The sequence below is a fragment of the Anolis carolinensis genome, chromosome 2, assembly GCF_035594765.1.
Source record: "Anolis carolinensis isolate JA03-04 chromosome 2, rAnoCar3.1.pri, whole genome shotgun sequence".
Classification (NCBI taxonomy): domain Eukaryota; kingdom Metazoa; phylum Chordata; class Lepidosauria; order Squamata; family Dactyloidae; genus Anolis; species Anolis carolinensis.
This window is the reverse complement of record NC_085842.1, coordinates 163,293,583-163,579,439: the sequence shown is the minus strand read 5'-3', so window position 1 is coordinate 163,579,439 and position 285,857 is coordinate 163,293,583. Positions and strand designations below refer to the sequence as shown.

The 285,857-nt window shown below is 41.5% G+C and overlaps 2 protein-coding genes across 6 annotated transcripts; one reads left to right on the top strand and one right to left on the bottom strand.

Moving 5' to 3' along the window:
- Nucleotides 1-42,417: 42,417 nt before the first annotated feature.
- On the bottom strand, nucleotides 42,418-137,270 carry pctp (phosphatidylcholine transfer protein). 3 transcript variants are annotated; one of them, XR_010003035.1, is made up of 8 exons: nucleotides 136,802-137,270; nucleotides 125,885-126,002; nucleotides 121,887-121,966; nucleotides 120,847-121,018; nucleotides 118,918-118,985; nucleotides 59,240-69,998; nucleotides 58,666-58,860; nucleotides 42,418-43,339 (listed from the first exon to the last, which is right to left on the bottom strand). XR_010003035.1 is itself a non-coding variant. In XM_003228443.4 (6 exons), the coding sequence occupies exons 1-6, from the start codon at nucleotides 137,006-137,008 to the stop codon at nucleotides 116,726-116,728; spliced, it is 720 nt and encodes a 239-aa protein (XP_003228491.1). In that variant the 5' UTR covers nucleotides 137,009-137,257; the 3' UTR covers nucleotides 116,552-116,725. The 3 variants fall into 3 exon arrangements, 1 of the variants encoding a protein (XP_003228491.1); XR_010003034.1 differs by having other exon boundaries at nucleotides 58,666-69,998; XM_003228443.4 differs by lacking the exons at nucleotides 42,418-43,339; nucleotides 58,666-58,860; nucleotides 59,240-69,998 and adding an exon at nucleotides 116,552-116,800 and having other exon boundaries at nucleotides 136,802-137,257.
- Nucleotides 122,785-171,506, top strand: tmem100 (transmembrane protein 100). 3 transcript variants are annotated; one of them, XM_016997978.2, is made up of 3 exons: nucleotides 122,785-122,806; nucleotides 163,601-163,741; nucleotides 169,466-171,506. In XM_016997978.2, exon 3 carries the CDS (start codon nucleotides 169,469-169,471, stop codon nucleotides 169,940-169,942), a length of 474 nt encoding a protein of 157 aa, XP_016853467.1. In that variant the 5' UTR covers nucleotides 122,785-122,806; nucleotides 163,601-163,741; nucleotides 169,466-169,468; the 3' UTR covers nucleotides 169,943-171,506. The 3 variants fall into 3 exon arrangements, with proteins under 3 accessions (XP_016853467.1, XP_008120317.1, XP_016853466.1); XM_008122110.3 differs by lacking the exon at nucleotides 122,785-122,806 and adding an exon at nucleotides 153,685-153,810; XM_016997977.2 differs by lacking the exon at nucleotides 122,785-122,806 and adding an exon at nucleotides 162,343-162,452.
- Nucleotides 171,507-285,857: the final 114,351 nt, after the last annotated feature.

Below are 285,857 nucleotides of genomic sequence, written 5' to 3'. Positions count from 1 at the left end.
GAGTCAGGAGTACTTTGACTGTGTGATCTGCATGGGATAAAACTAGATGGCCCTTATGGTTTCTTCCAGCTCTACAATTCTATGATTCCATAAAGGTAAAGTTGTCTTAGCTATTCTCCTTTAACAATTATCCACTGTTCTGCTGCTCCTGAAAACATCACATCCACCCACCCATAGGGTTTAACTTACTTAAGAGCACAACCTAACCTCAGCTTCCTCCATCTTTTTTTTTTTCCGGTGGAGCTATACTCCGCAATTAACCACAGATGTTCTTTGTGCATGTAAAATTGCCATTCATGGTATTTTTAATTAAAATTGGCCAAGTATCAAAACTTCACACAAAGGCTAAATGAAAACAAAACAAAATTAGAGAATGATTTCAGGAAAAACTCAGTACACGCTACAAAAGTGGCATAGCATGTAGAAATGAACAGATGAGTGAACGGGAAAGAGTCTTTGAAAAAAAGGGGGCATATTTTCCTCCATTGTTTTCTCTGAGGACTGTTTTCATGGAGACTGTAGAATATAAAATCTGGCTGCTTGGAGTTTAAAGAAAGTTACTGTGGCTACGCTCTAGCTTCCACATGGTTCTTTCCATTTAGTTAAAAAGTGCCTGCTTTCTCTCATAGGGATTTACCCATTCTGAAGTTGTCAAAGGAAGCCTGTGATGGATTCTCAACATCCAGTGATTATGTGGGTGTGGATCACTAGGGGAAGGAGCCTTATAGTAATGAGAAATGTCATCTATGGACCTAGCCATCTGGCTGCCTATTCTTCTGTTTTTTAGAAGCTGGGCTTAGTCTTCCCTGTTTTCCTGACCTTTCAGTAGGATAAAATAGAGAATTGCATAGCCAATTGTCTCCTCTCCCATTTGTACTCTCTATGGTTTTCTTTTAAATTTTGTTTTGCTTTCTTTTGTTGTTTTATTATCCACAAAAGATAAACCCTTGTGCCAGCTGAACTGCTGACCTGAAGGTTGGGTTGCTGACCTGAAGGTTGGTGGTTCAAAACCACAAGATAGGGTGAACTCCCATCTGTCAGCTCTAGATTGCAGAGACATGAGAGAAGCCTCCCAGCTAACACATCCGGGAGTCCACTGGGCAATGTCTCTGTAGATGGCTAATTCTCTCACACTAGAAACAACTTGCAGTATGTTCTCAAGTTGCTTCTGACATGATAAAAAATATTCACATGGCATCCTGATAGAAAACCAAAAATCATACATTCTAAAGAAAATATTTTTTTTTAAATAAACTTTTATTGAAATCACAGACACAAAAGTAGAATATTTCATTCAAGTACAGTAGGCCCTACACTTTTGTGGAAATTAAGGATGCAGGAGCCCCACAAAAGTGAAAAATAATAAGTAAGATATTCTTTACCTGAATAATCACTTTTCTTAGGCTACACTGCCTTATATTCCAGGGTCTGATCTCAGATTATCTGCTTTGAACTGGATTATATGAGTCTACACTGCCAGATAATCTGGGATAAAATGATAATCTGGAATAGAGCAGTGTAGATCCAGTCCCAGAATCTCTAGGTCCTTTGGGTCAACTTTTGGGTCAATTTCCACTGGCGGACTTTGAGATTCCTGGAGAGCACATATTAATCGAGTCTGCAAAGTCAAACCTGCAAATGTGGTTGATGTGCAGCAGTCTTTTATTTCCTTTTCTATCCTAACTGGAGATGCCAGAGATTAAACCTGAACTGTTCTGAATGAAAAAAAAACTTAAATCTTTTCATAAGAGCCATAAACTTGCTTAAAAGGAAAAATGGGAAAGAAGCAACTCTCAGGAACAAGCCTTTGACTGGATTGCGAAAGGCCGTTTCTGCAGCCAGCCTAGTCTACAGAACTATTTCAAATTCTGTATTGCTTTGTGTAAAGTTTTGCTTGCCCAGAATAATCTAAATGTACCAGCAGAACAACCATTAGGTTTCTTTCATATTTCACAAACGGTTCTATATCTTTTGACAAGCTCTAATTGGGACTTATAGCTGTAGGCTTTACACATGTAATCCTTGACAAGCTTTTGTTATTTCTAATTTTGCTGGACTCTGAGAACATAAAAGCAGATTTTCATAAATACCCTGACGATGTTACTGAAGAGGGAAACACAAAGGTTTCTTAATAAGGATGATGAGGCTGCCATTGTGGGAATACTGAACGTCTTGGTATTGTAAAAGTATTTAATGGTATCTTTTAAAATCATTTAATTGTATCCTTTAAAAGCTACTTGGTCTGGCTCTGAAACTAATAATGCAACAATTTGTCACTAATCTTTAAAACCAAGAACAGGACAAAATTATTTAGCTTAAAAATGAAAGGAAAGACACCAGCATGATTAAAGCTGCTGTACTGTGTTTTTTTCCTTTTGACCTATGGCAGGTAATTATCAGCCAGCCGCTGTACTGCAGCAGCATTGAGTGTGTGAATCATGACTCTTGCCATACTCCGTCAACTGACAGAGGTTCTCAATGCACTGACTGCCATTAAGAGACAAGGCACAAACTTTGCATGCAAGAGTTACCTCAATCCACAACAGGACAGAACTACCATTGACAAGTCTGGGAGAGTGATGCCTTTCAGAGCAGACAAATATTGATCTAGAACAGTGGTTCTCAACCTGTGGGTCCCCAGGTGTTTTGACCTACGACTCCCAGAAATCCCAGACAGTTTACCAGCTGTTAGGATTTCTGGCAGTTGAAAGCTAAAAATCTGGGGACCCACAGGTTGAGAACCACTGATCTAGAAGGAGGATTAGAGATGTGGTACCTGCCTCAGGTTAAACCTGCCTGTACGACTAATAGTTCAGGCTCCTTCTATACTGTCCTTACATCCCAGGATCTGATACTAGATTATCAGCTTATTCCAAATGATATGGAAGCTGAGAGTCATATAATTCAGTTCCAAGCAGATAACCTGGGATCGGTTCCTGAGATATAAGGACAGTTTAGAAGGGGCCTCTGAAGTAGAACCTGTTTTGTGTATTTTAATATGTATTTTATAGAGATAGATTTTGGTGTGTAGCTTTTATAGAGGTATTGTTGTAGCTCAGCGGTCAACAGGAGACAGAGTTTGACTCAGATTCTAATTCAGATTTTGGGCCTCTCCAGGACTTGGATCAAAGCCCAATGGCTTTGCAGGTGCCCGAAGTTGTGCTTCCAGAAGAACTGCTAATTGGGGAACATTCTGATGTTCAGTCAAGGTTGGGTTCGCCAGATGGTGTTATTGCAGAGGATGTGTCTTTTGATCGGAGACAATCTTTTGCAGAGGATAGGAGTCGAAGGGAGGGTGGGAGAAGAAGCTGGCACTTGGCTCTCAAGTGCACTAATGAGTAACTTTCCCATGTGAAGTTGTAAGTGTCCTGACTTCTCACTGCCTTGTAGCCTTGAGAATTCCTTAAAGGTGCCTTGTTCCCTGTTCTTGTTGCGGTGTCAACATTGCCATCCTTGGGAGAAGAATCTCCATTCCAGTCTCTTGCTCCTTGCTTCATTTCCATGCCAGTTCCAGGAACTCCAGGTGGAGTACGTGCCTGGTGACTCTTGAGTATAACTTGCCTTGTTAACCTCGTTTTCACTTCTCCTTATTGGATGCTTTCCATGTGGATTACAGTTGGTGGTTTTACCACGCCTTGTTCCTGATCCCTGCAACTTCTGGCTGTTTACTGACTTTGATTTCTTGGTAGAACTATCGAGTTCTGTTTGTGGATTACAACTTTGAAAGACTTTGTTGGACTAACTATTGAACAGTTGAGGACCTTATATTATGGACTATTCACTCTACTGACTTTTTATGATATATATATATATATATATATATATATATATATATATATATATATATATATATCCTTCAATAAACTGCTTTGCTTATGATTCTGGCTCTAGTGTGGTTTTCAGAGTGCTCTCGCAGCCTTGGGGTGCAACAGATATGCTTTAATATGTATATTTGTGGTGTTTTTGCAGTGTCTATGTACTTATAGAGGTATGTTTTTATTTGTGTATTTGTGGTGTTTTTGTAGTGTTTATGTGTTGGAAATGATTTAAAAGTACATGAAAATAACAAATCTTGGCTTAAAACCTATTGTTATTTCTGATTACAGCAGAACAAATCGGTGAGATGGATTGCATTCAGTATTCAATAATTGATTGAGTAAATGTATTCTAATTGGGACTCTTGCCAGCTATTACATCTAGAAGGAAGTTTTTGCATAAATTATCAAGTGAAGTTATGACTGTGGTGAACATTAAATGAGAGGCTTCCAGGTTATGATTTGTGACGTTCAGTTCTTTAGCCCATAATATTTTTTCAATGGATTTTGGCATGTACATAGAAAACCATGGCTGGAATAAAAACTAGGCATGACTGAGCACCTGAGAAGACCCCACATATCAGTAGTCATTAGTCACAGGCCCGAAATTTGTCTCATTTGTTTCATCTGTGTTTTTGTTTCATGCCATTCATTCATTTGGGATGATACAGGAGACCCCCTCGCCAAATGGAAAAAGCAGTGAAATGAAAGGGAACAGCCCCTCCCCCCCCCCCCGTACTTTTCAACACACAGGGAATGAGACTCTCTTTAAGAGTGTGTGTGTGTGGCCTCCAGGCCTAAAGCACCCTTGACTACCAGGGCTTGCAGCTGAGCACCAAACAGAGCACAGAGCGCCTCTTAGGCACTTGGCGCTCGCTTGCAAGTCCTGGCAGTTACGGACTCTTTGGGCCTAAAGGCCACACACACACACACTCCTAAGATTGACGTAGATCTTGTTCTTCCTTTCCACCATAACATTTTAGTTATTCATTTTCCTCTTTCTTTGGCCCAGTCAACAGTAGTTGTAAGAAAGAAGAAGGGAAAATGCTACCACGTTTGCTCATTTGTTTTGCCTGTCAAATGAATGGATAGCACTGATTGGGAGGAGAAGGAGAAGAAAAAACAACAGTGTTAGCAGATGCAACTGGCATTGAGAAGGTGTAACCCAACAAAACAGGGATCTACTGATCTTGTCTTGCCCAAAGGCTGACAAAAACTGGAATAAGTGCCGCTAACCTTTACAAAACTGTCACTGAGATCTATGTCCAACCTGCCAATTATCTCACAAGGCCTGATAACCATAGAAATATTGCCATTTATTTTTTAAATTTTTTTAAATGCAACAAGATTGAGAGAATGCCAGATGTGTCCTTGGGCATCTTTTCAAATAGCCTGATTAGCTTCACATCTAAATGATGAACCATAATAAATCTTGCATTAAAGAATAGATGTTCATTGTCCAGGCTAGAGCTTTCTCTTCATCATAAATCCATTCTGAAATTAAAGGCCCTTTCCCAAGATAAAGTCATGACTAGTGAGTCTTTAATCCATTTGCGCTCTCAACATAAATGAAAGCCCTGTAAAGTGAGGATAAGAAGTATCTTATCCTTTTCTCTGATAATAAGATATAGTAGTTTCATTTTGCAAACACACAATAAAATCTCTACATTGTGAAAACTAGTTTCAGACAGCAGACATCATAAATACTTATCCTGTTTATTCAGCTGTATTTTCTAACTCGAGCAATGAGTCTGGAGAAGCTGGGCCAATGCTTTTCTAGATTTTGGCTCTTACTTTGCCAGTGTAGGTCATAGGGTGAAGAATGTGGTTAGCCACTGTATATGTTAAGGGCTATTAACATTTTAGTCAAAATGGAGAGAAAAATAAAATAAGTAGAACTAAAAACACAGGTTGTGGCTTTCTTTGGCCACAAATTTATTTAGGTTTTAACCAACCAGAATGATTCCTGATCCCTTAAAGGCACCAATTTTCTGGCTACTAGATGGTAATAGTGAACCAAATTTATACCTTTAGTATAAACCCTCCAAATATACCGGTGTAAGTATTAACACAACAGTTGTTGTTCTTAGATTTTACTGAGTAATTTTGCAATTGGGTGCATTATAGTTTGATATTCAGAAGCTCCATTTGTAGGCACAAAGATTTGCAAACTCTAAAAAAAACCCAAAGTCTAGGAACATTTTTTCTCTGCATAAACGCAGCAAGGCTTTTGAATCTCTTCAAATCAGTTCAATTTCATTTTTGAAATTTGACATTGAGGATTGCTTTCAAAGCCTAGTTTCCATTGATGCATCGAAGCAATATTTTCAACTTCTAATTGGACCAACCAAACATTTCAATATGTTAAGTGATAGGAGGACTGTCATGGCCAGCATGGCTTGGCTCCGCTGCTGCTGGGTGCTTGGAAGGGGTCAAGCTGACCTTCCCTTTTCAAGGAGTGCATCACAGGCTCTTGTGATGATTTCTACAGGCTTGATTAAAAGAGCAGCAGATGGGTTTAGTGGATAACTAAGAGGTCTGGGAGAGGTAGTTCCTTAGTAACAGATAACATCATAGTTTTGTACTCTTGTCCTGTATCATAGCTCTTACCTCTGTGTTAGATCTGTGGACTCTAACCTTGTTCCTGCAGTCCTGTTTTGAACTCTGCTGTTCCTGTGACCTTGTCTTGGACCTTGTTGTCCCTGGAGTCTGAATCTTCTTCCTGGCTGTGACTTGTGGACTTAAACTTTACTTTGACCTTTGACTATCCTGCTTGACCTTGGAACTCTGGTTTGTACTTTTTAACACTGGAACGGTCTTCTAATAACTTCATCACATGCAGTAAAATTAGTGTTTCTACATATTTAAGACATGGCAACCCATGGTGCCCTTAACACAACGCAAGCGTCAACTGAGGTATTTTGCTGTTTCCAACCATTCCTAAGCTAGTTGGCAATTAACTTATTTTTATATTTCCTTTATAGAGACAGACAAAATGACCAATTTCCCCATGTGATGTTGATTGCTGTTGCCCACTTATAAATAAAACAATGACGCTGTGTTGTGGGAGTAGCAAAAATGCCCATTTCGCCAGGAGAGACAATGGGAGGAAACAAATCTCAGTTTTAACCCAGTGGTTCTCAATCTGGGGTTGATGTTTTTGGCCTACAACTCCCAAAAACCCCAGCCCATTTACCAGCTGTTAGGATTTCTGGGAGTTGATGGCCAAAAGCATCTGAGGATCCCAGATTGAGAATCACTGTTTTAACCACAACCAGAAAAAAAGCTGCAACTATGAAGACTCTACTTTTTTTTAAAGGACTCTGAACATCAAGAGATGATTGCCAGCATGGTTTTAGTGTTGGACTACAATGGTAATACCAGAGTTCGAATCTCTACTAGCCATGGGAAGCCACAAGTTGATCATGGGGAAATCATAGTCTCAGAGGAGGGCAATGGCAAACTGTCTCTCAGCAAACCTTACTAAGAAACCCTTATGATATGGTCCTCATAAAATGGAATTAACTTGAAGACACATCCCAACTGCATCAATATGTACAACTTCAATGTAAATAAAAACAACCCCCCCTCCCCAATTTTTTATAGTTTAATACCAAGTATTTGGGGGGGGGGGGGGTGCTATTTGCATGTGTTTACTGTACTGATCTTCATTACTATTTTTTTCCCCTTAGAGCATAGCCTTCAGTACGCCAATCAAATTTACCTAGCTGTTTCTAAGTAATATGGTTTGGAACAGGGTTTAGATAATCTGAAGATACAGATCCTGTCTGCCTGAGCTTCATATTAAAGCAGGATCTGGCCTGGCTAGTACTTGGATGGGAAACGGCCTATATGCTGTAGGCCAGTGGTTCTCAACCTGGGGTCCCCAGATGTTTTTGGCCTGCAACTCCCAGAAATCCCAGCCAGTTTGCCAGCTGTTAGGATTTCTGGGTGTTGAAAGCCAAAAACATCTGGGGACCCCAGGTTGAGAACCACTGCTGTAGGCTATATTCAGAGGAAGACAATAACAAATTATCTCTGAGTGAGTACTCCTTGCAAAAAAAAAACTCCTATGAAATTCATGGGTTCACTATAGAGGCAACTTGAAGGCACACACACATAACGTTGAGAGCTGGCCTATTTTTGTGCATAGTAGTATTAAGATATTTCCATCTCTCCCTTTTAACAATCATACATGTTTCTTAAAACAGAACTGTGCAGTCCTCGAGTTTATAGTTGATCCTCAAATTTCATGGGCTAAGCATTCAAAGATTTGATTATCACAGATTTGATTAATATGTTCTCTCTAGGCATTAAAAGATTTCCAGTGTGATTTCATGGTCAGCTTGTGGTGGAAATCAACCATAGAGTTGGGCTAAAAGACCTAGGACCTTTCAGATGTGCTGCTGGATTCACTGCAGATCGTGGTGATTCTGGCAGTACACATCCAGGGGTGTGGAAGCCCACTGCCCCACGCCATTCTGGCTTTCCCCCTACCTTATCACTTGGGGGAAGCGTACGCCAATTGGCTTGCCCCTTTGAGGGCAATGCAACAACAAGAAACCTCCCATGTTGCCACCACTGGCTTTTTTTTCAGCTGCAAGTTTTGCCATGGATCTGCCCCAAAACTACTTCTCTGGTGTATGATGGGAGCCGGTAAGCTCTGTGGCAAAGTCACTGCGGAACGGGAAGTTGACACAAAAATTTGCCCTGTGTGAAGAGATCCCTAGAAATTCCTAGAGATTTGTTCTCTCATCTAAAAAGAAGTAGGCCTCTATTCATTGTTTTTCTACCTTTGGAGGAGTGCGGTGCTCCTAACTCCCTAGAAAGATTGAAGACTGACTGCATTGAATTGAGAACTTCCATCAAACCCGGTCAGCAAAGTTAATAGTGATTATTGCTAGAAGTTGTAGTTCAGCACTGTCTGGAGGGGAGCACAAATTTTCTTCCTACTCTAAACACTTATCAGAGATGCTTTGACTGTGGGTTTTCTGCCTTAACAAGGAATTGGATTAGATGGCCTTGGGGGGTCCATTCAGACTCCAAACTGCATGATTTCATGAATCATTTTAAGAATGGTACAATGGTGTCTTTGGAGCGACAAACAGACACAAAACAATCATGTGTTTTAAAGGGGGCAGCCTTAATGAGGATCCCAGGGCTAAGAACATCAAATTTGTGGGTTAAAAATGCTGTCACATAAATTACTGTTTATCAGCATTCCCCTTAGTATCCTGTTGCTATTCTTGATGGAACTACAGTGCAATTAAATCCCACCAAACATTTTTCCGACACACTTACTTGGCTTTACAGTACTAACTCGTTCTTCCATTGCAGAACTGAACAAGAAATAAATACAAAAGAAAGCTGTGGATTGCAGAGCTCTTGTCAGTTAACCCGCCAGGAGTTGCCACCATGCTTTATCCAAAGCTGAAGCTAATCAGCAGACTTGCTGCTGGGCCAACAGCATGGATTCAGTAACTGTAAATTGATTTCATAAGATATAATCAAAAGGTGACCAGTGCTGTGTCTTTATCACAAAGTTTTCCTATGGTCTATTGAGCAGCATGCCAGGCTAAAAAGGTTACCCCCCTCCAGGTCTGTATGCTTTATAAATCTATGTTTGAGAAAGCAGAAAGTAGTGTATGATAATTTCACAACACCCACATGTCAGGCACAGGAATTCCTGAGCTACACCTGTACCAAAATTGGTAGACTTCAAAAAATGAGGATTACAGCCAACCCACCTCAACTCACAAGCTCCACTACAGGACGGTGCTAGCTTCAAGATCTTGAAAGCCATGGCAGACCAACTGGTCAATCATACAAAGAAAGAATTCTCATAAATTATGTCTAATCTTCTTGGGCACTTTGTGCAAAATAGAAATGGCAGCAATGTTTTGTTATGCATCTTCAGTTGGTCTAGCAGGCCCTGTTAATGCTGACCCTAGCCAATTTTGGAAATGGTTCTTGGTAAATAAAAGTACAAAGAGATACAAACAAAAAGGAGCTAACATAACCTTTGATTGAGTTCACCTTAACTGGTTTGAAAGATTATCAAAAAAGGAAGACTGGTTAATGGAAAGATGACAAAGAGAAGACCATCCATACCACCTGGGAATGAAGTTCCAATACCTGAGCTTAGTCATGAGACAGTCCTCCCACATGTTCCCAATTAATATGCCTTAGACCTTAGCACAGTGGTTCTCAACCTGTGGGTTCCCAGATGTTTTGACCTTCAACTCCCAGAAATCCTAACGGCTGTTAAACTGGTCGGGATTTCTGGAAGTTGTAGGCCAAAACACCTGGGAACCCACAGGTTGAGAACCACTGTTTCCCTTCTGTAATAGCCTATACTGTTTCAAAAGCAAGTTAAAACTAGTGGAAAAGCTGAGGGCATGTTATTGACCAGGGCTAGTTACTGGGGTCAGAATAAATTCTGAATTGCAAAAACAAATGTGCACTTTTTGAAGGCCTTTTATTTACAGCAGGAAATTAATTGATTAAATTGCTTGTTTCTTCCTTTGAAAGGAAAATTAATGCTCTAGAGAAATTCTTCAGATCTTAGGAGCAGAACTAAAAAAAAAAACTTGCTCATTTTGAAATTCCGAATTAAACATTAATCCCAAAAAGCAATCCGCATATATAAAGACTATCCCAGATGACTCTTGGTTTTTCTTCCTTTTCAGTTCTAGACTGTCTAAAAAGGTCCCAATGCCCTCCTATGATTATTTTCAAATGAAATTTATTTGTGAAATTTTCTTCATGAAATACTCATGGATTCAAGATTAGGCATAGCAAAACATCATATAGAACAGGGAAGGGGATCGTACAACCTTCCAGGTATTGTTCCTAACAACTCTAGCCAGCATAGCCAATGGTGAAAAATTAAGGCAAGATCTGGATTCCCACTTCTGAACTAAAAAGAAATCATGTGGAAAGATTACTGCCTGACAATGATCTTGACTTTTATTGACCCAGTGTTCTGCATGATATCTGAATCGGCAATGAAAGAATACTTGAAAATATCCAAATTATAGGTGGAAAATGGATTTTTTACTTGTTGAAAAACTCTGAGAAGGGAAATTCTGAACACATAAGAATCTGCATAGATAGTGACTTGTTCCTCTCAAATATATGTGTGGCCTTTTGGTGCAGAAAATGGCAGTTTTCTGCACAGAAAACAAGTTTCCTATTCAGAAAATCTTCTGCAAAGAATTTTTTTTTTGCATAATATAATGCCTTCTCCTGCCTCAAATCCGGGGGGGGGGGGGTAGTTGTTTTGTTGTGCTGTTTTTGTAGATGGGAGTTGGCAGAATAATTTGCAAACTGTGAATAGAGCTTGTAAACTGCTATTTTGCAGCAGGAAGAAAAAAATATTCATTCTCATTTAAAAGGACTACATTTCTGAAGATTTACACCCCTGCTGAACTGAGTAACTATGGCCTCGTATCAGCTAATTGACTGAGAAACCAGGATCACTCTTGACTGATATTGTTGATTTGTTTCAGTTCTAACACAGACACATGAGCATGAGAAACTAGCCCATTTTTAATATGCACTCTATCACAGCAAGCTGTTAGCTATGTGTTCCTTTTTGATAAACACACAAAAATGCCTTAAAGTGTGTTCCATTTTAATTATCCAATGTTATTAGTCATTTCCCACTTCCATCCAGGTAGTAGGTTAATTAACACTGGAATGTTATGAATAGTATTGTTAAATGTGAAGCTTTTCTTTCATATTCTGAAGAACAATTGCATTTTTCCCTACAGCAAGGAGGGGAATTAATATTTGGTGTTATTAATAATGTATTTCAAGGAATTCAGCTTTGTCACTCCTATCAATAGGTAAGAAATGCCACATTCTCATGTAAGTCTATGATTGGCAGCATAAAGAATACTGATTCAGTGTTAAATTCCTCATTTGCCTTGCAAATAGTTTCACTGTCCAGAAAGAAGGTGGAAAACGACTTTAGCTCTGATTTTGACTGACAGTGATAACTTGTGTTGATGAAGGCTTTCATGGCCAGAATCACTGGGTTGCTGTCAGTTTTCCAGGCTGTATGGCCATGTTTCCGAAGCATTCTCTTCTGACGTTTCGCCTACATCTATGGCAGGCATCTTCAGAGGTTGTGAGGTCTGTTGGAAATTAGGCAAGTAGGTTTATAACCAAGTGATAACTTGGTTAATGGGATGGGGATGGGGGATCCTTAGGTGGGAGTGACCATGTTCTCTTGGAATATGTTATATAACAGAAAAGAGAAGTCAAACATAGTCAGAGTGTATTCTAAACTTAAGAAAACTGAATTCAGTAAACCTGGGGAAATACTAGGTATCATTCAATAATCAAGAATACTAGAAGAATAGATGGAGATTTCTTAAAAGTGAGATACTGAAGGCACATATTCAAATAATAAGCCCTCACCAAACTACAAATCCCAGAATTCCATAGCATTGAACCACGACAACTATAATTGTGTCAGACTGCATTAATTCTACCATTAGATGTACCCTAAGGGATTGACAAATGGATTCAAACTAGAGGAAAATCAATTCCAACTAAACATTAGGAAGAACTTTCTGACAGTACGAGCTGTTTGATCATGGAATACATGGCCTCAGTGTGATGGAATCTCCTTCTTTGGAAGTCTTTAAACAAAGGTTGGGTGGCCATCTGTCAGGTATGCTTTAATTGTGTACATTCCTATACGGTCCTTGGGCTCTTTTTTTAAATGTTGCCATCGTTCAGAGTTAGCCTGATCTTTCTATAACATCTAAGAGACAGAGTTGATCTTTGTGTTGGATCATTGTCATTGTTTCTGCTACAAATTATTTTTGTGACTCCAGAGGCAGATACTGCTAAAATGGTAATTGTTGTATTATCAAAGGCTTTTATGGCTGGAATCACTGGGGCATTGTGTGGTTTCCAGGCTGTATAGCCATATTCTAGCAGCATTTTCTCCTGGTCCTTCAAAGATGCCAGCCACAGATGCAGGCAAAATGTCAGGAGAAAATGCTGCTAGAACACGGCCATACACTGTCCTAAGTCCCCTTTGGGGTAGAGAAAGGCAGGGTATAAATAGAGTAAATAAATAAATAAATACAGCCTGGAAACTACACAACACCCCAATGTTATTGTTTTTTGGCAGGACTTCAACCTTAAGCTCTGCTCAACCTTTTCTGGATAGTTCAGAGCAGTTAAAATGCCCACAGCTGCCTTAAGCATCAGCATCATTCTTTGCCTTTTTTCCAGGCAATGAATCCTAATCCCATTTACTGGCTTCAAGAGAAAACTAGTTTTTGCTGGTTCTCCAGGGCATGGCTCATCTCATTGGATGAGATGCCCAGAAGAATGATTCACCTTCTTAATAAAATGATGTATAGGAGTCATAATGGCTGTGTTACCATATCACGGTACTTTTTGAATTCCCACTCCTTCAACCATGATGTACATAAGCAGCATGCTTTCACATACACAGCACACTTGCCTCTTGCTTTACATGGAGAAATGAACCACAAAACAACAGTGAAGCATAATTCCCAATTAGAACTGAAGCTGTGATAATTATTAATCGCTTCCAAAAGCATCAGGATTCAACACAACCAAAATATAGAACTTAACAGTTTTGCATTATGTTGTTGTAACACCTTACATTTCCCTTTTTTTTTTAAAAAAAGGGGGGATTTAATTGCTTAATCTTAATTTTTATATTAAGAATGTAAAGGTCAGCTCTGCTAAATGAAACAAAGGCCTATCTTACACAGCATTCTATTCTACCAACAGTAAACCAGGGGATTATGGGAAATTTACAAGCACAACAAGGAGATTGGTCTATAGCAGGTTCCCCAAACTATGGCCCGTGGGCCACATGTGGCCCATCAAAGCCATTTATCCGCCCCCCACGGCTCCCTCTTCAGCCGAGGAAGGTGCATGTGTTACTTGGGTTTGGATGCAAATATTTTAATAAATCAAATTTAGAATGTGCTCTTTAACTACCACTATTCACTTTTCCACATAATCACCAGACAATTGGATACATGTTTTGTAGCCAACGATGAACAAGTTTTCTGAAGCCGTCATGGAAGAAGTCGACACTCTGTTTCCGCAACCAGCGTCTCACAGTACCCATCATGCACAGATCTCCAATAGCCAAGCAAAGCAATAATGTGACCCACATGTTCTTGTGAAATGCCTATTATGCTTGAAATTTCTCTCTGAGTGATATACGATTGTCCTGAATCAATCTGTCAACCTTATGCTTGTGGAACTCGGTTATTGCTGTCACAGGACGTCCAACTCTTTGTTCGTCACGCAAGTCTGATGTTCCCACCTCAACATTTTTAAACTTACTCACCCAATGATGCACAGTACTCACATCAACACAGCTTGCATTCTCTGATGAATCTCCTTTGGGGTGACACCTTCTGCTGTCAAGAATTCAGTGACTGCACGTTGCTTAGTTTCATTGACCAACCGTCTGCACAGGGTTCCATACTTCGCACTTTAACAACACAACTGTTCAATGCTAAGGCTTCCTGCCACATGGAACTGTAGAGGAGAGTCTACTGAACAAGCCAGTACCTGCCGCATACCAGTACTGCTATCTGTTGAGGAGTTACGAAGGTGGAGGCATTAATTTTCATTCCATCTTCGTATTATTATTATTATTATTATTATTATTATTATTATTATTATTATTATTATTAACACTGAGGCTGGGTGGCCATCTGTCAGGAGTGCTTTGCTTGTGCTTTTGGTGCACAAAGGCAGAAGGGGGTTGGACTGAATGGCTCAAGGGGTCTCTTCCAACCCTCTTTAATATTTTTATTATGAATATGATTATTATTATTAACACTGAGGCAGTATTTTTACTATTTTGTTTTTTTAATTCAAAATAAGATATGTGCAGTGTGCATAGGAATTTGTTCATAGTTTTTTTAAAATAATCTGGCCCTCCAACGGTCTGACGGATTCCTGTTTAAAAAGTTTGGGGACCCCTGATCTATAGCTTTTTAGGTCATTATGGTCTTTGCCTGGTTTCAAAATGGCTATGACTCTTGTTTTCCTCCAGATTTTAGGGATATGATAGGATGCAGTGCAGTTGTTCATCAGCTTCAGTAGCCAGCACCTTGCCTTTGGGCCAACGTTCTTAATTTAGTCCACCTGTAGATCCAGGCCAGCTGCTCTCATACAAAGGTGTAATTCAGGGCAACTGCACTAATGTTCACAGGGGTTTCGCGCCTGCTATCTAATAGCAAAGTGCTTTGAACATCATTGCAATTCATCTGATTTAAATATTCAAGCTCCCATTTAAAAATCTTCTCTAGTCAGAAATGCAATATCAGCCATCAGCAACTTATTCAATTACCATCTACAGAACTGGAAATGATATCAGAATCTCACATTGAAGAATCCTGGTAAGATAGTAGCAAAAAGGACTTCCCAAACATCTCTACAAAGTGATTGTTTCCACAATTCTTTAGGCAGAACCCAGGACTCTTAAATTGTTTTCAAGCTGTATTAATTATGTATAATTCACCTGCTGTGTATCTCATTTCTGACCCTGAGACAGAGAATAGGCAGACTGTGAGGATCCATACTAGTTGAAGAAAGCAGACCTGCTGTGCCTCTCCACAGATACAACTACTTTCCAAATGCTGAATCATAAAAGCTATAGCTTGGAGAAGAAGGGGAGAATTCTTTGCTAAATACTCTCATCGGGATATTCCAAGCCAGTGGTTCTCAACTTTCCTAATGCCGTGACCCCTTAATAGAGTTCCTCATGTCGTGGTGATCCCCATAAAATTATTTTCGTTGCTACTTCATAACTGTCATTTTGCAACTGTTATGAATCATAATGTAAATATCTGATATGCAGGATGTATTTTCATTCACTGGACCAAATTTGGCACAAATATCTGATACGCCCACATTTGAAAACTGGTAGGGTTGGGTGGGATTGATTTTGTCATTTTGGAGTTGTAGTTGCTGGGATTTATAGTTCACCTACAATCAAAGAGCTCCACCTGAACTCCGTCAATGATTGAATTGAACCAAACTTGGCACACAAAACTCCCATGACCAACAGGAAATACTGGAAGGGTTTGGTGTGAATTGACCTTGGTTTTGGAGTTGTAGTTCACCTACATCCAGAAAGTACTGTGGATTCAAACAATGATGGATCTGGACCAAACTTGGCACAAATACTCAATATGCCCAAATGTTAACACTGGTGGGGAAAATAGACTTTGACATTTGGGAGTTGAAGTTGCTGGGATTTATAGTTCACCTACAATTAAAGAGCCTCTTGAACCTCACCAATTATAAAATTGGATGAAATTTCCCACACAGAACTCCCATTACCAACAGAAAATACTGGAGGGGTTTGGGAAGAATTGACAGTGATTTCCCAAAGCAACTCACTCATGTGTCTGACTCTCAGGAAGGATCTCTGAGAGCCTGATATTTGGAAATTAACTACATTCTATGCTACCACTTTGCCAAATCAACACTCTGGGACAAAGGGAATGGCACATATTTACTCTCATCAGAGTGAATGGGATGGACAGCCTGTTAGGGCTTCTCAGTTCTATGCATAACTAATTCATTACTTGATCCATTTCTATATATTTCTCAGGACTGAGATATCAGCACACAGCATAAGCCAATGCATTAACTGCAAGAAATCTCTGAAGTAGTGAAAATCAGAGCCACTGTGGGTGCGGGCTGTGGCGCAGGCTGTTGAGCAGCCAGCTGCAGCCAGCTGCAACAAATCACTCTGACTCATGACCAAGAGGTCATGAGTTCGAGGCCAGCTCGGAGCCTGTGTTTGTCTTTGTCTTTATTCTATGTTAAGGCATTGAATGTTTGCCTTATATGTGTAATGTGATCCGCCCTGAGTCCCCTTCGGGGTGAGAAGGGCAGAATATAAATACTGCAAATAAACAAACAAACAAACAAACAAATAAATAAATATAGTGGTTTGAGTGTTGCACTATGACTCCAGAGACCAAGGTTTAACCCCCACTTGGCCATGGAAACCTACTAGGAGACCTTAGGCAAGTCACGTTCTCTCAGCCTCAATGGAAGATGAGAAAAGCAAATTCACTCTGAATAAATTTTGCCCAGACAACCTGTGATAGGGTCGCTATAGGTTTGCCACAAGCAGGAAATGACTCGAAGTTAACAACAACAACATTTTCAGTAGGAGTTAATCCATTAATGCCATTCATAACATTTTAAAATAATTATTACTTTAAATTTGAAAAAGCATTTCCCACTAACATTCATATTTTTCATAAATGTTGGCATGCATTTTGATAAGAATTTTTCCCTGTTCCGGATTGTTGAGAAAATACTATAAACAATGTTATGGGTGAGAACACACTAAGGAGACATGAAAGAGGAATAGATAGATCCACTACTGAGGCAGACATCCTTAAAATTCCAAGTGGGCCAATAATTATTTCGGAAGTATTCATGGCACAGAGGAAAATTGCAGGAAATCTTTTCAGTGGGGTAGGGGGAAAAGTTATAAATAGCTCCCTGATTCATATGGAATTCAGGAGCACAGAGATTGTAGGTGAGATTTATTCATGTCTTCTCGACTGATAGTTGTGCGGGACAAAGTGATAGAGTCAATCGTAAGTCAGAACTGACTTGAAGGCATACAGCAACAACGTGAAGAGATGAGTGTTGTCTTCCAACTTGTATAAACTCCAACAATAATTGTGATTGTTATCTATCAGTATTCAGCCTCAATCAGCAGGTTTTTTTCTTGCTGCACTGTTTCTCCTCTTTATTTAGGGTTGATTAAGCTGTACTTGGAGCCCCCAGTGGTGCAGCAGGTTAAAACGCTGAACTGGGGAACTTGCAGACCAAAAGGTTGGTGGTTTGAATATGGGTGAGCTCCCGCTGTTAGCACCAGCTTCTGCCAGCCTAGCAGTTTGAAAACATGCAAATGTGAGTAGATCAATAGGTACCGCTCCGGCGGGAAGGTAATGGTGCTCCATGCAGTCATGCTGGCCACACGGCCTTGGGGGTGTCTACGGACAACACTGGCTCTTCGGCTTAGCAATGGAGGTGAGCACCAACCTCCAGAGTCGGACACGACTAGACTTAATGTCAGGGGAAAATCTTTACCTTTACCTAAGCTGTACCTATATGAAAGTAACAATGGGAACATCTACACTGAAGCCCCTAGCCGTGGACCAGCACATAATTGGTGGATATGGATCCAGTCGTTCTAACTCAAGGTCTGAGGTGATTGAGCAGTTTGGCAATGTCTGAGCAACCCTCTTTAGGATCCACTCTGCTCACTCCATATGGGGAGGGGGCTAGAAAAAATGTCCTAAACCCCACCTTGCGATCAAAAGAGATGAATTAATTTTGGAACATGGAACATCATTGGATAACACAGACAATGAACACCCTGAACATAGGACTGCTGTTATTATAAGGGAGCTGAAGCACTTTAACATCGATATAGCAGCACTCTCAGAGACCTGAAGAGTACCAGAGACAGCTAAAGGAAGAAAAAGGAGGTTACACCTCCTTTTGCAAGAGACTTTCTGAATAAGAATGACGAATACATGGAGTCTGCTTTGCTATGAAAAACAACTTGGTAAAGCATCTGTCTGAAGCAGCCATCAGCATTAATGAACAACTCTCATCCCTCTGAATTAATCCTGCCAAAAATCAACATGCAACTATCATAAGTGCCTGCCTACGCACTAACACTAGATGCTGACAAAGACATCAAGGAAAAATTCTACTATCAGCTGTGACACTGAGAGAAGAAAGTTTAAACTTTTGAGGACAACAGACCCAGCAACTCTCTTTATTTTTAAAAAATTGTTCACTCAAGCTGCTTTCATCCAAAGGGAGCTGGAGTGAAGCACAATGCAAGCCTCTGTATTTCTTCCTGCTGTAGCACCTTAGGCCGGTTTGAATGGGTGGAAGGAAAATGTTGATTCAAGACTAATTCTCCTTCGTGATAGGACTGTGGTGACAATTTGAACCATTTTCTCCCCTGCGGGGGGAGGCAACAGGAGGCACATGCATGGATCCCAATGTGTCACATATAATTTGGCCCTAAGCCATTCCTCTATTGAATGTCAAAGAACAATTAGGATGTAACTAATCCTATAGCTAGAAGTAATCAAACCGTTATCATGAAACGCTGCCTGCGCTTACTGGTTTTCATAGCCAGAATGTCGTCACGAAGAACAAGTCCCTCTGCAATGTATTCTTTGTTCTATAAACACAAATGGTGTGTGCTGACAAATGACATTTATCTTAGGAGAATAGGGAACCTGCTGGTGGAAAAGATGCAAAAGCTCTTTTCTTGAAAAGAAACACTAGAAAAATGATTATCTTTTGAAACAGTAGGGTACCAACCTGTCCACCACCAGATATACAACCATTCTTCTTTTCCAGCTGAAATGTAAGATTTCAACTTTGAATCTTGCATTAAAATTTTCCCTTTCCCCTCGAAAAACAGTTGTATAATTTTAAAAGCATCCACTATTACTTACAAATGCAGTGCCTTCTCTGTCTTTCTTTCTCCAACATACTTGAATTTAAGGCTCTTTTTCAGTCTGGTGATGAAATACCACCACCACTCCCCTTTGAATTATGCCTCCTCACCAGCAACAAGTTCCTGAGGGCTGTTGCTTTTCCTAAGAGTCTCCTCCAGTGCTTTGAGTCACGGATGCCAGCAATGAAGTTCTGTTGCTCCTCTAAAGCAGGCAAAGGCTTTGCAATATCAGCTCCCAGTTGCTGGGGATTAACACAAGATGAGAAAGGCAACTGATAGCCTCTGTAAACTCTGGAGACAGCAACCTGAGATGAAGAGGCAACACATTCTCAATTGCAATAATGTGGAGATGGGTGCATCATCCGCCTCCTGTTGGCATTTTGAACCCTGGGAAGCTCACAAGCAATTATTTATGAATTTGTAGCTGCGTTAATAAATTTAAAGGCAGCCAACATGGGTTTAAACAGGAGTCTGACTACCGTGTACACACACACATACACACATAATACGAACTACGTGTTTTGTTTAACAAATACAAATGTACATTTTCTTTTCTTTCTTTCTTGAGTTATACCTCAGTTTTCCCCCCAATGAGCTCAGGAAAGCATACATACGCTTTTCTCCCATTTGATTTTCACAGCAACACTGAGATCACTGTTTACACTGCTGAAAAGAATTATGTTTTGAATCATATTTTCACAGTCCATATGACCCTGTTAACATCACACACATTGTCTTGAGATTGGTATAACCAGCCACACAATCTCCCCTGGTGAACTCACTTTGGTTCACATTAAGCACATTACTTTCTGTGTTGTCGAAGGCTTTCATGGCCGGGATCACAGGGTTGTTGTATGTCTTTCGGGCTGTGTGGCCATGTTCCAGAAGTATTCTCTCCTGACATTACTTTCTGCTCCACGGCTGTTGCCCTTTCCCTTAGGACCTCATCACATTAGATCATGTTAGTGTCCTAGGATGCTTGGAGGACGCTGGGAGGATGGAGCCTGCAGGATGCCATCAGGTGATGCACAGATATTATGATGGCATCTTTCCAGCATCCTCCAAGTGTCCTAGGACACTTCCCATAAGAAAGAATGGGGCGAGTGCATGGGGAAGCCGAGGCAGGTGGCACTATTTCCACCATGGGGTGGGTAGGGAGGAAATGTGGGCGATGGGTTCCATGCTGCCTGTCTGATTTGCCATGCTGCATGGCATATCCCCTCGCTATTGCCTGCAAATTGGTCCTCAATATAACTAGGTCTTTGGTTATGCATGTAAATATTATACTTATATGTATTTCCATTTTAAGTGTACAAAATCTATTGCTTTTCATGTCCCATGCATCTGCATTGCCATAGGACAGGATGGCTTGTACTCAGTCCGCCAATCTGTTCCACCCACCATGAACTACTTCTGCTAGCTCCAGGGTGATGTAGCCCTTATTTGAATGATCTGATGCCTCATACATCTGTGTATACAGAGTTTTTCCAGTATTTGATATGCTGCAATATTTTACAGCAGTGGTGTTGAACCTATGGCATGCAGTGCCCTCTCTCCTGATACGTACGCTATTGCCCACCCCCCACCTAGCTGCTCACTTGCTGCCCTCCACTTGCTTGTCTGCTTGCTTGCTTGCCCCTGCTTACCACTTCACTTGCCCCCCACTCACCCACTTGCTTTCCCACTTACCCAGACATCCACCTGCCTGCCGCCCATTCACCCACTTGTCCTCCTTCTTGCCCACCTGCCCTTCACTCGCCTATTTGCCCCTTGCTCACTCACCTGCCACCCACCTCTGCCTGCCACCCTCATTTGTCTGCCCCCCATTCACCCCCACTCCCTCTCACCCCACCTGCTAACCCCACCCCACCCCGGATTGGGCACTCAGTCTCTAAATGGTTCACCATCACTGCTATAGAGGAATTATTGTGCAAAGAAAATGTTATTTGTGTCTGTGCGCACATACAAAACACCTGTTTCTGTGCAAAAAATTAGTTTCCTGCAGCCTAAACACAGTATCCTAGAGAATAATTACTCTACAAAACTTTGTGGTGTTTGAGTACAGAAAGTACCCTATAATAATCAAGTACCACCTACCAGCAGCAAAGAACTGGTGGGATCACAAACCAGCAAAGGTCGTGGAAAATGAACACGCAAAGATACTGTGGGACTTCCGAATCCAGACTGACAAAGTTCTGGAACACAACACACCAGACATCACAGTTGTGGAAAAGAACAAGGTTTGGATAATTGATGTTGCCATTCCAGGTGACAGTCGCATTGATGAAAAACAACAGGAAAAACTCAGCTGCTATCAGGACCTCAAGATTGAACTTCAAAGACTCTGGCAGAAACCAGTACAGGTGGTCCCGGTGGTGATGCGCATACTGGGTGCCGTGCCAAAAGATCTCAGCTGGCATTTGGAAACAATAGACATTGACAAAATTACGATCTGCCAACTGCAAAAGGCCACCCTGCTGGGATCTGCACGCATCATCCGAAAATACATCACACAGTCCTAGACACTTGGGAAGTGTTCGACTTGTGGTTTTGTGAAACGAAATCCAGCATATCTATCTTGTTTGCTGTGTCATACAACGTCGTTGTGTCAATAATAATAATAATAATAATAATAATAATAATAATAATAATAATAATAATACTTTATTTATATACCGCCCTATCTACCGGATGGGACTCAGGATGGTTTCCAATCATAAAAACAACACAAACATTACATAACAAACATAATAACACATTATTAAGCAAAGTAAAAATACAATTATAGAAATAAATAACACTTACATGACCTGATCAAGGGGACGGGAACCATAAACCCAATACAGTAGAGTCTCACTTATCCAAGCTAAACAGGCCAGCAGAAGCTCGGATAAGCAAATATCTTGGATAATAAGGAGGGATTAAGGAGAAGCCTATTAAACATCAAATTAGGTTATGATTTTACAAATTAAGCACCAAAACTTCATGTTAATACAACAAATTTGACAGAAAAAGTAGTTCAATGGACAGTAATGTTATGTTGTAATTACTGTATTTACGAATTTAGCACCAAAATATCACGATATATTGAAAACATTGACTACAAAAATGGCTTGGATTATCCAGAGGCTTGGATAAGCGAGGCTTGGATAAATGAGACTCTACTGTATATTAAAATGTATCATTTTAAGTTAGAGAAATCTTGTGCAATATATTCAGGCCCTGAAATCGGCGGCATTCCAATGTAATTACTGAAAAACCTGCCGACACCACCAGGTCTTCAGTTCCTTACAGAAATTGGATAATGTAGGGGATTGCCTGATCTCTTTTGGCAGTGCATTCCAGAGCTGGGAGGCCACTGCCGAGAAGGCTTGTTCCCTTGTCCTCACCAGACACACTTGAGACGGTGGTGGGAGCGCAAAAAGAGCCTCCCCGGATGATGTATAGGAAGAACCTTGTAGAACACTATAGCATAAATGTCAAGATTTATAGCAATAACTTCACACTTCCATCTTCTAGGACTCACCACCAAAATATGACAAAAGTCAGTGCAATGCCTATACAGCATCCAGTTCAGATGGCAGAAGGAGACCACAAGATTTAAACTTACCCTTTTTGTTTATCTTTAATACAATTCCTAGAAGCAGACTACCAAAACTTTCAAGCTATAGTTTGGGATTTTTCAGAACTACCCTATGAAGTCCCTTGAAGCGCTTGTTCTGAATATGAATTACTCATAATCTTCTCATCAAAAGATCAGAACTTTAATGCATCGTTATAACTTTACATTATTTATAGAGTAAATGTTCTATGCAACAAGTAATATTTTGCAATGCTGGAGATCGCCATTTAAAAATTAATAATGCTTAACATACTCATGGTTTTTCAAAGGCTGATCAAATCTATCAAAGTCAGTGATAACCATGAAAGGCAGCATAAAATATAAAGAGAATTTTAAAGGAGGTGTATAGTTATGATCACAATCACATTCTTGTTTGAACTGCAGCATTTGGCAATCATTTGTTGAATCCTCAGAAATCAGAAATAATAGGATGGAGAAGTGGGCCTTTAGGTTTTGGACACTAAAAAAACCAGTAGCAGTACATTCGTCTTATATTTGGAGCAAAATCCCAAATGAGGGATCAAAGGGTTGATCAGTCTTTGTGTGTGTGCATGCTCATGCTTGCCTTCAAGCTGTCTGTCAACTTACAGCAACCCCATGAATTTCACAGGGTTTTCCTGAACAAGGAATACTCAGAGGTAGTATTACCATGTCCAAGATCAGACAGGAACTAATGCCTTTAGGGTATTTAGGCCCTTGATCTATCATGATACTATTCCAAATTTTGATATACAGTGAATTCCTTTGCATGTGTTTTGGAGCCATGCTGGCGCATCAATAAACTGTTATACTGAGAAACTCTAAACTACATTAACCTGAACCAGAGCCCCCAAGAATTTATATGCATACACACTCATTGCTCAGGCAACATTTGCAAAAACAGAAGCAAAGATGAAAGCCTGTCTACCGCCCATCTCCCTCTGCTTCGTCCAGGGATTAAGGATATAATCAAGAACGTTGAACTGGTGGTAGCCAAGCAGTAGACCTGTCTCTCCTCCACAAAGATTAGTAGAATCTAAGTAACATAAACAGGTGCACTAACACAGCAACAGGCACAACCCTTATAACTGCAGACTTAAGCGAACCCTCGTATCTCAAGGATGATGGTCCTCCAGGTGCAGAGACACCCACCAATCATGGCACTATTTGTGAATGAGATGACTTCCCCTAGGAACCATCCATCTGTTGTCAAATGGGTGTGGGCTGACAATCTAATAGCTAAGGAGAAAGGCAGAATGAACAAAACAGCAAAGTGTTTTGCAGTATTTCAGCCAGCTTTATTCCCATCATCCACTCAGGACCTGGGTTGCCTATAGAACCTTTTAGGCATGGGATTCAATCCCTTCTTTTACTAAATAGTCTAATGTTCATAATCTCTAGAATCACAATATCTAAAGGAGTAATAGCTCTTAAGTTAGGGCCTCATCATACTTACCAATTTAAGCATCCTAGGACACTTGCCAGCCAGTTGAAGGATGGATGGGCACCCAGGCCATCACACAATGTCCCTCAACTCCCAATAGAGGCCTTACCCCCAACATGGATGGAAACATCCTAGGATACTTCCTCATCAACCCAGGAAGGCTGGTTGTGCCAGTTCCAATGCAACCAGCACACTTCTTCCCCAGTTGGGGAATGCTTTCCTTGTGTGATGGGGGAAGCGTCACCACACCGGGTTAGACATATTGTTAGACAGATTGCGCTGACCACTACAGGCAGCAGCAGAGTTTGGAAAACAATGTTTTTAATATCACTCCTAAAATCCCACAGCCAACATGACCACTAGCCATGCTAATTGAGTGATGTTGGAAATGTGGCCTCTAAAAGTGACTGTTCCAACCTCTGAGGCAGCAACTGTTGAGGAACAGTAATGGCAGCCTTCCAGCAGTTGGGAACATCCAGTGAATCTGTTGCCACATAGATCTGTTGCCTCATCAACTCTTGTTTATGGTTACTCCTCTTGTAATTGCTCTGGGTCAGATGAAAGTTATCCAATGCCTCTTTCACACTACATTGGTGGTTTCCAGATGTTTCAACCTCCAGGTGATTTGGAGTTCAGCTCCAGGACTCCTTAACATTGTCCAAGCTGGCAAGGGTTTCAGGGAGTTGGATGACCAATGTTTGGAGACAACCACACTATACAATTGTAGGGCTAGGGTTTCACCGTAACTGGATTGACTGCATTCCATGGAATGCTAGGATTATTAGTTAAGGCCTTTAGGATCCTCTGGAGTCTCTGATCAAACCAGAATCCTCCCCCACTCCACAGGATGCAGCTATGTAAATTAACATGGAATCGATACGTTATAATTCTGTAATGTAATAGAAATAGGGGGTCAGTACAATTGGCTCTCCGCTGATTCTGTATCCATGGATTCAGTCATGCACAAATTGGAGGGGAAAAAACCAATCTGCGCCCCACCCTCACAAAAAACAAATGTTGATTTTGCCATTTTATATCAAAGACATCATTTTACTATGTCACTGTAAATAATGAGATTTGAGCATCCATGGATTTTGGTATCCACATAGGTTTTGGAACCAAACCCCAGTGGATAGCACAGACCTCCTGTATATTTCCCAACTTCATGGCAACAGATTGACTAGGTGCTTCTAGCATTCCCTGATAGCTCTGTCTGTTGTAAAACAGGGTTGTGTATGTCACACAATCTCCCTGCAGCCTCTAAACTGCCTGGTTTCTTTAGAGATGGTGGAGGATGTTATTACATTGCCAGTGATGAAGTGGCCAATCTACTCAATGTCTCTTCTAAGAAAACCTCAAGCAGTAGAATTGTCATAAGTTGCTCCCCTTCACTCAGTGGCCGCCACAATCTACCACTTTCCTTACATAAAGTGATTACCTTCTCATGACACATTTTGAAAAGTAACATTACAGTTAGGAAATGCGTCCTAAATACCTTCCTTTCTATTTTTTTAGTTTGATTTTCCCATTTTAAAAGAACAGCACACCCAAAAACACAACCACACACACATACTAAAAGATGTAACCAGTAATGACAACAGCTATGACAACAGAGCTACAAAATGCAATCCATTAAAACAGAAAACGATGAAACAAAATCTGAAATGAAGAAAAAACAAGCAAAGTTTCCATCTTTCCCGAGATAGATAACCACAGAGGATTTTTTTTCTGCAACAAACAAACATTTCCTCTAATGTCCGAGAACATTTTTCAAAGGAGGTGTTCTGTAGACACAGTGAGAAAGGCTGTGGATCTACAGCTAGGATGGGAATTGTGTGGCCCTCCAAATATGCTTGAATATCAACTGTCATGATCCTTCAGTGTGGCTAAATTGCTAGGGATGTTGGGGTTGTAATTCAGCAAGATATGGATGGGCACACGATTTGCACCTTTGATCTAGAGCAGGGGTTCTCGAACCGTGCTCCGTGGAGCCCTTGGAGCTCCATGAGTGATAATGAGAGGCACCATGCTGCTTACTGCTTCCTCCTCTTTCCTCCTGAGAAAAGCAAGGAAATCAAAGTTTGGAGTTGCTGAAACAGGAGACCCCACCCCATGCCTTCTTTGTTTCCAAAACCCTATTTCCCTCCCACCACTCAGGGGGTGCTTTGATTGTGCTTTTCCTGCATGGCAGAAGGGAGCTGAACTGGATGGCTCCTGGGGTTTCTGCTGCTATTATTATTATTATTATTATTATTATTATTATTATTATTATTATTATTATGTGGCACAGGCTGGTGAGCAGCCTGCTGCAATAACTCACTCTGACCATGAGGTCATGAGTTCGAGGCCAGCCGTGGTGGGGTGAGCACCCGTCAATTAAAAAATAAAAAATAGCCCCTGCTTGTTGCTGACCTAGCAACCCGAAAGATAGTTGCATCTATCAAGTAGGAAATAAGGTACCACTTATAAAGTGGCGAGGCAAATTCAACTAATTTACGACGTTGGAATGAGGAAGTGCTGTCACAGTGGATGATGAAGCAGCTGCTCTCCCCTGTGGCCAGAATTGAACATCCCCTCAGGAGAAGTTTAAATTGCCTCTGCGTCTGTCTCTGTCTCGGTTCTCTGTGTATATGGGCATTGAATGTTTGCCCTGTATGTATATAATGTGATTCGCCCTGAGTCCCCTTCGGGGTGAGAAGGGCAGAATATAAATACTGTAAATAAATAAATAAATAAATATTATTGCAAAGGCTAGGTGGCAATCTGTTGGGGTGCTTTGACTGTTTTTCCTGTGTGCCAGAATAAGATTGGACTGGATGCCCCCTGGGATTGCTCCTATTAAGATGATGATGATGATGATTATTACTACTACTACTACTACTACTGTTACTAGAGGTGGAATTGCGCCCAGGCATTCAGCGAATAAGCTCATTGGCTGTTGTAATCGGGTTGCAAATCTGTAGCAGTAGTGAATGACTGAGGATGGTGCAATATCGCTGCTTTGCAGCGTTTTAATTTTTGTATACTTTTTATCATGTTTTTATCATGTTTTAATTGTTTTGTTTTTATAGTATATTTGTTGCTGGCCCTCGTGGCAGAATGTAAGCCGCTCTAAGTCCCCTCGGGGAGAAGGGCAGGGTATAAATGCATGTAATAAATAAATAAATAATTGCCATCTGTCAGGGGCACTTTGTTCTTTTCCTGCATGGCATAAGGAGGTTGACTGATGGCCTATATTATTGCTCCTATTATTATTATTATTATTATTATTATTATTATTATTATTATTATTATTACAAAGGCTGGATGCCTATTTGTTAGGTGTACTTTGAATGTGCTTTTACTGCATGGCAGAAGAGGGTTAGACTGGACGGCTTCTGGGATCTTCCACTAAAGTACTGTTAAGTTTATGTTAGTTAAAATTGTTTTTCCGCTGGGAACCTGATAAAATCACCACACTGGAAGACTGACTAAAATGCAATAACAATCTATTCCCCAATTTGCTTACATGGAACTTAGCAGGGTGGGCAGGAAAAGCTATCTGTCCACAACTGCAAGACTTTTTGGCTGAGAACTCAATTGTGGCCCTGCAGGAAACCTGGCTCCTTGCTTCAGACCAACCAATCCAAATTCCTGGTTTTGTAGGATGGACAAAGCCTGCATTTAAAATCGCTAAATACGGTAGACCAAGTGGTGGCCTAGCACTTTTGGTGAAGGGCGAACTAGGCTGGACAGGAGAAGAAATTATTTTTAAAGATCTCCCGGAGCAGACAAATATTCTTGCAGTAAAATTTTTAACCACGAGCCCATTACAAAAGAATAAAACCATCCCCCCTATCGTGGTCATCATAAACGTATATATGCCTCCTATGTCATCCAGATTTGCTCAATACTCTACATGGACATCTCTTGAGAGAGCGCTAGAAGAAGTCATTATTGAACAACCAACAGCATTAATAATTTTACTTGGAGACTTCAACGCAAGACTGGGAAGTTCAGCAAATAAACTGACAGAGCTATCTGGCATCCCCAAGGATGACCTGCCCTTCAATGCTGAATGGAACTCCAGAGACACGGTCAGAAATAAAGCAGGGATCAAGCTGATTTCTTTACTATACAAATTCAATCTTTACATATTAAGTGGGGAAAGTAAGAAATACTGTTATCCGTTTACCTATCACTCAGCGAGAGCCAGTAGCACCCTGGACTATATATGTGTCTCTAAGGAATTCATCCAATTCTTCTCCGAGGTTACAATCAAACCAAGGGAAGATAGTGACCACCAACCGCTGGCAGCAGTTATTTACAGTCACTCCGATATACGTCCAACAAACCCCTTGGATGTGAAATTCATACACTCTATGTCCACACTTCAATGTAAGAGATTAAAATGGCAGTCAGTCAATTTAACAGCCATTGAAGAATATCTATGTAACCCGCAAGTTGTCACATATGGTGAAGTGATAAAAGCACCTTCATCTAATTCTATCCAGGTTCTCCAAACTTTCTCCATTTTGTGCTCTAATCTCAAAAGCCTGCTTACATATACACCACACAACACAAGGAAAGATTACATCGATAGAACAAACCCATGGTTTGACCAGGATTGCAAAATACTGAGAAAGTCACTAAGAAAGAGCATGAGGAAAGCTATACGTTATCCTAACCAAGATCTGCATAACAATATGCTATCTCTGAGAAGATCATATAAAAAACTGATTTCCCAGAAGAAGTCCTTTTACAATATAAAAATCTGGAGTGAACTGGACTCGGCCTTACATTTAAAGAACTCAGTGGTCTTCTGGCAACTAGTTTCTTCAAAACTGAGACAAGTCAGATTCTCAATAGACTCCCCAATTCCAGCATCTCAGTGGGAAACCTTCTATAGTGACCTCTTCAATAAGGTAGGCAATTCAAACAATTTAAGCAATGTAAAACACGTAACTACATATTATAATCCTGACACTCTCCCGGCCTGGCCACAAGTTGAGCCACATGAAGTAATAGACATCATCAACACACTTCAAAATAATAAAGCGCCAGGGGAAGATTTTTTGCCGGCTGAACTATTTAAGAACAACAGAGATTGGTGGGCCCAACTTTTAGCAGGGCTGTTCTCACACATTAACAATTCATGCAGTATACCTAGAGGTTGGCAAATGAGCATTATCGTCCCTATTCATAAAAATGGAGAAAAAACCAACCCTAAGAACTATCGACCTATAAGCCTGATTGATATCACAGCAAAAATTTACGCAAAATATCTTTTGATTAAAATTGAGGAATGGTCCAATGCAAACAATATACTCTGTGAAGAACAATCAGGCTTCCGACAGGGACGTTCAACCATAGATAACTGCTTTGTTCTGCAGCATATAATCCAAAAGCATAATTCAAGGGGGGTGAGTCTGTATACAGCATTTATAGACTTGTCTTCAGCGTTTGACACAATCTGCCGCAACACATTATGGGAAAAGTTGGCTGCCACAAACATTGATAGAAGACTACTTATTTTAATCATTTCATTGTACTATGACACAGTACTGAAAGTCAGACTTGGACCCAGTGGAGCCCTGAGCAATGAAATCAAAACGTCAACTGGTGTGAGACAAGGGTGCATATTAGCCCCCTTTCTCTTTAATTTCTATATTAATGATATCGTGAAAACACTATCCTCTGACAATCTACATGGCCCTAAAGTTCTGACCAGAACTATCAACATCTTACTTTATGCTGATGATATGGTGATCATGGCAATGTCTCCAGTGGGACTGAGAAGATCTCTGGCAAAATTCAATCTGTACTGTGAGCTAAATTCCCTCATTTTGAACAAGGATAAATCCAAAATTTTGGTAACTGGAAAAAACAGGAAGTGGTACACTTGGACCCTAAATGGTGTACATTTGGAACAAACTAATAGCTACAAATATCTAGGTATTACATTTTCATCATCTGGTGCTTGGTCTAATCATATTACTCATAGTATACAAAGAGCAACAAAAGCAGCAGGTTCCATTTACAAGCTGTACCATCATCAGGGCCGGCCCAACACGGAGGCCACGTGAGGCTGCCGCCTCGGGCGCAGGCCCGGGGGGGCGCCGTCAGGCACCCTGGTCCCACCTCCCACGCTGCGTGAGAGGCGGGGTCAGGGTGAGCTGCACGGGAGGCTCCTGCGCAGCTCAGCCTCGCCGGCCTGGCCTTTTCCAGGGGGCCAGACTGCAGCAAAGGTCCTTGCAGGCCGCGATCGCGGCCTGCAAGGACCTTTGCTGCAGTCTGGCCCCCTGGAAAAGGCCAGAGCGCGCTGGAAGGGAGGCAAGGCCCCGTCTGGGCGGAGCCTCGCCTCCCGGCCTGCGCGCCCTGGCCCCGCCTCTCACGTTGTGTGAGAGGTGGGGCCAGGATGAGCTGCGAGGGAGGCGCGGCCAGGGTTGGCCCCGCCTTCCTCGCAGCTCAGCCTCGTCGGCCTGGCCTTTTCCAGGGGGCCAGACTGCAGCAAAGGCCCTTGCAGGCCGCAATCGCGGCCTGCAAGGACCTTTGCTGCAGTCTGGCCCCCTGGAAAAGGCCAGAGCGCGCTGGAAGGGAGGCAAGGCCCCGTCTGGGCGGAGCCTCGCCTCCCGGCCTGAGCGCCCTGGCCCCGCCTCTCACGCTGCATGAGAGGCGGGGCCAGGATGAGCTGCGTGGGTGGCGGGGCCAGGGTTGGCCCCGCCTCCCGCGCAGCTCAGCTTGCCAGTCTGGCCTTTTCCAGGGGGCCAGACTGCAGCAAAGGTCCTTGCAGGCCGCGATCGTGAGAGGCGGGGCCAGGGCGACCTGCGCGGGGAGGCGGGGCCAGGGCGCGGGAGGCAGGGCCCGCCGGCGGGGCGCAGGAGGCGGGGGGGGCGCATTTCCCCTTCCGTTTTATATAAAAAAATATGTCCGGCCGGCCCTGACCATCATAGATACCCAGGCACAATCAGGCCTGCCCTGGAAGTCTTTAAGAAAAAAATAATGCCAACATTCATATTTGGGGCCGAAATTTGGGGGCACACCAATTTGGCCAAAATCGAAGCCTTCCAAGTTAAGCAGCTTCGCACTCTTCTGGGACTTTCCAGAACAACACTGATGGCTGCTGTAAGGGCAGAGCTAGGAATGCTCCCAGTAAAAGCTCAAATTTTAATGAGACAATTCAATTACTGGTCAAAAGTAAATCAGATGAATTCCAGTAGACTTCCACACCTATGTTTAGAGGATCAAGACCAGGGTGCCCACAAGTCATCATGGGTAGTGGCCTTAAACAATGAGATGGCTAAAACTGGCCTTCCTTTACAATTTTTGAATGATCTAGGACCTAGGGCAAAACAAGTGCTCATGCAACGCACTCATGATATCTATGCTCAATTGGACCTAGCAAGTATAGGTAGGTATTCTGCCACAAAGTTTTTAGCCTCCCACAAAATGAATACTCATTTAGAACACTATCCGACTATTCCAGTTCCGTTGCCCTTAAGAAGAATATACACCAGGGCCAGGTTTGAACAACTCGGTATTATGATGCAAACTGGTCGCTACTGTAACATCCCAAGAAATGAGAGATTCTGTGTCTGGGGTGATCAAAAAGTGGAAGACATCGAACATTTTTTGATTGACTGCCCAGCATATGCCGATCTTCGACACAGATATTTACATCCATTACTATCTAATTTTAGGTCTCCCAACAGAAATGATCTTCTGACAGTCCTCTTGCAAGGACAAGAAAGATCCACCATAATTAGAGTCAGCCTCTTTACCCTGAAAGCTATCAAGAAAAGAGCACATTTCCTGAAAGAAGAAGAATCAGGAAGATGAGATTTTGTCAGCAAACAGATGGTCAGCTGCCTGTCCTCCCGTCCTTTTTGCCTTGTTTTTGTTTATGTTGCATTTTGAAATGGTCATATGACTGGTCAAACAAATAAATTATTATTATTAATTATTGTATTGTATTTTATTTATTTCTCTTTTTGCAGTACAAATGAGATATGTGCATCCAGGGCCGGCCGGAGATATTTTTTTATGTAAAGCGGGGGTGCTGAAAAGCGCCCCCGCCACCGGCGCCCTGGCCCCGCCCAGCGTGCCCTGGCCCCGCCTCCCACGCTGCGTGGGAGGCGGGGCCAGGGCGAATAGTGAGGGGGCGGGGCCAGAGTTGGCCCCGCCCCCCGTGCCCTGGCCCCGCCTCCCACGCAGCGTGGGAGGCGGGGCCAGGGCACGCTGGGCGGGGGGGCGGGGCCAGAGTTGGCCCCGCCTCCCACGCTACCCCCGCTCGCCCGTCTGGCCTTTTGTAGCAGGCCAGACTCAGTCTGGCCTGCTACACAAGGCCAGACGGGCGAGCGGGGGTAACGTGGGAGGCGGGGCCAGCTCTGACGCCGCTCCCCCCCCCGCCCAGCGTGCCTTGGCCCTGCCTCCCACGCAACGTGGGAGGCGGGGCCAGGGCACGCTGGGCGGGGGGGCGGCGTCAGAGCTGGCCCCGCCTCCCACGTTACCCCCGCTCGCCCGTCTGGCCTTGTGTAGCAGGCCAGACTTAGCGGAGGTTTCTCCAGGCCGCGATTGCGGCCTGGAGGAACCTCCGCTAAGTCTGGCCTGCTACACAAGGCCAGACGGGCGAGCGGGGGTAACGTGGGAGGCGGGGCCAGCTCTGACGCCGCTCCCCCCCCCCCGCCCAGCGTGCCTTGGCCCTGCCTCCCACGCAGCGTGGGAGGCGGGGCCAGGGCACGCTGGGCGGGGGGGGCGGCGTCAGAGCTGGCCCCGCCTCCCACGTTACCCCCGCTCGCCCGTCTGGCCTTGTGTAGCAGGCCAGACTTAGCGGAGGTTCCTCCAGGCCGCAATCGCGGCCTGGAGAAACCTCCGCTGAGTCTGGCCTGCTACAAAAGGCCAGACGGGCGAGCGGGAGTAGCGTGGGAGGCGGGGCCAGCTCTGACGCCGCTCCCCCCCCCCCCCCGCCCAGCGTGCCTTGGCCCCGCCTCCCACGCTGCGTGGGAGGCAGGGCCAAGGCACGCTGGGCGGGGGGGGGAGCGGCGTCAGAGCTGGCCCCGCCTCCCACGCTACTCCCGCTCGCCCGTCTGGCCTTTTCTAGCAGGCCAGACGGGCCAGGGCGCACTGGGCGGGAGGCGGGGCACCGTCAGGGCGGTGCCCCGCCTCCCGCCCAGCCTGACGGCGCCCCCCCGGGCCTGCGCCCGAGGCGGCGGCGTCAGCTGCCGCATGAGTGGGGCCGGCCCTGTGTGCATCATGCATAAGAATTTGTTTATTTAAAAAAAATTAGTTTACACAAACACTCTCCATTCATAAACCACTGGCCCAGCCCATCTGTCAAATTTTAAAACGCAATGCGGCCCCTGTGCCCAAACGTTTGCCCATGCCTGATATATGTACATTACATAGAATATTTTATATATATACACATACACGCACACACACACATATATAGTATAAACATTTATTGGGACTCCACAAGAAACTTTTGCTTCAAAAAGAGCTCTGCAGCTGAAAATGTTTGAAAACCCCCGATCTAAGGATTTCTAACTTTTCTATGCTCTAGCTCTGATCTGCCTTCATGCCTCCTTGAGATTAGGGGATAAATCTAGGACTTAGTGTAGTTCATTTCCCTTCTCTTCAAATCAACTGCACAGATGGATAACTCTTCAGATTTTTTCTTCAGAGAACAAATGAGCTCTCACCAAGTGCTGCCACAAGATGAAAATGATACTCATAAACAATTGCCTCTCTTAGAAAATATCATTTACCAGGAAAACTGATAAGTAATGGATTGGTGCTATTAAAGTCCGTCATGAAGTGATGTGTCATTAGGCTATGTGTTTTCAGTTGGAAAATGGGAACTATTCCAGGAAATCTAATTAGATGCTATTTGGGGAGATAGAACTATGTAAATGGCATGTATTTTGCTCAGTGTGTATTAGTAGCTTTTAACGTCATTAGATAAGCTTGTTTTAATTTTTGAATTGTAACATTTGTCTAGATGAGTGAAGCCAGAGAACAGAAGCTCCGTAATAATTTTTTTAAAGTACTTTTTATGTTTCAAGCTACTTTAAACCACCAACATTGTCCCTGATTAGATACTCCCAAGAAAGTTAGAGATCAACAGTGCGATGCATAGTCAACAAAACACAGAACCCCAAAGCCTCAAAGTCTCTGGAAGTAGGACTAGTAGGATCTCTCAGAGAAGTCATGTTTTTTGGACTATAACTCTGAATTTCCCTGCAGGAGTTGGAGGAGTCTGATAGGAGTTTTAAACCAAAAGGGTAATTTTGTTAAAATTAGTAGATATTCTACAGATCTTTGTCTTCTGTATTTAGAGTCCCAGTTTCTGATCATATCCCATCAAAAACACAAGTCAATGTACTGTAGGTAGTGCTGGACATCAATTTGTATCAGGCCCTGCCAGCATTACCAATGGTCAGGAATTGCTGGAAGTTGTAATTCAATAATACGTGTTAGTCGATGCATTTCCAATCCTTGATTTAACCATTTCTACTGACTTTCCCTTTTGTTTCCTATTTATGGGGGTGATCTTATCACAGGGTTTTCTGGGATTAAGAGTTCATGATTTGCCCAGGGCCATTCATTGTTTTTTTAATGGCCAAATAAGCATCAAATGGGTGGAGCCCCTTGTAGCGCAATGGGTGAAACCCTTTTGCAGGCAGGACTGCTAACTGACAGGTCAGTGTTTCAAATCCAGGGAGGGCAGGTGAGCTCCCTCTGTCAGCTCCAGCTTCCCTTGTGGGGACATGAGAGAAGCCTCCCACAAGGATGGTAAAAAAAAAATCAAACATCCAGGCATCTCCTGGGCAATGTCCTTGCAGACAGCCAATTCTCTCACACCAGAAGTGACTAAGAGTTTCTCAAGTTGTTCCTGACATGAAAAAAAGCATTTCAAATCATGGTCTTCAGAATCATAGTACAACTTTTAAATGACTACACTATGCTGACTCTTTGCCTTTCTTTTACTCCCACTTAATCCATCTGCTCTTTTCTGATCCTGGACTTTCTCATGCTCTTGGCTCTTTTGGTTCCCCTTTTCTCCATAATAGCCTATGATTAATAACCACTTACTATCTCTGCAATATCCCCTGCTTATTGGAGAATATCTCTTGCTTTCCATCATTGCATCTTTCAAATATTACTTGAGAAAAGAACCAATATTCAGCATCAGAGAGATCCCAGGTTCAGTCCCTGGCATCTCCAGGGAGAACTGGGTTGTGTGTGTATGGTCTGGAGGCATTCTGTCTGATACAAGGGAAACTCTTTTGCCATCACTGTAGCTGTCCCAGGTAGACCACAATCTGAAGGCTGTGGTTTTCTTAACAGAACCTATGTGAACTTATGTTCACATAGGTTCTGTTAAGAAAACCCCAGCCTTCAGATTGTCTTGGATTGGAATAAAAAATGAATAGCCAGCAATCCTACATATTGGTTCCAAACTCCCAAAGCAATTCCATGGAGCAATCCATCAATGCCAGAAGGGTTTTGGTAGTCCCAGATGAATACGGTCTGTCCAACTTGTCTGGCAGTGCTGACTCAAAGCATGGTACAGACAGAGCAAACAGGAGGAAATAGAGACAAAGTCTGGGTGTTATTGATATAAGACTGTATTTTTACTAGGCTAATAAATGCGGTTTCTGCTCATTCCTTTAGGTGTGTGGAAATCTCATTTCACAATAGCACATTCCTGAAGTGCAAGATTGGCACAAGCCATACAACAACACTTAGTTTAAAATTTGACAGATTTTTCCTTGTCATTTTTAAATTAAACTAAAACAGCATGGAATGAAGAAGGAAAGCGCTCCCTATTAGAAGTTAGATCTCCCTCCTTCTTTCTTTATATATCTTTCATTCTGTCACTCACACACACCCATAATCATACACACACTTTCTCTATAAGCTTAGAGTTATTTCATCCATTAGATGCTCAAGTGGCTTGCACGTTGTCTCTTCTTGCTTCTGCATTAACTCTGTATTGCATGCTCCAGAGGTATTATTATGAAAAGAACATTGTTTCCTGGAGAAGTTCTTTTATAGCTCAAAATGTAAAATAAGATTCTTACTGGGTTTTTGGTCCAAGTCCTGAGTAGGAATCACAACACAGTCTGATCTATACAAATACAATAGAAGCTTGACTATTAAGATGTTGGGGAAATGCAGACAATACCTGAGAAGCCCGTATAGGAGGGGGAAAAGGGGAGAATTGTGTAAAGCTTCAGCCTTCTGAATGACTTCCATCAAGAGTGAGGAACCAATGGTTCTTGACATGTTGAATTTCCATCACCCACAGAGACCATTGCTAATAGGAGTCCCTGGTGGCAGAATGGGCTAAACCCTTGTGCTGGCAGGACTGCTGACTTGAAGGTTGGGTTGCTGATCTGAAGGTTGCCAGTTTGAATCTAACCCAGGGAGAGCATGGGCGAGCTCCCTCTATCAGCTCCAGCTCCATGCAGAGACATGAGAGACATGACAAGCTGGAAAGCGTCCAGAGGAGGGCAACTAAAATGATCAAGGGTCTGGAGAACAAGCCCTATGAGGAGCAGCTTAAAGAACTGGGCATGTTTAGCCTGCAGAAGAGAAGGCTGAGAGGAGACATGATAGCCATGTACAAATATGTGAGGGGAAGTCATAGGGAGGAGGGAGCAAGCTTGTTTTCTGCTGCCCTGCAGACCAGGAGGCGGAAGAATGGCTTCAAACCACAGGAAAGGAGATTCCACCTGAACATCAGGAAGAACTTTCTCACAGTGAGGGCTGTTCGGCAGCAGAACTCTCTCCCCCGGACTGTAGTGGAGGCTCCTTATTTGGAGGCTTTTAAGCAGAGGCTGGATGGCCATCTGTTGGGGGTGCTTTGAATGCGATTTCCTGCTTCTTGGCAGGGGGTTGGACTGGATGGCCCATGATGTCTCTTTCAACTCTACTATTCTATAATTCTATGATTCTAGATGCCTCACACAAGGTGGTAAAAACATCAAAACATCCGGACAACGTCCTTGCATACGACCCATTCTCTCACACCAGAAGCAACTTGCAGTTTCTCAAGTCGCTCCTGACACATACAAAAATGGCTAATAATCAGGGCAGGTAGGAATTGAGGTCAAATTGAGAACTACCTGTATCCCAACTCTGACTTACTACTGTCACATGCAGACACAATGTTGCCTCACTACTTTTCGCTCCTTCACTGTTTTGCGGGATTTTTTTGTGGTACTCTCAGAATGCCTTGGACCTTAATGCTATCCAATCAAAAGTGGTATCTACCTGTCAAACTAACCAATTAAACAACACAAAGCAACTCATGGAGGACTAGGCCACGGCAGTGCCTGCCTTTCACACATGAGCTCTCGCCCTATCCCCCTCTTCCGGGAAGACTTCACTGGCCCCCCGGGAATCCTGGGAGTTGCAGGTTTATAGCCTTCCCTGCCAAATTGCTGCCCGCCTCACCAAACTAAAACAACTACAGTGAAAAATGGGCTTGCGGCGGAGAGAAAGGCCACCTAACTACTAAAATAAGGTATAAATATTAAAATAAATATAGTGTCCCTACTTCACGGATTTTCACTTATTGCAGGTAGTCCTGGAACGTAACCCCCACGACAAGTGAGGGAACACTGTATATGCATGTGTGTGTGTTTATTATATGAATTATGGTAATATCATCTAATTTGCACTTGACATAGAGGATGTAGGAAGAAAGATTTTTATCTCTCGATTAGTTGAAAAAGATCAAGCAAACAAGAAGCCTGAATGAAAGGTAAAAATGAATATATAAAAGTGTTTTGAATTACTTGGTTTAGAGGGAGCTTTCTCTCTGCTGTTGATCAGGTACATTCAGGGATTATGCAGTTGTTGTTTTTCACATGCCTCAGGTGGGTATTTTTTTTCAGGCTTGCTCATCTCCTCTGCACCATTTTAATAACCATACTTCAAAGATATGATGATTGAATTGACAAAACTAAGTAAACTCTTTCAGAGCTAGGTATCAAATATCCTTGATCCAATCACAGATCCATATAAACAGCAAATGGGTCCTTTCATGTCACACATTTATCATGTTGCTATTCAATTTTAAGTGTCATGGTGACATGCAATGGCAATCTGGGATTTGTCATTTGGTCAGAGGCACTAGAAGGACATGTTGAGTATCTGAGGTCTATGAGGCTGTATAGTAGAGGTAGTTGTAGTTGAGAAGCTGCCTGTAATTAAAGGGTGACTGAAGGCCTGTGTTACATTGGTGGAGAACAGAAATCATAGTACATTAAGGGACATCTAGACTGACCCCCTTCTTCCGGGCAGAAAGGCACAATCCAAACTCTCCTGACATCCATTTCTTCCCCTATTGAGCTGGAGAGGACCCTCAAGACACATCCATATAGGTCACGCATGGGAAAACTTGGGCCCTCCAGGTGTTTTGGACTTCAACTATCAGCCTGCTGGCTGTTAGGAAGTATGGAAGCTGAAGTCCAAAACACCCGGAGGGCCAAAATTTGCTCATGCCTGAAATAGGTCATTACATTTTTTACAGCCCAACACAGATATTGGCTTAGAACAAACCAATTATCCCCCAAAAAGCAACAACAGCAACCACCTTGAATGTCTGTCTATATGACACGCAATTAACCACATAATTTCAACTTAGCACAGATTTATACTATAATTTTAATTTTCTTTGCAGATTCAATCATTTTATTTTATCATTACTGAGTCTAAACAGCTAGCTGGCTGCCCCCACAGTGCCTTGCTCATGGCAATCGGGCCAAAGTAGAAGTATTGGGGTTTTATTAAGCAGGTTATGTTCTCTTGGCTTTGCAATATTTGCTATGCTTGCTTTAGACATCTTTGCAGATTCAATCAGTTTATTTATTTTATATTTAAGCTAACTATAAACTGAGATTGCTAAGCCAGCTATTTGGGTCCTTCAGCCATCATTTGGCTTCAGCGCAGCTTTGCATGCTGGAAAATGTAGTTTAACAGCAAGGCCTTTTGCAATCTATACCACTGGTGGTCTGGCCTTCCTAAACTACAATTAAGATAGCTGTGATTGACCACTCCCAGCACCTCCCTTCTGGCAACGCTGGTAAAAATGTGGCCAAAAAATGAGATTTTAAAAATTCCCTTAGCTTTACCAAAATTGCTTAATGATTGCGAAAATTAAACTTATTTTGAGAGACATCCAAACGTTACAGAACATTTCCGAAAAAAAATGGGTAAGTGATTCAAATTCTAACCCCCACCTTTCTTGGATGCCTCAAAACGCACCTTCCTAAGTCCAAATTTGTATGTCCAGATCCAAATTCCGATTTATTCTGATTTTTTTTTTTGCACACCCCTAGTTTCAATGGGAAGAAGCTTAATGGCTGAACAGAACAAATTTAGCAATTTGTCAGGGAAGCTGCCCTATTGAACACCTGAATGATTTCCTACAGCCAAATATCCTATATGCAACAGGGTTTTTATCTTTATATTTTTAAAATATGTTTCAGAAAAGAAATAATCAGTTAAGCAGAAACCATCACGGACAATCTGCAAAGCTTGTGCATGTGTTTCCAGCTATGTCTTTTCAGGTTCTCGGCCACAAACACTCAAAGCAATGATATTATCTGTCCACTCCCCCCCCCCTCTTCCCTGTTCTTTCTTACCCAGGAGCAATTAGTAGCAATGAGACAATTTGTTTCCTTTGATGAAAAGATGTCAATGACCTCCCAAGACAATAGCAAGGAAAACATACCAATGCTGGAGTAAGTAACTTTGCCGTTGTCTTCTCTCTGACAAGTCCCCAGTGTGCTATTCTGGATGAATCCTAATTTCACCAGGAGCTAATGAGGGTGATAGCTCTCTCTTCATTATTATTATTCAGAATTATTAATGGCCATCACTTCCATAGTGTGGTCCAGTCTAAAGGGCGCAGTAGTACATGGACCATGACAAATCTACAGTTTACCATATTAATTATATCGTGAGTGTGGCATAACAGAGAAACGATGGCATGAGTACTATTAAGGGCCACTCAGCAAACTGGTCCTCAATGAAAGCTTCAGCAAAAGTGTCTGATCGTGGCAAACAGGATAATAACATTGCAGTGCTGTGTCAAGTGAACACAGAAAAGCTTCTTTTGATCATGGTTTGAAAGCACAATTCTGAATGTACAACATGGTCCTTGAGGCAAAACAATTTCCTGTAACACTAACTATGTTTTGTAGAAGTGGGACATTCTGGAAGTGACACTTTCATGAAAATATCCAGTTTCCACTTTTACAGGAGTATTAAAGGTGCACCTTTTCCATTTTGCCATACTGCTCCAAGGTTGAGGTGTGGTTCTCAATCAGGGAAGGGAATCGGGTGGCCCTCCAGATAGTGTTGCATCACAGCTCCCAGCACCTTAGCCAAAATACCCAATAGTGATGAATTCTGGGAGCTGCCATCCATCGAATCACATTTGGAGGGCCACATAGCATGCTAAAGAATCAATGGTCAAATTCAATGGGTACTCTGATTTTCAGCTAGGAGGGGACATTTGGCATCATCCTATCACATATATTGTAAATGGACCTTATATATAACTCAAGGGCAGGTCTTGGGACCAAAATTATGGATTTTGTTAGAACCTGTGGATAATGCAGGGGTCATTTCACAGAGAGGGGAAAACACTAGTGCCACTGCCACCGTTTCCCCACCCAAGCTGTTAAAAGGCCAGAAACAGTGCTGTGATGGACAGAATAGAGGGGGTGGTGCTCTTTTAGGCCATCCCGGGTCAGATGAAGTTCATGTCTTTAGTCACTCTTCTCAGAGAAGGGAATGGTTCTTTTCTGATAAAAAGTTAAGATACAGTACTTATATTGATCCATGGCTAAGTCAACTTTTTGACTAAAAGTTTTGGACTTATACATGACTATATAGGTTATGTAAAAGACAACTGTTAGAGAAAAAGAAGTGCTATCCTTGAATATAATTGAACACAAATGCCAAACTACAGTTCAAGGACCTCATCACAATAACATCAGGATTCACCATGCATCGTGTTGAATCTGTGGGGTCCCGACGGGGGACTTGGATAACCCACTGCCCCACACCCTGCATTGCCTGACTTACCTTTGGTTCCATCCCATGGGAAGAAGCATCCCGTATTGTGTCCCGTGGCAGCGTACACCACTTCCACTCCCTTTTTGCCATGGAGCCCCACCAGAAGTAGATGTATGTTGTGTCATGGGCTCCATAGCAAAAGGGAAAAGGAACTGGTGTACGACAAGCAAAGTAGCACATATGATGAGGTAGCAAGTACTAGGCTTGTGCATCTTGGCTGAACCTTGAGCCATTTCTGCTTTCTAGACTCTGGGGGGGGGGGGGGGAGTCTGTTTTCGTGCCCCTGACAAAACAGGTGAGCAACCCAGACCCAAAGTGTAGGATAGTGGCAGCTGGAGACAGCAGCAGCATGGCAAAGGAAGATCAACAATTCCTCTATGGGATTCTCCCAAGGATTCAGAAACCAAACTGAAAGTATGAGGGAGAGGAGATAGTTTTGCAGAAATCCTGGAGAGTTGTTTTTTTTTTTGTTCAGGTGTAGAACTCCCTCATAATTGGTGGAACTCTTTAAAAAAATGCCAAAAATGAGAGTTAGGCAAAGGAAGAGAGGATGAGGTATTTGTTTGAAATCATCAAGGACCGGTCCTGGCAGCGTGACTGTAGTGTGTGCTTATGAATGTCTATATGGGAGTTAATGAGATAAAGAATTGCAGGAGGTTAAGAAGCTGAATTATAAGAGAGAAATGAAATGAAATTAAGTTAAAGATTTAGGTGAAGAGGGTGAGAAATATAATATTCAAAAGTTCTTGTAGTTGTTCCTCTCTTCTTCAAACTCTGATTTGGGATTAATGCTATTCGATATCTTTATCAGTGTGTTGGATGATTGAATAGAGTGACTGCTTATCAAATTTACATATGACACCAAATTAGGTGTAGTAACTAATAACCCAGAGGACTGGATCAGAAGCCAAACTGATCATAAAATGAAATGAAATGCAAAGATCCATTATTATTTTATTATGACACACAAACAAGATAGATATGCTGGATTTTGTATCACAAAATCACAAGTCGAACACTTCCCAAGTGTCTAGGACTTTGTGATGTATTTTCGGATGATGCGTGCAGATCCCAGTAGGGTGGCCTTTTGCAGTTGGCAGATCGTAATTTTGTCAATGTCTATTGTTTCCAAATGCCGGCTGAGATCTTTTGGCACGGCACCCAGTGTGTCCATCACCACCGGGACCACCTGTACTGGTTTCTGCCAGAGTCTTTGAAGTTCAATCTTGGGGTCCTGATAAGCAGCTGAGTTTTTCCTGTTGTTTTTCATCAATGTGACTGTCACCTGGGATGGCAACATCAATGATCCAAACCTTTTTTCTTTCCACAACTGTGATGTCTGGTGTGTTGTGTTCCAGAATTTTGTCAGTCTGGATTCAGAAGTCCCACAGTATCTTTGTGTGCTCATTCTCCAATACTTTTGCAGGTTTGTGATCCCACCAGTTCTTTACTGGTGGTACTTGAGGCATAAGTTCAAATGAATCATTTGGGCCACATAGTTGTGTCTCTGTTTGTAGTCTGTGCGATTTTCTTACAGCAGATGAGGATATGATCAATAGTTTCGTCAGCTTTCTTGCACAGTCTGCATTTTGGGTCATCAGCTGATTTTTCGATCTTGGCCTTAATTGCATTTGTTCTGATGGCTTGCTCCTGGGCTGCAAGGATCAGGCCTTCTGTCTCCTTCTTCAGGGTCCCATTCGTGAGCCATAGCCAGGTCTTCTTATCAGCTTTTCCTTCAATTTTGTCAAGGAACTTTCCATGCGATGTTTTGTTGTGCCAGCTGTCAGCTCTAGTTTGTAGTGCGGTTTTCTTGTACTGACTCTTTGTCTGCTGTGCTTTGAGGAGTTTCTGATTTTTGACTTCAATCAAAGATTTATTATTATTATTATTATTATTATTATTATTATTATTATTATTATTATTGTTATTATTATTACCCTACTTTATTTCTCCTGAAGGGGACTCAAAGCAAATATACAAATATGCAACCATTAAAACAGAATTAAATATAAACAGTATTAAAAATTCACAGTTAAAAACCATTAAAACATATCCAAAGATCTAGGATTGGTGACACCTGGCTTGGTAGTAATAAATCTTCCTAGTTGACAATAAGCTGAACATGAGCCATGCATGCTGTGGCAGCTGCAAAATGTAGTGCAATTCTAGGTTGCATTAATAGGAGCTTAGTTTCTACACTGATACCACTTTGTTCATACCTGGCATACCATGTTCAGTTCTGGGCAGCACAGCTCAGGAAAGATATTAAGAATCTATAACATGTCCAAAGAAGGGCAACCAAAAAGATCCAAAGTCTGGAAAGCAAACTCTATGACAGCAGTTCTCAACCTGTGTTTCCCCAGATGTTTTGGCCTTCACCTCCAAGAAATCCTAACAGCTGGTAAACTGACTGGGATTTTTGGGAGTTGTAGGACGAAACACCTGGGGACCTACAGGTTGAAAACCACTGCTCTATGAGAAGATACTTAGGAAGCCATGTTTGTTTAGCTTGGCAAAGGTAGCCATATTTAACTATTTCAAAGGATGTTGTATTGAAAATGAAGCAAACTTGTTTTTCACTGCTCTAGAGACATAGGACCTCATCACATTGAAGTCCATAAGCTTGAGGGGGAGCTGTGGGGCGGCAAGCACTTTATGCCCTTACTACCAGTGGTCATGGGATCCCTTCCCATAATGTTTCCCCTCTGTCCTCAGCTTCCTTTTACCTCCTCCCCAGCTTCTTCTTTGAGGAGTCGGGTGTACACTGAGTCCAATGGAGCATGTTGGAAGTAGCCCTAACTCATTTAATGAACTCCAGGGGAATCCGTGCCAGCAGCGTACTGGCAGTGCAGAGAAGCACAGAAAAGACTCAGTATGATCAGGTCCTACGATACAGAAAAGGAAAAGAAGTTTCAGCCTAAGATTATGAAGACTTTCCTGACAGCAAGAGTTTTTTGACATAGGTTAGGCTGCTCTGGAGTATGGCAGAATATCCTTTTCTGGAGGTTTTTAAGAAGGCTGGATTGCCATCTGTCCGGAGTGTATTTGATAGTACATTGATTGTGCATTCCTGCAAGACAGGGGGCTGCACCTGATGATGCTTGTGGTCTCTTCCAACCCTAGGAGTCTATGATTTTGGGTTTGGAAAATCCCCAGAGATATTTTTTTAGCGATAAGACACTACAAAATATCATGTGTGAAGCTTTCTTTAGAGAAAATCCACATGCAGTCATGCATGTTCACATGACAAATCCTGCATCCACTGGAATGTTTACTATTTTTAATGCTGGCATAGAGGCGTACAGGTTACATTTGACTTATTTTGGATTTTATATTTAGAGGGACTTCTGTATATAGCAGTTTAAGTAGGCATTATGTGTCGACAGCAAAATCATATCAACTGGCTTCGAAATTTAGTAAACTTTGAAAAAACCGGAACAGCAAGGAGTTAATTGTTTGAGGTTCACTGTAAACAAACAAGGAGTACCACTTGCTTTTGTCAAGAAACATGTGCTATTTGATTTAATCTCCCCGACCTTCTTGATGTTGCAGAATATGGCACCATTGTGCAAGAATGTTATTGATGTGAAACATCAAAAAAGAATATAGTGTTCTTGCCAAAGTGAGTGAAACAGGGATTTTAAAAAATGAGGTGATGACTTCTGCCCCTGCCCCAGGGCATACTTTTTTCTTCTTTATGTTGCTGTGGAAATCTGGTCTTCAACTGGAGCAAATGCAAGCATTTGACCTTGTATGTGCTGCAAAATGTTCATAAATAAGCCATGTATTGTGAATCCATTTCATTAGAAAGCCAAGAAGATTGATCCAGAACGATTGTGTTATGTAAGGGCTGCTCGTATTCCAGCTGGCAAAAAAGTGATGGGGAGCAGGGACACTAAAATCGCCTTGGCCTCCAAGCCCTAAATGGAATCGGTGAACATTTGTCTGCTTCTACTGAGTGCTTTAGTTTGAAATTAGGGGTGTTGTGAGAAATGTATTCCCTGAAGGGAAAGTCTTGGAGTTCTGTTGTGGTATTTGTTTCTGGACTGGTGCTGGTCCCCAATCACTGGAGAGTTTCAAGGAAGAGTTTTTTTCCCATTGTGTCCAATGGGGGAAAAATGTGGAGCTAGGCAGGGGAGAAAAAATATAATTGCTTGTCTCCTATAACAGATAGCCAGAGAAGCACTGGTCTATAATAATCTACTTCTGTATCATCTATGCACACTAACTTCTTAACACCAGATGACACTGAAAACATTATAATCTCTGTCTTGGAAAAAGACCCAAGTAAAGCCTCCAGCAAGAAGAGGGAGTACTATGTGACTCTTAAATGTGCATTGGATACATTTGATGGACTCTCAAAATGTCCTGTGCTGTGCTATGCTATAGTACAAAGGTCTATTAAAAACTCATTGATTCAAATAATGACTTCTGGATTTCTCTTGCACTAGTTCATTCAACAAATGTGGAGAACTTTGGTCCTCCAGATCTTTTAAGACAACATCTCCTACAATCCCGCAGTAACACCCTGCTGAGTGAGGCTAGTGGGAGTTGTCACTTTGATTATGGAGGAGGCACTGACAAGTAGGATCTCATCAATTGGCCCTTACAAAGTGGGCAGTGGGGAAAATTGTTGGGCAGCATCATGCTGTATTCTCTACAGTTGGAGGCTGTGTATACCTTCCCTTTTTTGTGTGAGAGGAGCAACTTGAGAAACTGTAAGTTGCTTCTGGTGTGAGAGAATTGGCCGTCTACAAAGATGTTGTCCAGGGGATGCCTGGATGTTTTGATGTTTTTACCATCCTTGTGGGAGGCTTCTCTCATGTCCCCGTATGGAGCTGGAGCTGATAGAGGGAGCTTATCCATGCACTCAGTTGGATTCCCATGACGTTTCCCCACTGTCTGCTGCTTCCTCTTCATTTCTTCTGGCTTTCTTGTATGAGGAGTCAGGTGTACATCTGACTTCCCTGGGCTTTGTTTCTTTGTGCTGCAGCAATGTTGCTGTCATGGAGCCCAACAGAACCCCACCAGAAGAAGTCCTGCATCATATGATGGGCTGTGGGGGACTCCATACTGGCAGCGTGGAGTCCCTCAGAATCAGAGAAGCAGGGAGAAGAAGATGCTTCTCTGACTTCATCTAATCAAGTGGTTAATCATCCAACTGATGAGATTCACTTCGGATCAATGAAAACCTTATGGCATAGATAAGTAGATCACAATAGAAACTGGATAATAGCTACCTCTGTTGAGGCTCATTGCATGATGCTGCTACTTTTCTGTTGTCCCATGGGAGACAGTTGTACACATTTTTTTGCTCCTTTCTGTTATTATTATTCTTTCTCACTTTTCATTTCCTATGCAAAAATTCAATTGTGCCATTACACTGATTTTGGATGGAGAGTGGGCATGTGCTTTGAGCAAGAGAGCCCACCCTTTTCTAAAGTCTCTGTTGCTAAAGCAGTCAAATGTCATGTTGTGCAAATGCCTTGTTTTCTCTTTCACACACACAAACTGTCTTTCTCTATCTCACACTCAGATACATGCTGCTATAGGATTGTGATGCATAGGATCATAGAAGAGAAACACAAGAGAGATTTCTTTAGCTTTGAATTTCCGCCTGACCCCTTTTATGTAAGGATAATGCTTGAGCTTCTTTCCATAAAGCCATCATCAGATTGATTAAATTCCATTCAGTCAGACACTTCAGATGTGGTAACCCACTGTGTTCATCACATTAGGTTGAGTTCAAATGTAGGTTAGGGCATTCTTTACGTATCTAAAGGATTGGGAACAGTTTTCTTTTCATACATTTCAAGAGCTGCTTGGGAAGTGGATTTTTGGTAATTATCCCAATGTAGATGGGCAAAATGGCCAATTCTGTAATGTGATGGCATTCGTTGTTCTCAGGTTTAGAATGAAATGTTTCCCCAATTTGTGGGAGAGGAAATTGTGGGAGAGGCCAAAAATACCCTTGTTGGGGAAAGTTCCACAATTACTTTTTGCTCAACGAGCTTTTACTTTGCCAAAACAATGTATTTTTAAAAATAGCCTTCCCTGGTCCTTCCCTTCCCTTCCTTCTGTGATATGACTGCACCTTGTGTTGAATGGAAAAGCAGGGAAAGGGGGAGATAAGGATGCCAATCAGAGCTTTCCCTCCCTCCCTCCTTCCTTGCTTCCTTCCCAGTGGGACAGCAAAGGGAGGGGGGGGGGGGGAGAGAGAGAGAGAGAGAGAGAGAGAGAGAGAGAGAGAGAGAGAGAGAGAGAGAAGGATGTTTGCACTGCTGCTTTCCCTCCCTTTCCTCCTTCCTCACAGACAGAGAGAGAGAGAGAGAGAGAGAGAGAGAGAGAGAGAGAGAGAGAGAGAGAAGGATGGCAGCTGAGGGAGAGGCTAGACCAGTGGTTCTCAACCTATGGGTACCCAGATGTTTTGGCCTACAACTCCCAGAAATCCCAGCCAGTTTACCAGCTGTTAGGATTTCTGGGAGTTGAAGACCAAAACATCTGGGGACCCACAGGTTGAGAACCACTGAGCTAGACTGAAAGCTCAGGGAATTGAGGGCATGTAAGAGCTGACATTTCAAAGAGAGGAGGGTTTTTTTTGCCCCCCAAAGAATGGGGGAGGAATGGTGGTTGGTGCCTAGAGATTACAGTGTGATGACAAATCATTTGAAGAATCTTGAGTACAACTGAGTCACACTGGCAGATTTAACAGTGTGATGAAGGTGGGAAAATCCTCCATTTCATTTTGAAACAGAGTATGACTCTTTTTTTCATGTCAGGAATGACGAGAAACTGCAAGTCGCTTCCGGTATGAGAGAATTGGCCATCTGCAAGGACGTTGCCCAGGGGCGCCCAGATGTTTTGATGTTTTACCATCCTTGTGGAAAGCTTCTTTCATGTCCCTGCATGGGGAGTTGGAACTGATAGAGGGAGCTCATCCACGCTCTCCCCAGGTTGGATTCGAACCAGCAACCTTCAGGTCAGCAACCCCACTTTCAAGTCCTCAGTCCTGCCGGCACAAGGGTTTATCCCACTGTGCCACCAGGGGCTCCTTTGGAGTATGACTGAGCACTACTATAAACATATTCTATCAAATCCTTCCCTGCTTCAATGGGATGAAGTTGCATGTCTGCAAAATGTGGGAAGGAAGGAAAGCAGTGGGGGAAACTCCTCCAAGGAGAGGCCATAACTAGCATTTGATTGGCACTGTGCTCAGGTGAGAGGTAAATTATTTGTGCTCTCCCCTCCCTCCCCCCCCCCCCCCCCCCGATACTTCAGAACAAGAAACAATGAAAAGAGGCAGAGATAATGTAGAAAAAGCTAGTAGATAGTCTGTGTGCAATAAGGTTTTGGCACTAATAGGTGGCCAACAATAGTTCCAAAGGTGCACAAGGAAAGATAGCAATCTTAATTGCATAGCATTTTTGCAGCCAACGTAACTGCAGCAGGAGAGAGAAATTTGGGCAATAAGACTATTAGTGTCCATATAGCTAAACTATATACGAGGGCTATCCAGAAAGTGCATTACATTTTGGAATTAAAAATGAACAAATATAGAAGAAAACATTTACCATATGCAGTTGAAAGCCACACCCAAATACCACATCTCACGTAGTCGCCATTCAAATCTAGGCACTTACCATAGTGATAAAGGAGGTTTGCAACTCCTTCCCCACTAAATTCTGCCGCTTGTCCTCAACCAGCCGGTCAGCCCTTCCTGCAACTGCGCAGCATCACCAAAACGCTGCATTGCCAGCCACACCCCCAATGTTGGAAACAAGTGGTTGAGGACAAGTGGCAGAATTTAGTGGGGAAGGAGTTGCAAAGCTCCTTCATCGCTATGGTAAGTGCCTAAATTTGAATGGCAACTACGTGAGATGTGGTATTTGGGTGTGGCTTTCAACTGCATATGGTAAATGTTTTATCCTATACTTTGTTCATTTTTAATTCCAAAATGTAATGTACTTTCTGGATAACCCTCATAGATAGATAGATAGATAGATAGATAGATAGATAGATAGATAGATAGATAGATAGATAGATAGATAGAGAGAGAGCTACAATTGTGTTTGCTGTAAAATGCTATGCAATACACACATATACACAGATGCTTAATTTTTATCCTGTCTTTCTCCCAGTATAGGAATTCAAGACAGCAAACAACAAATAAGACACAATACAAATCAAAGTAATGCTTTAAAATATGAGTATAAAATTTTAAAAAATAATTAACCTCTTTATGTTATTAAATTACATTTAAAAATTATATAAGCACCGCAAAGCCCCACTCCTATGATCCCTAGCAGCCCACCTCTCATCATTCCATAAATGTCTCATAGCAGAGGTACATTTACATCTGCCTCTGAGGCCCCTTCTACCCTGCCATTGATGAGGAGATCAAAGATTTGGGGGTCTCACTGGAAATGGAGACCCGCACTAGACCCAAAAGAAGGGTTGCGCAACATCTGGGTTGCTTACGTGAAGCAAACAAAATTTCCCTATTCCCAATAAAAGACTAACCACGTTTGAAGCAGAGGTCACTGAGTTTATTCTGGTCCAGCTGGAGCAGGATGACAGCAGCAATAAGTTGCAAGAAGAACAGGCATGCCATTACATAGAAAAATACACATTTTATACTTTTGCAGTTTGAATTTCCTGCTCCCGCTCACCCAGCTGGCTCTTTGTTGATTGGCCAAGGGAGTACCTAACGTCAGGAGCCAGGAGGAGCAGTCTGGGGGCTCGCACATCTCAGTCAATGGGAGCGCGAGCCCCGTCTGTGACGTCTCTCCCTGGCTGGCCAATGGGGGAGATGAAGGTGCGGCAACAGGAGAAACAAAGGCAATCATATGTTAATGACAGGATTGATGGGCGACCCTATTTCGGGTCCATTGTCAAACGGCCCAGTGAGTGCCCCAGGGCCCTGTTAACCGGGCCTACAGCCAAGCACCGAAAATCAGTTGACCAAACAGCTACCATTCCCCTCTGTCTTCAATTAACTGTTTCTTTTGTTCTTGAGGGGTTGTGCCATTCCATGCAATCCGAATGGATGAAACCATACAAAATTACGAAAGAAAAAGATGAAACCCTACTCTACTAAATATAGCCTTGGCTGTCCATCCGCACTATTTAAAAAGTAACCATGTAACCTTCCCACTTTATAAGGTTAAAAAGGCTTCTTCCTACCCCCAGATCCTGAACCATAATTCTAGAAACTCAATAGCAAACCTTCAGTCTGGACCATGCTGGTTCAGTTCTGGTTTCTAGAATGCAGATCATCAGCCTGCCAAACATACTAAACAAGCTGCCTCCAGAAATGGTGCTTGAGTAAGCCAGCCATGACGCAGACAAGGATAACATATAGTTCTGTCACAGCGGTAACCTGAAGTCAGGGCTGCCATTTCCTTTTCTCCCCACTGATTTATTATACAGCTGTTCTTAAATTGAATTGGACTGGAGTTTGGCATATGAATTGTCAGCCAGATGTCATTTTTTTGCTAAAAAAATTACCTCTTTCTGTAGGTTAAGCCATTTGTTAGTTCTAATGTGGCAAAACAAACAGGGACTTGCCATGAGGAAGGGTTCAGCACAGATTTCGTTTTTGTCGTGTTATCGCCAGACTCTGGAGAAGGAAAGGGGCATTTTTTAAACCAAGACAAAAACATTTGGAAATCTTTGCAAGCCAATTTCCTGTATTTCATCTATATTACCGGCATAAACTCAGCTGTCTAAGACCTCTTCCACACAGCTGTATAAAATCCCCATTTGAACTACATTATATGGCAGAGTCGACTCAGATAATCCAGTTCAAAATGGATAGTGTGGATTTTTTTTTCCGTGTCAAAAGCGACTTGAGAAACTGCAAACTGCTTTTGGTGTGAGAGAATTGGCTGTCTGCAAGGACGTTGCCCAGGGGATGTTTTACCATCCTGTGGGAGGCTTCTCTCATATACTTGCATGGGAAGCTGGAGCTGAGAAATGGGAGCTCACCCCATTCCCTGGATTCAAATCACCAACCTTTCAATCAGCAGTCCTGACGGCACAAGGGTTGTGTGGAAGGGTACTAAGAAGCAAATTGAACAGGAATTATACATTTTTACCTGAATCTTCTGTGCCCATTATCATATTTCTGGGGATGCTAGAATTTCTCCATCCTACCCCCCATACCAGATTTACTCTAATCTAATGCTCAGCTATTTTGGCTAAATTACATAGTCAAAAGTGAGATGTGCATTAGATTCGATCGTTAGAAATGCACACGTAAGCCCACCTGCACCTCTCAATCAGAACTTGCAAGTCTCTGCCTTTTTTTGTGATACACACCTTCAGAATTGAGGTGTGCTATATTCAAGTCAATACAGTCTCTCTCTGTATGTGTAGCTATCATCTGTCTAGATCAGTGGTTTTCAACCTGGAGTTCCCCAGATGATTTTGACCTTCAACTCCCAGAAATCCTAACAGCTGGTAAACTGGCTGGGATTTCTGGGAGTTGTAGGTCAAAAACATCTGGGGACACCAGGTTGAAAACCGCTGGTCTATATCAACTGTCCCCTACATGATGATAATAAATTTTTATCTAGTAAACTCCCAGACCACTTGTAGATAACCTGTATTTGAATGTAATGCATGCAGTGATTTCAGCAACAAATACATTGTTCTGTTGTTGCCTGTTTGTTTCATTTTGGGTCAGGCTTTAAAAAATATATATTAATATGAAATACATATCATTGGACTACAACTTCAGTTATCACTTACTATTGGTAGTGAAATAATTGAATGAAAATCAGGCACCAGTAATTCTCAATTTTTGATTCTTCAAATGTTTTGGATCTCAGGTCCCAGAACCCCTAACTATTGGTCATTCTGGTTGGAGTTTCTGAGAACTGAATTCCAAAACATTTGAAGGACCAAAGGGTAAGAATCATTGAATCAAAGGAGTGTGAAGTAATATTGGTTTAAAAAAGTTATTCCAAAGATCTTCCTGCAGCACAATGCTTACTTAAGTGTTTTGGAAACCCCCTATCATGTGTCTTTAGGGCAAATACATAAAATACCAACTCCTAAATGATAAGAGGATATCTTAAATTGCAAACTTTGTCACTGAATTAACTACTGTTGGTTAAGGCTGATAGACACTGATGGAATCTGTGGGTCAAATGTGTTTAGAGCAATGTGTTTCCCCACTCCTGAGCAAGATGATAGCAAATCATACCTCCCCCACCCTTGATTTCTATAAATGGAAACTGAAACCAGTATCAGAACAAAAGAGGAGTGTGACTACATGTTTTAGAAGTACTGGTTTTGTAGACTAAAATCTATTCAATGCATTTTCTCACCATACACAGCAATAAACATTCACATCCAGATAATTACTGTAATCTTCAATGGTGTTGGTGTATAAGCCCTCAGTTGTTAACCCACGGTACATTTCCAAGAAATAAAGTGAATACAATAATAACATGGCACAAACATGATACAGTAGAGTCTCACTTATCCAACACTCGCTTATCCAACGTTCTGGATTATCCAACACATTTTTGTAGTCAATGTTTTCAATACAGCGTGATATTTTGGTGCTAAATTCGTAAATACAGTAATTACAACATAGCATTACTGCGTACTGAACTACTTTTTCTGTCAAATTTGTTGTATAACATGATGTTTTGGTGCTTAATTTGTAAAATCATAACCTAATTTGATGTTTAATAGGCTTTTCCTTAATGCTTCCTTATTATCCAACATATTCGCTTATCCAACATTCTGCCGGCCCATTTATGTTGGATAAGTGAGACTCTACTGTACTGATTCCTGGCACATTGAGGGGAAATATTCAAGTTTACTATATCAGATAGTCGGAGAAGAACTGAACTACAGAATTCAGCAGGTATTTTGCATTACTTTTGGCAATGTAGGAATTCAGCATAATACACTATCTGTATAACACCTGTTTTAGAAAAGACTTCCAACCAAACCAATTAAACTAGACAATGGGTTAAATTGTGACTCTTTGGTGTTCTCAGGTGTGAAGATCTATAATATAACAGAGAGGTTGATTAGAGTCCCTGTTACATGGTCAAGCATCCCCTCTCATAGAATGAAATCAAAACCAACCTGGCTTTCCATGGAGCTGTGGTGGATGAAAAAAGCGAGAAGTGATTAGAGAAGCATTGGCAGAAAAACTCAGGGTGCATTTCATCCAACACAAGCTGAAGCTTATCTGAGGGGTAGCAAAAGAAATTTCTTTTCGAGCTTCTATCGTGCCTGCAGGCCAGCAGAGCTGATTCAGGAGGCTAGTGATCTTTCACATGCAAGCCCAAGAAAGAAAAATCCAGATCATCAACAACTCACTGTAAAACACCTTGACCAGTACTTTGTAGATAAAATAACTTGGATCTGTTCTGACTTTGATGCTATTATTAATACAGATATATGATGGATTTAACTCTGGCTTCTGTTTGTCCAGTGACCATGGATGCTTTTTAATTTATTCAATCAGAGGACATAGACAGGATTCTTCGAAATATGAGTGCCATTACATGCATTCTAAGTCCTTACCCTTGCTGGCTGATTAAAAAAAACTAGAGGGAGGCTGGCTAAGTAGATTGATACCTTGAAAAAAAAAGGCATACAGTATAGTTCCAGTTGCCTGAAGGAGGTTGTTACAAAACTATTATGAAAAAAGCCCTGTACCTTGGATCTTGGATTACTGCAATGCACTCTACTTAAGGCTGCCTTTGAAGAGTGTTTGGAAACTTTGCCTGCTCCAAAGAGCAGCAACCAGATTGCAAATTGGGGTTGATACAGAGATCATACAACTCCCTTGTTACAACAGCTCCACTGACTGCCAGTTTGTTTCAGACATAATTCAAAGTGCTGGTTATTACCTGAAAGCCTGACAGATCTCATGTCCAGGTTATTTGAAGGACCTTACCCCCACCAAGAAATTAGACTGGTACCCAGCCTACTCCCTTATTGCAGACAAGGAAAGACCTTTCTATGGTTGTTTGATGAGTGACCTATTAAGGGACCATCCTACTTAGGACCTCATCACATTAACAATTTTAAGCATTCTAGGACGCTTGCAGAACACTGGAAGCACATAGCCTGCCAGGGCTGCTTCTAATGTGACTCCATGCTTTCAGCATCCTGCAAGCATCCTACGATGCTGAAAAGAGAATACAGGAGGCTTCCCGTTTTCTCATTGAGAAAAATGGGGTGAGCATGGAGGTAAGGTTGGTAGTGACACTTCCCATTGTGGGTAAAGGGTGATGCCGGAAATGCCGGGTGCAGGGCAACAATTTTTCCTCACTGACCACCAAATTTGCCATGCTGTCTGGTGAATTCCCTTGCTATTGCTCACTATTTGGACCGCAATGTGATGAGGTCCATAATGTGCTGGATACTGCTCATTGTGCCGATGTATGTTTTTAATTATCTATATTTTAATGTTTCTATTGTTTAATTGCGTTTTAGCTTTTGTATCTTGTGGATTTTTAACAATGTCTTTTTTCATTATTAAAAGCTGCTTTCTGTTCCAATCTGCTGAAAAGGCAGGATGGGATAAATTTAAGGTATTACATTTAGGCAGGAAAAATAAAATGCATGAACATAGAATTGAGAATATTTGACTTGAAAGCAGTGCATGAGAAAAAAAAATCTATATCAGGATTTCTTTTAAAAAATTCCACTTGCAACTCCTTTCCAACTGAGAATTTTTTACTTGACCACAGGTATATAGGTATAAAAATCAAACATTTGCTGAAAATAAATCAGCATTTGCTAGGCTTGCTGAACAGGTTGATTTTCTCTTTTGTGGAGTCCACATTGTTGCTAACAGATTTGTGTAAATGTGTGGCAATCAGAAAACCTTTACTGTTGTCAAAACTTTTACAACCCCAATATTGAGCCAAGGGAACCACATTTGGGGTCAGGACTTTGGTCTAATGAAGATGGGCTCTTATTACATTTGTAGGTAGGACATCCCAGAGGATCCCACTCAAACAACTGCAAATCAAGCTTGCTAACTGCACCTTTCATGCTTGGTTAATAGACATTGGGTCTTTCTCTCACCTTAAACATTCAACAGGGATATATATTCCACTTGTGTTTACCACCATCAGATCTTCTGAAAATGCCAGCAACAGATACAGGCAAAATGTCAGGAGAAAATGCAGCTAGAATAAGGCCATACAGCCCAGAAACCACGCAACACTGCAGTGATTCCAGCCATGAAAACCTTCAACAATAAATCCCAGATAAATCTGTGAGGACTGGGAAGAGATTTGTCTATCACAGACTGAGGAATACCTTCCCAGGCCAATACCTGGAAATTGGGAGGAGTGGGGGTTGTCTTGGTTTTTTGGGGCTCAAGGAGAAACCCAAGACAGCTGTGTGGATAGGCACCAGAAGTCACGTGGTGCGATCTCTGGTCCCCATCCCACAGAGCGCCTGCAGCTGGAAATACCTGGGTCTTTCCGGCTGTCAAATTACTTCGGCACAAAGCAGTGTTTTCTTGCTTTGTCCCGAATGAATTCATTTTTATCCGAGGCGTCATTTGGACACCCCAGGAAAAAGTGTGAGAGAGCACACATTTTAGGTACTGTCTGGATGTGCCCTAAGATGTCTTCAGGCCAGCCTCTTGACATCTCTATAGAATATTTATTGCATCTTGGCCAATTTCCTAACTGCTCCTTCATTTGCAGTTTCTAAATCTTAAGTGAACCCTTTTCTTTATTTTCCAAAGTTTCTGGGATTTTAGTCTGATGTTGTTTTGTAGTCTTGTACATCCTGATTACATGTATGTCAATTTGCTTTGTATTATATTGTGCTGAAGTGTTGAGAGCTTTTTTTTTTTTTGTAAAGATTATTTATCTGGGGTTTTTTTCTCAATTGTATTGTACAGCTTTGTGATTTGTCATTCCCCCTTCCTTTTGTGTGTGTGTGTGTGTGTGTGTGTGTGTGTGTGTGTGTACACACATATATTTTAGCTTGTCAGTCTTTGACAGGATCCATTGGTTTTTTTTTCAACTTTTGTTATAAAGTGCCATGTACGTTTGATCTATATATATAAAAGGGTAATGAAATTTCGTCCTAGGACAAAACAACAAAACTACACATCCCAGAAACACTAAACTTGGCAGCACAACCCCTCATCCATGCCTCTACGTTCATACAACAAAAAGAAAAGAAACATAAAGTCCTAATTAGAGGGAGAGGAATAATTGTTTTGATCCAATTGCTGCCAGTTAGAAGACTAAGCTCCATCCACTTGGTCTCCTGTCAGTTAGAAGGCTAAGTTCCGCCCACTTGGTCTCCTAGCAACCCACGCAGCCCAGGGCCACTTCAATCAGGCCTCTTCCACACTGCCTATAAAATACAGATTTTTCTGATTTCAACTGGATTATATGGCAGTATAGACTCAAGATGAGCACCAACCCCCAGAGTCAGACACGACTGGACTTAATGTCAGGGGAAAACCTTTACCCTTTACCTTAACTACCACCAATTCTTCAATACTTTATTTCCCACCATACTTCGCCACAGCAACGCGTGGCCGGGCACAGCTAGTGGTGTTGTATAAATGGATGTTGACAATGGATCTCTCCTCCAAGCCTTGCCTCTGGAGGCTCTCCACAATAGCATTGCTGCTGTTTCCAATCCTGAATCAGATGGTGGAGTATTACCTACCTAGCCTTTGCTTTTCTTCTTCCCCCTGTACTATAGAAGTTGGACTACACTGCCAGCTCCGTCCTAAAAGACTAGCAGAAAATACTGTTTCTTGTGTGAAGAATAGGGAAGAGGATCACTGCTACTCTAATTTGCAATGAACAGCTGGATACAAGTCAGATTGCGGCTCATCCTAGTATCCGCAAGCATCAGCTGACGGAACTTCATTCCACCCATCTTCCCCACACTGGAAAGCATAGAATTATCTGGTCATCTCAATAAATTATTTATTCATATATTTGGGTGACTCACCCATCCCACCCTTATTTCCAAGAGCCTATAGGCATTGTGGGAAGATTTATATTTAAAAGATGTTGAAAAAATGCTAAGGAAGCAATATGCAACCACACCAGAGCAATACATTCATTATTCAAGGACTGAAAGAAACAAATAGTCCTGTTTCTCCAACAATAACTGACAAATCCAGCAAACAATTGAGGCACAGAGAGGAAGGGGTTGGAGTGAAATCAGTGAGAACAACACCAGTAACATTGTGTCCTTTCTTTCCTTTCTCTTTAACTGACAAAAGCCATATCAAACAGAGTGTCATTCTTTTAAGACCTTGAACATCTATAACACCCCCCATCACGCCAATGTATTTTTCTCCCCTGTTGTGTTAGAAAACAATGCAGGTACTGCTGGAGGCTGCTTGATCATTGCCTTCCATGCTGCGGTTCTGGGAGTGGTTATTAAATGTATCGTTAACCTTTCAGGGAAGAAACACGTTGCTTACATGTTCCCTCTGATCTGAGACACATGAAAGGTGAAATAAAATATTGTAGGAGGCACTTTTGTGGGAGCTGTCAGCATGAGTCTTGAAAGGCACAGCGAGTAAAGGATTTGGATGGAGGAGAAGGTGAAACAGTCAGAAATCTTCTGATTTTTATGCTGTACTAACACTTCTATGACACATATGCCCTTTACATTTTTTTCTCTTTAGTGTGCAAAACAATTCATTGGTGGTCTATATTTTTATATGAACAGGTGTGTCATGAACTCCTCACTTATTTGTTGATTTTTTAAAAAGTAAGTTACTTTAGAAGAAGGAATTTCTTCTGTTTAGAACAGAATGGGTATTGATACAGTAGAGTCTCGCTTAGCCAACATAACCAGGCCGACAGAACGTTGGATAAGTGAAAATGTTGGATAATAAGGAGGGATTGAGAAAAAGCCTATTAAACATCAAATTATGTTATGATTTTACAAATTAAGCACCAAAACATCATGTTTTACAACAAATTGATAAAAGCAGTTCAATATACGATAATGTTATGTAGTAATTACTGTATTTATTAATTTAGCACCAAAACATCGCAATGTATTGAAAACATTGACTACAAAAACATTGACTACTAAAAGGCAGACTGCGTTGGATAATACAGAAGGTTGGATAAGCGAGACTCTACTGTATTTCAAATGATACCCCTCTATGATTTTACTATGTGCCGGCTGAACTGCTTACCTGAAGGTTGTGTTTCTGACCTGAAGGTTGCCTGTTTGAATCCACGAGACAGGGTGAGCTCCCAGATCAACTACATCCAAGAGTGTTGAAGGAACTAGCAGAAGTTATTTCAGAACCACTGGCAATCATCTTTGAAAGTTCTTGGAGAACAGGAGAAGTCCCAGCAGATTGGAGAAGGGTGAATGTGGTCCCTATCTTCAAGAAGGAAAAAAAGAATGACCCAAACAATTATCGTCCGGTTAGCCTCATGTCGATACCAAGCAAGATTCTGGAAAAGATCGTTAAGAAAGTGGTCTGCAAATACTTAGAAATAAATGCAGTCATCGCTAATAGTCAACACGGATTTACCAAAAAACAAGTCATGCCAGACTAATCTGATCTCTTTTTTCACTAGAGTTATGAGTTGGGTCGATACAGGGAATGCCGTGGATGTAGCGTACCTGGATTTCAGTAAGGCCTTCGACAAAGTCCCCCACGACCTTCTGGCAAACAAACCAGTAAAATGTGGGCTAGACAAAACTACGGTTAGGTGGATCTGTAATTGGCTAACCAAACGAACCCAAAGGGTGCTCACCAATGCGTCGTCTTCATCTTGGAAAGAAGTCACGAGTGGAGTGCCGCAGGGCTCCGTCCTGGGCCTGGTTCTGTTCAACATCTTTATTAATGACTTAGACGAAGGGTTAGAAGGCATGATCATCAAGTTTGCAGACAACACCAAACTGGGAGGGATAGCCAACACTCCAGAAGACAGGAGAAGAATTCAAAACGATCTTAACAGACTAGAGAGATGGGCCAAAACTAACAAAATGAAGTTCAACAGGGACAAATGCAAGATACTCCATTTAGGCAGAAAAAAATTGTATGCAAAGGTACAGAATGGGGAATGCCTGGCTCGACAGCAATACATGCCAAAAAGACCTTGGAGTCCTTGTGGACAACAAGTTAAAGATGAGCCAACAATGTGATGCGGCAGCTAAAAACGCCAATGGGATTTTGGCCTGCATCAATAGGAGTATAGTAACTAGATCCAGGGAAGTCCTGCTCCCCCTCTATTCTGCCTTGGTCAGGCCACACCTGGAATACTGTGTCCAATTCTGGGCACTACCGTTGAAGGGAGATGTTGACAAGCTGGAAAGCGTCCAGAGGAGGGCAACTAAAATGATCAAGGGTCTGGAGAACAAACTTTATGAGGAGTGACTTAAAGAGCTGGGCATGTTTAGCTTACAGAAGAGAAGGCTGAGAGGAGACATGATGAGGGCAATGTATAAATATGTGAGGGGAAGGCATAGGGAGGAGGGAACAAGACTGTTTTCTGCTGCCCTGGAGACTAGGACGTGGAACAATGGCTTTAAACTACAGGAAAGGAGATTCCACCTGAACATCAGGAAGAACTTCCTCACTGTGAGAGCTGTTTGGCAGTGGAACTCTCTCCCCCGGAGTGTGGTGGAGGCTCCTTTTTTGGAGGCTTTTAAGCAGAAGCTGGATGGCCATCTGTCAGGGGTGCTTTGAATGTGATTCTCCTGCTTCTTGGCAGAATGGGGTTGTACTGGATGGCCCATGAGGTCTCTTCCAACTCTATTATTCTATGATTCTAGGATTCCCCTGCCACACAGAAAATCCATAACAATAAGCACATTGTAAATATGTAAAATGTGTGAACAGGGGGCATGCATGTGCTCGTACACTGGTGATTACATGCTGAAGAGCTACAATTAACTACATTGCCTCAGTTTGTAATTGCCTTTATGGGTTGTAAAGTCTTTAGACCTAAACCTTTGTCTTGCAGATATAACCTTTCCCAACATGGAATGGAAGAAGTGTGTGTCATCTGCGACATTGCTGTACAAAGAGATGATTTAGCAGTGTCTACAGTCATCAATTGACTTATCAGCTGTCCTTAAAATGCCCAAAGCTTTCTAAGAGGAAGAGGGGTTCACCTACCCTGTTTCCCCTAAAATAAGACATCCCCAGAAAATAAGACCTAGTAGAAGTTTTGCTGAATTGCTAAATATAAGGCCTCCCCTGAAAGTAAGACCTAGCAAAGTTTTTGTTTGGAAGCATGCCCGCCAAACAGAACACCAGAGCATGCAGGATCGGTCAATGTAAGTACCATAGATTGTTGTACATGGAAATAATGGTAGTAATAAGAAATTCTTGATAGGATACACAGTTTGTCTGGTTATGCTGGCTTGTGATGACAACTACGGTACCGTATATAATAAATGTTCATTTTTTTGTTCAACAATAAATGTGAATTCTTCTTCATGGAAAACTAAGACATCCCCTGAAAATAAGACCTAGTGCATCTTTGGGAGCAAAAATTAATATAAGACACTGTCTTGTTTTCGGGAAAACACGGTAAAACCAGTTGTATGTTTTCCCTAGAGTCTTGTCCATCTACTCAAACTACAAGGAAGTCATTTTGAACTTTTCATTGTTCAAAAATTGCTTGGGGAGGGGCCTGCCAAGGACAAGCGTGTGTTTCTCAAGTACTTAAAATGGGCGAGTTGGACTCTGTTGCATCACAAACACCTGTTTGTAGCAGCAAATTGGCTCCTTAAGCCAACATGTGACAGGAGAAAGCAGCTGCCTTTTCAGCGACCCAGAAATGAATGTCATCTTGGATGGCAGATCTGCTTTTAAAATTGGGAAATAATAGGCGGTTTAGTGTAGAAGTCATTAAATGCCATTGACTTGCCATGTAAAACAAGACTGCTGGAATGCAAGACACCTCGGCTCAGCCAGCAACACCTTTCATTTTACTGCTGTTTTCAAACTAAAATTAACCATCACTGTAATGAAGAAGTGTGTCAGAAAAAACATACAAGCCAGCTCAACATTTAATGTCAGGCATTTTCTGCTAAAAGGAAAAGATTTTATCATTTGCCTATACAGATAGAGCCATTTTCCCATTTACTTAAATCCCGCTCCCCATACACACACACACACACACATTTCTGTTCCCCGAAGAACCCAATTGTGTTTCTGTTGTCATTGGTGACCATCCCTTAATCTATTCAGCCAGAATTCTGTGTTATAAAAACAGTGAATGTCTCTCCACCCACCCACCCCCAAAAGTGGACATTTATAATTTGGAATTGCTGTCTTGTTCACTCTGCCGACAATTTAATGGTTCTCTTGCCATTTTCCCCATTTTTAAGTTCACCTCTAGCTAAGCTCAATTACAGCCAATCTTTCTCATCAGAGAAGGGTGAATTTAGATGATCCTACAGAATGTCCCCTCTTTGTAAAATACACTTGGTGCCTGACTAGATGGATGAACAACTTGACATCCCTACCTGCCATCTGGTGCAATCAATCTTTAACTATATTGAACTGGTCTACATTTTACACTTGTCTGGAGGATCTAGGTGTAAACATGCACATGGCAGGAAACTGATATTCAGCTAAAAGGGAAGCAAAATCCAGAGGAAATGCACAGGTAATAACAATCAGAATTTAGAAAGGTTATTTTAGGATTATGACTTACTTACTCTTCCAACAATTCTGTGTGCTGTAGTCCAACAAAGTAACTTTCCTAGGTTCATATGCCTTAGAACACAATAACATTTTGAAATAAAATAGACATAGATAAAGCCACTATTGAATAATCAGACAGCAATTATTCAGTATCTAAACATTAATAGTGGGTAGACCTGTGACAGAAATGACATGAAGACATGCAGGTTTCCACTGCATCATAAGCTATTGGGTAACCACCACTCACTTTATTTTTATTGCTTGGGACCATGCCAAGCCAAGTGTAATGTTAGAATAATAGAATCATAGAGTTGGAAGAGACCTCACGGGCCATCTAGTCCACCCCCATTCTGCCAAGAAGCAGGAAAATTGCATTCAAAGCATCCCCAGCAGATGGCCATCTAGCCTCTGCTTAAAAGCCTCCAAAGAAGGACCCTCCACTACACTCCAAGAGTTCCACTGCTGAACAGCTCTCAAAGTGAGGAAGTTCTTCCTAATGTTCAGGTGGAATCTCTTTCCTGTAGTTTAAAGCCATTGTTCCACGTCCTAGTCTCCAGGGCAGCAGAAAACAAGCTTGCTCCCTCCTCCCTATGACTTCCCTTCACATATTTATACATTGCCCTCATCATGTCTCCTCTCAACCTTCTCTTCTGCAGGCAGAGCTGGCCCTAGGTATTTTTCAAGTGTAGGTGAACAGAGCCAAACCAATTACTGAAAAATAAAAGCGTTGATAAGCGAAAATGTTGGATAATAAGGAGGGATTAAGGAAAAGCCTATTAAACATCAAATTACATTAAGATCTTACAAATTTAGCACCAAAACATCATGTTTTACAAGAAAAAGCAGTCTCGACTGCGTCCCCGTATGTTTTGCGCCCGAAGTGACCGCTTAATTTGCCTCATTGTTGGACCGGCCCTGTCTGCAGGTTAAACATGCCCAGTTCTTTAAGCCGCTCTTCATAAGGCTTGTTCTCCAGACCTTTGATCATTTTAGTCACCCTCCTCTGGACACATTCCAGCTTGTCAATATCTCCCTTCCATTGCGGTGCCCAGAACTGGACAGAGTGTGATTCCAAATGTGGTCTGACCAAAGCAAAATAGGGGGGTAGCATGACTTCCCTGGATCCAGGGCCCGGGCTGTGGCACAGGCGGGAGAGCAAGCCAGCTGCAATTAACTGCAATGAATCACTCTGACCAGGAGGTCATGAGTTCGAGGCCGCTCGGAGCCTATGTTTGTTTGTCTTTGTTCTATGTTAAAAGGTATTGAATGTTTGCCTATATGTGCAATGTGATCCGCCCTGAGTCCCCTTCGGGGTGAGAAGGGCGGAATATAAATGCTGCAAATAAATAAATAAATAAAATCCAGACACTAGACTTCTTTTCATGCAGGCCAAAATCCCATTGGCTTTTTTTGCCATTACATCACATTGTTGGCTCATGTTTAACTTGTTGTCCACGAGGACTCCAATATCTTTTTCACACATACTGCTGTCGAGCCAGGCACCGTCACCCATTCTGTATCTTTGCATTTCGTTTTTTCTGCCTAAATGGAGTATCTTGCATTTCTCCCTGTTGAACTTCATTTTGTTAGTTTCGGCCCATCTCTCTAGTCTGTTAAGATCGTTTTTAATTCTTCTCCTGTCTTCTGACAACACAACACTTTTTATTCATAATTTGCAGACAAGGGATGAGGAATCTGATGATATCTTCTTCAAACTTTGTGGTGGCAAGTGACTAAAGACCACCTGTGCCGAACTGCAAAAAATGAGATTATCTTAAACTCAGTACAGCTGTACAAGATATCCAGGCTCTCCTAATTTACTATGGATATATTCTGCCATTAAGAAGAATGATCTGGTTCCTAGAGCTCTTTCAGAGTGGAATAGACTCAGAAGGTGATAGGCTTTCCTTTGCTGATTTTTTTCAGAGGTTTGATGGCTACTAGGCTTGCTCAAATAATTCGATTTCCCCGTTACCCGTTATTAATTCGTTATTTTCGTTTGTTTTGAAGCAATATACGACCTTGATTGTCCACACGTCTGGATATCGCGGTTTCGAATCGCGAGAGGCCGTTTTTTCTTATTTCTTCGTTTTTTTCGTTAGGAAAAAAAAGCTTTTGCAAATCACCCAAACTCATTTCCTTTTGCCCCTCAGCAAAAGGGGCGTCACGGGCTCAGCCAATGGGAGGGGGCGAGGGGGAAGGAGGCCGAGGAGGAGGAGGAAGACGGAGGGGGGAAATGGCCGCCGCCGCCGCCTCGCCTCAGCTCAGGCCTGGAGAGACAGAGAGGGGCCCGGCGGTGAGGAGGAAGAGGCCCGGGATGCGAGGGGGTGTGGGCCAGGCCCGTCCTCGGCTGCTCCCGGGGAGGGAGGGAGGGAGGGAGGGAGGGAGGACTACGACTCCCAGGGGCCCAGATTCGCACCCTCCCTTCCCCCAATACAGGTCTCCAGTCCATACCACGCTACATGAACTTGAATGGATACTGTGGTTGTGTTGTCGAAAGCTTTCATGGCCGGGATCACACTGTTGTGGTATGTATTCCGGGCTCTATGGCCATGTGCCAGAAGCATTCTCTCCTGACGTTTCACCCACATCTGTGGCAGACATAGAGGTTTTGACGTCTGTGCGAAGCTAGGCAAGTGGGGTTTATATATCTGTGGAAGGTCCAGGGTGGGAGAAAGAACTCTTGTCTGTGGGAGGCAAGTGTGAATGTTGCAATTGGTCACCTTGATTAGCATTGAATAGCCTTGCAGCTTCAAAGCCTGGCTGCTTCCTACCTGGGGGAATCCTTTGTTGGGAGGTATTAGCTGGCCCTGATTGTTTCCTGTCTGGAATTCCCATTTTCTGGGTGTTTCTGGGAAGGTAATGGCACTCCATGTAGTCATGCCGGCCACATGACCTTGGAGGTGTCTATGGACAACACTGGCTCTTAGAAATGGAGATGAGCACCAACCCCCAGAGTCAGACATGACTGAACTTAACGTCAAGGGATACCTTTACCTTTACCTATACACACACACACACACACACACACACACACACACACACACACACACATAAGCAGGGACTATACACAGTATATATCACACACACACCAATTTAACAAAGTTTCAGCCACAAAAACAAAGTTTCTGAAGTAGAACAATGACTTTCACAGTAAAGACAACCCAATTTAACAGGAAATAAGACTTTCAAACCAGGAACAGATTTCTGCAATTATTAAAAAATGGTTTATTATAAAAGCTATGAAAATTCTCCAAAAATCAGAGGATAAGGGAAACGTTCCAAATTTTGGTGAGCTATCAGTGTTAAATGTGTTCTACCACTGTACCAAGTTTGAAGAAGATCACTCAAAAAATGAGGGTGGGAGAGTCCTGTAAAGTCCTCTCCCTCTGTGCTGTTTTTGGGAATTGCGCATGCGCGTCCGCCATTAACGAATTAATTTTGAAAATAACGAATTTTCGTTAATTTCGAAAATTTTGGGGGGCCAAATTCGGAAATACCATCAGAAACGAAAAGCTGCCCCCCTCTAGTTTTGAAACGAGTTTAGAATCAAATTTTTCATGGATCGATCAAGCCTAATGGCTACATTTCAGCGTGATTTAGTGGTTGATTCCTGCAGCATCAGCAAAAAATTAGACTAGACAAACTTTGCTGCCCATTTCAAATCAAAGATTTCATACTTTTCCATCCCAGCATATTTATTTCAGTTTAAAAAAGACTCCAAAACTAGAAATTTACTTTTTTTCCCCCTAGCCTCACAGCCCCAGGTCAAGGGCCTCAGTTTTGGATGACACCACTATTATGAAGATAGGCCTCAGCCATGGTCCAAGTCAATTTACTAGGCCGGGTAGCTCAAACTTTACTTGGCAAAATAAATTGCAAGCATGGAAAAATAGTGGATTCATTTAAAAGGAGAGGTGGGGGTGGAGAAACCACATCAGACTTATGCAAGCTGTGCCTGTGCCAACTTTAAGAAATACTTTTCTGCATCTCATTGGGAACTGCCTTTCATCAGCACCGACATTTCAGACATAACTCTTCCCCATCACATCGCGCTGTGTGAGGATGCCAGCAGACTCATTCTCTGCTGTCACACAATCTTATAAAGTGCATATGTCTTTCGAGTGATGCATCACATCGAAGGCTTTCTGGTACACAGAGTGCAAAAGTAACAGATGTTATATAGACAATTAAACTGTAGGACTCATTTTATTTTTCCAGATCTTCATCTGAAAGCCTGCTGGAAATTTTTTTCCTCTAAACTGACCATTCTACACAGAGAGAACATGAAAATAGAAAGCTGTTTCTTTTTGTACATTTACCAATGCTAGGTAGGAACTGGAATTCTGGTGACTCTGATGTCCAAAATCCTGGAGGACTGGCTCCAATCAGTTCTAATAGAGACATACAGAGATCGAGAGCAGAATCAGATATTGTTTCTTGCCCCTTTGGCTAAAGATGGATGCCAGAAGAAGAATTCCCAAATCTGACATACCCCACAGTTGCAGACATGAACATTTTAAAGACATTTCAAAGACATTTGAAATAATTGGGAAAGATTTACCTATTAACTAGTAGGACTGCCCTCGAATCATTCTGTTACCTGAACAGAGCACTGAATGCAGCCAGCCACATTTAGATGCATGCAGCCTCCTACCACACTCCTCCTTAAGACATGGGTATTTGCCAAGGAATGGCTCCTAGGACTAAGGCCCCATCTACACTGCTATTGTAATGCAGATTGAACTGAATTATATGGCTGTGTAGACTTTAAAAACCCCAGTTCAATCTGCATTATATGACTCTACACCAGTGGTTCTCAACCTTTATTGGCCGGAATTGTGAAGCTGGAAAAATGTTAAAAATGCCTCTGTGTCTGTCTAATGTATGTTGTTTGTCTGTTGGCATCGAATGTTTGCCATATATGTGTTCATTGTAATCCGCCCTGAGTCCCCTTCGGGGTGAGAAGGGCGGAATATAAATACTGTAAATAAATAAATAAATAAATTATTTGACCAGGGACCACTCTCCAACATTATTACCAAAAGGGTTACAAATCAATTTGTGATGAACTTTAGATTCGGTTTGGTTATTTGGGGTGTTGATTCAGAAAATTGCATTGGATAGACTACATCAGCTCTAGTTTCTGATACAGAACATATGCCACCCAGTAGTCGCTACCGGCTCGCCCACAGAAAACCATATTTAATAATCTAGAGCCAATGTGGTTTATCCAATGCAATGGTCAGCTTTGCAGAAAGGAGCAGAAATAAATTAAAAAAAATAAAATGAAGAGGAAGGAGGTTCACAGACCTGATTTTCGTTCTCATGGCCCACTGTTGGGCCGCGGCCTACAGGTTGTGAACCACTGGTCTACACTGACCATATAACACAGTTCAATTTGTATTAAATGTCAATGCAGATGAAGCCTTATTCATTTTTTCTGTCTCTAAATTACATACAGAATTGCTACTGACTTTGGGATAAAAAGTAACTTCTATATTGTGCCATCTACATTTACTGCATGGGACAAAGTTTTGGAAAGGTAAGGAATAATTAAACTTCACTTTCTTTCCAAAAAAAAGACAGTTAAAATTGCTTGGGAATTCCAGCCTGAATGAAAGAGGAAAGTGATGGGGAGTTGTCTGTCCCAAGTTTTAGCATGGTATAGCACACTGGGAGATGCCAATTTGAATTCCTGCTCAGCTATGAAACTTACTGAGTAAATTTGGGCAAGTCACATTCTCTCAGCTTCAGAAGAAGTCAGGGCAATCCTCTGAACAAATTCTAACAAGAAAATCCTATAAGAGGATTGCCTTACGGCAGGTATATTTCAGAAATGACTTGAAGACAAATATCAACAACATTTTTTTTACTTTTTTTTTAAAAAAAGGATATAGCTACAATTGACACATTCAGTATGTCTATCTCTGATGCAAATGTTAGCAAATTTACACTATTATTTCCTATTTATATTATTTCCTATACAGTAAAGCAGTGTCAGGGTAGCTACAAAACAGGACAGTGTCCCCTAGCTTTGAACACTGCGCATGAACTACATTCTCACAAAGACATGGGGTGCATCTACATAATAGAACTAATGCAGTTTAACACCAATGCTATAGAATAATGGGAACTGCAGTATTTCAAAGTATTTTGCTTTTTCTGCCAAAAAGTGCTAGTGCCTGATCAGAGTACAAATCCAGGATCTCAGAGCATTGAGCCATGGCAGTTAAAGTGGTGTCACACTGCATTAATTCTAAATCATAGATGCACCCAAAATATAATCCAAAGAGTTACTTTCATTTCAAGAGGTCTATCTGAGTCTATTGTCAGCATGGAAATTACTGAAAATATCCTGAAAAAAAATGTACAAGTCAGTCAAAGGGGTGATTTTTTTTTCACTTTTTCTTGGTGGCAGTTCTACTAAAGTAAAACATCAACAACATGTTGTCATACACATCATGCAAACAAGCTGAAGACCTTGGCAGTGGCCTCTCTGCCAGCTTTTGTATTAAATGTGCCAACAACATTGAACACTAATGACTGTGGTTGTCTAAATTCACAAGGATCTGTCTTTATATGAACTGTTATGGAGCAGGTGGGGGCTTTGAGCATGGAGAATTGAATCGTGTTGTCTGTCATGACTGTGAAAGTGCTTTTCTTTTGTTATACTCTTATTCTCACTACATAAAATCCATAATGTCAGTCCTGTTTCATTGTTCTGTTGAAAAGTTCTTATGAAGGTCAGTAGTAGACATCTTGACAGGATGGCTGAAATAACAGTTCAAGCAAGGAATACAGGTAGCTGTACTGGGATATCAGTAACGAAATTACAAGACTTACAAGAAGCACTGCTTGATTATAAAGCAAAAAAGAAAGTGCTAGAAATAATATCATACGAAAGCTGACTGGCACAACGTGGGGATTAAAACCAGACACAGTGAAGACATTTGCCCTTGCACTTTGTGTGTGCATGCCCAGTGCGGAATACATCTCACCATGTTAAAACAGTGGATGTGGCTCTTAATGAGACATGCCACATTATCATAGGATGTCTATGCCATATGCCGTTGGAGAAATTATACTATTTAGCCAGTATTGCACCACCTGATATCCATCGGGAAGTAGCAGCCAGTAAAAAAAAGTCCAAAGCATTGACATCTCCAGCCCATCCTCTGTTTGCATATCAACCAGCATGTCAATGTCTTAAACAGCTTCCTAAGATCTACAGAGATACTTGCAGAACACCCAAGCAAGCGAGAATCCAAAAGTGGCAGGCTAAAACTTGGAACCTCAGTGGCTGATACCAGATGAGAAATTTGCTCCTGGGCACACAGAAGATTGGTCAACTTGGAACAGACTGCATTATGGTACCATGAGATGGAGAGCCAGCCTTAAGAAATGAGGCTACAAAGTGGAGTCCACAACATACAAGTGTGGAGAGGAGCAAACTATAGGAGCAGACCACTTACTACAATGCAGTCTGAACTCCGCCACATGCACATTGGAGGACCTTCTTACAGTGACACCAGAGGCACTTGAAGTGGCTAAAGGAAATTTAGCATAATGCCAAGTTTTTAACTTTGTGGTTTTTTATACTTTATAACTGCAGTCTCAATTTGCTTCTGACACGATAAATAAATAAAGGAATTACCTACTTGAGCCCAAAATTGTCACTATACAGATGCTTCAGAAAAGAGGACATGACAATGACAGTCATTCTTTGTTGTATGGTAGCTAGAACAATTATGTAGTGTCCATCTTTCATTTTTCAGGGTTGGCCAAAGACACTTTGTTGTCTGACCACTGAGATTGCATGGCACCCAAAGATAACCAAATGATTTTGGTACCTGTAATAGAATATACAAAGAGATATATCTGTATTGGACATTACAACTGTAATAAAAAATTGAAAGGTTCCTGTAGATTTCTACACCACACATATCAGCAAACCTTTCATTCAAAGCTAACACTATGAGCGTGTGAAATTAAACAACTAGGTCAGGCAAACATTGCATAAGTAAAGAAATGTTTTTGATAGAGACACTTAAAGCCTTTTCCAAAATGCATCCAGGGATGACAGTTTCTTTCACCAGCCTCCATGTTTCTTAGGATTTCTTGTGAATTCCATTTTGGTGAACAAATGATAAATGTTTTCTAACATACTGGGAGCAGCTGATGAAGAAGGCTTATCTGTAAGATTGACTAGAGTAGAATCCCATTCTTTCCCAGCATGTTCTTTATTGCATTGGTTACCTCAAGCATACTGCTACAGCCAGGCACCAAAGGTCTGGCTTTCTCATTCAACATCCTGTTACTATTTTAAAAAATCCCATCTCTACTGAAAATGAGGAAGAAAAGGAGTACTACTGGAAAGTGCAAAAAGGTGCTTCTTTGTCAAAGGCTCTGTTAAGTGAGGAATACCTATACAAACATACCCGGATACCAACACACACTATCTTTGTGCAAAAATACAATAACAAAATTAATTAATTAATTAATTAACAACAATGGTGTTCAGAATTTTGAATTTTGATTATATGTATTCATCAGTATTCTATTGCATTGGTTTATATAATCCATTTTAAATTGTATTGTATTAGTTTCCCATGTGTGTTCATGTGTGTGTGCCAATACATATGTGTGTGTGTGTGTGTGTGTGTGTGTGCATACACAAAACACACAACACATTTAATCAATTCTAGTGATCTTATCAGATGGACCACCAGCATTGTCACACATCGTGATAAATCCCGCGGTGTCCATTGGGGGACATGGGAAACCTGTGCCCTGCATCGCCCAACTCGTCACCTCATCCCATGGGTAGAAGCATGGGCCACCCTGTTTCCACCCATTGATCTCAATTGAACATGTTGCTGTCATGGCGGCATACATCACTTCACTTTCCCTTTTACCACAGAGACCTGCCCGAAGTAGTTGTGCATCATGTAATGGGAGCTGGTGGTCTCCATGGCAGAAGTGAAGGTGAACTGGCCTTCCCTTGAGATTGTAAGACACTAACAATTTAAAGACACACACTGAACAGAACAGCAGAACTTATTTCAGAACCACTGGCAATCATCTTTGAAAGTTCTTGTAGAACGGGAGAAGTCCCAGAAGACTGGAGGAGGTTGAATGTGATCCCTATCTTCAAGAAGGGAAAAAAGAACGATCCAAACAATTACCGTTCAGTCAGCCTCACATCGATACCAAGCAAGATTCTGGAAAAGATTGTTAAGAAAGTGATCTGCAAACACTTAGAAACAAATGCGGTCATTGCTAATAGTCAACACGGATTTACCAAAAAAACAAGTCATGCCAGACTAATCTGATCTCTTTTTTTGATAGAGTTACAAACTGGGTCCATACAGGGAATGACGTGGATGTAGCATACCTGGATTTCAGTAAGGCCTTCAACAAAGTCCCCCACGACCTTCTGGCAAACAAACTAGTAAAATGTGGGCTAGACAAAACTACAGTTAGGTGGATCTGTAATTGGCTAAGCAAATGAACCCAAAGAGTGCTCACCAATGTGTCGGCTTCATCTTGGAAAGAAGTGACAAGTTGAGTGCCACAGGGTTCCATCCTGGGCCCGGTTCTGTTCAACATCTTTATTAATGACTTAAATGAAGGGTTAGAAGGCACGATCATCAAGTTTGCAGACAACACCAAATTGGGAGGGATAGCTAACACTCCAGAAGACAGGAGCAGAATTCAAAACGATATTAACAGAATAGAGAGATGGGCTGAAACTAACAAAATGAAGTTCAACAGGGACAAATGCAAGATACTCCATTTAGGCAGAAAAAAATGCTTACACATAACAAACACATTTAATCAATTATAATGACCTTATCAGATGGACCACCAGCATTGTCACACATTGTGACAAATCCAGCGGTGTCCATTGGGGGACGTGGGGAACCTGTTGCCCCATGCCCTGCATCGCCCAACTCGTTACCTCATCCCATGGGTGGAAGCATGGGCCACCCTGTTTCCACCCATTGATCTCAATTGAACATGTTGCTGTCATGGCGGCATACACCACTTCACTTTCCCTTTTACCACAGAGACCTGCCTGAAGTAGTTGTGCTTCATGTAATGGGAGCTGGTGGTCTCCATGGCAGAAGTGAAGGTGAACTGGCCTTCCCTTGAGATTGTAAAACACTAACAATTTAAAGATACACACTGATTTCAGTCCCACCAACAGAAATAAAAAAATATATATAAGGAAGACATACCATGATTTTCAAAATGTTTATAGGGGGGTGGGTTGTATTTTAGAATGAATACAGTATATATGTACAGGCACTTCACAAAGTAAAACTACAACAAGAAACAGCCAGCTTAGCCAAAGGTATATAATGGGCTGTCTGTCTTGTTTTATTTTGTGAAGGGCCATGCACATGAGTGGTACAATATAAATACATGCTCTTGTTAACAATGGAAACCAAAACAACAACCTGGCCTTGACTACAGCTGTTTCACACTGCCTAATGGTGAGGTTGGACTGTCCTTTTTTTTCTTTTAGATCACTTAAGAATATTCTTTATAACTGTCTAGGTCTCAAACTATATCATGGGGGAAGCAACATATCTATTTGCAAACTATAATTCATCAAGGGGTAAAAGATGGAAGGAAGGATGAGATAGGATTTGTTAACTTCGGTTCCTGGAGTTATTTGGGGTGCTGATTCAGAAAATTGCATTGGATAGACCACATCAGCTCTAGATTATTAAATATGGTTTTCTGGGGGTGAGCAGATGGCAACTGCTGGATGGCATATGTTCTGTATCAGAAACTAGAGCTGATGTGGTCTATTCAATGCAATTTTCTGAATCAGCACTCCAAATAACCAAACAGAATCTAAAGTTGTCCAAAAATTGATTCGTAATCCTTTTGGTACTGATGTTGGGAGAGTGGTCCTTGGTCAAAATGGTCCCTGGTAAAAAAAAAAAAAAATAAAATAAAAGCTGGGAACCACTGTATTATCTGAATGGCTTGAAAAGCATAGTGTTAGATACATGTCCACTTCTCCAGTTGGTATAATAACATTTCATTGCTGAGGTCACGTAAGCAGACACATAGAAGCTTCTAAAGGATTTTGCTGTTGCAAAATAGATGAGATACATTTTGTATATGTTTTGGCGTGCTCTGTCAATGGTTTCTGGGTCACGAGCATTTAGCTAAGGGTGAGTTAATGTATTCCCCTAAACCAGAGGTGGGAAGATTTGGACTCACTCTATATTACCTTTCAATTTTGCTTTTGACGGCTGGCAGTCGCCTGAAATGCTTATAAGAAGCAATGAACCACACTGGCCGATCATGTAATAGCTAATGATTGTAGTTTATTTCACAATTTTATGGTTGCAGAAAAGGGCAGCCAAAATAATCAAAGAATTTTGGAGAAAGGCCACAATCTGGGAGGCTTTTTAACTTTTCAAAAGGAAGGTGGGTATGGGAAAGAATAACAAACTTGTATGCACCCTTCCTCTCCCCCCATCCCCCAAGTCCAGGTATAAAATTTAGCATCATGGATCAGAATATTAAAATGGTAAAGCAGAAAAATGGAACATGTGCAAGCTGAGGAATATCAAAGTGTGGTCAAAACAATGTTGTCAGGTAACAGGAGAGCAAAAATGATTAATAAAGAGCATTCAGAATAGTCTTTTAAACAAGGGAGCAATTGAATTTATATACTGAGTTTATAAGAAACCCAAATGAGTCAATAGGAAAGGGAAGGCTCTGTCTCTCTTCTCTCATTTTCTCCTCTCTTTTAACTTCTGTTGAGTAAGTTGAGAACAAACAGATTTTGAACTTTGCACTGAGTTAGTAGCAACTGACATAAACCAAGGACAAAGGAGAAAAATGAAAGTTTTTTAAATGAAAGGAACATTTCATTTAAATGAAAAGAAATTTTCATTTAAATGGGGGGGGGGCTAGATACCCATCCGTGTCAATTCGTGATCAGCATGGGTGGGCATGGAGATAACCCCCTGCCATGGGGATTAACAGAGCCACCTCCAAATTCTTTGCTGCAGCCATCCATAAATATCATTTGTATGAAGTGGACTCTTCATGAAGAGATTCTCTGCATTACTTACTACTACAATTGATATATATAGTAGGGGAATCAAAAAAGTCTTTGGAGTCATGCAAATTGTGGCCACGTATACCGCCCACAGTAGCCACAGTAAGAACAGACCATGGAACAACAGACTGGTTCAAGATTGGCAGAGGAGTACGGCAGGGCTGAATACTTTCACCCTCCCTATTCAACTTGTACGCAGAACACATCATGCAACGTGTGGAGCTTGACGATTCCGAGGCCGGAGTTAAAATTTCTGGAAGAAACATTAACAACCTTAGGTATGCAGATGATACCACTCTGATGGCCGAAAGTGAGGAAGAGCTGAGGAACCTTATCACCAAGGTGAAATAAGAAAATGCAAAAGCTGGGTTGCAGTAAACATCAAGAAAACAAAGATCATGGCAACCACACCTATTGATAACTGGCAAATAGAAGGAGAAAACGTGGAGGCAGTGACAGACTTTATATTTCTAGGCGCGAAGATCACTGCAGACACAGACTGCAGCCAGGAAATCAGAAGACGTTTACTTCTTCGGAGGAGAGCAATGGCCAATCTTGATAAAATAGTGAAGAGCAGAGACATAACACTGGCAATGAAGGTCCGCATAGTCAAAGCAATGGTATTCCCCATAGTAACTTATGGTTGCGAGAGCTGGACCATAAGGAAGGCTGAACGAAGGAAGATAGATGCTTTTGAACTTTGGTGCTGGAGGAAAATCCTGAGAGTGCCTTGGACCGCAAGAAGATCCAACCAGTCCATCCTCCAGGAAATAATGCCCGGTGTTCACTGGAGGGAAGGATATTAGAGACAAAGTTGAAGTATTTTGGCCATATCATGAGAAGACAGGAAAGCTTGGAAAAGATCGTGATGCTGGAGAAAATGGAAGGAAAAGGGAAGAGAGGCCGACCAAGGGCGAGCTGGATGGACGGTATCCTTGAAGTGACTGGCTTGACCTTGAAGGAACTGGGGCGGCGACGGCCGACAGGGAGCTCTGGCGTGGACTGGTCCATGAGGTCACGAAGAGTCGGAAATGACTATGCAACTGAGACAGAAATACCACCCACATGGAGAGATGACAGCCAGTTTACACAAAGAGATATTTTGCACTAATGCTTTCTGGCACTAGCGCTTTCTATACTTTCCCCAGTGTAAATCAAGAAGCTATCAGCCTGTACACAGCACAAACTTCTATTGTTTTTTCTGTATTTCTCCCTTATTCCTCCTTAGGATGAAATGATCCACTATTGCAAAATGTCTGGTTTTAATTATACATTATTTTACAAGTATGTTTACTCCATTATTACCACAAATATGGCTCAGAGCTTCTTGTGGATTAAGAATTTTTCATAGCAATCAAAATCTAAGCCACTATTTGAGCAGTCTTTCTAGGAAAAAAGGCACGGGTGGTCCTTCCAGGATCAGATTTAGGAAGAATCTTTTCTTAACAGAAGCAATGCTGCAATACTCCCTGAAGGTCACAGTGAAGATAACAGAGCAATGGAAATAGCTAGTTGGTTGCAGATACTGGGTTGCTTGTGATTAATTCCCTTCTCCAGCACCAAAGCAGAGTGTAGAACTAATTATTTTCCTTGTTATTGCACACCACCAAGCAGAACATAGATATTTTACTGCCCCCGAGGTTATAACAGTTTGTGTTATGGATCATAACATGTAATTGTTACTGTTAACTTGATGGGTGGTGTTGATTTATCGCAAAAACACCCCGCAAGTACGCACTGGAATTAAACTAGAGTTATACTCTCCTCAAAAACAGATTCCTCTTTCTTAAGTATCTCTCTCTTTTTGAAAACAAAATAAAAGTTGATATATCTTGTCCAAAATGCTTGGGGCCAGAAAAGTTTTGGATTTGGGATTTCCCCTAGGTTTTGGAATACCTGTATACAATATACAAATACACAATGGAATATCGTGGAGATGGGTCCGAAGTCTAAACATGGTTTAATTTATGGTTTATATACACTGTAAACATATAGCTCCTTTTTCTGAAAAAAAATCTGCAGTTACTGATATTCATTAAGAGACATTTCTCAGGCTGTTCTGTGCCTTTCAATGTTAAATTCCTCAACAAAAGATTTGGTAAGAACCAATTTGGTAGATCCTATTCAATTGTTATGCAGCCTTGCACTTCACCCCAGGCCCTCTTCCCATGGTTACAGCTTAGCACTTATCCCATTCCCTATCTGATTGTTTACAGTAGCTTACCACCACTGCTTGATGAGTGCTGTTTTAATTGAGTTTAAGTTGTTGTTCATATGCCTATATGTCTTATTCAATTTTATTTCAAATTGTGTTTTATTTTATGTTCTGATTTTAGGCACCTTGTACTGTGTGTAAGCCAGGGAGATGGTGGCAGGATACAAGAATAAAGTTATTATTATTATTATTATTATTATTATTATTATTATTATTATTATTATTATTATTATTACTCATAACAGGTTGATATAGATAGAAATGGTGTGGATCAAGAATAGGTCTCTACAGCCACCTACGGACCCACCACCAAGACCCTATACTTGGAAGGCAATCATACTCAGCTGCAAGTGATAGACTATGATGATGGGATAGAAATGGATTCAGAGGGTGCTTCTACACAGGACTAAAATCTGCACTAAAGCAGGTTTAAATAACACGCCCCCCCAGTCTGCTTGTGCATCATTTTCTCATGCCAGGAGGATGCGAAGAGGGAAGTTATGGCAGTCAGGTACCTTTAAAATAACTTTTAGGGAGAAATTGGGGGCTGGAGGGGAGTGAGTGGGTGCTGTTCCTCAACTTTGGGCCCCACGAACCCTAAAGATGTGGGACGGCTATGGAGACGCACCCCCGAGTAGTCCCAGGAGTGAGTTCCTACAGGTCCAATGCCCCATTAGATCTGGGACTTTCAGGAAGGCCCAAATCTAATGGGGTATCTAATCAATTCAGAACAAACTAAGGAAATCTTGGTTTGTTCCGAATTAATTCATTTTTTCTGAAGGAGTCATTTGGACCTGTCTGTATGGGTTCAGAGATGCCAAATTCTGATTCCAAAAATCCCTGAATAGGTGATAAGAATAAATGGAGTCAGAGTCAAACCTATGAAGTCACAGGCAGAATGTAAAGGAAATTTATCTTACGATAGAACTAGGGTCTTCTCTACTTTACTTGGTGTTGGAAGACAACTCCTATTATGCTCAGTCAGCACAACCTATTCATCATGCTCTCAGTGGATGATGGGACTTGTAGTCTAACCCATCAGTAGTTGTCAATAAAGTTACAGTTGGAAATGACAGATTCAGATGGGTCCGGAGGAACTAAAAGTATGTCTATAGCATAAAAGAGTCTCCAGGAAGGCCTCAACCTTTAAAGATTTGGGTCTTTCCTTGAGCTAAATCCATATAAACCAGTTGTTGGAACTCAGCCTGAAATACACAGAAGAGCTGACAGAAAATTCCATTTGTATAACTCCTAAATGGTGACACACATTACTGGTATTAAACTAAATACCTCAAGCCAGACACAGCAAGTCAAAACAACCTCCCCCCTGCCCTTGCTGGGGTGCAATACCAAGCGTAGGCCAATTCATTCCCAAAAGTGGGCTGGCTAGCTGAAATGCTTTAGCAAGGCAAATATGAGGATTCCAAATGGGAATGAAAGCCTTGAAGATGGAGAGAGAGAGAAAGCCATTTAATGTAAGACATGTGGATTATGCATTCGTCTCCCTTCAGCACCCTTCCCTTTGCTTCAACTAATTGAAGCCCAGCTATAAAATCCTTTTTAATGTCGGTGTGTGTAGCAAGAGTCATTCTGCGTGCTTCCAAAAGCCTGGTGGAGTTTCCAATATTTTGATGAAAAGGCACGGCCTCCTGCTCTGGCCTTTGTAAATTCTGGCTCCAGGGCGCTACATAATTCTTTCTGTCACCCAAGCGCTCTCCGTTCATATGTGTCCACAACCCATGTTCTGGCCTCTTCATCCATGCTTCTTGATGATTATTTTACTGGGATTGAGGAACTGGCGTGAGCGGGTGGGCAAAAAGTGTGGCGCTAAGTAATCCCCGGAGCCATTCTAACAATCCTCCTGGGTTGGCTATTGGCTACATTGTCAAGAGTCACACCTGAGACAAATGTTTCAGGTGCTTGATAACTGGAAAAAAGCCCAGGCGAAATGTAAACTGCCAAGGTACAATGGGTGCAGTTTCATTTAAGGACTGGAATGGTGGGGGCAGGGGGAGAGTGTTTTTTAATCCCCTGCTTGGCAATGACTTTTAAGTTCAAAGATTCCTATAAAAGCATTGTGGTGAAGGCACTGGATTAGAATGCAAAATAGTTGGGCTCTGCTCCGAGGGTCTATTGCAGATTTTCAGCCTCTACTTGGATGACTTCTTGAAACTCTGAGCTTTCAGTCCCATTTTCTTGATTTTAAAGCTGGAATGTTGCCACTTTCTTTGTTTGAACCCCACATTTTCCTCCCCTCCTTTGGATTGCAGGACCTCAGAGTTTACACAGAGCAAAGAACACACTTTAACCCAGATTGTGGGCAAATGTGGTTCTCCAGAGTTTGGGGGATTGCAGTCCTCATATGTGCTATGCTAACTAGAGCTTATGCGATTTGCAATCCTAAAAAATCTGGAAGAGAGAAAAGATAATAATGATAATAATGATGATAATGATGATGATAAACAACTTTATTTCTAGACCGCTCTCTCCCCGCAGAGGGACTCAAGGCAGTTTACATGCATATAAAAAGACAAACATCCAATGCTATGAATACATCAGCCAATATCAAAAAATAATAAATAATATTATTTATATTTATTTATTTTGTGGAGACTTTTCTTATTTTTCTTGCAGGCTCAGGCTTATCACAGATGACTGAGATTAGTGAAATATACTATTTCATTGATGCGTCTCCAAAATAATTGTAATTGATTTTAAATATTTTTAATGTGGAATATTTATTTATATCTTATTTCTGGACGTTATGATGCTTTGTGTGATTTTTGTCTTGTATTTTAGGTTAAATGTGTTTTCATTTGTATTGTATTCTATTTATACACTGTATTTGCAATGTGGCACTGAAGTGGCCAAACTGTAAGTCGCTCTGAGTCGAGTGGGGTAGAAATATTGTAAATAAAAAAATAAGACATTTATTACAGTAAAACATTTGGATTAAAATGTAGCAATAAAATTTAAAGGATAACAATTTAACCATAAAACATGATTGCACAAAGTGTATCCCAAATCACTTAAAATGACCAAACTGCAGCAGATATCCCCATTTATGGGTGACATGAGAACTTTCAATAATTATTATTAGGACAATGAGAGCACTGAAACTGGGAAAAAGAACCGTAATAATAATAATAATAATAATAATAATAATTATTATTATTATTATTATTATTGACACAACGACGTTGTACGAAACAGCAAACAAGATAGACATGCTGGATTTCGTTTCACAAAACCACAAGTCGAACACTTCCCAAGTGTCTAGGACTGTGTGATGTATTTTCGGATGATGCGTGCAGATCCCAGCAGGGTGGCCTTTTGCAGTTGGCAGATTTTGTCAATGTCTATTGTTTCCAAATGCCGGCTGAGATCTTTTGGCACGGCACCCAGTGTGCCCATCACCACCAGGACCACCTGCACTGGTTTCTGCCAGAGTCTTTGAAGTTCAATCTTGAGGTCCTGATAGCGGCTGAGTTTTTCCTGTTGTTTTTCATCAATGCGACTGTCACCTGGGATGGCAACATCAATGATCCAAACCTTGTTCTTTTCCACGACTGTGATGTCTGGTGTGTTGTGTTCCAGAACTTTGTCAGTCTGGATTCGGAAGTCCCACAGTATCTTTGCGTGTTCATTTTCCACGACCTTTGCTGGTTTGTGATCCCACTAGTTCTTTGCTGCTGGCAGGTGTTACTTGAGGCATAAGTTCCAATGAATCATTTGGGCCACACAGTTGTGCCTTTGTTTGTAGTCTGTCTGTGCAATTTTCTTACAGCAGCTGAGGATATGATCAATGGTTTCGTCAGCTTCCTTGCACAGTCTACATTTTGGGTCATCAGCTGATTTTTCGATCTTGGCCTTAATTGCATTTGTTCTGATGGCTTGTTCCTGGGCTGCAAGGATCAGGCCTTCTGTCTCCTTCTTCAGGGTCCCATTCGTGAGTCAGAGCCAGGTCTTCTCCTTATCAGCTTTTCCTTCAATTTTGTCAAGGAACTTTCCATGCAGTGTTTTGTTGTGCCAGCTGTCAGCTCTGGTTTGTAGTATGGCTTTCTTGTTTTTTGTCTGCTGTGCTTTGAGGAGTTTCTGATTTTTGACTTCAATCAAAGCAGGTTCTTCACTTTGCTTGACATATTCTGCCAGGGCATGTTCTTCTTCTTTGACTGCTTGTTTTACTTGTAAGAGTCCTCTGCCCCCTGATCTTCTAGGCAGATATAGCCGGTCAACATCACTGCGAGGGTGCAGTGAATGATGAATGGTCATGAGTTTTCTTGTTTTTCTGTCCAAATTGTCCAGTTCCGCCTGTGTCCAATTTATAATGCCAGCAGTATATCTTATGACAGGTATGGCCCAGGTGTTTATGGCCTTGATGGTGTTGCCTCCATTGAGCTTGCTTTTGAGAATTTTTCTGACCCTTTGTGTGTATTCTTTGCTGACCACAGTTTTCACATGTTCATGCTTGATGTTGTCCAACTGTAGTATACCCAGATATTTATAGGCCTCTGGCTGGTGACACTTTATTGTTTGGCCATTGGGCATATTTATGCCATCATTTTCAATGATTTTTCCCTTCTTCAATGCCACTGTCGAACATCTGTCCAAACCAAACTCCATGTTGATATCAGTGCTAAAAATTCGGACAGTGTTGGTCAGAGACTGGATTTCAGTTTGCGTTTTCCCATATAGCTTCAGGTCATCCATGTACATCAAATGTGAAATTTTGTGAGAATTCTTATATGTTTGGTAGCCAAGATTTGTTTTTTGTAAGATTGTTGACAGAGGGATCATGGCAATAATGAAAAGCAGAGGGGACAATGAATCTCCCTGGAAAATTCCTCTTCTGATGTTGACAAGTCTATAGCTTTCATTTCCAACAAACAGTTCAGTTTTCCAGTGCTCCATCATGTTTTCAATGAAGGTGCCAACGTTTTTACTAATCCCGATGGCGTCCAGGCACTTGATGATCCAGCTATGTGGGAGTGAGTCAAAGGCCTTTTTGTAGTCAATCCAAGTCATGTGAAGACTAGCTTTTCGGCTCTTACAGTTCTCCAGAATCATTTTGTCAATCAATAGCTGGTCTTTTGTGCCCCTGCTTTTCCGTTTGTTGCCTTTCTGTTCATCTGGCAAGATGTTTTTTTCTTCAAGATAGTCTTGAATTCTGTCAGCTATGATGCCAGTCAGTAGTTTAAACATAGTGGACAGACACGTTATTGGCCTGTAGTTTCCTGGTGCTGCTCCTTTTGTTGGATCCTTTTGTATCAGGTATGTTCTTCCAATTGTTAGCCATTCACTGATACTTCCTTTCTGCAGCATCTCATTGAATTGTTGGGCCATTTTTCCATGTAAACTAATCAGATGTTTGAGCCAAAATCCATGAAGTTGATCACTACCAGGCGATGTCCAGTTCTTGACTTTTTGCACTCGTCTGCTGATCATTTCAGTTGTTATTTCCATCTGTTCCATTTTGTTCTGTGAGAATTTTCCTTCAAACTCCTTTATCCACCCAGCGTTTTTGTTGTAGTTTTTATTATTTTCCCAAAGTTCTTTCCAGAACTTCGTTGTTGCAGTTTTCTCTGGCTTTATGGTTATTGTGTCTGTTGTTTGGTTCAGGCTCTGATAGAACCGTCTTTGGTCTGATTGAAACAGTTGATTTTGTCTGTACTGGATGATTCTGGCTTCATATATTTCAATTTTTCTGGCTGTTGCTGTAATTTGTTCTTTCATGATTTCCAAAGCTTCTTCAATTTTTCTGGTGTTCAGCCAGTACTTTCGGATCAGGTATTGCTTGATTTTGTCATTCTTCAGTTTCTTCTCTTTCATATTTTTCAGGTTACTTGCATCTGATCTAAGCTTTTTGATTTTCAACTCTAGCCTGACCTTCCACTTTGGTTTTCCAGTTGATTTTCTTTGGGGCTGCCTTGGTTGTAGGAGCCCAAGCTCTTCTGTTACTATCACTGCTGCACTATAGGCGTACTGGTTTGTTTGTTCAATTGATGTTATTTGGACAGTGGAGAGTACTGTATTCACATCCTTCATGAGAGGCGCCAGGTGTCTCTTGGGCACTGTTTTTAGAGTTGGGAGCCGTTTTCTCATGGCATTTGCTGCAGCATGAGCCATGATCTTATCCTTGAGCTCTTGTTGTCTTGCTGTCAAGGTTCCTGGTGGTTCAGCAGATGTTTCAAGTGCTGGTTTTTCAAATTCTTGCACTTTCTTCTGGTTCAATCTGTTCCACCATTCCAAGTGTTGCTGGAGTCTCTGCTGCTGTTTGTGCTGTGGTCTGATGGTAATTTATTTTGCAAATTTTCTGGATTTCTTCGAGTTCAACTTCACTGAACACTTTGTTTCTGATTATGAATCTTCGTTGGTCAGCCAGTCGGGGTTCTGTTATCTGTGAGTCAGGGTACTCTTGTTTCCACAGTTGATGCATCCTTTTTTGGTAGCCACGCCTTTGAGGTTCAGATTTGTAGTAGCATTTCATAATTGTGCGGTTTTCTGGCATTGTATATTTCTGCCGCTTCTGTGACTGTTCATTTGGGTTTTGATGATTCTGTAGCCCACTTGTCGATGGATGTCCAGAATCAGCAGCATCCACCGCGGTCCTTTTTATCCTGGGCGACGACCGAGCCAGTATAGACTTCGTTTGGGTTTGATTCTCCATAATGCTAATGGGTTAGGTGCTCTTAGTTCTGCTCATCAGCTGAGGCCTCTCTGGCTTGGTTGGACCTGCCAGTAGTTACACTACCGCCAGCACAGCCCTCAGTCATCATTGGAGCAGTTAAGCCCCCCCCCACCACCACCACGTCAAGGTGGCACCTGCGGGGGGGGATTATTATTATTATTATTATTATTATTATTATTATTATTATTATTATTTCTCACACAGAAGCATTAACAATTATGAAAGATCTGACTCAGTGGGGTGAGATTATACACCTTTTTACATATTTTCCAAAATTTTGTTTAACTTTCTGGACTTTTTGGTGAAAATTTTATTTACACAAAAGATCTTGATATTTCTTTTTTTGCACAGAAAGCACATTTTTGTATACAATAGTTTTGCACAGGAACTCTTTTCTATATACTAAAGTATTTTGGGAGAGGACAGAAAGACAGAGACAAAGACAGAAAGAGAGATTTTCTTTTACTTCTATTCAAGTTATTTTTTCTGTTCTAAACATACTCACTTCTTTTAGTTGAAATAGACAGAGGCGACTTTAAACCAGAAGCAGGTAACCTAAAATCCTCTAACTGATAGTCATCTGCTGATATCTCTAGCCAACACAGCCAATGACAAGGAATCATGGAGGGCCAACTATTTCCCATTCCTGCTTTAGAGTCTACAAAGATGTACACCGACATTTCATCCTTAAGATGGCAAACATATTACATATATGCCATTATTCTTTTATGCATAAATCAGCCATATCAGAAGAAGAGAGGCATCCAATAACATCTGGGAGGGTCTAGTTCAGTGGTTCTTGACCTGTGGGTCCCCAGGTGTTTTGGCCTAGTTTACCAGCTGTTAAGATTTCTGGGAGTTGAAGGATAAAACATCTGGGGAACCACAGGTTGAGAATCACTGGTTTAGTTGAACACTTCCCTAGGTTATATGTCAACACAGTCAAATGTGAAGCATCAAGTACTAAGCTACTGTTTGTCCACTATCAAGTTACTCTCCATTCCCCAATCTGCACAGTGATTATCTGTCTTACATGTTTGCTAGAGAATAACATTCCTTCATCATTTGATATGACCCCAAGTCCCTGGCTTCCATTTTGCCCAAGAAAGGAAGCTAGGCTGGATCTGGCTGGCAAATCAAGTAATAACTTTCTTGCCAGAATCTCTATTGATTTTAGCACAAGATTTAGTACAAAAGATTCAGATACTGAAACTCAACTGGAATGCTGAGTGGGTATGGATGTCATCTGTGAACCAAGTTTTAATGCTTTTAGAGTGATTTTTTAGTGATTCAGAGACATAGAATAAAAGATGTGAAAGTTTTCTTTTTCACTTTCATTCCTATTGTAGACTCTCTTTGAGTGCTCTTTGGTCATGGAAGAAAGACAGCTAGAACTATGTACTACACATTCAGGCAAACAAATTTAGAATAACTGCAGAGGCAACTCAAGCCACACACTGGAGTAGATGGTTTTCACTGGATGCTTAATGACAGAGCATGTGTTTTCTATATGGGAGACCTCAGATACAGCCTTGGGACCTCAAGGCAGAATTAGAAAAAAGCTACCATCTATCCTTGGTCAAATCAACACTGACCACTTAAGTCAGTGTAGGTTAGACTTAGTCCTGCAGCAGCCAAATGACACATAAGGCTGATCTAGGGTAACAGGTACTCAAAGTCAGTGCAATCTGTTGCATTTCATGATGTCTGTTGGGAATATGGGAAGTGCTGGGCAGGGAAGGAGAGAGCCTCCTCTCCCTGCTTCTTCAACACCCCAGCCAATGTCACAGCACGCAACAGAGAACAGGTAGGATGCATTTCATGGCTGGAACACAGGGTGTGGGGGGACAGTTACGGTGACCACTCAGTGGTACAGAACCGAATTTAACACCACTAAGCAGTGGAGACTCTTTCCCATCTTCACAGTCACTGGGGGAGTCTTTGGGAAAACTATACTTGGGGCCAATCGGGCATACAGAAGATCAGGTCAGCCCCAGATTTGGGGACTATGTTGATCCACCTTTGTCAACAATATTGGGATAAGTGGATTAATGGCCAGATTCAACATGAGAAACCTTTCCAAGGTTTTCTTTTCTAAGGACTCTTTTTGGATACTCCAACTGTTTATCTGGGTTTTTCTTAATTTTCTAAGAGATCTTTTAAAAAATTAGTTTTTGTTTGCCTTCAAATCATTTCTGATTTTGGATGATCCTAAAGTTTGCATGGGTTTTTCTGCGGTTGAAACTATGTGACTCACCCAAGGTGGGTTTCCATGACAGAGCAGGGAATTGAAGCCAGGTCTCCAGAATCATAGTCCAACATTCCAATAATATATTATATCTTAAAATTTATTTTTATAGTGTATGAGGTATGCATTTAATGGAAGCCACTTAGACATTTTTGCTGGATCAAGTGGTTTATAACTACTATGCACACCACGCCAAAGAAGTTCTACCTTTCTCTCAATCTCTGCCTTCAGACCTAGTCCACTGCAAATTTCCTCCTTCTCCTCTTCAGAAACCCAAACCATACTTAACTAGCACTCCATCACTCCTTGTTCGCCTTCTCCCGCTCTCGCTCTCTCTCTCTCTCTCTCTCTCTCTCTCTCTCTTCCCACTTCTGGGAATCCTTTCATAGTTAATCATTTAATTGTTTATGCTGTTATACTTTTTCAATAAAATTTCATTTCTGGAAAAGCTCTGATCTCATCTCTGTTGCTTCCCTTGTGGGCACAGCACTACCTAAATGAAATGTTCTTAATAGGTTATCCATCCTCAGCCTCCTTGTGTTTTGGTAAAAATGTGCTATTTAAGCCAGCTGTACTGGACAGACATCATTAGCCTGTTCTCAGGCCAAACAAAGTTGGGGTTACAGTGAGAAACAGTTGTCCTAATGCTAGTGTTTCAGAAGTTTCATTTTCTGTACATAAAGAAGGAATCTGTACACATGGACTTTTAAAATTTAAAAATGGTCCCAAATGAGAATGATGATGGTAATCTAGATAAAAGGCTTTCAATTAGGAAATCATACAATGTAATTGAGGAATAAGAATTCGTTTTAAAAGAGGTTGCTGAGATGAGCACACCAGTCCACTTGTCTTTGCTTATTGTCTTCTACATCTAGGCTGTGACTTTCTGAAAGGCAAACCTTGTTTACTTTACTTTGCTGGAATAATGAACATTCCCCCACCCTGTAAAAATCAGAAATCCAAATCATAGTAAGATTCTCCCGATAGAAATTAACCACTGATATGTAGGGGTGGGAAGAATATTCAAAAATATTCAAAAATATAGCTTTCAAAAAACTACAAATGACGAATAATGCTGACAAGTGGAATTCTGGCGTACTAACAAGAATCTTTGACATTTGGAATTATTCTGTGTAGAATTTACAAGTGGTTGTTTAGCACAGAAAACAAGAACTTTGTGTAAAAAAAAACCCCTCAACATTTTCTCCATGGAAAGCAATATTTCTTTGAAGAGATATTAGTTTCTGAATAGAAAAAGCTCTTTCCTGCAATTTTGATGTTTTCTATGCAAATCAACCATGTGTGAATTCTACACACAACAAGCTCCAAATGGCATTTTTATGCAGAAAATAATATTTCTGTGTAGAAAATGCTTTCTGCTCAAAACAACCACACCCAGATTTTGTATGGTTTTCAAACACTTTATTGCAGGAGAAAGAAAGATGCCAGAATTACTTCATGCTTTATTTAAGAAGAAAATGTGCAAGAATTACATCTTCAGTGAAGCTGAAATATGCATTGTATTGTTTTAAATTTATTTAGTGTATATTGTTAATCTGTTTAACTGTTTTAATTGTTCATGTTTTAATATTTTGTATTGTATATTGCCACCGGATTCTGCTGGATTGTGAGCCGCCCTGAATCCCTTTGCGTGAGAAGGGCGGGATAGAAATGATGGAAATAAATAAATAAATATGTGAAGAGGAGATGTTAATTTTGAGGCCATGTGATATACAGTAAAACTCCAAGGGGGATATGTTCCTGAACATACCATGAAAACAGGAAACTGTGCATAATAGCAAACCCTATTCAAATTATTGATATCCACAAGAAAGTACCATAGAATTATATTGGAGTGACTGAGGATTCTTCTAGATATGTTCTAGACTGCACAGTGATACAGGCAACTGGTTTGACTTTCTGGGACTCACAGTTGCCTGTGAACAAGAACGGTATCCTAGTACAGACTTAGCATAGTTACTACGTAGCTCCAAGTTACAAGGAAATACTGGGAGGAGTGGGAGAGGTCAATTAGGAAAACTGTCTTTTACTACTTCCTGGTGTGATTTCAAGAACCCTTCATAAGCTTCTGAAGAAACCTAGAACTTCTAGTACAATTGGAAGGTGTTGGAATGATGTATGCAATTACAGCTATTATTCTGGTTCTTTTCCCCATTTTTGATTGCAGATTCCATCATCCTTCACCATTGGCTTATTTACTTAGGCAATCCCTCGTTGCCAGAGTATGATGGCCTTCCAAGTTCTTGGAAGAGGCCTGTGTGTGAGTTTTTTAATGTGTGGAGGTTGGTGCACAACCGATCAACACACAGTCTTTACAGAGTGAGGGTCCCAACCAGTGATGTGGTTAACACAACGACAGTGGCTTCTCAATCTGTTGTAGCCTTCTTCTGCCTTCACAGCCTTCATAGACTGACAGAAAAGGGAAGCAAAAACATCTAGAGTCTAGACAGTCACATTCACAGTATTAATTTCTGGATGAAACTAAAGGTCATACCGCTCAGATGTGCCATTTGTAAAAACAGGAAAGGCTAGGAAAATTATTTAAGCCTACCTAACACTGGAGTTTAACCATTTCAGAAGTGGTCTGAAAACCACAATTTAAATAATACCACCTTTACAAAAGCCTTGATTTGATTGAATATTAAAAAAAATACTTATTTTTTGTAGATTCTGTTGACAAAAATCTGAATACTTCCTGACTCCAAGGATATGAACATTTTGCGCAACCACCCTAACATCTTTTGACTTTTCCACCACAAGTACTTTTATGTTAAATAAGAACATTCCAAAGAAGGCTCCTGAAATATTTTCCTTCTGACAGCACAAGGAGAAATGTTACTTATATTTTCAAATACATTCTTCCCTTCCATCCCAATTCTCATTTTAACTAGCTCTGATGAAAAATTTGTTTTCCAGCTTCATAAACATTCTAGTTATTAAGTCTTTCCCCAATCCAGACTCAGAACTATTACCATACTGCCCTCTGGAGTTAATCATATTTATGGAAAGAAGCTTAAAAAGAACTATTTTGGCATTCCCTTGTACTAGTTGCAAAATAATTTATGCTGACATGAACCAGCCAAAGATAAGCAGGGATGATTTCTATGGAACAGATTCCTGAGTATTCCCATTGGAATATTCATGCTTGACAAGTGTTTAACTTTGGAATGAACAGACCCGTGGTTCTTTTATTTTTAACCCATCAAATTTATGGAATGTTGTGGTATATCAAGAAATGAAGTTAATGGTCCCAATCAATACAAACAAGAATACCAACAACTTGGGTGGGTAATCCAGGATATAAAACACAAGTCGAGGCAAGTCAAGATGATACTCCAGTCAGCAAGGCAAAGTCTTCAGCAAATCAATAAAGCTTTCATTTCTCCTCTCTCTCTCATTCTTTCTCTCTCTCTCTCTTTCTCTGCATATACCGATGCTAGTTGTCACTTAAAACAGTGGTTAAAAAAAGGAAATGCATCATCCAAAGAAGATAAAAGACAGAAATTTATACATTCAAACATATATAAAAAGCCATATTTAGAGATGGTCATGTAACAAAAATACTCACCATAGTAGGGAAGACTGTGACCAGTGTGCTTTCTTATCAGTGCCAAATTTACCATTGTACTTAGATGTGCTTAAGCACAGGGCCCCACTAGCTAGGGGAAGGAGGGGCATTTTCCTGCCTATATATATATATATATATATATATATATATATATATTACAATGGATTTTTCTTATGTGGTGCAGTTCTAAACTTGAAGCCTTTCAGTTTCAGAGCGATTCTGGACATTAGCACAGCAGGTTAATCACCAGCAGCAATAGATCACTGCTGACCGGAAGTTCAAAGCCCAAGTCGGAGTGAACAACCGGCTGTTAGCCTAGCTTACTGTCCACCTAAGCAGTTTGAAAACAGCTGAGCTATGAGTAGAGAAATTAGGCACAGCGGGGAGGTATTTTATGACACCATAAAAATGCCGGTGATCAAAGAACAAGGAGGGAAAAAATTGCAATCAAAAAGGGCTCATCGTCATAGTGGATGGAGCAACAGCACCCCTCCGTAGCTGGAATCGAGCATAACCTCCAGGCGCCGAAATACCTCTATTTGTCTGTCAGTCTTGTATGTCCAAAAAGGCATTGAATGTTTGCAGTGTATGTGTGCATTGTGATGCGCCTTGAGTCCCCTTCGGGGTGAGAAGGACAGAATATAAATGCTGTAAATAAATAAATATATAATGATAATTGATGGGAGTGTTCCACAAAGTAGGCAGAGAAGGCCTACTGGGCCGACCTTCAGGGCACAAGTAAAGGGCCTCATAACTTAACTAGCACAGGACCTCATTTGTCCTAAATCCACTTCTTATGGCATCCATCCAGGTCCTCACTGCCAAAGGACAATGTCAAGCTGCACTTCCCTGCTTTCCTTTAATATTGTTCTTCAAGCAGGAAGTGCCTCCACACTGGAAGTTGTTCTCTAAAATGGGATTGCAAGGTTAACTAAGGGATGGGGCTCCTTTGTGTGCATGCATATGCCTTCAAGTTATGGCAGCCCCATGAATTTTCATGAGGTTTTGTTAGGAAAGGAATCCTCAAAGGTGGTTTTGCCAGTGCCAAAAGTATAGCCAGGGCCGGTCCAACAATGAGTTGAATTAAGCGGTCACTTCGGGCGCAAAACATACAGGGGCGCAGTCAAGACTGCTTTTTCTGTTGATTTCTTGTAAAACATGATGTTTTGGTGCTTAATTTGTAAAATCTTAATGTAATTTGATGTTTAATAGGCTTTTCCTTAATCCTTCTTTATTATCCAACATTTTCGCTTATCCAATGCATTTATTTTTCAGTGATTGGTTTGGGGGGAGGCACCAAAATTCTGTTCGCCTACACTTGAAAAATACCTAGCGCCAGCTCTGACAGTATAGCCCATATCCAGGCCTGTAGCGAGGGGGGGGGGGGTTAGTGGTTCAACCCCCCCCCCCAAATTTTGCAAGTTATTAAAAAAAATCTCATTTACTCATGAATTTTAACTGGTTAACCAAATCCCCATGCTAAGTCTATGAGATGCAAAACATTAAGAGTCCCACCAGGCACTATCTCAAGCAGATATTGACAGGTTTGTAGCAGGGAGGGGTATGTGCTAGGGGTTCAACCCCCCCCCCCCAAATTTTCAAAACCCCTCCCGAATTTTTTTTCTGGCTATGGCCCTGCTCATATCACATAGTATTCATTGATAGGACTCCCATACAAGTATTAGCTAGAGTTGATCCTGCTTAGTTTCCAAAATCAGATCTGACTGGTGCCTTTAGGACTGGGATCCTGTAGCTCTAGTTATGTTACCTCTTTGCTGATCAAGATTCTGCCAATGGGACTCCTGTCATTAGCAGAAGCTGGACCAGGAAGTGATAACACAACCCCTTCTGATCTAGGATCTGGTAACAATTGAAGCAGTAGAAGCCCATCCTGTATTCGTACTGGTAACACAACTAATAACTTTCCAAACAGAGTTTTGTTCGGTTTAGAGAAGAGGTCATGGCCAGCCCATGTAGTTTCTATAAAGCAAGTGTGGAAATGATACAGCAAGATTTTTTGGCCCACAACTCCTAGCATTCCCCAATGCATTCTGTACTTGCAGCTGATATGGGTAAGTCGTCATGGTACTACACAGGGTGTATTGCTGCTACTACTAATATAATTGGCCACTATTGCAATGCAACATTGCCACATATGCATACAGCCTATCAAAATGTCAAAAGTAAGTTCTTTTACCACAGTCTCCTAAGAGCCTTGCAGAAAAGGCAACAGAGAACGGAAAGTGCCAAGGAGATAGGAGTAAATGGGAGGGAAATGTGTTTGTACATTACAGATATTTGTTCTAGAGACCATCCACACTTACGGTCACTTGACACCAGTTGCACTGTCATAGCTCCATTCTATGAAATCTTGAGATGTATTGTTTGTTATGACACCAGAACGATCTAACGGTAAAGGGTAAATATCTCCCAGAATTAAAAATCCAGCAATTCCACAGCATTGTGTGATAACAGTTATTGTGGTGTCAAACTGCTATAACCCTGAAGTGTAGGTACAGCCTGTTACAGGAGGAACTAGCTCATACCTGCTGATAGCTCAGGATCAGACCCACCAAAACTGGAAATGCCATAGGAACAGGAGAATACTGATAGCACACCTTGCATCATGAGAGTAAAACCAGGGTAAGCTATTTTTGTTTGGGTTTGTTTTTTTTGTTACACTCCAAAAAAAATAATAATAATCACGCAATGTAGTTGTAAAGCAGTAACTTTCCTAATTTCTGTCTGATGAGTACCATGCAGTCACTTGACTCCCAATTTAGGCACCAGCTACACTGCCAAATAATCCAGATTATCAAAGCAGATACTTGAGTCTACACTGCCATGTAGTTCAGTTCAAAAGAGATAATCTGGATTTTATATGGCAATGTAGATGGGACCTTAGTCCTTCAAATTCTGAGTGAAGCAAGCTTACTATCATCCATCCCTTTGGCTGCAAATTTCAGGGGCCTGGTGCTGCGGCTCCCCCTCCAGCATTCAAGAGGCAAGACAATCTACACTTCGTTCAAGACAGGCAAACTCCTTGCAGGCAGGAGATACTGGCCAGAGAAATAACAGTGGCTCACGAAGCAATACAATGGCAATAAGTATAGAGATCCCATGAGGCTCATTTCTTTTCACAAGGCTCACCTCAGAATTGTCTTTTGAGAGTCAAGCTGCCTGATTTGCTTCAATAGGTTTAACACCAGCTCCCCAGGCTACAATCTGCTCCCGCCTATTTTTGTGTGTGCATTGAGCTCTTCACAATTGTTTTCTTGGGATTCTTAATGGAGAAAACGTGACTAGGTGCACAACACATGGCTCATGGGGGGAAAGGCACCACATCCCACCATCAACGTACAGAGTAGTCGGGTCTCATGCATGTCATAATGCTAGCAGAATCTATCCAGGGTTGCTAAATTGCTATATTGTGTTTATTCATATCAAGGTGAGCAAAGTGGGACCTCGACTTTTTCAAACCTGTTTAACTAAGGTTCGAAAGAACATTTTAATGCTGGAAGAAAGTAAAAACAGCAAAGAGACTTTGTGACTGAAAAGCCCAATAAAAGAAACCTCCCTTCTCACTCCTCCCAGTCTTTGAATTCAGTTGTTGAAGGCTTTCATGGCCAGAATCACTGGGTTGCTGTGAGTTTTCCAAGCTGTATGACCATGCTGCAGAAGCATTCTCTACTGATGTTTCACCCACATCTATGGCAGGCATCCTCAGAGGTTGTGAGGTCTGTTTCAAACTAGGCAAGTGGGGTTTATATATCTGTGGTATGTCCAGGGTGGGAGAAAGAACTCTTGTCTGTTTGAATGTTGCAATTGATCACCTAGATTAGCATTGAATAGCCTTGCAGCTTCAAAGCTTCCTGAAACATTCCTTTCTCCCACCCTGGACATTCCACAGATATATAAACCCCACTTGCCTAGTTTTCAGCAAACCTCACAACCTCTGAGGATGCCTGCCATAGATGTGGGTAAACATCAGGAGAGAATGCTTCTGGAACATGGCCATACAGCCCGGAAAACTCACAGCAACCCAGAATCAAGGGCTTCTCCTGCCCATGAACAAAAATAAATGCCTATTTGCTATCCACCCATGCCAGGATGGTCTGTGCAGGGCAGCCCAGTCAGAAGTATCATGGTCACAGGCTGTGTTCTGATAGCTAGAACATGGCATGTACATCATTGTGAACCAACTAATAAAACAAAGGTGATAAGGCTATAGTCTCCCTAATCTTTTTCTGGTGCCTCATCACACTACATCAGTGGTTCTCAACCTGTGGGTCATAAGATGTTTTGGCCTTCAGCTTCCAGAAATCCCAACAGCAGGTAAACTGGCTGGGATTTCTGGGGACCCTGGGGACCCACAGGTTGAGAACCACTGTGCTAGAGCATGAATCCACTTTAAATCCGGTTTCTGCCTCCTGCAGAATTCTGGGGTTTGTAGTTTGGTGAGGCCCAGGAACTGTCTGGCTGAGCTGTTTAAAGCCCCCTGCCAGAAATGGATTTAAAGTGGGTCCAAGCTCTGGTGTGATGAGGTCCTAGGCTTCTCCCCATCCACACACTTGATGCCGCATAGCAACTGAGGGGGTAGGAGAGGATCCTGGAAGACTATAGCATCTGGATCCTTGCCTGGCTTCCCTCCCTCCACACTTTCACCATCACCTGGTGAGTAGCAGGGCATCCAGAAGAGTATCTTGGAAGGCTATAACTTCCCAAACCTCTCCTGGCTCCCACCAGCCCCATGCCATACAGGCCAAGCCAGATGAGATCACCATCACCCCGGCTGCCAAAATGTTCTCCCCCTGACAAGACCTCTTCGAAAATGACATCGTTTTCAAAGATTCTTGACAGTGGGTGGGAAAACACTTAAATTACTCAATTTTCCTTGTGGGAATGGCCAGCCTAACGTAGCACGTTCCTATTCTTGACTTCTCTTTTTCTAATCCAAAATAAAGGGTGAATTCTCTCTGCTGGATGCCTTCAGGAGCAGCAGCTGATCTTTTAAACAGGTCTTAAATGTCTCTATTCAAAAACAGAAGTGGAATTCCTCCCATTTCTGCATTTTGCTTGCTTGTTTGTTAGATTTTTTCCCCCAAAGCATGTGACTTTTAGTATCTCAGGTCAGGAAAATGGGCTTTGGAACCACTACAGTTGCCCATGCCTTGCTTTTTAAAAAATGTATTGAATATTTATTTATTTATTTCACTTGTATACTGCTTTTCTCACCATGGATGGGGGACTCAAAGGAGTTTCCAAACATATTGTGGCAAAATTCAGTGCCTACACAACAATAATAAAATACAGCTATCAGCTGAACCATAAAAATGCAATAACATTAGCATTAAAACATTAAAATCACATAATTCAAAAATCAAAGTCCAGGGCTGATCCAATATCAATCTCTATTGCACGTAATTTCTGATCATTCCTTTTATTGCTTATTGCCCATAGCCAAGTTTTTACCTTTCTTCTGAAGGCCAGAAGGGAGGGCTCTGATCTAATTTGTTGGGGAGGGAGTTCCATCACTAAGAAGGTCCTGTCTCTCATCCACACCAGTAGTGCCTGTGGAGGAGATGGGACTGAAAGCAGAGCCTTCACGGACGATCTTAATCTCTGAGGTGGTTCATAGAGGGATATACTTTCGGACAGGTAAGCTAGGCCAGAATACAAGATAACATAATCTTTGAGCAGATAATAAATGTCTATTGCAAGCTTACATTGTGGTGAAGTACTGTATATACTTGAGTATAAGTCTAGTTTTTTAGCCCTTTTTTAGGGCTGAAAAAGCTCCCCTCGGCTTATACTCAAGTGAGGGTCCTGGCCAGCTTCTATTCAGGTCAGCTTATACTTGAGGTATTCAAAGTTGGACAGTCTTACCTTATTAAAGTCTTATTATTATCTTAAATTACAGTTTTATATAAATATTCAAAAACATTTAACCTACTGATGCCTCAAATAATGCAATTTTATTAATATCTATTTTTATTTTTGAATTTGACCCGTAGCTGCTGCATTTCCCACCCTCATCTTATACTCGAGTCAATAAGTTTTCCCAGTGTTTGTGGTAAAATTAGGTGCCTCGGCTTATATTCAGGTCGTCTTATACTCGAGTATATATGGTATTTCTATATTATCTATTCACCTTCTTTGCAAGTTTATTCTCATTACATTTTTTATTTTTTTCTCCCACCTCCCTTCCCTATCCCACACACCACATCTTTCTCTATATCTTTATTTTTAACCACAAACACAACCTTCTGAATCTTTGTGCAATATCTATGCTGGCTTCGCCATCTACCCATTTCATATAAATTGCAAATTTCTCTTTAATTACTTCTGTTTTGTCCTTCTGTGAACCTTCTTGGGTTATACACATGCAATAATGTCCGATGGACTTGCTCAAATAAATAATTAATCCAATTTTCCAAATTCCATTTTTTCCATCTCTCCATCCCCAGGCTATTACTGCCTTTCCTGCTAGAATAATTACTTTAAATAGATCTTGGTTGTTCGCAGCAATGTTTTTGTTCTCTGTAATTGCCATTAACATAAATTGCATGTTAACCTGAATTGTTATTTTGAATAATTTCCCCATTTTTAAAATTATCTTACCCCCCCCCCCCCCCAAAATGTTGCATTTAAACAATCCCACCACATATGTGCATACCACCCTTTCTCTACTTTACAATGGCAACACATTGGGCTTAGTCTTGTTACCATATTTGCTAGTTGGGCTGCTGTCCTAATTTCCAGATAATTTTTCTTTCTAACTCTTTATATTTTTTCCAGTTGAATTTTCTTAACCCACTTCTTTATTTCCTCTATAGATTGTTTTGAGAGTGGCCCTTCCTTCTGCCGCTTATTTTGTAGTGTTTTTACTATCTATTCATCATCTTTTATCGTCATTTTACATAATTCTCCTACTCATCCTTTCTCTATTTTCTGTCCTTTCGTAAATATACTTTCCAACTCTGACCATGCCTTGCTTACAGTTTCCTCTGCATTATATATGGAAATGTATACTCCACCACTACTTTTTCACGCATGAACAGAACAAGGGAAAGTGCCCTCATTATATCAAGAGCATGGATAAGATCAGTAGTAAATAAGGCCCACATGCTTCTGTCAGGTAGACCTCATGATATTCTACTGGCTTCATATAAATCTTTTTTTCTTTAAAAATAGAAGCATTTATGCTGGAAAGTTGTGAATGCAGCACCTTAGGTAAAGGTAAAGGTTTCCCCCTGACATTAAGTCTAGTTGTGTCCAATTCTGGGGGTTGGTGCTCATCTCCATTTCTAAGCTGAAGAGCCAGCATTGTCTGTAGACACCTCCAAGGTTTTGTGGCTGGCATGACTGCATGGAGTGCCATTAGCTTCCCGCGGGAGCGGTACCTATCTATCTACTCACATTTGCATGTTTTCGATCTGCTAGGTTGGCAGAAGCTGGGGCTAACAGTGGGAACTCACCCTGCTCCCCGGATTCGAACAACCAACCTTTTGAACAGCAAGTTCAGCAGCTCAGCGGTTTAACCCACTGTGCCACCGGGGGCTCCTTAGCACCTTCATCAAGCCACAACATTTACTGTGTGTACCTAAACTTGCCTATCACCATCGTTGGTAGTTTTATAAATCAAGTGCAGTCTCTCTGAGAATTTCTCCTCTTTTTAGCTCAGAAATAAAACAAGCTTTTTTATGTGTACTCACTAGGCTGTATTGTAGATACACAGCAAACATTCTTTTGAAAATAGCCCCTTACTATCCAGATTTTTTCTGAAGCTATGTGAACAGTGGGTTGCATCTGAAAAAAGTTATTAAACTGTTGATCTCTTCTTCCTGGTGGAATTTGTCAGAGTGTGACAGAAGCTTTGAAGCTTTGGAGCACAGAAGAATGGACACTTTGAAACTTCAGTAAAAGCAAACATATAGCTTTACTGAGTAGAGCAAATATACAGCACACACTAGCATTGACATCCAACCTAACAGACAGAAACAAGACAAAAGAAAGCACTGAAGTAAGGCAGAGCTGGCCCTAGGTATTTTTCAAGTATAGGCAAACAGAATTTTGGCGCCCCCCCCCCCCAAACCAATCACTGAAAAATAAAAACGTTGGATAAGCGAAAATGTTGGATAATAAGGAGGGATTAAGGAAAAGCCTATTAAACATCAAATTACATTAAGATTTTACAAATTAAGCACCAAAACATCATGTTTTACAACAAATCAACAGAAAAAGCAGTCTCGACTGCGCCCCCGTATGTTTTGCGCCCGAAGCGACCGCTTAATTCGCCTCATTGTTGGACCGGCTCTGAATAAGAGGAACAAACGAAATCTTATCTCTGAATCATCCCTACAGGTTCCAGGCACACTCAGGGTCACATCTTCACAGTTCATTAGAGGCTTGACTGATTAACCCTTTCAGTGTCAATACACTCTCTGCTGATGTGATCAGATTACATTCACAAGCATTGCACAAAATTACATTTAAACATTCACATTACATTAATCTTACATTAACAGAATTCTCTTGGTGTTTCTTAGTGCACATAGGATATGTTTGCGCCATTTATGATTCTGAACACAATCAGCCCTCCATATCCACAGGTTTTGTATCAATGAATTCCACTATCCACAGCTTGAAATATCTCCCTCCCATCCAAAACCAATTATTATTTTTTCATTATATATAAGTGATACCATTTTACTATGCCTTTGTAATGGGATTTGAGCATCCACAGATTTTGGTCCTGAAACCAAGCCCCACTGGATACCAAGGGCTCACTGTATACATAACTTGTTCATCTAACCAACCAGCCTATTTTCTAATTCAGTTGGGTTTTGCCATTGCTATCCTTCTGTGGAGATAGAAAATCTTCTTTTGCTATTGGGTGTTTGTTTTGTTTGGACAAGGAGAGAGCTACAGGTCTCAAGGGAATTTGGTTGGCCCAAGATAGGTGTCATCATCAGGTATAGATAGGGTCACATATCTTCTCCTTCTATTTTTGCTGCCCTCACTCCTCTCACTTCCTACTATTACCACCAACTAGGACTTATTGATCCTAAAATATGCATACTGTGACCAAAAGTCCTTCTGAAAATAGCGTCACGGCTTCTATTGTCCATTCTTGGAGCACAAGGGCACCTATCAACTTATGCTTTAATACAGTAGTCTCACTTATCCAACATAAATGGGCCAGCAGAATGTTGGATAGGCGAATATGTTGGATAATAAGGAGGGATTAACAAAAAGCCTATTAAACATCAAAATAGGTTATGATTTTACAAATTAAGCACCAAAACATCATGTTATACAACAAATTTGACAGAAAAAGTAGTTCATTACACATTAATGCTATGTAGTAATTACTGTATTTACGAATTTAGCACCAAAATATCACAATGCATTGAAAACATTGACTACAAAAATGCGTTGGATAATCCAGAACGTTGGATAAATGAGACTCTACTGTACCAGTAAATAAAGGAGCCGAGGTGGAGCAATGGGTTAAACCCTTGTGCTGACTGGACTGCTGACCTGGAGGTTGGGTTGCTGACTTGAAGTTTGCCCGTTTGAATATGCAAGATGGAGTGAGCTCCCATCTGTCAGCTTCAGCTTGCGGAGACATCCTCCCAGCAGGAGGGTAACACATCTGGTGTCCCCTGGGCAACGTCTCTGTAGATAACCAACTCTCTCACACCAGAAGCGACTTGCAGTATGTTCTCAAGTCGCTTCTGACATGATTTTTTAAAAATGCAGTAAATATCTGCATATAACTCAGTCTTCTGTCTGATTTGCTGCCACGTATGAGGAACATGATTTCAACTACATCTCAAATCCTCCCATTCCATTGACCACAGGGAAACTGATGGCCATAAAACAGCAATATTGTGTTCCATAATATACACAGGTTGCATTTGAACTAGTCTTGAGTTTCCATATTTTAGGTTATGCAAGGCATCCTTCCCATCCTTGTCTTTTCTTTTATGACCTCCTGCTATGAGTGGTTCAGGTTCAAGAACTAATGTGGGTTGGCATGGGGAGAGCTATCTTATAAACTACCTAGCTAGGTGATTTCACAGTCCAAACTGAGGTAGGCCAACAAATGATCACCAAATTCCTAAAACCAAGAGATTTCTGGATTGTGATACTGGTGGCCTAAGCTTGAATGGTCCATAGCAGCCCAGGTCATCCCTGCCAGGCTGCAATACCTCCTGACTAAGGTCACATGGCCCCTAATCCCTGACTACAAGAGCAAAAGCTGTGAAATGACAAGTGAAGCTGAGACCCCAGCAGATTAGATTGCACACAGCAGGACTCATATCATTAATAGAAATTATAACAAAGGGCAGGATTGAAGAAATGATGGGAATACTTTCCCTTGAGAACTTTTAAAACAGCAGTCATCACATTTTATTTCTCTCTTCGGATGATAAATTTTGTAAGGGCCTAAGCTCCTTCAATTGAATCGTTTTTTCCTCTGGCATTTTAGGCTGAGCACTAGATGGCAGTAGCATATTAGATTCTGCCCCCCCCCCCCCGCAAAGAAATCGAAAATCAAAAGCAAAATAGTGACACAGATGTTTTTTAAAAAGACATATGTATTTAATGGCCTGTAGTTGATTTAAAGTGACTGTAAAGAACCATTGCCCATGCTTCATGAAACCTTTTCTTCAGAAAGAAAACTACAAGTTCAGTCTTCATGATTCGTTGTTACTATTATCTTAAGCAGATAAAAGGATTGAATTTGCCCTGGATAACTACATCCCCATCATGTAATCATAAAACATGTTGTGCTATACAAATAAGTGAAACTGAAGTATACTTGTTTCAACCTGGTCAATCCACATCTGTATCCCAGCTCGTTCAACAGTGCAGGATTTGTCAGATCTTCAGGAGTGAATTCCTTTGACATTCCAAAATAGATTCTTCCAATTTATTAGCTTAAAATATGCAATACAGATGTTAGAATGAGATGACACAGGGTGGGGTTTTCCTGTTCTGAAATCCTGCTGTGGTGAAAAACAACTGTCTGGATGAGGATATCTGTGAGACTCAGCAGGCGGCCAGAAAAATGTCCAGCTGGGAATCCCAAAGAGTGACTATTGTGTAAAATCTGCTGGGCTTCTCGGAGGGGAAATGTGCCATAGTGATCATTGCAAGCCCCATTTGGAATTTCAGCATGTAGATGTTTGAATTTCTTGACTTTTTTTAGAAAGAACTTCTAGGATAGGGGACTTGATCTATAAGATTTCATGTAATCTTAAAGGGGATTGGAAAAAGGCTTAAGAGTAGCAAAGCACCATAACACCAGCAAGCCAGTCGGCTTCATGAGAATGGAAGATTCTATTGAGAATTAGCATGGCAATATGGGCAATAGCAAGCTCGTCTTGATGCACTAGTAACTAACATGTGGACTAATGATTTGGAATACAAACATCTGTTAAGCCTGCCTCTAAAGGGCTGTTAATTAATTCTAAATTATTGCAACAAATTAGGCATTATAATATTTTATGTGTTTTGTTATTCACTTTGACTAGCTTGTCTGGAGCGTGTGCCAATATATAATTTAAAATAAATAGATAACACTGCTGTCATAAAGCAACTTCAGTCACTGAAGTGCTAATGAAGATTGTTTCTTTTAGAAATACAGTATCACAAACACTTTTGTGCATATCAGTACTACAGAGATCAACTCATTTACAATAATTTTGCATCGTTTGCTGCAATCCGATGAAGGAGATAAGGATCACAATCAGAAACATCTCAGTGTCCTTATCAAACTGGGTCCCAAGGTTCTTTTGAAAAACAGTGCTTGTTAACCAGGGATGGAAATAATGGTTTAAAAAAACAAACAAACAAAAAAAAACAACTGAAAAATGATTAACATATTACTGAGTATCAAGTAACCCTGTTGAGAAAAATCCTTGATGGACAGGAATTTCTGTGCAAAATACCCATATTTAATGTTTTCTTCATTATTTATTTAGTTTTTACCCCACCTTTCACCCTATATAGAGACTGAAGGCAGCTAACAATAGCTTGGTGCTGTATTCTCACCAAGGAAGCCTGTGATGGTGGAAGAACTAAGAGAAAGCTCTCCTATGTAAAATTATGACAGGTTCATATAGAGAGATATTGTCTTTCAGATAGTCTGGACCTCAGCTGAATAGATCCTTACCCTGTTTCCCCTAAAATAAGACATCCCCAGAAAATAAGACCTAGTAGAGGTTTTGCTGAATTGCTAAATATAATAAGGCCTTCCCCGAAAGTAAGACCTATCAAAGTTTTTGTTTGGAAGCATGCCCGCCGAACAGAACACCAGAACATGCAGGATGGGTAAATGTACGTACCATAGAGTGTTGTACATGGAAATAATAGTAGTAACAAGAAATTCTTGATAGGATTCACAGTTTGTCTGGTTATGCTGGTTTGTGATGACAGCTACTGTACAGTATATGATAAATGTTCATTTTTTTGTTCAACAATAAATGTGAATTCTTCTTCATGGAAAAATAAGACATCCCCTGAAAATAAGACCTAGAGCATCTTTGGGAGCAAAAATTAATATAAGACACTGTCTTATTTTTGGGGAAACACGGTATGAGTCATGACCAGGATCTGAATCATGCCAGGAAATGAAATTTTAACAAGTGAAGTTGTTTTAACAAGGGGATTACATGCTTCCCATTACCAGCCTTGGTCAGCATTTTGAACCTGTTGAAATTTCTGAAAGTTTTCACATGCAACCCCAAATGAATTATAGTAATGACACAGGGAAATAATCAAGGCATGTGTTACCACAATCAGATCTAGTTTCTCAAGAAATAGATGCATTTCTGACTACCCCTGAAACCTGGACATTCAGTTTCAGGGATAAATCCAAAAGGACACCTAAATTATGAACCTGAGATTGCAAGGAGGAATAGAATCCCATCCAGCACAGACTGAATCCCTATTTTGTGATTAGCAGTCTAATCAACCAAGAGCATCTGAATTATTGGAATTAAACTTTGATTTGTTTGCCTTCATCCAGTCCATTACTGACAATAGCCATGGGTTTAACACTAAGGTCTGGAGTTTAAATTGAAAGGAGATACTGAGTTGAACACCATCTGTGTATTGGTGACCTTGAACCACAAATTTCTGAATACCCTTTCCCTATGGTTTCATGTGTATGTTAAACATTGTAGGGAGTGGGACAAGACAAAGCCCCATGGGACACCACAGACCCATGGCCAGGATGCCTAAAGCACATCCCCCAGAGTTCTGGGATTTCGCCGGCTGCTTAGGGCAATATGTAAAGTACAACAGTATGGCAAGGATTTTTGAGAAAATTGAATGTCATCTATTTGACATTTTAAAGTTGTTTCTGAGCATGCTTTGTTATAGGTTTGGGAGGAAACTGAAAATGTTATAGTACCCCAAGGTACAGTAGAGATTGGGGTAATTTGTTCTTAAATCATCATTGTTTTCCACTGTTCTGGAATAAAGAACATGAATGCCTAGAGTTTACTAATAGTTAAAAGAACAAGACTCATCCTAGGGTAGTGACCCAAAGGAATACCATGGTTGATGGTATCGAAAGTCACACAGAGGTCCAAGAGAAGTAACAGCGACATGCTCCCCCCGTCCACTTCCTTGCATAGGACATCTACCAAGGCAACTGAAGCTTTCTAATTCCCATAAACCAGCCTGAAGCTCTACAGGTCTGTTTGAAGTCTGTTCTGCACTCAGATGAAAGTTACTATACTTGCTTATTGTTTCCTTTGAGGAGAAAATTAGTCATGAATTACATATTAGCCTGGGTTTTTTATTGAACACCCACCTATTGCAAATGTAGCTATATACAGTGTTCCCTCACTTATCGCAGGGGTTAGGTTCCAGGACCACCCGCAATAAGTGAAAATCCACGAAGTAGGGACACTATATTTATTTTAATATTTATACATTATTTTAGTAGTTATACACTATTTTAAGTCTTTATCAACCAATCGTGTGTTGATAAATCGCCTCCTTCTCCTCCCGTTGCTGCTTGGGCTCCTTTTCTCTCCCTTTGGCTTCTCCTTCCTCCCTTCCTTAGGCTGTAAATTGTAATTTTTAATGATTTATAATAGTCTTTTAGAGTTTATTGAAAAACTGCGAAACAGCAAATTCGCAAAAAGTGAACCACGAAGTAGTGAGGGAACACTGTACATTTATTCTACAACAGATAAGGGACATTTGCCCCTCCAAATGTTGAGTTGTAATTTTCTCACTTCTTCTTGGTCATGCTGGATTGACTTGATGGCAGTTGTAGTCCAGCAGTTGTAGTCTCCCTGCCCCTATTTGATAACAAGCTTAGCCTCTACCTGGTAGGGAAATTTCTTTTCACTTTTAGTATCTTTAAGGCATTCCTGTCCTGCTATAGCAAAGCATGCTCAGAAACAACTCTAAAATGTCAAACAGATGACATTCAAGCCCCCCCCCCCCCCCCCCCCAAAAAAAAAATCCTTACCATACTGTTGCACTTTACATATTGCCTTGAGCAGCTGGATAAATCTTGGCAGAACCTTTTTAAAAGAAACTAAAAATCAAAATAGCAGAGCATTCTCTGTATGACGTCAATTCCATCAGCTGCCATCTGCAAACTAGCACACATGGTAGCCAACAGATGTTTCTAAAAGAGTAATCTTCCAGCAGAACTGCTGAGATATAGCTGCAGTTAGCATCTCTCAAGCCCCAAAGGGGAGGAAGTGTCATTCTGAATTTCACTTCCCTTAACTGGAACGAATATATTATTAATATACATGTCTATGTTATGTGTGTAGAAAAGAGTGTTCTTAAAGTTGATTCTAGATTTTGATAAAATATTTTTTCACATATGAAGTGAAGTAAATTGATGTGATCTTTAGGGGGGAATGTGTGAATGATACAAGGAATGTTGGAGTAATCTGTCATATTCTTGTCTCTCCAGTGCTCTCCCTCTCTGGCTAGTGTCAACAGTGGAAGCAAAAAAGAGCAGTTGAGTCAGGAGCATAAAGAGGGAAAGTGCATTTAAAAGTGGGTGAGCTCTCATTGTCACATCAGCAAGAAATAAAATATCAGTGTTACAAAAATGATAAACTGTGGGGCTGCACAAATGGGCTTGGTGGACATATGCAGTCCACCCTGCCCATTCCTGAACTACTCAGATGATACAGTAGAACCTCTATTCAAGAGCGTCCCAACATACAAACATTTTGAGTTAAGAGCTGTTGCTTGGCCTGGGGTTCACTTTGATATAAGAGTGGTGTTTTGAGTTAAGAGCTGGTGCCGGGGGAGCACTAACACAAAAGTATAGAGATTTAGGGCTTCAAGGGCCAGTCTCAGTGCCTCCTCGTCTTGTCCACTTTGGGAGATTGCTGCCTGCTTTTCTCTTGACCACTTTGAGGAACTTTGGGTTAGTTGATTTTGTGTGGTTTTTATTCTTGGTATGTTTGCTTCATGAAGAGAGAGGGAGGGGAGAGAGAGAGCAAGGGGGGAGAAGCTGGCATAAGTACAGTGTGAAGAAAATGATGCTTTTGCCTCCTCACTTTGGGCTTTCTGCTTCCTTGTCACAACTTTGTGCTTCTACCATTTAAAAGTTGATTCTTCTTTTTTACTGTTCCTTGTGAATGCGCATTTATACATTATTTGTTATTTATAAAGCACATTTTCTTACTTAGAAACATGGGAAAAACTGGTGGTTTTTGGGTGGGGCAGAATGGATTAACAGCATTTCAATGGGAAATTTTACTTTGAGATAGGAGCATTTTTAGTTCGGAAATTGGTAACTGAATGAATTAAACTCAAGTCAAGTTATCACTGCATATGAATGCATTCCTTTACAGCAAGTAAAGACAGAAATTTTAAAATGGGGGTAGAGAGAGTAGGAGGTGAGCAACTTTTTGTGGGAGTGCTTACCCACACCAAACTTTTAACTCTTAAACACACACGTGCATGCTCATCTGGTTGTAGTGAATATTCCTACAGTAGATCAGTCAGACCTCACATCACAAGAATCCTATTGAACTTTAGATCATGGTGCTTGCTGTTGAAAGCTTAGCAGACCATACTGGTTGCATTGATTTTTTTTCCTTTTTAAATTTGTTTAGTAAAAGAGTGTATTTTTTTCCTATGAGGCCAAGCAACACAGATAAGGTCATTCTCATTCCACCATTATTTGAGTTATGAACAAGGTTCTTTCCTAGTCCCCAGACTTCTTTCCTCATTATTTAGCTCAATGAAATACACTGATATATTAATTTCACTGATTACCTCACATTTCCTTTTGTCATTCTTCTCTACCAATAGGATGATTTAGCAGAAATGCTGTAACTTAATTTTCAGCCAAATCATCAGCCTCTTGCTCTCATTCTCTCTCTCTTTTTCTGGGCCCCTTCCAACTCTTGTATTATCAGGAAAAAGGAAACCAAATGCTGATGTGACTTCTCAGATAAAAGCAATGTGTTGTGTCCCCGGTGCCTTCATTTCCCAAACTGCGTGCCGTACTAGTCTGTTGTGCTCTGAAAGGGATGTATGGATGCCAGTGGCCTTGGATCCCACACTCCACCTGAGTCTCCTTCCTAAAGCTTTGATCTTCTTTCCTGGCCTACTAAATTCCTGCACCCAGCAGCTTCCTCTAGGTTTTCCTCCTGATCTGGCTTTATTTTGCAGCCCCTATTCCAGGTGTACAGAAACAGTTCAGGTTGCTGATAATGGGGACCCAATTTGAACTGGAACTAAACAAATTTGTTTCGGTCCATCCCTGCTAGGACAAATTCAGCCCAAACTAATCCCAATATCTTGCCGGAATTTGCAATTTTATTTCTCTGATTGCCACTTGTATAGGTATGACATGATATTAATGGAGTCTTTGTGTTTAGTTTGGGACTTCTTTTTTTCTATTTGATATTTTCTTTAAAGAAACATCCAAAGAGGCAATGTCCTTCCAATGAGAATAAAGACAAATCTTGAGGGGGGGGGGGGGGGGGAAGAGATTTTGTGGAAGTGAAAATCAAGTCTAGATCCTTGAGAAACACAGTGTTCTATGATCATAACTTGCAACAGGAACATTGTGTCAATTTATAATTTTGGGTGTGTAGTTCTATCCTAGCCTATTTCAGGCATTCACTCAAAATCACATGTGTATTACCTGTAATGTTCCTTTCTTTGGAAAGATGTTACATATCAGAGACTGAAGTAAACAAATAGGTCCTTCAAGACTCGTCAAGAGATGTAACCCTTGACTTTTGTATCCAAGTCTGGCAAAATGAAAAGTCCTTGGCATTAATCACAGTACATTCCTGGAGAATCATATCAGGATTTTGTATTATTTTAAAAGTTGTTTTCCTTTTGCTTATGGGGGGGGGGGAGGAGAGAGAGAGAGACTTTGACACTCCTGCTTCCCTTTGTACTTAGATCAAATGTATCAAAGCTTTGTAGTTCTACCAGTCTGTGTAAAGGATGCAACTTTGCTCTGTCTGTGCTGATGAATTGGCTGGACTCATGGTTTAGCTTGAGTTGATGCCAGGGGAGTGAAAGCATAAGATGGCGTGTTTGTTTCTAACTCATCTTTTTTGGCAGCAGTTCTAGGCCTAAATAATTGCAACTATCTTTATCAAGGGATTAAAGCAATTTCTCTATAAGGGAAAACAATCTTTATTAACAGCATGACCCCAAGATATTGTTCTTCTCCTCTCCAGAAAATAGAATGTAAGGTCACCAAAGGAAGCTGACACCTCCTATGGCAATCCTATAAAGGAAGAGTTTGAGGAATGACAAGAGAAAGGTACCTCTTTAAACATGTTTTACACAAATGCAAAGCCCCAAACCAAAGAATTATCAATTGTGAGAACCATGCCACACAGCCTCTGAGGATGCCTGCCATAGATGTCAGGAGAAACGTCAGGAGAGAATACTTCTGGAACATGGCCACACAGCCCGAAAGACATACAACCCTGTGATCCCGGCCATGAAAGCCTTTGACAACTCAGTTGTGAGAACAGCCTTCAAGCCAGCAAGCCAGAGATTTTCAAGATAAACCTCACTTTCCATGCTATAATTTATTTTCACATTTATTCTGTCCAAAATTTTGGATAAAGAAGCACATATATAAGTAAAAAATTCCCACCAATCCAACTGTCAGTTTTCTGAAATGATGTCAGATCTGCACTAATCAGAGCCCTGCCTCTTGCAAGATGATGTGCAAAGGGAAACACAAAACTGGTTTGTGATCAGGAAACATCTGGCCAACCTTTTCATTCTCAAGCAGGTCATTGACCATTTTCAGAGCTAATGGAACAGAAAAGTGTGGGAAGATGGGCGCAGAGCTCTCAAATATCACACAGTCTACCAGGCAACTGTAGAACATAAGAAAAGATGAGGAAATCTCTGCTTGCTGGTTTCTTGGGGGGCTTGCTTAGAAACTGCAGCATGTGGTCCTAATTTTGAATATCCAGTGCTGCATTTAATGCTTATGATCCAACTGCAAGATGAACAGAAAACAGATATGTGCAAACCTGGTAACGATTTAGCTCCTCCAAAGCTATTTGATGTTATTATCAACTCTTTGGTTCCTAGAATGAAGATTAGAAAAGAAAGAGCAATTCTCCTGAGCAACTCATAAGCTTCAATGTTATCTAATAAAAATATACATACACTACGACCCTGGTATCCAGAAGGGATAAATCTAAAGGCTCTGTGGATACTTGAAACCATGGATAATCACAAATGCTATATTTGACTATACTTGGGTTAGATAGATGCCAAATATTAACACTGAAAACTCTACAGGAGCAGAACATAGGTAAGTGGATTCATTGAGGCTGAGTCTGTGGATTAAGAACTTATTCTGTAAACCAAATCACTGATTCCTGAAAAAAAAGATGAATGGAATATGTGAAATATATAACAAGAGTGTATGACTTGTGATGCATTGGACCAAACTCAGCTCATAAGCCATCATGACACAATTAACTTTGTTTGCATGAGCTCTGGCAATTGCAAGGACAGAGGACAGAAATAAGATAAGAATGTATGTCCCTTGGCAGGCTACAATACATGGCTGATGCATATTTGGTTTGATGAGCAATACACTTCACATGTCTGAATAAAAAGGCAACTTATTTCAGTGCCTTGTATAGACAGTGTCATTAAATAAGGAAATTTGTGGGAGGAGTTGCCAACAATACATGTATATTGGCACATAATACCAACACAAGAATGTCTTTATGGAAGAGATTTTCCTATTCTATCTTTAATCCAAGAAATGAATAGGCCTCTTTCTGTTTAGTGCAGTTTGAAGGCATCACACAGATTACAGCTGGTGGTCTTACAGCCAGTTTAAAGACTATTAAACACAATGAATGTTACATTGACAAATTTCTAATCAAGGCAAAGGGAAACTTAAAATATATGCACGGTGATTGATGCTGCTTCTATACCACCAGTCTCAGTGCACATTTCTTAAAGAAAATCAGTAGCCTTCATATTTTAATGAAAATATTTTATTTTTTTTAAAAAAAGCTATATGGAAGTGAACAGAACAAGCAAAGATAAATCAGGCCATGAAGTAATCTGTGCAACTATTTCCTATGGGGAAAATCCTTTTAATTTCTGGCTCACAACTGGGGTGGTGTAGTGATTTGAGTGTGGGTCTGAGATACTGGGCATCACTAATCAGAGTTTGAAGTCCTGCACAGCCACTTATAGTCAATGAGTAGCCTTGGGGATATCAGAGGAAGAAGAAGGCAAATTCCTCTAAAACCGCATGACATGTCCAACTTAACAGTCGTAATAAGTCAGATATAACTTGATGGTAAACAAAAATAACAACAATATAAGAAGCGCTCAGCTACTAGTCTGGCGCTTTTGTATGGAGTTGCTGTTCGTTTTGTGTAGTTTCATTCATTTCGTTTCATTTTCGTATTTGTTGCCGCTAACGAAAATAGAGCGCCTATATGAACAGAATTTTCGTCTGGCTTACGAAAAAAATGAAAATGTTCAGACCACTGGCTGCAATGGGAGGGCTTCCGAGGCTCACACACACACACCCCGCTCAGTTTTTGGGCTAGAGGTGTGAAAATTGCTACACATGGGGGGCATTTCGATCTCTTTTAGCCCACTCCAGAGTACTACTGTTATTAATAATACTATTATTATTATTAACACCCATTGGCACATATCAGCTATCATGGGGAAGCAGCCCTCTCTCAGACTCAGCTTAGCGTCCCAGAATAACTATTGTTATTAATATTAATATTATTCTTAACACTCACTGGCACACATCAGCTGTCATGGGGAAGTACTCCTCTCTCAGACTCAGCATAGGGTCCCAGAATAAGGACAGGTTGCTTACCTGTAACCATGTTTCTTCGAGTGTACTCTGTGAATGCACACTAATGGAGAAACTGCACCTGCGCAGGTTCCGACGGAAACTCTTCCAAGCTGAAGTTCAAATTTTGGCGGTAACCACGCCCCCCTTCCCAAGGGGCATATAAGGCAGCCCCGGGCGCCCGCTCTCCAGTTCCTGCGCCGCCAAGGCAACGAGAAAGGGAGAGGTTTGCCAGAGGGGAAGGAAGGGCGGGTTTGTGTGAATTCACAGAGTACACTCGAAGAAACATGGTTACAGGTAAGCAACCTGTCCTTTTTCTTCGTGTACTCTGTGAATGCACACTAATGGAGACTGACACGCTAAGGTCCCAGATGGTGGGACAAGGCAAACTCGACAACCAGTGAATGTCCAAACATAAATTTATTAGGACACATTGAGATAATAGTCCCAAGAGACCAGTGTATTAGGACACATTGAGGTAATAGTCCCAAGAGACCAGTGCAATAGGTTGTCCGAAAGGACCAGTGCAATGTCAGTATGAACATAACATAAAAGACAGAACATATCAGGAAAAAACTCTGAATAAACGTAATACAACACGAAAGTTGAGTACAGTGTATATGAATGCTCTCCCAGGGGAAGAGGGGAAGCATCAGATAACTTGACATACTCATCAGGGTGAATGAAGTGTTACAGAACAACGTCCCAACACAATTAGGGGAAGAACATGTCCCCGGAGGTATAGGCATGGGGAGAAAACTGGTCCCATAGCTTGAAGGAGAGGTATAGAGAGTCACCTGTGGGTGAGTATAGGGAGAAGGCGGCCGTTTGAGAGTCAGGATAAGCAAGATGAGAGTACCGATCTTGCGAAGGCCGAGTCTTTCAGGGCCTTGTTGTCTAGCCTGTAGTGAGAAACAAACGTAAGTGGGTTCGACCAGATTGCCGCTTTGCAAATGGAGTCGAGCGGGATACCCCTGAGGAAGGTGGACGAAGCCGAGAGGCCCCTCGTCAATCTTGGACGGATGGATGGAGGGGGAGGGCGCTTGGCCAGTTCATAAGCCAACTCAATGGCCTGAGCGATCCAATGGGACAACCTTTGGGAGGAAATGGGATTACCCAACTTGTCCGGGGCATAGGCGACAAAGAGTCTCTGAGTCTTACGGATGCCCCTGGTACGGTCCCTGTAAAAGAGGAGCGCTCTGCGAACGTCGAGAAGGTGAAGTTTCCGCTCGAGAGGAGAGGAGGGATTAGAGAAGAAAGCTGGTAGGACAATGTCCTGATTGAGGTGGAAAGCTGACACCACCTTAGGGAGAAAGGTAATGTCCGGACGAAGGACAGCACGGTCGTGGTGGAAACGTAGATATGGCTCATCGACCCTGAGAGCAGCAAGCTCAGACGGCCGTCGTGCCAAAGTGATCGCCACTAGGAAGGCCAGTTTCCACGAAAGCAAGCGGAGATCAGTTGAGGCGAGTGGTTCGAAGGGAGAAGATGTGAGTTGAGAGAGCACAAGTTCGAGGTTCCAGCCCGGCATAGGCGGAAGCGACGGCGGGCAGATGTTATTGTAGCCTCGGAGAAAAGTGGTGAGAGAAGAGAGACGGCTGGCCATGGCGTTGAAAAGACCAGGAAAGGGCTGCGAGGTAGGCCTTAATAGAAGCGAGAGAGAGCTTTCTCTCGACAAGAGTCATGAGGAAATCGAGGACCACCGGTACCGAAGTCGGAAAGGAGTCGATGTTCCGGGATCGAAGGAAGGCGTGAAAGCGGGAAAGCTTGTAGGTGTAAGCTTTGGTTGTAGCCGGCTTATGGGCTGCCCGAAGAACGTCCTGTAGGTTTTGCGGGAGGGAGGTTAAGTAAGAATCCTCCACGCAGTGAGATGAAGAGAAGGAAGGTCTGGGTGAAGAATCTGACCGTCCTCCCTGGAGAGAAGGTGAGGTGAGGGAGGCAGAGGGCGAAACGTTCCTCTGGAGAGACGAAGAAGGGCCGGATACCACGGCTGGCGGGGCCAAGCCGGAGCTATGAGGATCGCCGTGACCGAGATCGAGAAGAGTCTTTTGAGGACTTTCGGTATGAGAGGAATAGGGGGAAAGAGGTAAAGCATTTCTGCTGACCAGTCCAGTAGAAAGGCGTCGCCCAGGCAGCCTGGAAAGGAGTTCGGGGGGAGCCTCGCTCCGTAGCGGGACAGCTGAGCGTTTTGGGGAGAGGCAAAAAGGTCCAGAGTAGGCCGCCCCCAATCGAGGAACAGGGTGTGGAGAATTTCGGGATCGAGTTTCCACTCGTGGGAGGAGGATGTCATCCTGCTGAGGGCATCTGCCAAGTCGTTCTGGGCACCGGGAAGGTGAATCGTGGAGACTTGGACCTCGTGGGCTATGCACCAAAGCCAGAGGCGGGTGGAGAGGTGCATCAGCTTTCTCGAACCCGTACCGCCCTGTTTGTTGATGTAGAAGACTGCTACTAGATTGTCCGACTGAATGAGGATGGACTTGTGGCAGATGAGGCGGGAGAAAGCTTTCAGGGCTTTGAAGATGGCGAGAAGTTCGAGCAAGTTTATGTGGTTGGTCCTTTCGGATGGGGACCAGAGATCTTGGACCGTCAGGCTGTTCATGTGGGCTCCCCAGGCGTAGGTGGAGGAGTCCGTGGTTATAGTCATTGAGGGTAGGGTCGGGTGAAATGGAAGTCCCCTGCACACATTTCGATGAGACATCCACCATGAGAGGGATCGGCGAACGTTTGATGGTATCGACAGATATTTCGAGTTGTGGTGGTAGAGCGGCTTGAAAGTGTCTATAAACCACCTTTGTAGGACCCGAAGACGCAGCCTGGCGAAGGGGGTCGTGAGGACCGTAGAGGCCATGTGGCCCAGAAGGACTTGAATGGCACGGGCTCGGACCCTCCGGGCAGATCGACATAGGGCGATCTGGTGGCGGAGAGCTAGGAATCTGTCGAGCGGTAGCGAGACGGTCTGCGTAACAGAGTCGAAGAGAGCTCCGATGAAGCAAATTTTTGTCAACGGGGTGAGATGTGACTTCTCGGTATTGAGTTGGAGGCCGAGAGAGTTCAGGAGGCGGAGTGTGAAGGAGATGTGGCGTTCGAGAAGAACAGGGTCGGGCCCGACCAGATGCCAGTCATCTAGATAAGGAAAGACCGTGATGCCATGTAGCCTGAGGTGGGCCGCTACGGTGGCAACAACTTTGGTGAAGACCCTTGGCGCCGTGACTAGGCCGAAGGGTAAAACGGTGAATTGATAAGTTTGGTCGAGGAGTTTGGCAAGAAAGGATGGCGTCAGGTACGCCGGTGAGCCTGCGGAGGAGCGGGGGTGGTTCGACCCCGTTGCTTCTGAGGATGAGGCCCTCGACGGGGTTGGTGATGGCTTTGATTGTTCGAGCCCGAGGGGCGCTTGAAAGATTGGTGCCGGAAGGATTGCGGCGGGAAGCGACGAAAACGATGAGGGAACCAGCGGGTACGTTGTGGCTGTGGTTGGTCGCCACATTTGGACGCAAGAATTTTAAAGTCATGATTTGATTTGAGTTTATCATCGGTACCCGAATTAAATAGTCCGAGTGCGTCAAAGGGGAGGTCCTCAATGACCTGCCTGGAGGATGAGGATAGACCGGACGACCTCAGCCAGGCGTGGCGACGGATGGCAATCGCGTGGGCAATCATCTTGCCCGCCGTGTCCCTGGTATGTTTCGCCATCTGGATTTGGTGGTGGGCGAGCGAGTCAGCCTCCTGTTGGAGGGTGGTAAGAACGGAGCGGTCTTCGTCCGACAGTTTCGCAAAGAAGGGTTGTGCCTTCTCCCAGATAATCTGCTGGTAGGCACCCATGCAGGCTCCGTAATTTGCCATCCAGCAAAGTAACAGGGCTCCGGAGTAAAGCTTTCGACCCACGGCGTCGAAGCACTTCCCTTCTCTGTCGGCCGGAGTGTTCGATTGACGACCTGAGGATTGGGAGGCCTTGACGACCAGGGAATTAGGGTCGGGGTGGTGCTTCAGCCACTCCAGGGTATCGTCGTCGGTACGGTACCAAGTCTCGATCCTCTTCGAGGTCGGAGGTATGGAGGATGGGGTTTTCCAGGAGGACTGGATAACGTCCAAGAGATAAGGCAAGAAAGGGAGTAGCGTGGCCGGCGGAGCTTGGGCTTGCACCCTTTTGAAAACTGGATCAGACACTGCTTTGGAGGTCTGCTTGATCTCCATACCCAGGGCGTCGGCCATTCTGACCATTTGAACAGAGAAAGCACGAATATTGTCAGTGGGTGAAGGCGGGTCTGCCTCATACGCATCATGAGGAGAAAGGTCGAGGCCGAGAGAGACCACAGAGGCCGAGAGGACAGAGTCTGGCGGTCAATGTCGACATCTTCCTCCTCAGCCCCTTGGGGGGACTGAGGGGGAGAAGAAAGTACAGTCTCGGGGGGAGGCATGGCCTCACGAGAGGAGATGGCCGGGAGTCGAGAGTCTTTAGAGGCTGAGGCCTGGGCCGCTCGAGCCAGGCGAGCCGTTTGTCTGACACGCTCCGGTGTCGAGGTGGGAGGAAAGAGCTGTTGGCGCGATGAGTGAAGCGGTGCAAGAGGCTCCGGTACTGGCACCCTGACCACCGTTTGGTCAGGAATTTTATAAAACTCTGAAGGGAGACATGATCCCTGGTAAACAAACCCCACAAATAGAGTCGGGGAAATACCCCACCTCATCAAAGAAAAGAAGATTCTTTTCTCCGAGAAGCGAGGAATCAGTAATAGCCCAGCTGGAAATGGCTACGGATCAAGACAATGAAGACTTGGAGGTTGGAAGGGCCCTGGAAGACGTCGCAGACAACCCCAATGATGAATAAAGTTAGTCTTTCTTGTTATTCCAGTAATGTGAACGGGCTGAACTCACCTAGTAAACGGAAAAGTTTATTTAATAAATTAAGGAAAGGGAAATATAGTGTCATAGCCCTGCAGGAGACGCATATTGACCAAAATCATACAAAATATTTGGAAAATACCCAGTTGGGGAAGGTATTTGTATCAGCGGATGTACAGAAAAAAAGAGGGGTAGCGTTATATATAGACTGTAATATTAAAGCAGAAGAACAGTTCAAAGATAAAGAGGGCAGGGTAATTGCAGCCAGGTTAGATACAGAGGGGGAAAAAACCCTAGTCGTTAATATTTATGCCCCCAATGGACCGAAATTCAAATTCATCAAAGGTCTAAAAGACAACATTAACAAAACGGAGTTTGATCACCTAATATTATTTGGTGACTTTAATGGGGTGGTGGACAAGATGATGGATAAAACTTTTAAGACAAAGAACACCAAAGCAGCTAGTTCCCTACCAAAAAACTTTCTGGCGCTGATGGAGGAGTATGATCTGGTAGACGCGTGGAGAGAATACAATCGTGATGTAAAAGATTACACGTTTTATTCTAATAGACACCAGGCGTGGTCTAGAATAGACATGATCTGGTGTTCTAGATCAATCTTAGTAAAGATAAATAAGATCCAAATTCTCGCCAGAGACTTATCTGACCACTGCCCTCTAATCTTAGAAATTAATAGGAGATATACGACTAGGAAGTGGAGACTAGATGGAAACCTCATAAAGCAAGAAGAGGATATTATCAAAATTAAGGCCATGACCAAGGAATACTTTAAACTTAACAATACCGCTGGGATGAAACCACAAATAGTTTGGGATGCTTATAAAGCGGTGGCAAGAGGTTTTTTGATAAAACTAAAAGCAGAAAAGAGGAAACAGAAGGAAGCACTCTGGAATAAGCTAATTAAAGATATAGAGACAAAAGAAAAAGAACTAAAAGCCAACCCTAAAAATCTAAAAACTAAAAGAGGCTTAGAGTTGCTAGTGAGACAGAAAAAAAGCTGGGAGTTGGATAAGCTGGCTAGGCAGATGAGATGGATTAAACAAAACAATTTTGAGAACGCAAACAAACCGGGGAAGTGGTTAGCAAGATTAGTGAGGAAAAAGAAATATAGCCAGCAGATCACTAAAATTAAAGCACATGATAGGGTTATCCTGTCAGATGAACAAATTAGAGAAGAGTTCAAAATTTTCTATGGGAAATTATATACCAAAGACTCAATAGAAGTAGGGAACATAACGGAATATCTAGGGAACCAAAAATTAGACAAAATCACAGACGAACAAAGATTATATTTGAACAGAGACATCTCGGAGACGGAAATAATTGAGGTTATTAAGAAATTGGTTAACAACAAAGCTCCAGGGCCAGACGGCTTTATATCAGAATTTTACAAGTTACAACAAGAGGAAGTGATCCATGCGTTGAAAATAATAATGAACCAAGCCCTCCATAACAAGATTATCCCTGACTCTTGGAAGGAAGCAACAATTATAATGATCCCAAAAGAAGGATCAGATCAATCGGAGGTGAAAAATTTCAGACCCATCTCTCTATTGAACAATGATTACAAAATTTTTGCGAAAATCATGGCCAATAGATTAAAAGACTATTAAATTTTTAAAAGAAAGCATCTCATAAAACAGTTCATTAAAAGATAAAAGCAGATGAGACTTTCATTGAGCAATAGAGTGAATATCTTTTGCTGGATGGACACTGTAGGGGACTTTTCACACAGCCATATAACCCAGAATATCAAGGTAGAAAATCCAACAATATCTGCTTTGAACTGGGTTATTTGAGTCCATACTGCCATATATTCCAGTTCAAAGCAGATTTTATTTCAGCTGTGTGGAAGGGACTTAAGAACTAACTCCTACTGAACAGAGCAAATAAAAGGCTTTTACAGTATGACATCCATATCTACAGGGAATATGTTCCAAGACACACATACCATGAATACCCAAGACCATGGATAATAGTGAATCCTATACTTTGACTTGGACCAGATGCATACCATAGGATCCCATTTGTAGACCCAGAAGGAAACATTTTTTGTATGTGACTAAGACAAATTGTAGATATTGAATCTTTGGATAAGAGGGTCATACTGTATTTGATAGTTCTGCATGCTACTCCTCACTTAAGTACAGCTGGTGTTGGAAAGAAATCAAATGCAGAATCTTGATGCAATGTTGGTTCCTTTCTTAATTCCAAGGGAGGGTATAGTTCTTGGACACAAAACTCCAGGAGGCTTTGGGGAGAGAAACCGTGTGTGCACATCAGAACCCATATGTTCAAAAAAGGCCATTAGGCTCATGATGTGGTCAAAAGTTTGTTTGTTTGCTTTTTCAGAAAACAGCACACCAAACAGATGGAAAATGAAAAACAAATAGTTTAATTTATTCCATTCCATATGCCTGGGAATGCACATGGCTCATGATTACCATCCCAGAAGGCAGATGTTACTCAGTGATGTGTCAGGTTTGACTATCCATTAGAGTATCCAACTTTGGAAAGTACATCTTTAAACTATCGATTTGGTTTGAATTCAGGAAGAAGCTTTCCTCTTGCGATAAGTAAGGCATGCTTTTTGCATGCTTTTCAAGAAGTTAGGCACTCCAGTCTGTAAGAAGAATGGAACTGCAGTCATCTCTCTATATATTATGGCCTACAAAGCAATGACTAATTCAATAGGCTTCATTGTTTTTACTGCTTTCCTCTACCACCTTCTTACCCTGTACAATAAAAACCTGAGGATCCAACAAATGTAGGCCTCTTCTACACTGCCATATAATCCAGATTATCAAAGCAGATAATACACATTATCTACATTGAATTAGATTATGAATCTACACTGCCATATAAAATCCAGGCTATCTGCTTTGAACTGGATTATATGGCAGTGTAGACTCATATAATCCAGTTCAAAGCAGATAATGTGGATGATCTGATAATCTGCATTATAAGGCAGTGTAGAAGGGACCTTAGTAGACACATGTTTGCAGAAAGGGGGAGTGGCAAGTGGTCATGTTTAGTGTACAGTACATCATTTTTATTACTCCTAGTGAAACTTGTGCAAACACTGTAATCTCTCACAGTGCAAAAAACAGACATGATCACTGACAGCTTTCCAAAATATGTTGTAAGTGCACATAAAGCCAAGGACATATAAATGTCTTAGATCAAGAAAAACTCACTTTGGGTCCAGGCACTGCTTTTGAGACCATAGAGGGGAGAGTTTTCATGTCCCATAAAGGGCCTCTCCTTTCATTGCATTCACTTCATCCAAACAAGGCTTAACCAGTTATTCAACATGTCACTAGCTCCCTCAGTCTATGGATTGGGCTAGCTCTTTTTTCCATGACTGAATGATGTCTCTTCTACTTGGTGCTCATAAGTGTTGTGCCCCTTTCTCTTGCAATCAATTTCTCCTCGACTGCCAACCCTTGCCCAGTGCAGGGTTTATTGCTCTTAGATCCTCTTTTCCTGCCACAACTGATTGGCTATGCCCCCCCCCCCAAGTGCTGTCTTGGGCAAATATGACTGATCTCAGTTCTCCCCATTTTCCTAGTCTCCTCTTGTAACCCAGATCCCAGCGGCTGGCCCATCATGAAAATTAACAACAAAGCAACAGTATTGAGAGCATTAGGTGTTACCTAAAGAGAACTATTGACTCAATAGTAGTGAGGAGACACTCTGCCTTAGAGAAATAGTTGCTTCTAAGAGTATTGTAGTCTTTTCAGGTCAGGGGTGCAATGATGTGAACATTTGTAGAAAATTATGTGTTTATTAGGACCCTACTATGGAATGAACAGTTAGTAATGGAGAAACCAGCAAATTCAGACTACATGTGATAAGTAATGAATAATAGAAAATATTGATTTGCAACACTACAGGACTAAGGCCACAATTTCATGACGCTATCTCCCCCCATGTTCTTAGAGTGACTGGTGATTTGTTAAATGTCTGAATGGATTTTAAAAGACTTGGGCGCATGATATAAAGAGAGAGATATCCATCTGTCAAAGCTGGGGCAATCAGAGAGAGATGCAAATTAGAGTTGGCTAGTTAGGGTCAGACAGGATTTAGATGTTTTAAGTACCGGTAAATAATCTTTTGACTGTCTCCTGGTTTAACAAACAATTTTTTGTATTATACCTTTGGGCCTCTGAAATGGTACAATTGTGCTATTAGGCGGATGAGTGAGGCAACAATGGATAAGTAAAGTCTCTCACACAAGAAGCCTGAGAGCATCTAGAAGGCTGACACTGACTGGACAAGTGGGTGACATTCATAAGGGATCAAAAGATATGGACTAGATAAATTCACAGATGATAGTTGAATCAAGTTAAATAAATCAAAGTATATTTAAAGAAATACAACAGCAAGACAGAAACAGTGTTGTGTGCAATCACATGAGCATAATGTTTCAGTTATAGATTATTGCAAACAAATATTGTTGGGAGAAAAGAAATCTGTTATGTAGGAAAGACAAACCAGAGTGCAGGACAGGCAAATATAAAGAGTAGCAAACCAATGATTTATTTCTATGATTAAAAGGTTTTGGAATCAGTTTCTCATACTAGCAAGCACATGGCAGTGGGTAATGGAACAAAAATTAAGAATTCTGGATTGTTACTCCACTCTTCATCTTCTAGTAATTAATTTTCCCAACAGAGAATTGAGTGAGACCAATCATTGGTATTGTTGGCTCCCTAGAGGTTTCAACATCCTGCTTACCTTGGTTGCCCAGTTGACAAGCCAGGAAGGAAGCTTGCCACCAGGATCATCGAAGTAGTTCATGAAAACTTTAAAACAAAAAGGAGAGAAATAAACAAGATGCAGTCAATTATCTTCCTTTTTAGAATGAACATTCTTTCTTTTATGTCCACTTGATAGATACCTCAAGAGCACATTAATTTCAGACTAGGGCCAGATGTTGTCTGAATCTCCTGTAAAATTCAATGAAGTAGTAAAAAAGGTAAAGGGTTCCCCTGACATTAAGTCCAGTCGTGACCGACTCTGGGGGTTGGTGCTCATCTCCATTTCTAAGCCGAAGAGCCGGCATTGTCCGTAGACACCTCCAAGGTCATGTGGCCATCATGACTGCATGGAGCACAGTTACCTTCCCGCCGGTCTATTGATCTACTCACATTTGCATGTTTTCAAACTGCTAGGATGGCAGGAGCTGGGGTTAACAGCGGGCGCTCATTCCGCTCCTGGGATTTGAACTCAGGACCTTTTGGTCTGCAAGTTCAGCAGCTCAGTGCTTTAACACACTGTGCCACCAGCCCCCCCCCCCCCCCCCAATGAAGTAAGGCCGTGTTAAATGTTTCATTTGGAACCACTCTGGGTTTCTGGATAGTTTTTAATAATCAGGGATATCTAGGACCTGTCTCTTTATTACTATTATAGATTTTTCATTTTTCCACTTGGCAACATATGGTAACAGGTATTTACAGAAGCACATTATTTCTGAACAGCCTGTACATATGCATCAATTTTTCCTTCTCACCCCAGAAACCCTTTCTCCTCTTTCTGCTCAACAGCACAAAATGTTTACACATTCAAAAGATAATCCAAGTAAGTTAACTATGAATTGCACATTATCTAATCCCAAGGCAAAAGTTTAAAAAAGCCAAGGTGAAATCAATTTTTCCCCACTTTACATGTTCATGCACTGTAGAGGTAACACTGAAAAGTGTTATGAAAATCTTTGTAAACTAAGGTCATCCCTAGTGTGAAAGAGTTCAAAGCAGAAAAATATGAAGAAATGTTTCTAAGTGAGTTTCACCGCTGCTGTTTGCTGGTTCCCTACAGGGAATCCCATCTTTTTCTCAGTCATGCAGTATGGTTAAGAGGCTGAAAATGCAGCAACAAATGCATTTTCCCTCAACAGAAACTGAATTTGAAAGAACCTGACAGAAAGGGGGTGTGGGATACTGTTCCCATCAGCAAAACTACAGTGTCTGTTTCAGAAGTCAACCTAGAAGCTTATTATGTCAATGCTATTTGAAATGATACATTTTTCTAGTCTTCTGGTCAATAAGACAAACACTGCTGCCTCATACCAATGGTTTTAACTCATGAATATGTTAAAAACCACTGGCCCTAAAACAAATATTTAGAGGAATTAGGGTGCTTCCAGATAGCACCCTAATTTCCATGAGGGGAAAAAAAAAACCCGGGACCTGAGAGCAGACCTGCACACAGACCTGTTAGTCCTGGGATTTCTGCCTATGATGTCCAGACTTGCTGCTTCATTACGGGATTTCGAAGCCTGCAAGATGGCCATAATGGGACATCTGCCAGAAATGTTGGCGTGTTTTTAAAAAACTTTAAATGTGCAGATGCAAATATGCACATCGTTCATATGAGTTCCGTTCCTGGGTCATACATATCTGTCCCTCATTGCTTTTATCCTGAAAAGATATTGAAAGTTGACTAGACAGCAAAAACTTTGTCCTGGCATGAGAAACTTCATCCTCCACACATTTAATGAAGTTAAAGGGAACGTTGTTTGGCCACCCACCATTTTGAATCAAGCGAAAGGTACTGTGTGGAGGGGCCCTAAGTCAATTCTTCCATTACACCATCAAATGTTAACCTAGAAATGTAAAATTTCTATTCTAGGTAGATTTATCTAAAAACACTTTTTTTAGTTCTTACCTCTGGATCCTTTCTTGCCATCACTTTGAAAGGCCACACTTTGTCTATAATTCTTTACTCTAACAATCCCACTCTTTTCTGGGAATTTAGAAGAATTGGCACTTTTAGCCAATATGACATAGATCTTCTGTCCATCAACTTCCATATCTTGACGCTCATGAATAAAAACATACTGAGCTAAAGTTGAAGAACTAATCAGGATTTTAAAATATATGATAGAAATTAAAGAACCAGAATATGTATTATTGATGTGGAAAGAGATCACACCTATATTAAGGCATTGTGTAGATGAAATATTTTTTTCAAGAATACGCATCTAGGTCCCACTTTTTCTTTTCCTATAAGGGTTCCCAACTTAAACTATTAGAACCATATTGTGAATAATTAAGACCTGCATCAGAGTTTGCAGCTAGAAATATTAGAAGCAAAACTTTAATTGGTGGAGTCTTGTGTGGTTTCAGATCCTCTGAAGATGCCAGCTAAAGATGCAGGCAAAATTTCAGGAGAAAATGCTACTACCGTGTTTCCCCGAAAATAAGACAGTGTCTTATATTAATTTTTGCTCCCAAAGATGCTCTAGGTCTTATTTTCAGGGGATGTCTTATTTTTCCATGAAAAAGAATTGACATTTATTGTTGAACAAAAAAATGAACATTTATTATATACTGTAAGTAGTTGTCATCACAAACCAGCATAACCAGAAAAACTGTGAATCCTATCAAGAATTTCTTGTTACTACCATTATTTCCATGTACAACATTCTATGGTATGTACATTTACCGATCTTGTATGCTCTGGTGTTCTGTTCGGTGGGCATGCTTCCAAACAAAAACTTTGCTAGGTCTTACTTTCAGGGGAGGCCTTATATTTAGCAATTCAGCAAAACCTCTACTAGGTCTTATTTTCTGGGGATGTCTTATTTTAGGGGAAACAGGGTAGAACAGCCCAGACAGCCCAGAAACTGCTCAACACTCCAGTGATTCTGGCCATGAAAGCCTTCAATAGTACATAAAACTTTAATCCAAAACTTGAAAGGATACATCTCTGTTTGTCAAGGGAAATGGGAACTTTACTTCCCAGTGAATCACTGTCCTGCCATCACGTGTGTCCTCATGTAGCTCTAAAAATAAGAGGATGAACACATTAAATTGTGTTTGACTTAACTATGGACTACGAAACATATTCGTTCAGTCGCTTCCAACTCTTTGAGATCTTATGGATCAGCCCATGCCAGAGCTCCCTGTTGGCCATGGCCCAGCTCCTTCGAGGTCAAGCCAGTCACTTCAAGGATATCATCCATCCATCTAGCCCTTGGTCAGCCCTTCTTCCCTTTTCCTTCCATTTTCCCTAGCATCATTCTCTTCTCTAATCTTTCCTGTCTTCTCATTATGTGGCCAAAGTGGGAGCCTCACATCTAAAAAGTCAGGAATATTCATGGAGGATGGAAGTAGGCACTATATAAGATTTTTTTTTCTTTCCCACTAAAAATAATTCTGTCCTCGCTGAATTCATTCTTCATTTTAAATCACTGTTTGCCTAATAAACCACTTAGTGATTTATTTTCATAAAATGCAAAAATGATGACATACAGAACTATTTTGTTAATGATACACCTGTCAAGTGGCCAATATGCTTCTTTTGAAAAAAAAATGAAGGGAGTCTATTGGCAAAATAACAAATTGTTTCTCAGAAGTATCACACAACATACATAAGTATAAGTAATGTGAACTGTTTGATGGGAGAAAGAGTAATTCTCAGAATGCAATAAGACATCATAGAATATCGCGTTTTCCACCAGAGGTCACTGGAGTATTAACTTGGTGCCATTAGACATCCTATTCAGTTTCTTTCTTACGCTGTGAAAGAAATCAAATTCAGGAGTGAAGGCGTGAGATGGAAAAGTCCTATCTGATATATCCAATTTAAAGGATAATAGAGAAACACCTCTTCAAATAACAGGGTGAGTTCATTCTTCATTTTAACAGATGATTTTTTTTTTTGTTCATAAGAAACTTATACCATTTGATAAGACATGACACTTTCAGGTCATCCCATTATTCAGTTCGCTATTTCTCTCTCTGTTCATTACATCCTCTTTCCCAGCATGTGGGAAGGAACTAAGGATTGAGATGGGGTTGCTGGTTGACATGTCAGATATCTCTAATGTTTTTCATTCTCCAGCAAGCTTCCTGTCATATGATTTCTGGTGCATCTAATGTCTTTATTCACCTCTTATCATAAATTAAAAACATGTTTTGAAAAGTGTCCATGTACTTTACAAACACTTCGCTATCAGGAAAGCAGATGGTAAATGTTGTCTATTTGAATTTTTTTAAAAAAAAATGTTCATTAGCAAGCTTCAATTATTTATACTGCATAGATGCTTCTGTTCGTGTATGAAGGCATTTCAGCTCTGCCTTTCAAGAATTACCCTTCTGTCATACTATAAACATTACGTGAATAGGGAACTTTGAAAGGAGTTATCTAGGAGAAGGGCCTACATACAAGGCACCAGATCCCATCCCATCTTAGAAACTAAATAGTCATCCCTGGTTAGTACTTAGATGTGAAACAGCAATTGAATACCAGTTTCTGTAGGCTATATTTCAGGGAAAGCAACTGGCAAAAACACTTCTGAATATTCCTTCCCTAAAAAAAAAACTATGAAAATTATGGGGTCACCTAAGTCAACAGGTAATTTGATGGTACAAACACACACAAACCAATGAGAAGCTCAACCAGATTAACACTTCACCTCTGTCCACATGAAGAGTTTGAATACTCATTCAAGTTCAGCTAGGAACATGAATTGGCCTCCTGACCCTAGGGTTTTGGTAAACAGTCTGATTATTTATTTATTTATTTCGTGTCAAAAGCATTGGTACAGCAAATACATTTCAAATAATGGAAATAAAATAGAAAAGAAAAGAAATCACAAGCAACTAAATAGTTTTGGACAAAAAGCGGGCAACAGCAACCGCATTGTCTGTAGCTTTAAACAACTCCTCCTCCGTACATGAGGCAGGGCATTGTGGGCAAGCATACATATGCTGAGTTGTTTGTTCAGCTCCACAGTCACACAAGGTGGAGGATTTCTCCAGGTAGTGCCACCTTGCCAAGTTGTCTTTTGATCTGCCCACTCCACTTCTGAGTCTGTTCAGGGACTTCCAAGTGCCCATTCCTGGTTTACCCCAAAAGCATTGGATGAACAGTCTGATATTTCAACAATTAATAGCTACAGATGTTAGAACAAATTAATGCTGACAATCATGGAAATGTTCACATTGGAAAAAGTATCTTTTTTACTAGTTTTCTTTGAATAATGAATTTAACAGTGTGTGTAATATTGTCACTAATTTGATCTCTAGTATTCTTTAATGTTATACTAATCCTTAACCTACAAAACCTGAGGGAGGTACAATATATTTAGTACATATCAAAACATTTTGGTTTTCACCCAAAAAGTCCAGTCTTTAGAATTAAGGCATACACTGGAAACATATCAGTATTTGCTTTTCTAAAACTGACTTGCCTAAACTACATATAATGCACACAGCAATAATCTGAAACAGGACAGATGTTTCTTGTTAATCTTACCAAATTTCAAAATGTGTACAATATCCTACAAATGCAACACTGAGTCATTTACAGGACAAGACATTTACAACCTCTTGTCCCATCAAGTCAGGAACACAGCTTTCTCTCACCTTCTTTTGTCTGTGATGTACCTGCACTAATGTAAGAAGATAGTGTGTGTTTTCTCATATCTCTTGTTGCAGTTTTAAATCAATCAGGGAAAATGTTATCTGAGCAAAGTTTCCACATGTTATTGAAACAGGGATAGGCAACAGTGGCCATCCAGTTGTTTTTGGATTGGAGCTCCCATAATTTCTAAGCAAAACTGTATCACAAAAAAGTCTAGTTTCCCATCCAAGATATAAGAATAATCGGTAAGTTAATATAGAATACAACCCAATTAGGATATAACAAAAATAAAATACTATTAGCAACAAATGATTATCTGACATTATTTAATGTTGCCAAGCTTGGTGTGCTATTCTAACATTTTGTGAAAAGACTCCAAATATGACAAAGTATTTATATGAAGCTAAATCTTCACTTCTAAAAAATCGAAAGCCTGGGATAATTATACAAAGTTTGGAATAGCTGCATAAGCATTCATTTCTATAAAAATGACATTATATCTTTGTAATATCTATGCACCACCCTAGGCAGCTTACTACACTTTAAAATCCTAGTATCATAGAGTACAATGAAGAAATGTTAAAATGCAACTAAAGTAGACACACAGATGAATATTATTTTGACATTATACATTTTCAAATCCTACTAGAAGAAAAAAAACTTATCAACAGACAGCCAGGAAGTGAATCATACGTGTTTGACTGCTATAGTATTTCACAACATTGATTTAACCACATTATAAACCAACTGCAGTTTCCAAAGACTCTTCAAAGAATCTCTAAATACTGTTGGAATGCAACTCTGCATTCTTCAGTTTTCTATTCTAACCGATAGAATTGTGATTTGCAATTCAACAACATTTGTTTGGGCTCCTAACTCTCATTCTGATGCACAAAAAGCTGCAATATAACAGAGCAGAACTTCTGTGTTCATCTTTAATTTACAGATTAATTAAGTTGGTGTTCAAGCAAAACTGAAGAAATTCCAACAGAAGCAAGGCAATTTCCAGCAGAGTTCAATATATTCTTCTGCTTCACACACATCTAACTTCCTGTCATATTTCAACTAAAATGACACTGAGCTTAAGCTCATGCAAAACATAAAAGAGAAATTCTGACAAATATTGGTAGAATTTAAATTCTATTAGTGGGTCTATATACATTTGTGTTCCCACATCTCCGGTCTGTTCATCTTATTTGAAAAAAGAAATGTATATGAAGTAATGATGTCCAAGAATCCTAGAAATGATCATGGTTGGAGGAAGAAGAGAAAAATATGAACTATTGAAATTATGTTTATCCTTCTTAATGACATTTCTGAGTTAATTACTAACCTTTAAGAAACTCGTCCCATTTTATTCTGTAGTGTAAATCCATATAAACATCAGCGCATAGGTCTGGGGAACAATTTTCAAGCGTTCCATAGATTTTATACTCATATAGTCCTGATTTCTGGAAAACAAACAGAGAAGTTAGATGGAGACAGTTGGAAAATAAGAAGTGTCCATGGTGTACCTCAAACATATAAAAGGTGCTCTGTGATATTTATTTGAAAGAAAAATGAACTCAATGCATAAAGATCTTGATGGGTATTTTAAATATATTGTCACGCAATCAATTGTTTGTGTGACATTGGATGAACAGTATTTTCATTTTCTATCCTCCCTACCCCACAGTTCTCAGAGCATCTCAAAATCTACTTTGAAAGGTCCCTCAAACTCTGTAAAATATTTTAGTATCATGAAAGGATATGGGAAAATCTGGCTGGATCTACACTGCCATGATATGTAGTTTGAAATGTGATCAATGTAGACCCGTATAATGCAGTCTGAAATGCATTATATGAAGTGTAGATCCAGTCTAAGATACAGGAATAAACTTTGCCCATTATACCAGTAAATGGAAAAATGGACACAATCAAGACAATCTCTCTGCTAGGCTACAAATTTTAGTTTATAATTTGAAACCTGAAATCAACCAGTTTGCCAAAAGCAATTTATCATGCACAAAAATGAATGTGTGCACTGTTGCCCTCTCTTTCTTTTTTCAAACATCTGTGTATGTCCTATATACACTGGGATGTAGATAAGATTAGGGACTACCATAAAATGAAGATTTTATTTCCATCTAAATGGCAATTCTTCAAAAGAAACTGCAGCATGGATTAGACGTCTATTGTAATACTCAACTGTGACATTAAACACACTATACATACACAAGTTTTCTTATATTAGAATTCAACAAAATATCCTATGTCCCAGTTGAAACAAGCTTATAATTTATCTCCCTCCACCCAATAATGGAACTTTTTGTACTAAAATACTTTCAAAGTGCGTTAAAGCACTGAGCTGCAGACTGAAAGATCCCAGGTTCAAGCCCCAGGAGCGGAGTGAGCGACCGCTGTTAACTCCAGCTCCTGCCAACCTAGCAGTTCGAAAACATGCCAATGTGAGTAGATCAATAGGTACCGCTCCGGCGGGAAGGTAATGGTGCTCCATGCAGTCATGCCGGCCACATGACCTTGGAGGTGTCTACAGACAACGCCAGCTCTTTGGCTTAGAAATGGAGATGAGCACCACACCCCAGAGTCAGACATGACTGGACTTAACATCAGGGGAAACCTTTACCTTTACAGTTAGTACTACAGTTTACACAAATACTATGTATTCAAGTTTCAAAGAAGGCATTATCGGAGGAGATAAGAAACAAAAAAAAAATCAACACAAGTCAGAGGTGGGCAAAATGTAAACTAACAGCCTCATCAGACAGACCACCGGAATCGCCACACATCATGGTGAATCCAGCAGTGCCTGGAAAGAGGAACCTGTCACCCTATGTCCTGCATCACCCAGCTTCCCCCCTACCCCATCCCACGGGAGAAAATGTCTGCCACTCGGCTTCCACTCATTGACTCCAATTGAACACGGGAAGTTTCCCCTGTTGCTGTGACATGCACTGATTCCTCTATAGAACTACTTCCAGCCCCGCTGGAAGTAGTTCTACATTGTGGAATAGGAGCTGGTGGGCTCCATCATAAAACTATAGAGAAACTGTTGCATACCACTGCAAAGTACCCTGACTGATGATGTTGTTAGACCTAGTAGCTTACCTTCAGGCAAAACAAAGAATTCTGACACAAATTTGTCTAACAATAGCATGTCCTCCAGCATTTCACAGATAGAAACCAGGACACACATGACCAAGCAACATGAGCATGTGATGAAGATGGCAAACATTATTAATGGGAAAGAGTGCAGGCAAAAACAGTTTGCTTTTGCATTAGCCTATTGGGAAAAGCAAGACTTTCCCCCATCAACCTCTTCCCCTTGAGTTAATTGAAATAAAGCTATTTTTGCATTTAGAATTCAATTTGCATTGATGGAGGTAGGCTAAGAATAAATAAGGAAAGTGGTGGAAGGATGGGAAATAAACTGGGACATTTTAAAAGTAGCTGAAAAGGCAGGAAGATGGAATTAAGTGGGACAATTCCTACCAAATTGGGGGCGTGGAGGGCATGCGATAATAAGAATTAAAAAGCCCTCACCTCCTGAAATTAGATGGCTCAACAAGAACACTTAGGCAACTTTTGTTTCAAAGTACAGTAGAGTTTTACTTATCCAACACTCGCTTATCCAACATTATGGATTATCCAATGCTTTTTTGTAGTCAATGTTTTCAATACATCGTGATATTTTGGTGCTAAATTCGTAAATACAGTAATTGCTACATAGCATTACTATGTATTGAACTAATTTTCTGTCAAACTTGTTATATAACATGATGTTTTGGTGCTTAATTTGTAAAATCATAACCTAATTTGATGTTTAATAGGCTTTTCCTTAATCCCTCCTTATTATCCAACATATTTGCTTATTCAACGTTCTGCCTGCCCGTTTATGTTGGATAAGTGAGACTCTACTGTACTTCAAAGTGCTTGATTCTCATTCTGATCACCAGTTCCATGACTGAGTGTGTTCTTAGAGGAACCTCATTCCTTACTTCTCAGCAAATGGCCAGTAAACATGGCATTATTTTTATTCTGAAACTATTTGGTAGTAGGGTTGTGCACGGACCCATTTTTCAAAACGGGCTCCTGCTGTTTTGGCAATTTCAGCTAGCCGTAACAGCACAGGCTCCACTGCCATATTTTTCCAGCCACAGCAGACCACATGGCTGCCCAAAACGGCTGCTTTCCGTTTTTTTTGGCTACACATGGAGCGAAGAGGAGTAGCCGTGCATGGGGTTTCCCTGTGAGGCCTGCCTGTCGAGCCAATCAGAACAGAAGAAAGCCATAATGTGTATTTTAGCTAAGTTGGGCTTCCATTTTTCTGCTGCAAGCAGGCTTCTGAGAGAGATAGATCGGTGATCTAAATTCTGCTCAGTGCTGTTCACAGCTCTGCACAGCTTGGCCTGCTTGACTCAAATAGCAAGCAGTTTACTTTTTAAACACTTAAGAAACTGCCACCGATAGTGCCCTTCACAGGAGGCAAGCTTCAAATGTGAGGTAGAGGTATCTTACCATTTCTAAAGATGCCATAAAATGAGGAGGTAATTTATATCTATTTTAAAGAATGGCTAATGCTCCTTCAGATGGTATGGCTCTCATTGAAATAAGTTTTTAAAAGGGGTGCCTTACCTGAACTATATTGAAAGGGAGTTGAGGAAAAATGGTCCCAGAAAGGGTGGCTTCTTAAGTCTGGTGTCTTTATCTCATGTCTTATTGAAGGATATAATGAAAAAGGATCCCAGAAAGGATGGTTTAAGTCTGATGCCTTTAATCAAGGTTTTATTGAAGGATATAAGACAGTGATGGCCACAGAGCCACAGCAGTGGCTTCTCTTTATGCTGGCCCAGCCTCGGAGGCTGGTGGTGGCTCTCACTCCCTTTCCTCAGCTCCCCTTCCCTCCCCTCGCTATGCCTGGATGACGCTCCCCTTCCTTTTCCACTGCCTCATTCTAGGCTTTGGCCACTCACCCCAAACTGAGGCAGCAGCCCGGCCTGGTGGAGCCCCTTTTGCCGCAGTAGTGGCGACCGCCATATTCCGTGATGTGACAGGAGAGAGCGGTTTCGAGCAATACAGTACATTAAAAGAGGTAGGAAGGGAGAGAGGGAGGGAGGGATGCTATATTTATTAAAATAAATATAGTGTCCCTACTTTGCAGATTTCCACTTAATCTGGAACATAACCCCCGTGATAAGTGAGAGAACACTATATTAAATATACAGTAGAGTCTCACTTATCCAAGCTAAGCAGGCTGGCAGAAGCTTGGATAAGCGAATATCTTGGATAATAAGGAGGGATTAAGGAAAAGCCTATTAAACATCAAATTAGGTTATGATTTTACAAATTAAGCACCAAAACATCATGTTTTATAACAAATTTGACAGAAAAAGCAGTTCAATACTCAGTAATGTTATGTTGTAATTACTATATTTATGAATTTAGCACCAAAATATCACGATATATTGAAAACATTGACTACAAAAATGGCTTGGATAATCCAGAAACTTGAATAAGCGAAGCTTGGATAAGTGAGACTCTACTGTAGTTACAATTATACAGTTTTGTTATTTAAACTATAAGTATTGCAAAATTATGGGCTTTTTCTCTAAGTGACACACCACACGAGTTATGCTTGGTTTTTTGGTGAATTTTGGCACACCAAGCTCAAAAGGTTGCCCATCACTGATATAAGATATAAGGATCCCAGAAATGGTGGTTTTTTAAGTCTGATGCTCTAAAAATGATGGAAATGGGAGACTTGCAAGTTCCCCATTGCTGCCAATGGACCGCATCTTCCTGGATCTTCTGGTTGCTGGATCTGAAAACGGATTTTTTTCCCCAACCAAATTTGGGAGGCTCCCAAAAAAGGGATCTGAGGGCCCACCGAAATCCAGATACCAAAAGACTGGCATTTGCCCACTTTGCTTTAAACTACCTGTGAAATTGTAGTTGTTAATCTGCTATCATCATGATACCACCAATCTACATTCCATTTAAAAGAGAGATTTAACTATCCTAATTGTTATCAAGATGGTATGTAGACACACACACATACCTGGAAAGCCCAGGGGTTTTGTTTTTTTGGGGGGGGGGGGGTTTGGGGGGGGGTGGACTTAAACCCGCTTTGGCACACGTTTAAGTCTTGTGTGGAAGCACCTTGAAATGGAAGATCTTAGAAGCCTGTAAAGATTTCTGCCTGGGGTTTTTTGTTCTTTGTTTACAAGAATGCAAACTTTTTCCATGTTTTCGAGAAATTGTTTTTACACAGCAATCAATAGATTTGAAGGTTCCAAACTTATCAGGACTGATAAGCCGCAATGGATGAGATGAGCATGTTCTCCTATTCTTTTTTTGTCATGGAAAAATAAATATTCATGGAATGAAATAGAAGTTATGAAAATGAAACTCATGTATATATGTGCTGCAAAGAGAAAGTTCTAACAAGAGAAGTGTCTCGAATAATGTTTAGGCTTAGAGGAAAACAGATAGTTTAAATCTTCTTTCAAATCCTCTCTACCACCCACCCCCCAACACACACACATACACACACTCTTTCAATAGGTTCTTTGGGGAATAAAAGGATTTGAAAAAAAATGCAACTTCCAAGGACACGGACTGCATAACAAAAAAGAAACAGAAAAATCTCCCTGTGGCTACACTCTGGGCATCCTGTTCACTTCTCCAACCTGCTCATGAAAACCAAAAAGCCAAACCTTGAAACAAGAGTTCCATTTGCTATCTACTCTTAACTTCATCCTAGTGAACGTTTCTAAACATAAAGAGAGCAGTGGAAAGAAAAACAGAGTCTGCTGTGCACCCCTATGGTTAAACAAGACAAAGTCCAGCTGTTAGAACTCTCATCTCATCTCAATTCTGGGAAACAGAAGACTAAAAGAAAATAGAAGCTACAAGTTCACAGAGTCTTGAAATATAGAATGACAGAAGTAGAACGATTGTGAAACACGAGGCAATTGTCTCAAGTAGATGCAGAGAAAAAGGCAAAATTCACCAAAAAACAAAAAAACAAAAACAAAAACAAATGCACACTAATAGGATGGAAGATATGTGGCTCAACAATACTACACGTTGAAAGGAATTGGGGATAACTGTCCATTATGAACATGAACCAGCAATAGGATGGTGTAGCAAAGAAAGCAAATACAGTGGTCTCACTTATCCAACATTCGCTTATCCAACGTTCTGGATTATCGAACGCATTTTTGTAGTCAATGTTTTCAATATATTGTGATTTTTTGGTGCTAAATTCATAAATACAGTAATTACTATGTAGCATTACTGCATATTGAACTACTTTTTCTGTCAAATTTGTTGTATAACATGATGTTTTGGTGCTTAATTTGTAAAATCATAACCTAATTTGATGTTTAATAGGCTTCTCCTTCATCTCTTCTTATTATCCAACATATTCACTTATCCAATGTTCTGCTGGCCAGTTTATGTTGAATAAGTGAGACTCTACTGTAATATAATAGAATCATAGTTTCCAAGGCAAACTAACTAATAATCCCACTATATTCTGAAATAGTCAGGCATCATCTGGAGTACTGTCTCCAGTTCTGGTTGGCTCTATTTTAGAAGGATGTAGACAAATTGAAGCAAGTTCATTGAAGACAACAGGGATGATAAGTGATATGGAGAACAAAACATGTGAGGAAAGATTGAAGAAGCTGGGCATGTTCAGCTTGATGAATAGAAGACCAAGGAGTGACAGGATTGCACTCTTTAAAATACGTCCATGACTGCCAAAAAGAGGAATGATCATTCTCTACTGTCGAAGAAGGTAGAACTAGTTCTAGTGGTTTGAGGTTAAAGGAGAGTAGCTTTCGACTGAACATTTGAAGGGACTTCTTGACAATAAGAGCAGACTGGCAAAAGCATCAATTGCCCAGAGGTGGTGGGTTCTCCTTCTCTGGATTTCTTCAAAAAGAGGATGGACCATTACCTGCCGGGAATACTTTAGCTGGAGATCCTAGACTTGATGGACCACAAGGCCCTTTCCAATTCTACGACTCAATGTAATTACAACAAAGTATTTGACAATCTAAATCCATAAACACTCTTATGAGGGCACACCTTCTAAAGTTTACATATAGGAAACTGAGTTATAGTCACTCACACTTTCTGTTCAATACTTTATGGAAAGCTGTTAATTTATCTTTAATGCCACCTAGTTGGAATGCTCATCTGCTTAGCTGGATACTAGTAGTCTACTTCATGGCTATGCCTATCTCTTTGGCAGCTTCAGTCCTCTTGGTCGCCATGTGATAAGAGTCTATAACACTGCTATGAAGCTGTTATTTCTTCTTAGCAAGAAGGGGTCTCATACCACTGTTTCATTATAGTCAGGGAAAGATGCATTTGCTGAATTACATTCTGCCATATACAGAAACCTTCCTAGGGGTGAGGATAAAGAATGTCTAGTGTCTGGAATTGTGTCTTGTGTTTGCATTGGAACAGGAGTACTTGCAAAAGTCTCCTTTTTAAAGGAACAACGCCAAAAGAAGTGAAATATATATACACACACATATTGTTTCCAAAAGTGCTGACCTCAGATCCATATAACTGGGATCTTGTTACCTGCCCTAGAAAGAAACTCCTAGCCAGAAATAAAGATAATTTGGCTATTACAGAGAACAGGATCATTAATGTCTATGTAAGCTACATACATAGGAGCCCCCGGTGGCACAGCAGATTAAACAACTGAGCTGCTGAACTTGCTGACCAAAAGGTCAGTGGTTCAAATCCGGGGAATGGAATGAGCTGCCATTGTTAGCCCCAGCTTCTGCCAACCTAGCAGTTTGAAAACATACAAATGTTAGTAGATCAATAGGTACTGCTCCAGCGGGAAGGTAACAGCACTCCATACAGTCATGCTGGCCACATGACCTTGGAGGCTTCTATGGACATCAGCTCTTCGGCTTAGAAATTGAGATGAGCACCACCCCCAGAGTCGGATACAATAGACTTAATGTCAGGGGAAATCTTTACCTTTACTTTAAGCTACATACAACCTCCATGTTAAGAAACTGAAGCTAGAGAAGAGAAATAGGGGTCTTCAAGCTGTGGCATCACAGAAAACACCTGGATGACCACTGCTGGAAGCAGGACCTTTGGTTTTATTCATCAGGACTTCTTCAAGTAAGGGGGGGGGGGCTTTAACACAGGTTGTATATGGTGGGGTTACCTGGGTGGCAGTTTTTCGATTCTTGGGCAAAAGTTGTCGACAACCCTATTCTATCTTAAACAAACAACAAAGTGGGTACAGAATTAAACTTAGATCTAGGGATGACTTGAGTTTCTGATCCCTCTTAACACATTGATAACAGGGTGACTTGAATGGGCTCTCAGTTGTAGAAACAACACTTCAGCTGCCATGGCTCTATGCTAGGAAATCCTGGAATTTGTAGTTTGGTGAAGAACCAACACCCTTTGGCAAAGGTGAAAGACCTTGTAAAACTTCTTTGATTCTACAGCAGATATGGGCAAATTTGGGCCCTCCAGGTGTTTTGGACTTCAACTCCCACCATCCCTAACAGCCTGCCTTGCCCATGCCTGTTCTACAGCACTGAGCCAGGGCTCTTCCAGTGGTTTCAAACTACATTAATTCTACAGTATAGACATGAACACATAAATCACAAAGGGTAGCCAGAAGTCGCTTTGATGGCACTAATCAAATAATACTAATAATATTGTATTATTAATTGTACTAATAATACAATATAATATTAATTATATATTATATATTACATGTAATATTATTAATAATATTACAATATATAGATATAGTACAAGATGGTAATTTATTGCCAGTATTGTGCTATGCTAATACTGTAATATAATATTGTACGTAAATTTAATTTGTAAGCCGCTCTGAGTCCCCTACGGGGTGAGAAGGGTGGGATATAAATGTATTAAATAAATAAATAAATAAATAAATAAATAATCACTGTGAGAATGTTGTATCTATATATAAAATGATAAAGTTGTTTGCGCAGTGACTATAACAACAAAACTAAACATCCCAGAAATACGAAATTTGGCAACACAATGCAAAAGGCTTGCCTCCAGGTTACAACAACACAACCACACCACAAAACCACAATCCAGACGCACAAAACTCACAACAACGCATCATGCAATAACAACACAACTAAACACCCCAGAAATACAAAACTTGGCAACACAATGCAAAAGCCTTGCCTCCCAGTTGTAACAACACAACCACACCACAAAACCACACAGGACCCACAAAACTCACAACAATGCATCGTGACTATAACAACACAACTAAACGCCCTAGAAATACGAAACTTGGCAACACAATGCAAAAGCCTTCCCTCCAGGTTGTAACAACACAACCACACCACAAAACCACAATCCGGACCCATAAAACTCACAACAACGCATCGTGACTATAACAACACAACTAAACGCCCCAGAAATACAAAACTTGGCACATAACTAAACGCCCCAGAAATACAAAACTTGACAACACAATGCAAAAGCCTTGCCTCCCGGTTGTAACAACACAACCACACCACAAAACCACAATCTGGACCCACAAAACTCACAACAATGCATCGTGACTATAACAACACAACTAAACGCCCCAGAAATACGAAACTTGGCACACAACTAAACACCCCAGAAATACAAAACTTGACAACACAACACAAAAGCCTTTTCTCCCAGTTGTAACAACACAACTACACCACAAAACCACAATCCGGACCCACAAAACTCACAACAAGGCATCGTGACTATAACACAACTAAACGCCCCAGAAATACAAAATTTGACAACACAACGCAAAAGCCTTGCCTCCCAGTTGTAAGAACACAACCACAACACAAAACCACAATCCGGACCCACAAAACTCACAACAACACATCATGACTATAACAACGCAACTAAACACCCCAGAAATACAAAATTGGCAAAACAATGCAAAAGCCTTGCCTCCCAGTTGTAACAACACAACCACACCACAAAACCACACTGGACCCACAAAACTCACAACAATGCATCATGACTATAACAACACAACTAAACGCCCCAGAAATACGAAACTTGGCAACACAACACAAAAGCATTCCCTCCCGATTGTAACAACACATCCACACCACAAAACCACAATCCGGACCCACAAAACTCACAACAGTGCATAGTGACTATAACAACACAACTAAACGCCCCAGAAATACAAAACTTGGCACACAACTAAACGCCCCAGAAATACAAAACTTGGCAACACAACACAAAAGCCTTGCCTCTCAGTTGTAACAACACAACCACACCACACAACCACAATCCGGACCCACAAAACTCACAACAACGCATTGTGACTATAACAAATACAAAATTTGACAACACAACTCATCCACCTCCCCAATCCCTACATTCACACTTGGCCTCCAAAAAAACAATTACAATAATAACAATGACAACAACAACAACAATAAGAATCAACACCATCACAGGCAAGAAACAGCCAGGCACTGAGGCTGAGAGGCCAGTCAGTGCTACACTGGGCCTCCAAAAAACAATACAGTAGCATCTAACTTATCCAACCTTCATGACCACAACAACAACAACAATAATAAACAATTAAAACAGACACAACAAAAAAAGACTATTGTACCACAATAAAAAATATAAACCGCACTCAGCAGATTCAGACGTCACGATTAACAACAAACCAAAGACAACAGGGATCTCAAGCAATTATCAATCAACACAAAAATTGAAGAAGGTAACAGACTTCAAATACTACTACTAATGTGAGTATAAAGAAGGTGGAGGTCACAGCATAAATACAACCTAATGTAGACTGACCAACACCACCAGACTAAGCCACAGCAACGCGTGGCCGGGCACAGCTAGTTTTATTATATAGAAGACCTATCATTATGTTAGGTCACAGGCATGGGCAACCTGACGGCTGTTAGGAATTGTGGGAGCTGAAGTTCAAAACCCCTGGAGGGCTCAATGTTGCCCATGCTTGAGTTAGGGGACGAATAAAGGCCCTGCTCCTACTGCTTCCCGCAGGGCTAATATCATTGTGGCAACAACACTATGGCATCACTATTATCCCTCAGGCAAAGCAGGAGGGAGACAGAGAGGCCTCCTTTCCTCTACGCCCCTGTTTCCATGGCGACGTCCCTCCGCCTCGGGGGCTTGGGCACTACAAGTAGGCCTCTCTCTTTCTCTCTCTGCGGCCTCGCACCTCGTCCTTCCGGCGGTAGATGTTGAAGCCCATGGACTGCGTCAGGAGCTGCCAGGAGGGGTCGGCCCCTTCGCTCGAGCGGGTTAATTCGCGGCAAACGGCCAGGAACTGCTCGTTGGGGAAATTGCGGGGCGGCTGCTCAGAGCGAGCCCGGGCCGAGGTGGAGGCAGAGGCGGCGGCCGGGTTGGCGCTCCCTCCTCGGGACATCCCCGCCGCCACCAAGAGCTGCTGCTCCTAAGGGGGCTCCATGGCGACGAGCCGAGCCTCTTCGGGAGCCGGAGAAGGAGGGAGAGATCCCGCGTAGAACATGGAGCCCCGCTTCAGAACGAAGGCGCTTCCGTGCCCTCCTCTTCCTCAGCCAGGAAGGAGAGCGGCTGCTGCTGCCCGTCTTCCAGGGAGCATCTACACCAGGCATGGGCAAACTTGGGCCAGGTGTTTTGGACTTCAACTCTCTCTCGGGCCTTTTCCTTTTCCCCCTCAGCCGTTTAAGCGGCAAACTGGAGGGCCCAGTGAAATTGATGCAGTGTGACACTACAGTAGAGTCTCACTTATCCAACATAAACTGGCCGGCAGAACGTTGGATAAGCGAATATGTTGGAGGGATTAAGGAAAAGCCTATTAAACATCAAATTAGGTTATAATTTTACAAATTGTGCACCAAAACATCATGTTATACAACAAATTTGACAGAAAAAGTAGTTCAATATGCAGTAATGTTATGTAGTAATTTCTGTATTTACGAATTTAGCACCAAAATATCACGATGTATTGAAAACATTGACTACAAAATGTGTTGGATAATCCAGAACGTTGGATAAGTGAGACTCTATTGTACTTCAATGGCCATCGTTCAAGGCGATGGGATGCTGGGAGTTGTAGTTCGTCCAGGCACCTGGCCTCCATGGTTGAAACGGAGAAACGCCTTGTCAAACTATAGCTCCCTGGATTCCATCGCATGGATGGAGCCTTGGTAGTTGAAGTGGGGTCAAACCTCATTCATTCTGCAATGGCTTCTGAGGCAATGCCATGAATGTTGTTTTCTTAGGCAAGGGATACATGGAGCTTCATCACACAAGAGCATGAATCCACTTTAAATCCACTTTAGGGAGGGACCTTTAAGCAGCTCAGCCAGACAAGTCCTGGGCCTCACCAAACTACAAACCCCAGGATTCTGCAGGAAGCAGAAACCGGATTTAAAGTGGATAAATGCTCAGGTGTGATGAGGCCCTCAGAAATGGTTCCGACAGGCCCTTTTTTCTGAAACTGCTGCTGCTGCTGCTGCTGTTAATAATAATAATAATATCCCCCCCCCCCTCCAGTAGGTGCCACCTTGCCATGGTGGGGGGGCTTAACCATTCCGAGGACGCTGAGGGCTGTGCTGGCGGTAGTGTAACTACCGGCAGGTCCAACCAAGCCAGAGAGGCCTCAGCTGAGGAATGGAACCAAGAGCACCTAACCCATTAGCATTATAGAGAATCAAAACGAAGTCTATACTGGCTCAGTTGTCGCCCAGGATTAAAAGGGCTGCGGTGGATGCTGCTGATTCTGGACATCCATCGACAAGTGGTCCCGGTGGTGCTGTGCCAAAAGATCTCAGCCAGCATTTGGAAACAATAGACATTGACAAAATTATGATCTGCCAACTGCAAAAGGCCACCCTGCTGGGATCTGCGCGCATCATCTGAAAATACATCACACAGTCCTAGACACTTGGGAAGTGTTTGACTTGTGATTTTTTTGATACAAAATTCAGCATATCTATCTTGTTTGCTGTGTCATAATAAAAGAACAATAATATCCTTTTTTGTATTCTGCCCTTCTCCCCTAGGGGACTCATAACGGATTACAGCATTTACATACATAGGCAAACATTCAGTGCCTTTACAATCACATGAGGCACACGAACACAAACAAAGGCAAGGCTTCTCTTTTCATTTCTGGCATCTGGAGACAGTGCACATCTCTTGCTCTGGGAGGTGCCTTTCTCCATTTTCAAGCTGAGGTGCCTGTGTTGTCACCTGGTCATGTGACTAGCAAGATTGCTCTTTGCCAGTACCTATTTATCTACTCACATTTACATGTTTGGAACTGCTAGGCTGACAGGAGCAAAGGCTTGACAGACAGGAGCTCACCCTGTCTCACGGATTTGAACTGTCCCAGCGGCACAAGGGTTTAACCTATTGCACCACCGCAGCCCCAATAATAATAATATTTCTTACCTGCCTCTCCTCATGGCTCATGGTTACAAAACAATTAAAATACATAAACACAGCAAAAACACTACAAATACACACTAAAATGTACCTCTATAAAAATTACATACCAAAACATATATCTGTGAAATACATATAAAAACAGACAAAACAGATTAAACAAAGGACATGCATTAAAATTCATATTTATGTTTTAAGACTGACTGGGTAGGCCTGCCGGAAGAGACAGGTCTTCACTTGTGTCAGGTCCAGCTTACTTGTCTGAACGCATCTCCCCCTATGAGCCAGCTAGAACATTAAGATCTATCAGGGAGGTCCTGCTCTCGGTCCCACTGCCTTCGTAGGTGCGACTGATGGAGACAAGGGACAGGGCCTTCTCGGTGCTGGCTCCTCAGCTGTGGAACTCCCTCCCCAGGGAAATCAGATTGGCCCTCTCCCTCCTAGCTTTTAGGAAACACCTTAAGACCTGGTTATTTAAGAAGGCATTTGGTGAATGACAAAAACATGGAAATATGGAAGTATTTAAAGACTTAAATGTTTTATGTATTATGTCTGATTATTTTATAGTTTTACAATTTTAATGGTTTTAATGTATTGTTGTTTTGATGTGTGAGTTTTTATACATGTAAAGAATTGAATTTTGCTACTGATTATGTTAGGAACCGCTTTGAGTCGTCCTAGGGGTAAGAAAAGCGGTAATTAAGTGCAATAAATAAAATAAATTCCAACAGCTGATTTAGCTGTTGGAGCTCCAACCAGGATGGAACCCACTTAGGCAGGATCTGTACTGCTATATAATCCAGTTTAAAGCAGATAACACTGTGTAACACAATTTTTGTTCCTGGGTTATAAATGTTAATTCCTAATTGGTTCTATAATAAAAAACATGGAAAATGTTTGTTAAACTTTAAAAAACTTTATTTTTGCAGGACATCCTGTAGCACATTTTGCTATAGCTTTTCAACATAGTTTGTGGCGGCCACAAAAATTTCTGGAGAATAACAACTACTTTCAAAGTAAGTCCCGTGCAGTAAAACAGGTAATTTCAAACCAGGAACTAAACATTTTTCAAATTTTGTCTCTTTTTGTAATCTGGATTCAGAAACTGGATTATATGGCAGTGTAGGTGGGGCCTTAGTTTTCAATATCAGAACATGAAGAATGAGTGGTATTTCCAGAGAGATACCCTCCCTCTCCTTGAAGGTCACATTTAACTTTCATGTCAATTTGTCTACTTTTCAAACTGCATTAAAACAATGAAGTATGTAATTCACAAAGTAGTGTTGTAATTCACTAACTAGTGTTCACATCACCTCTCTGTTTATGGCAACCTATGAGGTTGATAGGGTTTTCTTAGTCAAGACATATTTGGAGGTACTGTAGTTTTGTCAGTTCCTTCCCCTGAAATATTGCCTGCAACAGGGATTCTTAAACATTGTCCACTCATGACCCCTTTCTACCAAAGAAATTTTTATACCATCCCTGGCATATAGGTAAGTAAAATAGATATAAAAACCAAACATTTACTGGTCATAAATCAGCATTTGCAAGGGTTGCTAAACAGGTTGAATTTCCTTTTCGTGAAGTACAACCGAAGTATTTTCTACAGAGTCTGTTGTAAACACTGCTTTGTTACAGATTTGTGTAAATGCGTGGCATTCAGAAACCTTGTACGGCTGCCAATTTTTTCATGACCACGACATTGAGCTAAAGATCCACAGTTTAAAAAGCAGTGGCCTAGAATACCTGGTATTTTTGTCTTCTAAGTACCAACCAGAACTAACCCTACTTAGCTTCCAAGATCAGAAGAAAAAACTTCACGGAGATATACCCACTGACCACATTTAGCTACTTCATCATCACTGATACTCCTATACTCCATTAATTAGTCTAATTTCTTTCAAACTACACATTAAGACAAAAATAGCAATAGCAGTGTTTTATATATTACCCGCTTCTCCTGATGGTTCGAGGCGGGGTACAATAAAGTCAAAACATGAACATAAAATACTTAGATAAAAACACACCAATATAAAAACATACACCAAAAACAGATACAAAATGAATGTATGGCAGCAGCAGAATGTAAATTAAAACTCATGCTTCAAAGTTGACTGGGTAGACCTGCTGGAAGAGATGGGTCTTCAGTTGGGTCTTAAATTTTGACAGCTTATTTAGTTGTCAGAACTAATCCTTCTGGCAAATTATTCCACAGTCTTGGAGTGGATGATGAAAAGATCCTCTGGGTGACGATCGCCAGTTGGGTTCTGTCTGGTTAAAGTATGCATCTCTCAGAGGACCAAAGTGTCCTAAGGGGAGAATTGTACAGGAGAAGGTGATCATGTAGTATGTACAATTTACTAACTGGTGCATGTGCCATCAGGTCACTTACAGCAACCCATGAATTTCACAGGGTTTTCTTAGGTAAGAAATACTCAGAGAGGTTCTGACAGTTCCTTCATCTGAATTATAATTCACCGTCAGAGGCGGTCCAACAATGAGGCGAATTAGGCAGTCGCCTGTGGCACAGACCATGCGGGGGTGCTATCGAGGTGGAGGCAGCGGAAGGCCCAGCCAACTGGTCCGCGCGGGCGCTCTCCTGCTCTCCCTCGCTGTCCGAGGACTCCTTGCCTGCCGCCCGCCGGTCAATGGGCCTGTGCATGTGAAAGTGAGAGCAGGAGGGCGGCTGCACAGACGGGTGGCTGGGCCTTCCACCACCGCCACCACTGCCAGTATTTATCAGCAATTTGTTTGGGGGGGTGCCAAAATTTGGGAGGGGTGCCAAAATTCCGGTCGCCTACTCCCGAAAATTACCTCGGGACGGCTCTGTTCACCGTACATAATTTGCCACTGGTATTCATTTGTGTCCAGGTACCAACTAGCTTCCAAGATCAGATGGGATCTGCTGCTTTTAGGATATTTAGGCACTGAACAGAATTGTCTTTTCTAATGAGCCATCAACATTTGATTGGTCTCTGTGTGTGCCTTCCAGTTGGTTGCTGTCTTAGGGTGACCCCATGCACTACATAGGGTTTTCTTAGGTCATGGCAACTCAGGTTAAAGCTGCCTGAGGCGGTGGTGGACAAAACAATGAAGTGGAGAACAAAGAACACTACTGTTGGATTAAGGCTAGACCACACATACAAACTGAGAATAAGGAGGATGACATCTGCACGTGTTTAGTGGTATACAGTGTTCCTTCACTAATTCGCGGTTCACTTTTCGCGGATTCACTGTTTTGCGGTTTTTCAATAAACTCTAAAAGGCTATTATAAATCATAAAAATTTACAATTTACAGCCTAAGAAAGGGAGGAAGGAGAAGCCAAAGGAAAAGAAAAGGAGCCCAAGCGGCAACAGGACAAGAAGGAGGCAATTTATCAACATACGATTGGTTGATAAAGACTTACAATAGTGTATAACTACTAAAATAATGTATAAATATTAAAATAAATATAGCATCCCTACTTCATGGATTTTCACTTATTGTGGGAGGTCCTGAAACCTAACCCCCACGATAAGTGAGGGAACACTGTATACTAATGTCTTTGCCTTGTACCTTTCTGTTTCTCAAAGAAATAATTAAGATGCCATTGAATATAAGTAGATGTCATTCCTCTTCTCCTGTTACTCTTGCAGGACATGAATTGAGTTTTAATTTAAACCAAAAACTTTAGTAACATAACCTATTTTTGAAAGCCAAGGATCTGCCTTACACTATGTGAATGTACTTTTTGTAAAAAAATAAAAAAATAAAAGCCTGTTTATCCAGAGTGCTTCTTCTTTATTGTCTCCTTCCCACAATATTTGCACATACAGTAAAGTCTCACTTATCCAAGCTAAACGGGCCAGCAGAAACTTGGATAAGCGAATGTCTTGGATAATAAGGAGAAATTAAGGAAAAGCTTATTAAACATCAAATTAGGTTAGGATTTTACAAATTAAGCACCAAAACATCATGTTATACAACAAATTTGACAGAAAAAGTAGTTCAATACACAGTAATGCTATGTAGTAATTACTGTATTTACGGATTTAGCACCAAAATATCACGATATATTGAAAACATTGACTACAAAAATGGCTTGGATAAGCGAGGCTTGGATAAGTGAGACTCTACTGTATATTCTCTAGAATGCTAGTCCAGCACCCAAATCACTATAGAGCAGTGACTTCTTGAACTACATACTGAAGTTAATTATAGTTAAATATTACCAAATTGTTCTTTATGGGTGGATCGGAATACATATGTTGCCCATATATTACCATTGTAAGGGTGAAAAGAACTACCGTTTTTCTGCCTCTTTTTAGTGAGGATTCTTCTTACTTTGGTTGAACCAGGTACTCTAACTAAAGATTTATTTTGTTTTTCACTGGAGATGCTGAACCTTGAGTTACTGAAAGGCTTCTGAATGCTGCTTAGGTTGTGACTTTTCCACTTCCGGTTTCTTCTTGAACTCTAGTCATAATTTGGCACTTTTAACATTAAACGTATATAGATTGCTATTTTCTTCTAATTGCAAGGTTTTAAGACATGTTGACTCAAGATAGGTAGTACAGCCCGGGCTGTGGCGCAGGCTGGAGAGCAAGCCAGCTGCAACCAGCTGCAATGAATCACTCTGACCAGGAGGTCATGAGTTCGAGGCCCGCTCGGAGCCTATGTTTGTCTTGTCTTTGTTCTATGTTAAAAGGCATTGAATGTTTGCCTATATGTGTAATGTGATCCGCCCTGAGTCCCCTTCGGGGTGAGAAGGGCGGAATATAAATGCTGTAAATAAATACCCTTATCCCTTTGTGATATAAAATTACAGCATCACATCTGAACATCACACATAACTCAAAATTCGAATTGAGATTGCATTGTATTAACCTTGTCCCAAGTCCATTAGACTTTAATATCTATATCTATATATATAATAAAAGTGAAATCAGAGTATGTATTAGCGTTTTGATTGGCCTGGCGGAATACGTGCTCGCGTTTTGATTGGCCGCCACTATCCCAGGCCACTGAGACCAACAGGAATGACGGATCTGCACCAAACTTGGCACACTTCATCCCCACGATGCACTTTATGACCTGCTGCCATTTGGGGGAGGATGGACCACAGATGATGGGATTTGCAGTACTTTCAAACACTTTAACTCCCACAGACTACTGCAATGCCCACCAATGATAGAAATGGACCAAACTTGGCACACAGAACTCCTGTCGACCCCTTTACGTCCTGATGTATATTGGGGCAGGATGGACCAAGGATGATGGAATTTGCAGTACCTTCCCTCACTTCTTGAGACCACAGCAACTGCCACAAATCACACAACTGAACCAAACCAGGCACACATATCCCAAATGACACACTTCACATGCTGCAGCAGTTTGACGGAGGGTGGACCAAGGATTATGGGATTTGCAGTACATTCATCCAATTCACCTCCCACAAACTACTGTAATGCCCATGAATGACAAAACTGTATCAAACATGACACGCACGTGCAGGCTAGCCCACTTTACATCCTGGTGCAGTTTGGGGGAAGAGGGACCGTGGATGAGGGGACTTACAATATCTTCAGTCACTTCCTGGGACTACTGTGACCCCCACCAATGACTGATCAAGACCAAACTTGGCACATAGAGCCACCATGGCCCACTCTACATCTTGGTGAGATTTGAAAGAGCTTGGACCTTGGATGATGGGACTTGCAGTATATTCATTCACTTCCTGAGACCACTGTCACCCCCATCAATGTCTCATCAAGACCAAACTTCAAACAGAGAACACCCATGACTCACTCTACACCCAGGTGCAGTTTGGAGGATGATGGACCATGGACGATGGGACTTCCAATACCTTCACTCACTTCCTGAGAGCACCGCGACCCACACAAATGACTGATCAAGACCAAACATGGTACATGGAGCCCTCATGACCTATTCTACATACTGGCTCTGTTTGGAGGGGGATGGACACTGGACGATGGGACTTGCATATGGGAGTTGGAGCTCACCCGCACCCACTGAACCCAGCTGACATTGGATATAGGCTACACTTGGAACACAGGCAAACAATGCCTTTCTCAAATGACCTGGGCATCGCCGGGTCTCCAAGCTAGTTTATCTATAAACATGAATAAACAAAAATGGACTGCAGCAGGAACATATTCCAGTGCTGCTAGTGTTGAAATTAAATAGATAAAATAATTGCCTTTTAATGACATTGAATAGGAAGTACATAGTTCCTTATCTTCCCATAACCCTGCAGAGGCTGCAATTGTGACTGTTTGGTTTTGTCTGAGGTTTTACAGGGAACATGATTATGTTGTTAATGTAGTATGGAAGTATCTGCTACTAGCCATTGGATAGTTGGGAGCCAGGCATGTAGCTGAAATTCTCAGGGTGGTCCGCAAGAAGGCCTTACATTTATTATTTAAACTGTTTATTCATATCATGATCTGATCACCATGCTCAATATATCTCATATGCATGGGGGTATTGGGATAACGGTACAAAAGGTTTGCTAGGGTAGATCCTCTCTCACTCAGACTCAGCCACCCCCAAACCAAAATCCCCCCCACCCCCCCACCCCCCCCCCCCCACCCCGAATCAAAATACTGGCTAGAGGCCTGCTGAGAGCCCTTGTATAAAAAGGCAGAAGTGTCTCCCTCAGAGTTACACTAACTAGAGTATTTTTTAAAAATGTGTATGGTTTTATGATAGCCAACATTTTTGTCAGATGCAGCCTATTCAGTAACATGAAATGTTATAGCATACTTATTTAGTCTTTAATGTGGCACAAGATATTTGGCTACAATCCAAATAGCCTAATATGCATGTCTCTTAAGAAGGGTGTCCCAGCTTTCTTCTCAGATTGCTGCATCACAGATGATTTCACAGTCTTCCAGATCACTGGTTTTCCAGAGCTTTCGCTACTGTGGTAAGAAAAAGCTACAACAGTGCTTTGACATGAACTCTATTAGTAGCCCTGAGTAGAGTAACCTCATTGAATCAATGGTTTTTACAAAAATGTTGTCTCAACATTCAAAATCAATTCAATAAATCTGTTAGAGCAAGGATTGGTACAGAATTCAAACTGTGTTCTTTCTTTGTGTTGAGGTACCATGTCTATAAAAACAGCATGTATGTAGTATACATAATCCCATAGAAACAGGAGTCACAGCCTTCTTTCTTTGCAATAATTTGCAGGCGTGCATATTCAGCACTGGTTAGGTTGATAGACTCATACCATCCCTCGTGCTTTGTTATTCTGAATAACATAGGATGTTGTGCCATTATCACTTTAAAATTCTTTTAAAAAGAAGGACGGTGTGGGAAAGGAGAAATGATTCAGTAACGTCAAAGATGCCAGCTAAATGATACTTGTGATAAGCCCACAGAACCTATTTCCCTAGATTTGGTTCTGGAAAGGCTATTGTTTTGATTAAAATGTGATAAATCTTCCAGAGTGGTTGTGCTACTCAAATATTTTATTTGTATTCACAATAAGTCTTATACTCTTCCCTTTTGAAGAATTTCAGTAATAAGTGTGTATCCTCTGTCAAAGTGATGGGAAAGCAATATTTCTGCAGCCAGCAATCATCTCCTCCTTATGATGCATTATGTTATTGTTCAAGCCTGAAGTTGATAGCCATTGCGAGAGGGAGAAGAAGTCATATACATTGCATTTATATATGGAATAAGGAAAAGAAACTGTGCTTTACAGCAGAATAGATGTACAGTGTTCCCTCGCTACTTCGCGGTTCGCTTTTCGCGCCCTTGCTATTTTGTGGTTTTTTAATAAACACTAAAATAATATTATAAATCATTAAAAAATTATGTTTTACAGTAGTAGTGGTCTCTGTCAGGTGCGGGCGAAGGAGCCCAAAAGGCAGCGGGAGAAGAAGGAGGTGGCGCCATGTTCCCTTGCCTCTTTCTTCCCTCCCTCCCTCCTTCCCTCCCTCTTTCTACTTCCTTCCTAAGGAGAAGCCTAGCGTCCCTACTTCGCGGATTTTCACTTATCGTGGGTGGTCCTGGAATGTAACTCCGGCTATAAGTGAGGAAACATTGTATATTTCCTCCAGCATAAATCCTCTCTGCTTAGTACAGTATGTTTACTAGGATATATATACAGAAGATTGGCGTAATTGCTTCAATTCCTAGCCTTATTTAGCATTTGCTGCTCACAAAAGACAACTGTGAACATAATTTTAATGTTCACTTGATTTTGCAAATTCTACCCAAGAAACCATATTTTGACCTAATCTACAAATATAGCAAAACTGAGCAGATGTGAAAGGCTCTACAATGAATTGTCCCAGCTAGAGATTGCCATTTGGAGGGAAAATTTTCTCCTGGTAGAAAAATGAGAAATTTCTGCAAAAAGAAAGGTAACACATCTAGGGATGGGCTGGGCTAGAGGAATTCTCTTGTAGAAAGGCATTTGTCACTTGTGAGAACTATTCACCCTCCAGTTCCTCTCTGTGTTTCTGCTGAGAAATTCCTGCCAGTTATGACCTCCTTATTTTTTGTGATTAAATTGGCACATTGACTAGTGTGGAACCCTGTGTTACCAGAACACTGTGATGCATGGATTTCCTGAACAAGCATTCCTACTAATTGGTTACTGAGACAATGAGAGCAGAGTGATTTGTAATTAAACAGAATCCTGATACAGATTTAGAAATATAGCCGAAAATCTTGAGTCATACACACCGCTCACATATGTGCTTGAAAATGTTTGTCTACATCAAGGCATGGAAACAACATTACAACTTTCCTGGAAGTTTCTGAGAAGCTGAAACTTTGCTTGCTAGTTACCGGAAATAATGAATTGGAAAATGCTTGTATTTTGGGTATCCAAATACTTACTGAGTATCTAATACTATAGTACAGTTGGGAACACCAAATAAATGCTGTACTATGACATTTAATGCTGCAGCTAAAGCTAGGAGAAGTTACTTTTTTGAGGTTGCAAGTCCCAAAATCATTTCTAAGCTCTAGTTCTAGCCAGGCTTTGCCAAAATATTTCACAGACCTACAAGATGTTGTTTTTTTTTAATTTGTGGTCATTGTACATGGTCCGATCACATTCAGCACTTCTCCTGTGGTAGATTCAACCACCCTTCTTCATTTTCAAAAATGCTGCTTAGCAAAAGACAATAAAATCCTATTCGGATCAAATCCTCCAAGGCTTCTCTTTGGCCAATTCAGATCCCTTTCCCTACCCTGTATATAGAAGGGTGCATGCATCTGGGGCAGAAGCTTCTTTTTCCCTCACTTTGAGAGTAAGCACGTGATACCATAGATTCGCCACCACTGCCATAGACTATCGTACACCAATGGAGTAAGAAAAGGCAAAGAGGTAAAACGTGATATTAGGATGTGGATGTTGATTTGCACAAAATTTCTATATCTGCAGAGACTGTATTACAAATAAACTGGAGCATTAGTTTGAGTGGATCCTAAGCCCCAGCTAAAATCACCATTTAATGCAGTTTCAAACTCTTAATGAAGAAAGTGGTTTTGCTGTCCGGGTGATTACATGGGAAATCCTGGAACTAATTAAAACCTGGATGGTGATTCCACAATCTACAGAGCACTGATGCACATTAAGGACTTTCATGCACTTTGGTGGGAATTTGTTGTCGTCAGGTATCACATTTGGAAGCTAGTTTTGAGCTGAATTAAATGGTCAGTGTATATGAGGTTCTAATCTTGACCTTTGCTACTTTTTAAAGATACAATTTTGTAAACATAGATATAAAAAATATATTATTTGGCGGAGGGAAGAATCTAAAGCTGCCATCTCAATCCAGTGTCAGCTGTTTTAGTTCCAGACTCTTTACATCCATATAATTAAATGAAGCCATTTGGGTTTCAAATGGTCTTTTCTTTTTGGCAATCCAACAAAGTACAGCTACTCAAAACAAATCATAATTACAAAAAGTTCCACCCTCTTGGTTCTCCAGGAAAAGAACCTCTGGGGGTGGGTGGGGGTTATACAAAAAAGGGAGTTTATTAATTCCAGGCACCGGCTTTATTGGATCTGGCAAACATGAGAAATTAAAGACTTGCTCCTTGCTTTTACACACAGACCTCCTTATTCTTCCTCCTGGCCCCTGCTGGGAGTTTCCCACTTTGAACTTCTCTGTGCGGCTTGTGAAAGAACAAATACCTCCTTTTTCCAAGTTGGTTTCTGTAAGCATTTGCTCAGGCATTTTGTCCAACAGAGTCATGATCCCTCTCACCCTGCACACAAAACCACGCCACAAAAATGCTACTTCAGCCTTTGGTCCAAAAGCCACAAAATATGCAGGGTGAGCTCGAAGTTTTGTTAAAGTCAGGTACTGTAATTGCTAGGATTCCAAATCAGCAAAGATCCTTTTGACTCAAAAGCACCATCATTCTCAGAGCAGCCAAGAAAGTCTAGAAATTTGGGATTCCATCCTTCAGCTCTTCTGTTTAAAGGGGAGGGGGGGTCAAGTTGTCTTGTCTAAAAGAGCCCCTTAGCAGTGACAAACATCACCAGTTTATCCTTGGGGCAGGAAAGCAGCGAGCAAGTTCTTCCAAAATTGTCTTCAGATTTTAAAATCAGATAATTATAGAGTTGGAATAGACCACATGTCATCCAGTCCAGGAACGCACAAAGCACTCCTAACAGATGGCCATCTGCTTATAAATCTCTCGAGGAAACTCTGCCAGACTCAGAGGCAGAATAATCCATTGTCCAGCAGCACTTTCTGTCAGGAAGTCCTTCCCAATGTTTAGGTGGAATCTCTTATCCTGCCATTTGAATCCATTGCTCCATGCCATAGTCTCCAGAGCAGCAGAAAACAAGCTTGCCTACTCCTCAGTGCAGCATCCTTTCAAATATTTTATCATGGCTATCATGCCCCCCTCCCTTCCTCAGGCTTCTTTTCTCCAAGCTAAAGATACCCAGCTCCCTAAATTGCTACTTGTAGTGCTTGGTCACCACATTTTGATCATTTTGGTTGCCCTTTTCTGGATGCATTTTAGCTTGTCCATATTCTTCAGAACTGGACATGGTATTCCAGGCAAGGTCTGGCCAAAACAGAATAGAGAGGGACTAGACTTCCCTCTATCTCAGTGGTTCTCAACCTGTGGGTCCCCACAACTCCCAGAAATGCCAGCCAGTTTACCAGCTGTTAGGATTTCTGAGAATTAAAGGCCAAAACATCTGGGGACCCACAGGTTGGTGCAGCCTAGAATTGGATTGGCTTTTTTAGCTAATCCATCTTGACTCATGTTCAGTTTGTGATCTATTAAGACTCCTAGATCCCTTTTGCACGTACTGTTTCAATCCAGATGTTGCCCATTCTATATCTGTGTATTTCATTGTTATTGCCTAAATGTAACACCATGCATTTCTCCCTGTTTAAGTTCATTTTGTTAGTTTTGGCCCAACTTTCTAATCTGTTAAGTTTTCTGAGTAATGGTAAGTTTCAGGACTGCATTTCTTTGTGTGCAAAAGAGCTGCCATTGCTACTTCCCACAAGTATTGTGGAAGTGACAACAAAATGTTACAAAGTAAAATCTGCTCTTTGTTTCATGCTTTTAAGGTAAAGGTAAAGGTTTCCCCTGACGTTAAGTCCAGTCATTTCTGACTCGGGGGGTTGGTGCTCATCTCCATTTCTAAGCCAAAGAGCCGGCGTTGTCCGTAGACACTTCCAAGGTCATGTGGCCGGCATGACTGCATGGAGTGCCGTTACCTTCCCGCCGGAGCGGTACCTATTGATCTACTCACATTGGCATGTTTTTGAACTGCTAAGTTGGCAGAAGCTGGAGCAACAGCGGGCACTCACTCCACTCCTGGGATTTGAACCTGGGACCTTTCGGTCTGCAAGTTCAGTAGCTCAGTGCTTTAACACACTTCGCCACTGGGGCTTTCACTCGTACCTAAATACGTGAAATTGCCAGCTGCCCTGAATTAATGTTTCATCAAATGTCACCAAAGAAAAGAAAATTGTACCATAGCCGAATGAAGGAGCAAGTGTCTGGTCCCCTCAGACCTGCCTCCTTGAATGGCTGATTTCTATTTAAAAATAAAGAAATGTAAAAGAAAGGGACTCCAGTCCTTGAGTCCATGTTCTCATGAAATGAGACAAGTTATCAATGATGCAATTCAGCCTCATTTCCTATAAGAGAATCAAGCAAGCAACCAACCAAGACTCCTTCTTTCCTTTTCAGTTTGTTGACATTCTGTGGTCAACATATCTGGTCATTCTGTTTTGTGAGATAATTAGGGTTTTTTTTTAACTTTTGCAAGACCCATGTTTCTCCTTGCCCTGCTTGATACCTTACTCTTCATTTTGACTGCCTTTCTGTCACCACTCACCACCTGAGTTCGCTATTCAAGGAAGCAATGATAAAAAGGAAAATATGCCAGTGGTATTCTATCCAACTCCTTCGTAAGAAATAGATCTGCTCCCTCCTTCCAGCATTCTGGCTCATGGGGCCAAGCAAAACTCGCCCCTTATGTAAGCAGCTTTCCTGAGAGTTAACCTGTCTTTCGTGATACATGGCCAATAGTATATTATTCTTGAGGAAGCGTGTCTCGAGACAGAAAAAAGACTGGCCATATCTATGGAAAGTGTGTATATACATTTGTTTGGGAGACCCACGGAAGCTGTTCAGGACCCTGAACAAAAGGGTATCCAACTCGTTTCCAACTTGCGGAAACAAGTATTGACAAGAAAAGTTAAGAAAAGAAAAGATTTGTTTGCCATTATCTTTTCTTGAGGCTGAGAGAGTGTGGTTTTTCCAATGTCACCCATGGGTTTCCATTTGAACCCTGGTCTCCTTAAGTCCTAGTTTAACACTCAAACAACCTTTCCAGATCTGCCCTGCTTGATACCTTACTCTTCATTTTGACTGCCTTTCTGTCACCACTCACCACCTGAGTTCGCTATTTGAGGAAGCAATAATAAAAAGGAAAAGCCTATTAAACATCAAATTAAGTTATGATTTTACAAATCGAGCACCAAAACATCATGTTATACAACAAATTTGACAGAAAAAGTAGTTCAATACGCAGTAATGCTATGTAGTAATTACTGTATTTATGAATTTAGCATCAAAATATCATGATATATTGAAAACTACAAAAACATTGACTACTAAAAGGCAGACTGCCTTGGATAATCCAGAACGTTGGATAAGCGAATGTTGGGTAAGTGAGACTCTACTGTATCTCAAAAACTCTAAAATCAGGGCAGCAAATAAATAACCACTCAGAAAACAGAGGAATTCCAGACAAGAAACAATTAGGGCCAGCTAATCACCTCCCAACAAAGGATTCCCCCTGGGCAGGAAGCAGACAGGTTTTGAAGCTGCAAGGCCATTTAATGCAAATCAAGGTGGTAAATTGCAACATTCGCTTTTTCCTCAAACAAACAAGAGTTCTTTCTCCCAACCTGGACCTTCCACAGATATATAAACCCCACTTGCCTGGTTTGCAACAGACCTCACAATCTCTGAGGATGCCTGCCATAGATGTGGGCAAAAGGTCAGGAGAGAATGCTTTTGGAACATGGCCATACAGCCCGGAAAACTCACAGCAACCCAACAACAAAATAACTAGTCAGTATGGCACAGTGATAGAATCATAGAATCATAGAATCATAGAATAGTAGAGTTGGAAGAGACCTCAAGGGCCATCTAGTCCAACCCCCCGCTAAGAAGCAGGAAATCGCATTCAAAGCACCCCCGACAGATGGCCATCCAGCCTCTGCTTAAAAGCCTCCAAAGAAGGAGCCTCCACCACGGCCCGGGGGAGAGAGTTCCACTGCCGAACAGCCCTCACAGTGAGGAAGTTCTTCCTGATGTTCAGGTGGAATCTCCTTTCCTGTAGTTTGAAGCCATTGTTCCGTGTCCTAGTCTGCAGGGCAGCAGAAAATAAGCTTGCTCCCTCCTCCCTATGACTTCCCCTCACATATTTGTACATGGCTATCATGTCTCCTCTCAGCCTTCTCTTCTGCAGGCTAAACATGCCCAGCTCTTTAAGCCTCTCCTCATAGGGCTTGTTCTCCAGACCCTTAATCATTTTAGTTGCCCTCCTCTGGACGCTTTCCAGCTTGTCAGCATCTCCCTTCATCTGTGGTGCCCAAAACTGGACACAGTATTCCAGGTGTGGTCTGACCAAGGCAGAATAGAGGGGGAGCATAACTTCCCTGGATCTAGACGTTATTCCCCTATTGATGCAGGCCAAAATCCCATTGGCTTTTTTAGCTGCCGCATCACATTGTAGGCTCATGTTTAACTTGTTGTCCACGAGGACTCCAAGATCTTTTTTGCACACACTGCTGTCAAGCCAGGCGTCCCCCATTCTGTATCTTTGATTTCCATTTTTTCTGCCGATCTGGTACAGTATTCTACTTTGGATACATCTAGAATCAGTGCAGCTTAACATTTTAACTACGGTGGCTCAATGCTCTGGAATGGTGGGAGTTGCAGTTTTGCAAGGCCTTACAAACTAAATATCACTGAGGCCTCATCAAAACTGTATGCCACAGCATTGAGCCAAAGCATTTTAAAGTGTGGTCAAACTGGATTAAGTCAACTGTAGATGTACCGAAAGGCGGCTCTGGTTTGGCTGGGCCAGTCCCAGTTTGCGATCCGTCCTTCCCTCCCCAACCAGAGCAGCGCGCGTTCCTTTGAAGCTGCGAACTTGTCCGCGGTCCCTGGGTTCCCACTGCGGCTGCGCAGTTTGCAGACGCTCCCTTGCGCCTCTCTTCAGAGCGGGGCAAGTGCCTGCTCGCTTCACTTCCATTCTGGACGAGGGAAGGTAAGCTGGGGATCCGCTGGGCTTCCTGGAGAGGGGAGAACTTGGGGAAAGTTATCGAAAGGGTTTACGTTGGGAGAGAATACAGTGGTTTGGTGACAGAGAAAGAAAGAGAGAGCGAGAAACTTTTGTCAGCAAGGAATTAAAAGCCCCAAAGAGGTCTGCAAAGTCTCTGCTGAATGGGAAAAAAAAGATTGCCTGCAAATCGGAACTTTTTCTCTTCTTGCTCGGGAGCTTTCCAATACAAAGAACAAGCCTGGTTGGTGTTGAAAAAAATAATTCTCTGCTCCCTTTAAAACGATCCTTTCATATCCAAGATAATGTGTTAATATTTCCATGGAATATTATTTTGCTGTTGTTGAAATGGAAAGCATCTATTTGCTTTTTTCCCCACACACACAAACTGGGAAATGGGTTTTTTTTTAAATAGTCAAGCACACATACACATCTGAAAATGTTTATTCCCCCCCCCCCCAGGTCTCTTCCACACTGCTTTATAATCCAGATTAGCAAATCAGATAATCCACATGATCTGCTTTGACTGAGTTGCATGAGTCTACATTGCCATATAATGCAGTTCAAAGCAGATACACACCTTATCCATCAGTCTTATCCTCAAAATTGATTTGCACCAGTCCGCAAAGCCATGCTCAGAAATCGGTATCATTGGTTGTTGGTTCAATGGCTGCCTTATGCTCTGTTATACTATTGTTTTTATTCTGGTTTATGATATTGTTTTATGTATCTCAGTGTGTTATTTTAATTATGTTGATCGGGCTTGTCCCCATGTAAGCAGCCCCGAGTCCCTTCGGGGAGATGGAGGCGGGGTACAAAAATAAAGTTGTTGTTATTATTATTATTATTATTATTATTATCGGGATTTTATATGGCAGGGTAGAAGGGGCCCCAGTCTGAATCTTGCGCTCCTTCTGCAAGTCTTGGAATGCATCCACACTGTAGAGTTAACACAGTTTGATACCACTTTGACTGCTATGGCTCACTGCTCTGGAATTCTGGGATTTGTAGTTTGGCCCTCTTGGACAGAGAAAACTAAAGACCTAGTCAAACTGCAAGTCCCGTTTTTCCGTAGTATTGAACCATGGCAATAAAACTCTACAGTTTTTAAAAATCATGTCAGAAGTGACTTGAGAACATACTGCAAGTCGCTTCTGGTGTGAGAGAATTGGCCATCTACAGAGACGTTGCCCAGGGGACACCTGGATGTGTTACCATCCTGCTGGGAGGCTTCTCTTATGTCCCGGCAAGCTAGAGCTGACTGACGGGAGCTCACCCCATCTCGTGGATTCAAACTTGGCAACCTTCAGGTCAGCAACCCAACCTTCAGGTCAGCAGTCTAGCTGGCACAAGGGTTTAACCCAGTGCACTACCTTCATTCTATAGTGTAGTAGAGGCACCCTCGATTCTAATAGTATTCTGCAGGTTGATGTTATTTAGCTATCCTGTAGTCAAAAGGCAGAAATTGCTGGTTTTGAGCACTTTCTTCCATTGGACAAATATAAATAAAGTAGATATTTCAAAATTAGGAAGAATGAACTGGAGAGAATTATGGAGATCTAGTGAATGCTTTGTGCTCAGGATGCCGAAAACACCTCGAGCCTTGTTCTGTGCACACAAGAGTATACCTTTATTTAATACAGTAGAGTCTCGCTTATCCAACCTTCACTTATCCAACATTCTGTATTATCCAACGCAGTCTGCCTTTACGTAGTCAATGTTTTTGTAGTCAATATTTTCAATACTTTGCAATTTTTGGTGCTAAATTTGTAAATACAGTAATTACTACATAACGTTACCGTGTATTGAACTGCTTTTTCTATGAATTTGGTGTAAAACATGATGTTTTGGTACTTAATTTGTAAAATCATAACGCAATTTGATGTTTGATAGGCTTTTTCTTAATCCCTCCTTATTATCCAACATTTTCGCTTATCCAACATTCTGCCGGCTCGTTTATGTTGGATAAGCGAGACTCTACTGTACATAATAATATGTGACACTGGGAAGTGGTTATGACAGTTTGGTTTCTGTGAGTTTGTTTCTTTGAATATAGCATCTTCAATTATATGTATCTATAATTGACATTATATGTTTTTTAATTTGGCCAGGATAGAGAGATTGGTGAGCACCAACTTTGTGCTACTCTTTTCCATGCCCCTCTATGCAAATAATAATATTCCTATTTAGAAATAAGGCTTCAAGTATTTGTATACAGGTTACCTTGGAAGTACGTTCATTTAACTCCAGAAGGGGTTACATCAGAGTAACATACAATAGAGTCTCACTTATCCAACACCCACTTATCCAACGTTCTGGATTATCCAACACATTTTTGTAGTCAATGTTTTCAATACATCGTGATATTTTGGTGCTAAATTCGTAAATACAGTAATTACTACGTAGCATTACTGCGTATTGAACTACTTTTTCTGTTAAATTTGTTGTAAAACATGATGTTCTGGTGCTTAATTTGTAAAATCATAACCTAATTTGATGTTTAATAGGCTTTTCCTTAATCCCTCCTTATTATCCAACATATTTGCTTATCCAACGTTCTGCCGGCCCGTTTATGTTGGATAAGTGAGACTCTACTGTACTTTAGATTAGACTTTCATAACTGCTAACACATTTTGAACCCAACAAGGGTTCTCAGACCTGACCTATCAATATTACTGCTGATTACTAATGCCTTTAAAGAAGGGTCAGGACCCAAACACACTTAGGATGCATCTATACTGTGGAATTAGTGCATAGTGACACCACATTGACTGTCATGGCCCAAATCTGTGGAATCCCGGGATTTATAATTTGGTGAAGCACCAGCCCTCTTTGGCAGAGAACACTAAAGAACTTGTAAAATTACAACTTCCGTAGCATTGAACCATGGTCGTTCAAATGGTATCAAACTGTATTAACTATACAGTGTAGATGCAACCTTAGAAGTTGTACACATCCCTTTGATAATAATAATAATGATGATAATAATAATAATAATAATCATCATCATCTTTATTTTTAATCTGTCCTCTCTCCCCGAAGGGATGGCAAACATTCAGTGTTGTGTGCAATAATACAATATTTTTTTTCATGTCAAGAGCGACTTGAAAAACTGCACGTCACTTCTGGTGTGAGAGAATTGGACGTTGCCCAGGGGACGCCCGGATGTTTTGATGTTTTGCCATCCTGTAAGAGGCTTCTCTCTTGTCCCCACATGAGAAGCTGATGGGAGCTCACCCTGCTCCCCGGTTTCTAATCACTGGCCTTTCGGTCAGCAGTCCTGCCGGCACAAGGGTTTAACCCATTGCCCCATCGGGGTTTCCTAATAAAACATTAAAACAGTTAAAAATAAACGAACACCTCGGCTAAAACATAAATCAGTCGAGCATCATAAATAACACATTGAACAGTTAAAATGTCTATTAAAATAGAGCGTCTCTTTGTGTGCAGTCTTGCTGTAGTTATTCATGGAGAGTGATGCTAACTCTCCATATGCTCAGTGGCACTCTTGTTTTTCTTACTACCTCAGTTCTCTAGCACTTTGTCTGAAAGCAGTTTTGGAGCTGAGTCCTGGTGAGTCATAGCGCCGCACATTAAATACAAATTGCTCTTATTCATACCATTTAGCATAGTTAAATCTGAGAACATAAAGACATAGTGCAAGACACATGAGTGCTTGCGAGATTTGTAATTTAATTTGGGAAGATAAATGAAGGATAATAGGCAAACAGTTAGGAATATGTTGTTGAATGTACAGTATTTGAGGATGGGTTGGGGGTGGATATAATTATTTGCGAAGTCCGATCTGGCTGTGATGACCCATGCCTTGATTATATCCCATTTGGGCTACTCTGACACTCTCAAAGTGGGGCTGCCTTTGGAAACTGTTTAGAAACTTCCGCTTGTTCAAAATGCAGCAGCCAGGCTGTGACCAGGGATCATGAAATAGCTCCATTGGCTACCATTCCATTTCCGGTCAGAATTCAGAGTGCTGTTTTTGACGTTTAAAGCCCTGCATGGCTTGGATCCAGACTTTCTGAAAGGCTGTAACTCCTTATATAAGCCAGGGAAAGGTTTTCTTTGAGTCCCACCATCTTTGCAAGTGTGGTTGGTGAGGACTCAAGAGAGAACCTTCTCCGGGATTGTGCAACTGCCTTCCATGGAAAGTCCAATTGGCTTTTTCCCTGCTGCTCCCTTTCTGCTAGCAGGGGAAGATGTTTTTATTTATGTAGGCATTTAATTGTGAATTTTTAAAAATGTTTCATTGAAACTACAGTTTAAATATGCTTTAAATATTTTTAAAAAATATTTTAGTAGTGTTTTAATCATGTTAAATTATTATTTTTTAACTTCTGTAATTACTGGTGGCAAAGTGTATTAAAGCGCTGAGCTGCTGAACTTGCGGACCAAAAGGTCCCAGGTTCAAATTCCGGGAGGGGAATGAGCGCCCGCTGTTAGCCCCAGCTCCTACCAACCTAGCAGTTCGAAAACATGCAAATGTGAGTAGATCAATAGGTACCACTCCGGCGGGAAGGTAACGGCACTCCATGCAGTCATGCCGGCGTCATGACCTTGGAGGTGTCTACGGACAACACCGGCTCTTCGGCTTAGAAATGGAAATGAGCACCAAACCCCAGATTTGGTCACGACTGGACTTAACGTCAGGGGAAAACCTTTACCTTTACCTTAATTACTGGCAATATTTTAGACAGATTTCTTAAAAATTATTGTAAGTTACCTTGAATCTTGTTTTGGGAGAAAGAAGATGTAAAATAAATAAAGAATATACAAATAAGTGAGATGAAACTAGGATAGCTCTAGAAATGGACTGAAGCTTACAATAATTCTTTATTGTAGAGGTAAAAGCAGACTAAATAAGCATATAAAGTTAGGAGCTATACCCTTACTACTACTATTACTAATAATAATACTTTGTTTGCATTCCGCCCTATATCTCAGAGGGGAGTCAGGGCGGATTCCAGCATACACACTTATTAGGGACTCTTCCACACTCCACAAACTGGCATGGCAATATATACTATATAGATCTGGGTTTTCCAGCTTAGAGAGTGGCATTTAGAATCTCCTGGTGCCTCTGACCAAACTATAAATCCCAGGATTCCATAGCCATGCGAGTTAAAGTGGAATGATAATGCTATAATGATGTGGTATAAAAGTTTCTGGAATATTTTCCACTTGACTCCTATTTCTAGTTAAGGGAATTTGGCAGCTCTTTAAAGTGTTACAAAACTTGTCAGCAGAGTCCACTCTTTAATGAAAGTTTGCCTCATTTCTAGGTTCCATATACTGAGCCAGACCATCCAACTCAGGGGTAGACATTATGCAGCCCTCCAAATGTTTCTGGTTTGCAACTCCCAGCATTTCACTCCACTGGCTATGGTAGATGGAGGTTGCAGTCCAGCAACAACTGCAGGACTGAATGAATTTCATCTGGATCTAGCTAAGTATGGTCTACATGGCCATTTCAAATCAGATCCATCTTTTTAAAACATCCTGTACGTTGACTGGTAGAGACACTTTCAAATGTGTCACTCTGGACTTTTTCCCAATCCTGCCTGGAGATGTTAAGGATTGAAGCTGGGACCTTTTCCAGGCTAAGCATGTTCTATTCTGTGTTCCTTGACTTAGCATCAGGAATTGAGAGAGAAATATCTGCTCCTAGACCATTCACAACTGACATGCAGGTTGAACTTTTGGTTACATATATGAAATGTCAGTTGCATGTCTTAACATGGGCCCTTAGCATTCACTGGTGTTTGGTTCCAGGACTTCTGTAGATACCAGAATTAATGGGTGCTGAAGTCCGATTCTAGACAATGACAAAACAATACCCCTTATAACAAAAAATGTGGAGCCCGCAGTGGCACAGTGGGTTAAACTCTTGTGCCGGCAGGACTGCTGACCTGAAAGTTACCAGTTCGAATGCAACCTGGGAAGAGTGCAGATGAGCTCCCTCTATCAGCTCCAACTCCATGCGGGGAAATGAGAGAAGCCTCCCACAAGGATAGTAAAAACATTAAAACATCCAGGCCTTCCCTGGGCAATGTCCTTGCTGACAGCCAATTTTCTTGCACCAGAAAAAGATGACACGAAAAAGATGTTTTATTGTATTATGACATGAAAAAATAATTGCAACTTTTTTGGGCGGGGGGTATTTTAAAGCTGTAGATTGACTCCTTGGGTGCAAAATCCGCAGATATGGAGGGCCTATTGTATTTACTCTTATGTTGGGACTTTTTGTCAGATGAAATTGTAACTCCATATGCCTAAACTTTGGACCTTATATTCCATTTATATCACTCTGCATAGCACATTTTTAAGGACTAGATAAATACTGTAATGAGACAGTATTTTTACATTTTGAAAATATTGCGCTTTGACTCATTAAACCACAGAAGGCTGACTTCTCTCAATCCATTCAAATACCTCCCTGCGTTCTTTAATCCCCCCCCCCCCAATATTGTGCAGTGACATAGCCTGGAACTCTCAAACTACCATTCTTGCGATATTTTAGCTGCAAACTGATTTACAATCATATGTAAAAACAGTAGAACTGTATTAAATCAAAAACAAGATTAAAATATTGTGTGTAATTACTCCATTTATGCAACGTTTTGCAGACGAATTCCAACAGCTTACTGGTGGAATGGAACAAACATCATGTGATAGGATCCATTTGGAATCACATTCAAATAGTCTCAGAAACTGAGTATTTCCCATTGTGATAAGGTCCTTTGTCTTCAGGCTGTCTGGTTTCAGGGAAGTATAGGAAGCTGCCTTCTTATTGAGGTCACACTGCTACTCCATTTGGGATATATAGTCAACTCCAACTGGCAGCGATGATTTTGCAGAGTCCAAGCCAGGATTATTTGGTCCTGTTTGGAGACCCACTGTGATCCTATGCAGAAATCAAAAGGGTTCCTTTTCTTTCTTTCTTTCTTTTGCATCTGGTTGACAGACCTCCCTGAAGCCGATCTTCCATTGACCCCTTAGGGTTACGAACCCCTCCTTGAAGGTTACAATCCAGCTGTGAAAATTAGTGGTTGAATTTTTTAAAAACACGCTGCAAGCAATTATTCCTGTATATTTAAAGTGCCATGCTTGCTTCTTTCTATTCAAAGTGATATACATTGTTCTTTTCTGTACCTATTGTGTATCACCTGGTCTTTACAATGTCACTGTGATAGTTGATAGTTGATAGTTCAGTGTGAGTTGCATGGCTGAGTGGATATTTGAATCTGAATGACACAGATTAGTGGAAATGACTGTCATTGCTGACAAAATACAGATGAGAAAGACCAAGCTTTTCTGTGCTATTGCTCATATAGTGTGAGGACACAAAGGTGCAATATGTGTACATGCCAATCCTGACATTTAGTGCTCATATATCCATTGCATTCAGGAATAAGTTTCTGATGCTAGACATTAAATCTCAAAGTAAATCTAAGTAACAATACTCCCAATGAATGTGTCAGCATTGTAACTGGCATCTGAGGTGGGGACAGAGGCATATTTCCATACATTCGGCATGAGCAGATGGTAACGTTCCAGATTTTGTTAGACCAGTGGTTTTCAACCTGTGGGTCCCCAGGTGTTTTTGGCCTACAACTCCCAGAAATCCCAGCCAGTTTATCAACTGTTAGGATTTCTGGGGGTTGAAGGCCAAAACATCTGGGGACCCACAGGTTGAGAACCACTGTGTTAGACTGTGGGAGTGGCAATCTGACAAACCCTGGAGGTCACCTTTTCATTCCCTATCTGGATAGGAAGCTTGGAAAGGTGTGAGATGTTGAAAACAGGGTTATCTTTAGTTCTCATCTTCCATGCTTTCATTTTGTTTGTCCAAGAACGTTAAAAAAAAACTGAAAGTATAACTCCAGAATGTTGTTGTTAGAGTTTAGTGAATAGTACCCCAGCCCTTAACCGATGTACTTGGATATAATATTAATAAACAGGTTTCTGCAGATACCCTTTTATACTGGAGTGGCAGTACTCTGAAACAGGAGACTACTCTTACATCTCCTGTAGTTAACATACCCAGTCCTCAACCTTGTTTCTGCACTAGTTTGCATGGGATTCCTAGAACGCTACGCAGTTGGACTTTTTTGTCTGACAAACCTAGCAGGGCAGCAGCACTCCTGGCTGGTTGTGCACCAAAGCCCTTGGCATTATCTTTTTCTGGATGATTTTAAATTAGTATGCCACCCGGGATAGATCTGCATGCATTGTAGATAGATGGGCATATAGTTCCTCTCCCTGACAAAGTATGTGCATGCATATGGGAGTCTCTTCAAGTTGTGTGTTGACATATGGCAACCCCATGAATTTCATAGTGTTTTCTTAGGCAAGAAATACTTAGAGATAGTTTTGCCAGTTCCTTCCTCTGAAATATAGCCTACAGCACTTGTTGTTCATTGGCAGTCTTATATCCAAATGCTAACCAGCGATGACCAGTGCATTTTCCAAGATCAGATGATATCTAGTGTCTAGGATATTTAGTGGCTTTGTTCTCTTGTAGACCTCCACCACCCATGAAGCTACTCCTTTTGTTGAAGTCAATGGGACAGTGTACAGGAGCTGTCTGTCCATTGGGACTCCCCACAGCTACAGTGAGTATGCAGGATCAGGGCAAAAAGCTATCACAAGTCATGGCTCTTCCATATAAAGGAGGGTTGCCAGATTAGGGCTGCTTTTACAGCTGTTTCAGCTGCCAAAAGCAATGGATTTGTTGTTTTGTGAAGCACAATGGAACAAAAAAGGACTGGCAAATGCTGATGTGTAAGATCGAAGGACAGAATAGACCAAAATTAGTCTGATGGTCCAAGTCAATCTTCTCTGAATGTGTGGAGTCATATTCAGGTGAGAGGGAAAAAAATCCCACAGTTAAAGCCAAGCTCTTTCCAGGACATATGACCGGTTGCAGTGTCGAAATGGCCCTAACCATCCTCCCCAACCCTGCATGCATTGCAAAGGAATGTTGAGTAAGCTTAGTAACAAATCTTTTGCTGGTTCAGAAGGTTAACCGGCTGCTTGGCGGTTTCACAGCTGTTGCTCCTGTTGACAATTACGTTGGCTCTCCCTGGCTTGGATGTGTCACGGAAAGTGTCGCTCTGGCTTCTGGCTTGTTTGAATGCAGGTGCTGGAGAAATCTGGTTGCTCTTAACATGTCAAATAGTCTTTTCCTTCTTTCTGACATCGGATGAGAGGTAATACTAAGCTGAAAGGCACATTATCATAGGGAGATGTAAGCAATTTATGGTTGAGAGCAGGTGCAGAATCCTAGAGCTGGGCTGATTTTACCCAGTGGAAAATGCAAAGTTTTAAAGTGTGCCCGGAGCCCCCGTTGGTGCAGTGGGTTAAACCGCTGAGCTGTTCAACTTGCTGACTGAAAGGATGGCAGTTCGAATTCAGGGTGAGCTCCCGCTGCTAGCCCCAGCTTCTGCCAACCTAGCAGTTTGAAAACATGTATATGTGAATAGATCAATAGGTACCGCTCCAGCAGGAAGGCAACGCCGCTCCATGCAGTCACATGACCTTGGAGGCGTCTACAGACAACGCTAGCTCTTCGGCTTAGAAATGGAGGTGAGCACCAACCCCCAGAGTCAAACACAACTAGACTTAATGTCAGGGGAAAACCTTTGCCTTTACTAAAGTGTGCCTACTGTGAAATTTGTGTTCTTCTTTATGCAAAATACCTCTAGTTCCTGTAACGTTACCGCTTCCTTGTTCTGATTTCATTTGCATTCTCTCCTCCTAGGTCACCTTTGTGATGTTCTACAGTCCACTGAAGGTGGTTTTTCCTCTTGACTGACAAGTTTGGGAAGAAAAAGCCATTGGACTTGGGGGTGTATCCTCTTTGCTTATCCAAGCAAGAGATGATGGATAACCTACAAGTGAGGTAGGACGTGAGTTGATTGTACATGGTTTTGAAGCCATTAATTAAAATGTTCATAAATATCCATGGGGTTAGAGTGATGACTTTGGCTCTAGATCAGTGGTTCTCAACCTGTGGGCCCCCAGAGGTTTTGACCTTCAACTCCCAGAAATCCTATCAACTGGTAAACTGGCTGGGATTTCTGGTAGTTGTAGGCCAAAATACCTGGGGACCCACAGGTTGAGAATCACTGCTGTTAATAATGTCTCCCACAGTATTAACAGGTGCCATTTCAATACTATTTCCTTCTGGGTGATCAAGGAAAATTGGTCCTATAAGAAGGATCCTGCTTTCAAGGCTTATATTTAAATTCTTCATTCATAAATTCTTCATTCATTTGAGTACAAGTGCAGAATATAATTCACATTTGTTTTCTTTTTTTTAAAAAAATCAGTTGGCCAGTCCTTGGTTCCTCCAGTTTTGGATGAACATCTCACCTGACCTAATGAAGCTATTAATTGAATCAAGTAATCACCCAAAACATATAGGCCAAAAAAGGACCATCACTACTACTACTACTACTACTACTTCTTCTTCTTCTTCTTCTTTGCTATTCTTCTCTATCATCCTTCTTGTTCTTCATAAAAATGATTAGTCTGCTTTATATATTCACTTTCTTGGGCATATTCTTTCCTTGAATTCAACAAAATTTAGTTCTGAGTGGACACGGATGGGCTTGTACTGTTAAAATATAAATGTGGGTAGACTGTGAACAAGGATGTTCCAGATTCAGATCTCTACCACGCTTAGCTACTACATCAGGATAGTGTGCGTTTTCCTGGAATAATTCCTTAGAATATCTGGTATAAGGTTTCTTCATGTCCTGTTATTGATGGGAATTACTTTGTGAAAACTGTACACAGAAATTGCCATAAATACACATAAGAAATCAAACTTAAAACAGTGGTTTGTAGCAATTGGTTGTCTCATGGATAATAACAATAGGAAATGGCATTTGTAAGGGCCCATCTGTGATGATCATTCTTGTGAGAATTGGGATGTGGATGTAATGTGACTATGCCAACCCTAGGACACCTTCATTGCAATAAGGCAGTGTTAACCATGAAGAGATCAGACTTTGCTATCTCTTCATTACATTAGCAGGGTGTCTTCATATGTTGCAGTTAATGCAAGAGTGACCTATGTCACTTCAGTGTTGTTAGATTGCACGTTTCATTGTTCCTGGCCACCATAGCCAGTGGAAGATGCTGGGAGTTGCAGTCCAACAAACATTGTCCTCATCCTGAATCAGTGTATTTCGTTTGAACATCTAAGGCTGAAGTCACTGTTCAGGTGCATGTTTTAGTTTCTTTTTTAAAAAAAATTAAAGATTTTGTTATATTTTAAGGATTAAAAAGGTAAAGGTATAGGAACTGGGTTTTTTTTAGTGAGTCTGTGCTATAGCTTTGAGGGGTCTGCAGAATCCCATGTAATAAACAACAGAAGCATGGCATGAGCCCATATAAAATGTTCTTCCATACTTCTGCTCAGACCTGCAAACAGCATTTAGTCAATACAAAACAGATATAGTGGATTGATATTTACACAGCCTCAATTTTAGTTATGGCTTTATGGTCCAGATGGCATGTTGTCAGCCTGTGGGTGCCCCTTGTCTCTATCATGCCTGATTAAAAATGAAAGGTTATGTAGACTTTTGTTGGAATTATTTTTGTCTTTATCCAGTTGAAGGTGGTGGATCTACTGTAGCTTCGCCCAAAGAGAAAGTCTTGGGGATTTTTCAAAAATGATTGGGTATAAATATAATGTGTTTATTACTGAAATGAAATTTCCAATTGTAGGTTTTAAGTATGTCCTCTTAAAGAACAGGATTAGGATCACTTATTTTGTGAACATGAAGTCTTATGACTTAAGTAGACACAACTTTAAAGAGACCTCAGGCATAAGGACTTTAAGTAATAGTCAATGCAGTGTAGTGGTGATATGATCCTGCCTTTGACTGCATGTTAAGGAATAGATTGGGATCCCTATTCCTAACCAGGAATAAAACTGGAAAATTAGACATAGGTGCTGTATGTAAAGAATACAGTACATGTTGAGCATCCCTTATCTGGAATTCTAAAATCCAAAATATTCCCAAATCCCAAATTGTTCGCATGGGTGGCTAAGATAGTGACAGTTTTGCTTTCTGATAGTTTAGTGTACACAAATCTTGTTTCATTGTATAAAATTACATTCAGACAATGTGTATAGGGTTTATTTGAAACAAATCAGTTTCATACTTAGACTTGCGTCTCATCCCTAAGATTTTTTTTATTGTCTCAGAAGCGAATTGAGAACATACCTCAAGTCGCTTCTGGTGTAAGAGAATTGGCTGTCTACAAAGAAGTTGCTCAGGGGACGCCCAGATGTGGTACCATCCTGTGGGTGGCTTCTCTCATGTCCCTGCATGGAAAGCTGGGGCTGACAGATGGGAGCTCACCCCATCTTGCGGATTTGAACCAGTGACCTTCAGGTCAGCAGTTCAGCTGGCACAAGGATTTGACCCATTGTGCATAGATACAAATACAAGTATTCCATTTTTTTTTAAGAAAATCCAAAACCATTCTGATAGTCAACCTATGTGACTCCCTTATCCAAATGGGATACAATCTGAACTTGCAGTGGATACTGGAAACCATGGATAAAAACAAACCTTATAGAAATGAATGACTTCTGCTAGAAGTAATGTAGAGTCACCTGGAGAACCTAGTACTGCATACTCAGTCCTAGAATTCACTGCTTGGCAATGGAAACCCTATGGGTTACCTTGGACAAGTTACACCACACTCTCAGCTATAGAAAACCCTATGATAAGTTCACCATGAGGTTGCCATATATTGGAAACTATTTGAAAGCACACAACAACAGCAATAACAGCACCAATAACAGGATATTGTGGATAGTGAGACAGTGGGGAAAGGCCAAATTTGCCAGTTTTATCAACAGAATTTGAAAGATCTTGAAAGACTGATTCAGAAGCAGCTGACTTGAGAATAAGTTCAGCTTTTTTAATTGAAGGAAATACTTAGAAGAATAAAAAATCATGACAAATTCCTTAATTTTGGGTTTTTAAAAAAAATGATATTCAAAAACCAATATTGTTGACTTTGCTCTCTCCTTCTCTGCAGTTAAAAATACTGAAAGGGGGTACATCATCAAGGATATCCCTCCCCCCTGCAAAAATTACTTTTTCAGTTTTTTTTTTTAAATAAAGGCCCCTAGAATATTTACACTGAGAATTGAGAGAGTGAAAGAGTAACTTAGAATGGAAGTCAGTATAAAAAGTAACAAGCAGATAACCCTCAAATAATCTGCAATCAAAATTAGTATTGAGAGAGAACGATAAATGTTCTGTAAGTGAAGTCAAAGGAGCTCCAGTACCATTACTGTGCCCTAGGAAATTGTAAATGAATCCTTGATCTTGTTTATTTGGCATATATTTCTCACTGACGGGTGACATCTGTTGATTTAGACAGTGAAAGGCTCTTTATGATGCATCAGGAGAGAACAAAGACGGACGAGTAATCTGAGTGTGCAAAAAGAATGCAGAGTGTAAGGGCTTTTTAAAAAAGTATCAAGATCAAATATTTTATAGGTCAACAAACCTAACTGGTTTTCATAGCTGGATTCTGTGTATATAAAGGCAAAGGTTTCTTTTCAGTATTTTGGAATGATAGAACTATATTTTAAGTCAGCTGAATATTGGAGTGATACTTAACTATGCTGTTACAGCTGGGCCTCTTTATTTGGAGATTTTTCTCTCACAGATTCAACCATTCACAGTGTGTGTGTGTGTGTATATATATATACACACACACACACACACACATATTCATACAGAGTGTGTGTGTGTGTGTGTGTGTGTGTGTATTATTCCAAAAAGCAAATGTCAATTTTGCCATTTTATATAAGAGGCACCATACTACTCCTGCATCGTATCTAATAGCATTTGAGCATCCATGGGCTGTAGTTTTTACAGGGGGCCCTGGGACCAAACCCCAGCGGATACCAAAGGCCCACCATTCGTGTTTCCTTCACTTGCAGTTATCTGTTTTGGGGGCCAAAGAATTTTTGTTCACAGGTGTGTGGTTCAGAAAACTATTCAAGGGGACTCGGGGCCCTTCCACACAGTTATATAACCCAGAATATCAAGGCAGAAAAATCCCACAATATCTGCTTTGAACTGGGTTATCTGAGTCCACACTGCCATATATTCCAGTTCAAAGCAGATAATATGGGATTGTTTTCAGCTGCGTGGAAGGGGCCTTAACGGACTGCATATAGTTAATATACTACCCAGTTTTCATCAAAGGATAAAAGAAATACAATTTCCAGATAATCTGGTCAGCATTTTCCATATTTATTGACTGAACTGTCGCCACCTATTCTAAAATCCCAAAAGATCACTACAGTCTTCTCTTTTTATTTACTTTTAACTCATAATTTACAAGCATGTAAATTACTTCAAAGAAATCCCTAATATTGTTGAATGGTTTCATTTTGATTTTGAAACATCTTTAAACTTTACTGTTAAGGAGAGTGAGACTTATATACCCAAACATCCCCTTTAAGGCTATGTTACACTTTTGGGGTCTAGAATGGCCTTTTTTTGTTCAAAACTGGAAGCAAACACCTGGTCACTTCAGGTGTCAGGAAAATGTGTGGGTGCAGTCTTGGGGCTTCGAGAAGATGGAAATGCCAGCATGATCCTACTTTGCCAGTGGCAGAATTAAACTGGAAGCAGGACAGCATCAGTGTCTCACTCGGGGTTTGGGAGAGTACTTTTTTGAACTACAGCTCCCAGAATGCCCTAGGCAGCATGGTCAGCATCGGCTGCAATATGTCATAGAATCTCCTCCTTCTTCCCAATTTAAAAGTGCTTTTAATGAAATGAGAAGTGTTTCTTAAGGGACTACTCTCAAAGCTCAGCAGTGTTACTTTCACAAGGAAAATACCAAGGCCTTCTTGTGTTAACTGAAAAGTAACATTCTTTAGTTGGTCATTGCCACTAAAAAGAAAATAATAATGGTGTTGCATTATAATGGATTGTTTTTGATTGAGCTGCATTCAAACATTGTTGAAGCAGCCGATGGGGTTATCACAGTTAATATAGATAAAATAGATGAGCTTCTTCATAGTCATCACCAGCAGCTGTTTGCATATAATGTTTAGCGAGTGCATGTGTATGTTTGTGTCAGAGGAGAGAGAGGTAGAAAGTCTGGTACAGCTCTATCATGTGTGGGATGCCCGGATGCCATTGGAATGTCAGTTAAAATCTTGCTGTATCGTGCATTTTATTTCTGTTGCTTTGAGACAGGAAGGGCTTTTTTTCCTCCCACTTTTCATCTCTTCCTTCTCCTCTGGTCTTTGTAATATTGCTACTTATAAATGGCAGGAAAAGAATATGGACATCTCTGTCCTAGCAAAAATGGTTTTGAATGGGCTTAGCCTGTAGCAATCTGACACCAACTCAAGTCTCTTTTTTGTCTGCTTCCTCTGTCTCTTCTTTAAGGGTATTTAAAACTGTAAAACTAAAACTGAGGCAGGATAACCTTTAACATTGCACTGTAATTTGGGTCCACTTGACTCGCTTACCTAAGGCCAGATCATACCTAATTGTGAGGAGATAACTTGCCTCCTTTGCCACACTGAAATATCCACTTGTTTAAATTCATTTTCTTTCCACAGTTGATGCAGTTGACGCACATCCAGTCTAGCCTCAGCATTGACTCAAGAAAACTTCCATCTCAAAGTTGCAAGATGACAGATGAGCCTATCAAGGAGATCTTGGGGGGCTCCAAATGTCCCCAGTGTGCAACGCTGGAAAAGATAAACAACAATGACTGCCGGGTCACCACTGTCCCTTTGGTGAGTGAATGCCAGCTGACAGCCACCACGGGAGGAGCTGAACTCTCCTGTTACCGTTGCACTGTCCCATTTGGGGTGGTGATCCTTATTGCCGGAGTGGTGGTCACCGCCGTGGCATACAGCTTCAACTCCCATGGATCCATCATCTCTGTGCTGGGGTTGTTCCTGTTGTCGTCTGGACTCCTCTTGCTGGCCTCGAGTGCACTGTGCTGGAAAATAAGGCAACAGAACAAGAAGGGAAAGAGACGGGAGAGCCAGACAGCTCTAGTGGCAAATCAGAGGAACCTCTTTGCTTAAAAAAAATTGCAAGTGGAAAAAAAAGAGCAGAGGATTGTTTGATGAACATTTATTTATTTGCAGTTGGGTTGTAGGATCACTGAGAATGGCTGAAATGGATTACAAATGAGAGCAAATAAGACTGTGGGAAATTCAGAGATCGCTGTTACCTATTTTGTCACAAACATCTCACAAGATGCTTTAGGTTTGGTGTTCTGGGAGTTTAGTTTTCTTTTCAGATTATTTTACCGTATCTGACATCATGAAGTTCGAATGTCAGTAATTTCAATCTTTTAGAAGAAATACAAAGACCACTCATTGGTTTGTAGTGCAAGAGAGGCCAAATTTCCACACAGGAGTGCCTACACAGAAAACAAACAACACTGTATGGTCAAAGATAGCAGTGATCAATTGATGACAAGTATATTTAATACTGACATTAGATCACAAAAAGGAGGCAAAGTGCAATGCAATTATTATGTAGTAGAACATGCAAGTTGATAGGCATGCAAGTGATAAATAACTACATTTAGCATTCTTCCCCTTAAGGAAGTGTCTTCTATAACAATTTGGGTAGCAGTGTGCATAGGTAATCTTTATAACAAAGAGTGATTGATTATGTCTTCTGTGAAATTTGATTACCGGCAATAATTTGTGATGCCATATTCTGCACACTATTCAACAGAAATTGTCAAGAAAGGGGTAAAATACTCTCCACATCAGCTGTCTCTTTGTTCCAAATTCCTGTAGGAAAAATGGTGTTTGTTCTTAGGTTACAGGCAGCACGTCATGTGTAACTTGTAGATCAAGTTTAGGGGATGATCTTCAGAATTTAAAAATAACAGTTTCCTGGAATGTCATGTTGATTGCATGGTTGTTTAGTCTGTAAAGGTTGGAAAATCAAATGGTCTTCTTGCCTTCCATCTCAACAGGGAAAGTAGCCTTAACATCTCATATTTCCCCTACACCTCTTCCAACACAGGAAGAACTTTGCTTTCTACTCCCAGTCCTGGAGAACTTTGTTACTTTCGAAGATGTTGGCAAATGTTTGGACTGTATTGTAGAAGAATGTGAGCAAATCAAGGGAAAGATCTGAACAGAACGTAAAAGTGCCAGGAACCTGCTCCAAAGTCATGTTCACTAAGTACTGTTTTGGTTTTCTTTTTAGGACGAGATGCCCAGATGTGGCTTTGATTGACATAGCATTGTTTATTTTTATAAAAGAGAAACTGTGATACTTGCATAAGCCAGTACTTGCATATCAGCTCAGCAATTCATTTTGTTCCTATGATGTTTATCTGTGGTACTTTTTAAAAAAGTAATATTGAGTATTATTATTATTATTATTATTATTATTATTGGGGCTGTTATTGCTTATACACATATTGCTCTATGTACCTATTTGCTTAAAGTAAACAGCAAGGTATGTGTATAGCTCAAAAGGTGATTCCCCCTTTCCCCTTTGGTAAATTTAACTTTATCACACTTTCATACCTAGCACTTTGGGATGGTTTTGATACTGAAACCTGCATTTTTAAACATTGTACCCTTCATTTTGAAATAATAAACAACCCTTGCTGCTAAAGCTTTAGAAAATCCAATCATTTCCATTCTGACTGTGAGCTGCTTGGATCCACTGCAGAAGAAGAATGTGCCCATATGATGATAAATGCATTACAGGGCCAGCATCAGCTTAGTGTCAAACTAAACATTGTATTTTCAGTTTGGTATGGTGGTATATCAATCACCTGAATCATTCTGGAGCAGGGGTGAGAATACAGGCAGCTCTTCAGATACTATTTTCAATTTCAGATCACCCTTTGACGTAGGACCTCATCACATTAGCCAGGCAAAGTGCCCTGCTTCACCTGGCTTCAAAGGGCCATGGGGTGAATCCGTCCGTCCCCCCCCCCCCCCCCGCATGCCACTCCCTCGTGGTGATGCTTTCCCCATGACATGGGGAAAGCATCAACAAAGCCACATGGATCTATGCTGGCTCTATTGAAGCCAGCACAACACAGACAGGCTCCTGTATTTGGAGGGAAGCTTCCTGTGATGCTTCCACTCTGGTTGTGGGTGGCGCCTCCATGGGAAAACCAGTGATGTGTGGTGGGCAGCATGGCCATCCGTGGCTGGTCTGGACAGGGAAGCACATTAAAACGCTTAAAAAGCCCCATGTGTTTTAGTGGTTAGTGTAGTTCCAGAAAATTTGGAGGTTTGTTCAAGTCTTAGACCTTTTCTCGAGCTGGATTGTGTAAAAGAAAGAAACTGTCACTCAAAAAGAGCAAGGATAAGTATAATCGGGCTTCTACATCCAGTGAAGTTAGGGACACAGGGCCGTCGTGATAGTGGATAAACAAAGAATTAAACAAATTACTTTCTTTGACTTGAAAGAAAAGCTCTCTCATTGGAAGTTAATTATAGAATCACAGTAGAGGGTCCTAGAGATAATATTAAATTAAATCCATGAATAGTCAAATCAGCAAAAGTCAAACCTGTAAATGTGGACAACAATGGTAATATAATAATAATAATAATAATAATAATAATAATAATAATAATAATAATAATAAAATTTAGTTGTTACCCACCTCTCCTCACAGCTCAAGTTGGGGTATAATACAGTTAAAACACTCAGATAAAATACATTACCACGACATATAGATATTAAAATGAACAGTACCAATATTAAAATACAATATTAATAGAATGTACATTTAAAATTTATGGTTTAAAATTGACTTTCTGGGCCTGTGCTATTTTCTTAAGACAGCAGATCCATATAAAAATGTAATGCTGCCTTTTAACAGTTTCAGTGAATTTTGGACAGATGAAAAAAGTGTTTCTTCTTTCAAATGCCCAATGAATTCATGGATTTCAGTGTCACAAGATGTGGGGATGGTTGATAGTTTGTATATTTGTTAATCTATTGCCACAAAAAAAATGCAGTTCCTGTCATGCAAGGGAAATGGCTGGTGCCCTCGTTCTGGCCTTGACTACAGTTCCCTAATTATAAAATTCAACACTATTCCCTTGTAAAATGACACTACCACCAGTTAGTGGGAGGCTATGCGGGAAATAGCTGGCCCCTTATTATATCCTTTGCAGAAGATTCCACTTGACCACTGTGTGAAAGTTGGCTGCTTAGCTAGATAAGCATCTGGTTTAATTGCAGCAGGAATATCCAGCATGGTGGAAGCCAGCATGCTGTAGTGGTTCGAGTGTTGAACTATGATGCTGGAGACCAAAGTTCAAATCTCTGCTCTGCTATGCAAACCCATTGTGTGACCTTGGTAAGTGACATCCTCTCAGGAGAGCAAAGACAAACCTCTTCTGAACAAATCTTTCCAAGAAAATACTATGATAGAGTTCACATAAGTCATAAACGACCTGAAGGTACACAACAACTACAACAGCAGACTATTTGTGTATGTAGCCCAATTCTAGCTATTTTGCTTGATAGTCATATATTAGGTAAAGCCAGGTGATTGCCTTGGATGTCAGTTGTGGGGAGACTAAAAGTACCACCACTCCCATTCAATCTGAGCCCTCCCTTCTATTTTGAAGAACAGGTATATGCATGCTACATTACCTATCCTGGCCACTGTAAACAATTCTGCTTCTTTAGGTACAGAGGAGGGTGCTTGAATTAAGATTTGCTTGCATTGGCTTCTGTGGACAGAACTAAGAGGGAGCATCAGCTTGTACTTCACCTCAGATTGCACAATTTATTTGGCCAATTGTGACAATTGCTCCCCGGAAGTCTCTGGCAGGTATTCCCCCCACTCTGGTTCCCAGACGGAGGTGGCACTGAGGTTTTAGTTGTATTCATAATAGTTGTGGTAGTACAAATAAAGCCTCAATGTCCATAGAAGATATGTTCCTGACTGCTTGGATACATGAAACCACAGATAATGGCACACCCTATTTTTTTTCCAATAGGATAAACAACAGAGGTAACAAGAAGAGGAGGCCCTAAGTCAACAGTTCTCAACTTGTGAATCCCCAGATGTTTTGGCCTTCAACTCCCAGAAATCCTAGCAGCTGGTAAACTGGCTGGGATTTCTGGAAGTTGTAGGCCAAAACTCCTGGGGACCGACAGGTTGAGAACCACTGCCCTAAGTGAATAAATGCATAATTGAAACTCTGGATAGTGAAACGGCATTTATTAGTTCTGCAGATATGGGAGTAACACCATAGTAATCAAAATAAAGGCATTGCTTCTCCATCCCCCTCCTATCTCAGAACTTGCTTAGAAAACAAAATCCAGAGCATTGTGTATCCTCTGTGAGAATTATGGCTTTAGAAGAGCCTTCCATCTACCTGACCTTCCACAAATGTTTTGAATGCAATTCCCATCAGTGCGGTTTTGGCTGCACTCGGAGGTGGTGAGAAGTGTAGTCTGGAAGGCCTTAAATTGAAGACCATGTTTGTGAAAATCAAGGGTTCTCAACCAGGATCCCTCAGAAACTTAGAGGTATCACAAGAGATTGTGATTTTATTTAAAAAACCTGATCAGTAGATATTTTTTGCAGCTTTCTCTGAGACCTAAACATTATTTCAATGGTTCCTCCAGGGTAAAAACATTGACAGAGGTTACTGAGAACCATGACTTAGACAAACAAATGTGGCCGATTGTAAGCGCAACGACTCCCTGCCTTGTCCTTTTTTGAACTACATTCTTCTCATGACATACCGGACGTGGCTTCTTAATTCCCCTTTCCAAGACGTCCCAGGAAATACTACTGAGAAAAGGAAGGTGAAGGTCTTTGCTGTGGAGGCGGGGTGGCAAACAGAGCTCTGTATATGCTTAACGTGTTTTAAAAGACTCAATGTAGTTAGTTTCATGAATTTCAGCAGATGCCTCTTGTACAGAATATTGTTGCAACAAGCTATAAAAGAGAGGAGTAGAATAGACCCACATTACTCCTTAACCAGAATTTGGAGAAGTCCTTTTATTTTTACAAATCCTATTAGCCATTCTGACTGAGGGATTGTGGCAGGTGTAGCCCCAAAAGTGGCTTTTCCAAACTCTACTTCTTATCAAGACTAGCCCAGTGAGTTAATACAGCTTCAAGTAACTATTGTGAGTAGAAAGTTGATGATACGGTGAGACCCAGTACGTTTTTGCTGTCATAAGTCAGAACTGGATGTTATTGTTAAGATTAGGCTTCTGGGTTCAGCAACGTAGTTTCTAACTCCCATTTTTCTCTGCATGTTGAATTTGAGGCACATGCAGAACTTCATTTGAATAAGATTCCAACATGTTTTCAGTGTTGAGTCTCAATTCTGTAGCAGGAATCGCATTGTAACCATGAAGTCCATAGATGTCACACACAAAGCTTCATTCCTTTCCAACTGAGTAAACAACTGATCTAGACTGCCAGACCCATCTAAGGAAGGTGTGCCAGATCTAGTGAGGTAACGTGTGGTTTGCCCTATGGCCTCTTCCATTGCAGGAATGCAGACAGGAAGACAAAACAACATGGCTTATTTCCTGCTTTTTAGGAGATGCGGATTTTTGGCTGCCATATTACAGTTGATTGAAAAGGTAACTCGCCAAACAACAACAAACCTGTGGCCCAGTGCTAGAACCATTGAGCTGGAAGAGCATGCAGGGACAGTTTAGTCCAACCCTATTCAGTTCTGCAGGAATACATAATGAAAGCATTCTTGACAATTGGCCATCCAGACTCTGCTTAAAACCTACAGAAAAGGAGACTTCACCACACTCCCAGGCAATGCATTCCAATATCAAGGAGCCCTTTCTGTTGTAAAGTTCTTCCTTGTGTTTATATGGAATCTCGTTTCCTATACTTTGAATCCATTGCTTCATGTCAGAGACTGGAGCAACAGAAAATAAGCTTGCTCCATTTTCAATATGACATCCTTTCCGTTAGAATCATAAAATCACAGAAACATAGAGTTGGAAGAGACCTCACAGGCCATCCAGTCCAACCCCCTGCCAAGAAGCAGGAAAATGACATTCAAAGCACCCCTGAGAGATGGCCATCCAGCCTCTGCTTAAAAGCCTCCAAAGAAGGAGCCTCAACCACACCCCGGGGCAGAGAGTTGCAGTGATGAAGAGCTCTCACAGTGAGGAAGTTCTTCCTAATGTTCAGGTGGAATCTCCTTTCCTGCAGTTTATCATGGCTATCATGTCACCTCTTAATCTTCTCCAGGCTACACATATCCTATGCAAGACAAAAATCCCATTGTTCTAATAAGTCTTACTGTTACCAAAGTTTTCATAGGATTGAATGTTTACAATTACAGAATGTGTAGTGTTGTGCTCTATATCTTCAGGGCTGCATATGATGCAGGGTTGGGGGCGCATGCCACCATTCACACATACATAACTACCGACAATCCTCTTCCCTTGGAAAAGAATGAAGAGTTTATTTCTACAGCCTCCTGGAGCATGGAAGATGCAGTCAGCCCCCCCCCCTCCCCCCGAGGAGTGGGTAAACAGAAAATCTTTCTGTTCCATCTTTCAGACATGTTCATGTAGATCACTCTTTCCTAATTAGAACATGAATGAACATGGTGCTGGAGGCACCCACATGAGCACTCCAGTGGGCTGCATTGAAGTGTCCTGGTTTCAACATGGGATTATGAGCAAAATTAATCCAAACTGACATGTTTTGGCAACTTGCATTTTTTTAATCTTTTAAAAATGGAGAACACTTCTTTCAGGGCATACAAAAGGATTTGGGGTGCCCCGGGGTTTAAAGAGTCAGGGACACTTACCAACAATCCTAATTTGTATGAAATTGACTGGAAATGGGAGCTGGGAGAATTAATAGGGCATGCAGAGAGTTTGTACTACAGGCCTTGGGATGGGAGTGTGTAACTTGTACTCCTCTATGTTTAGCAACTTGCAACGTGAAGCACTGGAAGGTTACCGGCTCCTTGCAAATGAATGAACCTTTGCGGTACATCACACTGCTGCAAATGCCCTCCTCCTTCCACCCCCTTCTCCAGCACAGTTCAGCCTGGCTTTCAAAATGCACACGCACCAGCACGCATACCCACCACTCATAGCTGAGACCCTGGCCTTGTAAAGTGCAAGCTGCGATTTAAATAGAGCAGGCTATACATATGGGAGGGGATGTTTAGAGCCAGTATTTGTGTTGCTACACGCCGCCGTTACTAGACGCTATAATAAAATCGCTTGCATCAGAGGAAAGCTGACCACACATTTTAGCACTTTTCATAGCTCGAACTTAATCATGTCAGGAAGCTTTCCTGCTACTGGGGGAACATATTGCGTCACCAGAACATCTGACACGGGTATCTTATGTCAATCACTTTGCTTAAGGTCATTAAAAATATTAGGGGGTGTCCTCTTACAATATAAAGCCTTTGCACAGAGTGACAATTAACAGGGTGCATAGCAATGATACGATCAATCGCGGAACAGGTGGATTCAATGGAAACATCGCTCGTGTTCAGAATGAGGACAATGATCAACAGCAGCAAGGCACGGTGGATCGGTCATTTGTGGCAGCTGAAAGACCTAGATCAGGTTGCCCCAATGGAAAGAAGAATGACAAGTTCTGGCACTGTATTCTTTGCCTTTCTCTGGATAGAATCTTGTTTAGTGTATCAACCTGCCTGGGTCTATTGTGAGTGCCACCAATTGCTTTAAATGTTTTTGGAGAAGGGGATAGTTAAGAAGACAAGAAGTGTCCTGCTGCGTTGACAGACCAAAAACTCATCTATTCTTGGATTCTCTTCATATGGTGGCCAACAAGATGCCAGAATGGGATGCCTACAAGCAGAGCACGAGGGAAACAGCAACCTTATCATCATTCCTCTAATACCGATATACGGAGGCCTGCTGCTTTTGGTGCTAGTCCCCGTCCGTTCCCCCACCCAACTTGAGGTCTGACTCTCTTTCTCTCTATATATCTGCCTCCCTGTGAAGTTGGTTCCACTGCTGACTCCCTGTCTTTAGCACAGCCCTGTGGGTAGGTTTGATAGTTGACCCCCTTTTCCACTCTATAGTCATCTGAGGTATTTTTCAGCAAGATGGACAGAATGATGTTTCCCTAGATTTTTGGCTGAAAAAGTCCCAAGCCTGTTTACACGACAGCTCTCGCTCTCAAGCTTGTAATGGAAAAGAAATCATATCACAGGAAGGAAGATGGAATGGAGGAGGTGAGAAAGCAAACCGAGTCACTACTCCTTATGAAACGCTCGAAGCAACCAGCTAGCGAACACCTAGAGTTCACTGGGAGGAGGAATCTAAAGCCTGACAACCAACAGAATGGCTTTGCTTCCCTTTCTTTCTCTTGACTCATCCCAATGGAATTGCTGGTGCAAAGTGGCAGTTGACGGGATGGAGCCGGATGGAGAAATGCTAATAGGGCCCTCTTTCTCTCACCTCTTGTTAGTGACTCAAAATATAAGTGCAATTTCCACCTAGACCAATCGCCCTTTCTACTCAAATTTTTCTCTCTTCCTTCCTTCTTCCCCCATTAGTTACCAAGTCACAGCAACACATAAGAAGGGTAAAGGAGATGGACAGACAGAGAACTCTCTTCATCTCTTTCCGCAACTGGCTCCTTCTAATGCCAGAGACAAATAAGTAAGCCCTAATAGTTGCCTCGGAGCCCCCGGTGGCACAGCGCATTAAACCGCTGAGCTGCTTAACTTGCTAACCGAAATTCAGGGAGTGGGGTGATCTCCCACTATTAGCCCCAGCTTCTGCCAACCTAGCAGTTTGAAAACATGCAAATGTGAGTAGACCAATAGATACCACTCTGGCAGGGAGGTAAGGGCTCTCCATACAGTCATGCCGGCCACATGACCTTGAAGTTGTCTATGAACAATGCTGGCTCTTCGGCTTAGAAATGGAGATGAGCACCCCTCCCCAGAGTCGGACATGACTAGACTTAATGTCAGGAGAAAACCTTTATCTTAATAGTTGCCTCATAGATGAAACTCAGACAGCATTTTGACAGCATTGACATTTTGTTGTTGTCATTATCATTATTTAAATTATTGAAAATTTTCCACCACACAAGGCCAACCTAAGGCAAAAGGATAAGATGGTGTCCCACACCAAAACAGACTGCTTTATACAGACAAAATGGAACAGAACGAGCATTTCAATTTTACTTTGAGCATAGTGATCCAAAAATGTCCTCCACCAATGTGGGGATAACAATTGAGTTTAGGGGTACAGGAAAGGCCAAAGGGCATACACACCCCTCAATCTTCCAAGGGGTTCAAGACAAATATCGAGGTGTTGCCTAAGGCACTTAGCTCATTCTGCTTAAGTGAGCCCTGCCCCAGAAACTCACCACTTTCATACCCAACCCATCACTCAGAACATTTACATGTAGCAAGTTGATGGCAGACCTGACCCACAGATACCCTTCATGGCTGCAAACTAAAGCAAACTACAGGCAAACTTTCCCACATGAAAAATTATCTGTGTGCCGTAAATAACAGCCTGGGGCCTTTGTCCCTCCTTGCCTATCCCAAAGGCAGTAATCAGGATTTCAGCCTCAAGTGCTAACTTTGTGAATTGAATTAACGGCTTTCCTGGAAAACTGGCCCATGACATGATTTCCTTGTGAACTTCATCCACCTGTCATGTTAGGGGCTTGGGTAGCTGCCAGAATTGGCAGGAAATAATAGGCAGCAGGATACTGGTGTGTGTCAATGGCCCTGACCCTCCCATTCCTGAACATGAATAAGTTTGAAGCCCACAAGGCATCAGAGCCCATCAGCTTCTGGATCTACAGAAGCATATGGGTGGGATGCACAGGGATTAAAATAACATCCAGCCAGCCAGGTTGCTGCAGAAACCTTCATGGCATGGGAAGCACAAAGGGTGGCAATCTCCCGGCTGGGACTTCCAGGCAGCCTTTTGTTTGTTGGCTTGCATAAAGTTTCAACTGGTTCTAAATGAAGAATAAAATACAGTCCTAACATGAGTAGTATGCTATTTGAGCTGCTGCTGTTGCTACTGCTGCTGACATGACAAGCCAAAATAAAGCTGGCCCAAGGGAAACATGAAAACGACCGTTCAGAATTTCCATGCTTCAAAGCTCCCCTTCAGATAAAAGGAAATGTAGTCACCCGTGAGTCTGAAAAATAGAAAAGTTGAAAGTGGCCTCCAACTGATTGGTCCCTTATTTTATAGTCTTTGCTCTTTCTTGCCCTCTCCCTCCAGCACACACATGCATCCACATATATATCCCCACATCATCAGCATAATGGTTTGATTCATTTAAGACCAACTCTACATTACATAGTCATTAATTAATTGATGCTATAGATTTCATTCATTTATTCAATTTAATCAATAGCCTTCCTTTCTCTCAATATGAAACCCAAGGCAGATCACAATTACAGAAGTTTGTACTTTTTAAGTTCTATGTAGTTGAGATGAAGCGTAGTGAGGTGTTTCAGACTCTTTGCTAAGAATGCTCCAGTGTTTGTAGTGGATTAAATATATATCTCTAAATCTATTTGTGAGGAATTTGTGGGGTGAAGACTGACAGCAAAAGTAGTCTAAGGCTATAGGCAGACCCTGAGTTATAAACATCCGACTTACAAATGACTTACAGCTAAGAATGAGGATGAGACAACAGGAAGTGAGAGAAATCTACCTCTTGGAAGGGAAATTCACTCCTGGAAGAGTTATTACAGAGAAAAGGTGTCTCCACTGAAGCTTTGTCACCAATCTTTTTTTCCACAACAAGCCAAAAGTTCCAAAATCCAATTATCATGGGGCCAGATAGTGAGGTGAAATCCTCTGAACAGGGGCACAGACAGGAAAACAAATATTCATATCCTATCCAAAACTACACACACACACACAGTATTGCCTCACTACTTCGCGGTTCACTTTTCGCGGATTCACTGTTGCAGTTTTTCAATAAACTCTAAAAGACTATTATAAATCATTAAAAATTACAATTTACAGCCTAAGGAAGGGAGGAAGGAGAAGCCAAAGGAAGAGAAAAAGAGCCCAAGCAGCAACAGGAGGAGAAGGAGGTGATTTATCAACACACGATTGGTTGATAAAGACTTAAAATAGTGTATAACTACTAAAATAATGTATAAATATTAAACGAAATATAGTGTTCCTACTTCGTGGATTTTCACTTATTGTGGGTGGTCCTGGAACCTAACCTCCGCGATAAATGAGGGAACACTGTATATGGAGTTACACTTCTAAAATGTACCTGTTCTGACATACATACAAATTCAACTTAAGAACAAACCTACAGAACCTATCTTGTTTGCCTGTACTTGGATGGAATATCAAGAAATACCAAAAATCTCTAAAAAGGGCTAGAAGGATTCCTATCTGAAACTCTGGATAGTTTCTGCCAGACAGAATTGACAATGCCAGGCTACGTGGATCTGGATCTGTTTCTTATGTTAACACAAGTTTTGCCTTACTAGTTTCCCAGTGATCCAGTTGGTTTGCTCCAGTGCCGTGGAGAGCTGGGTCAGGCCTGGGACAAGATTCATGATTGAAGCTCCTCCTTAAAGCTTCCCACAAAGTAACTATTACCGCTTCCATTAACATACCCTCCAATTCAGCCACTAGCTACTCAGAGAGGAGACCTTTTTAAATTTTGTTTTTCTTCCTCCTTCTTGTTTACTCTTGATGGTAATATATGTGACAGAGGCTGAGATGTTGGAAGAACAATAACAAGTTTATTGTGGCACAGAGCTTAGTGGTTACAATAAATTTTCTACTTAGAGGCACTTTAGTTAACAGTTGCAAAGCTAGAATGAGGTGTTTCAAACTCCTTAAAATGTCACTTCTTTCTCTACTGCTTTTAAACCGCAGTCACCCTGTGAATTACAATCACAGATTATCTGTTCCTCATAGGAGACAGATTACCTTAAAATAAGTCACCAAACTTATTTTAAACTGACTCAAAAATAAGCAATTGAGTCTCCCTGATCCCTTCAACTGAGGATCGATCTTCCCTGTACCTCATCAGGGCACAGACTAACTGCTTCTTTTATTAAAACTTGCACTTCTCCACCAAAACGGCAGTTGGCTCTGCCCACTTCTCCATGGCAACCAACTCTTGAGTGCAGAGATGCAATAACTGAAATATTGGCCCTTTTAAAACACAATTAAACATGACATCTGTAAACCAAAAGTTCACACTTCATTACAGAGCTCCTCCCTAAAGCTTCCCACAACGTAACTATTACCGCTTCCATTGCCGCTTACTTTCCGAGCCCAATTCAAGGTGCAGGTTCTTATCTACAAAGCCCTAAACGGTTTGGGACCCGCCTACCTTAGGGACCGCATTTCCCCCTATGAACCCGCACGATCTCTTCGCTCGTCGGGGGAGGCCCTCCTCTCACTCCCACCACCCTAGCGGGCGCGGTTGGTGGGGACGAGAGAGAGGGCCTTCTCTGTCGTGGCCCCCCAGCTTTGGAACCTGCTCCCTAGGGAGATTAGGCTGGCCCCCACCCTCCTCTCCTTCCGGAAGAATCTGAAAACCTGGCTTTTCCGGAAAGCCTTTGATGAGTGACTTTTGTTGGTTTAAGATGCCTGCCTATGTAATAATAGACCCACTGATCTGCCCTTTTATTGTCACTATTGTCATTTATAGTACTTCATTGACTATGTCAATTATGTAACTATCTCCTCCCGATTTGACACATTCACCTTTCGGCCCAGACTTGTGTTTGATATACCTGTTTTAACATTTTATCTTGTAAGATTGTCCTTTTCGATTGTTTTACCGATATTGTTGATTTATTGTTGTAAATTTGTGTTTTTGTTTTGATTTTATATTGTGATGTTGGGCAAGGCCCCATGTGAGCCGCCCCGAGTCCCTTCGGGGAGATGGGGTGGGGTACAAGAATAAATTATTATTATTATTATTATTATTATTATTATTATTATTATTATTATTATTATTAACATACCCTCCAACATTTCACAGATGAAAACTGGAACAAGTGTGGTCAAGTAGTATCAGAGTGTGAACAAATGGGAATACTTATTGATGAGAAAGAATGCACCAACTAGGAGAAGCTGCAGCAGTTTGTTTCTGATTAAATCCACTGGGAAGGGAAATATTCTGCCTTTCCCTTTCCCTTCCCACTTGCGACCTCATCGGATGAGGTAACTTCAGGTGGCATATGACGAATCCTCTATAGTTTTGTGATGGAGCCCGCCAGCTCCCATCCCACGATGTAGAACTACTTCCAGTGGGGCTCCGTCGCAAAATTATGAAGAATCCAGCATATGCTGCTGTGGTGGCAACATGGGAGGCTTCCTGTGTTCAATTGGAATCAAGTTGGGGGGAGGGGGAAGCTGGGCGGTGGACGCTTCCCCCCATGGGATGAGGTAGGGGGGAAGCCAAGTGATGTGGGGTGTGGGGTGACGTGTTGTGTGACAATTCCAGCAGCCCATCTGAGGAGGTTGTAGATGAATTATTGGGGTGCAAACTTAGAAATCAGTCTTCAGGAGCTACAGTAAGCTGAGGCTAAAGGGGAAGTGTGAGAAGGAGAGAAAAACTGATGCCCAACCTACATTGATAGTTTAATGTAGTCTGGAGTTAGCTTCAGACTGTGGTGGCCAGACAACAAACCCCCACAAGAGCATGCAAAAGAAGGTTCTTAATGTGCGTCAGTGCTCTGTGGTTTGTGTAATCACTATCCGGGGATCAAACCCATTCCAGGTTGTCATCTGCACAGTGAAAACACTTTCTTCAATAGCTATTTGAAACTGCATTAAATAGTCAGTATAGATAAGGCCTGTGGCACTTTAAAATCAGCTAAAAAATAGAACAGCAGGATGAATCATGACTGTGGCTGTCAAGTCAGGGCAATGTGCCACCAAGGTCCTGGATCTCAGGGTATATCTTGTGCCTTGTAGTTGCCATGTTTGAATTGTGGTTTTTCCCAGAAAAATAATTAAGTATTTTAATTATTGTTCATTTTTACTATTTCTGAAGGATATTTGCATATGTCTTTAGGACTCAAATCATCCTCTACACCTGGAAAAATTCCTTATTCATCCCACATTTTTCTGATCCATATAGACCTCGCAATTGCCTTTTCAGCACTACATACAGCAATCAGATCATGGTGTGTTCATCTTAATCGGCCACACATGCCCCCTGAAAAAACTCACCTCGATGTGAACTTGTTCTTGGAGAACTTCTCCCATTTGCATTATTGATGGCCACATAAAAACTGTCTTGTGCTTTCAACCCGGCTTGTCATTTTTTTTTCACCCAAGCTGTTGGAAATATATTTGTTATTGGCCATTTCTAATTCTAATGTTACCCAACAGAAAGGAATGAAATGGTTATGTAGGAAATTTAGGCATTTCCTTGGTTAGCAGAGGTAGTGTGAGGATATTAGTAAGGTTTGTTCCATTAACTTGTTCTACCACTTTTTAACTATGGGGAACACATGTGTACATGTCCCCAATGCACCACATTTTCTCCAACATTTTTTTTGCTAATTTTCTGTGTATATTATTGAATTGAATTGGTGTCTGTAGAGAACTGGACATAGCACCATCTACTGATGGAAAAACAACATGACTCAGCTAAAGATTCAGGAAACCCAGTATTCTCCAAAAATTAATATTTTTTTGGAACCAGCAATCTAAATATATCCAAGTAGAGCTGGATTAATTTTTAGAGATTACTATTAACTTGTTGGGGGAAGGGATGTCTTTGCCTGTATATAACTGCATTTTATGTGTCTTTAATATCTTGTTTTTCTCTCAGTGAAGTTTACTTCTAATTACATTTTTATTAATTGCTAGGATTCTTCAGGATGCCATAGGTTATAAATCAAAATAAAGATGCACCTGCAATTGTAGCCTCCCACCCTGCCTGAGCATTGCCATGATGAAGCTAATTCTGTACTCTAGAAGTCACTTCACTTCCCCAGACAAATACAGCAATGTCTGTCTAACATTTGAAAATGCAAACCATGCAACCGAAAAAAGAACCTTTATTTCCGGGGCTGGTGGAAGGGAGCCAGGGTATGTCGGAATGGCATGCTGGGACTGCAGCTGAAAGGAAACTGTTTGTTTGTAAGCAAGCCATCATCCTTCTCCTTTTAGTCTGACTACTAAGGAGGGTTTGATCTGGCCATCCTTGTCTTGACAGACCTCTTGGACTCCTCTGGGAGAAATCTCTGCCAGGTTAGGATGAAGGAATTAATTTTACCTAAGGCATTTTTCCCTTTACAAACTGGATCAATAACAACCCATCAGTCTTCTCTTAAGGATATTAGAGGCAAAGATGAGGTACTTTGGCCACATCATGAGAAGACAGGAAAGCTTGGAGAAAAGAATGATGCTGGGGGAAATGGAAGGAAAAAGGAAGAAGATCCAACCAAGGGAAAGATGGATGGATGGTATCCTTGAAGTGACTGGCTTGACCTTGAAGGAGCTGGGAGTGGCCACAGCCAACAGGGAGCTCTGGTGTGGGCTGGTCCATGAGGTCACAAAGAGTCAGAAGCAACTAGACGAATAAACAACAACAGTCTTCTCTTTCATCCACCCAGAATACAGGCAGTACCAAGTTACAAACATCTGACTCAGAAACAACTTATAGTTAAGAACGGAATGAGACAATGAAAGTGAGAGAAATCTACCTCTAGGAAAGGAAATTAACTCCTGGAAGAGTTATCATGGGGAAAAGGTGTCTCCGTGGAAGCTTTTATCACCAATCCTTGTTACCATGGCAAGCCACACTTTTAAAAATCCAATTATCCCAGGGACAGAAAGTAAGGTGAAATCTTCTGAACAGGGGCACAGACAGCAAAACAAACACCACAAGGATGTTAATCCTTCCCTATGTGATCCAAAGCATGCATGCACATATGTATGTATGGGCTCTGGCTGTGGCGCAGGCTGGAGAGCAGCTGCAATGAATCACTGCAATGAATCACTCTGACCAGGAGGTCATGAGTTCGAGGCCCGCTCAGAGCCTATGTTTGTCTTGTCTTTGTTCTATGTTAAAAGGCATTGAATGTTTGCCTATGTGTGTAATGTGATCTGCCCTGAGTCCCCTTCGGGGTGAGAAGGGTGGAATATAAATGCTGTAAATAAATAAATAAATAAATAAATAAATATGTATATATGGCTGGAGTTACACTGTAAAAATGCCCCTGTTCTGACTTACATACAAACCTACAGGACCTATCTTGTTTGTAACATGGGAAGCGCCTGTACAAATATTTCATCAGGAAAGGGAAAATGGTTCTTAATTCCATGAACCCATTAAACTGGGCTCAAGGAGGATGAGGAGAAAAAAGAGTCTCAAGAGACATGACCCTTTAGAGATTATGTTTCCTGCTTTTCATGATGAAATACAGTGAATCCAATTCAGATATTGGGCACTCTGGGTTGAAAGAACCTTCGTGAAGCATCATCAGTCCTTTTTTTTGCATTATAATATGTATTTAACAGCAATAAAATGCAGGTCAAAACATTATTGCTGTTTCTTTTAAGATAATTACAGTTTTTGTTATAACATCCAAACACTGTTAGTTGTTTTACATTGATAATTGCTATTATTTAAAACTACATTTTTGTGTCCTGTGTCTCAAAAGTACTGGACTAATTACTCTTTAGTTATTGCTTGTGACTTGTTACAGAAAACCCATTTCCCCCCATTCACTTCATGGTTGCTTCAGCAATTATAACATCAAATGAGGCAGAAGCACGGGCCATCATGTAAAACAATAGAAATAAGGCTTTTTTTATTGGCTGGCATTCTATTAGTGGCATAATCATGCTTAAGTCCACCTGGTCATCCCCTTGAGATAATCAACGTGGAGGCTGGTATTCCCTTCTCTGTGAAAAGAGAGTGGGTCATATTAGCTACACCAGGAGAAGGACCACATCTCTGCTGCACTTGCTCTAAAAAAATACAAAACTTTTTGCTTCCATATATCCTTTTTCTTCACTTCCTGATTCAAAATAGGATCCCTCTTCAGATCAACTAGCCAACTGTGGGACCAAAACATAGTGGCTACAATGCTTCCCACCCTTTCTAGAGGGTGCAAGTAAAATCTTTGGAAATAAATTGCAAAGATTTGTTTCCCTCCCTGTGAAACCTCTGGAGTTCTAAATATGGTATAAATAATTTCCATACCCCCTAGAACAGGCATGGACAAAATTCGGCCCTCCAGGTGTTGGACTTTAACTCCCACAATTCCTAACAGCCTACTGACGTTGAACATCAAGAAAACCAAAATGCTCTTCCAGCAGTCAGCCAATCCCTCTGTAATGACATGAATACAGCTTAATGGTGTAACATTAGAAAATGTTGACCATTTCCGCTACCTTGGCAGCCACCTCTCCACAAAGGTCAATATTGATGCTGAAACACATTGCCTGAGCTCTGCAAGTGCAGCATTTCTCCGAATGAAGCAGAGAGTGTTTGAGGACTGGGACATCCGTAGAGATACCAAGGTGCTTGTTTATAAAGCTATTGTCCTCCCAACTCTGCTCTATGCCTGCGAGACGTGGTCTATCTACAGATGTTACACTCAACTCCTGGAAAGATTCCACCAGCGTTGCCTCCGAAAAATCCTGCAAATCTCTTGGGAAGACAGGCGGACAAATGTCAGCATGCTGGAAGAAGCAAACACCGCCAACATTGAAGCGATACTCCTACGCCATCAACTCCGCTGGACTGGCCACGTTGTCCGAATGCCTGATCACTGTTGCCCAAAGCAACAGTGATCTTGAGTTCCCTGCTCAAGAACGGGAAACATCATGTTTGTGGACAGGAAAAGACATTTAAAGATGGGCTCAAAGCCAACCTTAAAAACTGTAGCATAGACACCGAGAACTGGGAAGCCCTGGCCCTTGAGCGCTCTAATTGGATGTCAGCTGTGACCAAAAGTGCTACAGAATTCAAAGAGGCACAAATGGAGGGTTTAAGGGAGAAACGTGTCAAGAGGAAGGTGCATCAAGCCAACCCTGACCAGGACCGCCTTCCATCTGGAAACCGATGTCTTCACTGCGGAAGAACTTGCGGGTCAAGAATAGGTCTCCACAGCCACCTAGGCATCCACTGCCAAGACACTACACTTAGAGGACCATCATCCTCGAGCTACAAGGGATCGCCTAAGTAAGTAAGTATCTCTACCACTCTTTAATGCTGGCATGGGAGTTTCTTTTAGCATTGGAATGGGATGCCCATAAGATGAGGAAAAAGAAGGAGGAACGATCATCCCTTCTTCTCCTGGTTGTGTTGGTGCTCCATTTTGATGTCAGTAGAGGTATCTGCATGACAAGCAAGAAGGAGGCAAGATTCTCTGGTTGCACAGGTGCCTCTGTATTAGGCATGTCCGATCGATAAAAAAAATGTTTCAATTCTCGTTTCTAAAGTAGGGGGTGCTGGCGCTTCGATATAGAAAGTATTTCCGATATTTTCACCCAAAAATTTCAGATATTTCCAAAAAAACGTAATGATTCTAAATGTTTCTAAAATGGCGAACGTGCATGCGCAATCGCAAAAAAAAAAAAAAAGGAACGGGGGGGGGGGGGACTTTTACAGGGCTCTCCTGCCCTCATTTCTTGAGCTATCCTCATCAAATTTGCAATGCCCTTGCAAGTTGTGCAAAGATACTTTGAAAACTAGAAATTCCCTTGCTATATTTGTAAGCAAGAAGGACACTGGAAATCAATGGCATCTCTGGCTATGTAATCCCACAAGCCTCAACCCAATGCCTTCAATTAGAAATGGACCAGTGACCACCACGCCAAGCAATGCCCTGGCAAGGTAGGTTGCGGAAACAAAAACATTAAAAAAATATTTTTAAAAATATATTTTAAAAAATGGGGGGGGGGGGGGAATTAACAAAACATTAAGAGACAATTAGAGAATGGGCCAACAATGGTTCGAATTACATTGCTGGTTGCGCTGTGAGACAATGTCTCGGAATGCGTATCAAAAAGCGAGAACAATCCGAAATAATTCCGATATACGATTCAAAATGATTTTTTGAACATGTCTACTCTGTATATGTCAGAAATGAGCATCCATGCAAGCAGGAAGAAAGAGGAGATGCTTATGGCTGCACCAGAAGGAAAGGTCAAATGCTCATAGACTGACCTGTTTCTCACCTCATGCTCTGATGCTTGAAGCTTTATATAAGCACACATCTCCCAACAGTTTTATCAAACCTTCAAATAGATTGTGTTTCATGCAGTGGTAAACCTCCTGCTGTTGAGTAGTGAAAACAATGCTTTGGATTTTACTGCAGAGCTCTTTTTACACACATGAACACAGAGAAGAGAGAGGGGGGTGGCTAATTAATTACATTTCATGTGATTAATAGACAACACAATGAAATTGTCCTTGAGCAACTTATGGTAGTTGTAGAATCCTCATGTCTGAAGGCTTTCAAAAGTAGGTTGGAAAAAAACACCTGCTAGAGATGCTTCTGGTCTTCTATAGTCTGCTTTAAGGACATGGTCTTCAACCAAATGACTCAAATACTTTCCAACACTATCACAGCAAGTCATTCCAGCATATCTGGAGCATTAAAACATTCATGATAACCTTGTTTTTGGATGAAACCCTTACCAGAAAAATGAAGATACTGCTGGGACTTTTGTTTTCGTCTTTCTTCCCAGCGAATTCCAAATTTTGGGGAAGCACTATCTTTATCTACTATGCCAGAAGAAAGGCCTTTTGATTACCGTCACACTGTTGGCAGCTTGAAATTAGTTTGTAAATAGACATCCTGCTGTCAAAGCCACTTAAACTATAAATAGAATGGTTTTCGTACGAATTCTTGCAATTGGATCAATTGCTTCCTGATCTGAATGCAAAACCACTGCAGCTTGATTACCACAAGTGACAAAGGGTTAATGAAACCCAGGCTAGAAATAGATGGCTACATTGTACCATCTGAATCTTAATAGGAGGAGATGACAAGATTGTCTGTGTGATGGATCTTCAAGGTTGGAGAGCGATATTCAGTTAGATATGTTCTGGGAAGAAGCAACCACATCAGTGGGCAATAGATCTGAATGACTTTTATAACGACTTTTGAGTAAACATGTACAGTACAGCCCCCATATTCATGGACAAATATGCATTATTTCATTTATCCACAGTTTCACCCATTCATTTAGGGCTACCTGTACAATTTTCACTCTCTTCTCAATAGCTCTGTTGTTCATTCCATTGAAAATAATGGTTTCATTCATAGTTTCACTTATCCATGTGAAATCTTGGAATTTATCCCTCTCAGATATAGGGGATGTACTATATTCAAATACCAAGGTAGATGCTTGAGTACAGAATTTAATGGGGAAATGGCGGGAAGGAAAGTATTTAGTGCCCCTTTCTTGTTTCAACAAAATTTAGAAATGTTATTTGAATCATGAGAGCTGTGGTCCACTGAGTAACTTCCAAATTCACCTTCCTGGCCTTCTATCCCTGATCCCAATTGCCTCTATGTTTTCACCAAAAGTTACTGAAGAACCTAGAAAATTCCTGGAAAGGTATCTAATCTTAGCTAATGGATGTTCCTTTTCCTCAGGACAATGTTCTGATGAAACATGCTGGGCCTCACACATTTCCAATAATATAGAAGGAAATCTCAACTTGCCAGCCTATAATGTAAGAAGAGGCTGTTCTCTCTTGTGTTTCCTCCTGTGGGCTTCTCACATCCTCTTGCTGGTTGTGAGGGATGTAGCCATCTAGGCACACCCACATTTGTCATTTGTCCCTCCAGTCCAATTACTTTGCAGAGGAATCAACATTTCATAACATTCAAAACACCACATCTGGTCTTGATTTAGTAAGTGGCACCAAGTTAATCACATCTCTCAGCAGTTTGGAGCCTTTCAGATGTTATTTCAGCATGGATGATTTATGAAGCCGATTTTATTTTTCTGTTTTCATTCTCCAGCACAGCCTCCTATGTTGATCCTGGTGCTCATGTCACTTCCTTGTGACATCTCATGAAGGAGACTGCAAGAGAAATAAATAACATGATTCTCATTTCCCCGAATGCACCCAAATGCCTGTCTAATGTGCATTATAGATGAAAATGCATACCAACACATATTTTATTTTTGCATAAATACATACAAAAAGTTATGCAGGTAAGAAGAATCTGAAATGATATGCATTTTTTGAAACTTTATGTTTAGTGCATGATAAAGAAAAGAGCCAAAGTGAACATCTGCACATTTCCTCTGTGGAAAGATTCCCTTTTTGTCCAATTGGTGTTTTAGAAGAAAAGAATCCTGAGCAAAGTTCCAACATTCCTTATCATGGCTTCTGTTGGCACAATTTGATATGGCTTATTACGCAAAAGCAAGTGATTTCTCCTCCAGTATGTGTCAAAACAATGTGGGGTGTTTCCATGGACTTACAAAAAAGGATTCACAATTGGCACCAGAGTCCATATCTTTCCCTTGAAAAGTATTGTTGAATGTTGGATCTGCACAGTAAACCATATAGTTGGAGCCAAACCGGCAAACTAATCCATTTATCATTCCAACCACAATCTAATCAACTGCATTGTTGAAAACAACCAGGCCTGTCAATTGTGCACAAAAGATTGCTGTGAAATGTCACTCTTGTCACCAACAGGAAAATCAACATCCATGCATATCTGTTGTCTGAGGTCTGGGACATTTTAGCCCAGTCAGAAAGACAAAAAGTCCACATTCTTTCTGTTAGCCTAAGAGCACGATGCAGAGGTCCTGTAAGGGACATCTATAATGGTGGGAATACCATTAAAGTGTTTCTCTTACAGAGTTTGCTAGTTAATAGGAAGAGCTGAGAATTTCATTTCATTTTGATAAGAACTCTTCAAAATGTATAAGGGGTGATGTGGGTGGGATAGAAAGAATGTGAAATAACCCCTCCTTTTAAAAAAATGCAACCCAATCTCAAATGAGTAAAACCCTGAAATGATAGATTTGTCCTGGAGATGCAAGATTTTGAGTACAGGCAGTCCTCAACTTACAAACATCTGATTTGCAAATGACTTATATTTAAGAACAGGGCAAGACAACAGCAAGTGAGAGAAATCTACCCCTCAGAAGGGAAATTCACTCCTGGAGGAGTTATCATGGGAAAAGGGGGTCTCCACTGAAGTTTTATCACCAATCCTTGTTTCCACAACATTTTTTTTTCAAAATCGAATGATCACAGGGACAGAAATGAGACAAAATCTTTTGAACTGGGACACAGACAGCAAAATAAACTTCACAGAGGTATTAACACTATTCTATCTCATATATATATATATATATATATATATATATATATATATATATATATATATAGTTTTTAGAACACACATAACTAAAAAAAAAACACTAGACAAAATCGCACCAAATTTGGCCACAATACACCTATCAATCCAATCAATCAACCATCACTAAAGAAAAAAACCCCCAAAAACCAGGGACTTAAAACCCCTAAAAAGCAAGAAGATGTTATAGCGCATGTGTGAAAACAGCTGTCCTGGCCCTGCCCCCCCCCCCCCCCCCCCCCGCGTGAGAAATAAAAAAACAACCATTCATTGCGAGGGAGCTGGCCCTCCCTACTACGAGAGCCAGGCGCCGAGTCAGGCCTAGCCATGTAATCAGGAGTGACTTGAGAAACTGCAATCCTATTCTGGTGTGACATAACCCTTTTCTGCTTGAGGCAAGTGTGAATGTAGCAATTGGGAAAATGACTGTCCTGGCCCCTCTCCTTCTCCTGTGCAAGAGGGAAAAAACACTGAATAGGCTTGCAGATTCAAAGCCTGGCTGCTTCCTACCTAAGGTGATCCTTTGTTGGCCCGCTTGAATAGCACGGAATAGCTTTGCAGCATCAAAGCCTGGCTGCTTCCTTTCTAGGGGAATCCTTTGTTGGCCAGCTTGAATAGCATTGAATAGCCTTGCAGCATCACAGCCTGGCTGCTTCCTACCTAGGGGAATCCATTTTTGGCCAGCTTGAATAGCACTGAATAGCCTTGCAGCTTTAAAGTCTGGCTGCTTCTTACCAAGGGGAGTCCTTTGTTGGCCAGCTTGCATAGCATTGAGCAGCCTTGCAGCATCAAAGCCTGCCTGCTTCCTACCTAGGGAAATCCTTTGTTGGCCAACTTGAATACCATTGAATAGCCTTGCCGATTCAAACCCTGGATACTTCCAACCTAGGGGAATACTTTGTTGTCCAGCTTGATTAGCACTGGATAGCCTTGCAGCTTCAAAGCCTGGCAGCCAGCTTGAATAGCACCGAATAGCTTCTACATCAGCACTGATGAAGGAACAACAGGAAATATTGTTGATTCACAAGCATTAAGAAATAACATATATTAAATACCAGCACTTTCTCATTACTTTATTTTCCATACCATCAAACTATGCCACAGCAATGCGTGGTCAGGCATGTGTGTGTGTGTGTGTGTGTGTGTATAGTTACACTTTTAAAATGTTACCTTGCCTGACTTACATACAAATTCAATTGAAGAACAAACCTACAGGACCTATTTTGTTCGTAACTTGGGGACTTCCTCTACTTCAAATATCTTGGCTCAAATCCCTTCCATGTTAGGAATGAATAAGGGCTGCCCCTTATTCATCATGTTTAATACTTCTATGGCAAACAGTTACAATAAAGTGGTTTTCTACATGATGAGATCATTATATGTATTGAATCTGTCAATTGGAAATGGATTTTTTCACTTCAATACCTGCCAAATGTCCCAATTTAGCAAGAATGATCCAAATTAATACTATCATCTCACTTTTTTCAGCTGCTTTTAAAATGTTCCAGGTTTTCTCTTCCTTCCTCCCATTTCTTCCCTTTGCCCTCAGCTTACCTCAATTGCTGCAAAGCAAAGCTGGTGTTACACTGTACTTTTAATACAGTTTGACTCCACTTTAAGTGTCATGCCTCAATGCTTTATAATTTTGGGAGTGTGGTTTGCCTCATAAATACAGATTTCATTGGTTTGATATAACTTATGATGAATAATGAAAAATTGCACACCCCTAGTGATTACCATTGATAGAGAATAGATTTATTTATTTATTTACATCACTTTTACCCGCCTTTCTCTCCGAGGAGACTCAAAGCGGCTTACAGTAAATTCAATGCCTAAAAACAATGTAAAAACAACCATTCATATAAAACAGTCTACAAAACAACAGTTCATATAAAACAGATACCATTACAAAATAAAGTCACATTATATAAAATTTTAAGAATGTCCAAGATTCTTAATCCATTCATCCAGAATCCTCAAGTAATATTATATGCATGTATAAGTTAAACTCATGTATATATCCAGGGCAAAGGATGAGTGAGAGCTTTTATGACCCCTTCTACACTTGCCTATATCCCAGGATCTGACCCCAGATTATCTTCATATCCCAGATTATATGGCAGGGAGACTCATATAATCCAGTTCAAAGCAGACAATCTAGGATCAGTTCCAAAGCAGATAATATGGGATATTGGGCAGTGTAGCTCCAGCCTATGTCACTGGAGTGGTGAATTTAGCCAGAAAGCAGTTCCCTACAGGGACCGGAACACGCTAAAGAAAGGATGCAGAATTTGGAGTCTTAGGGTTTAGAAAAAGAAAAAGCTTGATGAAGGTTGTGCAATGGAGAAAAAATAATTTTTTTCTCTCTCTCTTCCATAGCAATAGATTCCAAAATTCAGGTGGAATAAAAGAGAACATTTTTCATAAAATAGATTACTCCCTGACCCAAAGTACAATGATGGTCACTAGTTCAAATATGGATTTTATAAACATTACTGGAGGAGAAATTGACCCATAGCTATTACGTAGATCAAAACATTAACATATGATTCTGAAGCCATGCAAACAAAAATAATTTCTGGAAAGGAATTTATCCTAAAATTTTAACCATAGCCTTTATCATATTGATTAAATTATTTGGGAATTGCAATAATAAGCATGCATATTGATAGGGTTTTTGATAGGGTTTTTGATAGGGTTTGCTTCCAGGACTTCCAGTAGATACTGTTGCACCCCTAGATTGCAGGGAACCTTAAAACCACACTTGAGCCCCAGAGTATAAGCAAGCAAGCAAGCTGTTTATTGAAGATTATATGCAAGCAATAGCAATTCAAAGTTCGAAGTTAATAAAATGGGGTTTAAATCCACAAGAACAAAGTACTTGAGAATCTTGAATCAAGAGTCTATAAAAGTCATTCAAAGAGCAGAGTCCAAACAGGATATCAAAGCTGGTCCCAATAAAGGTATCAAAATTAGTCCAGGCAAGATACCAAGGATCAGTATCAAACTGGAACACGGGAGGCAAGACGGGAACACAGGGAATCAAACTGGAACACAAGAGGCATAACTCCAAGATTAATCCAAGTACAGGATCAATGCTGGAACACAAGGCAAGGGTCTTGGCTGGAGCAGAAATCCAAACTGTAAGATTACTGGAACATCAACTGGATATACCAAAATCCATGGAAGCAAGGACAAGACTAGATCAAGAATCAAGGTACAAAGCTGCAGGAAATAACATAGAATTCACAGGAACAAGGAGCAGAGATCTCTCTTTCTTGATTTAGCAAAGTTACCACCTCTGAATCTTTCAGAAAAAGCAGCCCTTCTTAAGGGAAACTCAAGGTTTCTTCCCATGAGAAGCCTGCTCATTATTTTGTTTCAATAACAATCGGTTGCTGCGTCTGAAACACTCCCTTTCTCTCCTCTGCTGATTAATCACTCTCTTTCTGTCAAACTCATTAACATTACCACTTCCAGAATCCAAACTAGAATGCCCATCTGGCAAAAGAAGGTCCGACCTTGACTCCTTTGAGGAATGCGATTCAAGCTGCCTGCTTAAAACCATTATGTCACTGGTCCCAGAATCCACTGGGACAAACTCTGGCTGCATAGGAACAGGAACCTCAGGCCCAAATCCAGAGTCGTCTGACAATCACAGGCCCAACCTCAGGCTCACCTGACAACTCAGATGGAGGCTGGGCTACAACAGATACCAAATCCATTGATGCTCAAGTCTCATTATATACAATGGCATAATAAAATGGTACCTCTTATATAAAATGTCACAATCAAGGTTTACTTTCTTCAATTAAAAACAAACATTTTCAAGTTGGGATAGTTGAATCTGTGGGTTCAGAATCTGTGGATATCGATGGCCTACTGTATCATAATCCATTATGTTTACGGCTAGTTGGGATGCCTACTGTAGCCCAGCCTCATTCCAATACAAAGCTTCTGTGTACTTAGTGCAACATTCTTTGCACACTTCTGAATATCTCTGCTTGGTGTCCGTCCAGTTGGCTTCCATGACTTCCAGCTGTCTTCCAGTGGTTAATAGCCAGCTGAGGAGGGAGACAGAATGGTGAGCTGAAACATACAACACAATTATTACCGCTCCTCACAGTAGTGTTACCCATGAGAGTCCATGCCCAGAGAATAAACATCAACATAAATACAGGACAATAACCAGATTATTTATTTTGGTTAGACCCTGGAAGAGGCTGCATTTGGTGAGGATTGTTTAAACCAAGGTTATACCAAATACAGGACTCCCATATTTTTGGGACGAGTAGCAGTGGCTTCACTTGCCAACATCTGTTCACAGCATTCTTCAAAACTGGAGGTCCTAAGAGCTTCAGTCTTACAACATCTGAAGGGGTGCAGATGCCACACGTCTTCTCTCTAAAAGGTAAATGGAAAGGTTTCCCCTTGACATTAAGTCTAGTTGTGTCCAACTCTGGGGGTTGGTGCTCATCTCTATTTCTAAGCCGAAGAGCCGGCATTGTCCGTAGATGCCTCCAAGGTAATATGGCTGGCATGACTGCATTGAGCGCTGTTATCTTTATGCTGGAGCGGTACCTATTGATCTACTCCCACTTGTATTTTTTCGAACTGCTAGGTTGGCAGAAGCTGGGCTAATAGCAGGAGCTCACTCCACTCCCTGGGTTTGAGCTGCTGACCTTTCGGTCAGCAAGTTCAACAGCTCAGTGATTTAACCCACTGCATCACCGGGGGCTCCTTCTCTCTAGTTTTCTGAAATAGGAGTGGGCAAAATGTGGCCCTCAAGAAACATGTGGAGCCCAGGGATTCCATAGGTGTAAGAAAACCTGTGAATATATTTTAAAAATCAAACTTTCTTTATCAAAATAAAGATAAGGGGCCGGGCTGTGGCACAGGCTGGTTAACAGCCAGCTGCAACAAATCACTCTGACCAAGAGGTCATGAGTTCGAGGCCAGCCCGTTACCTGCGTCTGTCTCTGTCTTTGTTCTATATTATGGCATTGAATGTTTGCCTTATATGTGTAATGTGATCCACCCTGAGCCCCCTTCGGGGTGAGAAGGGCGGAATATAAATACTGTAAATAAATAAAATGCATTAAAATAATCTCTCAAGGGGGATGTTGGTGGTGGAGTTCCCCTGGGCCCTGTAGGGATCATGTAACATTTCTATCAAAAATAGTTTTTGCTTCTATTTTGGGTTCCATGTGGCCAGTTTATGCCTAGGAGAGGACTGTTCTGAAATAAGAGGTGATCAGGAACTTTTTTTTCTCGCTTCAGGAGCAACTTGAGAAACTGCAAATCACTTCTGGTGTGAGAAAATTGGCCGTCTTCAAGGACATTGCCCAAGGGATGCCCGGATGTTTGATGTTTTTACCATCCTTGTGGGAGACTTGTCTCATGTCCCCGCATGGAGCTGGAGCTGATAGAGGGAGTTCATCCACGTTCTCCCCGGGTTGGATTTGAACCAGCAACCTTCAGGTCAGCAACCCAACCTTCAAGTCATCAGTCCTGCCAGCATAAGGGTTTAACCCTCTGTGCCACTGGGGGCTCCTCAGGAACTGTCTATTGGTGTTAATAGATAGATGGAAGGATAGATAGTAAGATTTTTGTGGGAGCAGTTTTAGTGGGAGGGGAAGCAACCTCCCAAGCCTTCTTCCTGGGATCCTAACGTCAACCCCCCCCCCCCCATCTTCCCCCTTTACCCATCCCTGCACTATAGAGTGAGGAGCTATGGGAAGCAACATCTAGAGGACTTCACATTCCCCCTCCCTGGTGAGGAACTAGCATTCAATGACCTTCAAGATCTTTCACTACATGGCAAATGATTTTCAGAACTGGGAATTTATCACTAACACAGAAGAATGTTATCTTCTAGCTTCAGACATTATGAATTCAAATGATTTTTTTTCAGAGTAAGAATGTAATTCTTCATGAAGAAAGCAATGAGTAATTGTAACAATTTTCTTCCCACTATGCAAAGTTGCCATTTAGGTACTTACTTTGCATAAAATTCACATGAGGTTATTTTGCAAAGAAAGAAAATCTGCATAGGAAAAGGTGTTTTCTATGCAAATCAACCACATGCAAATTTTGCACAGCATAGGGCCCCCTATTACAACATAAGTCTTCAATTACAAACAGCTTTCTCGGTGCAGAAATAAGAGTGTCATGGCCTCACAAAGAATTCTACATAAATATTACTGCATATGTAGGAAATGTTTTTAGATATTTTCTAATATTTTATCTATCCCTATTTAGAATAAGAAAGGTATAAAAAGTCAAAAACAAGAGGAAATAATGAGAGATGCATAGATAATTATTAGGCCTTGCCATGAATGTCATATTAGATTTTTATTTTTTTTATTTTTTGCTCTAAAGAACTGTTTTTTCCGGGTTGCCTTTATCTGATTGTACACTTAAATTTTATAATATGGTTTTCACAACCATATTGCATTTGTAATGTGACTTTGCATTCCATTACATTTCAAATGATTTATACTATTTTAAACAGCTGAGCTGCTGAACTTGCTGACCGAAAGGCTGGCGATTTGAATCCGGGGAGCAGAGTGAGCTCCCACTATTAGCCCCAGCTTCTGCCAACCTAGCAGTTCGAAAACATGCAAATGTGAGTACATCAATAAGTACCGCTTCTGCTGGCAGGTAACGGCACTCCATGTAGTCATGCTGGCCACATGACCTTGGAGGTGTCTACGGACAATGCCGGCTCTTTGTCTTAGAAATGGAGATAAGCACCAAACCCCAGAGCTGGACATGACTAGACTTAATGTCAGAGGAAACCTTTACCTATACTATTTTAGCTAATAGTATATTTTAGTATAATATTATATTTTTATTGTGAACTGCCTCAAGGAGGCTTTATTTTGAAGGCTGGTATAGATATTTTAAAACTACTTACAGAGCAATATGAACAATATGAATGAATTGAATCCAAAACATTTGAAGTTGTCATGTGCCTCCAAGTTATTTCAAACTTGTGAGGCCCTGACCCTAAATCAGATCATCTTATCTCAATGTTGGGGTCATGAAAAATTTGGTAACCTTAAAAGATTTCTGAATGCCACCCATTTACACTAACATGCAGTGTTTACGATGGATTCTGCAGAAAAAGCTTCAGCTGTACTTCATAAAAAGGGAAATCAGCCTGTTTAGCAAGCCTTACAAATACTGATTTATTTTCAGTAAATGTTTAATTTTTATACCTACTTTATATACCTTTATTTGGGATCACGCAAAATAAATGTTGGGCAGAACAGAGTGCAAGCGGAAAAACTTTAAGAATCTCTGTTTTAATTTTAAAGCTCAAATATATAACTCTTGGTTACTCAATGGTTTCTCTCCAGTGGTCCAGTGTAAGCCATGCATCAGTCACATGGCCTATAGCTGTAGCTAGCTACTATGACCTCAGTTTGAGAGACAGATAGGCATGGACCACATCTGTATGTGTACTGCAGAGTATGATTTTAGTAGTGCTGAACTATTCACTAGACCTTTCCCAGTGTCTTCAGTGATATAGATTATATGGGCAGCTGGCTTTAGTACATATTTATGAAAACTGAGTCAAAGCACCTCACAGTTGCTCATAAACATTTTTTGGCATCTGGATAGTTCTTTAGTACTTCCTGTAAAACTGTTCATTTTTATTGCTTGCTTTTTTTCTCAACAACTTAAGAGTTCTCAGAGGAACCATCACATAGCTAAATTGGAATGGCATTACAATGTTGTGGCATTACCGAGTTTGTTGAAAGACCTCTAATGAACAGGATCAACCAAGTAGGGAATCCCTCAATTTGCAATCAGGAATATACAGGGTGTTTAAAAAAGAACTCCCTATTCACCATTTAATTTAAATGGTGAATAGGGAGTTCTTTTTCAAACACCCTTTATATGAGAAGGAAAAAGAAATAACCATGATAGAAAGATGAGACAAATAAGAATTCTTCCTGGTCTACATCTTGATGTGGACTTGCATAGCTTCTAATGCACATGTGTATGCATCAGCAAAAACCTGCCTCAAACAGTCTTGATTCAAATCTTCACTCTTCCAAAATGTCATGCTTTAAATTTTGTTTGTTTTTAAAATTCACACAGGACAGCTGATCTATTCAGATCCAGTGGAAGGAAAAAGAGGAAAGAGGAAAAAGTCTTTCCAGAGAAAGACTGGAAATTGGAGTATCAGAGGATATTGTCCTCTTTTCCAAAATCTACCAGTTTTTGAAAATGAATTTCAACATGAAGAAATGTAGGATAATAATAATAATAATAATAATAATAATAATAATAATAATAATAATAAAACTTTATTTATACCCCGCCACCATCTCCCCAGCAGGGACTCGGGGCGGCTTACATGGGGCCATGCCCAGAGCAAAACAATATAACAAGTATGAATACAACATAATATAGAGCAATAAACGATACAGTAAATAATAATATACAATATACACTACAACGCAAATCACAAAAAACAGTAAAAACAGGGCCAGCTGCATCAATACAAAGATTAAAACTCGGGTGAGAAAGATAAGGGAATGGAGACTACACAGGCAGAAAAAATAAAATGCACAGATACAGATGGGTGATGCCTGGCTCAACAACAGTCAATGTGAGAAAGATCTTGGAGTCTTAGTGGACAATGTTGAACATGAGTCAACAGTATCATGCAGCAAATTAAAAAAAAAGGGATTTGGGGCTGCATAAATAGGAGTCTAATGTCTAGATCCAGGGAAGTAACAGTGCCTCTCTATTCTATAGCACCTGGAATACTGTGTCCAATCCTGGGCATCACAATTCAAGAAATATATTGACAAGCTGGAAGGTGTTCAGAGGAAGGCGACTAAAATGAACAAAGGTCTGGAGACCATGCTCTATAAGGAGCAACTCAAAGAACTGGGTTTGTTTAGTCTGCAGAAGAGAAGATAGAGAGGAGACATGATTTGCATGTTTAAATATTTGAAAGGATGCCATAAGGAGGAGGGAGCAAGCTTGTTTTCCACTGCCCTTGAGACTAGAACTCAGAGCAAAAATTACAGAAAAGGAGATTCCATCTGAACATTAGGAAGAAGTTCCTGACCGTAAGATCTGTTCAATAGTGTTTCGGAATGTGGTGGAGACTCCTTCTTTGGAGGCTTTTAAACAGAAGCATCTATTGGAGTGTTTTGATTGGGCTTTTCCTGTGTGGTAGGGGTTTGGACTGGATGGCCCTGTGTGGTAGGGGTTTGGACTGGATGGCCCTCAGCTCTATGTTTCTATGATTCCTCAAATACCATTTCTTCAACTAACATAAGTTATGAAAAATCATCCCAAAAACCGGCCCAAAATTTCAGAAACAGCAATCGAGCAAATTAAGATTAATTTTTATTTTAGTTTGGGACAAAAATGTCCATGGGGGTGAAAATTGTCCCCCAAGACCACTTTTTATTTGTCCCTGGGCCAAACTATCCACCAGGTTTACCTAAAAACTGGCCATTCTGGGTAGGGAACTTTGAAAGTTTTAGGCTTCTTAAATAGAAGGCTTCAGAACTGAAAGGCATTTGTCAGAGAAAGATCTTTGAGGGCATATAATTACATCCAGCTGCTTGTGAGGTCTGCTTCTCTGCAGATAGACTATCCCGCAGTCTAAACACGCTCCCTCCTTTCTACACCGTGTGTGGGGAGTGGGTTGTTTCTCTATGAAAAAATGAGGCCAGGCGACGTACATTGCATTGGCCAGGAGAACTGTGGCTAAGATGCTGAAGCAGCTGTGAGATGAGATTTCGAAACTGGGTTGTAAAATGAGCCTCTTCAGAACACTGTAAATTGCTTGGTTTATAAACACAGTAATATGGTTTGATTTCTTTGTGGAAGCCAGAAAGTTTTCGAAGCAGAGGTTGCTGAAGAGCAACACATTGGAGAAGATTCCACAAATTCAACCAAGTTAAATGAGCATAATGCAAAACACAGCAAAGTTCTTCCCGCTTTGATGTAGCATGAACAATCTACAAAGGGAGACCTTGGACGCAATGTTCCTTCCCAGTGATTTGCAAGGGGTCGTGAACTAAGGTTCCATATCATCCATCAAGTCACGTAATGGGACAGAATAAATGGGAATTGTGCTGAGTTGTACTTGTAATTTTTTTCACATCAGAAAGTCAGGTTTACCTTAACTGACCTAGATGGCTGCTACTGAAACAGCATCAAAATGAGGGTGGAACTAGATGAAAGGAAAATGCATAATTCCCCGTTGTGTCTTTTAAAACAAAAGTAAATAACAAAAACAAAACAGAGATTAATTATTCATATTCCAATAGGCTTTTCTGCTGACACACAAATCTGTGTGTATTTTCATACATATTTGTGTGGTGTGTGTATATTTTTCTCTCCCATTGACTAAATCACAACCTTCCCCCCCCCTCATGTGAGGAGCAACTTGAGAAACTGCAAGTCGCTTCTGGTGTGAGAGAATTGGCCGTCTGCAAGGACGTTGCTCAGGGGACACCCGGATATTTTGATGTTTTTACTATCCTTGTGGGAGGTTTCTCTCATGTCCCCACATGGAGCAGGAGCTGATAGAAGGAGCTCATCCATGCTCTCCCTGGGTTGGATTCGAACTGGCAACCTTCAAGTTAACAACCTAACCTTTAAGTCAGCAGTCCTCCCAGCACAAGGGTTTAACCCACTGTGCCACCAGGGGTTCCATCACAACCTGGTACGTATATGTGTATACACACACACACACACACACCATTTGTATGTCCAAAAAGTACAAATTTATCAAACACATTTTGGTACACAAATTGGTTTTCAAGTTCGCTAATCTCTAGCTATGCCATTAAATACTTTGTTTGGATCAGTATTTGATTCCAAGAGGATGCAACTGGACAAACTACACTGGAGTCAAAAATAAACTAAAACAAATTTCTGCTGTGAACATGGACAAATCATGACAGCCATATATTAGAGGTTATCAATAATAATCGCCCCTTTCTATGAATAGGAAAGAGACAGTATTGAAGAGGAAAACTTACTTTTCTTTTCATAGGACTTGGCTCCTATGTTTCTGCTTCCCAATGATGTCTTGTTTCTGAAATCTGCTATTGCTGTTGAACTGAGAATTTAAAAGAAGTTAGGCGATTTGACCTTGACCTCTAAACTATGATCTGCAGAGTTGTTATTTGGTAAATGGGCCAGACAGTCATATGGTGCAGACTGATCCTAAATATGAATTTCAGACAACATTGGCCTTCTTTTACTGTTTTAGAGATAGTAAAGTGTGCAGTAGTGAACTTGTAAATGTTTTCACTTTGATACGAACATTTAATCAAAACCTCCATCAGAAAATGGTCAATGACATGAAATTTTACATGTGAAGACTCTTTTTGTTGTTACAAAAATTATTTTGCACCCACAAAAAAGGGTTTTCCCACACCCCTGTGCTTTGCACAGAAAAGCGTGTATTTTTCACACAATGCTTTTCTGTGCAAACATTTTCTCCCAGTAAAGCCCATGATTTCAAAATGATTTCAAAAGGTCCTATAATCCAAAATTCATTCAAATAAGTGTGAAAGATCCCATTATCTTCCTCAATAGTGAGAAAACCTTTGAATTATTCATTCCCGAAGGTTTTCTCAGCATTGAGGGATAAATAAGGATTTACATCCCTTTTGACCAAAAGTCCATTTCCCCTTGAAAATGCACATAGTCCCTTCAGGTGTATTCACTATACAACAAAACCTTTTGGCAGTGCTGCAGGTGTGGTTGAAAAGACTGCTCCAAAGGGCCCAATCCCCATATACACTTTGCACAGTTGTGTCTGTAATACTGACAGGATCAGTTCTGCCATAAGGCAAGAAGAAGAGATTACTTTTGGAAGCAAATCCAGATCGAGTCTGCCTTATCCAAAATGCTTGAGACCAGAAATGTTTTGGATTTTTTCAAATTTTGGAATACCTGTTTTTGCACATACTGTATATACATAATGAGATTCTTTGAAGATGAGATTCAAGTCTATGAGACTGCTTTATGTTTCATATACAGCATACATATAGCCTGAAAGTAATTTTATAATATTTTATAATATTTTTAAAATAATTTTGTGCATGGGACAACGTCTGTGTACGTTGAACCATCAGAAAGCAAAAGTGTGACTGCTTCAGTCACTCAGATGGTGACTTATCTTTGGGTGAGTATTTCAGATCTTGGTATTCTAGACAAAGGAGGAGCAATGACACCTGGCCACTCTAAACAAATTCAAGTCCCCAGGGCCAGATCAGCTACATCCAGGAGTATTGAAGGAACTAGCGGAAGTTATTTTAGAACCACTAGCAATTATCTTCGAGAGTTCTTGGAGAACGGGAGAAGTCCCAGCAGATTGGAGGAGGGCGAATGTGGTCCCTATCTTCAAGAAGGGAAAAAAGAACGACCCAAACAATTACCGTCCGGTCAGCCTCACATCGATACCAGGCAAGATTCTGGAAAAGATCATTAAGGAAGTGGTCTGCGAACACTTAGAAACAAATGCGGTCATTGCTAATAGTCAACACGGATTTACCAAAAACAAGTCATGCCAGACTAATCTGATCTCTTTTTTCGATAGAGTTACGAGTTGGGTCGATACAGGGAATGCTGTGGATGTAGCGTACCTGGATTTCAATAAGGCCTTCGACAAAGTCTCCCACGGCCTTCTGGCAAACAAACTAGTAAAATGTGGGCTAGACAAAACTACGGTTAGGTGGATCTGTAATTGGCTAAGCGAACGAACCCAAAGGGTGCTCACCAATGCATCGTCTTCATCATGGAAAGAAGTGACAAGTGGAGTGCCGCAGGGCTCTGTCCTGGGCCCGGTTCTGTTCAACATCTTTATTAACGACTTAGACGAAGGGTTAGAAGGCACGATCATCAAGTTTGCAGACGACACAAAACTGGGAGGGATAGCTAACACTCCAGAAGACAGGAGCAGAATTCAAAACGATCTTGACAGACTAGAGAGATGGGCCGAAACTAACAAAATGAAGTTCAACAGGGACAAATGCAAGATACTTCACTTCGGCAGAAAAAATGGAAATCAACGATACAGAATGGGGGACGCCTGGCTTGACAGCAGTGTGTGCGAAAAAGACCTTGGAGTCCTCGTGGACAACAAGTTAAAGATGAGCCAACAATGTGATGCGGCAGCTAAAAAAGCCAACGGGATTCTGGCCTGCATCAATAGGGGAATAGCGTCTAGATCCAGGGAAGTCATGCTACTCCTCTATTCTGCCTTGGTCAGACCACACCTGGAATACTGTGTCCAATTTTGGGCACCGCAGTTGAAGGGAGATGTTGACAAGCTGGAAAGCGTCCAGAGGAGGGCGACTAAAATGATTAAGGGTCTGGAGAACAAGCCCTATGAGGAGCGGCTTAAAGAACTGGGCATGTTTAGCCTGCAGAAGAGAAGGCTGAGAGGAGACATGATAGCCATGTACAAATACGTGAAGGGAAGTCATAGGGAAGAGGGAGCAAGCTTGTTTTCTGCTGCCCTGCAGACCAGGACACGGAACAATGGCTTCAAACTACAGGAAAGGAGATTCCACCTGAACATCAGGAAGAACTTCCTCACTGTGAGAGCTGTTCGACAGTGGAACTCTCTCCCCCGGGCCGTGGTGGAGGCTCCTTCTTTGGAGGCTTTTAAGCAGAGGCTGGATGGCCATCTGTCAGGGGTGCTTTGAATGCGATTTCCTGCTTCTTAGCAGGGGGTTGGACTGGATGGCCCATGAGGTCTCTTCCAACTCTACTATTCTATGATTCTATGATTCTATGACAGTCTCCTATGGGACTCCCCTCTCTTGGAAATGAACAGTCCAGTCTGATGCCCTAATTTAATCAGCCTAACTATAAAACCTACCTGCTGGTGATGACCGTCACCCCGGCTTTCAAATTGATTTGAAAACGCAGCGGAGAGTTCCGTAGATCGCTCACCAAAGGAACGGAACAGGACCGCAGCAGACTATTATTAAGAGATCTTTTTATTTCACTTTCCCCTTCCCTGAACTATGTAACAAAATCCCCCAATAAAAGTAGCATTTATTTTAACAATAACACTCTCTATCTGGTTATTTTGTATCTTTCTCTGACTCCTTCCTTTGCATGCAATTTCTCTCTCTCTCCCGTCCCTTTAACTCCGGCTGAGGTTTCTCCGCCATAGATTAATATGGCGGACGATACAAATCGGCTCATATCTCTATCAAAATTACCCCTAGAACGCTCCTCTTTTAGTCCTAACCCTTTCTAAGGCTCCTGACTCGAAGACAACCAGCGGAACCGGAATCGGTCCAGTTTTCGGCACCTCAACAGCTGACTGTCAAACGGGACCGACGGCTCCTTTTCAAGCTAAACTGCTGCCTTATCCCGGACTTTCCTCTCCCCGCGGCCCGCGGAATGGTTTTAAGAGATCCCTAGCCCCTTTCTGTGAACTGGGGATGGGGGGATCGCTCTCTCGCTGGGGAAACATAGTTCTCCAAGAACCCTTACCCTCTCTACAGCTGCCAGGGGGTGCCCGGATGGGTGCCCTCCACGTTTCATTCATACTTTCATAATTTTATGAAGGAGAAGAACACTCTTCCCCAGGCCTACCCCTGGACTTATGAAATCCTATACTTCCAAAGACTGCAACCCACATGTGCCTCTTCCCCATGCCATCTCTACGAATTCCTCCCATCACAGATGAACTCTTTTTCCTCATGTATCCATGAATTTGCATACTCTATGTACCTGGACACCCTCATGACCCACTGTTGTATGAATTTCTAATCGTTGGGCTAACTTCATGAATTGTGAAATCATGCTGCTTGAACTCCACTCCTATGACTTTCCATATTGGGTTCCCCAGATGTTGTAAACCTCATTCTTATCAAATGTTTTCAATTGTTTATATCATCCATGGTTCCCCTTTGTGCAATGTAACCCCCCCCTCTATGGATTCTCCCTTTCCTCCTTGAAATCTACCTATCTGCCTATATGTATTTATACTCTTTGGGATCCCCGGAAAATATGTGTTTTTCCCAGCTGGGTTTATGTTCCAACTTTATCTTAATTTTCATTTTATCCCATATAATTGTCAAATCATGGAATCAAATGGGAAATATTATGACCCCAACGTGAACCCTAGACCTCCCTTCCCAAAAACAAAAGGATAATCTGCCACCGTTTAATCCAATCTCATTCCGATCGCATGAACAATATAGGGCTTGAGTCACCAAATTCCTAAAGGTGACTCGCCCCCAAGGCAAACATTGTCATATCCCAGGCCAGGACACCTCAGGAAGGCACCCCTGTGGAGCCCGTCAATGACGGCTCATCACCACCCTTCTTTACTTCCCGTCTGACACCCCAAAGACATATCTAAAATCTGTGAACGTGACAGGACCCCGGACATCCTTGATGGGTGCCATTAATTCCTTTAGAAATCGGCCGGGCCAGGATTAATCTGATATTTCCTGTCCGGTCACCTCATTGTTTCAATAGCTCCCGCCTCCTCCTCTCTGATTGGCCCGAGTGGGGACAAAAAGCGGCTCCCCATTGGGCCAGCAGAGCAAGGCGGGAAACGAAAGCCCGCCTCGTTCAACCTCTCAGCCTATCCGCGATCAGATGGGCGGGGGAGCGGGGCGGGAAATTCAAAGGGCTGTCAGACCGAAACATTGTATAAATATGGCTTTATTTGAAACATATGTTACGCTAGTAGATTGAATGATCGCTATTAGCGTCCTTTTCAGCTGAATTGCTCAATAAAGACTCCTTGGCGGATTTTCCTTCACCCTTGGCGGACCTTCTTCATTTCAGGCTTCAGGTTGTATTGCGGCTTATATTCTCCTTTTGGCTTCGCCAAGGTTCGTTCCCTCAGGACCGGATCGGGTCTCTCCTTAAGGGCCCGATCCCCGAAAACGCGGTCGACAACATAATTTGGCTTTACCACGAAGGGACTTGCTTGGAAGTTCCAAAAATCAATTTTTTAGGCTAAAATTCCAAGCGGCGACCTTGGTCCAGATATTCTGGAACAGGTTGGGGAGAGAAACGGGTGCAAGGAGGGCCCTCCGACCAACAATTTGACCTCATTTCACATCCAAATTTCTCTGGCAGTCCCTTTCTCTCTCTAGATCTGATTCAGGATACTGAACAAAGGAGCCAGATAGGAGGAAGCAGATTTTTAGCTCCTCGAAGGAAAGGCGCCAACGTGAAACAGGGGACGCCCTGGAAAAAATAAAAGGGAACCGGCCCCGTTGTTGAGACCCAGGTGGGCGGAGCTCTGGAGGTATTGCACTTCGGATCAGGGCTCGGTAACAAATTCCTGGTGAAACGCGGGAACATCTGGCACCCGGGGGGCGTGTGAGAACAGTCTGGCTTGTAAGATTACAGGTTCAAGGACCGTGGGGTAGGGGAACGGTTGTGTTCCCGGGGCACCTGCGGATTCCACGGACGCCAGCCATTCAGTCTTGGTGGAGGGAACTCTCGGAAGGACGAGCGGCACCTAGCCGGTTGGGTGAGTCGTTACTCCGTTAACTGTCAGGGTAGGCAGGGGCTGAGCCAAGAATGGGTGTTTGTTCAGCACGTCTAGGGTGTCCCACCCCAGCAGACATCCCCAGGGATTCTCCATTGGGTAAGATCCTGGCCAATTGGGGTGGGCTTTGCATCGAAAAACATGGTGCAGGCCAGGTTGGGCTAACTCAGAGCACATAAGTGGCCCCTTGTGGCCCTTGAAGGGGGAACAGCTTGCCCCCCCCTTGCTCGAGTCGCCGAATTCGGAGTGTTGACCTAAGGTGACTCGCCAGGGGGAGGGCAAGTGGTCCCAACTTGCTTATGCTGCGATGTTCATGGCCTTAAGCCAGAGGGAGAGTGGAAGGGGGGAGGGGGTCCAAGTCTTCCCATGCAGGGACGTGGGCTCCAAACCTACCCTCCTCAGAAGCTCCTCTCTAGACCTACTTCCCCTCCCGCCTCCACCAGAAGAGGAACTTCTGGAGACATTTGCTTGCCCCCCCACCTTACCAACCCCGACCCCCATCCCTTGCCCCACCTCATCCCCCGCTTTCTCCCCCTGTTCTGAGTCCTGCACCGACCCAGAATCCCCAAATCGACCCTTCAAGGGAACCTCTGCTTCCCGGGATCCCACTCTCCCAGACTCACTCTCCCAACTCCCTGCCATTTCCCCCCCCCGTCCCCCCTCCGTTTCCCAGCCCTCTGTTTTCTCTCAGCCCCATCTCCCCTCCGTTTCCCAACCTCCTATTCCCTCTCCACCCCCCCCCCAACCGAATCCCTCTAAGCCTTTTTCCCTTCCACCCCAAGACTTCTTCCCCCTTGCGGCCCCCCCCGCTCCCTTAATCTCTCCCTCTCTTCCTCTCGCTTGTCCTTTTTGGCCAGAGGAACAGGGGGAAAGGAGGGGCCGTGGGGGGGATGAGGACCATCAGAGGAAGGAGGAATTGACTGTTCAGAGACCATAAAACATCCATTGCCATCCTCTGTTTTATCTGAAGCCTGAATATTGGGTCAATAGTTCTCCAAAGAATTATTTTCCTCTCTCTCCCTCCTTTTCAAAGCAATCTGCTTCTGAATTTTTGAGTCACAGTTCAATTCCCCTTTTCCCTCTTCTTTTCTGTTTGCTTTCAAAACTTTACCCAAAAACTCCAGAAACTCCCCAGAGATCCCAGAGGAACATAAATTTTTAGACTGTCAATTTGCATTTTTGTTGGTTACAATTTGTAAGTGGGACCTTTGATCTGGCATTCTTTCCAAATCGTCAGGTCACACCTTGAAATTTGCTCAAAATAAAGGATCCTGTGTCCTCAAAGACTCCTTTCCCTTTTTCTTTTTTCTTCACCCAATCCCTTTGGGCAACCCTGCAAAACCCCTCCCCTTTTTGAATCTCCCTCTCAGCCCCCCCTTCTCTCTGGGGGATATTGTGTATCTTTGAAAAACCTTCCATCTTCAGAGACTGGCTGAGTCCTGCCTGGGGCTTCCCTGTTCTCTGAGTAGTGTTCTTTGTTTGTTGCCTTGACTTTGGAGCTTTGTCTGTCCTTTAAATGTGGGGAACCAAGCTTTGTTCCTCTTCCTCATGGTTTTCTTCCTTGAGCTATCCTTTCTGTTCCTCTCTCTCTCTCTCTCTCTTGTTTGCTATTTCTTGAATGACTGTGCATACCATGGGTTAGGGGTTTTTACTAACACTCTCTTAGTATAAAAGGGACCGTTGGAAAATGTAGAATGGGAACCCTAGCACCCCACATGGAAGGCACCCCACTCCGACCTGGACTACCAGGACCATCATCCGCTCCTGTGGCTATAAAGGGACTCTGAGAAACCCAGCTCAGATAAGGCAAGAGCAACCAGTGGGGTGCCATCACGGTGATGAGGCCCCCACCCACAAGCTGGCTCCAACCCCTGGCAGGGGTCGTAAGGCTGACCCTGAGCAGAAGAACATCCCCCTTCTAATGCAGGGAGGAAAGGGCGCCCCCACGAGACCAGGAGAAGGCTGGCAGGTAAGGGCGACCCCCCTCACCTGAGAAGAGGCGGCAGAGGCTAAAGGTGCGTCCCCATGGAGCCACGAACAAGACCCTCGCTGTTGGTCGCTGGGTCAGGCGCGAGTGGGGAGCCCAAACATGGCTGCGAGGATGCCAGATGTACCTTCAGTATTGAAAACGTCCCAAAAGGTATGAATGACTTATTTCCATTTTTTTCTTTCCTCCTTTTATTCCTCCTTATAAAACTAACCCTCCACACTTAGGGTCTTGGGGGAAGGGGAGTGGGGATGGGACACGTGATCTCTTTTCTTTGCTGTCTTGAGGCATTCTCTACCCCTCGGACCTCCTCCCGGGTGGGAGGGCTGGACCTGGCTGTGGACACTAGGAGGCGCCTGGTGAAGATGGCATCACAACCTCCTCGAAGCCCTCCTGACCTCCTACATCGCTTGCAAGGTGCTGGAATCCATGCCAGGATCCATCAAGAGTGCTCCTGAACCAGAACCAGCCCCCACCAGCGGTGAGGAAGACAAAGACCTGTGGACTGCTGAGCCGGGAGACGACCTGAAGGTGTTGTTCCGGAAAACACCTCCTCAGGGCCTGCCGCCCGCAAACTGTCCTGACCTACACCCTCTCGAGGTCCGGAGAAAGACCAAACGCCAGAGACGGAAGCACAAGACCCCCTCCGAGGATCCCTCCAAATCCCATCCCCCTAGCACCACGGGAACACCCCTATTTGGACCTACAAACATTTGACAGCTCACTTTGACAGCTGTCAAATCGGCCCTCACTTCAACCCCCCCCCCCCCCGCTCGGAAGAACTGACACTGCGGTTCCACTGGGAGCTGTCCAGCGTGCTGAATCAGGAGCCGTGAGTTCTAATTTTCTCTCTATTTTTCTCTCCCTGTTCTTTCCCTATCCTTCACCGCTGGGAGCTGTCCAGCGTGCTAACCCTAACCCTAATTCTCATTTCTTCTCTAACCCTCCCTGTCAATTCTAGCCCGGTTTTGCAAAGGATTTCTCCTCCTTTCTAGCTGTAGTCCTTTTCCTTCTAATAATAAGCTGCTGCTGGTCGCATTTGCCCGCTCTGTTCCAAATTTGTCGCAAAAAGAACCATTCGAACCCCTCTCAGCAGATGGCCATGCTGCCGCTAAGAGGTTATAATGCTTATGCGGTAGGGCAGGGGCGAAATAGGCTCCGCCCATCTCGCCCCGCCCTCCCGAGTGGGGAATATGATGACCGTCACCCCGGCTTTCAAATTGATTTGAAAACGCAGCGGAGAGTTCCGTAGATCGCTCACCAAAGGAACGGAACGGGACCGCAGCAGACTATTATTAAGAGATCTTTTTATTTCACTTTCCCCTTCCCTGAACTATGTAACAAAATCCCCCAATAAAAGTAGCATTTATTTTAACAATAACACTCTCTATCTGGTTATTTTGTATCTTTCTCTGACTCCTTCCTTTGCATGCAATTTCTCTCTCTCTCCCGTCCCTTTAACTCCGGCTGAGGTTTCTCCGCCATAGATTAATATGGCGGACGATACAAATCGGCTCATATCTCTATCAAAATTACCCCTAGAACGCTCCTCTTTTAGTCCTAACCCTTTCTAAGGCTCCTGACTCGAAGACAACCAGCGGAACCGGAATCGGTCCAGTTTTCGGCACCTCAACAGCTGACTGTCAAACGGGACCGACGGCTCCTTTTCAAGCTAAACTGCTGCCTTATCCCGGACTTTCCTCTCCCCGCGGCCCGCGGAATGGTTTTAAGAGATCCCTAGCCCCTTTCTGTGAACTGGGGATGGGGGGATCGCTCTCTCGCTGGGGAAACATAGTTCTCCAAGAACCCTTACCCTCTCTACAGCTGCCAGGGGGTGCCCGGACGGGTGCCCTCCACGTTTCATTCATACTTTCATAATTTTATGAAGGAGAAGAACACTCTTCCCCAGACCTACCCCTGGACTTATGAAATCCTATACTTCCAAAGACTGCAACCCACATGTGCCTCTTCCCCATGCCATCTCTACGAATTCCTCCCATCACAGATGAACTCTTTTTCCTCATGTATCCATGAATTTGCATACTCTATGTACCTGGACACCCTCATGACCCACTGTTGTATGAATTTCTAATTGTTGGGCTAACTTCATGAATTGTGAAATCATGCTGCTTGAACTCCACTCCTATGACTTTCCATATTGGGTTCCCCAGATGTTGTAAACCTCATTCTTATCAAATGTTTTCAATTGTTTATATCATCCATGGTTCCCCTTTGTGCAATGTAACCCCCCCTCTATGGATTCTCCCTTTCCTCCTTGAAATCTACCTATCTGCCTATATGTATTTATACTCTTTGGGATCCCCGGAAAATATGTGTTTTTCCCAGCTGGGTTTATGTTCCAACTTTATCTTAATTTTCATTTTATCCCATATAATTGTCAAATCATGGAATCAAATGGGAAATATTATGACCCTAACGTGAACCCTAGACCTCCCTTCCCAAAAACAAAAGGATAATCTGCCACCGTTTAATCCAATCTCATTCCGATCGCATGAACAATATAGGGCTTGAGTCACCAAATTCCTAAAGGTGACTCGCCCCCAAGGCAAACATTGTCATATCCCAGGCCAGGACGCCTCAGGAAGGCACCCCTGTGGAGCCCGTCAATGACGGCTCATCACCACCCTTCTTTACTTCCCGTCTGACACCCCAAAGACATATCTAAAATCTGTGAACGTGACAGGACCCCGGACATCCTTGATGGGTGCCATTAATTCCTTTAGAAATCGGCCGGGCCAGGATTAATCTGATATTTCCTGTCCGGTCACCTCATTGTTTCAATAGCTCCCGCCTCCTCCTCTCTGATTGGCCCGAGTGGGGACAAAAAGCGGCTCCCCATTGGGCCAGCAGAGCAAGGCGGGAAACGAAAGCCCGCCTCGTTCAACCTCTCAGCCTATCCGCGATCAGATGGGCGGGGGAGCGGGGCGGGAAATTCAAAGGGCTGTCAGACCGAAACATTGTATAAATATGGCTTTATTTGAAACATATGTTACGCTAGTAGATTGAATGATCGCTATTAGCGTCCTTTTCAGCTGAATTGCTCAATAAAGACTCCTTGGCGGATTTTCCTTCACCCTTGGCGGACCTTCTTCATTTCAGGCTTCAGGTTGTATTGCGGCTTATATTCTCCTTTTGGCTTCGCCAAGGTCCGTTCCCTCAGGACCGGATCGGGTCTCTCCTTAAGGGCCCGATCCCCGAAAACGCGGTCGACAACACTGGCATGGATCATCAGAAGAGTATCCTTTTTTTAATCTGCAAGCATGAAGAGAACACAAGCAGAATTGAGAATTATTCCTCCTGACTCAATTCACTTGTCATAGAAACCAAGCAGAACCCTGACTGACCCTTCAAGATAACACTATCAACAAGAGGCTCAATTTTCATAGTGTTTTTCTTGCTATAGCTCATGCTCTCCTACTTCAACTTGGATTCCCCTCCTGCCACATGCCTTGCCTTAATTCTCTGCTGGAACCAGTATCCTCCCAGTTTCTGGGCTTGATATGAATCCACACCATGAGCTTGAGCAGCTTCCATTCTTTCTGGTCAGGTTGATTTGAAGTTCCTTTTAAGGCTTTCAGCCAGACTTCAGCAAATTATTATTCAGGGGCTGCCACTCGCTAAGGAATCCTTAGAAAGGCACCCGGTTGTAGTAGAGCCTGTAAGTAATGTTGCAAGCAGTATTATGAGTACCAGAAGGGGGGAAAGGGCCACCCGCGAGCAGGAGTCAGATGAAAAACAGCAAAGGAAAAGAATCCAGAATATACTTATGACACCTACTGATGAAGTCTCATTCGAAGGGTTTTCTAGTGGCGAGGAGTCAATGAGCGAGGAAGGATATGTGGTGGATGGGAATAGAGGCACAAAGAGGGTTACTCAGGAGCAGGAATCAGATGAAGAACGGGAGAGGAAAAAGATCCGGGATATACTTACTGCTCCCACAGATGATGATTCATTTAAAGGTTTCTCTGGGAATGATGGGTCTGGGAGTGCTGAGGATGGGAAGGACACAGTGGATTGGACTAAGGTAAGGGATGTATGTGTAGAGCCAACCTCTGGTGACACGTTTGTGGAATTTTCGGGACATGAGGATTGGCAAACGGGAGATACATCTGAATCATGGGGAAGCCTAAGTCTTGACAAGAGATGGAGGAACTGGAGGGATGGAAACAGGGGTTCACGTTTGAAGACAAGGACAGCTGTAAGAGATGATGATGGGGTGGAGGCCAGCTCATCATCGGATGATGATATGTAAGATAAAAGTAGGCTCTGAAATGGGGAATCTTTGCAGAAGGCAAAGTGTCGGTTATGTTATTGTATCGGGTGTTTTTGTCGCTGCCTGTTCTCGTGTTGGGTTTTGGGTCCGGGTTCTGCAGCCTGGAGTTCATGTAACTGTGCATCTTCGACTTGGACTGACTCCTTGTGAATGTGGCTTTCTCCCTTCCTGGATTGTGGACTGACTTGACGACGACTCTGTTTGACAGACTTGGAAACGACGTATCTTTGGGCTTCTTCGGCGATGACTCTTGGACTTTGGCTGGCTTTGGCAACTCCTCCTTGCAGTTAACTCTTTGGGTGCAGCGCTGCTTGCTTGCTGGTTACTTTGACTGCTTTTTAATTCGGGTTTTCCTCCTGTTTAACCCGGATTATTTTCCATCTGCTTTTTGGATCCCAGCTTGGGTAAATTCTTTGAGTTTTGGCCAGAGACACTGAAGCTAAGTGTCTCTAAGCTTCTATTTGTTTTTGCAATAAACCTTTTGTTGGACTAAAAAGTGTGTGTGGCTCTTTAAGGCCTCTGTGTCTCGACACACCCATTGCATGAAAGATTAGAATTTTTACCCTGGGTCCCATACTGAAAAAGAGGCAGGAGATATAAAATAAATAAATAAAAGCATCCCCATTACACAACTAAGACACACTATAAACTGTGCACTCTGTCTGTTCACATCTGAATTGCAAGTGCCAGGGAGGGTTAAATCACCATTTATGTTCATTTGGATTCATGCTGCCTCAAGATGATCTCTGCAGGAGGCCTTGGATGAAAAGCCTGTTGAATAAGAAGCAGAGATTTAAGCCAACGTCACATCCAGAGTGAAAACATCTGGCTTCATTATTAATTCTGCTATCTAGAAAGTTTGAGAAGAGGAAATACTCCCTCCTTTCATGCAGAGGTTATAATAGACTCCAGGTGTAGAGCCACAAACAGCATTTGACTGGTCACTGAAAAGCTGTACTTCATTCTACCTGATTCAAGTCATATGGGAGTCGAGCTTCTTATGAAAAGTCAAATCCCACTCCGGAGAAAGGGCAGGGGATGTTACTGAAGGGGAGAGCGCAGAAAGACGACTATCAACCAAGGATGATTTTTCTCCTGTCTTACTGCTAGATGTCAGAAGTTGGCACATGGGACAATGGCAACCGAATCAGATGCTGACTGCCAAAAACTGTCTAGGTAAAGGTAAAAGTTTTCCCCTAACATTACGTCTAGCGTGTCCAACTTTGGGGGTTGATGCTCATCTCCATTTCTAAGCCGAAGAGTCAGCATTGTCCGTAGACGCCTCCAAGATCATGTGGCCAGCATGACTGCATGGAGTGCTGTTACTTTCCCGCCAGAGCAGTACCTATTGATCTACTCACATTTGCATGTTTTGAAATTGCTAGGTTGGCAGAAGCTGGGGCTAACAGCAGGAGCTCACCCCGCTCTTCGGATTCGAACCATCAACCTTTCAGTCAGCAAGTTCAGCATCTCAGTGGTTTAACCCACAGTTTATGCAAAACCTACCATAACAACATCTGACCAGTTAGTCAGTGGCTACATGCCTCCAAGTTGCTCTCCAATGGGCTAGCTGTTATTTCACAATATTCACCGATCAGGGAATGTATTTCCCTAATCAGTGCACACTATTGCATGCTATTAGCTGAAGATATTGGCCAAGATCCTACATCAAGCAGACAGCACTATCCTTCAGAGCAATTCTGTGTCCTCATCCCTCCCATGCCTGTAAATGTCAAAACCCAAGTGTGGCCTCTCAGCTGTTCTTGGGAAGGGGGGGGGGATGCATAATTCAGACAATGAAGAAGCAGATGGCTTGCAGAGCTGTTTTACTGTCTAAGTCCAGTTTATCAAGAAAGGGTTTTTTTTTTTGCCAATTCCAGAAATCTCTGGTGTTGACAAGCTGAATATGTAGTTCCTGAAAAAGATCATTCTGTTTGAAACACATTGGACTTTTAATATAATTGAATACTTCATTAAGACGTTTTGAAAGAATAAAAATGTGGACCATCAATAAGTACAGAGAGGCTTCTTTGCTTATGGATTATAATAAATACTCTTCAGTACTTGTTCTTGGTTCAAATAAATGGTTATACATTCTGTTAAAAATTGATTTGAGATAGGATTTTTTTCTTAGATGGTGATATCAACAGTGGAAAAGAGATGACTTATATGTTGTTAAGCTTTCAAGGAAGGCAACAAGTGAAACAAGTACAAGGTATGGCTATAAATATCATACAAAATCTGGTGCTCACCAGTGAATTCATAAATTGTCCAAATCAAAGGATTTCCACAAAAAGTGAGAGACGAAATGTGGTTCTTATAATGCATCGCACTATGATTGCCCCTGGTGGCACAGCAGATTAAACCACTGAGCTGCTGAACTTGCTGACCGAAAGGTCAGTGGTTCAAATATGGGGAGCAGGGTGAGCTCTTGCTGTTAGCCCCAGCTTCTGCCAACCTCGCAGTTCAAAAACATGCAAATGTGAAATCAATAGGTATCACTCCAACGGGAAGGTAATGTTGCGCCATGCAGTCATGCCAGCCACATGATCTTGGAGATGTCTACGGACAACGTCAGAGATGAGCACCAACCCTCAGAGTTGGACATGACTAGACTTAATGTCAGGGGAAAACCTTTACCTTTACTATGATTACTGAGGAACAAATGTTAAAAGGAACCCGCCTCTGTGTGTGTGCATATGTGTGTCGAATTAGAAAGCTTTGATATGGATTTCAAAACAGCTCCAGTGCTGACATATTTGCAAGAGGGGGTAAAATTGGATATATACATGGCTGAAGACTGACAGATTATGTGGGTACTGAAGTAGTGCTAAGGTGGCCTGCAGAATGTCAATATCTATGTATTTTATTAAGTTGGCTGTGTCCCAGCATCAAATGCAATAAGACACCTTTGAAAAAACCATGACCTGAGAAACCTGCCTGCCAAACAAATTTTAAAAACCAGGTTTTCTCATTATATGTGTGCACAAAGTCTTTCGTTCAGTATAACAGGCCTGCAGGATCTGGTCCTTGGACTGCACAGATGGAAAAAAAATGAAGGTGTGTCAGATCTGGCAACCAAAGGTCACAAGAGTGGATAACAATGATGTAATGGAAGGCTTCGTCATTCTCCTTGATCTAGATGAGAGAAGTGTTTGTTTTGGAGCATCCTTCCGATGTATCATTGGATAAAGCAAAAAAGACAGTCCTCTGTTAAGCCATTTGCGTAGAGGAAGGAGAATTCTCACAGCTGCAGCAACAGCAACATCTCAGAAACATGAGCTGGAAGAGAGCGGGCGGGGAGAGAGAGAGATCAGAAGAGAGTGCAAACTCTAAGAGAGTGACTTGAACTTTCAGACAATAAGCTGCCTGATGTAAGGGTCCAGCAATGTTTTTCTCAGTATGCTACAGACCCAAACCATACTTGTGCTCATTGACTACAATGGTTTCTAACTGTCCTAGAAATTCACTGGGAAAGGGACTGGTATCAATCCAAAAACCACCCGTTTTAAGCACCAATGAGTTAGTGTTCTTTCAACAAATGTAGCTTGAATTAAGCAATCATTGGTGAAGGGAAAGGTGAACTGGTCAAATGGATGCTTTCCACAAGATTTGCAGCTCAGCAACACAGAGCCACCCTAAAACTTTTTTCCTGCTGAAGGCAAAGAGCAAAATGGGGCCTCCTCCTTTCCAAATAAAGAAGGTGACCAGAATGACAGTTGAACCTTATTTTATCAATGGCACTGGGATAGGCAGTGACCTACAGAAACAGTCCACTTTTGTGAGGGTTAGGGGTGCAGGAACTCCACAAAAATAGAAAACTAGAATGGGCACTCCACAAAAAGTATAAAACTGTCAGTGCTATTTATTGTATATAAGAGAACACATTTTTTGTGTCAGGAGTAACCGGAGTTGCTTCTGGAGTGAGAGAATTGGCCATCTGCAAGGACGTTGCACAGGGGACGGCCGGATGATGTTTTACCATCCTTGTGGGAGGCTTCTCTTTGGAGCTGATAGAGGGAGGTCATCGGCGCTCTCCTCGGGTGGGATTCGAACCTGGCAGCCTTCAGGTCAGCAACCCAACTTTCAAGTCACAAGGCTTTTATCCCCTAAGCCACTTTAGGCTCCTGCAGAAAACACCATTTTAGTAATATTAAGTCTAGCTTGTGTGGCTCTCAGACTATAGAATTGCACAAGAGAACTTAGATTTTGTTGGGGTAAAAACAAAAAAAAACTAGGTAGGTACATGATTCCTTCTCTCATGTCTTCCCTGTCCTGCACATGGGACTTACTGTCTCAGGGCAAGCAATTAAATCAAACCAAAACACAGCAGAGTCTTTATGAGTAGTTAGCAGAGTTTTACTGCACAGGCTCTGACATTGTTTGTTGTTCACCATTTTAATAAGACACTTGAGTTCTGGCTTTCATTCAAACTCCTTTGGAGGCTTTAATCTTCACTCATTGCTTCTGTACAATTATTTACATATCAGTATATACAAAGACATACTCACAGCATTCAGTACAGCAACAACGAGAAGTGTAGATCATGGCAACACACAAACATGACAAGAGATCATCATGGCAAGAGCACCACGTGGCAAGTTAGCATCATGGCAAGAGATCTACATAGCAAGAAAGAGTGCACATGCCTGCCACTTTTATACCCATAGGCTTCTTGTCATCAAACAGTGACAACAGGAAATGAAACAATTCACAGCATGCCTGTCACATGGTCATTACTCAGCTCCTTTAGCTGTCCCTCTGGTTCCACATCTCCATTTGCTTAATCCTTCAGTGGAATGTACTGTGTCCACATGTCTATTAGAACTGCATTTTTTCACACAGTTATGCACAATGGAGTTTACAGACAATGCATTTCTATCTAACACAGCATTATCTACCTAACAGAGAGACCATATTAATCAAATTTGCAAATAATCAAATCTGCAAAAGACAAACCTACATTTTAAGGGCTGAGAATTATAGAACTCATAAACCAGTTCGTTTATTAAGGAAATGGAATCGCTAGGGGAAGGGGTCTTGGGAGGGATAGGTGGAGGTCTGCCATGTCCTTTCTTCCATAGCTGCCCAAGACTTGCAGTAAGAGGGATTTGCCATCCCTTCTCTCAGAGCATTGGAATGGTGGGTTACAAGTGGATAGAAAGTTCTGATTTGTACTAGTACTGAAACAATCACACAACTCATTTGTAGCTGAAATCAGCTAGCCATTTAAGGAGTGGAGTGGATCCAGTGCCTTGACAGCCAGGACAGATGCAGACCGGGTTTGAAGACAATAACAGAGGTTTAATTAGTTTTCAGGCCGGAAGGATGTCTGCCACAGAGTCTCTGCCCAAAAGAAATCAGACATAACCATACAATGCAGTGCAAGATATTTATCCCCTTTGATAGCCATTCAAAAGACAGGAATCCTCTCATGATTGGCTTAAAAATGGCCAAGCCAGGACCCAGGTTTTCATTGGCTGGGGACTTCCTGTGATGTCAGAGATGGACGGAGTCTCCTTTGTGCTGGGAAAAGTGAAAAGCTGCTATTTGTCCATTTGAAGCTGAAGCCATTTGGAATGTCCTGCTAGGAGGAAAAGAGTGAGAAGCGGGAACAGTCTGAGAGCCCTTCCACACAGCAGATATTGTGGATTATCTGCCTTGATATTCTGGATTATATGGCTGGGCCCTGAGGCAATGTAAATCATCCAGGATGAGATTATATGAGGCCACAAAAGGAGCCAGTCTCAGAAACAAATATGAGGCTTATGCAAATACAAACAACTGAATGGAAAGCATGGAAAACAATACAGATCTCAGGGTTGTTGAGATACAGATCTCATTGAGGTGCAATTTATATCTGATATTCCTGAAATATCTGGAAGTTTTCCCTGGAACCTGTTCTTAATTGTATCTTTAAAGAGGATGCTTTCCTTTTTGCCTTGTTCCCCTGAGGGAATATCCTTTCAGAAGGACACTAGAGCTGTTTCCTGGATATACAGGCCAAAACAGCTTCATGATCACATACATCATATACAGTAGAGTCTCACTTATCCAATATAAACGGGCCGGCAGAATGTTGGATAAGCGAATATGTTGGATAATAAGGAGGGATTAAGGAAAAGCCTATTAAACATCAAATTAGGTTATGCTTTTACAAATTAAGCACCAAAACATCATGTTATACAACAAATTTGACAGAAAAAGTAGTTCAATATGCAGTAATGCTATGTAGTAATTACTGTATTTACGAATTTAGCACCAAAATATCACAATGTATTGAAAACATTGACTACAAAAATGCGTTGGATAATCCAGAATGTTAGATAAGTGAGTGTTGGATATGTGAGACTCTACTGTAATTTTTGATTCTTTGGGGTGCCTTGAAACATATCTGTAGCTGCCCTTTTCCAGTGCACACCAATTCCTATGGCATTTATGTATGAGTCACCGTTGTATATCTATTTCCAATAAATCATATCCATGAAAACCCAGAGGGTTGCTTAAATTATGTTGAAACTCACTGGGTGAGGGGCTGGGGATTATCCCATTGTCTCAGGAGCATTTGCTTTCCATCACCCCAGGGCATTCTTATTTCCATGAATACCTAGTTAATCCTCTCTGGAATGTTTAGGCCTGACTCTGACATCACAGGATGTCCCCAGCCAATGAAACCCAGCCGGGATATAATTAATAGAGTAAAATAATAAATGTAACAATACCAATAATAATAGAGAAAAATAATAAATATGCCATATATACTTGAGTATAAGCTGACCTGAACATAAGCCCACCAGGACCCTCACTTGAGTATAAGCCGAGGAGGGTTTTTTTCAATCCTAAAAAAAAGGCTGAAAAACTAGGATTATACTCGATTATATACAGTAGGTAGTTTTCTCTTCATTGTGAGAGAAAACAAATACTTGCCCACAGTATTTTCCCCATATTCAAACATTCCAAAGTGTTGCAGAGAAAAGCACATAGAAAAATTGCACAAAATTCTTGGTGTTCTATTATTTTTTCTAACAGGAAAACAATTGAGAAACTCATTTTTTGCCCTGAGAATAAATAATTACAAGTATTCTTTCTATCTCTGCTGTGGCATGACCCCTTTAATCCCAATTTCTCAATTTTTGCTCCCTTTACAGAGTAATCATTGGAGGCATAATTATTATTCTCAGAGGGGGAACCCTGCAATGTTTTTGTCATTGGCAAGGTTATCTGAAGTTACATTAAAGTGAATTTTATACCTTAGATTCAGGTTTAATCCAGCAAATGCTGTCAGTGTGGTAAAAGGGCATTCAAAATGTATGGATAGGTGGATATTGTCCATGACCTCTTGCTGTAAAGTCTTTCATTACATCAGACTTGAAACTAAAGGAAATTGAATGCAAAGGGCTGTATTAAAATAACACCAAGGGGGTTGGAATGAAGTGAGAAAGGAAGGAAATTATAGGTCAAAAGTATAACACTTGGATCCTAACTAAAGGTTCACCAGTTTAACCACAGAGGGAGGAGTGTCCTATTTCTTAATGCTCCAAACCTGCTAGACTCCTTTCCACAATTGTGGTAAGACCATTCCAGATCCATTTTTATAAAAATAAATAAATAACGAAATGGGTCATTTTACAAGACTAGGCTGATATTCTATATCATATAGGAAGAGTGCAACATTCTACCCATACAGTCAGGGTGGCTAATCCAATCTGTCTGGAAATCCAGTAGGGAAATGCTAGCTCTTTTTCCCCCAAGCTGCAGAACTGCAGTCTGATGCTGCCTGGTTGGCTCTTGATGTCCTTCTGCCATGAAATTGCACCTAGTAAAAAATGCCCCCTCTTTGTTGTATACAGCCTTAACTTTACAAACAATGACAAACAGTCTTACAATTACAAATAAAGCTGATGTGTCTCTCAGGGCGCTTCCAAACAGCACCAAAATGCGGGATTAATATAAACAAACCCAGTCCCAGCACAAACTTGCTGATCTCGGGCTTTCTTCTCCTGCCATCCTCACAGTCCTTCTGTATCTCGGGATAAAATGGAGGCAGACAAGAGACATCTGTCAGAATTTTTTTTTTTAAAAAAAATTCACTCAATTATGTGCTGATGCTTATATGCGCACATGCAAATACCCTAATACAAATATGGAGAGATTCCTATGTGCGCATATAAGCATCAGTGCACAACGGTGTGAAATCGTTTTTTTAAGAAATGCCGACGGACTTCTTTCTTTTCCAATTGATTATTCTCAATCTATTTAATATTGTGAAGTTTAAAATAAACACTTTCAGAGACTTCTAATGACTCTCTTGAAACCAGCTAGAAACTAACTGTGTCTCCGTGGGAGCCCAAACAGCTGATCAGCTGTTTCAAGCTTCTTAAAACTGGCACGGGTGGGACGCAGTCTCCACAGGGGGTAAAGAGGGAAATCCCAAACTTTATGTGACTGTAGGACCACACAGTCATGGGAAAATCTGCTATTTTGCTCAGAACTGGGATAAAAGAGGACCTTTTTGAATTGGGGTTTCCTTCCGTGGTTGCGACTGAGTGTGCATTTAGCGTAAGCATCATCTGGCCATCCCCTTTTTAACCTGTTCCTTCCTGAATTATAGGTATTGTCTGGAAATGCCCTCAGTGAAAATGAGCATGACACCCTGTTCTATGGCCTTGTGTAAAGTCAAAATAAAGGGATTGGATTTAGAGTTAAGAAGGAGTTTGAAAATTAATTTCATATAAACATTTGACCTTGTGTGCTATGTAAGGGGCTTTCAATCTGAAAGATTATTTTATTTATTTTATTTGGCTTCTATGTGTGTGTCAAAATTTAGATCTTTTATGCCTGTATTGTGTGGCTTCTGTTCAATTTGTGCAGTCTAAGTATATGGATTGGATTCTTGCAGAAGTGAGAGTCACTACTTATGTATATGACACTTGCCCTTCCTGGCTTCATAAACAACTGGCTGAATGGGCAAGGGAGATATCATTGGCTGAATGGGCAAGGGAGATATGATTAATGTCTACTTACTATATAAGGCAGGGTCAGGCATTGGGATATGACTCTGCAAACCAGGGTTCAAATCCATGCTTGGCTATGGAAACAGGGTGGGTGACAGAGGAAGGCAACTCTCCCTGAACAAAAAGGGTTACTTTAAATTGAAGATGCACAACAACAAAGGATACTAAAATGCCTGAAAAAGATTGCTGTAAGATATCTACTGGGAAAAAAACTTTCATGGATACTAATTATAAATAAGTCTTCAACATTCCTTTCTTGGACAAAATACTAGAGATGGCGTGGGATTCTTCACTCCAGATGTTCCTAGATGAGATGGATTATCTAGACCAGGGGTCCCCAAACTAAGGCCTGGGGGCCGGATGCGGCCCTCCAAGGCCATTTACCTGGCCCCCGCCCTCAGTTTTAGACTTAGGCTCGCCCAAATTCTGAAATGAGTTGAAGGCACACAACAACAACAATCCTACTTAACTTGACTATCTCATTGGGCAGAAGCAGGCCCACACTTCCCATTGAAATCCTGATAGGTTTATATTGGTTAAAATTGTTTTTATTTTTAAATATTGTATTGTTCATTCATTTACTAATATTGTGCTATGGTAATAATATAATATATTGTGTATACATATAATATTGGTAATAATATTATAATGTAATACAATATAATAATTATTTATTTATTACGGTATTTCTACCCCGCCCTTCCCACCCAGTAGGGGACTCAGGGCGGCTAATAAGAATAATAATACAATGTAATAATATTGTATAATATAATAATATTAATTATATATTATATATTAAATGTAATATTACTAATAATAATATGGTATAGTGGTATAGTACAATATAGTAATATATAATGCTAATATTGTGCTATGCTAATAATATAATATATTGTATGTACGTACAACTTGTAAGCCGCTCTGAGTCCCCTTTGGGGTGAGAGGGAGTGGAGTATAAATTTAGCAAATAAATAAATAAATGATTGTTGTTGGGGTTTTTTTGCACTACAAATAAGACATGTGCAGTGTGCATAGGAATTTGTTCATTTTTTTTTTCAAATGATAGTTCGGCCCCTCAACTATCTGAGGGACCATGAACTGGCCCTCCACTTAAAAAGTTTGAGGACCCCTGATCTAGACCCATTTCAATCTGGTTTCATACCTGGCTATGAGACACCTTTTGTCACCTTGATGAACAACCTACATAGAGAACTGGAGAAGAGGAATAGTTCTACTGGACTTCACAGCAGCTTTCAAAACCATCAGTCGCTTTCCTTCTGGACCACCTTGTTGGGATGGGGCTTGGAGGCACTGTTCTCAAGGGACCATATTTTGTCCTACAGGGAAAAAAATGTTTGGGAAAATTCTTGTATGACTTCTTGGTGATACCTAGCTCTCTTTGAATCTGATTCCAAGGAAATGGTTTCATTGATAAACCAGTCCCACTTTGTCACTGCAGAGTGTAAGGATATTGCCACAGGACTCTCCATCCTATCTGCATACCTTTGACCCGCCTGGAAAAGCAAAAGCTAGAAGCACAACGGTTTTAGTAGTGATCCTCTGAGCAAGAAGAGGATTATATCCTAAAGCCTATCTACTATCCCAAGCTTGGTCAAGTGTTTGTTGTGGATGTTGCTAGTGGAGTCTGTAGTCAAAGGGAGTTTCTCAGGCATGCTGATGAGTCATCTGATATGCAGGCTGAAACTTACATATTGGCCCCTCTTGAAGAGAAGTTGTCGCTACATGGTGGTTGCTATTTAAATCATCACCAGAAGTGTCAATGTATCTGTGACATTTTTTAAAAAGATGGTTTGGGAAGCCAGGGACTGATAAATGATTCTTCCATCCATCCCTGCTAATTTTGGATTTGCAGTGTTTACAAACAGGTGGTGTAACATCCCCTGGTTCCATGGAAAAATGCATGCGTAGAACCAAAGAAAGCTTGGCTAAAACACTTCCAGGAATTTGACAGCCTGATCTTAAATTTGTTTAGAGGGAACAAGATAGGACCAGCCATGCTCAAGCTCAGGTAAATTTATCCAGATGTAACCTTTTGGTATCTGATAGATGTAAAAGTGTCTCTCCATGCTGAAATATACGTTGACAAGCTGGAAAGCGTCCAGAGGAGGGTGACTAAAATGATTAAGGGTCTGGAGAACAAGCCCTATGAGGAGCGGCTTAAAGAGCTGGGCATGTTTAGCCTGCAGAAGAGAAGGCTGAGAGGAGACATGATAGCCATGTACAAATATGTGAAGGGAAGTCATAGGGAAGAGGGAGCAAGCTTGTTTTCTGCTGCCCTGCAGACTAGGACACGGAACAATGGCTTCAAACTACAGGAAAGGAGATTCCACCTGAACATCAGGAAGAACTTCCTCACTGTGAGAGCTGTTCGACAGTGGAACTCTCTCCCCGGGGCCGTGGTGGAGGCTCCTTCCTTGGAGGCTTTTAAGCAGAGGCTGGATGGCCATCTGTCGGGGGTGCTTTGAATGCGATTTCCTGCTTCTTAGCAGGGGGTTGGACTAGATGGCCCATGTGGTCTCTTCCAACTCTACTATTCTATGATTCTATGATTCTATGATTCTACGTCTTTGCAGTGTTTACCTTAATGTACACATTAAGCTTACTGAAGCATGAGTACTAAACAAATGGGAGAAATCAGAAGAAAGGAGTTTTATCTGCAGAGGCCTAGATGAGGAAGCAGCAAATTTGAGACTGAGTAAAGGAAAGCCTTTGATTTAACTCAACTGGTTGTCAGTCCTCTTGTTTGTAAGAGTGAAAATAAATGTTATGATAGCACATAAGTTCTTTTGGGACCTGAAAAAACTGAGAAGGAGTGATTCAATCTGAGAAGGAAAAAATGGCAAGAGATGACAATACTCATTTCTTTACCAGCAGCTTAGAATCCTCCTCAAAAATAACAGGTTACAGAAAACTCATCACTTAAAATTGCAATTGTATCTAGTTTTAATAGATATGCCTTTTGGAACAAAATTAGAAGTTGTAAAAAGCTAAAATTAACAGATTAATCTATCCAGGCTGGAAGCTTTGCATCTTCTCCCTTAGGACCCCATCACACTTACCAATGTAAATGTCCTAGGACACTTGCCAACCAGTTGAGGGATGGATGGGCATTCAGCTCATCACATGACATTCCTCAACTCCTAGTAGAGGCCCTGACTCGAACCAGCATGGAAGCATCCTAGGACGCTTCTTTGTCAACACAGGAAGGCTTCCATATTGTGCTGACTCCAGTTGGGCAAGGCTTCCCCTGTGTGATGGGGAAACATCACCAGGCCTGCTGTTTCACCATGCTTGCTGGTAAAATAGCATGGGGAGCATGTGATAAGGTCCTAAAATCTTGGTCTTTGAGTTACTGCTGTTGAATTAGGCTTACTACCCATCTGGGCTTTTTTATTGTCCCTCTCAGGGGCTTTTCATTTCTAACATATCTATGCAACATGATTTTCTTCATTCTGGGGGAAGCTATTCCTTTTAATTTGATACATGTAGATAGACAATAGCTTTGTTTTCATTCATTTGGTTGGCATTCTAGGAGGTATAGTAAATGTTAACCTTTTTGAGTCCTCCACTTCTTAAGATGCAGCTCTTTTAAATAAACAGGCAGATAACTAACTGTTACATTGACAAAGAACCACTCTCAAGCTGTGCCGCTAGTAGTGATGGCTTCTCCTACTTATCATCAATGTGTCTGGAAACTATTGGACACAGCTTCACCTCCCAGCCAATGGTTGATTACAGGGTTGTGCCTGGAAAGCATCTGTCTGTCCTTGAAGACACAGGTCAAGAGCCTTGTCCATCTCTACAGGCATCAGGGTGAAATCTACTTCTTCCTTTCTGAATAAACAAGACAGACAGTTGCCAGGCACACCTACACAGCCAATCCATGACCAGGGGCATAGGGTGAAATTGTATCTGGGAGTCACTGGCTGCCCCTACACACCTGGGAATAAGCAGGAACAGGACACTTCCTTACACAACTACTTAAAATGTTCTAATATTGTCATAACCACCCTGAAAAGCTGTCTAGAGAATTTCAGCCTTGATGTGTGCATCGATATTTGCTTGACCAAATCCTGCAGTTAAATAAGCGCTAAAAGGTTCCGGCCCAGCTTACCTGTCCGAATGTGTCTCCCGCTATGACCTATTGCGGAATCTAAGATCTTCCGGGGAGGCCCTGCTCTCGGTCTCGGTCCCTCACAGGTGCGGCTGGCAGGGACGAGGAACAGGGCCTTTTCAGTGGTGGCCCCCCGCCTATGGAACACCCTCCCAAATGAAATTAGACAGGCTCCCTCCTGTCTTTCCAAAAAAGAACAAAAACGTGGTTATGGGACCAGGCCTTTGAACAAGAGTAGCAGTAGAAATGAGATACGATAATTATACGACTCACTGATTGCCCCACTTGGACTTGAAACGTGCCTGAATGTATATTTATATGTATAACTATGTAGGTTGTTTAATTTAAGCTCTCAATTTTAATGTAAGTTTTTAATTTAAATGGATTTTTAAACATGATATAAATTGTTTTGATATATATGTTCATGTTGTAAGCCACCCTGAGTCTCCTGAGGGGTGAGAAGGACGGGGTAGAAATGATATAATAATAATAAATAAATAAATAAAAAATAGCTCCATAAAATCTTTGCTTCTGAGAAGTCTAGTCAGATGTCATTATTTATACCAGGGAAGCAACACAGAGCATTATTGCTGAGGCACACATGTTAATATATTATTCCTATAATAATTCCTTGAAACAACATGTTTATCTTTGAGGCATTTCCAAAGAAAAGAGAAAGTTTAATTCCCTTGGATTTTTACTGGCACACTTCCTATGGAAAAGGACAATGAAAAATAAACACAAATCTCCTTTTAAGAGAACGATTGCACTAACTACTGTCGTGCCACTCAAAGTTTCCTTTACTCAATGCTGCAAATGTCAATTAAACACTAACAAAGGCATTCATTTTTGTCCTAGCCAAAACCTACTGAAATATTATTATATAGACAAGATGAAGTCACATGTATGAATTTGACAGTTACTAATGTTACTTTTTGCATGTCAATATATTCCAGTCCAGGAATGTGTCTTTGTTGCTAGATTTCAACAAAGTCATTACTCACAAAAATCCAGCCTTTAAGAAAATGTGGAAATTAATTCCATATAGATCAGGGGTGAGCAAAGTTCACCACATGGACGAAAGTTTACAGCCCCTGAATCCTTCTTCCAATCCCTCCAAACTTCTGAACTCCCTAATTTTGGTGTGGTTTTGTGTCAGGCTTTTTGCCCCCAAACTAAGCAGAAAGCTTTCCTAGCTCCACACAAAAGGCTCATCAGAATCCCCAAATATTTAATTTTGGTTAGATGACTTCTCAAAATGGCAACAGGAAAGGCTGCAATGCCACTTCTAGTCACCATTTTGTCAAGAACTTTGACAAAAGTAGAGGTATTTGGGAGCACTGTTGGATCAAATCTACAGAGGTGGAGTTGCGAAACTGGGCCATTCCTCACACAGTTGCCCACCTCGATACAGGTCTTATTTAATAGGGCTATACAAAATTATCGTTAGTCCTCATAAGTCAGATCAAATGTGTTAAATTTGTATTCACGACACAATATCCAACGTGTGGTTGTGGTCCACATCAAAAAGATAAGAATCAAAACTTACCCAATACTTTTTCGTTTTCATATTGTAAACCTCAGAAGCCTCCCAAAGTCAGTTTCTTTTTCAACACAAGCAAGCAAAGCAAAGCTAAAAAGGCTGCCATTCCTCTTTAAATTAATGGCCTCTCACTATTAAGAGAGAGAAGCAGCAGGGATCAAGCAGAGTTCACTGGGAAAGAAACTGAGAAAGCACAGAATTCTGGGAAATATAGTTGGGAAGGCGAGGACTCCTATGCCAGAGAATTCAAAAGGCTCTTCCCTAAACTACATTTCCCAGAATTCTGCTCAGCATCAGAAAGCCCCAGTCAGGATAGGGGAGAGAGTTGTCCCTCTCTAGCAGCAGTCAGCCAGAGTTCCAAGAAATTGATGAATCTGTAAAGAGGAGGACTGACTGATACTTCTGGCAAGTAAATCTCTGTGCTGGGCTGGGAAGAAATCCCTAAATGGAAGTTCTATTGGTTAATATGAGAGCCATTCAATGAGATGATTGTTGTGGCTTTTCTTAAAAAATTTTTTTGTCAAAACTTAAAAAAAATCCCTAAAATCAGTAGATGTATGACTATTTGTATGACGGTAGCACTTAATCAACTACCTCGTTTACAATATTCACTTGTTGCACTTTACCCAGTTTGTTTTATCCCTTCTACTTGGATGCCAGATCCATGTTTTTACTATTATTATTATTTTATACTTTTACTATGTTTAAAGTGTCAAATTTAATGCCTGTGTCTGTATTTTCTGATGTTTATTTTAATTTGGTTTGCTGTTTTTATCTGGGCTTGGCCCCATGTAAGCCTCCCCGAGTCCCTTCAGGGAGATGGAGGCGGAGTATAAAAACTTCTTCTTCTTCTTCTTCTTCTTCTTATTATTATTATTATTATTATTATTATTATTATTATATTTCTGAAAGTTGGGGGGATGATCTCCTGTTATAGAAAATTCAAGACGATAGCTCTTGTAGCTTTAAAAAAAATGTTATTCATAAAAACTTTGAAAATTCTCCAGGATAAATGAAACGTTTTGAAACTTGATGGGCTAACAGTAGTAAATATGTTCTACCATTGTAGCATGTTTCATCCCAACAGCTGTAAAATAACCGAGAAAGGAGCCCCTGGAGTTTCCTCACTTGGGCAATTACTATAACAAAAAAGTAATGAAATTACTCTCATTGTACTAATAGTACTTCAGAAACAAAACGCCAGCGCCCCCTAATTTTGTAATGAGTTTTGAAACATTTCTTTCATCGATTGCACAGTACTATTATTTGACTGTATAATAGTGAAGATCTTTCCTGTTTTCAAAAGGGCTGTTAAGCATTTGGAGAGACTAGAATTCTGTGTTTCGTAGGAATGATGACAGTGAGGAGAAGAATAAAAGCACATCCTTAGGACATAATGTCTTTTCCTCCTCAATCCAATTATAGAAGCTCCATGAACAAGAGATAATTTGATATGTGTGACATAAGAAAATCTCTTCAGTTTTGTTTTTCAAATCTTAATACAGATTTTGAGGAGAAGGGTTAATAATTTGTTGTAAGATGGCAAGTGCATATATCCATGTGCTAGATGCCAGAAAGATAGAAAAACTGACCTGAATAGAAATTGGATCATTTTAATAAGTTTGACCTTATTTGATTCTAGAGAAAAATCAAATTGACTGTCTTTCATCTAATAAATAAGTCAGGAATTTGCTTCTCTGGTACATCTTAAGACCAGTTGACACCTTGCTTTCACTCAATGGTGCTAAATTCTTATGCAGTCCCAGAGGGCTCATTGAAAACCTTGGCTATTGTGTAACAAAACAATAGTACTACTGCTGTCAAAGGAAGGCACTGGTACCAGCAAGCCAGGCTTAATTCTTTTTCAAAACACATGGGGGGAAATGCAATGTCTAACGATAATTTGTAAAGCACAGTCAGATTTCTTTTTTTTTAAAAAAAAAAAAATCTGCTCACAAAGCACGGTTTATGAGAAGCTGCTTGGATATCTAACTATGGTCTAACGCTGGCATTCAATGCAGTAGTTTACTACTGCATAGTTTACCTATACTTTGCCATGATGTTCAGATTCCCAAGTTCCATAACTGCTTATGAAAAGGCTGCTGCACTATGGACATGGAAGAGAATGTATAAAATTGACCTACATGACTTATTGGATGTAGGTTTGAAATTTCGTTTAGATCTCCAAACCCATACATTGATTAAATGCAGCTAAAATGAACATGTAAAGTCTTGTCGTTCTAACATTGCTGGCTGTTAAGAAGGTATGAGTAAATCAAATACTGGTTCCATCAAAAGATGATCCAACCCAGTTTGAACTGATCCAATAAAAACTGTGCTTAACTGTCTCAGCAACACCAGACCAATATAATCAAATGCAAGAAATTTGTTTCATCTTTTTCCAAGAATACAGGGACAACCACATTGGTTCAGTTTACAATTCAATGTGAACTTACCTAATATGGAACATTTTAGACTTATACATGAACCAAAACTCAGTTATCCTTCACATTTCAAATTTCACTTAATTTTACTCAAATTGTGCATGTTAAGGGGAAAACAATTTAAAATGCATTGTATAAAAGCCATTGCCAGCAGAAAGGTGTGTGTTAAGGAACTGCATGCAGAAATGCATGTATTAGAAGTAATATACACAAATGGTGTATGAATTTCCTTTCATTTTCTTTGAAAACTCAAAATTTTGAAAAACCAATTTCTAAATGGGCAAAATTATTGAAATTCAGGCTGAACCAAGCTATAGAATGGGAAAATGAGACATTCCTCCCCATAGGGTGATATCTGCTGGGTTATACTAAAACTAACTAAGAGTCCTGTTTCTTGCATGGCCAACAATTTTAATATACCATATATACTCAAGTATAACCTGAATATAAGCCGAGGCATCTAATTTTACCACAAAAAAAACCTGGGAAAACTGATTGACTCGAGTATAAGACGAGGGTGGGGAATGCAGCAGCTACTGGTAAATTTAAAAAATAAAAATAGATACCAATAAAACTACATTAATTGAAGAATCAGAAGGTTAAATGTTTTTGAATATTTTACATAAAACTGTAACTTAAGATAATAACAATTAGACTTTAATAAGATAAGACTGACCAACTCTGATTACCTTATATTCTCGAGAATAAGCCAACCTGAATATAAGCCGACCAGGACCTTCACTAAAGTATAAGCCAAGGGGGGCTTTTTCAGCCCTGAAAAGGGGCTGAGAAAGGGCTGAAAAACTCAGCTTATACTTGAGTATATACAGTATATTGTAAATCTTTTTGAGCCCCATTTGGGAGAAAAGCAAGATGTAAATCATATAAATTAAGCAGACAATTACTTGTGTCTAATACATTCCCATACTTCATCTTCTCAAACACACACTGCAACCCACAAGCTTCCAATGAATGTAAAGTCACACAAGGAATCATAAACCACAACAAATTTTTAATTACAGTAAGTATTTAAAGTATTTCTGTATCACCACCCAGACTTCATGGGCTCCTGAGGCCATGAATAAACAAAAATCAGTTTAAAATACAAAGATAAACATATTTGAAATGCATTCAAATACTCTTAAAGTTTCTTAAAAGCAGTCTCAAACTAAGCCTTGGATCCAGTTTTGAAAGAGTTAAAACAGCAATTTCAAACACTGAATACCAGGCAGAACAGCACAATTTTGGCAGCACAAGAATGAACAATTCAGAGCAATTTAGTCCTGGTTTTATTAATCCTCAGGCACAATTACTCTAATCCTTTTCCCTGCTGGATTTCCTGCTGACTAGTGATTTATTATCCATCCCTAGTCAATGCAGCTGTTTGGCTTGATGCTGGTCTCTCTCTACCAAATCTGGAAGGATCACCTCTTGAAAAAAGGGTGCGACAGAGAGGGCTGACAATAGTTGTGAGATCTTTTAGTCTCTCCCAGCCAGCTTGACAAAGAAGGCCTTGCAATTTGTTGTTATTGTTACTTAAGATGGCTATAAAAATGATACACAGGAGGCCTGCCTCAGAAGCAGTGTGGTGTAATGGTTGTAAGTACCAGAGATTTGGAGAATCCAGGTTGAAATTCTCACTCAGCCAATCATATATGCAACTCCCTCTTGCAGAATAAGCATACAATAAGCAGGCTGAATGTCAAATCCCATGGCGACCAATACAACTGTAGTTAAAGAGATGGGTGTTTGTTGGAATGTCACTGGGAAAATGACAAAGAGAAGAGAATGTGAATAATACAACAGTATGGCTGTTTACTTTGACACAACTGTCTAAGAGAGAAATGGGAATCATGCAGCCCTCCAGATAGTGTTGGACTGCAACTCCCAGCATTCCTCAACAATGGCAATGCTGCCTATGATGTCTTGGATATACCATCCTATCATAGCACATGATTCTCCTCATAAGCAGCAACTAATGAACTGGAGATGTTGGAAATGCTGAATATCAAGACATCCTCTTATATTTATTTTCCTAGTCAGGGTGGATGGGAGGTTTTCAAAAGTGAAATACTCAAGGCGCAAATGCAAACAGTGCCAACAAAGAAGAAAAATAAGACAAATGCAACGAAGCCAGAATGGATGTCCAAAGAATTTCTAACTGAGCTAAAGCTCAAAAGTGACATGCACAAGAAGTGGAAAAGGGGAGAAATCACCAAAGAAGAATTTAAACGTATAGCCAACACCTGCAGGGAAAAGATTCGCAAGGCTAAAGCGCAAAATGAGCTCAGGCTTGCCAGGGACATAAAAAACAACAAAAAAGGTTTTTTTGCTTACGTTGGTAGAAAAAGGAAGAACAAGGAGGCGATAGGGCCACTGCAAGGAGAAGATGGGGTGATGGCGACAGGGGATAGGGAAAAGGCAGAACTGCTTAATGCCTTCTTTGCCTCGGTCTTCTCACAAAAAGAAAGCCATCTTCAAACTCAGCAACATGGAATGGACGAAGGATTGGGGGAAATCCAACCCCAAATAGGGAAACAAGTTGTCCAGGAACACCTGGCCGCTCTAAACGAGTCGCCAGGGCCAGATCAGCTACATCCAAGAGTATTGAAGGAACTAGCGGAAGTTATTTCAGAACCACTGGCAATCATCTTCGAGAGTTCTTGGAGAACAGGAGAAGTCCCAGCAGATTGGAGGAGGGCGAATGTGGTCCCTATCTTCAAGAAGGGAAAAAAGAACGGCCCAAACAATTACCGTCTAGTCAGCCTCACATCAATACCAGGCAAGATTCTGGAAAAGATCATTAAGGAAGTGGTCTGCAAACACTTAGAAACAAATGCGGTCATTGCTAATAGTCAACACGGATTTACCAAAAACAAGTCATGCCAGACTAATCTGATCTCTTTTTTCGATAGAGTTACGGGTTGGGTCGATACAGGGAATGCTGTGGATGTAGCGTACCTGGATTTCAGTAAGGCCTTCGACAAAGTCCCCCACGACCTTCTGGCAAACAAACTAGTAAAATGTGGGCTAGACAAAACTACGATTAGGTGGATCTGTAATTGGCTAAGCGAACGAACCCAAAGGGTGCTCACTAATGCGTCGTCTTCATCATGGAAAGAAGTGACAAGTGGAGTGCCGCAGGGCTCCGTCCTGGGCCCGGTTCTGTTCAACATCTTTATTAACGACTTAGACGAAGGGTTAGAAGGCACGATCATTAAGTTTGCAGATGACACAAAACTGGGAGGGATAGCTAACACTCCAGAAGACAGGAGCAGAATTCAAAACGATCTTGACAGACTAGAGAGATGGGCCGAAACTAACAAAATGAAGTTCAACAGGGACAAATGCAAGATACTTCATTTCGGCAGAAAAAATGGAAATCAAAGATATAGAATGGGGGACGCCTGGCTTGACAGCAGTGTGTGCGAAAAAGACCTTGGAGTCCTCGTGGACAACAAGTTAAACATGAGCCTACAATGTGATGCAGCAGCTAAAAAAGCCAATGCGATTCTGGCCTGCATCAATAAGGGTATAGCGTCTGGATCCAGGGAAGTCATGCTCCCCCTCTATTCTGCCTTGGTCAGACCACACCTGAAATACTGTGTCCAATTTTGGGCACCGCAGGTGAAGGGAGATGTTGACAAGCTGGAAAGCGTCCAGAGGAGGGCGACTAAAATGATTAAGGGTCTGGAGAACAAGCCCTATGAGGAGAGGCTTAAAGATCTGGGCATGTTTAGCCTGCAGAAGAGAAGGCTGAGAGGAGACATGATAGCCATGTACAAATACGTGAAGGGAAGTCACAGGGAGGAGGGAGCAAGCTTGTTTTCTACTGCCCTGCAGACTAGGACACGGAACAATGGCTTCAAACTACAGGAAAGGAGATTCCACTTGAACATTAGGAAGAACTTCCTCACAGTGAGGGCTGTTCGGCAGTAGAACTCTCTCCCCCAGACTGTGGTGGAGGCTCCTTCTTTGGAAGCTTTTAAGCAGAGGCTGGATGGCCATCTGTCGGGGGTGCTTTGAATGCGATTTCCTGCTTCTTAGCGGGGGGTTGGACTAGATGGCCCATGAGGTCTCTTCCAACTCTACTATTCTATGATTCTATGATTCTATGATTCATTCCCAGAAAAATGGATTGTACAGAACCTTGCATGGCTCCCCTTAAGTCCTAGCTAGGCTTCAAGTCACCACTCGATTTAGCTTGACTAGGATGTCCCATGGATCCAGGAGGAAGCAATCTTTAAGGCATTCTTTCTTCTATTTATTTGTTCGTGTTCTGTTGATTTTGTTTTCACCCTTGTTGAGATAGCAGCCTAGAGAGTGTGTGTCAAAACACAATTCCAAAAGGAAATGAGCCAAAATGCGAAAAGAGAAAGTCTGTCGTGCTATGTAAACTGGCATTTTCTCAAACAGATTAGAACTAAAGAAGCCAAAATAAATCCATATAATCTTAGTCGTTATACTGTGCAACCTTGTGGCTCATTAGCTGTAATGGAAAAAAAGATGCAGTACAGCTTAAGAGTAAAAAGGAATCAAACCAATCTGGTTTGAATCAGAGTTTCCAAGCTCGTATTAAATCAGGCTGGTTTGAACAGAAATCTGTGTGTATGTATATGTATGCATGTTCAAAACATCCTGAGTTCTGCCATAATGATTCACTCATTATTAAATTCTACTGAAAGTAAATAAAGTAAATTCTTGTTGTGCTCAATGGGTTTTACAATCATGACTAAGGGCCTCATCAGATGGGGCTTTTTAGTGTCCTAGGATGCTTCCCCGCCAGTCCAGCAATGAATGGGCACATTGCTCATCCCACAACATTGCTAAACTTCTGGCAGAGGCCCCACCCACAACTGGAGTGGAAGCGTGGTACGATGCTTCCCTCCCAACATGAGAACATGCCCATGTTGTGCTGGTTCCATGGAGCCAGCATGGATCAAAAAAGCAACACTTCCTACGTGTGATGGGGAAAGCATCACCATGAGGGAGTGCTGTACAGGGCAATGAATTTGCCCCACTGACTCTCTAGATCTTCAACGAAGCCAGGTGAAACAGGATGCTTCACCTAGCCTTTGTGATAAGGTCAAATAACTATTGTAAGACACTAGGACCAATGTATGAGTGAGAAATCATGGCAGCAAGAGCTCTGCTTTGGAACATACATGGTCTGTTTCAAAAATAATGAGAATGATTTTTTAAGTGAATATACATGCAATTATAGTTAATTCCCTTGAAAATAGACTCCTTGTGATCAAATCATCATCATAATCATCATCTTTATTTCTAACCCACCCTTTCTCCCCAAGGGGAATCACGGCGGCTTCCAGAAACAGATTAAAATCAACAAATAAAACAGTGATTCCAGCATTACTACTCCTTTGTAGCAGTGAAAGAAGTCTTCAAATGAGGTGTTGTTGTTCAAAGCTGTCATCACAGATGTCTGTACATTTTCAATTTTCCCATAATGGTGTCCTTTGAAGAACCCATGCAGAGCCAAGTGAGGGTTGTATGATGGGTGAGAAAGCATTCAGAACAGCCTTGACATGAGCCACATTGTTCTCTGTCCTTGAAGTTGTAGGACACTGCTCCAGACTCCTCTGCATTTTCGCCTGTGAGAAGACACAAAAACTATTGCTCACTTTGCTAACATACATATTGCTACAAAAAAATCAATTCTCATTACTTTTGAAACAAACCACAAATGTAGATGGGAGAGGGAGCATTTTATGAATCAGGCACAGGATAGAAGTGGAACCTTATGTCCTAGATAGCAACCACCTGTGACGGCATCTGAAAGGGGCTTAGATGTAACTGGATCAGGGTCAAATTTAATTGGATTAGAATCAATGAAACCATGCACCAGAGAAGGGAAGTAATAAATGACAGCAATATTGTTACCTGTAATAGCAACAAAACCCACAATTACACAACTGTGATGATGGAGATGATGATGGTAGAGGTGATGTAATGAAGCCCTAATGGACTTACAGTTCAGGATAGTAGAATTCAAAGATATACCTGTATTAGTTTAGATCAGTCTGTAAAGGAATATCATAGAACCTTTGAAACTAACAGAGCCCTTTCCACACTGTCCTATATCCCAGGATCTGATCCCAGATTATCTGCTTTAAACTGGGTTATATGTGCTCCCCACTGCCAGAGCTATGCAATGAATCATAGAATCATAGAATTGGAAGACACCACAAGGACCATCCATTCCAACCCTCTGCCATTTAGGAACACACAATCAGAGAACCCCCGACAGATGGACATTGACACCAGTGTTTGTACAATAAACCACATATTGCAGTTAATTTTAAGAGTTATTCCTGAAGGATATTTTATGGACTTTTGAGAGAAAAATCTCAAAGCTTATCTCATTCTCTCTTAAACAATTCATAGCATTTGAAGCGTCAGGGAACAACATCCTGAGATAATGTGGGAGTAAAAAAGAATAAAAGCAATGTAGTAGATCTGTGGTGGAACTAATTGCACAATGTTGTTATAAGAAATATAATTTTTCTGCTAATTTCCATTTTAAAGGGAGCTAAGAGTAATTTTAGTAATTCTCTCCCCAGAACAAGTAAGTCTTCAAAAATGTGCTGTTTTTTTTTAAACAATTTGTAGTTTGGAACTTAAGATGTTATAATTTTGCTTTATTTCTTTATGCATAGAAAACATTATTTTCTGCCAAGGGACCAGCATTTTCTGTACTGAGTGTAATATTATTTTCTGTACAGAAAATTCTGCAACTCTATTCCTTATAAACTGTGCACATTTTACACCTTAGAAACAGCATTTTTTCCCACAGAAGTTGTTTTCTGCAATACAAAAAAACATATATAGTACAAATTTTGCACAGAATAAGTCCCAAATTGCAAAGATTCTTCGCAGTCCAGGCTTCCCCTCATCACAGTTTCCCAATACTGAAGAAACACTTTTTTATTTTTAAAAATGTTTCTGAATCTTGGCCAGGGTTCTAAATCAGCTATTTAGTTAACTACTTTAGTTACATAGAGAAGTTGTGCATCCTCACCTGACTCCCTCCACATCCCAGGCCTGACTTAACAGGTAGCAGCTGCTTCCAGCAATGAGACTCTGTTCTCCTGTCAATTGGGGAATAGCTGACTGATGTTTCCCTTCCCTTTCCTGTGAGTGATCTCTAGTGTGACAAACCAAAGCAGAGTCCCTGTCATAATCCGTTTTCCTAGCAGTAGTCAGGAGGATGAAAATGTCCATCTACTGTGTCCCAGTTAACAGAAGAACAGTGACCCAGTTGCAGTTAAGATTTGGGGACTTTTACATTCCCTACATATTCCCGTTTACATCTTAGGAGGAGAGCAATAACCAATCTCGATAAAATAGTGAAGAGTAGAGACGTCACACTGGCAACGGTCTGCATTGTCAAAGCAATGGTATTCCCAGTAGTAACCTATGGATTCAAGAGCTGGACCATAAGGAAGGCTGGGCAAAGGAAGATAGACTGAACTGTGGTGTTGGAGGAAAATTGCCTTGGACCGCAAGAAGATCAATCCAGTCCATCCTCCAGGAAATAATGCCCAGCTGCTCACAGGAGGGAAGGATATTAGAGGCAAAAATGAAGTACTTTGGCCACATAATGAGAAGACAGGAAAGCTTGATGCTGGGGAAAATGGAAGGAAAAGGGAAGAGGGATCGACCAAGGGCAAGACGGATGGATGGTACCCTTGAAGTGACTGGCTTGACCTTGAAGGAGACGGGGTGGTGGTGACGGACAACAGGGAGCTCTGGCGTGGGCTGTTCCATGAAGTCACGAAGAGTCGGAAGCGACTAAACGAATAAACAACAACATATTCCCTACAATACTGAATCTGTAGGGATCATGAATGTAAATTGGTTACAAAGGCATACTTCTAGACTGCTATCCCTCCATCTTGGGCAATGAATTCCACAATTTCACTATGCATTGTGTAAAAAAGTATTCAATATCAGTGGATAGTCCTATATTTCACTATTATGACATGGAGTGGAGAGGTCAAGACATACCAGAGGCACAGATCTAGAATGTGGATGTGAGGAGGCAAAGAAAGAGGATCACTTTAGCAATGACAAACCCAAAGTAATAAACCATTGACAGACATCTTAATACAGCTGAGTCTCCCAGCTTAATCTATCTATTTTGGAGGGGGAGAACAGGACCACCTTTATTTTTATTTTGTGTCAAAAGCATTTCATAATAAATAAATTTAAAAGTGATGAAATAAAGGAAATCACAAGCAGCTAAATGGTTTTAGACCAAAAGCGGGCAACAGCGACCGCATTGTCCGTAGCTTTAAACAACTCCTCCTCCGTAATGAGGTAGGACATTGTGGGCAAGCATACATATGCGGAGTTGTTTGTTCTGCTCCACAGCCACACAAGGTGGAGGATTCCTCCAGGCAGTGCCACCTTGCCAAGTTGTCTTTTGATCTGCCCACTCCGCTTCTGAGTCTGTTCAGGGACTTCCAAGTTGCCCATTCTTGGTTTGCCCCTCGAGGAAGACCCTCATGGGGGGGCCATCCAGTTGGGATTGCCTGGTTTAGCTGCCCAGAGGGACCCCCTTGCTGTGCTGGAGGAACATCAAGAGGAGTGGTGGTTCTCATTAAGCCCTTCCTTGATTTGCGTCTATTGGGAGGAGGCTGATAGTCATGCAGTGGGTGGCTTTCACAATGTTCGACCTTGTTTCTCTCACAGTTAGCAGCAACTTCCTGTCGCATGTCAGAAGGGGCAAAGCCAGCTAACTTATAGAGTTTATCAACAGGTGTAGGTTTAAGGCATCCTGTGATTATTCTGCATGTTTCATTCAGTGCTATGTCCACCTGCTTCACATGGGCAGACTTGTGCCAGACAGGACAGGCGTATTCAGCAGTTGAGTAAGACAAGGCCAGGGCAGATTTTCTTATTACTTGTGGGTCTGCACCCCATGCACTGCCAGTAAGTTTTTGCAGAATGTTGTTGTATGCAACTACTTTGTGTTTGGTGTTCATGCAGTGTTTCCTATGTTAGTGTTCGATCTAAGGTGACACCAAGGTATTTAGGATGGAAACAGTGTTCGAGGTCTTGGCCTTCCCAAGTAACTTTCAGTTTCCTGTTGGCTTCACGGTTATGTAGGTGGAAAGCACACACTTGTGTCTTGGCAGGGTTAGGCTTCAGGTGGTTCTCTTTGTAGTAGCTGGAGAGATCTTTCAAGGCATTCGTGAGTTGCTTTTCAACTGTTTCAAAATCTTTTGCTTGTGTTGTTAAGCCAAGGTCATCAGCATATCTTTGTGAGTGGTGGTTGTGGCTGATTATTTGTGAAGATGTTAAATAAGGTCAGTACAAGAACGCTGCCTTGGGGTAAACCATTCTTTTGCCTCCTCCATCTAATGTTTCTATGATCAGTGGCATTGAGACCTGAGTGATTCCTTCCTTTCCCTTCCTGCAACAGCAAAGATCAGGTGATTCATTAAAACGAAAGTGCACTTTTATGAGAAAAAGTTGCCTTGTATAACAAAATCACGACAGACAAAATAAATAGAAAGGATTTTCCTCATTAAGATCTTGATCTCTGGATAACCTAAAAGGAAAAGTTTGCAAGGGCTGTGGGGAGAGATTTCTAATGCTGGAAGTCATTACTGGTCCCAGCAGTGAGTTACTGCTCTCCTTTGAGGAGTTTAATCAACTTTGAAGATGGAAATTAAGAGTAACTTTGCAGGGCTTTTCAGTCAGTTTTGATTCACAGTGAGCTAACAAATTGACCACGGCACATGATATATATGATCAGTGTTTGATTTTATTGGAATGGCTCCAGGTTTACCCTGGCATAACCAAGGCCAGAAACTGAGTCATGTGAGATAAATATTATGTTCAGAACAAGGAACGGGACACAGGGAACAAGTGTGTTTCCTGCATAATCCCCTTGAAAAGGATTTATGCGAGGAACACTCATGGTGGCAATGTAGGGCCACCACAATATGAAAGGGTTATATTTTATTCATTTATATTTTAGTTATTACAACATTTCTACCCCACCATTCTCACCCCTGAGAGGGGACTCAGGACGGCTTACAAATATAAACACATGTATAAAACAATTATAATGATAATCAATTACAAAGTAAGATTAATTAGATTAAAACATTCATATAAATATACATGCATGGCGCATTCCAAGTCCAATCCAAATCTGTCACTATATCATAGTTCATTGTAATTGTAATTGCTGCTGCTTCTATAGTTCAAAAGCCTAATCCCACAGCCAAGTTTTCACATTTTTTGCAGAAAGATAGGAGAGAGGGAGCCTGTCTGATCTCATTTGGAAAGGTGTTCCATAGACGGGGGTGCACCACTGAAAGGCCCTGTCTTTCGTCCCCGCCAGCCGCACTTGTGAGGCCGGCAGGATTGAGAGCAGGGCCTCCCCGAAGATCTTAAATTACATGGTGTGTCATAGCGGGAGATACGTTCAGACAAGTAAGCTGGGCTGGAACTGTTTAGCACTTTATAGACTTATGCCAGCACTTTGAATTGTGTTCGGTAGCCAATCGGCAGCCAGTGGAGCTGACGTAGCAGAGGAGTGGTATGGTCCCTGAACGCTGCTCAGGTTAGCAACCTGGCTGCTGCTTGTTGGACTAATTGGAGCTTCCAAACAGTCTTCAAAGGTAGTCCCACATAGGGTACGTTACAGTAATCTATTTGAGATATAACCAGAGCGTGGACCACCGTGGCCAAGTCTATAACCCTATAACCCAAGGCTGTAACCCTATATCCTGTTCAGCCTTATGACTGACCAGGAGGACCTCTGTCTTGTCTGGATTCAATTTCAATTTGTTGGCTCTCATTCGGTCTGACACAACTGCCAAGCACCGGTTCAGGACCTGGACAGCCTCCTTAGTGATACGTGGGAAGGAGTGACAGAGTTGGACATCATCTGTGTGCAGATAACACCGCACTCCGAAACTCCAGATGATCTCTCCCAGCGGCTTCATATAAATGTTAAATGACATGGAGGACAGCACTGTCCCCTGCGGGACCCCACAAGACAATGGTTGCAGGGCCAAGCAGGTGTCCCCCAATGACACCATCTGGGACCGACCCTCCAGGAATGAGTGGAGCCACTGCAAAACAGTACCTCTATGCCCCATCCCCACGGGTGTCCCAGAAGGATACCATGGTCAATGGTATCGAAGGCCGCTGAGAGGTCCAGCAGAACCAGCAGGGACACACTCCTCCTGTCCAGTTCCCGGCGTAGATCATCTATTAAGGTGACCAAGGCTGTCTCAGTACCATGTCCTGGCCTAAAGCCAGACTGTGCCAGATCTAGAAAATCAGTGTCTTCCAAGAATCTCTGGAGGTGCGAGGCAAACCACATATTCCATGACCTTGCCCAAGTAAGGGAGATTGGAAATTGGCTGGAAGTTGATGAATTGATATTCTTCCATAGCAGTAATAGTAGCTAGTTACTATTATTACTCTTATTACTATCACCTTCATCCTATCATCCTTAAGATCAACATCATTATCATCAGCAGTATCTTGGTTTTTACAGTGTACCAGATATTATTAACTGGAGCTTGATCCAACAATTATTCTAATTCAATTCAAGAATCAGAGGATAAGCAAATTATTGCTAGTAATTTTTACTAGTAATAATTATTAGTTTCCCAGCCTTCTTAGACATTACCTAAAGTAGTCTTCATGAACTATTTCAGTGGAGACAAACCACGTTTCAATGGGAAAGAGTAGAATACATACAAGATTAGAGAACATAATGGAATGTCTTAGTGCCACGATTTAAATACAGCCTCCTCCTACTTACAGTGGTGTGACTTTCCCTCTCTAGACTACAAGGGTGAGATGCAGGCAGCAACACAGAGCTGGAGAAAGAAATAAAGGTAAAGATTTCACTCCACACCAGACCCACAGAAACTTGCTCCAGCTCATTCTCTAGAAGTGCATTCACATTATACAAATATATTTTTATCTTCCGCTTCAGATGCCATGGCAACTGGCTATGGAATTGTTCCGTTTTTAATTGAGTGAGAAACTAGAGTTCTGTGGTTGAGAATTCCAAAGGAAATCTCTACCAAAACTACCAGTCCTAGGATTCCATGGGATGTTATCATGGTAGTTAAAATAGAACGATAACACTGTAACTGTGTGGTGGTCCCAGAAGTGTCAACATCTCCCGTATGTCTGGGCTGCAGCACACCCATCCTTGGACTGTTGTGTTGTATCTGAATCATTGTTAAGCTTGTGATATGTCATGATATGTCATATATGTCATGTATACATGTTGTATACAGAACTATACTATACTAGTATTAGTCAAGATGGACTTTCTAACTAGCTAAGGAAGAACACAACCCAGCAAAAGCTTTCAGGGTGTGGTACACGTTTGGTTGTCAACAGGCTGTGCAGGATGTTTAAGGATGGGAGGCTCTCAGTCCAGCTGACCAATGATATCATTGTAAAAACAAACAAACACAAGGCCAAAAAAAAGAGCCCTTGAGAAATTTTCTCACTCCTTTTCCTTGCTTGCCTCGTACTATGCAAAGCTAAATGCACTGATGATTTTCTCATTCTTGGGTTTGTCTGTAATCTGGGTTGAAAAATACAATGGGGGTGGGTGGGGGTAGCAGTCCTGTAATGGGCATTGTCTTGCAAGGGGCTCAAGATGAGGAAATTGGGAGTTGGGTCAGCAATTGTAAATATCCTCCGGGTATTTCAATGTGTTTGTTCTGAAGTGAACTTCCAACAGCCAGGGAGTTATCGGACACCCTGGCACCAGGCTTTTTGGTGGGAAAGATCAGCTCTTCAGATAACACTGAGAGTGAAACTCCTTCTACAGACATGACAGACCAAAAAATGATATTTTCTGTGCGTGTGTCAAAGAGAGAGAGGCAACAGAGTGATCATTAAACACTGTAACGAGAGGAGAATAGCAAAAAGAGTACAACAATGAGATATAGATAGTTAAAGGGCTTTGTCTTCACTTTCGGATGACCATCTCTTTTCATGGAAGCTTGCTTTAAGAATGAAAGAAATGGGTCCATTGAGTGTAAGAATTTCTGGAAATGTCATTTGCTTTTTCTTTTGTTTCTTTTTCTGGTATTGTCATAACATATTTTGAATTCTGAATACATCCTTTCATTTTTGTGTATGGGTTCTGACAATATAGTTTATACAGATTGTTGATTCCTCTGACGTTTTCCAGGTTAATTCCCTAAAGTAAGAGGCAATGTTATTGAATGCTTCTGCCACCGGTGCTTTGCTAAGCTAAGCAATCCAAAAGGCAATGCCATTGCACACACACACAAAATAGGATTCAAACCTTATTTGAGAAGTGAAAATGTTCCAGGAGGCATTCTCACCTATCAATTATTATTATTATTATTATTATTATTATTATTATTATTATTATTATTATTATTAATTTATTTATAACCCCCCCTATCTCCCCTGTGGGCGGGGGGGGGGGGGGTTGCTCAGGTTTCACCCAATAAGCTTTTCCACCTCTTTTCATATTGTCATTCTGACATCACAAGACCTTTAAAAGAAATTAATTATTGTTACAGCTCCCAAGGAGCTAGCAACTGTTATAGTCTCGATATTAAGGGGTAAATCCTTAGCTTCTTTTCATTCAGAAGTAACCTAAAGAGTAACTTTTGTTACTTAAAAAGAAAATGTAGAAAGCTTCAGTCCAATGGCCCTAAATACCCAAAAGGTACAGATCCCATCAAATCTTGGAAGCTAAACAAGGTCGGTCCTGATTAGTACATGGATGGGAGACTACCAATGAATACCAGACAGCCTAACCAATGATGAGGAAAGCTGGGAGTTGTAGTCCAATGCTATCTGGATGGCTGCATGATTTCCACCTCTGTCTTAGACTATTATCTTAAGGTAAACCATCAGCCTTTGCACATTATCTTGCCTTTGTCATTTTCTTCCACGTCAACTCCTTCAGAACTTTCCCCAAACCTAATGGTCTTAAATATTTCTCACCCCCCCATAAAATCTTCAACACTCATTTCAAATCTCTTTTTTTTTCATTGGTTTACTGCAGGAGTGGGAAAGGTGTGGCTCTCCATAAAGTCTGGAAAGTATTGCCAACGTCAGTGCCCTGAATGACATCTGGGTAGCTTGAGAGAGGCTAAAAACATGTTTCACAGAAAAAGGTGAAGGAGAACCATGACATATGTGTTGTCGAAGGCTTTCATGGCTGGGATCACAGGGTTGTTGTATGTTTTCTGAGCTGTATGGCCATGTTCCAGAAGTATTCTCTCCTGACGTTTCGCCCGCATCTATGGCAGGCATCCTCAGAGGTTGTGAGGTATACATGGCATACATTAGAACTGATGGAAGGTTGAGTTACGGAAAGTCAAATCATTGCCAGTAACCACGAGAGTGGGGGAGCCAAGAAGGCACTTTCTCTATTGACTAGCATGAGCCCCCAAGGGGCCGGGCTGTGGCGCAGCTGGCTAGTAACCAGCTGCTATATATCACTACTGACCGAGAGGTCATGAGTTCGAGGCCCAGGTCGGGTTAAGCCTCCGAACATTAATAGCCCCGGCTTGCTGTTGACCTATGCAGCCCCGAAAGACAGTTGCATCTGTCAATTAGGGAAATTTAGGGACGCTTTATGCGGGAGGCTAATTTACAACACCATAAAACTGCCAGCAAAACACGAGGAAAGGAATGAGGAAGTATAGCCACTACTGGACGGTGAAGCAACAGCTCCCCCTGTGGCCGGAATCGTGAAGCTGGAAAAATGTTAAAAATGCCTCTGAGTCTGTCTAATGTATGTTGTTTGTCTGTTGGCATTGAATGTTTGTCATATATGTGTTCATTATAATCCGCCTTGAGTCCCCTTCGGGGTGAGAAGGGCGGAATATAAATACTGTAAATAAATAAATAAATAAATAAATAATGAGATGACAATTCCTCCACCACAGAAAGAAAACCCCAAGATCCTTAAGCTTACTCTGTAAGCCAAGCAAATTGCTCAAGCAATTGTCCAATCGGTTTCCAAATTTGCTCTGGCCATTGCTTCAAGCAGTCTGCTACTTTCTCTCTTTTGCCCTTCATGGATGGTGTTCAAGAGACGTCTTGGAAATGCTTGGCCAGCAATGTTGAAAGTAATACCACTGGACATCTGCAAGCATCTTGACCCCAAAGACGTAAGTTGAATATTTCTGGCACTTTTAGTAAGAAGAGCCTATGAACACAAGAGACCTGATTGTTCTGTAATCATCTAGAAAAGCAAAACAAGAGAGACAGAGCAAAATGTACGTAAAAGGCTGCCTTCTGCCAAGTCTGAATATTATAACAAACCAACTCAATAACATCTACGAACTTGCTGCAGGTCTCTAGGGTTTTAGAAAAACATCTTTCAAAAAGCTATCTGGAGATGCCAGTGACTGAATCTGGGACCTTCTGCACAGAAAACACAGATTCTTAGTGAGCTACAGCCCTCCTGGGCTTGGCCCAGAAATCAGCTAGAAACATTTTATTTTTTTAGAGATTCAACTGTGTTATTAACACAGCTGAATTATCTTAAATTTGGCATCGGATCCTGAATAAACATATGTTTCTGTAGAAATGGGCAGACCTTTTCCCTGCATCAAATCGGCAATGTTTTAAAAGCATTTTGTCAGCTCTGCAGCCTTTTCCACAAATTCATAAAATAGTGAGACTGTCAAAGAAGAAAGATTTGCAAAATGTTTTAGTTAGCTGACAAAAAGTAATCTCATGATATAGAACAGGAGGTATATAGATATGTTACTTAATCAATTAATTAATTTCATACTCTAGAAAAACTTCACTATAGGTAGAAAAAGAAACACACTTCTATATACGTTTTGTGAAAAATATTCCCAAATTGCCACTGGAAAAGTTATTCTCTCCATGAGAAATGTTAGCCTCTCATTTCATTTCATTTAACGTATTCATCTTCAGTATCACTAAGGGCTTTAATTAGGTGTATGAAGAGAGCTTTCCAATTGAATCAGACTAGTTTGGATTGATCTGGACCCAATGATTCTGCATTCAAATGGAGGTTTGGAAATCTCAATTGCCACTGACTTGCTCTAAGGCCCCCTCCACACAGCCCTTGTGGGATTTTCTGCCTTGATATTCTGGGATATAGGGCTGTGTGGAAGAGCCCTGAGAAACTAAAATGTTTATAATATTTTTTTTAACTTCTGCAAACAATTTCGAGGTGCCGAACCAGAGATTAAACCAACCAAACCTCAGAGAGGTAGGTTCGAAGGAATTATGTGCTAGTTGTTTTTCACAAAAACAAACAAAAACAATAGAAAATTTGTGTGTGTGTGTGTGGGGGGGGGGGGTCTTGACACTGTTCCCTGACATTGGGGAATATCATAGACCAAGGCAACCATGATTTTAGCCAGGGCAGAAGACAGACAGGTCAGTGTGGGGGCTGAATGAACAGAGATGAGCAATAGTGCATCTACACTGTGGAATTCATGTAGTTTGCAACAACTTTAACTGCATGGCTCAGTACTATGGAATTCATGGAGTTATAGTTTTGTAAAGTCTTTAGCCTTCTCTGCCAAAGTGAGCTGGTGCCTGATGGAACAATAACTCCCTGGATTACATAGCATTGAGCCATGGCAACTGAAGTGGTGTCGAACTGCATTTAATGTACAGTGGCACAGTGTGTTAAAGCGCTGAGCTGCTGAACTTGCGGACCAAAAAGTCCTAGGTTCAAATCCCGGGAGCGGAATGAGCGCCCGCTGTTAGCCCCAGTTCCAATAGGTACCACTCCGGCAGGAAGGTAATGGCGCTCCATGCAGTCATGCCGGCCACATGACCTTGGAGATGTCTAAGGACAACACCGGCTCTTCGGCCTAGAAATGGAGATGAGCACCAACCCCCAGAGTCGGTCACAACTGGACTTAATGTCCTTTTACCTTAGATGCAACCTAGGTTTATTTATTTATTTACTATGTTTCTATCCCATTCTATCGCACCCTGAAGGGGACTTGGAGCAGCTTACAGTTTTGGCAATCATTCAATGTCACAGTGCAATACAAAGCATCTTTCTTTTCTTTTCGTGTCAGGAGCAACCGGAGTTGCTTCTGGAGTGAGAGAATTGGCTGTCTGCAAGGACGTTGCCCAGGGGACGCCCGGATGTTTTTGATGCTTTTACTATCCTTGTGGGAGGCTTCTCTCATGTCCCCGCATGGAGCTGGAGCTGATAGAGGGAGCTCATCCACACTCTCCCCAGGTGGGATTCGAACCTGGCAGCTTTCAGGTCAGCAACCCAACCTTCAAGTCACTTAGTCCACTACACCATCTGGGGGCTCCAATACAAAGCATAAAAATACAACACATTAAACATTAAAAAAGCAAAAACATATAAATACAATTAAAAACTGTTAAAACATAGCACTTAATTCCATTAATAGAAAAAAGATGAAAGCATCTGGTCAATTGTTAATAAGCTTTTAAATATCTGGTGAAATTTACATTAGAAGGGAGCTCTGTGTGTGGTGGGTACAGTGAGAATGAGAAACAGGTGGCCTGCAGATGTTATTGGATTGCATTGGCTCTGTTGTCTAATGCTGAGAAAGACTGCAATCTAATAACAAGGGTAAGGAAAGCCAAACTTGTGTGTACATATATGCATGCAGAAACATTAAGCAGTGCAGTATTACTGCTACTAATAACATGTTACATGATTTTTGTTCTTGAGTTATAAACGTCATTTCCTAATTAGTTCTATAATAAAAACATGGGGAAAGTTTATAAAAATACAAAAACGTTCTTTGTGCTGGACATCCTGCAGCACATTTTGCTATAGTTTTCCAAGGAATATCTCATAGAGTCTCAACCAATTCAACATAATTTTTGCCAGCCACAAAAATGGAATTTCTGGAGTATTTATCGTGTCAGAAGTGAACTGAGGGTACAAGTTGCAATGTATTTGAAAACACAAACAAAGTTTTTTAAAACAACAACAACTTGGCATTATACTAAATGTCCTTTGACTAGTAGCTGGCCACTTGGAGTGCCTCCGGTGTTGCTGTAAGAAGGTTCCCCATTTTGCATGTGGCAGGGCTCAGGCTGCATTGTAGTAAGTGGTTTGTGGTTTGCTCTTTTCCACACTCGCATATTGTGGACTCCACTTTGTAGCCCCATTTCTTAAGATCGGCTCTGCACCTTGTGGTGCCAGAGCGCAGTCTGTTCAGCGTCTTCCAAGTTGCCCAGTCTTCTGTATGCCCAGGAGGGAGTCTCAATTGCTAAGCATGGGATGGGACCAAGCCAAGGATCTCATTAAGCAACGAATCCTGGACCTAGAGTGCCAATCGGACTTAGCCTGTGCCCCAGCATTTATCATTAGTGAAGCTAATAGATACCTCTGGAGTATAATAACTACTTTCAAAGTAAGAACCACACAATTAAACTGGAATAACACTTTCAAACCAGGAATAGAAGAAATTTTCAATTTTTTTTACATAGTGTAATAATCTCTTGTAAGAATTCCTACTTTAGCAAGACCAGCAGGGGAACTGCAAGCATATACAACACATATACCCAGGTCCTTAGAGGCCAAAGTAGTTAAATCTTTCTGTACTTAAGGCAAGTACTGTGTTTGTCTCAAGTGTAGAGGCTTTTCCCCAGAGGATATCCTGTCTGAGACAATTAAATGCCAGTCTGCCCTTTATGTTCCAAAGGGAAAATCTGGCCAATGTGAAAAGCATAGAGAAGTATGACAAACAGTACTGCTTTATCTCTTGAGTATGCTGGGAATGTAGAAATCAAACCTTTCACCGCACACTGGCTTTTTGCACAAGAAGCCACTTTGTCTGCACATAAAATATTTCTATCTAATAATATTATTTTCTATGTTCAATAACCAGATGTGTTTTTTGCGCAGAATAATTCCTGAAGTACAATTATAATCATCAATCCAGGATGCACCTCATCTAGATCTCTCAACACTCAAGAAACTTTTTAAAACATTTTTAAACTATTGTCAAATATGTCTTCCACACTGAATGGGGAAAGGAAAAAGGTGAGATTATGGCAAATTCATTGAGTCAATATCATTTACTTTCTTGAGAACAAAATAAAGCATGTTGTAAAGTTGCTTTTTAAAAAATCCTGAGAGATAACGTTTAACAGGTAAACAGAGCCTGCTTGAATGTGTGGCCTTTAGATGATTTCTAATGAGTCAGGCACTTTCATCATGGTTCCACCCCCTAGTATTTTGGACTCCCATCATCCACAACTGGTGGGCTGGATAGGCATGATGTTTTCATCCCATACAACTGGAGGGCTCCTAATTGGTAGTGGCTATTCAATCAAATAAGGTTCCATTTCAAATGAGTGGCAAGCAAGTCTTGCACAGAAGTGTTACATTAGTCAAGTACATTTTACTTTACTGAAGAAGACGTGCACTTGGGTTCAGATTAACTTTTTCTGTTATATTGTCCTTCAGGCTCTCAACCTAAACAATCTGTCTTATGCCAATCTGCTACTAAACCTGCTGCCACTCAGTGACCCTCAGTTTCTTCTGAGGGGTGAAGAACATTTATTTCCTCTGACATTTTGGATTCCATCTTCCCAATGCTCCAAGCATGGTAAAGTATTATGGAAGTTGTGATCCAAAACCTTTGAATGGACAAAGGTTCCCCAGTCTATGTCACAACAAACACTACTTGGTTCTTCCCTTCAGGCAGGCAGACAAATGTCAGCATGCTGGAAGAAGCAAAGACCACCAGCATTGAAGCGATGCTCCTACGCCATCAACTCCGCTGGACTGGCTAAGTTGTCCGAATGCCTGATCACCATCTCCCAAAGCAGTTACTCTAGTCCCAACTCAAGAATGAAAAACGAAATGTTGCTGGGCAGGAAAAGAGATTTAAAGCTGGGCTTAAAGCCAACCTTAAAAACTATGGCATAGACACTGAGAACTGGGAAGCCCTGGCCCTTGAGCGATCTAATTGGAGATCAGCTGTGACCAGAAGTGGTGCGGAGTTCGAAGAGGCAGAAATGGAGGGCTTAAGGGAGAAATGTGCCAAGAGGAAGGCCCGTCAAGCCAACCCTGACTGGGACCACCTTCCACCTGGAAACCGAAGTCCTCACTGCGGGAGAACATGCAGGTCAAGAATAGGTCTCTTCAGCCACCTACGGACCCACCCCCAAGACCATCATCGTCAGCCTATGAGGGATCACCTAAGTAAGTAAGTAAGTAAGTAAGTAAGTAAGTAAGTAAGTAAGTAAGACTTCCCTTATACCCAGCAATCTCTGAACTTTAGTACTAAATATATAACTCACTGATCTGTTTCATGTCTTCCATCCAAACTCTTCTCTCCTTCTTCCCTCCAGTTTTTGTGCTGCCTTTATCTTTTAGCTTATATTCTATATCTCCTGGCACTACCTCATTCTTGTCTTTAAACCTGTACTTGGCTTTTTAGCCCTTCAGATGTTTGACTCACTAGTCACTATACCCTTGTAGGCCCCTTCCACACAGCTATATAAAATCCACATTGAAATGGATTATATGACAGTGTGGACTCAGATAATCCAGTTCAAAGTAGATATTGTGGATTATCTGCCTTGATATTCTGGGTTATATGTCTGTGTAGAAGGGCCCAAAGTCAGTAGTTGTGAACAGGTCCTAGAGTGACTCTGCAGCCTAAAGCAGATTGCTGTATGTGTCATTCCTAATCTGAAATTCTTATGTCGTAGAGTGGGGGGAATCTTTCTGGTGTCTCATGAGCATGTAAGATCATGCTTTTGGGGAAAAAAATGTATACATTGAACTTTCTCTTTTTTGTACGCTTCTAGAGCTATTACACCATGATTGTGTTCTAACGGTCATGTCTGCATTGATGGGATCCCAAGGTTTGGTCAGACGCATCAGAAAAAGCATTCTGTCTGAGAATTTGGAAGACCCCTCCATGATACTGCCAAGCCCTGGACCCCACACCATGTTGCCATGGTAGTAAAAAAAAAGAATCATAGAGCTATAATTGTAAGGAGAGGAAGGGCCACTATTTTTCAAAAGGCTGGGCTTTCAGGCACTCCTAGATTTATATGTTATGGGTTCCCCCCTACCATTTTTAGTACTTTGTACAGTGTGTATAACAACAACAACAACAACAACAACAACAACAACAACAATTTTTTTCTTTTACTCCACCACCATCTCCCAAACGGGACTTGGGGCAGCTTACATATGGGACAAAATGCCCATAGACACAAATACAAACAATCCATCAAGCAAAAACATCATTAAAAATATCAAAAGAGTTAAAAATACAAATTCAATCAAACATAAGAATATAAAATGGCCATGCAACTATATTCAGCTAAACCAGTTGCCATAGTACAATGGGCGTAATTAGGAAATACAAGGGCAGAGTATGGGGTAGTGCAAGTAGCATAGATAGGGCCAGGTATTGGATAAAGTGAAGAGAGTAGTATATTCTGTGGATATGTTTGTATGGCCCCTGGTGGCTACAAGGCAGAAAATTGCCCACATCAGCCCACATTACTGTCCTCTTCACTATACTACATAAGCAAGACTGTGGCATGAGAAGAATGAGCAAAACTGTTCCCCTAACTGTGGTCACAAACCTGATTGCCCGCCTCACCCTAGATGTTTCTGAAAGATATAAAAGAACCACATACTGACGTTTTAAACATATAGTTTAGACTTGAATATCCCCGGTATCTTATCAGTGACCCAGCTCCTTCTCCTTGAGAGATATCCTTCTCTGAAGTCTGTGGATCCTGCTGGGAGAAACAAGAGAAACTCTGGAAGACCCCCGGCCTGTCATGCTTGTTTCTTTTATGTGACAATAGGATGGGCATACTCTTTTACAAGGCAATATGCTTCCTTGAGAGATAAACTTAGCCTGAAGGTCGAGTCATTGCTCTCAAAGAGGCAGCTAGATTGCTGCCTAGATAAACAGTGTGCCCACCCTATTGTTAGAGCCCGCTATAAGTGAAAAGGAGGAAGCGGCAACAATAACGTGTAGCATTTATGGAAAAGTGCTTCAGAGGACTCTCACAGTGTAACCCCGTAATCACGTTTACTCAGAAGAAAATCCCAATCTATTCAGTTAGGCTTGCATCAAGACTGTGTGCATTGGGTTGCAATAATAATAATAATAATAATAATAATAATAATAATAATACCGAGCAAAGGTCTTCAACTGATTTTGATCCTTAGGATTATCAGTTCTCAGCACCTTTACCTGAGTCACATGGCATCTATTTCTTTGCAGGGTGAGGGAGAAGAACCTCAGAGTGAGAACACTGCCCGGGCAGTGTGTGTGTGTGCGCGCGTGCATGTGTGTACACACACACACACACACACACACACACACACATTATTTGAATTCTATATGTAAAGGTAAAGGTTTTCCCCTGACATTAAGTCTAGTTGTATTTGACGCTGAAGGTTGATGCTCACCTCAATTTCTAAGCCGAAGAGCCGTCGTTGTCTATATGTAGCCAGCATGACTGCATGGCGCGACCTTACCATCCCGCCAGAGCAATACCTATTGATCTACTCACATGTGCATGTTTTTGAACTGCTAGGTTGGCAGAAGCTGGGGCTAATAGTGGGAGCTCATTCCACTCCCTGGATTTGAACCACCAACCTTTTCAGTCAGCAAGTTCTGCAGCTCTGCAGTTTAATTCGCTGCACCACCAATTTGAATGGTATACACTGTGTTATTGTTGATGTTAATGGTATTGCCAGAGCTCACATTCTGTATTTTTAATCTTATAACTCCTCCTAGACCCACCTCCTGTGATATCAGAGAGGGTCATCCCTCACTCTCAGGTTTTGGACCTGAAATTCCAGGACCTGGTGTAATTCGCACCTGACAACTGTCAATGCCTACCCCAAATAGGAACAATTCTGAGGGACCGGGAGTCAAATTTCCATCTCTGGGGTCTACTGTAGGGCATATTCACCAAGGGGAGGGGGAGGAAAGAAACCTGAATTGATTAGAAGCTCATGTCCAGTTTTAGGAGGTAGAGAAGGACATTGGCATTATGTAAAACTGTTGCCTCTGCAGAATTACAGGAATGGCAGATTTCCAGTTCAGGATTGGCTCAGCCTGAGATTTCCAGGCCAAAATCTTAGAGTTAGGTACGGGTTCTGCTGATGTCATTAAGTGTTATGTATTACGTTCCAACTACATTTTCATAACAACTGTGGAAAGACTATATGGGTATACCATTTCCAAACTGAAAATTGTGGCCTCTTGAAGCAATTCATTTGAATTTGGCAAACTTGAGGCATGCATAAGAGATTATTATGCTTGCAAATCCCATCTAATTTTGAGAAATGGGATATGGGTGTATATTTGTTAATTTCCAATTATAGTTAGTGGGAGGCTTGGGAATTTGGATTTCTTAATTGAGATGTGGATTTCGGCCCTAATTATCGCCTCCAGAATGGTTTGTGGGGAACTGGATTGTTTTTCTCCTCGGAAACTGAACTGACATTTTACTGCCAGTGCACACCCTTACGTTTTCCCACATCAAGAAAGTAAGTTCCAATAGAATGTGTCCTTAGTTTAATGACATTCAGCATCCCTTCCACAACCCAGAATTATTATGAAGATGTGTCAGTATGAGAAATGAATCTGTTACAGTAATGTAACTGCTATAAAATTGTTTTCTTTCCCTTCTGTACGAGAAACCTATGCAGATGCAATAATAACTTAATAGCCACCACAGAATTGTACTCAGGAATTTGGGATTGGAATGGGAAGATGATATTAAAACCTTAGACTCTGCTCTCCTAGCGTTTCTGACCCTTTTGGCACAACAACAAAAGATGCAGGACTGGACCTATTATTAGGCAAAATGAGACCATCTCAGGCAGATGATTTTTGGTATTATGAAAATTGCCATTTAGTTTATGTAAAAAGGGAGAGGGGCCATGGGGCCTGGGAGATTTTAGGAAGTGTAACCTCCATAAAATGAATGATCTCAGGTTCTTCCTACCCATTCCTAGACCCTTTGGTCCACCTGCCCAACCCCTGCCCAATGTGCTATGGTTAGAGAATTCAGTCTCTCTTGCAATAAAGTCTTTGTAACAATGGAAATAATAAAGATATTCTACACCAGGACAACTGTGGCAGTTGGTGGCATCCATGTTTGTAAGCTGATGAATCTGTTCTTATTTTAATCTGAACTTTAAGGGTGCTTCCCAAAATGATGGACCTATTTGTGGGATAGAGTTCAACGCCTTGGATTGTGCCTTTAAAATTCAGACTAAAACTCAGAGAGAACTAACTCCCTGACATGGAAGCCACCAGCTGCCAGAGTTAGCATCGTCTACTCTGATGGCCCATGGCTTCTGTAGCTTTGCTTTTTTTAATACTGCTTGCCGTCTACAGACACATTGCCCAGGGGATGCCTGGATGTGATAGTTGGGAGGCTTCTCTCATGTCCCCGCAAGCTAGAGCTAACAAACAGGAGCTCACCTCATCTCACAGATTCAAACCGGCAACCTTCAGGTCAGCAACCCAACCTTCAGGTCAGTAATTCAGCCAGCAAAAGGGTTTAACCCATTGCACCACCACAGCTCCTTGGGAACATAAGGGTAGAGAGCTGACAATATACATAATTCTGAGTGGAGGCAGAAATACTATATTAAATGGCTTGAATGCAGGTCCAGATTATTTGAAGGACTGTGTTCCCTCATACAAAGCAACTGGCTTTGAAGATCTTCTGGGGAGGCCCTTCTATCCGATCCCGCAACCCTCATAGGTAAACCTGGTGGGAATATGAGAGACGGGCCTCCTAAGTGGCTGCTCCCAGTTTCTGGAACTCCCTTCCCAGTGAGATTAGACTGGCAGGCTTCTGAAGACAAATAAAGAGCTTTTTATTCCAGCAAGACTTTGAAAACTTTAAAAATATTTTTAATGTTAACATTCCATGTAGAATTAACCTCTATTAGTTTTAATGGTTTATACTTTTAAGTGGTTTTAATATTTTGATCATTTATTTTTTTAAAAAATCTTTACGTGCTGTAATTTTTTAAACCATACTTGTTTTAACTGATATATGCTTCCTTGAATTTGTAACTGGAAATAATAATAATAATAATAATCCCCCCCGCAGGTGCCACCTTGACGTGGTGGGGGGGCTTAGCTGCTCCAATGATGACTGAGGGCTGTGCTGGCGGTAGTGTAACTACCGGCAGGTCCAACCAAGCCAGAGAGGCCTCAGCTGAGGAGCACAACCAAGAGCACCTAACCCATTAGCATTATGGAGAATCAAACCCAAACGAAGTCTATACTGGCTCGGTCGTCACCCAGGATAAAAAGGACCGCGGTGGATGCTGCTGATTCTGGACATCCATTGACAAGTGGGCTACGGAATCATCAAAACCCAAATGAACAGTCACAGAAGCAGCAGAAATACACAATGCCAGAAAACTGCACAATTATGAAATGCTACTACAAATCTGAACCTCAAAGGCGTGGCTACCAAAAAAGGATGCATCAACTGTGGAAACAAGAGTACCCTGACTCACAGATAACAGAACCCCGACTGGCTGACCAACGAAGATTCATAATCAGAAACAAAGTGTTCAGTGAAGTTGAACTCGAAGAAATCCAGAAAATGTGCAAAGTAGATTACCATCAGACCACAGCACAGACAGCAGCAGAGACTCCAGCAACACTTGGAATGGTGGAACAGATTGAACCAGAAGAAAGTGTGGCGCTTTTGCAAGAATTTGAAGAACCAGCACTTGAAACATCTGCTGAACCACCAGGAACCTTGACAGCAAGACAACAAGAGCTCAAGGATAAGATCATGGCTCATGCTGCAGCAAATGCAATAAGAAAGCGGCTCCCAACTCTAAAAACAGTGCCCAAGAGACACCTGACGCCTCTCATGAAAGATGTGAATGCAGCACTCTCCACTGTCCAAACAACATCAATTGAACAAACAAATCAGTATGCCTACAGTGCAGCAGTGATAGTAACAGAAGAACTTGGGCTCCTACAACCAAGGCAGCCCCAAAGAAAATCGACTGGAAAACCAAAGTGGAAGGTCAGGCTAGAGTTGAAAATCAAGAAACTTAGATCAGATGCAAGTAACCTGAAAAATATGAAAGAGAGGAAACTGAAGAATGACAAAATCAAGCAATACCTGATCCGAAAGTACTGGCTGAACACCAGAAAAATTGAAGAAGCTTTGGAAATCGTGAAAGAACAAATTACAGCAACAGCCAGAAAAATTGAAAGGTATGAAGCCAGAATCATCCAGTACAGACAAAATCAACTGTTTCAATCAGACCAAAGACTGTTCTACCAGAGCCTGAACCAAACAACAGACACGGTAACCATAAAGCCAGAGAAAACTGCAACAACAAAGTTCTGGAAAGAACTTTGGGAAAATAATAAAAACTACAACAAAAATGCTGGGTGGATAAAGGAGTTTGAAGGAAAATTCTCACAGAACAAAATGGAACTGATAGAAATAACAACTGAACTGATCAGCAAACGAGTGCAAAAAGTCAAGAACTGGACATCGCCTGGTAGTGATCAACTTCATGGATTTTGGCTCAAACATCTGATTAGTTTACATGGAAAAATGGCCCAACAATTCAATGAGATGCTGCAGAAAGGAAGTATCAGTGAATGGCTAACAACTGGAAGAACTTACCTGATACAAAAGGATCCAGCAAAAGGAGCAGCACCAGGAAACTACAGGCCAATAACGTGTCTGCCCACTATGTTTAAACTACTGACTGGCATCATAGCTGACAGAATTCAAGACAGGGTTGTTGTGTGTCTTTCGGGCTGTGTGGCCATGTTCCAGAAGCATTCTCTCCTGACGTTTCGCCCACATCTATGGCAGGCATCCTCAGAGGTTGTGAGGTATGGAGAAAACTAAGCAAAGAGGTAAATATATATCTGTGGAAAGTCTAGGGTGAGAGAGGTCAGTGTGAATGTGTGTAGTTAATCACTTTAATTAGCATTGAAAAGCTTATCTGCTGTCTTCTTCCTGCCTCTGGGGCATCCTTTGTTTAGAGTCGTTAACTGCCCTAGGTTGATTCATGTCTGGAAATCCTCTGTTTTCAGAGTATTGCTTTTTATTTACTGTTCTGATTCTTGAGTTTTTTAATACTGGTAGCCAGATTTTGTTCATTTTCATGGTTTCTTCCTTTCTGTTGAAGTTGTCCACATGCTTGTGGATTTCAATGGCTTCTCTGTGTAGTCTGACATGATAGTTGTTAGAATGGTCCAGCATTTTTGTGTTCTCAAATAGTATTCTGTGTCCAGGCTGGTTCATCAAATGCTCTGCTATGGCTGATTTCTCTGGTTGAATTAGTCTGCAGTGCCTTTCATGTTCTTTGACTCTTGTTTGGGCGCTGCGTTTGGTGGTCCCTATGTAGACTTGTCCACAGCTGCATGGTATCCGGTAGACTCCTGCAGAAGAGAGAGGATCCCTCTTGTCCTTTGCTGACCGTAGCATTTGTTGGATTTTCTTCGTAGGTCTGTAGATAGTTTGTAGGTTGTGCTTCTTCATCAGCTTCCCTATGCGGTCAGTAGTTTTTTAATACTGGCTACCAGTATTAAAAAACTCAAGAATTTCCAGACATGAATCAACCTAGGGCAGTTAACGACTCTAAACAAAGGATGCCCCAGAGGCAGGAAGAAGACAGCAGATAAGCTTTTCAATGCTAATTAAAGTGATTAACTACACACATTCACACTGACCTCTCTCACCCTAGACTTTCCACAGATATATATTTACCTCTTTGCTTAGTTTTCTCCATACCTCACAACCTCTGAGGATGCCTGCCATAGATGTGGGCGAAACGTCAGGAGAGAATGCTTCTGGAACATGGCCACACAGCCCGAAAGACACACAACAACCCTGTGATCCTGGCCATGAAAGCCTTCGACAACAGAATTCAAGACTATCTTGAAGAAAAAAACATCTTGCCAGATGAACAGAAAGGCAACAAACGGAAAAGCAGGGGCACAAAAGACCAGTTATTGATTGACAAAATGATTCTGGAGAACTGTAAGAGCCGAAAAGCTAATCTTCACATGACGTGGATTGACTACAAAAAGGCCTTTGACTCACTCCCACACAGCTGGATCATCAAGTGCCTGGACGCCATCGGGATTTGTAAAACTGTTGGCACCTTCATTGAAAACATGATGGAGCACTGGAAAACTGAACTGTTTGTTGGAAATGAAAGCTATGGACTTGTCAACATCAGGAGAGGAATTTTCCAGGGAGATTCATTGTCCCCTCTGCTTTTCATTATCGCCATGATCCCTCTGTCAACAATCTTACAAAAAACAAATCTCGGCTATCAAACATCTAAGAATTCTCACAAAATTTCACATTTGATGTACATGGATGACCTGAAGCTATATGGGAAAACGGAAACTGAAATCCAGTCTCTAACCAACACTGTCCGAATTTTTAGCACTGATATCAACATGGAGTTTGGTTTGGACAAATGTTCGACAGTGGCATTGAAGAAGGGAAAAATCATTGAAAGTGAGGGCATAAATATGCCCAATGGCCAAACAATAAAGTGTCACCAGCCAGAGGCCTATAAATATCTGGGCATACTACAGCTGGACAACATCAAGCATGAACATGTGAAAACTGTGGTCAGCAAAGAATACACACAAAGGGTCAGAAAAATTCTCAAAAGCAAGCTCAATGGAGGCAACACCATCAAGGCCGTAAACACCTGGGCCATACCTGTCATAAGATATACTGCTGGCATCATAAACTGGACACAGATAGAACTGGACAATTTGGACAGAAAAACAAGAAAACTCATGACCATTCATCATTCCCTGAACCCTCGCAGTGATGTTGACCGGCTATATCTGCCTAGAAGATCAGGGGGCAGAGGACTCTTACAAGTAAAACAAGCAGTCAAAGAAGAAGAACATGCCCTGGCAGAATATGTCAAGCAAAGTGAAGAACCTGCTTTGATTGAAGTCAAAAATCAGAAACTCCTCAAAACACAGCAGACAAAAAACCAGTACAAGAAAACCGCACTACAAACTAGAGCTGACAGCTGGCACAACAAAACACTGCATGGAAAGTTCCTTGACAAAATTGAAGGAAAAGCTGATAAGGAGAAGACCTGGCTCTGGCTCACGAATGGGACCCTGAAGAAGGAGACAGAAGGCCTGATCCTTGCAGCCCAGGAACAAGCCATCAGAACAAATGCAATTAAGGCCAAGATCGAAAAATCAGCTGATGACCCAAAATGCAGACTGTGCAAGGAAGCTGACGAAACCATTGATCATATCCTCAGCTGCTGTAAGAAAATCGCACAGACAGATTACAAACAGAGGCACAACTATGTGGCCCAAATGATTCATTGGAACTTATGCCTCAAGTACCACCTCCCTGCAGTAAAGAACTGGTGGGATCACAAACCTGCAAAAGTCTTGGAAAATGAGCACGCAAAGATATTGTGGGACTTCCGAATCCAGACTGACAAAGTTCTGGAACACAACACACCAGACATCACAGTTGTGGAAAAGAACAAGGTTTGGATCATTGATGTCGCCATCCCACGTGACAGTCGCATAGATGAAAAACAACAGGAAAAACTCAGCCGCTATCAGGACCTCAAGATTGAACTTCAAAGACTCTGGCAGAAACCAGTGCAGGTGGTCCCGGTGGTGATGGGCACACTGGGTGCCGTGCCAAAAGATCTCAGCCGGCATTTGGAAACAATAGACATTGACAAAATCACCATCTGCCAACTGCAAAAGGCCACCCTACTGGGATCTGCACACATCATCAGAAAATACATCACACAGTCCTAGACACTTGGGAAGTGTTCGACTTGTGGTTTTGCGAAACGAAATCCAGCATATCTATCTTGTTTGCTGTGCCATACAACGTCGTGTTGATAATAATAATAATAATAATAACAATAACTTTATTTTTATACCCCGCCCCATCTCCCCGGAGGGACTCGGAGCGGCTTACATGGGGCCATGCCCGACATAAAAATACAATAACAGCGATAAAACAGTAAAACAATTTCACATCAATAAGACATCAACATCAGTAAAACAGTCATAAAAGTCAGCATATTGCATAATGTTAAAAACAGGAGGCTAAAACACAGATCTGGGCCAAAGTGCAGAAAACTTCACATAGGAGAGGTAGATTCATAGCTAAAATAGTCAATAAAGTGCAAAGTAATAATGGCCAGGCAACCTATTGTTGAGTGGGCAGATAAATCAACCTACAATGATTAATCCTCGAAGGCAAGCTATTGTCATTGTTTCCCTTGTGAGTGGCAGGCTGATATTCAGCAAATGGTTTTGGCTAGCCAGGGCAGTTGGCTGAGGATGGTGGGAGTTGTGATCCAAATAATCTAGAAGGTTTTAGGTAGGAGACTACTATTGAATTCATTCTTGTGATGAGGTGGGAGGGCAAAAGGAGATGTGGGCTAGATTTGCCAGGGCAAAGAATGTAAATTGCAGCAGAGTTGTGACGAGGAAACTGGCAATCAGATGGGCAGAAAACACAAATCAACATTCAAGGGAATTGAGGTCTGGGAGATAAGAGGGCAAGCAGGGAGAAACAAAACAGGTTGCTTTCAGATACAAAAGGAGACATCAAAAAGTTGTCTGGTGGTGGCGATTTGCCTGGCAGCAGCCTCCTTTGACTTCCTTTTCCTAGACTGCAGCAGCCAAAGAAAGCAGGGAAGTTCCATTCATACCATCAGCTGCAGTCTGTCTGTGCATGCCAGCAACCTAGTCCAGATGACCAGCATGTTGTGGTTAACAAGACCCAAGCCAAACCAAGGGGTAAACTCTAGGGCATGAATTCTTCAATATACAGAACAGGAATCTTGATAAAATAGTGAAGAGTAGACAACGAAGACACTGACAATAAAGGTCCGCATAGTTAAAGCAATGGGTTTTTTTCCCATAGTAACCTATGGATGCGAGAGCTGGACCATAAGGAAGGCTGAGTGAAGGAAGATAGATGCTTTTGAACTGTGATGTTGGAGGGAAACTATGAGAGTGCCTTGGACGGCAAGAAAATCAAACCAGTCCATACTCCAGTAAATAAAGCCCGACTGCTCACTGGAGGGAAGGATATTAGAGGCAAAGCTTGGAGAAGATATTATGCTGGGGGAAATGGTAGGAAAATGTAAGAAAAAAGGAAAAGGAGCTCACCAAGGGAAAGATAGATGAATGGTATCCTTGAAGGGACTGACTTGACCTTGAAGGAGCTGGGGGTAGCAATGGTTGACAGTGAGCTCTGGTGTGGCTGGTCCATGAGGTCACAAAGAGTCAGAAGCGACTGAAAGAATAACAACAAAGGACAGGAAGGCTCTGTTTTTTGAGAGAAAGGTCAATTTAATGGCCAGGAATCCAGGAATGGGGTGGGATTTTTTTTAATGGAACTCCACCTTCTACAGTGTCAAAGACATTGATAGCCATCTATTTCCCACCCCTGTGCTAAAAGCACTGGAGAAAACTATCCTTGAAAGAAGAAGAATAAAACTGCAGTTGTAGTGGGAAGGGTTGTCCATGTCCTGAAACTGCAGCTGTGAACTAAGAGACAACCATTAAAAAGCCAGCTACATTAAACTAAGACAGCGAGGGATTTCTGTTATGCCAAATTTCTTCCCTACCTTTTGCAAAAACACATGCTTCAGATAAAAGGGATCAAATGCAAGTTGCTTCAGGTTAGGCAAGAAATCAATCCCCTAATGTCTGTGAATTGGACAAATGATGCCATTGTCCAGCTGTAGAGCTGAAAAAAAGAAACCAATGAGGAAATCTTTGGGAAAAGAACAAATAACTGCGAAGATCACCAGATTCTGAGCTCATGTTTATTTTCTCTGCAGATGAACCAGCGCCTTTTTCAACATGGGGCTCTTTTACTGCTTTGATTTAATTCACAGTCCCATCTGATAAAGGCATGAGGCAACTACAAAGTTATCCATGATTGAAGTCTAAAGATCACCACTTTAGAAGAAGAAGAAAATAGAAATGGACATACTATGCAACCTGACATCAGGACCATCTTCTCTAATATCACTGTTCCCAAACATCCTTTCCCCAACAATGCAAAGCTTTGGGGCTAAATAGATATGAGAGAACTAACCAAGTGTTCCTTAGAGGTTCAGATGCAATGTTCACTTTGTCTATCTTCTGTGAATCTAGTTGCGTCATTGAAAGCACTGGACAAAGCTTTAGTTGTCTCTCAGTGAGCTGGAGGTCACAGCTAAGTTTTTGTATGTGGAGAGCTGCCTAGAACAAGATCAAGGACCTGTAAGGGCTCTGGTGAATAAACTGGATGAAGCGCAGGCCACTTTGCTCCTCCACATCCTCTTCAATTTTTCAGCAAAATTATAGGGACTGTGAAATTGGGAAGTACAGTAGAGTCTCACTTATCCAACATAAACGGGCCGGCAGAATGTTGGATAAGCGAATATGTTGGATAATAAGGAGGCATTAAGGAAAAGCCTATTAAACATCAAATTAGGTTATGATTTTACAAATGAAGCACCAAAACATCATGTTAGACAACAAATTTGGCAGAAAAAGTAGTTCAATACGCAGTAATGCTATGTAGTAATTACTGTATTTACGAATTTAGCACCAAAATATCATGATATATTGAAAACATTGACTACAAAAATGCGTTGGATAATCCAGAACGTTGGATAAGCGAGTGTTGGATAAGTGAGACTCTACTGTACCACATATTGAAGAAATTGCTATTTTTGGAGTGCACCTCCCAGAAGCTGCAAGCCAACAGGACTAGAGGCCATGCAGGGAACTACAATCTAGCAAAATAATTTCCCAAATGACTCTGAACAAAGGATGCCCCCCCAGGCAAGAGACGAAACTTTCCAATGCTAATTAAGGTGATTAACTGCAACATTCACGCTGGCTTCCAACTGACAAAGAACTCTTCTCATACCCTGGACTCTCCACAGATATATATTAACCTTCCTTGCTTAGTTTCTCCATACCTCACAACCTCTGAGGATGCCTGCCATAGATGTGGGCGAAACGTCAGGAGAGAATACTTCTGGAACATGGCCATACAGCCCGGAATACATACAACAACCCTCTAATTTCCCAAATTCAGAAAATACTTCACTGAATTTCCACTCCCCACTTAAATCTCCACAGAAGAGCAGAGAACCCGTCCATCTGGGGACTCATCACAAAGTCATAGGGAATCACTTTGTTTTGCCTGGCATTGCGGCAAAAAGAGAGGGTTAGCGGGATGAATCTGTCACCCATGTGCACCGCTCCCTTGTGGCGGCGTGTTCCCCATCACCCTGGGGAAGCATCACCCTTATGGAGAGGACCCATGCTAGCTCCATTGGCTCCATTGGAGCCAGCTCAACACGAGAATCCGCCATGTCGTGTAATGGCTGGTATGGGGCTTCATCTAGAAGCCAAGATGAAAGCGTCTTAGGATGCTAAATTCTTCCTGTCTGATGAGGTCCTTAATCTGGACAACTTGGCCTCCTTATTTCTACAATTGTTTTAGAGATTTTTGAGTTTAGCCCTTTGCTGTTTTAGTACTGCGAGAATGGGTATGTTTTTTTGCCCGATGACTTCACAAAATACCAAGCAAAGAAGAAGTCATTCTAACTTACAAAGGAGCTAAGTGGGTCCAATCTTATGGATTGGCTATTCTTCTCTAAACACAGGAGATTGATTGTGGGTGACCTTGAGCATGACAAAGTTTCTCAGCCTTAGAAGAAGGCAGAGGTAATCCCTCTTTTAACAAATCCTGGCAAGAAAACCTGTGATAGGGCCACCTTAGGGTTGCTTTAATTGAAAAATGATTTGAAGGCACACAACCGCAGCAACAAAACAACAATGAAAAGAGACTTCTGTATCTAGTAAGGAACTGAAAATATGTTTATAAAAAGCCAAAGAGTTTATAACTGGTGGCCCCAGCTGTTTTTTTTTTTTTTTGAAGAAATAAAGATGAAGTCTTGGATGGGGGCATTTCTGCTTCACGTGTTCTCCGCCAAGAAGTTCATAGTATCAGCTGCTAACATAGGGCCCTCCCACACTGCCATATAATCTAAAATATCAAGGTAGAAAATCCCACAATATCTGCTTTGAACTGGGTTATCTGAGTCCACACTGCCATATATTCCAGTTCAAAGCAGAAACTGGGATTTTATTCAGCTGTGTGGAAGGGGCCATAGAGACAGGTTCAGCTCTTTATGATCTTTATGAGATTGCATCCATTGTCTTGTTTTTTGCTGCTTCTTGTGTTTGATCATTTACCTGATATGTTTTGTGTTTTTATATGCTTTCAATCCAAGTATTATCTTGATGTTCATACCTACTGTTTGCAGATTCACCTCATCCGTACTGCTCGTAGTTTCTGAATGTCATGGAGAGCCAATTTTCTTCCCCTCCTCACTCTTCTCATCCTAGCAATCGCACGTAATAACCAGTTATTTTCTCTTTAAATGACACAGTTCTAAGCCATGATATTGTATTGCATCCGAACCATTATTCGAGAGTTGTCAGGCCTTTATTTTATCCCAGATAATCAGGTCGAACAATCTTTTTTTTAAAAAAATTCTCATTATAGTACCAAGACATGTTTTATGATTTCTTGGATATTTTTCTCCACTGAGATTATTTTTAATGATCCTTTGATAACCAGAATTGTTGCAAGATGTTTTCAATTTATCTTAGGAATCAAGACAAGGGTTTCAATTCATACGTGGCCTAAATGTTTAGACTTTTCACATCAAAATATATCTATTTGTCTGTCTGTCTATCTATCATTTATCTATGTATCAGCTATCTGCCTATATACTGTTTCTTATTTTCCATAAAATTAGTGGCTACAAGTGACATAGCAATAAAATAATTATCATTAACACTGCAGAACCCATCTAGTAAGAACACATTAATGAGAAGAAACAGCATCCAGCTGTTTACTTCAGTTGCACGTCAGTTTAGAGGATTTCTCATTGCATCAGAAAAAAAGCAAAAGAGACACAGAGCAAGAGAAGACTTCTGAAACTTGGGAGCAAGTTCTGAAAAGGCCCTCTCATATGTTCCTACTAAACATGTTTCTGATAGTGGTGGGACTGTATAAAATTTCTGAAGACCTTCAAACTACTGATGTCAAACTGAATGAAATCTTCCCATTTTATAGCTAAAACAATTTGACAGTCAAAGAAATGAAAGCTTGATTTCCCACCTATTGAGCAAGAAAACAATATAGTTTCCAATGATACCATAGTAGGTTGATTAAACATAGTGATATCCTTTGAACTGCACAGTATTTGTTCTGCAAGCTCTTAACCACATGTTCCTCTTCTTTCTGAGGCCATTTGCTCTCCAGATGTCTTCTTTCTTGTTCTATTAAGTTGTATCAACTTCTCTTTTTCTAAGCTCGCCTACTTTTCACATGCTGTTGCCTTCCCAGGTTCTAGACCAGATGTGTCAAAGTAATTTTCATTGAGGGCCACATCAGCCTCATGGTTGCCTTCAAAAGACTGTTGAATCCATAGCTAGAGAAGCCATGGATATAGAGGGCCAGCTATATAATTTTTCCAAAGTGGTTGATGCTTTTTAGTTTTTATCCAGTTTGGGTCACCAGATGTTATTGAATGGGAACTTCTATCACTTTTGATTATCTGCCATGTCGATGTAGGATTATGGGAATTTTTTATTTATTGATTCATCCAAAATCTTGTTGCTATGAGGTTGGGGAAAGGGTAAAGGACATTTTAACACCAGACATCATATCTGAAAGCCCTGCAGAACAATCTGCAAACTTCCAGGTGTTCCTATCACAACTCCTATCAGCTTTCATCATGATGTTTAGTAATGAGGAATACAGGAGTTATAGTCTCGCATCTGGAGGGCCACATAAAATGACATGGGCTAGATTTGGCCCATGGGCTTTAAGTTTGACACAGATGTTCGAGACCATTCATTTCCTTATGTTGTAATGCTTCTTTTAACTCTCCTTTGCTTGATACTTCTGCTTTCCAGAATTGGTATGTCTCCCATAGTCTTTCCACAACATCAGTTCAGTCATTGCCCTAGATCTCCCATTGTGACACAGTCCATTCATGCAGTTCAGTGTAGATTCCCTTTCTTCCTTTCTTCTCTGTCAATGCTCTTGGCTTTGCCATGTTCTTTCAAAGTAAAGAGAGAGGAAACAAAAGGCCATGAAGTCAAGATTAATAAATCAAACCTGTCAGTAAACAGAAAAGAGACACCTCTGTTTTTCTTTCTTCCTATTACATTATCTGGCATCATGTTCTCCACCTTTGGGCAATTCATACATGGCAATGATATTTTTCATCTCATTTTGCTGATTTCAGAAGCAGTCTTGTGGGATAGGTATTTGCTTTCTGCTTCTTTTTGAAAGAGAATGGAGTTAATCACTGCCAGCAGCACTGAAAATCAGGACACAAGAGCTGTATTTTTCAAAATGAAGTCGAAGTTGCAGCTTATTTCCACACACACAAAAGTCTGCCTTGCAACTTCTTTTCCACACATACAAACACACTCATAAATTGTTTTGTCTCTAGTTTAGTTACATCATGTTGATATGCCCATGGATAATGCTATTTTAAGTGTATTTATTATATTTTAACTTGCATTTTAATTAAAATCCACACTGTACTGTTTAATTGTTTTTTCAATGTTTGTATTGTGCTGTTTTAAACTGTGACCAAAGTGTGGGATTGTTAGCCACCTTGAGTCTCCACGGCGGGAAAGGCAGGGTATAAACAAAGTAAATAATAATAATTAATAGTAGCAGTAGTAGTGATAGCAATAGTAAGTGATCTGTCAGATGCACACAAGTTATCTAGTCAGTACACCCGTCTTCAGGCCTCATTAAACTGCTGAATTATCAGGACAATGAAGGCTCAGAAATATGTTTTGCAAAGAGATTGCCAGATTTGATGGTCCTGGGTGGCTACACTGAGAGAAAGGCAGACAAGCCACTCCGAATTTTAGTCCATGCTTTAAAAATGTATTCAGGGCTTCAAATCACATACAGACAATAATGGAGATGAGACAACAGGAAGTGAGAGAAATCTACCTCTCAGAAGGAAAATTCACTCCTGGAAGAGTTGTTATGCGGGAAAGGTGTCTCCACTGAAGCTTTATCACCAGTCCTTGTTTCCACAACAAGCCAATGTTTTCAAAATCTAATTATCACAAGGACAGAAAATGAGATAAAGTTTTCTGAACAGGGGCACAGACAGCAAAACAAACACCACAGGGGTGTTCATCCTTTCCTATGCTATCCAGAGCTACATAATTTATATTTTTGCCTGGAGTTATACTTAAAAAAATCTACCTATTCCAAGCTACAAACAAATTCAACTTAAGAACAAACCAACAAAACCTATCTTGTTTGTAACTTGGGGACTGTCTGTACACCAATAACTTCAGCATCTTCAGTGCTCTCTTTAAAGTTCAAAGTGAAACTAGGAATGGATTCACCACCCCACTGACATAGAAACAACCAAACAACCATTCAACACTGATTAGAACTGACAAACAGTGATCAGTCACAAGGACAAAACGTTCAACATCATGTGAATTCATCTATGATAATAAGCTGGGAAGAGGACATTATCTAGTTATTTGTTCGCCCTCAGCCAAAAAAACCAATGAGTTGAAAGTTGATATATGCATCGATCCCCACATAACTGAAATACATATAACTTAGGTAGGTATGGTATAAATTCATTATATTTGCATATGAAGAATCATCCCTCTAGTGTCTACCAAGTGGAGTCTTCTCTGAAGGTTTGTAAACAGAGGCAGGGTGGCCATCTGTAAGGTTTAGATGGCCCTTGGGGTCTCTTCGAACTCTAGGATTCTACCAAAATTCCACTGAAGTTGAGATGAAACCCATTTCAGTAGATGTACAGTTTTGACAATACTGATTTTGGGAACAAGCACAATAAGTTGAAGTGTTGGTCATGTAGCAAAGAAAAAATGGGGCTCTTTTTTTAAAAGACAAGACAGAAAGAACACTAAAGTTCAAACTGTTTAAAGTTCTATGTGTTCAGATCTTATCTGTATAAATCTGGATGCACAACCTTTTTATTACTAACATTTGAAAATAATATATATATTTAAGAAATGAGGCCATAGCAAGGCAAGTACCAGTGGAAAAAACACTTGGCAATGTGCTTCCTCCTAATTTGCTGCATTTCAGATGAATGCAGAAAAGGTCTGGAAAGTGTCAAACTGCCCACACAGCTGTTTTTGTGGTTGTGGTGTGTCTTCAATATGTTTCTGACTTATGGCAGCACTAAGGTGAATCCATCATAAGGTTTTCTTGGTAACATTTGTTCAGAAGGGGTTTGCTTTTGCTTTCCTCTGAGGTTAAGAGAGTGTCATGTTCCCAAAGTCACCAAAAGAGTTTCCATGGCCAAGGAAGGATCTGAATCCAGGTTTCCAGAGCCATGGTCCAATGCTGAAACCACTACATCATGCTAGTTCTCAATACTGTACTTACAGTCCCATAAAGTGAATGGCTTTTTCGCATATGTATATCCTACAACAGTGATTAAAAACAGAGCCAATGCAGTAGTATGCAGTAGCATTAATGTTGAGACCTTGATTGAGATCTACATTAAAGATAAGCCTCAGAAGTATTGTACTGGGTCAGCTTGTGAATGGACATTGAAAATCATATGGTGCCAATTTCAATAGCATTTGTTCTGGAACAGCCATCCCTGCTCAGCCCCTTGTTGTCACAGGTTGATAGCCAGCCCATTAACGCAAATGCTTTTTATAGCAGGAAATCCTGGATCCTGACATCAAGATGGTAATGTAATCAAACTCAGATTGCTGAAAAAAATAATAATAGCGTAGCATTGAAACTCCTAACTTAGGGTGTACAAAATGTCTGAGATCTAACTGTGGCAGCAGTATTTCAAGGGGGAAACACCTCTCTTCAGGCATGATAAGCTAAAGACTTGGGGCATTTCCGTGGGTTGGGTCTTTTGGCAAGATTCTGGGAGCTGCGATCCAATAAAGTAACCTTTGAAGCCCCGAGAACAGGGATATGCATATAAACCTGATCCCATTATCTTCCGTTGATCTTGTTCTGGGGTGTTCTTCAGACCTTCAGGAAAAGTATATTCAGGAAATATTTTCTCAGCAAGTTTGGCTCAATGTGTTTAGAATCCTTGGCATGATCAAAGCAGGGAACTCACGATGTGCCTTTCCCCGTTCCCAGCTTTAAACATTGTTGAATTGCAGCAAATCCATAGATGAAATAAGAGAATCATCTCAAGGTGGTCAAAATATGGTTGTTTGTAGACAGGAAAGTAATGTCTCCCAGAAAACAACACCTTTCATTCACTGTTCAACAGCATTTTAGAATACAGTAGAGTCTCACTTATCCAAGCCTCGCTTATCCAAGCTTCTGGATAATCCAATTTTTGTAGTCAATGTTTTCAATATATCATGATATTTTGGTGCTAAATTCATAAATACAGTAATTACAACATAACATTACTGCGTATTGAACTACTTTTTCTGTCAAATTTGTTGTATAACATGATGTTTTGGTGCTTAATTTGTAAAATCATAACCTAATTTGATGTTTAATAGGCTTTTCCTTAATCCCTCCTTATTATCCAAGATATTCGCTTATCCAAGCTTCTGCCGGCCCATTTAGCTTGGATAAGTGAGACTCTACTGTATAAGCAAAATAAAACCTCCAAGTCAATAATTCAAGAAAACTACAAATTCCAAAAACTAAAAAGGCTCACCTTTTAAGGAAGTGGATCACGGAAATAAAGGTTATGTCACAATTCTAACTTCAGACTTGTCCCTATTATGACTCTGAAAGAAAAGTTGGATAGAGTTCATTCCTGTATGCCAGTGACATCTGTTTTTCTTTCAAGACCTTTATTCCAGTCTCATGCACAAGAAGATGAGATGTTTTTAATAACATAGTGCTAGTTCATAGACATTTTGTTACTGCCTCACATATTTCTGGGCTAAGTTCAAGGATTATAAACAGATTCTGCATTTAATCTCTTCCTTACATTAAAAATAGACTCCAGACTATTAATGGTTTCTAATCAATCATCCCTAAAGACCATGATAAATGCAAGAAGATATAGCAGCCAATGGGTGATGTAGGTAGAAGTGTACTTGCAGGTACTTTTATCCAAGTTTGTGGAAGGAGGCATCCAGTACCTCCTTCCACAAGGTCCCCAAACTGAGTGCCCCAAATCAATCATGAGACTATGGTGCTATAGCTCATTGGTATCGGATGTGAACCCAAGCTTACTCCAGATGCTCTTGAGTAGCAAGGGAGCAAGACATAACAAGAATAAACTTGAGTGCACCCCTCAGGTAAAGCTTCTAGGAAGTATTGTTGTGTTTTAGGGCACACTCTGGATTTGTTTGTGGGTCAGTATGAGGCCAAATAACCCTGACTAGAGCCCTCGCAGAGAAGTGAATGTTCTCCCCAGAGGAGTTTTATGGCAGGCGCTCAGGAATTCCTTGGCAGTGTGAGTCTATGTGGACACTGTTCCCTAAGGGAACAGATTTTAGAAACTATTGAAAACAAAAACAGCTTCAGCACTAATCAGTAGCAACAATGACCTGCCCATCCATAAACCTTGACAACTTTTAGGAAAAGAACTTGTTTCTCTCTTTTTTTAAAAAAATCATCTCCTCTACTTTTTGTTTCCTCAAAGGTGGCTTGATTCACAGTTTCAGAAACAACTTGGATATGCTTTACTGACCCTCCTCAACAGACTGGTGGGAAAACCCACAACAGAGCAAAACAGCTTTTGTCAGAGAGGATTTTATTTCCATCTCAGTGCAAATTTGTAAATGCTTCCAGTCGCCAAGCAGTTCTTCAGGGTCTGGGTGTGTGCGCCCATGAAAACATATGCACACAATCATGTACAATGAGTGGAACATCTGGTGGAGGTTTAGGGTCAAACATATAAAGGAGGGAAGCTCAGCACATTTCACTGAAAGACTCTGAAATACCGTGACGTCAATTGACCTCTTCTGCACGGCAGTTAAGGGAGCCATTAACTTGAGCCAGTGCTGGGAGTGTTTATATGGAAAATATAAAGCCAGGAAGTTTCTCCTGATTGTGATATCAAGGCTATCAAGTGGCCTGCACTCCTCGGTGTTTTTCTTGTGTAGCAATGCCCTCCCTCTCACCAGCTTTTTCTTGTCAGCCCCTTAATGCAATTCAAGCCAGGTCTGTTCAGGAAAGATCACTATTTCTTTTTAAATGGGGTGGTAGTACATTTTTGTTTTGTGTCCGACTCCTTAGCATCACAGATGCTTACCAGAAACCCAGATTTTCCAGAGATCTGTTAATTAAATTACAGGTGGCTAAGAAAGAAGAGGTTTTAATAGTAAAAAATATCTAGCAAAGTTCAATGACATGACTTAGGGTTTAGCAAAATGGGCAATGAAATCCAGACTCAGGACCTTATCACATTTATCTTCAACTCCATCCTACGACACTTTCTGCACAGGGCCAAACAAAACCCACTGGAGCCCATCACATGATGCAGAGCTACTTCCGGTGGGGCTCCATCCTGGAAGTGTCATAGGACAGAGCCCAGAGAACACAGGAGGCTTCCCGTGTTCTCCTTCAGTAAGCTGGGGAAAGAGCAGGAGGAAGCTTTCTGTGACTGTTTCCTCCATGATATGGGGAAGGGTGCGATGTGGGCAATGCGGGATTTGCCCTGCTGCCCCATAGAGGCCCCCACTGTTTCCCAGTTTAAGGACCTCAATGTGGTCCTCACCCTGAGTTTCCTCCTGGTTGTCTTCATGATGCTTCTCCACTTCCTGTGTGTATCGTGGTGTAACTGAATTAATCTGGTTTTGTCCCACTTTAGTAAAAGTTGGTGGATGCTCCACAGTTTGCTTGACACCATCAAATGTTAAATGTTGAATAAAACAGTTTAGGATTGTAAATGTAAATATCAAAATTTAGTAAATGGCATGCCTGCCTATACACAAAGGAGGACTATAAATAGACAAAGATATAGTGCCACATACAGTCATGCCAGCCACATGACCTTGGAAGCATCTACGGACAATGCCAGCTCTTCAGCTTAGAAATGGAGATGAGCACCAACCCCCAGAGTTGGACACGACTAGACTTAATGTCAGGGGAAAACCTTTACTTACAGTCCTTCCTGTCATCATTTATAAATGCAAGTGCTATACAATTTCATTCTGACATGTAGGGTCTAAATAGTTCCTCTTTTCTCTCCTCAGTGTGGAAAAATCAAACATTTCGATGCAATTTTTGTGTAGTATTTGCATATCCCAGTGCTTTAAGGCAATTATTCTGCATAGAAATATAATGAAGGGGAAAGGGATTGTGTCTGAAAACTGCTGGTTTTCATGAGGGGAATATCTCCAGTTTTTGCATGTGCACAAAATGTTTCCATTTATTTTGTATGCAAAATAAATGATTTTACCATTAGAAATAATTGTTGACCAAAGAAAAACCGATTGTGTGTTTCTGAAAGCATTGTTTTTGTGTGAAAACAATTTTTGCATGAAGCATTCTTCTGGAAACAAAATGTCAAGGACAGAACGCCACCAGATAAAGTTCAACACAGTTTATTAAAGTTACAGAACTAAAAAGTGCCCGTATGAAACAAAGGACTAGGCAAACACTTGCCTTCAGTGTAAAAATACACAAAAAAGACTCCGCTGATACTAAAAGCAGTACAAAAGATAAACCGGATTAAACAGGAGTTTAATCCGGGTTTAACAGAAAATGCTTACTTCAGCCTGGCAATTAGAACAAACAAAAGCTGATAAACAAAGATTCAAAGAAACATAAAAAGCTGGCAGCAGATTCCTCTCTGCTACTTCGAAAGCTGCCAATGAGTAACTAAGATTGTTACTCTTCCGTGCAACAAACAGAATCCGGATCCAGGCGCTTCAATCAGGGTAGCCACGGTCAGCAGGGTCCCAGTCCGGTCCGAGGTCGAAAGCCAGGTACAGATGTCTTCGGTTCACCAATTCCACCGAAAGCCACAGAAAGGGTAGTTCGAGGTCGTAGTCAGTCAGTCAGTCCAACGTCAATCCAGAATAGGCAATTAATGTCCGTCAAGAAGACGATGGAGGTCCAAGCTAATAAGATTAAACACAGGTTGCACAACAAAAGCCCACACAGTTCCTCCCGCCGTCTATGCCCAGTGTCCTTGGTAACTTACGTATTCAGCAAACGAAACACACCCGTCTTCAGGAAATTCCCAACAAGAGCCCAAGCGTTCGTCCAGATTACCTTGCCCAACGCAATTAGCCCTGGATTCAAGACCCCATTTTATGCCAGTTTACAACTCCTCATCGCTATCAGCTGTTACCCTAATTCCAGGTGCCTCATCATCATCATCCTCATAAGAGCTAAAATATCTTTGACTACGCCCCACAGCATCCCCAGCTGTGGATCCCGTTCCATCCCTCCAACTCGTCCACGTGTCCGATCCTGCAACCCGCCAGTCGCTTCCCATGCTATCATTACCAGGAACACCCAAATCCTCCCTCACACGAGTCCATTCCATGTCATCCTCCTCTGAGCTAACCACCTCTTCCTCCATTCCCTCGGTAAAACCCTCAAAGGAGTCTTCGTCAGTTGGTTCTGCAAATAAGTCCCGCAGCCGTTTCCTCTCTCGCTCCTCAAGAGAGTCTGACTCTCGAGGAGTCTTACGACCACGTCTCCCAGTATTGGAGCCATAAGGCTCAACCATAACACTATCCCCTCTCACAAAGGCCTCCTCCTCCAAAGGTGGAGATACAGCAGTGATGTCTTCAGCTACAGTGTTACGGCGCCCAGAAGTATCTAACTTGAACAAAGAACGGTGAAAGACAGGGTGGATCTTAAAAGAAGAAGGCAAACGCAATCTAAATGCCACAGAAGAAATTTTTTTAGTAATAGGAAAAGGTCCCAAATACCGTGGCGCAAACTTTCCTCCAGCCTGTTTAATATATTTAGATGATAACCAAACCAGATCCCCTTCCTCCAACTCCTCCCCGGCTTGTCTATGGCGGTCGGCTTGAGTCTTCTGCGCTGCCTTAGCTTCTAACAACAGCCGGCGAGCAACATCATGTAAGGCAGCCATTTCAGACGAACGGTACACCGGATCAGAGGAAACCACATTAGTCGACGGCGCCACCCCTCCCCGCGGATGAAAGCCATAAGTTAACTCAAATGGAGTGTGTTGACTAGACGTATGTACAGTGTTATTATAGGCGAACTCAGCCACCGACCACCACTTAACCCAAACAGTTGGCTGCTCCAGACAAAAACAACGTAAATATTGTTCCAACAACCCATTCACTCTTTCAGATTGACCATCTGTTTGTGGATGAAAAGCAGAAGACACATTCAATTTGGTTCCCAAACACTCATGGAAGTGTCTCCAAAAACGAGACACAAACTGAGGAGCTCTATCAGAAACAATAACCTCAGGAGCTCCATGCAAGCGAAAGATATGTTTGGTAAATAGTAAAGCCAATGTAGGAGCTGCTGGAATTGTTGAACACGGTATAAAATGAGCCATTTTAGAAAATAGATCCACCACCACCCAAATACATGTATAACCCCCAGACCTAGGCAAGTCAGAAATAAAATCCATGGAAATAATCTGCCATGGTCTCTCAGGAACAGGCAAGGAGGATAATAACCCCCTAGGGCGCCCAACAGGCGTCTTACTCAGCTGACAAACTGCGCAGGTATCACAAAAGCGGAGAATGTCCTGACGCATCTTTGGCCACCAATAGTTTCTGGTAATGAGTTGTACGGTCTTAAATCTGCCAAAATGCCCAGCCATTGGTTCGTCATGATGTGCCCTAATAACTTCTAACCTGAGTGCCCCTGCCGGTACATAAACCTGACCATTACGTACTAATACCCCCTCCTGGTCTTGTAAATGAGGCAGCATAGTACGATTTCCTACCGAAAGTAGCATGAGTTGTTCTTGAGTCCAGTTATCATCTTTCTGAGCCTCTAGGATTTGAGCATGTAATCCAGCCTCATTGTCCACCACACATAAAGAGGCAGTAGGCAAAATAGTCTGACACACTGACTGTTCACAAGTTTTGAACTCCGGCTTACGAGATAATGCATCTGCTCGCAAGTTTACCTTCCCTTCCACAAACTGAACTTTAAAATTGAACCTGGAGAAAAACAAAGCCCATCGAATCTGACGTTGATTCAATTTCTTGGCAGTTTGTAAATGTTCTAAATTCTTGTGGTCAGATCTGACTACAATTTGATGACGTGCGCCCTCTAACCAGTGCCGCCACACCTCAAACGCCACCTTGATAGCCAGCAATTCTTTTTCCCAGATGGTGTAATTTTGCTCAAAAGGTGTTAGTTGTCAGGAGTAAAACCCACAGGGACGCATAATCCCTGATGAATCTTTTTGCGACAATACAGCCCCCAGCGCATAACTAGAAGCGTCTGCTTCTACTATGAATGGTCTATCAATGTCTGGATGGATTAGTATGTTATCAGCCTGAAAACTAGACTTCAACTGTTGAAACGCTTCGTGAGCCTCCCTTCCCCACACAAACGGTTGTTTTTTGCGCAAGAGTTGCGTTAAAGGTACAGTGAGTTTGGCAAAGTTTGGGATAAACTCGCGGTAGTAATTGGCAAATCCCAAGAATCGCTGTACATCTTTTTTGGACTTGAGTTCTTGCCATGAGTTGACTGCGTCAACCTTGTGCGGGTCCATTTTGAGTTCCTTTCCCGAAACTACATGTCCCAGGAACTCAACTTCAGACACGTGAAACACACATTTAGAAGCCTTAGCAAAAAGCCCATTACCCCGTAGACGGTGTAGTACCTGTTTTACATGCTGCTGGTGTTCCCTTTCATCCTTAGAAAAAATCAATATATCGTCCAAATAAACCACTACAAATTGATCAATTAAATCCCTAAATACATCATTTATAAATCTTTGAAAGACAGCAGGTGCATTGCATAATCCGAAAGGCATTACTCAGTACTCGTGACATCCGAAACACGTGTTAAATGCCGTCTTCCATTCATCACCTTCCCGTATCCTAATCAAGTTATACGCCCCCCGCAGGTCAAGCTTGGTAAAGATCTTAGCCCCTTGCACTCTCGATAGTAATTCCGAAATCAAAGGTAGCGGATATCTATCACGAATGGTGTTTTTATTAAGTACCCGATAATCACATACTAGTCTAAGCTCCCCCGTCTTTTTAGCTTCAAAGAACACAGGTGCCGCAGTTGGAGAGCTAGACGGGCGAATAAATCCCTTAGCTAGGTTCTCGTCAAGAAACTCCCTCAGAGCTTGCCTTTCTGGTACCGTTAAAGCGTATAACCTTCCTGCTGGTAACTTTGCGCCCTCTACTAATCTAATTGCACAATCGTATGGTCTATGAGGCGGCAACTTGTCCGCTTCCTTCTTACAAAACACATCTTGAAAATCTCTATAGTCAGCAGGCACTCCCTCCATGTCAAGCTGAGAAGGACTAAGAGCAAAACATTCCTGCCTGTTAAAAGCTATAGTACGTTTCACCCAATCCACTTGAGGATTCACCAAAGTTAACCAATCCATTCCCAGGATTACATCATATCTTGGTAAGCGTGTAATGTCCCAAACAAACTTTCCAGTTACTCCTTGTACCTCCCACGTTATTTCTGAAGTCTCACGATTAACCACCCCAGACTCCAATAGTTTCCCGTCCGCTCCTTCCACCCATATATCACATGCTTTACGTACTGTAGGAAGCCCATGCTTCCTTGCAAACCCAACATCCACATACGAGACCGTAGCCCCTGAGTCCAGCAGTGCCAGAGTAGAAGCAAGTTCTTTTCCCCCAACAGATAAAGAAATGGGTACAAAGACATGTTTCTTCCCCTCAAGTGACTGCTTTAGAAGCCCTAGTGCGTTGGACTCACGTCGCACTAGGGCTGACCTTTTCCCGAAAGCTGGGAAGGCTTAACATTACAATTTCTAGCAAAATGCCCCGCATTCCCGCAATACAAACACAGTCCCAATTGTCTTCTACGGTCCTTTTCTGCCGTTGACAATTTTCTAAACACCCCGAGTTCCATAGGTTCCTCCCCTTTTGCTACAGGTGCCCTAGGCGCAGATACAGCTGGCGCATACATTGCTCTAGACTGTTTGCGAGATTCGAACCGGGCGTCTAAACGCAAAACTTTAGCCACCAAAGCGTCCCAGTTTTCTGCCGGCTCTAAACGCGCCAATTCATCCTGGAGATAGTCATTTAAGCCAGCAATAAACAAAAGCATAAACGCGTTCTCTCCCCAGTCAAGTTGGTGACGATAAGAATTAAACTTGTTTAAATAATCCAAAACAGACCCCTTTCCCTGTTTCAACCGATAAAGAGCCCAGCTAGCATTCTCCATACGGAGGGGATCCCCAAAAGTGTCAGATAGTAACTTCTTGAAATCATTTAAATTGTCTTTGACTGGGTCATTTCCCAAAATTAAATTAATGGCCCATTGTCCCGCAGGACCGGTCAATAAACTCAAAATAAACGCCACCTTACTGGTGTCCGTGGGAAAAGCTTGTGCGCTAATCTGGGAAAAATAAAGTTCAATTTGCGCCAAAAAAGTGGGCAGTTTGTTTCGAGACCCATCAAAGCGTTCGGGAGTCATTACATGTCCTTTAGCTGGCTGGGCTGCTTGTGCAGCGTAAAAGGCAGCCTGCAGCTGGTCAAAACGAGCCTTAAGCTCCTCCATCGTCTTCTTAGCGTAATTACCTAACTAGAAAACTTTTTAATGGGCGTTGGGCAATCTGTCAAGGACAGAACGCCACCAGATAAAGTTCAACACAGTTTATTAAAGTTACAGAACTAAAAAGTGCCCGTATGAAACAAAGGACTAGGCAAACACTTGCCTTCAGTGTAAAAATACACAAAAAAGACTCCACTGATACTAAAAGCGGTACAAAAGATAAACCGGATTAAACAGGAGTTTAATCCGGGTTTAACAGAAAATGCTTACTTCAGCCTGGCAATTAGAACAAACAAAAGCTGATAAACAAAGATTCAAAGAAACATAAAAAGCTGGCAGCAGATTCCACTCTACTACTTCGAAAGCTGCCAATGAGTAACTAAGGTTGTTACTCCTCCGTGCAACAAACAGAATCCGGATCCAGGCGCTTCAATCAGGGTAGCCACGGTCAGCAGGGTCCCAGTCCGGTCCAAGGTCGAAAGCCAGGTACAGATGTCTTCGGTTCACCAATTCCACCGAAAGCCACAGAAAGGGTAGTCCGAGGTCATAGTCAGTCAGTCAGTCCAACGTCAATCTAGAATAGGCAATTAATGTCCGTCAAGAAGACGATGGAGGTCCAAGCTAATAAGATTAAACACAGGTTGCACAACAAAAGCCCACACAGTTCCTCCCGCCGTCTATGCCCAGTGTCCTTGGTAACTTACGTATTCAGCAAACGAAACACACCCGTCTTCAGGAAATTCCCAACAAGAGCCCAAGCGTTCGTCCAGATTACCTTGCCCAACGCAATTAGCCCTGGATTCAAGACCCCATTTTATGCCAGTTTACAACTCCTCATCGCTATCAGCTGTTACCCTAATTCCAGGTGCCTCATCATCATCATCCTCATCAGAGCTAAAACATCTTTGACTACGCCCCACAGCATCCCCAGCTGTGGATCCCGTTCCATCCCTCCAACTCGTCCACGTGTTCGATCCTGCAACCCGCCAGTCGCTTCCCATGCTATCATTACCAGGAACACCCAAATCCTCCCTCACACGAGTCCATTCCATGTCATCCTCCTCTGAGCTAACCACCTCTTCCTCCATTCCCTCGGTAAAACCCTCAAAGGAGTCTTCGTCAGTTGGTTCTGCAAATAAGTCCCGCAGCCGTTTCCTCTCTTGCTCCTCAAGAGAGTCTGACTCTCGAGGAGTCTTACGACCACGTCTCCCAGTATTGGAGCCATAAGGCTCAACCATAACACAAAATTTATGTAAAACTCCTGGGGGGGGGGGGGTGGTTGTGCAATTTTGTAAATACTGGCAAATCCATGCAAATTTCATGCAAAAAAAATCAATGTGCATTGCTGTGAAGCATAATTTTCCAAAACCTTTCAAGATATATGAATATCAAGTGAAAATGAAGTAAAATTATCCTTTTTGTATTTTTCCAATCTGGCCTTCCTGAGTATTAAGATTTTTTTCCCTTTTTTTCTAAGAAGTTAATGAGAGAGAATATTGTTGTCATTCCTGCTCCCATCCAAACAATAAAAGAATGGATGTTTCAGATACAACCTTTCTTGTGGTTTCCCTTTCTGCTCCTACCAACAATACCCTTTGCTTGGTCTATTCTTTTTTTTGACAGTTTTTCTTCTGTTTCTTCAATACGCTCTTGGCTTTAAGTGACCGCATTTCAGACACAGTAAACAGCTGGGAAAACAAGGGTGCTTTGAAGGCAGAGCTACTTATGGCTAGAAGACAGCAAAAAAAGACGGTGAAGGAAAAAAAGTCGTGCCATGTAACTGGGTGGTCCATGTGCAATTTTTAATGTCACAGGAAGGAGCTTGTTATGGTTGAATGTTACCTTCAAAACAAATTATTTCAGTGTGCACCAATTACCCTACATAATCCAAACTCACGTAGATATTTTGAGAGAGAGCATCCAATATGTTTGTATTATCTGTACTTTGCTTAAAAGGAAAGAACTATGTTTGTAATATCCAATGTTTGAGCTTTTTTCCTCAACATTTTATTTCAATTCATCTGTTTACAGTAAATGTGAATTCAGTCATCTCCTTGAGTAACTTAGGCACTTTTTGCACAAGGCACAATTTCTAATAAACTCCATTCAACACTGTTAACACATTTCTGTTGCTATTAGAGGTTTACAATGGGCTTTTTCTAAGTAACAGGGAGGATCAGAACCTTTTCTGTTACAGCTGCCACAAGTTAATTGGGTGTGCTATCAACTTCTGCATAAAACAAGGTACTAAGTTTGCAAGCTTTGAGCTTTACGTTTTGGCTTAGCTTGATGGCTCGTTGAGAGCTGAAGAAGTTGTTGCTGGGAGTGGTTACACAGCATCCTGAGTGCCAAGGAAAACTGCTTATTTATGGCAAGATAAGAACATTCTACTGATAACAAAGCAGAGAGACTGTATTATTTACTGTATGTTTGCATGTCGTCATTTAAAGAAGACGACTCACCGGAGATATTGTTTGTTATACATTCGTGAGAACAACTCTTCTGTTTTGCTTTATTTATTTATTATTCAAACTTATATGCCACTCCCTTATTTATTTATTTATTTATTTATTTACAGTATTTATATTCCGCCCTTCTCACCCCGAAGGGGACTCAGGGCGGATTACAATGAACACATATATGGCAAACATTCAATGCCAACAGACAAACAACATATATAGACAGACACAGAGGCATTTAACATTTTTTTCCAGCTTCACGATTCCAGCCACAGGGGGAGCTGTTGCTTCACTGTCCAGTAATGGCTGTACTTCCTCATTCCATTCCTCGTGTTTTGCTGGCAGTTTTTATGATGTTGTAAATTAGTTAAATTAGCCTCCCGCATAAAGCGTACCTAAATTTCCCTAATTGACAGATGCAACTGTCTTTCGGGGCTGCATAGGTCAACAGCAAGCCGGGCTATTTAATGGTCGGGGGCTTAACCCGACCTGGGCTTCAAACTCATGACCTCTCAGTCAGTAGTGATTTATTGCAGCTGGTTACTAGCCAGCTGCGCCACAGCCCGGCCCTAGGCTAAAATCTATCATCTTAAAAACATCATCTTTTAAAAACATCAATAACAGAAAGCAAAAGCCTGCCGATGTTTTTTGTACTACAGTGAATAGAACTAATTTTGTCTTTTCTACTTTAAAGCAACAGATTCTTGTGTATTTTTTTAGTTTTTGTCATACTAAGACTAAAACGGGCTGAGATATTCTGTGGGCTGCTATCACTATCCCGACAATTTCCTTCCCCTCCTTGCACCAATGCTCCTGCTTGTGCCCACTACAGGAGTTCTCCCAACCATCCGAAGAATACTAGGAAAGGAAATCTGTTCTGAGAAGTTTTGCCAGTCCAAAGTCTTCAGTTTATACTGTTTAATAATTCATCAAATAATTTCATTTTATTTAAGCAGGTATTTCTAAATGGCCCTTCATCCACATGGCTGTCAGGGTGGCAAGCAAAAATGGGGAAAACATTGATGCAAAGAAAGACATCACCAGCAATGAAATAAAAGAGCCAGTCGAAATTGAAATGCCTCAGCAAGCAAAAAGAGATAGACAACCACATAAGACTGTTGATATAGGGGTTGTGTAGTACACCAGACAGACAGATGCATATATATTCATACAGGTGTTACCTCTGATTCCCCTGTCATTCCTTTTGCTTGTAGGATGGAGATGTATCTGACAATTTTGGAATTGTGTCAGTGCTTCCATTTCAGTTTAATCAAGCTAAAATTGTTAATCTAAGTTGCATTTTTTATTAAAATATTAAACCTAAGGTCTAACTTGATCTTAATAAGTTAGTTTGCATCTCTGATGAACATCTCATACCATTTTCTTAATCAAAATCCATACACATCTTGATTGTGTCAAGCTATTAATAGTCATGTGGGGGAAACAGATGACAAGTGTTTATTTTTTTTCTCCTCAAAGCAAATAGAAACTTTATGGGACTTATGGAGGCAAGGTGAACGGTGCAACAGAAGTGGGAACCCCTGGAAAAATTGATGTGATCAAAATTGAAGATCCCTGCAGCTACTTTAAGTTTTAAGAAATTGTCAGCAGTCGGAATTCTCTTGTGTAACATGCCATTTCGCCATTGGACAATTAATAATATATTGTTTTTCTAGGCCACTGCTTCTTAAACTGTAGGTCCTGACCCCAAATTGGGTCCATTTGCTCAATATTGGGTCGCAAAAAATTTGACCAACAGTGCAAAATTTCTGAATGCCACTTAGTGGCTGTTTTAGACATTTGCACAAATCTGTTATGTAGTGTTTGCAGTGGACTCTGCAGAAGATTTCAGATGTACTTCATAAAAAATAAAATCAGCATGTTTAGCAAGCCTTTTAAAAGGCTAATTTATTACCAGTAACTGTTTGGTTTTTATATCTATTTAATATGCCTATATACCGGAGTCATGTAAAAATATTCTCTGGCAAAAGGAGTCACAAGTGGAAAAGTTTAAGAAGCCCTGGTTTACAGGATTCTGAACATAATCAGCTTTCTAAACTGATTTCAGTTTAGATTAAAACAAGTGTTTGTAAAGAATAAAAGGATACTACACAGTGAAGCTGAGATACAGCCCGCATGTAGATTCATCCTGAACTGCAATCCTCAAAGAGTTGAATGTTTTGGAAAGCAATAAAAAAACATTAAATCCTATGGTGAAAAATGTGACTTCATTATTATTAGGACATAATTGCTCTTCCATTCTGTATCCAGCTGCCTCCCGTGAAGACCATGAACAATTTGAAAGGGAATGATAAAGATAATAAAGTTCAGCTGGGCATCATAAATATAAATTATCTCCTTTTTCCAGTACCACATTATTTATATGTCAAATGTTTTGAAATGCAAAGGGGAGTGAGAGATCCAAACATCTATGATATATGCAGGCATAATATTGCAAGCACAAGTTTGGCTCTAAAACAGTAAAACAAATAAAGGCAGCAGTCAAAATTCAAAAAAGAGCATTTGAGGTGAAAAGTTTCATGATCACCAAGTGATCCCAGCTATGAGAATAAGAATATCAAAAGTACCTCCTTATTTACCAGGCAAGATTCTGAAAAAGATCATTAAGGAAGTGGTCTGCAAACACTTAGAAACAAATGCAGTCATTGCTAATAGTCAACACGGATTTACCAAAAACAAGTCATGCCAGACTAATCTGATCTCTTTTTTCGATAGAGTTACGAGTTGGGTCGATACAGGGAATGCCGTGGATGTAGCCTACCTAGATTTCAGTAAGGCCTTCGACAAAGTCCCTCACAACCTTCTGGCAAACAAACTAGTAAAATGTGGGCTAGACAAAACTACGGTTAGGTGGATCTGTAATTGGCTAAGCGAACGAACCCAAAGGGTGCTCACCAATGCATCGTCTTCATCTTGGAAAGAAGTCACGAGTGGAGTGCCGCAGGGCTCCGTCCTGGGCCCGGTTCTGTTCAACATCTTTATTAACAACTTAGACGAAGGGTTAGAAGGCACGATCATCAAGTTTGCAGATGACACCAAGCTGGGAGGGATAGCTAACACTCCAGAAGACAGGAGCAGAATTCAAAACGATCTTGACAGACTAGAGAGATGGGCCGAAACTAACAAAATGAAGTTCAACAGGGACAAATGCAAGATACTTCACTTCAGCAGAAAAAATGGAATGCAAAGATACAGAATGGGGGACGCCTGGCTTGACAGCAGTACGTGTGAAAAAGATCTTGGAGTCCTTGAGGTCAACAAGTTAAACATGAGCCAGCAATGTGATGCGGCTGCTAAGAAAGCCAATGGGATTTTGGCCTGCATCAATAGGGGAATAGCGTCTAGATCCAGGGAAGTCCTGCTCCCTCTCTATTCTGCCTTGGTCAGACCACACCTGGAATACTGTGTCCAATTTTGGGCACCACAGTTGAAGGGAGATGTTGACAAGCTGGAAAGCGTCCAGAGGAGGGCGACTA

Excerpts from the sequence above, each read along its gene's own strand:
- pctp (XM_003228443.4), bottom strand. The coding sequence starts at position 137,008 with ATGTCCCGAGGAGGGAGCGCCAACCCGGCCGCCGCCTCTGCCTCCACC. Across the intron at positions 126,003-136,801 it reads TCTACCGCCGGAAGGACGAG|AAATCAGGACTATATGAGTA; the intron begins GTGCGAGGCCGC and ends TTTGTTTTCCAG. Across the intron at positions 121,967-125,884 it reads ATGGGACGAGTTTCTTAAAG|AGCTACATGAGGACACACGT; the intron begins GTTAGTAATTAA and ends TCTTATTTTTAG.
- tmem100 (XM_016997978.2), top strand. The coding sequence starts at position 169,469 with ATGCAGTTGACGCACATCCAGTCTAGCCTCAGCATTGACTCAAGAAAA.